This window comes from Melospiza melodia, chromosome 8 (genome assembly GCF_035770615.1).
Source record: "Melospiza melodia melodia isolate bMelMel2 chromosome 8, bMelMel2.pri, whole genome shotgun sequence".
Taxonomy (NCBI): domain Eukaryota; kingdom Metazoa; phylum Chordata; class Aves; order Passeriformes; family Passerellidae; genus Melospiza; species Melospiza melodia.
Genome location: NC_086201.1, coordinates 9,089,329 through 9,333,121, shown reverse-complemented (window position 1 = coordinate 9,333,121; position 243,793 = coordinate 9,089,329). Strand labels below are relative to the sequence as shown.

Below are 243,793 nucleotides of genomic sequence, written 5' to 3'. Positions count from 1 at the left end.
ATTTTATAGGGTTCAGTTTGGCTCAGAAGTTGTTTGGGATTGCCTGGAATTTTGGAAAATGCAGATCCTGCAGCTCAGGGTCTCTGGCTGCAGTGATATTGTGCAGGCATCCTGCTGCCTTCCCAGGTTCTGCTGCTAGAAAAAATAATACCCCATGCTTCTCCTGCACTTCCAAATCCTACAGCATGTTTTGTCAATGTCCACCATTGTTTAAAGCCCTCTGGACTCCTGCTGGGGACATTATTTCTCTCCAAGTTTCATAGGCAGCAGGGGTTTCTTCCTGGTTTTAAAGGGGGCTCCCATGGATCATGAATAACCTGTGATGTTGCTAACACAAGCCTTACCCAGTTGTCCTGTAACACACACAAGAGTTCACATCTGAAAATCCAACTGGCTGAGAAATCCATGGGCATTTTGAAATGTTCTGAATCTGAGAGAGGAGGCTTGGCAGGTCACCCTAAGAGACCACCGTGCACAAAGCAGTTCCAGTATGAACAGTTCCAGTATGTTTGTTGGAAAATGACATATTTCTGAAAGTTTGCTGAAAGTTTGCTCATTCTTAGTCCTCAGAGGCTGTGTTTGATCTGTGGTAGCTTGCACCAGGGACATGCAGGGATTTCCCCATGGTCAGGCTGAGCTGACCTGCATCAGGGCACCCTGGAGCAAGTCAGAGCAGACCAAGAACCCTCGGCAGAGGCATGTGTGTGTCACCATGGCACAGGAGATGCACTTTGTGTTTATCAGCTGTGCCTGAACCACATCTAACATCTCCTCGTCTTCCTTTTTAAACCCAGAAGATGGGAAAAGAGACACCATTACTTAACACCCTAACAGAATAATTTAAATAAATAGTTTACAAAACAAGTGGGCGCAAATCATCAGCAAGATGGATACAAAGAAAGGGCCTTCAAGTCCAATGGAGGAAAATATTCACCATAATGAATACACACACAATAGGTACACTACATATGCACCTCAAACTGATTAATGAATCAAAAAAATAATTGTAAAATGAATAAATAAAAAGCTGGAGATTCACTGAATTAGAACACAGTGTATGCATTAGAATTAATCAATGTATTTTCAGTAACTATATTATTTTTTTGGCTGCAAAAAGCCTTAATAACAGCATCTCTTTCTCTGCCACACTCAAATACATTGATCTGAAGGATTGGGGTAGATCACAGGGCAAGAGTTTGAGGATTTTACTCTTCCTTTTGCCACTGATCGATTGTGTAAACAACTAATGTAAGTCAGAATTCTGCTACATTTCACAGTTTCCCTTTTGTAAGTGGGATAATATTTCTTACTGGTTTTTGCTGAGCAGTTGGAGATCTTGGGGAGAAAGCAGATATTTAAATGCCCTATGTTATTATTTTAGGCCCTGATTCAGGAAAACATATACGTTTAAATCCTGCTGCTTTAATGGGTTGCAAGCACCTATTTTAGGCTAAGCTCACATTGATGTGGTCTTTCTGAAAAAGCTGCCCTAAAACTTTTAATTATCCCTATTATAAATATAGCCCGTTGAAGCTTATTTAAAAGATAATTTCTAAAATACAGGAGGAAAGTAGTGAATTGATGGCAGCTCAGCATATTGAGGCATTACCTTTCGTGCTTTACTCGGATGAAAGACTCGTGCAGGAGTACCCATGCCTTTCTGATTAGATGCATGCAGCAGGCTTTAGGTCCCCTTCAAAGATCCTTGGGCTGGTACGGAGCCAGGAGCAGCTCTGCATTGACATCGGGGGAGCAAAAAAAAAAAAAAAACTCCTTTTCTCAGAGCCCGGCTCCTTCCCCCAGCCCCCCCGCTCATATTTGTATATATTCCGAGAGGAGAGCCGGGCTCAGCTCGTTCATAAAGTGCAGTTCCTGGGCGGACCCCACGCACAGCTGGGCTCGGCGCTGGATCCGCCTTCCCGAGCCAGAGAGAGGGGCTGGGGCTGGCAGCAGGAGCCTCGCACAGAGCGCTGCCCCGAGGAGGATGAGCCGGTCACCGCCGTGAGCCTGGCTGCTGCCGGCCAGGGGCATCCAGAAATGGGGCGCTGGAGGAGACCCGGTCTGCTTCCCCTACTGCTGCTCTCCTTGTGTGAGTAGAAAAGTGTTTCTGGTCAGGCAATGTTTTAAGCAACGTACTCAGAGAGGTCGTTTATTTTTCCTTCCTCCAGCAAAACAGCTAATCTTTGATTTCTCCCCTGACAGCAATTAGCCAGAGGATTGGAAATAGCAGAGAGTTTAGCTGAATACTCTGCTACAACTGTGTATTTCTCCTATGGCGAGGGGCAAGCGGTTGCCTGGTGGAAAGTGCTGTGTGCTGGCTTGGAGCAGCTCGCAGATGTCAGTGTTTACAGTGCAAAAATATATATAGGTCAGCATTACTTGTTGGAAGTTTTTATTTTATTGAGGGAGATGAAAAGCAACTGAAGTGCACGATCGCTGAACGATCTGGCTCCGACAGCGTCCAGATGTGGTGAAGTTTGCAGCTTAGAACTTTTATCAGCCCTGGTTTATGTGCAGAATTAATCGAACTATTAAAGGAGGAAAGAAGTGGGAGAGGGGGAGGAGAAGTGTCTTTGCAACAACATCTGGTTATTCGGCAAACCTTTCCAGCACTTACGTAAAGATCTCTTTGTAATAAGTGCCCTGTTTCAGTTTTGATAGCACTTCTTCAGTACTGTAGGTAAAACTCTCCAGCAGCACTTGAAAATGTGCCCATCCGAGGTTTAACTTTTTCTTGTTTATATCTTGATGATTGTTTCATAACAGGGAATGGATTTGTATATAAGTGAGTGTTATATACACATCTCCTAAGTATGTGTGTGTGTGTGTCTTTCTGTATATACAGAGTCTGTGTATGTGTACACAGGCATATATCCCTACAAAGCTTATATTTATATATTTGCATGGACACTACTTTAAAAAGTGAACTCTTACAAACACAGACCTGTTGCCCTTGATGTAGAAATTCCAATGCAACCAAAATCACTTTTTGGTCAAAGTGATGAAGGAGGAGGATTATAATTCCAGTATTTTTGCATCCAAATGAAATCACTGGGGGCAGGGATCTGTATCTGTGTTCACTTTACATGCGTCCCCCTATCTACAAGACCAGGGAATAAAAGAATTATTGGTCAGTAATTTGTGTATAGGCAAACAAAACCATGGGTGCAACTGTTGAAGCAGAGAGAACCAGATGGGGACATTTAGGACATAGTATCTGATTGATTTTTCAAAGTTATGGAGATCTATAATATTAATTTTTGTAGATAATACCCCAAAGTGTGGTTTGAAATGTAGGATGCTATACTGATAACATCCTGCTAACTTAATCACATTTGGAGCAGGAGTTACTACAAGTTATTATTTAAAGCACAGTCTTAGGTTGTTTTTGGTAAGAAGGAAGACCACTAACTACACTTCAGAAGTACCTAATTTTGGAGTCATTTAACTTATGGTTTCCTTTTTCTAAAAGGCAAGGTTTTAATCTGAAAGAAGCCAAACCAAAACATATCACCATTACTAAGTTCATCTGAAAGGTTATATGAGTGATATGATGACAAAATTTGCCTCTGCACAGGGTAAAAAAAATAAGCCAAGGCTTGTTATCTGTGATTCAGCTCACCAGTGATAGATGTTTTCTGGGACTACATCCACTTCCTCTGCATTTAGTGTTAGATTGACCCTACAGTCATTCTGAGAGAGTAAAAGTACCCAAGGAGGCCACTTCACATTGACATTAAAAGAGAAGGGAAGAGCTAGGTCCTCAAATTCCCCAGATTGACAGAACATGCACAATCAGCTGTTCTTCAAGCAATAAATCATACCACTCATCAAGCCTCCCTTTGAAGAGTGACAGCTCTGGCTTGGTGGCAGCAGCAAAGTTGATCCTCTTAGCACAGAGATCTAAGACTTGCCATAGAGAACATGGCCCAGAACACTGAAATTCAGCTACTGGATTTCCTTAATTCTCCATGGCCAGCCCTACCAAGGCTTCAAAATATCCACCCTTAATGGATATCTCTGGATATTCACCCTGGATATCCACCCTTAACTTCTCCTCAATGGCAGTGCCTGCTGGAGGGCAGCAATTTTACATGGCTTTCTCAGCAGGAGATGAAGACAGGAGCTGTAGCTTTACCACTGCAAACACAAACCCTCACAGAGGGGGGCAGAAAATCCTTCCAGAACAGAGAGCTGGACTTAACTGCACAAAAAAAAAAATGAGGATCATTCAGAATGGAAAACTGTCATAGAGGGGGTGGAGCTGGAGGCTTTCAGTGTCTTTAGGTTGGCCAGGAGAGAGCTGGGAGGTGAGCTGGTCATCTACAGCCAGGTCCCGGGAAAACCTTTTCTGACAGAGGGCTTCCTCTTCTGTGGAACAGAAATAAAACAAGATGTGCACACTGGAAGATAAAATGGGGCACAACACAGCAAAGTTGTTCCAGCAGATAGTTATAGTGGTGGATATTTGTTGCTCAAAGCCTTCAAGACTGCAAGACTACCAGCTTGGAAGTCCATAAGCTATACAGAAACTACAGGTTTGATATCAGGATTACTGTATTGTGCACACGGAAACACTCTGCCCTCAGAAGTAGGAACTGGGAGTTTTCCTGCCCTGTTTTCTATGAATATTGGGAAATTATCCCTTGTGCCCCATCTGTCAGGAACAGGGCTCACATCCAAACAGGCAAGGGGCTGAGCTCAGTCTCATCTCACAGAGGGGACAGCAGAGCATCACAACCTCTAACCCGTGGAGACTGCCTCAAGAACATGGGCTAAGTGTCACTGGTGTGACAGCAGCTCTCAGGGCTGTAAGAGCCCCAGGAGCCTGGCAGAGCCTTTGTGCATCCAGCCTCCAGAAGAGGATGTGAAACTCCAAATCTGCCAAGGCACGTAGCACTTACCAAGGGAGAGCAAACTGTACTCCTTGGGCTGTGGTGAGGTTCCAAAGAAAGAGAAAGAAGATTTTTGAAATGAGGTGAGGTTGCAGGTCTGCCACCCCAAGTCCAGAGCTCCCAGTTCCTGGGGTTTGAGTGTGCTTCCCCATAACTAGGTCTCCTGTTAAAAATGCTGGTCCACTGAAATACCCTGACTTTTTTTGCCAAGTCTCCTGGGCTTCTTTTGCCATGGTTGATGGCTCTACAGAGAGTGCATTTGAGGGTAATCTCCTGATAGATGGTGGCTTTCTAAAGCCGCATTCTCTTTCCTGCTTGCAAAAACTGTTCCCCCAGTGAGCCTCTTCAGCTAAATATATAGAGTGTATAGAATTCATAAATCAGGACAGGGAGCTTCAGGGCTGTCAGAAAAGCATCTCTGGCTTTTGATCTGCCCAAGAAATCTCTGACCTATCCCAGGCTCCTCAGGCAGCTTGTTCAAGATGTTGGCCTCTCATTTCTGAGGTCACCAGAGCTAAAGCCAGAGGTTGTAGTGCCACCAAAATGCCAGCCCGCTCCTCAGGCAGGAGCTCTGTTGGGATTGCAGCCCAACACCAATGCATGCAAAATTTAGCAACACTGGGTCAAACAGTGAGAGGATGAGGGAAGGAAAAAGACAAAGGAAGAGTCACCCTCCATTTCACAGGCATTTACAGAAAGGAGCTGTGCAGGTCCAAGGGCAAGCCAGAGCAGCAGAGCAAACCTCTCCTCCCAGGCTAAGCAGCACTGCCCACCCCAGGACACAGGGCTGGCTCGGTGTAGGGAGCTGGATTGGGAGCAGGCACAGGATCCCACTGCCTGAAGGAGAAACTTGTACATCCTACCATGAGGCTAAATAAGAACAAAGCTGCAGCAAATTCTCCAGTTAGGAAATAAAAATGGAAGACACAAGAAAAACCCTGACAATGCAGAACTGGAGTGCACTGCAATGTTGCAAGTGCTATGAGACTCAGCAAGGAAAGTGATGGCTTATTTTCAATTCACCTTTACACACCTCCAAATCTGATGCTGCGGTTTCAGTCCTTGGTGTGAACTAGATTAACTGAAGGTCAAGAAGAGTGGCAGTGTACAGCTATGTGAGATGAATGAAAACGGGTATTTCCTCTCCCCTTGCACCTCCAGCTTTGCTCAGACTTGAGACAGGCTGGTCATTGGTATAGTTGACCATCACTAAAGTTTTACTTTGCATTTTGATAGGGGCCTTTGAAGAAAGAAATACTTTCTGAAACTTCAGTACAACTTGAAATTAAAACACACAATTTTCTAACCAAAAAATCCCAACAACCAACGCAAAACGGATGTTTCCTGGTATTTTACTGGTGTTATCACTGTTTAATGATGGCCCCAAAGACATTTTTGTGTACTAGTAGTAAATAAGTTCAGCCAGCTGCAATCATGATACTTGTTACTCCCATTAGAGGCAGAGTTCTGCACAGATGTATCCCACGTATTCACTGAATATTCAGAAAGTAAACACTGGCATTAAAAACAGGTGACTGGGGCCTTTTATTCTGAGAAAGAATTCCGCTCTACTGCCTGTATGCACAGCTTTATATTGCTCTGTGATTTGCTCTGTCGAGTTTATTTCCTCAGGACATTGTTTTCCTCTCCCCTTAGTGATAACTCTTTGCAATAACATTTGCTTTCAGCCAGGCTCCACAGTGCTGCAACTTGCCATAAACTAATGAACTCTCCCATAGGCTGTCATGTTTTCAAGGAAGCGCAACATCTGATACTTTTATTAAAAAAAACAGTCCCACCAAGGAGACAAAATCAGCAGCTCCCACACACTCTGCTCCTTTCACATCCCGAGTTCAGCGCCGTGTGCCAAGTGAAAGCCTTGCTCTGGAAGGGGCCTCCATGCAGAAGGGAGATAACACCACTGATGGCTGCCTGCCCTATCAAACCTACACCATGTCCGTGCTGGACCCCAACTGTGGGATAACATTTCCTTAGGGATCTTCAGGGGGAAGTGAAGGAGTGGCTGAAAGCTGTCTTGGCCCTGCTTGCATGCACATCCCTGAATTCAGAGTCAACTTGTGTGATTCTGCCTCTGGAAATTACATGTAGCATCCATCAGAGTCGTATTTCTTCTTCTTCTGTTGGTTCATCTTTTTGTTACATCCCATGTAGGGTTGAAACTCCACTGCCAGCTTCTGGTAACTGTCAAAAATTTAGGAGAAGTGGGAGAGCCTTCTTATCATGCTATCCCCTCTGCAGCCCACGTTCCTACTAATTATAAGGCTCCAAGACTTAAACTTTCATGGAGCTGTTGCACTGCAGTGTTTTCCTTCCCATTGATAAGCCAGGAACAAATGACAGCTGATTTATAGTACAGCAAATTCATTGTGGCATGTGGGTCATTAATGTGACCACAGCCTGGCAGGCTGTGCTGGACACAGGGCTGTGGCCCATGTGGACTCCAGCAGCCCAAGAACATGCCTAAACCCAAGACCTACCCTAGACCCTGCACAGGGCTATCTGGATCCAAGATTTTTTGTTTTTTAAGGACGTTATCACCATTTGAGCTGAGTGATTTGAAGCAGTCAGCCTGGGCATGGTGTATGTGGGGGGCTGGTGGGCAGTTCCAGCTGTAGTGGGGGGCTGAGGGATGTCCCAGCAGTGGCAGCTGCAGAGGGTCACTTTGCAGGGTCCTGTGCTCCAGTTACACCTGTGCCTCTCTCAAAGTGGCCGCAACTCTCAAAGTAGCTGAAGCAGCATCATATTGGACAGGTTTTGGTGGCAGGAAGACCTCTCACCTTCCCACACTGTGGATGGAGATGCCCCCTTTAGCTCCATGTCAGTTACTCTCCTCTGGACCCAAAACTCCAGTCTTTCTGGATAAGTAGGTGTCCAAAGAAAGCTTCCCCAGCAGCTTCCTCCTTGGCTGCAGACAGTGCTGGTGAGCTGTGAAGTTCCTGGAGGAAATTCCAGACTGCCTTCACTCAGCCTCCAAAGAGCTGCTGTCCTGCCCATGCAGCACTCAATGGCAAGTGCTCTAGCCATGCTTTGGAGCTGGAGAGTCCAGACCTCCAGGAGCATCACACACCCTCTAATGCACACCCTGCACACCAAGCAGCGCAGATGTGCCTGTGCCAGCCAAGGGAACCAGCACAGCCACGGCTGCCAGCAAACAGGGCTGGGTTATTGCCCTGCCTTGGGATCCAGAGCCCTAAAGCAATCACCTGAGCTGACACCCACTGATGTCTGATATTGCCCCACTGTCCAAATAAATCTCTCCTAATCTCTTCAGTTCCTGCAACATCCTTGGGAAGATGTTCCCTCTGGGAACAACACACATCCTTGCATCTGGAAGGTTCAGAAATATCTGCTGGAGTTCCTGGCCGCTAAGAGGGGCCTTTTCTTTAGATCAATAATGGGATTTTGATACTGATCCATTCTCCCTTCAGCCATCCCAAACCAGAATGCTTAGCTGTACCCTGCATTGCCATAGTTCATTGTACACCCCATCAAAAGATGATGTTGCCAATGTGGATCCAAACCGTGACCAGCAGGTGTGAAAATCCAGAGAAAAATTCCTTCACTTTTCCTGCAAAATCAGGAGGATAACTCAGGCCCCTTCCTGGAAATATTTCTTGTGACTGCTGTGACTACTAGAGCTTCTGGTGCATTTACAATGAACACTGGTACAGACATTTCCTTTAAAAGATCCTTTGCTGCTTCCAGGTGGGTTGTTAAATAAACTGCTGTCCATGCAGAATGAATGCCTGTGTCCCCCTCGAGTGTTTGACTGAGCAGGTTGCCAGTCAATGCAGCTGGAACACAATGAGGAACATCTGTTTGATGTTGCTTGATAAAACTTCCTGCCTTGGAGACTCTAAACACCAGCATCCAGCATGGAAGAAACTGAATCAGCTGCTGTCTTGCTGCGTAAAGCATTTTTTCCATGCTAGATCTATCCCAAAATTAGCCCCAACCAGTCCATGATAGCAAAGAGACCCTTCTTCTTGCAGTGGGAAGTGACACACAGACCCATAAGCTCATGCAGTTGAATGAATCATCCTTCTTCAAATAGACCCTGGGTACAAGCATCCACAGAAATAAGACCAAAGGATCCCCTGGGATCTCAGTTCCTGCCATGTCTTTAATATGCCAAAAGGCACTCAGTGGGAGAAAATGCAGACATTCCCACCAAAGGCAGAAGATATTAGCTTGGGGGTGAGGTCTCAGCAAATATTTACTGTGGTTTTGTATATGTGCCCTGTGCTCACCTGTTTGTAGAGCATCACCATCACATCTGTGCCTTCCTTTCACCCTTGCCAGGGCTATCAGCTCTGTAACAGGCCGTGGCTTGGGAGGCAGCTCTTGGGCAGAAGCACTGTTCAGCATATTCAGATTGTGGCATGTCTAAGGAGGTGCCCAGAGGCAGGCTATTGAGTTGAAAAGACAAGGCACTCCTGCAAAGTGATGAGATTGTGGAGCAGGAGATGGGGAACGGAGAACATTCCCTGCTTTGTCATTTCTTCCATGCTGGAAGAGCGGCTCTGCCTCCTGAACCTCATCTCCCAGCTGCTGAGTCTCCCTGGAGCTGTGCTGCAGCTCTGCCCAGGGGCTGGGATTGTGGGAACCTTCTCCTTCCCCTGCAGGGGAATCTCTTGAGAGGCATTGCACAGATACACAAGCTCCTGTTACTTCTACGTGCAAAGAAAAAGCACTTCAGGTTCTGTCAACAGGACTCTCAGTTCCATTCCTGCAAAAAATTCCTTTCCAGCCCTGGTCCCCCTGCCCTCATGCCATAGCTCTCTTCTGCTTTAAAAAAATGGAAAATACTCAATTTCAATTCAACCCTACTGGGCAGTTTTGGTAAGTTAGAACACAAGCTCCTTAAAAGATATTTTTCACAGGTGAAGAAGGGCATGAAAGAGAAGAACACACCATCTATTTATGTGCTAAACATGGGACACTTCAGGAAAAGGCAGAAGGATTTTAGCATCTGTAACCCAAGCTAGCCTCAAGTTCCCTCTGCCAGAACAAATTAGTTAATTACTGTTAGAGCTGGCCTAAACGAGGGCAAAATTCTACTCTATGTAATGATTTCAGCAGACATAAAGAGCTGGCAGTGCTGGAACAAGCTGATGACAGCACATGGATGGAGAGTTCACAGAACACCTCTGCCCCAGCAGCTTGTGACACAGTCCCTTGCAAGCCCTTTTTCTCCTTGGGAATCAAAGTCATACAAATGCAAAAAATGCAAACTGGTCAATCATAAAAGTCCAACCAGAGATGAAGAGCAGCAGCTCCAGTCCAATGTCTCTTTGTGGGCTCATCAAAGACCTTCCAGCAGATGGGATGCCAAATGTGTGCCAGGAATTTCAAACACTCCTCAGGAAGTTCATCTAAATCACCAGCAACCCATTTGCACTTAAAACAAAGCAAACCCTGGTGCCCAAATGTGACCCAGATAAAGTTTCTGATGTGTTTACCTATTTGGATGGTATCCTTCCATTTCAATTCCATCTATTCACAGAAATCCAGGATTCGTGCAGAGCCTGAAAAACACACAGAAAATTGAATTCCAGAGCACAATATGATGATAATTATAAAAAAACACTGACTGCTGCACAGAAGTTTTACTTGAATGGCATTAGTTTAGGCAGAGCAATGTCTGCTACCGACTGGCAGCTCACATGTTTTTGCTTCTTGGTTGATTGCTGCTGTTTGTTCTGTGTAAAAGGGGGAGCTCATGACTGCTGCATCTGAGAATGAGCTGCAGAAGCTGCAGTTAATTGGGATATAGGATAGACTGTCGGTGCCTCTGCAGAAACAGGAGCAATAAAAATGGTGGCAACAGCAGAGTGGGTTTGGTTGACTGTTGCATTCTGCCAGGCAGCTCTTGGTCCTAAAAGTGCTCTAAAACCCTCAGCAGTTTCTGCAGCAACTTGCAAGGATGAGCTCAAACCACCCGAGCGTGGCCAGGCAGTGACTCCTGCTCCCCAGCAGTGTGGGAGGTGGCAGAATGGACTTGTTTTCAAGGCAAGAATTTAGTCAGGACAGAATCACTGCAAAGGGCTCTTCAAAGGGCTGAAATCTTGGAAAGGCTCTGAAAATATGGCAGGCAAATCCCCAATCATTAGAAGGCAACTTCCACTGGGGATGTGCCAGCTCAGCCCCCTGCAAACCCCTCTGGCAGCCCACGTGCCCCAGGCTGTGATGTGCTGATAATGCATTGCCTCACCCTGCAGGACCCAGATAAGCAGAGGCGCTGGCAGAGCTGCTAAAATTACTTATGAGCTGCTGAAACTCAGCATTTCCCCACCTCCTCAGATCCTGAATGTGTTGCTTTGCTTTCCATCTGACAAGGAGGGGTGGCACGTTCCCCTCGTGTGCTGTCAGGGCTGGTGGGAGCTGCCGTGGCACTGGGGCTGTGATGCTGGTGAAGGTCCCACACTGTATCCATGGTGTGGATATCCATGGTAGTTTTCTCTTGGGCTGACCCCTGGCTGTGGGGTTTTTTCCCTCCCAGGCACTTCAGGTTGTGCTGCTGGCTTGGCTGGCTCTCTCTAGGGTTTTCCAATACAACAGGGTGGAAAGGACAGCAGAATATAGGAACAAGAAAGAAATGGGGACAGAGGTGCAATGAAAGGGAATTGCTGTCAAACAAGGTTGCACCTTCAGACAAGGATGGCTGCAAAACTTGGTTTGTGTTATAGCTCCCCTCATGTGACAGTCATAGCCCAGTGGCTGACAAATGCCTAAATGGGTGAGTACAGGTATTACCAGGCAAATTCATACCTGCTTTTGTCTGCCAGGGAAGCTTTGGCCTGGCCTGGTCATGGCTCTGGAGGTACTGACCATAATTACACAATGTCCCACAATACCCAGCAGGTAGGGAGTAAAAAACCCCTACTCTTAAGCTGCTTTCTGGGCAATGTGAGGGATTCCTGTGAGGATTAGAATCTCCTGTTCTAATCCTCAACACTCCTTTGAGGTCTCTTTTCAAAGAAGGATGCAGAGCATCCCTGCTCATCTCACAAAGGAATAAACTAGCCTCCAGCTGAGGGGACAGCCCCTAAGTTTTGAGTTTTCTCCTTGTTTCAGGACAGCTTTCCTCGTCCAGCAAGTCAGCACAAGGGCAGGTGCAGTGGTGACACCCACATGGAGCTGTGAGCTTGCCCACCAGCATTGCCTTCAGGGCTGTCCCTTCCTGCCCCTTCACCCCCCTCATCTGTCCCTGGATCACAGCTGAGGCACCTTTGTGCTCAAATTCCAGCCCAGAAACTGGCAAATGATGTCACATGGTCCAGGAGCCCAGCCAGGTCTAATACAGCATTTCAGCCTAATTGGACTGAGCTTCTTGCCCAGGTGAAGCAGTGCTTGGCTGCCTCAGGGACTGACTGAAAAATAATGCTAATAACATGCAACCAGGTAAGCCCAACCACCAGCTTTACTGATATTTCAGTGAAGTGGATCCAGAAATACACACATCATTTTCAGACACTGCTGAAGGTTTCAAAGACACTGAGAAAAACAAATGAAATAGTGCAAAGCCACTATTGTTTTATGCACTCCACGTTCCCTCATCCTCAGCTCAATGTCTCTGGATGTAAACTGGTGTTAATGGGAAAGATGTTGTCCATGACACCAGAAAGCAGGTTCTCCTGAAAGAGCTTGAGTCCAGAGTCTAATGGGGGTATTGTTTTTGCCTCACCTGATATTTACAGTGCTTCCAAAGCTCAGCAAGGGCAGAACATTCTCCTTGTCATGTTGGGCTGGGTCCTGCTGGGCTTCAGGACCTCAGGGCTGCAGGGTTGGCTTGCCTGGTTTTTCAAACTTTAATCCCAAACTTTCTTTGGGAGTAACTTTCACATTTTGAGTTCCTCAGCTGAAAGACAAAAAAAAAATAGGCAAGTGTCACACATTTCAAGGCACGGGAGAAATCAAAAAACTTACTTAAAAATATTTAAGTAAAATAAACTTCATCTTAATATTTTTTCCTCGTAACACACTGCCATGATCTATGTGCAATTTTTCCATAACTCTTTTCTAATGGATTGCATGAGAGCCTGGATGCAAATTAACCACGAGGAGATGGGAAAGATCCTCCAGGAATTGCTCTGCATGTGGAAATGAATTTCAGTTTAGCCACTTCAGAGCAATTTTTTTGTTTACTTTCCACTGACATGAAATCAGCCACGATTGCATCGCATGCGGGATTGGTTAGCCAGTTACATAATGCTTAATAAATCCAAGAGAAATAATATAAAACACATCACCCAGTCTGGGAAGAGGAGCAGTAAGTCAGTGTCACCAGCACACCCAGGCCAGGCAACAGGGAAGCATCTGAACCAATGCTGGGGGGATGCAGGGTTGTGCTGCTGCATGATAAATGTGATCAGGAAAAATGCTTGTGGCACGTGTGGAGGCCTTGAGGACAGACAGATTGTGTGTGATGGTGAGAGGAGAGGTCACAGCCCTGTGGGGAGGGCAGCTCAGCCCGTCCTGGGGTGCCGGCACACCCAGCCCCAGCTGGCTCTGCTGCTGTGTGAGGTGCTACCTCACCCCAGGAACGCTCCCCCGAGCGCTTCCTAAAGTCACAACGGCCCTGCAAACAAAAAGAGCAAGATCAGGTGATTAATTATTTACCACAGATTATCCTGCGGTGTGTGGGGAGGAGAGAGAGCGTTTCGCTGGTGGTCCCCGGGGAGTGGGGAGGAAGGGAGGTGACCCAGGACGGGGCTGCCAGGCTGGACACAAAACAGTAGTGCTGATTTACACCCAAAAGGAGCGGGGGGTGTAGGAAGACTGGAGGTGCCTCTGGCCCTGCAGTGCCAGCACTCTGGCTCTCCCAGGAAAGCTGCCCAGCCCACGGGTGCATTGCTCCAGGCACTCACCACTGCTCTGCCTGGAGCAGCCCTTGGCCTCCTTTCCCACATTTTCCTGCCTGCTCTGCTCCCCCGCTTTGCTCCTGGTCCCGGAGCAGCCCTGCCGATGCCTTCACCCACGCCGTGGCTGACTTCCAACAGAGGAAACGCCGGGCATGAAGGGGTTAATTACTACAGGCACGGCACAAGCCAAGTCTGTAAGTGACTCCCTATTGCTATTTCGAAAAGAGGCTGCCTGGAAAGGGAAAGGAAAAAAAAAAAAAGAGAGAGAGAGAGGTTTACTTTACAACCATCATTATTTCATCTGCAGAGTTTATACAATGGAAAATAAAAGCCAGAGTACGCGAAGTCAAATCATTTCTGTTTCATTAATGGTATGGAAATCGTTTTGTTTTTATAGGGGAAAAACAAATGTGAACTTGATGTGTGTGTGTGTGTGTGTGTGTGTGTGTGTGTGTGTGTGAGCATGCAACTCCCTTCATTGCAAAGGGCAGAGCAGTGAAATCCAGAAATAAAAAATGACTCAGAGGCCGTAGGACCTATGAGTCAGTTGAGCTGTTGTTGTTTTTAAACACAAGCGAGAGCACAATATGGCAAATAATTGCCCCTGCAGCCCCCCCGCCACCGGCATCCCTGCTGGCACAGCCATCCCAGGCTGTGGCACAGGCTGCCCTGCCAGCCCCAGGCTGGACACCGACCCAGGCACACAGGGCTGGAGCAGGGCTGTCCCAGCAGGAGCAGCTTTGGGGGACAGAGAGTGAAATCTGCGAAAGAAACTCGAGACCCGCTCAGAGCGGGCGGAGGAGACAAGCGGCTGCGGGGGCAGGTGGGGAGTGCAGGGCCAGGTGCACTCCCCTGTCCTCACCCAGACATCAACCGACCACAATCAAAGAGAAACTGCTCTGGCCAAATTCTCTCTGCTGGCATCTCCTCGCTGGCCCCTGGCACTGCAGCCTGCCTGGATGCTGCTGGATGCTGGGGTACCTGAGCACAAACATCCTCACACCCCAAAGGCAGAGTCATCGTGCTGATACACAGAAAACTTGTGAAAGGCACCCGAGAAACACCGGAGATTACCAAAGCAGAAGGACAGACAGCAATCTGCAGAGCTCATCCCTCCCCTGGGTGAAGTTAGATCATGATGTAATTTAAGCATCTGAAAGAGACTGGAGGAGCCTGCTGTTATGATCCATACCCAATTTACTTTGCGATGGGACTAAGCAGTATTTGCTAAACACTGAATTTAAAGAGATATTTTCACAAAAGAAAAATAAGTGGTAGAGTAAGTCAGTTACCAGCCCCTTTGAAGAAGGTCCAAGTGAACCAGAAATGCATACTGCATGTCCTCCTGGCACCGGAAGAACTGGTGTCTAACACAATCAAAATCAGTCCTTTTTTATGCGCCAGGAAACATTTCTGGCTCATTCCTTGCTCCACACTGTACTCTGCAAATGCAGTATTTATTATGCAGGACCATGTGCAATCACATACCTGAGGGTGGAGCCCTGATCCTCAGAGTTGGTCCCCTGATCCAAATGCAGCACTGATGGATTTCCTGGGAGATCCAGGGGCTTGTGCCTTGCAGAGGCAAAAACTGTGATATTAAGATTTTCCAGCTCCATTTGGCCTGTTCTACCTCTCCTACAAAGATAAAGATGCAGTGTGAAACACATGGATGGAGAAGAGCAGCCTGACACTCAAAACCTCTTTGGCTCAGCAGCTGAAAGCAGCACCAGACCCCACCATGGAGAACAGGAGGAAACTGAGCTGCATCCAAAATAGAAGTACAACACTTTGAGGTCTGGTTCTGGGGAATTTCTGCAGCGCAGCAGGATGCTGCAACAAGATCAGGCAAGACTGCAAGAAATCTGGGATCACTGTTACACAGATCATGCTGAACAACTTCCATGGGAACTCCTTACCCTGCACAGAATCTCCTGGAAATCAGGGCACAGGAATTGCCCTGGTGCCCATCTGTGGCACTGGCTGCTGCATCATGGAGGAGGCAGCTCAGGAGTAACCTGGTGATGGGGAACACCTGGTGCTCTCACATGGGTCAGCGAGAGAGCAGAGCCCATCAGCTCTGCTGCTGGATTAATCTTAAAAACAAAGTGCTGCATATAAAAGGGAAGGAATTTGTTTGTTCTCATAATAATTTTATGAGGCTCTGTTATTGCATACTTGTGTCATTAACCATGGATAAAAGCCCAAAGCAAAACCTAATCCTGAGCTTGGCAGAGACGCAGGACTCGCCGCAGAGCCCAGGCTCACCCGGGTGGGGAAGCAGGTCCCAGTGCAGGTGGTGTTTCCACCAGGGCACCTCTCTGGGGGCTTCCAGGGAGAGCAGGGCTGGGTTAGAGCTGCTCCCCAGTCCTGTGCTTGAGTGCTCATTAGAGAAAGCAAAGAGCATCTCAGCTAATCTGCCCAGCCTTGGTCTCTCCCAGGGCAAAGCCTGGGGATTACAGGTTGACTGGTTTGCATGGAAAAGATGATGCAGGGGCCTCCAGAGCCCCTATAGCAGCAGCAAGCTGGGCAGCCCTCTGTGACTGCTGAAACAGTGTCAGCCCCATCCTGGGGTGCTTGGAGATATGCAGAAAAGGGGGGATAGACCTCACTGTACAACCTAAGAATTAACAAATTTTCTTTGTCCTTGAGAAATACAATCAATCTAAGGATAGTTGTCACTGCAAGACAGAGCATGATCTGAAGGTCCCATAGGGGAGGCCCTGTGTAACAAAAGCCTTGGTCTCCTTCCACCTTGGGAAGGGAAGAGCTGGGAACAGGGGTAAGTGCCCTAGCACCTCACTCCAAACACATTCCCTTAACCCCATCTTGGTGTTCAGCAGTCCCAAAGCACCATGTCAGGGAGAATACTTGAGAACTGAAAGTGTTCATTCTGCCCCTCAGTGAAAATGCATTTCCTGCCCTTGCTGGGCTGTGAGGAGCTTTCTCCTTGCCTGTAACTAAAGTGCTGTGCCTGCACCCCCAGGCACCCCCGGCTTGCTCCTTAGGGGTTCCTCCTCCTTGGGGAGCACAGTGCGGGGAAACCTGGAGCCAGAGTGAGCTGCTGGGTGACCCACCTGCTCTCTGGGGCTGCAGTGGTGGAAAGGGGGGTCACAAAATCCCCTCCATGTTCTCACAGGTGCAGGTCCTGCTGGCAGAAATCTCAGCTGCTGTGGGTGGCTGCTTCTGTGACAGCAGCAGTGGGACTGGGGTGGAATTCTCTCAGGGAGCTGTTTTCAATGACTCCTCTGCGGGGATATGGGGAAGAGGGTGGGTTATTGACTACAGCAGTGGCGTTTGCATGGGCTTTGCAGGTGGCCAAGCAGAGGCTGTGGATGCCCTGTGGGCAATGAGAGCCTGGAAGGCTGCCCCAACATGCAGGAGAAATATCCCGGTGTCCTTGGGTGGTGGTGTCACCCCTGCTGCTATTGCAGGAGAGACACAGGCACTTCTGGCATTGTTTTTCCATTATTCCCTGAGTAGAAAATCATCTCATATTCTCTCAGTAACCTCTCTGGGGTCCCAGTTACAGATACCAGCAGATTTGATCCTGCTCTCGTGCACAGGAGAACAAGGCTCCCTATTGATGGGAAGCCAAGCTTGCTGTGAGCCCACCTATCAGTGACTCCAAACCATCCCTCCAACTGTCCTTCCACAATAACTTTGACTAACTGTACTATTTATTGGCTCACATCACATCCTTATGGCTTCAATTTATTTTTGGAAAACTCAACCCACATTTAATTAGTTTATAGTTTGTTCCAAGTTTTGCTTATCCAGCTTTCTTTTTTTCCCCCCAACTTTTTTTTTTTTTTTTGAAGTTTGTATTTTGATGTTTAGCATTTGCCTTGGCAACATCTGGAACCCGTTTATGGAAGTGTATTGTTACTTTTACTGCTTGTGCAGCTTTATTAAATCATCCGACTATTAATATTGAAAGTGTTCATCTGGGTCTAATCAGGGCCAAGATGAGTGATGTGGCAGTTAAATTGTACCTACCAGCTAATGGTGGAAGGACACACAGTCCTGAAGAGCTTTGCAGTGGGCTTTGGGCTCTTTTGAGCTTCCTAGGACAAGAGGGGGGGGGGGGGGGAGAAAAAAGAGATATCCCTGCTCTTTCTTGCAGAGCAGATAACAGACTCACAGCCTGAGTTAGTTTAGAACAATTTGTCTCCAAAGGATTTTGTCCAGTTACTGCTGTATTTCTGGCTCTTGTTTCCATATTTAACTCCTTCATCTGCCCTGGCTTCCCCTCTGCACAGCACAGCCAAGCCAAGATCCCCAGCACACACCAGTGCACCGTTCTGCCCTGAGATCCCAAGCAAACCCTCAATATAAATAAGTAAATAACATACCTGGTGGGTATAAATACATAAAAAACCAACCTCATCCTGCACCAGCAGCATCCACGACCTGGATTTGTGATGTTGTTACTCTCTGCAGAGGCTGCAGGTGTCCCTGGGTGCTGGTGCTGAGCCAGTCCCATAGCAGATGCTGAGAGCACAGCATGAGCCCTGGGTGGGCTGAGCTGAAGGGTGGCAGAGGAGCTGAGGCAGTGGCACCACCAGAGCTCAGGCCTGGGCCTGGCAGGGCTGGGCTTTGGGGTGAGAAACCAGCTTGCCTTCAATTCTCTGTTCCCATAAAATTACCCAGAGGGAGTCTGGAGGCTGCAGTGGCTGTTGCTGTAGGTTGAAGGCTGCACACAAATGCTGGGCTTGATTTCTGTTCCTCATCCAAAATTCTCATCTCCAGCGGAGTTTTGGCTCAGATTCTACAAGCCCTGCTCTGGCAGAGCAAGGCAGGGTGGTGAGGGTCGCTCACGCTGGCTGCAGGTGCTCCAAATCCCAGCTGAAGCCACGGTTTTGGAAGCTCACCCTCGAACGGATGTGGGTAACTGGATCTCTTGAGGTCTCCCACAAAATCCCATGGTGCCCCAGCAGGGCCAGAGCAGCCTCATGGATGGGGGAATGCTGAGCAAGAGCCTGTGGGCAGCATCTTCACCTACCCTGCTCCCTGCTCCCCCAAAACCTGGCACAACACAATCCCTGCTGAGCTGCATTTTAAGCCTGGCATGGGCCATTAAAGCCAAAATTTCCTCCTTCCACCCTTCAGATCCAACAGTCTTTTCCTCTGCTCCCAGATTTTCCCCTCACCATTAACCTTGGCCCTAAATACAAGGCCATGGGAGCTTGTAAATGGTTTATTTCTGTGTGGGAGCCTTCCAGCAGTTCTTTATGACTGCTGCAGGGAGGGGGTCTGGGCTGGTGAGGGAAGCAGAGCAGGCACGTGGGATGCTGTCAGAGCAGGCTGCATGCCCTGGATTTGGGGAGCAGGGAGGTTAAAAACCCCTTTTTGCTGTGGGACAGTATATATGCATTAAAAAGGATCCATGGGCTCAGCTGTGCACACAGACAGGTCACAGAGGTGTCCACAAAGAATGCAGGAGTTCCTGCATGTCACTGCCAGACCTGGGAGTGCCCATGGCTGTGCTGGCAGGGGCTGAGGCTCCCCGAGCCATAGTCAGGAATTTTGCAATTTTTCTTTTCTTCAGACTTACAGCTGGTGATGAAAATCCCTGTGAGGGCTGTGGCAGCACAGTGAGCTATGACTGCCTTTTCCATAGGGGCTGGGACTACCCAGCACTGCTGGGTGGGTCAGGGACATGGTAGCCAGAGAATCATGGATGGCCCAAAGCTCCAAAAAATTAGCTGCTGTAGTTCAGGTTCATACCTGAACACTTTGGAGTGCATTTATTTAAGTTTTTTTAAAAATGTATAAATAAATATTTCTACATAAGCCACTCAGTGGCATTTTTAAAAAGACATTTAGCAGCCTTAAGACAGGAAGTTTAAATTTAGCTGGGACTTATCCCTTAACCAAGCATAGTTCATGCACCCTTTCTATAAAAATAGAGATAATGTTATGCCTGTGAGATAGAGGCAGAGCAGCTCCCCACAGGCAGCAGTCATTCCTGCTGCTGGGGCAGATCTGAGGCTCAGGGGATGGGAGAGCATCTCCTGCTGGGATGGGCACAGTGGGCATGGAGCCCTGCAGGGAGCAGCCCCTGCTGCCCCAGAGCTCGGGAATTCTCAGCAGACACTTGGGCAGGGGGTAGCAAACACATTTCCCAGCTTGGCCTCAGTGAATAGGAAGGGGGAGGATGAGGAGGCAGCAGCAGAGGCAGGAGCTGTCCCAGCCTGGCCGTACATCCCTCCCCTGCCCCTCTCTCCTGCTGAGAGGGAATAAATGAAGCCTTGGGGCACACAGCCACCCGAGATGGCCCTTTTGGAATGCACCCGGGATGAGGGGAAGCGCCAGTTTGAGCCTGGGTTGCAGAGGAAGAGGTAAATTTCCCCTTGGTGATGAATGGTACGGGGAAAGCAGAGGCAAACGTGATTCCCTGAGGTTTTCCAGGCTTCTGGGAAAGCATTCTCCCACCTGCTCGAGGCTTTGGGATAACACAGAGCACAACTGACCGGGCAATGGAGAGCCTGACAAAGGCTTTTAACAAATGCACGGAGAAGGGGGGTCAGCGGGGGCTCCTGTCCCTGTCCGTGTGCCTGCCCGGGCACGGTGTCTGTCCGTCTGTCTGTCCGTCCGTCCGTCCCGCTCACCGCAGCCCCTCTGTGCCCGCAGCCTGCGGGGCCGGCGCCCGGCGCAGCCTCAAGACCAACCTGTGCAAGTGGTGCGAGTCCACGGCCCCGGCGTGCCAGGACCAGGTGTGCTACAGCAACTGCAACCTCAACTCCTACTGCGAGCACCCCCACGAGATCTGCGTGGCCATATGGTAAGGGAGACAGGGCAAGGAGGGGTGTGTGCGCCCCCGTGCTTGTGTTAGTGCCTGTTGCAGTAATTCGGGGCTCCCTTTCTCCTTGACTCCATCAGAATTGAAATTACAATGCGCAGTAAAAAAAAATCATTTGGTCTGCCCTGTAATTAGTACCAGTTTATTTTCTGAATAAATTGAGCTTTTGAGTGCCTGACACAAAGCGTGGCAAGCTTGCTGCAGGACCTATAAACTCCCATAAACCTCTGAATTTAGCTTTACAAGCTGAACTCAAGGGCAAACCAGCAACCCTGACCTCCAAACCTATGATGTCCTCTTGCATCAGGGTGAAACCTCAGTTCACATGCTGGGGTGCAGCCAAGGTCAGTCCCCATCCAGCACATGGACAACTGAGCAGGCACCACACTGGGGTTAACCCACTGGGTTTAAGCCACCTCCTTCCCATCCTCTGGAAAAAGTTCTTTCCTGCTCCTGAGAGAGGTGTTTGGACAGGAAACACAATCTTGCATTTCAGGCCAAGCACACATTGCATGGTTTGGCCTGGAAGATGCCTCCCCCAGCTTTCTGGTCCCCATGAGCAAAACTAAAAAGGATCCACTTTGGGTCTGCCCAGAGTGATTTTCCTCCACTTTCCCTTTTAATTTGGCTGCCAAAGTGAAAGCCAGCCAAGCACTTATCGCTAGGCTTTATCTCAACCTGCTAATTAGAGTGAATGCTGCATGCCAGCTTTCAGTGGGAGTTTGCCTCAACCTAATTGTTGCATTATGGACTTTTAAAAAGCAAAACACAACAAGAAACCCAAACAAACAAATAACAAAATCCACCCCCTGCCTCAAACTCCCCTACGCACTCATGGAGAAGCCACCTTTAATCCTGCCTAGGCAATCCAATGTGTGGCTGGGTTTTTCCCATTTACAGCTTACACGTACAGGAAAAAGCCAGGGCCCTGCAGCAGGAATCCCCATGGCAGGGAAGAAATCCCACTGCACAGGATGGAGCTGCATCCTGCAATGTGTATTGGATGGGATGAGGCAACTGCACAGCCACAAATACCCTGCCAAGCCCTCCCAGCACCTCCCATCCCACTCTAAGATTCAGCCAGGGAATAACGTCCTGCAGGCAGGGCTCACCTCCAGGCCAGCCTTGCTGCCTGGTGCTCATTGCAGAGGCATATGTGGATCATCCAGACTTGTCCTGAGTGGGTATCTCAGTCACAGCAGCAGCTTTGGCCTCATGCTCACCTCCTGCAGCCTTAGCAGAAGGATCTCACCCTCCTAGGACTCTTCATCTGGTAGCTCCTCTGTCTAATTGCCTGGTAACCACAAAAAAATGTGGAGGGTGCAGAAACTGGGGGACCTCACCAGGGAAAGGGTGATGAATTTAGGTTCTTTCCTTGGTTATTATGTCTGATTTCCCAGCTGATCTCAAAGACACTGTGAAATCTCCCCATACCTTCATCTCCCCACTTTGCACCACCAGGTCAGGAGGCAGAGGCTGCTCCTGGAAAAGTAATGAATGGTTGTCATTTCTTTGGATGCACCCAGGAGTGGCTGCAATGCTGTGCAGGGCCAGTCATGCCCATCACTGGTCCTATAAGTACATGGAAGTAGAATTATACCACAGCCACTGCAAGGAGTCATTCCCTACACAGCTCGAAAGAAATGATCTTAGGACGGGGTTTAAGGTGACACACAGGTGGCACAAGGGCCAGGCTGATGCTGTGTTGGTTCATTTGTCACACGCAGGAGACAGGACAACGAGAGCATCAGGATCAGCACGCTGTGCCACAACCCCCAGCGCCCCATCGAGAACCTCATGGTGCCCAACTACAACACCTCGCGCTGCGTCATGAGCCTCCAGCCCAGCCAGGACAGCGCCATCTACATCTGCGGCTGCGTGGATGAGCAGGAGTGCAACGACAAACTCATCTTCGAGAACCACACCAACGGTGAGGGCTTTTGGAATGTTGTTTGTGGGGCAGCAGCACCCAGCATCGATGATAAATCCCTTGTGTTTCCTGCAGAGTAGGAGGTGCAATGGCAGAAGAGGCTCTTTTGCCATCTTCTTTGACCTCCCTGTGTAAAAGCCAGTTAAAAGCTCTACCCTGTTACTGAGCCCAGCATTCTGTGTGTGACCAAAGCATTCCTCACAGCAATACCTCCAGCCTTGGTCTGGAAACATCAGGTGATGGAAAATCCACCATATCTCTCAATGCTGTGCCTTCAGCACAGGCTGAATCAACTGGGGAACCCAGGAGTTGGTGTAAAATAATGCGAGTCAAAAGCCCTGAAAGCCTTAAATAAATCATGTTGGAGCAAATCCCACCCCAGAACACACCCGGAGGAGCTGCTGCCATCCCCCACAGCTGTAACCCAGAGAGGTGGATGGAGATGCAGGGGTGCAGGGCTGGCACACAGGAATGCCTCCCCTGCTGCTCTCCTGGGAATTCCTGCAGCAGTGTTGTCCCGGGAAGGGACAGCTGGAGCCAGCCAGGTGCTGAGCACACGTGTGAGCATGGCCTGGCACGCTGCTGCACATGGCTGGAGATCCAACGGGAGCTGTAAATCCACAGGAGGGAAAACTAGGAGGCAGCTCATTTCTGTACCTCAGGAGGGTCGTATACTTTGGAAATATTTCCAACCAGAGCCTTTGGGAACTTGTCTAAACCTCCCCAACTCCAACTGGACCAGGTTTATCCAAGTGTCCATCAAGAATCTGACCTGTAACAAAAGCAAAGTGAAATGCCTCCAATTTTCCATAATCACAGAACAAGGAGATGCTGAAAATGAGCCTAAGCAGAACTTGCAAGCCAGTGGCATAGCTTCCCCTGCAACATAAGGAAAAAAGAAAAACATCACATGAAATGCAAATTCTCTGAACAAACAGGCCACTTTAATGGAGGCAACTGATGCTAAATTTGGCGGCTCTTTGCTGCTTCCCCAGCCAAACATAACAGGTACACACACTTCTAGGGAGAGATAGTCAAATCCCAAAGCTGATGCTGGGATATGCAATTTCACACAAAAATGACAACTGGCTCATTGGAAATGCCGCCCCCAGCAAAGGCTCCATAACCAGCTCCTCCTGGCAGCCGGCACGGAAAGCGCTGGAAGCCGGAGCAAGACCAGTGCAGCTCTTCAACAACTCCCTCCCCAAACCCCAGGCTTGCAGACCCCCTTCTTTACATCCTTTCCTTCTGCTTTAAGGGATCATTTGCATTCTAAATATTAAATTATTGTCACATTCAACGGTCTAGACAACTCCTGAGCAGAGACAGGAGCGCTTCTCCGCAGCTGAAGCAGGCAGATATTTTTCCTGGTTCTTGACTCCTTAAGCTTTGCTTTCAGGTCTGGGCTGCTGGGTGGCATTGCCCTTGCACTAGGGGTGCAGGGGTCTCCATCAGAGCTCAGACAACACGCTAATGTGCACACAGAGACATCATTTCCTAAAGCTGTGCATGCAGAAGCCCAGGTGAGACCTCAGGAAGATGCTGGCTAGGGTAGAACATGACAAGTCCTTTCCACCTGTGCTCCAGCTGAGCCCATCCCTGGAGGTCCATATCCCCTCAACAGGGATGGACAGACCCACACAGCAATGCTTGACAAGGTGTGGGTTTACAGACGTGTGGTTACTGCCAGACCAACAACATTTGTTCCCCACAGAAGGGGTCTAAGCCATCCTGCAGCCCCTGTGTATCCAAAGACTTCCATCAGGATGGGGCATCCTGACGTAGGAATTTCCTGAAGTTGTGTTAACTTCCCCTTTTTGGGACTTGGGCATGCAACTCCCTTAAAAATATCTTCTCTTTCTTCAGAGTTTCAAAGATGGGATCCAAAGCATCGGGTAAATCCATTAAAGCAGTAGGTGATATCCAAGCCCAATACTTTCCAAAATAAACATATTCCTGAGTTAGTTATTGATTTATATCAGTTTGGGTTGATCTTGTGGTTTAAACCTGATGCCTATTTTAGAAACGCTTTCACAGCCTTGCAGAAATTAGCTGCAGCACATTTTTTTGAAATTTGCCAAGGAAAATAGCTAAATGCTCTGTTTTTCCAGAACCTGAATTATGATCTGCACACACTGAGGTCAAGCAGCAAGAGTTTTGCTTATGGAATGATTCTTATCCCTCTTCCCCTGGGTTATTATACTTGGCAGAAAAACCTCTGAGTAAGATTTTACTTGAATATCTCTACTGAAGTCAGCATGTTTATTCCAGGAATCACGAACATCAAAGGATCAGACAATTATATGTTGTGTGAGGGTTATGGCTTTGTGTGCGTGTCCTCCCCCTCTCAATCTGAAGGCCAACAGGGGGTTTAAAAGAAATAAAACAAATGCAGCCATGCCCTCGCGATTGTTGGGGTTGCTGCTGTAACGGGCTGAGGAAGGAGATGCCAGCACTGGCAGACAAAAGTGCTGAAATGATGCTCCCGTGTGCTAATTATCCTGCACTCCCCTGCGCTGGGTGGTCCTGCACACTGCCCACCCCCAGCATCACTCCTGACTCCCTGTGTTCCACAGGGGCCCAGCAAAGCTCCAGCTCCGAGCCCCCTCAGAGATTTGCTGTGTTTGAGCCTTGCCTCAGATTTATCATTGCTATTTCCAGCCAAGCTCCCCTTGCCATGAGCACAAACAGAGCTTAGGACTCCCAAAATGCCCTTTGCAGCCTCTTGTGCCACACTGTCCCGTCCAAGTGATGCTAGCCCGTGTATTCTGTTGATAAATTGAGCTAAATTTGAGACAACAGCCGATCATCCCCCTTGCTAAGCGCCTCCATCTGGGTTCTGTGTCGGGATGAGCCCTTGTGCGGCCCCGTAAGGGCTGCGCTCCATTAACAGCTTCGCGTATTTCCCTCCTCCGCGCGATGAAAACGAGCTGCGGCAGACCCGCAGCAGCAACCTCGCCTTCGCTTTCCTCCCCTCAGGCTACTCCATGCTGCAGAGCAAAGAGGTGATCCCAGTGGCTGCCATCAGCCTCCTGCCCCCGCTGCTGGTGGCGGTGATGATCACGGTGATATTTTACCTCTGCCGCACGCAGAAGCGCCGCAAGAGAGCCAAGGCGTGGGGCGGGAAGCCGGGCCAGCCGCCGGTGCTGCCGGAGCAGGGGAAGGCGAGCGAGCGGGAGGAGAAGCTGTCGGTGCTGATGGACGAGAGCCCGGCCAGCCCCAGCCCCGGCAGCCGCCCCGCGGAGCTGCTCCCCATCGAGCTGGACGAGATGGTGGGCAAGGGGCAGTTCGCCGAGGTGTGGAGGGCCAAGCTGAGCCACAGCCGCTCGGGGCAGTACGAGACTGTGGCCGTGAAGATCTTCCCCTGCGAGGAATATTCCTCCTGGAAGAACGAGAGCCAGATCTTCACCGACACCAGCCTCAGGCACGACAGCGTCCTGCAGTTCCTCACGGCCGAGGACCGGGGCACGGGGCCCCGCCGCGAGTACTGGCTCATCACCGCCTACCACAGCCGCGGCAACCTCAAGGACTACCTGTCCCACCACGTGCTGAGCTGGATGGAGCTGCAGAAGATGGCCGGGTCCCTGGTGAGCGGGGTGGCCCACCTGCACAGCGACTACACCGCCTGCGGGCGCCCCAAAATCCCCATCGCGCACCGCGACATCAAGAGCACCAACGTGCTGGTGAAGAGCGAGCAGGAGTGCGTGCTCTGCGACTTCGGCATCGCCATCCGCCTCGACCCCTCCCTCACCGTGGATGACTTTGCCAACAGCGGGCAGGCGAGTATGACCCACCAGCCCTCTCTGGAGGAGCCTTTGCCAGCCACCCCCATGTCCCGTGGCCATAATCCTCGCCCACCCCTGCTAATGCCTCTCTCCTCTCTGTGGCCAGGTGGGCACCGCCAGGTACATGGCCCCGGAGGTCCTGGAGTCCAGAGTGAACCTGGAAGACCTGGAGTCTTTCAAGCAGATGGATGTCTACTCCATGGCCCTCGTTTTGTGGGAAATGGCCTCCAGATGTGAAGTGGTAGGAGGTAGGAGCATCACACCCAGGTTGCTATGTGCCTTTTTGCTCCCTTACTCCACATCCCGACTGATGGCTCAAGACGTGACTTGGGGTGGTCCAGGTCTCTGCAGGGCTGCCAAGAGTTAGTGACAAATTCCCCTGCTCTGTGTGCCACAGCTTAAGGGAGGTAGCTCAGTGGTCAAGGAGCAGGCCAGGACCCCATGGGGACATCTGATCCAGCCCCTGCTCAAAGCTGATGAGCTCCCAAGTCCCATGGAGCCTGTGCTGGTGATGCAAAGCAAACCAAGCAGGAAGAGCCAAAGGTGCCTTCCCTTACTCAACAATTTTTTCCTTCAGACAACACCAGAGCTTCTGTTGCAATGGGGACTCACAAACCCCAGCCTCTGACAGTATGACAGATCCTGTCACTTCCCAGAGTCACATCCTGGCATCTACAATTGTGTGTAGCAAAACATTAACTGCACTGGAGTTAGCCCTGCCTCCCTTCTGCCTGCTCCCATCTACCTTCCTTCCCTATCCCACCTACTCACAATACAAGCCCATAGAACTGCAGGAACCCTCAACCCTTGGCCACGAAGCTGCTCTGACTGCCCTGCAAGTCCCATGGTCGGCAGTGGGAGGCCCTTGCCTGGTTTGGATGCCCCACGCATCTTTTGTTCCCAGGCCAGCATTCCCAAAGCCATCTTTCCCCACTCATATCTCACCTGCATTCACATCCAAGTGAGAGTGGGCAGAAACCAGGGTGGCCTCTCACAGCCAGTTTCTCCTTGGTCTTCCATGACATGGGGTTGCTCTTCTGGAAGGGCCATTTCTTCTCCAACCCATTCCCTGCCTGTAGAAGAAATCTGGAAATTCTCACGTCATAGTCACCTCTCCCATCCTGCACCAGCACAGTACTTTCTGCCTGCTCAAATTGTCTCACCCAAAGACAAACCAGGTCCTTTATACTGCATCTTTTGGGTTCAGGGAGGAGGTCAGATGGTTCCTCTGTGCTGTCTCTGTAAGGAACCTCTATGTGAAAACCCAGCACTACATTTCTGTGTTCAAATTCTCAATTGTTTCCAGATCTGCTTATTTTTTTGCAGACTGTTAAAAACAAATCCATTCTCATCCAGTGGGCCATACCAAAACAAAGCAGGGAATGCAACAGAAACATCCTGTAATGCTGCTGTTGCTTCCTTGCAGAGGTGAAGAATTATGAGCTGCCCTTTGGGTCGAAAGTCCAGGAGCAGCCTTGTGTGGACACCATGAGGGACATCGTGCTGCATGGCAGAGGCCGGCCCGAGATCCCAAACAGCTGGCTGGTGCACCAGGTAAGCTGGGAGCAACTCAGAAAACAGCAATACACATTAAACCTCATTAAACCAGCCAGAAAAATTAAATTTATAGTCAAAGGAAAAGTGGGCAGAACTCCTGGGGTTTACTTTCAGCTCCACTGTGGATGGCTGGGCCCACACAATCCCACTGGACTCATTTCCTTGCTGCACAAAAGCCACCAGCCACAGACACAGCAGAATGTGTTGATCAATAGCCATGATCAGGAAGTTGTGCATGGCAGGTGATGGCTTCAGTTACCCTGAGAATAACAGCAAAATGCAGCTCTTCCCATGAAACAGTAAATAATTGGATTTTGCCCCCTTTCTCCCCTTAGCACCTTGTCTGGAAGGCTCAGGAAACACACAGTCCCACACACACAGCCATTCACAGCAGGGACAGAGGAGAAGGGAGGCACATCCAGCCTTCTGCCTGGGTTTTTCAAGCTCAAAATTACCTTCAACATGAGAGAAATTTCCATTACTACATGGAAGAACAAACCAGGAAGCATCTCCTTCATGCGAAACACTCAGGAAAAGTGAGTGAAGCTGAGAGCAGGGGCTCCACAAGGCTCAGGGCTTGTCGAGGGGAGTCTTTCACCAGCCTTCAGAAGGTCTGAAAGCAAATGTATCAGCACAGAGGGCACAACCCAGTGTTCTAGAACAGGAACATGTCAGTGACAAAATGTGCTCTGTTAACACCACCCACAAGCACACCCAGATCAGGCAGCTACAGAAGCAGAGCTCCCTCCTGGCCCTGACAGGGTCCTCTGCCCCAGGTCAGTGCTTTCTGCCACACACAAAGGACACAAGGGGTAACAGGCATGCTGATTGTGACTTCCACACCTTGCCTGACTTTGGTACTTCTTCAATTTCACATGTCTTGTGGAAAAACATCATCTGCTGATCAACACTCCCATTCACCTGCAAATCAAGCTGGAACATTGAGCCTGCTGGCTTTCAGAGCCTTGCAGTGCTCAGTGCATCATTTTGCAAAATCCACCCATAAAACACACTGCCTCTGCTCCCACTCTGCCCTGCTGGCACACAGAGGCAGGCTCTGCAAGAGGAAAGAGGGGATTTCTCAACCTTAGGAGGCCACATGTTCCCTACAAAGTCTCCTCTCAAAACCATGTTTGTCCAAAGACTCACAGCTGACCCGACTGACCAAAACTGCAAACAGGATCAAATGAATCTGGGGCTTCTGTGGGACCCCTGGGGAGTTCATCAGTTGGTGAGTTCATTTCTGGAGCTCACCCAGCCTTTTTCATTGACAAAGGCAAATACAGCAACTTCAATCAGCAGCGCCACATGTTTGAAGCCTTTGAGTATTCAGCTCAGACATTCACCTCACAGGGTCTCTGATAAACTTTGAAACCACAGAAAAAATATACAGAGGCTTGGGTTGTCAAAAATCACACTTTGATGGAGTGTGAGCATAACTGTGCTGTTCCCAGGGCTGAAGGGAGGCTGACTGCAGTCAGCTCCCAGAAATAATGTTGGTGTAGCAGGCAAACAGAGCAAGGCTTATAAGGAGGGAACTTTTATTGGACCATCTGATGGCCACTGGGGAAGAGGAACAGAAGAGCCACCTCATGTTGCTGAAAGTTTTTCTCTGATTAATCTCTGCTGGTCTAATAAACATCTCCTCACAAGCCTGGCTTCACAGCATTTTCTGGGCATTTTGCAACAGCTCTCCCTAGGATGAGGAATTGGGCAGCACCATCTGCTGGGAAGCAGCAGAAAGCCACCGGGTTGTGCCACTCCGGGGGTCCAGGCTGGCTTCCCGTGGGAGGAGGTGTCGGGTGGCATCCAGAAAGGGTGACAAGTCACTCCTCTGAATATGAGGAACTGATAGATGCTCCCACCAATGACAGTAAGTCATAAAAGCTTCCACATTTCAACTGTCAGGACTGTTCTCAGTCAAGTGAAGACCATGGTTTGATTTTCAGCAAGTGTCAGCACTAATTTCCCTGACAGGGCTGACTCACCCAACAGCAGCTTGAAAGTCAGCTCAAGAAATTCACCCCCACTTTCCCAGGTAATTTACACACCCCTTAGGTGTGTGCTTCTACCTTGTTTCACAGCCCAGCGTACTAAAAAAAGGGAAAAAAAGGTTTCTTAGGCCAGGTAAATTCCTGAATCTGGTTCGGGAAGCAGCTGAACAGACTGATGTACTGGCACAACCAGAGGCTGGTGCAGGACAGCAAGGAACAATGGAAGCTTAAGTCAATATTGCCATTAAAAATACACTTGTACAACTCAGTGTTCTTTAGAATCTTAAAAAAAACAGATATCAAATATAAAAGCCAAACTAAGTTCATTTTGTAAGCCACAAACAAGATGTTTCAGTTACACCATTCAAAAGAACATCATCACTACAAGGCAAACTGCAAACAAATGTTATGATTTCAGGGAAAAATAAGTACAGAAAATCTTGCATGTCCTGTTTGAGAACATGGTGACTTTAAAAGCTTCACCTAAGCTAGCTCATTTCTGCATGTAATCAATTACCCTCAAATCCTTTCAACTAAGCTAATAAATAAGTGACGTCAGAGGTGCTGAAACACACCATCTGTCAGTTTTGCTGTACAATCCTGTTCTCTCCAATCTGTGTCTATTATGGAAGACTTAGCACAATGAGTCTTAGCAGAGAGCAGTGAGTTCTGAGTAAGGTGCAGAAGGGCAGATGGAACTCACCCTATATCTCCGTAGGACTTGGATTTTCCTCTTACGTGGGTCCATATGAAACTTTAGGGTTCTCTTAATTGCAAATTAAAAAATACATAAAACCCACTGAAAACCATGAAGCTTTATTTAGAATAATGATTTTTCCACTGTGTTCCAACTTTAGTTGACAATGATGCCAAGAGCAATAGCACATGATGGAATTACATGGGCGAGGGAAGGTTCAACACAGCTTCTGGTGCTAGCTGTGTTACTAGCTAAAGGCTGGGGGAAGCACCAGCTGAATACTACCATTTATTTTGTTCCTAGGCCCAAAATATTGTGACTCTTTTCAGAGCCCTACACAATTGGACAAAAAACCCCAGCTTTCTGGGAGATGTAAGCACTGTAGCTGAAAGGAACTCCGTGTGCTCTGGAGTAAACTGGGAAGCACCTCAGCCTATCTCAACCAAAACACTGCTTTGTGATAAGAGAACAAGGTTCAGCTGCACACTGAAATGAGTGTTTGGCACAGCACATCCTTTCAGAATGCCACTAAAACAAGAAGTCAGATTTAAGAAATTATTTCCAAAACTACCTTTGAAAAGCACCTCCTCCCCTCCCCAACCAGGTGTAACAGGCAGCTCAAACCCAGAGGCCTGGGCTCAGCCAGCAGCCTACAGGTCACTGTGCACACCCCTCCTGTCCCTCCTGATTTTAGGGTGCTCTGATCCAAATGGGCAAGACTGAGACAGGAAATAAATACAGGCTGGAAGGAAACAGGCTCTAAGTCTCACAGCCAACACCAGCCAGTTTCCAGGGAGCATGGGGAATGTTTGGGAGCAGATGCTGTGCGAGATGAGGCTGCTGCTCTAACTCAAGCAGTGCCAGTGGAAGCATCAGCACTTCCACAACTTACCGAGGCTGATTCCTCTTGTGCTTAAGCTTGGCCAAAAACAGCCTTGAGGCAGGAGGCTGTCAGAAATGTAATAAACCACTAAAACTGTGTTAGATCCTCTTCTTCCTGCCTTCTGATCCTAATTTCACCCCCTCTGACTGCAGGGAATGCGCTTCCTGTGCGACACCATCACGGAGTGCTGGGACCACGACCCCGAGGCCCGGCTCACCGCCCACTGCGTGGCTGAGCGCTTCAACCTGATGGCACAGATGGATTGTGATGACATCCTCAACAACAACACGGACAACGAGGCCAGCAAAACAGCTGCTCCAGGTGGGGAGCTCCAGGACAGCGATGGCAGCAGGAACATTCAGTGATGCAGCAGGCAGAAGTCCTCAGCGCGAGGAACAAGAGGATAAGGGAGAAGCATTCAGCTCATGGGGGAAAAAAAACCTCACTGTTTTTCAAAATGGAACTAAGATCTAGTACATAAATTATTTATAAGATCTGTTTCCTCCCACAGATACAATGAACTGAGGAATCAATATTTTGGTTAAAGTGAAACATTATTATATGAACTGACTTTGTACTTACTTAAAATGTATAATGATGCAAAGCATTCCTTTTATTATTTTTTAAAATAATAATGTTTAATCTTTTATTAATAAGCAGCTGAATTCCACGTCTCTCTTTTTTAAGTCCTTCCATATTGTCATCTTGAGTTTCTTTTCTAGTTTATTCTGCAGTGATTAAAACAATTTTCCTCTTTTTAATGGCCTACACATACACACACCAAATCTGTTGTAGCAGGAAAAAAAGGCATCATGAGATGTACCACACCCTCTCTGGAAGAAATGCTGACATCCAAGAAAATCACTCATGCAACACTGTCCAAAGATCCACAATAATCCAGTATGTAAAAGCCTGATGTGATGAAACTCCAACATACCTTTCCTCACTGGGCAATTCCTGGGTTGATAGCTCAGGTGGGTGTGTGAAGCTTCTTTGAGAGAGAAAATGGAAGTCACCAGTGTAGACATGGCTGCTTCACCCTAAAAATTTTCCATGCAGGTTATCTAGACAAGCCTTTCCCCCATCAGACCAGTTTCCAGCCGCCTCTGGCCAGATCTGTGCCACAGTAACAGCGCCAGCACGGGGGTGTTGGCCAATTCCTCTGGAAACTCTCACACCCCTGCTGGGTTACCCCACCTGGGGAAACAGGATCCGACTGAACTGAGGCCTTTATCCCCACGATCAGCACATCAACCCAGGCTGCCTCTGTTCTGGACAGCAATTAAGGAAAGGTAAGGCACACCTCACTCTAAACCCTGGCACTGTGCAATCCCCGCGCCCTTGGGAGCAAAGACCTCAGGTGCCCCAAAGTCCTGCAAGCCCATACCTGACACCTACACAGAGGTGCATTTTTTGGGATAGCACCCGAGAGGAATACACTTCTTGCACCACACAGCTGCATGGATCAGCCCAGAAAGAGGGGAAGGGAGCAAACCATGCAACAGCCTCAAGTTTTCTGCAGCTGAGGCTCCTCATGTGGAGCAGGGACACAGATCTGCAGGGCTGGTTTGGTTCTCTAAAGTGCTCGGCTATGACAGCATGAACCCATATAAAAACCTTTTCTTCTCTAGCTATTGTTTCCATCTTCCTGGACTGTTTTTACAGCTGCTAAATTAAAGACCTAGAAACAAATTGCCTCTAAACACTTCAAATAAGAACAGAAGGGGAATGAATTAGGTTGCACCAAATCTAAATAACAAAAAATTTGCTTAGCTACCACTTATGCCATCTGCAACTGTGACCACACCTGTCATTCTCACTAATCTTCACCTGGCTGCTATCTCCTGACACCAAAACATTTTTCAAGTTAACCCTTTTCTCTTCAAGCACACCCTCCCCAGTTACCCACAAATACATCTTTTCCATCCCACCTGACTTCAGCCTCATTTCTTTAATATATTAACCACTGGTCTAGCACAAGAGAAACAGAGCAGGGGCAGCTTTCCTGTCATGGAGATTAAAAACTACAGGAACACACCTAACTTCCCCCCAGACTGTCCAGTCTTGCCTTCCCATAGTATTTTGTGCAGAATTTCCATTCCAAGTTCTGCACCAAGTTGTTTGAACACACTGATGAATGCATTCACTTGTTCTTTCAAGCTCAAAAGGATTTAAAAGACACTCTGACCTGTTCTTCCCACAGGTGACAGGGACAGAGGGGGATCAGCCTGTGCAAACTAGACATCGAAGGCTGCATCTCTGATTTTGGTGGCTGAAATCCAAATTCTCCTGGGAAGACAGTCTTCATCCTAGGCTTGACAGTTCATGCTATAAATATGCTGAAAAACTTCAGCTTTTCCCGTACCCATGCCCAAAATCTTGAACAACCTAATTTGCATAGTGAATTTTTTTCATACAACACAAATCCATCAGGATTACACACCTGAATGCCTGTGTTAAACAGGGCTGATTTGGTGCACTCTGTTTTCTATGAGCAGCAGCAGGCTGCACAGCCCCTCTAAAGACAGGCACTTATTTAAGATCCAAGAATTATGATTTAGGGGGCCTAAAACCAATGAGACCAAGGAAAACTCTGCTCTTAACTTCAGTGGGGCCCAATGAAGCCAAGAAGGCAGACAGCAACCTAAGCCAGTGTCCCACTTTGCCATGTTCCCTCTTGGAACACACTGTGGTTCTTTCTAGCAAGCATCTACACAGGAAGCAGCACTGAGCCCTTCCCTTTGCTCCAGAAGGTACAGGATGGAAACAACATCAGTTATGCAAGAGAATCAAATCTGGCCAGAGTTAAAAATACATCCATTACTCCGCAGGGTGTTTGCCATTCTCAGAAGAATCACAATTACAATTTAAGCTGGATATTCAGTGGTGAATTTTTTCTTTTTAAATGGTTTTCAACTATGTCCCTCGTTTCTGGAAGCAGAAATTTGCATAATAACTAAATCCATATCAGGAATCATTCCAGTTCTCATGATCACTTGAGTAAAGGAGGGCTTTACCTTCTTTTTTCCTAGAAACATTCCCATGTTAAAAGAAATCACTTCATGTATTTTATCCAAGTATTTCTTCAGCATTAGGTCTATTTTTACACAATAAAATTAGTAACAGCTCTCTTAGTGAGAAACCACAAGCATACCAGATGAGGAAGGAAGAGAAATAACTTGACTAATAGCATTATATAAGGAACACAAATGGGTTTATAGTCAACATGGGAGCTTTTCAGTCTCATTTACAGCCATCACCTTGACAAATCCCAAATCAAAATTTTAAGCTGAGTTTAGTGACTGAGTTGTAAGTCTACATTTCAGTTAGCTTAAGTTTGATCCCTGGAGTGTGCTCAGCTGGAAAAGGTTTGGTTTTGCTCTGATCACTGCAATATTAAAAGCTGGGCCTTGCACCACAGCCCTTGCTGTTCATTTTAAGCAAATGTGCCATGTGACATGGATAAAACAACTATGAAATGTATACAGAGCTAATCTGTTTCTCTACCAGCCCCATTTTGGTGCAGGTACTGACACCACCACAATTCCCACCCCAAATCCTGGAATTGGCCAAGGAGCCAAATGTGCCGCAGACCCAGAAACAAGGAGGAACTAATCCCACTATTTTAACTTTTATTTTTATTCCCAGTTAAGCATGAAAATGCCCAATGGATATCCAAAACTATCACAACAAGATGGTTGTATAGAATATCACAAACAAGACAAGTAGGGCCTAAAACATTCTTCTGCTGGAGAATAGTTACCACTCAAGCACATAGTGCCAAAATATCCCACTTTTGAGACCCAGGAAAGCCCAGACAGATCTCCAGCATGAAAGAAAACAACCACCTACTCTTTCCTGGTCACCTGATCTCTAGGAAAGCAGACAGAACAAATGAATCATTTTGTAGCTTTATTATCCCCCCCCACTTCTCACAAACGGACTATGACTTGCATTGAGATCTCAGTGCATTTCACAGCAAAAAAAAAAATGTACAAGAGGATCAAAACAGTTGTGCATAAACCCAACTCTTTTTTTTTGCATGATTTTCAGTTTGTGTTGAAAGTTAACATGGTTATTTAAACCTTCTGATGCATTCTTACAATTGCATCTTCTCTATGGAAAACATCTTACCAGATCACACAGTTGTGAGTTTTTATGATGCTGGATCAGGGGCAGCCATTGCCATGGCTGGGAAGTGGCAGATAATGTTATATACACTGATTGGAAGACTACATCAGAAGAAAAAACAGATTAAGGCACCACTGTTGGAAAAATTAAGGTAGCTTGTAGTTACAACAATAACGAAAGCCATAGTAAGTACTATTCTTAATTGCCAGCAATTCTTAGACTTCAATAAAATAGTTATAAAAAGGAGAAAAAAAAAAAGGATGTTTGTACCTGAATACAGTTTCCTGATATCTGATTGCGTTTCAAATCAATACTCAGTCCTCAGCATAATCAGATGTTTGTTTGGGTTTTTTTATGGAAAGATGAAAAACCAGGACCTACAGTCCATGTATTCAAGGTCACATTTCACTGCTTTGTTCTGAACAACACCACAGGAGAAAAAACAAAACAACCCAAAGGACAGTTTGTAACACTGATACTTCATCTCTGAAACTATTAGATGGGCAGAGAAATTTAAATACAAAACTGCATGTTTTCTGTTCATTTTGAAAGCCTTAGTCCTCAGGAAGAGAAGTTGGAGGAGAAAAAACAGGCCAGATCTCATTATATTATAACTTGAGAAAAAACAGTCACTCAAAGAGATTTAATAAAATTAGAGTTGAAAAGTGTTCAAATTACTTTTCCAATTCAAGTCAACTATTTCAAGTATATTAAAACGTTTCAGAGGAAAAATTTCTCCATGGTTACACTTCTAATTGCTTTTATAAATCCATAAAAAAGAAAAGTAGTCTCTACATACATCCCATATTCCTCCAATGCATGCACGCGCTCTCTCCGAAGAAAAGGTCGTCATGATCCAGTTGTTTCTTAATACTGATTTCAGGCACATCTTCCAAACACCCTTCCAGTTTTTGCCAAGAAGGTTAATTACTGGGCATAAAAGCAGCAATTTTCTGTTGCTGTTGTCTACATGTGTACTGAGGAGGTTTCAGTGATTAAAGAGCTTGACACAGATTCCAAAAGAGTTCCTATGTCACTCTAAAATCCAACCGGCTCCTTCTTCTCTCAGGCAGCTTTTGCAATCAGATCTACTTGGAAGAATCTTACACAATGCAGATAAAATCTCTTGGATCATACAAAAAAACAAGTTGGTTGAATGTACCTGGCAGGTTTGTCTCTACAACTTGGATTTTTACCTTTTTTTTAAAATAGCTTTAAAGTGCCCTAGTATAGTTATTTCTTTATGCTCATTTAAACTTGCACAATTACATAAAAAGGGGACACTCAGTGTGATTACTGTGTTCTGAGAGACAGAGGAAAAGGAGAGGAAAACCAGAAAACTCATCTTAAAGCAGCTTTTTTCTAGTTACTGTCTGTTTGTTGAGTTTGTGCGGCAGAGACTGTTTTCCAGAGGGGTTTATGGTAAACCCAGCCATCTCCCTGCAATTTAAAGAGAAAGCATGGTTAGCATAAAGACACTGCCTTGGCAGAAATGCCTCACACAGCTATGAGACTGATGGCTGTGAACAGCAGAGGGACAGAGCTGGTATCTTTAACTCCTGCAGACTGAGGCACTGCAGGCTGCTCACACACCTGCAGGCTCCTCCCAGCCTCCAGCTCTCTGGGAGCAGGCTGCACTTGTAATTAACCCTGCCAAAAAGCCACTCTTCTCAACTGTGTGGTCCAAATCACTTTCAGAAGCCAAATAAGCAGCCAGCAGAGAGGCAGACACCCAGGATTATCAGCTCTACCTCAGCCCAACTGCTTACCTGGAAATGCAGTGCTCAGGATCATGTTTAAATGTTTTCTGAGTACATTTGTATCCTGGACTAGCAACAGAATTTCATCTTTTTCAGATCTAACAATACAACTATCTAATTTTGAGCTAATCATACTAACACAGCTTTAGAGAGTAAAAACCTTCATGAGAGCTAGTCCTGAACTTGACAAAACAAACCTGGAATACATCCAAGAGAAAGAAACCTTTTAGCCTATGTTCTAAACCCTTATTAGATCACAGCTATGGGAAGAAAAGGGGGAATTACATTACTGCAGTGTAATAGATAAAGCTTTCACTGTAAGGAGAATCTAAACTACTACAGCATTAATTTAATTCAAGAACTCTCCCGTTGCAATGGTCTCTACACAAGCAAGGTCTCACCACATGGATCATAAGAAAAGCCTATTCCAAACTTATTATACCAGCATTCACCAATCCTCTTGGGCAGGCTGCATTTGCCCTTGCTGCAAGCCTTACTATATTATTACTACTACTATTACTGAAGTACAGGTTAAGACACTGAACAAATAAGCTCTATCCAAAATGTAATGTAGAAGAACAAAAGAAGTGGTAAGTTGAGAATGAATTCCTTCTTGCTAACAATATGTTGGGTACATAAACACACAACCTCAGCAAAATTAGTACTACTGATTATATTCTGTGGGTATTTACTGTTACAGTCTGCTCACATGTGTATACACAAAACTATTTTCCATCTGCCATTGAGGAAGTGCTTGGTAAAAGAAATGGGACTAGGAAACTGGAAAACATTTTGATATAAAATCCAAGCATTTACAAAGTGGAGAATGAAGTCACACCTTTACAAGCTTAGGAATTCTTATGTCATCTTACTCCTGTGGATCCCACAAAGCTAAACTGTAAGACCTAAGGCCAAATACTCTATTCTGATAGGACACAGACCCATATGTGCCCTTGCTTGCATAACAGCTCTGCTTCTATCCTCATCAATAGCAGGTGACTGCTTGGAAACTTACATCTTTAAGGAAGTATTTAGTACACCAAGGAGTTTCTGTTTCAGCACGAAGCCTCTCTTCGTTCCTCTGCCGCTCCTCCAGGGCTCGCTTGTGCTCCGTGGCCTTGTCGATGTCTCCATCCCGCAGAGACTCTGTCACATGCTGCCACAGCCTCCTGCAACATCAGCTGGTCACTGCACTGCTCCAAAGGCTTCCCAGGCAGCACCTCACACTGCAGGATCACTGTGGAACAGGAGCACTCTCCCCACTTACACGTGACAAACCAGCCCAGGTCAGAGCACTGCAATGCAAGTGAGGGCTCATGGCCAAGTCTTAGACCTACATCAGCAGCTGGGAGCAGGTAGGAAGGGCTCTGAGGTTCTGGCAGTGCCAAACTAATGTCTGTCTGCAAACCCTTTAAAGCTGCTATTGGAAGTGTTATTCAACAAGCAGCTTCTTGTGAGGATGTCAGGAGCTGCCCTGCTGTGTAGCTGATGGGTAGAAACAAAACTAATAGGGAGATACTATTCTCTGGTAAACACTTTGTGTACTCAAAAAAACCTTTGCTCATAAATAGGAGGCAAAATAAACAACCATGCGTCTGCACTAGGGTTTTGCATTTTCCCTTGATTTTTATTTTTAGAAAACAAAAATATTAGGATGACTGCTGTTAAGCACAATCTACAAATCTACATTTGCAGCTTTTCCTAAGGCACTCACCAGACTGCTTAGGACAAAAGGGGCCAGACAAGAGCAAACACATACTCTACCTAGATTCAAAGGGGCCTTGCTTCTCCAGGGGCCGGACTCGTTTCCTTGTCACAGAGAGCTTTGTCAAGTCCACATATTTGGTCTCCCCGTTGCTGTAGGTGAACTCAAGCACACTGTTCCACTCCCCCTGCACTCTGCACACCACCGTGTTCGTCATGTTCTGCTTCACTTCACCTGTGACTCTAGGAGAGAAATTTATTTTTAAAAAGCCATGGCTGAAGAAACCTGAGGACTATTCCTTGCATAATCACTCAATCCTGAATGAGTTTCCAACTTGTCACACTGCCTTGAAAAAGGTTAGTTATTTGAATTGCATTTTTGTGTGGAGAAGCTCAAAGAGCAAAGTGACTTTCACTCACTGCTCTAGTTCTCATCATCTTACCCAGTAAACTCCATTTTTGGCTTCAGCTTGTTTCAAGCCTCTTCAGGAAATTGAAAATAAAAAAGAAACTAACACAGGCTGATTCACACAGAACAAGCAGTTGATAATTTCCACTTGAAGTATCACATCAGATACATAGCTCAGACATAAAAAATTAAAACTAAACTTTCTAGCAAGAATATATCTCACTACCGGCTGGCACTTCATCTCACATCTTTACACTTCAACCTTCTTACGCAGGTGGTCTGATTTTCATGTTGATCACATAAGCAGCAGACACACAAAGGCAGAAGCAAGGTAGGAAACTAGGAATCAGGAGAACTGCTTTTGTTCCCTGTGTCTTCCACAGAAACCTCTGCCAATAACAATATAAGGAAATTGTCTTTCTAACATGCAGTGCTTCATTCAAAGTGTTGCATAATTCTGAAGTATCACCATAATTACACATATTTTTCTTCTCATCTTCAAGACCTATACAAAGACCTCCTGACATCCACTTCATCCTGACCCAGTTTTTGAGCATTGCTTGGCAAGCAAATTGCCAGTCTCAAACAGAACTTTTCTCCTACAAACAAATAAAAGGGTCTGTGCACTACACAAACCAGACTTGAGACATTCTCACTTGTAATGTACTGCAGGATTCACAAAGGATATCACCTCTAGCTCCAATTAAACTGCAGTTACCTGTACATAACCTCCCTAAAACTCACCACCTTCCATCCCTCCTGCATTGCATCAGTGCTCACACAAAGCACAGGCTACATCTCCTTCCACACTTCCATTGTGTGCAGCTGAGGACAGCCAACTTGCACACCACCACCTTCCTCTGATGTCCTTTGAACAACTGCATCCCAGAGAGAGGAAAGCAGCACTTCTGTGCTCCCACACTCAGAGCAAATGGGAGCACAGGACACAAGTGCCACTTCCCTTCTTCCACGCACACTGGTCACTTCCCACTGTGCCTGCACCTACCCGTCCTCTCCAGCTGTAGCATCAAAATAGAGAAATTCATCTCTCAAGCAGTGACATGAGCATCACAGGTCAGACCTCCCAGCACAGGGAGACTGGATGCCAGCCAAAGCAGACCTGCAGGGAATCTCCAAGGCAAGGGGGGAAGGCTCACAGCCAGCTCACAACAGGAGGCAGCTGGTAAGACTTCCATCATACCATGGTCCAGCAGCTCAAACCTAAATTAACCTCATGAGAAATATCTTTAAAAACCCAGACTGATAAGTATGTGCTGCTCACACAGTTGGTTTTTTTTACACAGTTTTCTTTTTTAAATTACAAAAATTTTAAGATTTGTTGAAAAAAAACATGAGCAATAAAAGCACATTTACAATATTTTTTTCTCTGTGGAAGTTAAGTAGCACCAACAATTACTGAAAACAGCAGAAAGAGCAGCTGACAAGCAAGCAGCCTTAATTTTGTGCTGCTTCTCATCCTGTGACTTCCACACCTCACCAAAGCTCTTACACATGGTGGGCTTGCTGTCCTCATCCCAAGAGATCTCTGAAAGCCTGAATCCACAGGATGCCAGAGATCAGCCTGGTCAGACTGCAGTTATTTCTTCACAACTATAACAGCTTGATTTTTTCCAAGCATTGTGAGATAAGACAATACTGACATCCAGTATTTTAATATCATTCTCAAAATCACTGCCTCTTCTCAGCTGAAAGTAAACCAAGTTACATCCCTCACTACTGAGGTGCAGAATTGAACTGCTCCATTAAACTCCCTGTATTTCTCTGGGTTGCATTGCTCTGACACACAACCACCACAGACCACAGTATCTGCCTGAACCTGCATTTGTGATAAAAAACTGCTGGCACTTATGTGTAATCTTGGCATGGCTGATACATGTCTAGCTGTCCATTATCATTATCCTCTATTTCATCCAGCTAAAGAGGTACAGGACCAAGGAGCCAACATCCAGCTAAGGCCTAAGAACAAGGGTCACTCTACAAAAAAATCCATAGCATTGCCATAGCAACTCCTGTGCGCTCTGAGTAACCATGACAACACTGCTGCTTCCCATCAAGAGATTCTTTTGGCAATGTCCAATCATCACCATGTCAAATTTTCAATAGTTACAGTACCTTGAACAGATCTCTCTTTAAAAAGCCTCTGTATCTGTGACTAACTTCAGAGAGACAAATAACAAAACAGTTTCCAAATTAAATCACTGAAGTAAAAGTACATCCTCTAACTTATCTCTTATGACACAAGAGTAGCTATTGCAAAGTGGAAGATACATTGTGAGCCAGGGAAAAAGCTCCAAATGATGTGTCACTTTCAAATAGCACCAAGTGAAACAGAACTACATGTAAGCTTCAGTTCTTCAAAAGTGAGATCAGTCTCATTTCAAACAAACAAAATGTTCTCACCGATGCAACTTGCCACCATAGAAGGGCTTGGTATGAAAGTTAATGCTTGCAGAATACCCAGTTTTTGCACAGTTAATGTTGACTTTTCCTCCCAGCTCTACCCAAGGAACAGTTAAAATTGAGCGGGCATATGCACAGGGCAGAGAGAAGGTGTATTCCTCCCCGTGTTCCAGGAGATGTAAGACACCTGTGTGAAGAAATACAACAATCTGTAAACCACTACCATTTCAGAAAAGGCCAAACAAGTTGTTGAAATAAACAGTCAATATTACATCTGCTACCTTTCCTCATAGCCCCTCATACAAAAAAAGAAAATTAAAAAACTCACATAAGACTGACATTTTTTAGATTCTCCATACAAACATTTTCCTGGAAGCACTAATTTGAGTAATGTGCATTTTGGTCTCTTTTGGGAAAAGACATTTATCTCAATAATACTGTTCCATAAAATACAATCCCATGGTATGCACACAGTTTTCAGTAGTGTATATAAGGGATGGTCACTCTCTTACTGATGGCTCTGGAGCACAGCAAGACTTACACTGACAAAAGGAAATAACAAAAGAATTCCCTGACCTGCAGATCCTGAGGAAGGCTAATACTCCTGCTTTCCCTTTCTATAATCCACCTTAGCCAACCTGAGGGCAGGAAGCAGAGACAATTCTCCTTACTGCACCTCCCTGCCAAGACAAACCCAACTTCTTCCTGACAGCAACCTTGGCAACAAATGCCAAGAATCTCATTAAATACTACAATTTTTCTTTGTATTTAAAGATTAGTGAGTTTGATTCCTATAAAGAAACTAAAAGCATAAGATCTCCCTCTTACCCTTACAAGGAAACAGACAACACCTAACTGCTGCCTGCCCCAGCCCACAACTCTGAAGCACAGTACCTCTGGGTGTCTGGCATCAGCACAAACAACATGGGAAATCCTGAAAAAAGTTCTGATTTGATAAAGAGATATCAACTTCAGAAATTATCTGTACACTCAAAGATGTGCCTTTCACATACCCTGGCATTCCCTTGGTCATTCCCTTGCCCAGAGTGTAATTTATATGCAAGTGCCTGGAATCTGTAGGTACTGGCCAAAATACACATAGGGTGGGAGAGGCTGTCTCATCTTGTTCAGTAAATACTAATAACTAATGCAAAATTACAATTTGAGGGCAGTTACCCTTCACTGTCCCTAAAAGATCCAATTTTTCTAGTTAAAGAAAATCAAAATGTGCAATACACATGAATATTAAGAGCAATACACAGAAATGCAACAACACTTCAATCTAATAAATGTCTGATGCAAATTAATTTACAAATCATAAATATCAGTTTACATTGCACTAACTGACCTTTGCTTAAAAGGCAATATTTTATTTCCAAATATAATCCTGATTTTTGGCAAAGCATAAACCGTTTTTTCCTCCCGTATGAAAATCTGCTGTATGCAGTGACGATTTGTATATCTTGAAAATAGTATCAAATTTCCCATCAAATTTGATATTTTAAGAAACAAAATTTTATTTAAAATTTTATTTAAAATTTTATTTAAAATTTTATTTAAAATTTTATTTAAAATTTTATTTAACAATACTAACATTGCTAACAAATTTGTATTTTAACAACCCTCTAAAATGAACAAAGGGCAGAATTTACACTCACCCTCGCCAACCATCGTCACTCCTATTGACATTCCTAGGAATTTACTTTTTGTCCAGACGTGGGCGTTGACACACATGCTCCTCTCCACACACTCAGCATAAAACCCTGAGACAGGGGGATGGTGGGACACCTGCTCAGCCACGAATTTCACCGTGTAGCAGTCCGGCTCCGCTTGCCCTTCCGCATCTTTGGGCGGAGCGAGCTGCTCCGAGGCGGAGTGAGCAGAGCAGTTGGTGCCGGCCTCGGTGGCCACGCTGCTCTTGGGCAATCTCCAGGAGCAGTGGAAGGTCTCCCCGATGATGGGGTTGTAGGGCTTCTTGGCGATGGCTCCCTTGCGGCCCTCGTGGAAGGAGGTGAGGTAATACTCCACGAAACGGATCATCCTCTCCTCGGGGCCGCCGCCGTTGGTGATGGCCACAAAGAGATCGGGGTGCGACATGAAGTCCGCGTACATCTCCAGCAACGAGCGCTTCTCTAGAATGAATGTGGGAAGAACCACCTGAAAATGAAAGAAAAGCCGTAAGCCAAAAGCATCTAGTAAGGAAAACAGAGACAAGTGTTTTATAAGAGAAGGCCTTGGCAGGAGGATGCTGTCCTGCTTGGGACATCACACTTTCAGAGTGCACTTTCTTGTTCCTCTTGTAAGATGCGAGCAAAATCCAGTGATCTGAAGCTCCAGAAAAGCAATTTACATGGGAAAAAAAGCCCAGTGAGTACAAGTGGTACTAAAGAGGTTGAAAGGAACTGAGCATCAGGTAAAAATACCCTAAGACATGAAAGACCTGCAAAGAGATAATGTGTCCCATATATGTGTGAAAGAGAAAACAAGCATGAAGGAACTCAAACTACAACAAAGAAGGTTCAGAGCAGAATTTAGGAAAGGTATGGTCTAATGGAGAGGAAAGCTGGGAAGCTATGCCAGCTCTGAAGAGCTTGCAGAATCTCTCTTCACACAGCAAATGGGACAAGCATCCATGAGAAGGAGCATAGGATGGGGTTATCCTGTGCCTCTGAGCAGAGGTACCTTATACTTTCACAGTTACATTCAACCCTGTCCTTCCTGAGCCAAGGGCAGCTCCCTGGGGTGAAAGGCTGTGGGTATCATCAGTGTTTTCCTTCTCTGCAGTAGGAACAAGCCCCACACAGCTAAACTTACATAACTGACATAACTAACTGTTGTAAACAGCAGCACAGAGAATCTCAACCATGGGATCAAGACAATCCATTGAAATCAGATTTAAATCTATTTCAATCTCTTCTTCAAAGAGAAAAAGCACAGATGTAAGACATCATAGCCATTCAAGTTAAACTGAATATACTTGCCATGCTGTTACAACACTAACCTTGAGTATTAAGTGACTTTTCACTACAGCACCCTGATAATTGAATCAAGTACAATTCTAACAACTTCATTACCTGCTTTGAAGTCAGATTTATTAACTTCAGTGTTTGCCTCCTCTGAAATACACATAATTCTCCCTACACAGCCAAAAGTCACCTGGGAGACAGGCTTGACAATTTATTTCAACTAAGAGCAAAAGATACCCTAAATCCAATCTTCAATGTAAGTGATAGAGTGACTTCATCAGAGTCTTGTTAAGCAGCAGGGGTTTATGTCTGACCCACGGACAGCAGGGCCTGCTCAAATCATCTTTTCATTTTGCCTCCCAAGCTGTGAAACATAAGCTGCACAATACAAGTGTTTCTAGGGGCTATGTAGCTAGTGCTTAAAAACATAGGTTTAAAAAAACCCCAATAATCCGTAACTCTATTTCAGAGTGTTTTCTTCATTCCATGCTACTGTAAAATCCATTTTTTTATTTCAAAGTGCTTAGTGCTTATGGCAAGAAGTCTTTACAAGAATGAATTGAACATAAGCTGGTAGCAGCCTGATTTTCCCAGATTTGCTGCCCAAGTTGTCTAACAGCACCTGAGTGTTAATTTTTCCAAGCTGCTTGCTTTTGAGATCTGCACTCAAGTGTTAAATCCAATTCCCTCCAGCATAACTTTGTTCTTGCCTGCTTGTGAGCAAACACAGAAATGAGAATAGGAAAGAGGTTTAAACAGGCATCCAAAGATAGATGGGGGAACCAAAAGAAAACTTCTTTTCAGAAGCAGCATGGACACAGGTGTAGGGTTATACATGTTGTGTGAAAAAGCATTATCAAGATAGAAAAGAGATCATGAAAAGAAAGCAGAAAGATAAATATGAGAAGGCTGAAGAAAACAGCATGAAAAGACTAAGGTTCAAACACTGGAAAGAAGACAGGCCATCACAGGAAAGGCAGCAGAAGCACAGTAGAAAACACAAGGAGAAGGTAATAAAAAAGAGAGTCAGCACATTTCACCTAAACCTGTCTCAACCTGGGACATCAGATATTGAGACCTGATGTTGCTACTGGCCACAGTTTCACATTGAACTCAATACTGCTCAATACAGGAGTTGAGTTTTAAATGATGCCTCACTTTTACTGCAGCCAATTCTCACACTTCAGTTACTTACTCTTGTTAAGTCCATGCCAAGTTTCAGCTGAGACAAAAGATGCAAGATAACGCTGCGCTGCTCTTCCACCGCTCCTAGGTCATCTTCCTTATCATCACAGATATCCTCCAGCTCCTCATCTGGATTTATTTCCTCAGGTTCCTGGAATAAGAGCCATAAACTTTGCTCAAAGATGTGACTGGCCAGACAGTATTCAAAAAGGACTTCATATTGTATTTAACTGTCTATGTATGAAAAAAGGCTAAATAAACCCCTGCAGAGAGCTACACAATGGAATCTACACCCAAGATAAACAGCTGAAGAATTTGAATGGATATGAAGATAACTCAATGCAGATTCCATCTGGAGGATTCAGGCTCAGATTTCTCACCCTCTCTCATATGGGTCATGGAAAAAAAGAAAAAAAGCTTAAAAGAAATTCCTGTAAGTTTTGTGACTTCACAGAATGTCAAGCATGTAACACACACACAGAAACAGCAAACCAAAAGCTAGCAGCAATTCCAACCACCTCAACAACCCCCTCCACCTCCACACCACTTCAGCCTTTCCAGTGCTGCCCTCACTACTCCAAGGGCTGTATCAGACTGTAGTTCTGAATTCCCTGACTACCATCACACCTGGCATCTGCAAGCTGGGCTGCACAAGCATTATCACGTTGCAGTGAGGGGAAATATGTAAAAGTGAAAGAAAAAAAGTAACTTTTTAAAAGCAGCATCAATAAAATAACAAAACTCCAGGCATACACACATACTGCAGGCGCTCCTGTCTGTGTAACTAAAGCAGGCAGACTAGAAATTATATCTGCACTGTTTTAACAACCACCACAGCACAAGCAGAAAGCCAAGCACTTCAGGCAGGAGGGATGCTGGCACTGCTAGGGCTCTGAGCTGCATCCTCTTGGACAAACAGCTGGAGGGAGGCAAATGCAGAGGGGAGAGGCACTGGATGCCACAGGAAGGCAGCAATTTGCCTTTGCCTAAGCAAAGCCTTTGTCCTGGAGCAGCTGCCCTGGCTCAAGGCAGATTTATCAACACTCAATCACCAAAAGCAGGGGGCCAAGCCCTCACACAGGGCTCAAATCCTGATGACAAGTGCAGTATCACACAGGTAACTCCTTTGCAAGAATGTTGTTCTGCTCTCAGAAATAAGGGAGTTGAAAATACCTACAGGGAGTGATAACACCTGTCACACCTCAGATACATGACGTACTCAAACTGTGACTGCCTTAATTATTGAAAGGAAGGAATTAAGTGATTTAGTTGAAAGCTCCTAGTTTTGTTTCATCTTTTCTTTTTTTAACTTAGTAGAAACTACTCTGACCCATTTAAAAATCTATAAACTATAGCAATTGAAAATAATTCTTTCCATTTCAATTTTGCTTTAAGACAGCCCAGTGCTATTGCAGAGATATAAAACAGCACATTATCTTTTCACAGTTACACAGTCTCAGCCAAACAACTGTGTGAAACCAACTAGCATAAAGAGGATGTAATTATGATTTTCTAGCTTAGTTAGGAAAACATGCTCTTCTTCATAATCCCTGCTGGTTTTTTACTTCACTGTTTTGCAATTCAAATCCATTTTGTCAGTTATAATGATACAGACTGTAGCTGAAAATGATACAGACTGTAACTGTATTTCAAATGTACTAAGACACCCCACAGTCAAATGATGAGAGTTGCTCAGATTAAGAAAAACAGATGCAACAAGACCTAGAAAAGAAAGGGAAATGTAATAGCTGAAGACCAGCAATTTTGTCTTTTGTCTGCTTAGGCAGTTCTTCTTGGGACTATTTTGAGAGTGTCACAAATTTTATTTAGGCAGTATTCCCTTGCATTTCATCTAAAACAAGTAAATAATGAAGTGCAAAAACCCTATTTCATTGCCTTGCATTACCACCCTAACTGGCTCCCTCCACTTGACAACAAGTTACATAAAGCAGCAAAAATTTGTTGAATAAACAAGGTAGAGAGTTTCACTTACTGCAACTGTCCTCACTCCTCCTCCTACACAACTAACCCTAAGTATGAGAGCAGCTGTCATTAAATCACTTCCACATAACACGATTGAAACATTTACAGGTATTCCTCCAAATAATTCCCCGCAGAAATGGGATGTCACATTACCTTACCCTTGTTAGCTGGCAGGGCTCTGCAATGGACTGCTCTTCTCTGACAGATGCTGCCTTGTTTATCTCTGCTGGGAAATTCTGAGCTGCTCCATTTTTGAAGTGGTTTGCCAGGGATATCTTCGGTTCCAACCAACTGATTGTCGTTCCTGAAGCAAAGGAAAGTTTGCGCTGAAGCTTGCTCATCCTCTGCGAGGTCAGCAAACAGCACTTTCCAACAAAAGAACTATTTCTTGTGGAATAAGCCAAAAGCAGCCAATTCCTCCTGCAGCCAATGCCTCCAGCAGCCACGAAACAAAGGTGGTGCAATGAGACACCACCTTCAGTGATCATTAGCACAAACACTGGGATTGGCGAGCTGTAATACATGCAACTTGGACTGGAGAAACTAGTTGGTGTCATGAAAGGCGTAATCAGACACTACAGGAGGAGCCTGGTATCATGGGAATGTTAAGCAGCCCTTACACTTCTCTTTAGCTGGTACCAAAATTAAAAACAGCTTTCCACTTATCAGCTTCTAAAACCCAGCTCTGTCATACACTAAAAAGACCAAAAGCAGTAGTTTTGTTGCCACTGTTTTCTCTGGAGAGGGTGCTTGCCTTTTCTCAGCTGCAGAGAAGGCAGGCACACACTGTTGAATAAATAATAGCTGTCAAAAAAAAAAAAGAAAAAAACAAACCTGCAGGGCTTGGAAAGCTATTACCCACCTGATGATTCCAGCATCTCTAGTTACTCCCAGTTAATTTATCAGAACGGGTCGGGTTCCTCATTAATAATACAAATGTTCCATTCTTTTTCAAAGGGCAATAAATGTACAGGTGATTCCAATCAGTTTTTACTGAAGAATACACAAACTGACAAACCATCTTGGCTGGGTTGCAAACACAGAAATTATCAGGAAACCTGAATTTCTACCACGAGATAGCAGTTCCCTGTGCTATAGTAAGACACCTATACTAAGGTGTCTGTTGTCTCTTCCCATATGATACACAATCCTTTATTTCCAGACCCCTGTTACCTGCAACTAGGTCACATCCTCAACCAAAACAGGCAGAGTAAGCTTAATTCAGATTAACAGCAGCATTTCCACCAGGAAAACACAGGAAAAAAGTCCAGCTTTGCTATATGAGACAACTTTTCCACAGCCAGGCAGCTTATTTTCATCATTCGTCACTCATTAATCCACTACATCACAAGAAACAAGAATTCCTGACCATACCAAATAAAAGCTATTTAAAGAGAAGTTTCAAAGTAAAAAAAAAAAAAAAAAAGATGCTCAAAATGCTGCTATCATATCTTTTTGAAAAGAGTTTACTTGTCCTAAAAACCTCTCCATGACATCTGCTTTCTAAGCTGTAACTTTCAACATGCTAATCTCTAACTGCATGTTCTAGGCTGCATTTCATCCACACTCTCTGCCTCTGTATTAGCTTGAATTTACCCAACAGCCTCCCTTTAATATTTTCTATCAGCTACATCTAAAATAACCTTATTTGTTACATTTTCTCTTTATTTTTTGCTGTTAAGAGGGGTTTTTTGAAAGATTTGAGCTACTACCTGTGTCTGAATCCTTGTGAATGGACAAGATACCACCTTAAGACTTCTCTTCCACTGGAACAGCACATACAAATCTGCTCTCAGCTGTTTTGCATAGGCACAAGCCATTCTCCTTACTTGTGACATCCTCCTCCCCTACAGTCCTCACCAATTGCTTTTCAAACAGTTGTCAGCACTTCCTCCCTGGCACACTGCAGACCTCTTGAGTTTTCACTTCCTACATTTTTCTTCAAGAGTTGCAAATTGCTGTTGCACAAAAGCTAACAGGTGGAACTTTCTTGTTCATCTTTAAGTTTGTGATTCAGAACACACTTTGATGTGTTGGGGCAGTATTTTCAGTCTTTTGATTGCTTTATTTTTTTGTTTGTTGTTTGTTTGTTTGTTTTTTTTGCCATCTAATAATCTATAGTAAACTGGCATTCTTACAGTATTTCTAGTCCTTGATTTTTAAGCCTGGTTGCACCAGTTGAACCAGAAGTATCCCTCCTTAGTCAAGAGGAGAAATCCAAGCTAAATGGATTTAAAAATACATAATTTTTAAAAGTTCTTGGCAATCCTTGAAAGGAACAAATGTATTGCAGTGTCTTGAGAAAGGCCACAGCAGGGGGGAGATGGAAGGCTGCAGAAAGACACATGCATTCTTTTAATGGTCTCTTTTAACTCTGGCCCCAGTAATGCATCATCCAATCTGCTGATCCTCTCTTCTCCATCCATCCCCCCAGGATATCACTGGAAATCTTCAAGATTTGGACATGTTCAAGCAGTATTTTTAGATTCAGCCATAACAGGCAGATACCAGCTGAATAGCAGCCAGTGAATTAAAGCTTTTCCCTGCATGGTTTAAAAAATTAAAAACCTACATCACTTGTCAAAAAATCCCCAAACCAAAATTATCTTCTTAAATTATTACAGTGGTCCTCATAGGACCCTACTTATGCCCCCAAATACAAGTCAAAAAACCACTTTAGTAGTGCGTATGTGAAAATGCCAAAATAAAAATACTTCTGATGTGCATCTCCCACAGTTATGCATCAACAGTGAAAAAATTCACAGAGAACAGGAAGAGTTCTTTCAGCATAACTTCAGAGTTCAGACAAATATCTCAAGAATTGCCATCCAGTTTTTTGGGTTTAAAATGAAACTCTGAACTGAAATACAGCAAAAAAACTAAATCAATCTATTCACATATTCTCTTTTAATGCCACTGGTGATTTCAGAATCAGAAACACTTTTAATATAGTTTTAATACTTTTGTGTAACATTTTTTTCATCTTGGAAGTTAAATTAATTACAGCTCAGAAATAATATGCCAAGGCAAAGCAGACACCACAAATATCAGAGGAATATGGGATAGATAAGGAGAGAGACAATTTATGTGTGTTCTTTGTTAGACACTTACTACATCTACTGATCTGTTGTGCAAAAGAAGCATTTGAAAATCCTACAAACCTCACAAAAAGCCACAAAGCAAACACATGAAAAAAGGCACAATAAGATGCAGAAGAATTTACAAACAACCACAATCACATTCAATTCCATACACAGCACATGAATCAGGTAGAACAATTCCACTAAGCTCTTACTTGCATTGAAGTGATCAATTGTGCAGACATGGCAACGTATTTGTCTGCTGCCTGAATGCACATATTCCACACTGATGAGCAGTAGGGTTTAGGGGGTTTTTGTTTGCTTATTGAGGTAGTTTATTGAGTAGTTTATTAGAAGAGATTTTCTATTTTTTCCCAACCCTTAAGCAGTTTTCATTTACTTACAAGTGCATTCTGGCCTCAGAATAGAATACAACACTTCTCCTTAGACCATGGTTTAGACTAAGGCAGTAACTCAAAACAAGAATACTGATATTTAAACAGTAACAGTAAAAATCAGTGCAAATTTAGAGTTTTGCATTTTAATGCTTAACTGGAAATGGAAGCTACACACATGTAAATACCAATAACAGGTATTCAGTGTGCAAAAAAAGAATTAAAAAAGCATGGCATTTGGCAGAGATGTAGTGGACACATTGTAGAATCTGCAATGTCATCAAATTCCCCCTCCACTATTACAATTATATCCCCAGGGCAGTCTTTGTGTTGGGGTGCCTGACATAGTTTATTGTGTTGTGAGATGTTGCACAACAATTAGATGTTACACCTATGCAGCTGCTGCCACAGACTTCCTGACAGAATAAATGCTTAAAAAATATATATTCAACATGCACAGAGTTCCACCCAACACAAGCTGAGGTCTGGAAAAATTCACAAGAAACCAGACAGTCAGCAGTTTCCTTTGCCCATGTGTTAGTGGAATGAACACTTCTGCCAGGAAAGGATTTGTATTTGCTGTACTTGAACCAGAGTTCTGCTCTCTGTGAGCACCCATACCCACCTGCTGGTAAGGAGCCCTTTTGTTGAGAAGCATGCTGTAACTGGAGAATATGGAAACAGTCATTTAAGCAGTTCATGGTTGCCATGGAAGTTGCTTTGAGCATCAATAGGTCCTGATCCAAGGATGTAAGGTGACCGGAGGCAGGAAGGCATTCTATGCTCCTGATCAAGTCTCTCTGCTGGCCCTCAGCCTGAGACATCATCTGTCAAACAAAACAGTCACTTGTCAGGTGGTAGAAGTGTTGTGTGATACCTGCTCAGCTGTGCTCGCACAGGTTTTGGGACAATAATAAAACTACAAGGTAACAGATAGATGTAAAATTAACTATTGTCCCAGGTTTTGGGACAATAATAAAACTACAAGGTAACAGATAGATGTAAAATTACCTGTACTTTTTCCTCTTGACTCTGAGAACTACTACTACAGAGTCATTAAATGCATGGTGAATCTACTCACAAAAATACATGGCACTTTATTAACAAGCAAAAGAATATCAAAGTGACTTTAAAAAGAAAGGCAAAGATGAATTTGAGTAAGACACTTGTTGCAGTAAATATCAAACACTTTCATGCCCAGTTGATAGGGATGGGGGTGAGAGGGGAATTGCAGGATTACAAATATATGAAAAATATGAAAGCTAAAATCCTAAGGCATCACCCACATGCACTCTGTGTGAGAAGTAATTAAGCTCTGTGCTCTGCACAGCCTGGAATAGGATCTACTGTCTGCGGGCATCAAAGACTTTTTTCACTCCCTGCAATCAGAGGTGCAGTATTTTAACAGAGAAGATCTGTATTCTTCATTTTGGCTCAAACCAAAAAGGATCTTCATTTATTGCCTGCATTGACACCACACTGATTATCACCATCTCAGCATTTACTTTGCAAGGAGGGAAGAAAAGCCAGCAGGATTTTCACCTTCATTCAGTGTTCAAATTGCAGCTGTCCTGTGCTGTTGTCATTGTTCCCCTTGCTCTCCTCCCAAGCTCCTTTCCTCCTTCACACACCTGAATCACAGAACTCCACACACCTAAATCACAGAATCTGCCCCCATGAGGTACAGGGGCAAAGCACACCAGCCATCAAGCAGCACTTCCCTCTCTATTTTCACAGAAAGAAAATATTACCTGATTTTGAATCACAGGGATGAAAACAACATCTTACACATGCTAGTCCCCTTTCTGTGGAGGAACAAGCACTGCCTGCAATCATTGTGTGTTCTGGTAGTGAAGGTAAATGCAAGGACAGATTGATTTAGCAGAGCAGCAGCAGAATTCCTTTAAAAAGCCTTTAAAGAAAGATGCATTTAACTGCTATGCCACTAGGTAGCTTTTTCACTCCAACTATTTAATTCCTAATCAGTATCTGACTGACTTTTTTTTTTCAGTACTACTACCTGCAATCCCTTCCAGGAACTGCTTTAAGATTTTATGCAATACTTAAGGAACGTGAATTCACACAAGTTCATAGTACATGATCTTTGGAACTTTTAAGGGCTTGGCTCCATAGCATTCCAAGGTGTGAATTTACAAAGCAGTGGCTCTTTAAAACTGGTGTTAACTGTGCAGAGCCAGCCTTAGCATATACCAAGAGCAACAGGGCAGAAAGCTACTAAAACATTTAGTTATAGATAGCTTTGCCTACGCAAACACACCAGCTGCTATCACAACATGTGTCTCATTTTTCTCCAGTCACAAGTGTGATAAAAGCCTTTCTGTGCACTTTTTTCCAACTTTGAAAAGGTGTGCTGGCTTAAAAAGAAACTCCCACAAAAACCCCACAGATAATCAGTTGACAAATCACCACAATCCTTCTGGTGACCTTTACTGTTAGTAATTCACCATGTGGCAGGCCCCAAGCACTTCATTCCAGTACCAGACAATAGGACAAGCCATGCTATGCTTAACTATGAAGTTTAAAAAGGCACATCTTCCCTTTCAAAGGACACACTTTGAACAGTCTTAAGGTTTTTCTTAGTTCTACACTCAGCACTGAGAAAAAAAATAGTGCCAGGAAAATAAAAGCACAGTGACTAAAAAGTCAAAATCTTGGAAAAATACAAGGCCATTGTTTTCATTTGCAAACACACAGACACCTGCATTTAGTGCAAGTTAGCAAAAAGACCTTCTTAAACCTCCTGCTTTGCACAGTAACCACGTCAGCATCATGACATTCAGCCAAGAACAAGGGGCAGGTAAAGGGAAAGGGACTGCCAAGGGAGACTCAGATATAGTGCCATTCATGGGGAAATGAAAGAAGGTAAAATTGTAGTATATTCTTTGAAAGAAGTTGCTCTTCCCACAGCTTTTCAAAATGAATTTCTAAGTGTTCAAGCTGTACCATGCTCAGGGGTAACAGGCACACACCTGCCCTTCAGTATTTTAATAATATCTACAAAAAAGTAGGCATTGTATCCAAGAAGCATTTTAGCTTAAAAAAGGAAAGCAAACTAACACTCAGAAGAGTCAGCACTACTGAGGATTCTTCATCTGTACAAGTCTAAAGTTTTTAAGTTGATAAATAGTAATGCTGTGCCACCAAATTCAGTAGCAATCAGGAGAGCGTGAAGAGCTTCCTGTGCTCTTTGCAATGCCAAGAAAAGTCATTCCACTTTATTCCAGTTACAGGACACAAGCCACTGCTTCAGTGCTCCAGCTCACACATACTCCTCTTTCCTCCCTGAAATTTTGTATGCCATAATGATGTTGGAAAATTCAAAAAGTAAAAAAAACATTTTGGAAACATTTTGATTTTCCTGAGTACCTAGCAGCACTTCACAGGTCTCTGCATTAGCACTATAGGAGACTTTATTGCTGTAAGAGGATAAAAACAGGATGGTAGCAATTATCCTTTTGCAAGGCATCTGCAAGAACAATCTGCTGTGGAGAGAGATTCACAGACCCCGAGGTTTAAAGAGGCAATCATCTTGTGTAAACTCCTGAATAATTACACCACAATAGCTGATATAAATCAAGGCACAATGACAGCATGCCATACCAGTGAAAATATCTGCAACACCCAGTTACTGGAGAACTTACCACAGTGTTCAGCCACATATTTTAAGGTTAATGAGGCTCATATTATACAGCATTCTTCTATTCCATTTTTTCTAAGTTCAATTTCTAGCTATTCCTGCTTCTTGTATCTTTATTTGCTAAATTAAAAAGCTCTCCATTAGAAATTTATTTTTGCCTAGAAATATGTCACACCACACTAACTACAGTTAACATTAAAATACTTATTAACATTAATACCACCACTAAGTAACACAGGCTTGCAATGCATTATCTTTAGATAGGCAAGATCCACCCTGGATATATTCACAAGTTAAAATCAGCCAGTATCAGTCTGTTCTGTCAGTCAAGATGGAAAGGTAATTATTTCTGGATTTTTCTCCCAAAATACACTACACCTAAACATATGGTGAAAAAACCCCAGGCATCTGAATTGCTCTGTGTTTAGCCACACCCATCCCTAGAAAATTTGTCTAAATGAATCAGCATAGCAGAAAATGGTATTAGCATTTTGAAATATCAATCATTACCAACTTCTCCCTGGTCATAAGAGATACAAGCTTAGTCAGCTCTTCTATAGCTTGACAAGGGAAGAAAAGTGTACAATAGAATCATAGTATGTGATGTTATATCCCATAAGGATATTCCCTTGTCACTTGTAGTGCTAGGACTTGCAAAGACGAGAATGTGGTTCTACCTTCAGCATCTGGATCCCACTGCAAAGTACAAAATATAAAATATACACCAAATATACACCCTCTACTTCTACAATTAGCTAGGATCAGCTATTTATCCTCACACAGCTGTGCAATAATAGCTTAGGACATGTTACTGACAATATACCCAACTAAGAATAGCAGGTTTCTTCACAACCTTACAAATAATACCACAGCAGTCTCAAAAAACTGCAAGGGAATTTAAAGCATACAAACCTCTCTAACATCCACAAGGTGATCTGGCTGCATAATGGGAACTCTTTTTCCTGTTGGCAATCTGTGGTGTCCAACATTGAAGAAGGAAATTGCATTTTGACTGGGTCTTCTCTGCACACCAGGAGAGTTGGCACTTCCTTGGGATGCAAGAGAGAAGCTGCGAGATTTCAGAGGAGGGTTGTTCTAGTGAATAAACAAGCATATTGAGAAACATTTACAATTAATCCTAATAACCAGCAAGTGTTCTAACGTGAAAGATACAGCAGAACATTTATAATAATAAATGTTTAATTTTTTTATACAGTAAGGAAAGATGTCACAGCCCTAATAATGCATTAGTAGCAAATGCTAAATATTTTCCACTGTCTGCTTCTAGCTGCTCTCTTTTATAGTCTAATTAAGAACAATCTGTGAAACGAGATGGATCAGTAACTATCACTTCTCTGACTTGAAAATCAGTCCTTGATCTGCAACAGCACCAGAAAATGACTCCTAATAGATCCTGCAGGGATAGAGCTGACATTTAAAATAATGGAATTTCATTCAGAGCTATTAGTTCTACTTATCTCTTACAACAAAATCAGCTGATTGTAACTTAAAAGCTAGATTTTATTCAGGTATCAGAACAGGTGTTATGGCAATCAGGAGGTTCTGTAAAATACACTACACATATATCCATACATGGTTAGCAAAGGGAAACAACAGTACTCAGACAAAGTGTTGAGGACTTTTTTCTCAAACATGGGAATTCACCCTAAATTTATCTATGGGCTGCTGAGTGGTTTTTAGAAAAATAAAAGGGGTTAGAAAAAAAAAATCAAAAAAAAAGGACCACTCCCAAAAAGGAAGGGCTTCAATAACACTGAAGTTGTATTTGCAATACTCCTACCACCAGGCAGATTTTTGCCCATGAGAGCACCAGTCATACCTTTCCAATGGCCTCTGTGTGATGCTGGGTGCATATCTGTAGCCTGCTAACCCAGTGCTGCCGCTCTTTAGCATCTGTAGCTAATAAAGCAAACCAAAAGGATTCTGTTAAATGAAGATATTTCAAAGTATGGGCAAAAAAACCCTGCTTCATTCTTAAAAATCACAAGACTAAGTGCAAAGTAATTTTAATCTAAAAGTCATTTGTCTGTAATAATTATAATGTTAAGTTTAACATAAATAGTATATGCTTTCTTTTCTCTTTATGCTATTTTTAGTGTTACGGAATTAATTTTAAAACATCAACAAACCACAACTACCCTCACAAATATTGTAATCTAACAGCATGAAACATTTTCCTACAATAAGAGTAAGGTATTCCAAATTAGAAAATTACAGCAAGTCCTCAAGGGAAGAAATACTCAAAGTCATTAGCCTAGATTTCTGCAGTTTTCAAAATCAGAGAACAGGCTTTCATAACCAACATAAGGTGGCTCACAAGCTAAATAATTAGATTTTCTGTGAGCATCACCACAGTATTGCTGCCTACAATGATTTAGAAAACTTTGAATCAGAGCAATGAAAGGACGGTACACATGAAGATTAAACCCCATTCTACATATATGAAGTCTTCTGAAGGTCATGAAACCCAAACATTATGGAGCTATCCATAAATACAGAGCATTTCTAGCTAATAAATACAGAGCATTTCTAGCTCAACAGTGGGATGGAAGTCTTGCACATGATTTTCATGGCAGCACTTTGCCAACCAGGCCCTCTCTCTTTGGCCCTGCAGCCAAGGCCAGCCAAGCAGCCCCAGGTGAGAGCCAGGACTGTCCCCTGGTGGAAGGATGCCCTGCCCAAGCATCCAGGTCCTACCTCTTAGTTTGTACTGCTCCCCACTGGCTGCATTGACTGTGAAGGTGTGAGAGTCTTCATCACTGGGGGAGATGACAGCTCCAGCCAGCTGCAGGGTGCCTCTGGGCTTCAGGTGTCTAGACTGCTCATTCACAAAGTACTCCAGCAGGCCAGCATCATTGTTTAACACAAAATACCTGCAAGGATAGCAAAGCAAATACACTAAATAAAAACAGTTCCTTTTCCTTTTTCTTTTTTATGTGCAGGTGGTGGTACTGGGAAAAGTCAATACTCTCATCACAATTTGCACAGATGAGATTGGGACTAAAAGACTTGTGTCAGAAAAACCCTAAACCTGTGAATTATGTCCCCAAGATGGCAGAAAAATTAATTTCTTGGCATTTTTTCTCTTACAGCACAGGGATTGCACAACAGAACAACATACTCACAGAAGAACATTATCATAAAATTATAGGAATCAAAAATTATATCCCGAAGCATTAGGGCTTAATAAATCTTTAAACTACATACATTAAAACAGCCCCAGATACAAAGGAGCTGAGATGCAAAACCATGAAACTGAAGCAATGCCAGATTTTTTTTTTTTTATGGAACTGGACATTATGCTTCAACTTTCACTTGAGTTTAATGCTGAGTACATTGACATGAGTCACTCCATGCCAGGGGCAGCACAGGTGGCACAGTGTGGTACACTAAGGACTTTTCTCTCCAACATTAATTTGGTTGCACTGTGCTACTCTAGGAACAGCATGAAACCTGACCAGAGAATTTCACCTGACACAGAAAATCAAGTTATTCCAGGGGAGACAACATCCTCAGGAAAGAGAAAACCCTGCTTGAATTAGAATTTACAATAATGAAGTCTTATTTTTTTTTAAGCAATAGCATTATTTGGCACAAAGGTGAAGACTCAGCAGAAAACACAAAGACAATATTTTTTAATGGAAAAGGAGAAAAAACCTAATGCTTTTTACACATACAAATATAGTTATAAGCCACTAAATGAGTTAACTGCTTTATATTGCCTATGCCTTTTTTATACTCATGCCTTAATACAAATATTATTCATCTACACATTAGCTTAATCTATATTGAGAAAAGCATGAGATTCTTGCATAAAGTTTTCCTAGTAGAAAAAGGGAATTCTAAGTATTATTTAAAAAATCTGAAACATGTTCATTTGGATGCTGCAGACACCACCATTACTAAAAAGCACCACAAAAGACTTACCGATATTGCCAGCCAGTGACAAGGTTGGTGTATTTCATTAAGTAGCCACAAATATTTTCCATGTGATCACTATAAAAAGAGACAGAAAAGCAATCAGACAATGCTAAATGTATTTTAGATCCTTCTGACCATCTTTATTCTCAGGAGATGAATTTTAATGTTCATTTTTAGAATAGCACTATCAATTTAATAGCTACACTTTAAAGATTTTCCAGCCTTGTTCCTAAAATAGTTTCTTATGACAATTTAACCAGACATATTGAATCCCAAATAATTTCAAACCATAATTAGCTGCACCAATTCAACAGGCACTTCTAGGCACATTTTTACAAGTTTCAGGTAATTAAAGACTTTGTATCCATGCTGCTTCTGGCTCCTGCTCTCTCTTCACAACAGATTTTATACTTTTGGACTCCTAGACAAAATTAACTTTCACTAGTTTATTAACAGAGCCCTGGACTGCAGCCTCCAAGCTAAACAGTCTGTAGCTACTCCTACATCAGTGTGGTGTTATTAATCCCTTGTGCCCAGCACCCTTCCCCTACACAGCCATGCTCCTGAACAGATGTCCTACAGAACACAACATGCAAGTGCAGGTCACATCAACACACTCTGAGACCTAAACCAGAAGCCAAAACATCTCCTTGGGCCTGACAGGAAAATCCAGCAGTTTCTCCTTCAAAGATTTGACTTGCAACACCCACCAAAAAATGAGAGTCCACCAAAGGCACTTGGCATGGAGATTTAATATCACTATGCAATATACTTTGCCATTTCTGAAAATCAATTGCCCTAAATAAGGCTTACAAGTACCATGACTACAAATTACTCAATTTATTTAAGACCACAGTTTTAAGACCCACTTTATGCTGTATGTTCCCAAAAATCTAGAAATGCCACCTCAATGCCCTCACCCCACAATAGGACATAACCCCACACTTAAGAACACACTCTTGATAGACAATTCAGGTCCAGCATGAGAAAAAAGCTCCTATTTTTACAAAGAAGAATTGAAACAACGACCCAAATATCAGACACTATTTGTTTCTCCAAAATAAATTTGTTTCTAATCTTATTTAAATTTTCTGTAGGCTGTAGTAGGTAGAAGAGTAAATGAAATTATTCAGAGTCCATTGGAGCAGCAGCAATCTCTCTTAGTTCTTGAATGGATAAAGTAGCCCCATGTCAGCAAAAGGGGAAAAGTGGGGAAAACAGGACTATGAGAGCCAAGGGATCATCTCCCTTAGTGGGTTTTGGTTGCAAAGATAACTGGGCTAAGTACTGGGGTAAATTTTAAGTAACAGCTGAAGCTGCTGTCTATACCTCATTTATAGACAACAGATTAATTAGAAATCTGACAATTTCATAAATATAACATGCTACACTGTTTCATCTTAAAGGAAGTCATTTAGGGTGACACTAATGAAAACAGCCACAGAGTAAATCACTTTCAGTGATATAACACAAGCCAAGAGATACAAGAATATACATTTTTTAAAGAAAAAAACCAAGTTGCTGATTTTAAATGTTACTTTTAAAAGCAAAAAATGTGTCCTAGCTATTACAGCAACAATCAGTATTGCAGTCATATCCTGCAATGGAGAGCAGCCAGCAGGACTATCTAGGAATTTAATTTCTAATAGCTCATTAAGTGGTACTAGAGATTAAAATAAAACCAAGGAGAGCAGAGGGTGTTGTATATTTTAAATGTACAGAGAAGCTAAAGGAGACATAATCAAACTCATCCTCTGCAGACACCTCTTATTTGTTATTATTGGCAAACAAGGGAAGTACAGTTTAGACTTGCTCACTGTCTTCATTTAGCTGAAAATTATGAGATTGCATAGTCATAAAAATGCATGAGCTTGGGTTTTACTCATCTGAAAATTGTCCCTAGTCACAGCTAATTGTTTTTCAGCTCCAGTGAATGCAAGCTACACCCTTGCTTTTCAGTGACACACTGCACACAGCCCTGCACATTCAGGGTACAGCCACTGCACCCCCATTAACCAATGTTCCCCAAATCACAGGTACCTCTAAAGAACCCAAGAAACATCAGAAAGGTAAATTCAGACTGCAGTGAATGCAGCAGGACTTTGTGTAGGACCTATGGAAGTCCATTCATCTGACAAGGGTAAATTAAATAGCCTTTGATTAAAATAATTTGACCTCTGGGTTGGTTTTTTGGGTGTGACAGATAAAATAGCTGACTTTGTCATGCAGAAAAACACATTGGAGAAGGGAGTGCAGCTCTTCTGGTGATGTAGTTCCACATTAAATTACCAATACATTTTCCCATCATCTGCATATTCCTTTCCACTTGGATTTTCACTTTGTCTGGACCCAAACATCTCCAAATGCCTCCTCTTCAGTAATTTATATCTCTAACCTCATCAGTCCCAGAGGGCTCAGCTGCAAGGCTTTGAAAACACTGCCCCATGGAAGTCCAAGAAAGTGACTGAGAATTAATATTCCACCATTTGAACAATGGCTTATTTTTAAATAAGTGAAAATTATATACACTGAAGAAATCTAAACCCACTCTGCAAACTGCAATCAACAAAAAATAAATTCTATAAATTTACTTTTCTATAAATTCTATACATAAACAGATGACAGAACTACAGTTAACCTCCTAATCTTCTGCATGTGTGAATACAGAAAAATATTTTCAGTATTTTTTTATGAACAAGGCCAGGGATTGTAACTAAAGCACTTCTTCAAGAATTTTAAGGTTAGTGCCTCCACAGCAAGAGTTAAACCAAGATATTTGTTGTTCCTAAAGCAGTGATGTAAGGCAGTTAGCATTAAAAAAAAATACAAAAGCACACCCAACCCAAAGAAAACCCAGTAACATTTCACTAGTATGGAACTCACAGCCAAGCTCTACAGAGCACTGCAGAATCCTTGTAAAATGGTAGACTTGAGAACAAGAGGTTGAGGTTCAAGCACTGGCTCTGCTCACAGATAACCACAGTTCATAAAATATGAGTAAGCTCCTACTGCTGTTTCATGGTAATAGTGCTGGCAAACCTGTCTCAAAGTCACCAGTCTACTTCAAAAGCCTCCAAAGTTCCCAACATATGGGTTTTTGACTTCTAGAAAACAGATTTCAAAAGTGAACTTGACACACAACACTGAGCAGCTTAAGGCTGACAGTGAGGGCTGGCTCCCTTGGGATCTCTCCTGAATTTTAGAATCCCTCTGCAGTCACACTGCTGCCTACATGCACGTACCTGTACCTATGGCTACAAGTGTCTTTCCATAGCCAAGACACTGTTGTTGCTATTTAAAATGCTCACCACAGTCTCAGATTGTCAGAGGAATAGCAACAGCTCAGCACCATGAGTCAACAATCCCTAAAGGGCCTAGTTCTGTTGAAATTCACATGTCCTGTCAAAGAAAGGAAATGTTGCAACAGACGGATCACAGTCTTAAGGACATGAAAAAAAAAAGATTGACTTTTTCTGGACTACTTTAAGTGAGGGTATTATACAAATTACAATCCAGAAAAGAGGTATGCAGAACACATACTTTTCAGTTCAGAACAACATCTGAACTCTAGCCCAGCAACATCTACCACCTCCCAAAATCTGGGGTTTTTTCCCAAAGGCTGAACACCATTGAACTTGACTATCCATTTATCACAATATTTTAGTTTATAAACACTGAGATGGACTGAGACTGTCCATTTAAGCAAATGACAGACATCTGTGAACAATTACACATCAGTTCATGTTCTTCCCACAAAATTATCCCTCCCTTACATCAAAGAGATGTTTACCACAAGCCAGATTTCTACATATCTACATGCTACTAAAAAAAATAATAGGAACAAAAGATTCACAAAGGATCACTGTTAGCTTATTTATCCTTCTCTGGTTTTACTTGTCCTTTCCTAAGTTGCAGCAGCTGTCAGTGCCTTGCAGGGTGGTCTCCTGTCCCAGGGAAGAAAGAAGACAGTGACAATCAGGCCAAATTCCCCTGCATCCTGTTTATGTGCAGCACCCGAGCTTTGGACGCAGATACAGAGGAACAGTAGTCCCACAATGACGTCTTTCAGGAGCTTCTGCCAAGACACCCAGGCTCGCACCTGGGCCAACATTTCCTCTGAGAAGCAGCAGCAATTAAAAAAATGCAAAAGGCTTTGCCAACCTTTTTCCATACCCTTCATGGGCAAGTTGCCATGAAAGCCCCACAGAAAAAAAACCTCGCAGTGGCACAAAAATTACACCCAACAGCAAAGCAGCTACAGAACAGTTCCAAGACTGCCCTTCAGATGATTTCAATTTTGCTGGGACCCAGACAGCACCACGTGGGAAGCTTTGAGCAGCCAAGTCTCTCCAGACCCAACAGCTGTCTGAAGAGCAAACACAGCGGCCAAAGGCTTCCCCACTGACGTGCATAAGGCCTGACTTCAAGCAGCAGCTGAGTATGTGGGGATTTGCTGCCAGCAGGAAGGATGGCCAGGACTCTGGAGCCCATGAAGATGTCAGGGAGGGCTCCTGAAGGGGGATCCAGCCTCCAGAAGATTTTGATCCTGCCTCCAGAGCTGCCACGACCACTGTTATGACAGTGCCTTTGGATCTTGGCCAAGGGAAGATGCTCCTTTCTACTGAGCTCACAGCAAGATGCAAACCCCTGGTGCAAGAGTGTCTTCATATTAAAAGCTGGCAAAGCATTAAAAAAAAAAAAAAAGAAATGAGGCTTGTAACAGTACAAACCAATGAGTGATTTCAATTATAGTTGGAAAAAGTGACCATTTTCACTGAACTTGCTCATCTGTTTGCTCACAGGTTCACTGTTGGCAATGGCTTGCTTTTTCCTCACTGGGCACTGCAAAGTGCTTATCTACAGTGCACTGATTTCCCTTTTCCTTACACAGAGGGGTAGGCAGTGGAGAAGAGAAAGGGGAAAAAAATCCCAACAGCTATGTCAGCATTGAACACTTCAGGCATATCTTCTGCAACTGCAAGAAACCACCACCCAGTTCAGCACACTCCAACTCCACAGCTCTGTGGTGCAGGAGAATGCTCCCCAGGAAACCCAAGGTAAGGCAGAAGCATCAATCAATTACCTCTGCTTTTCCAAACAGCTTCTGGAAGAAAGGAAAACCAACCATCCTTGCTGTGCAACTCACCAGCAGTGCTCTATAGTGAGCTGAGAAGTGGCAGCAAAGCTCCTGCTCTTCGGCTCTTGTGTTTGACTACTCAATTAGAAATTCAGAGACCAGAAACAAGTGCAAGGAAAAGAGGTCCAACACCATGACAAGAACATCAACAGCAGACCCTGAGGATACTTCAGAACACCACTTGGCTCCAAGTGTGCAGCAACGCACACGCCCTCATTAGATATAAAAACTTCTCTCCACATGCACTCCTGTAAATCCTTGGGAGCACAGACAAGCGTTGGAAGAGCAGCATGGGGTTTCCACAAAGAAAAGGTGTGGCAGAGCCAAAATGAGCCATCAGCTGTCCTTGATTCCCATAGTGCAGCCCAGCCTCCCTACCAACCCCAACCCTTGCTCTCAACACAACACTTGTTCTGGCACCTCAAGTTCTATCAATACTACCTAACAGTTTTTTTGGGTTTTTTTAAATCATCTTAACTAAATTTGTATTCCATTCTCCTCTTTTCAGCATTAATACATACAAATCAAACTACTGTAACACTTTTGTGGTCCAGCAAGAAGAAGAAGAGAGACAATATTTAATTAATAAGTAGCAAAATTGTTCTCACATAACGACTATAAAACTGATTGTTCAGCTACTTTATAATTTACAGAGCTCTCTATCTTTCACAATACATCTGCCTAGAAAAAATTGCAGTGACATTCAGCTCAGCAGTTTGTCTCACACACAGGTGAACACCCCAAGTCAGCAAGAACTCCACTTATGGACAATTTATTTGTGGATTTGCATCAGCAGAACAGAACTGAAGCTGCACCAAAGAGTCAGTAGCCAATCCAGCAGATTTTGCTGCAATGATATCAGTGGAAAACAAACTGTAGATTTAGCCAATATCATTTTAGAGCTGGAGCATACAAAAAACAAGGACCTCAAAAGGTCTGAGCTCTCCCCTTAATGCCTCTGGAGAGATTGCCTGCAGCTTTGCTACCATTTATAATGCACAGTTTCACACATTACTGTTACCAAACCCAAAATTCTCACAAAATCTAGCTTCAGAAAGCTCAATCAGTCAAATTAAAACTGCTCTGCCCATTGAACAATGCTGATATAATATACACAAGGCAAACAGTGATGGGTGAGCCCCTTTGCAGTTTTGGACAATGTGCTGCCTGTGATAGCTGGGAAAGCAGTGGATCCTGGTAAACACATCCACAGAGACCGGTGGAGCAGACCTCTGTATCTTCAGTCATTCTTTGGCACAGTCCAACGTGGTTCAGCTTACTACACCCTCCATCCCAAGGCATTCTGCTCTCTTCTAGTCTAGCCATTCTTATCCTACCAGAAATGTGCAGATATGCCCTTGCAGTCTTGAGATGTGAGTATTTGCGAGTATGCATTTTTAAAAGATTATATTAACAATTACACATTGCCATTCTGGACTCTGCAGCAATAAAACTCTGAAATGGAAGGTAAATAGGATCAGCTACCTCAGATGAGCCTCTTGCTTTGCAATTATTTTTGAAATATTATTTGCAACATTTCAGGTTAAATACTGAGGATAATAATTATTATCACTTTTCAAGTAAATAAGAACACACTTAAATAGCCTATTGTCAATTGATGTTATCTAAATATTCATAAATACAAGCAAAAGCCTGTGTGGACCACCAGACTCAAGAAGCAATGGCCAGTAGTTTAAAGTCTAGCTGGCAAACAATTAAAAGCAACACTGAAATACATCTTCTAACTCTGAAGCTCTGAGCAGGAGAATGAGAGATTTCCCAGAGGCCCATCTCAACCCAAATTATTCCATAAATCTTGAACACAGAGAAATTAAGCAAAAATACTCTTACATTAAAATTGAGGTGGAGGACACCAGGAAGATTTACACTCTAAATAAGAAAGCATACACATTAACCACCTATGACTATCACCATATATAAAGAGAGCAGGGCTACTTTCTTGTTTGGTGCTTGAAGGGAAGGGTGATTCCCAGACAAGGAATTATTCAAAAGTGCTCCTTTTCATGGTGCAATGAGTAGGAGGTACTATGCATTTGGCACTCAAGCTCTAATAATGAGTTCCCTCGTGGTTTTCTTGTGCTTGCTATGGACATTTATGAAGGACTTGTGCACTCAACAGTAAGAGGACAAAAATATTATAATTCCATTTGGATATAGGGAACTGAAGCACAATGAATTTTCTGCCTAATTTTGAAACAGATGAAGTCCAATTTTTATTTTATTTTATTCATACATTCAAATCATGGGTTCTGCTGATTTCAGCTGCAACTGTGACCCTGCAAAAGTTTTGCAAAATCAGAGCAAACTGTTCCAAAAACAGTCCTCCAAGAAAAAGGGGAACACAGTTAGTGATCACCAGGGAAAAGCAGTTTGAATAATATATGACTATTACCACAAAGGAAGTCAGAGCCAGGGTCAGAAACCAGCTCCTTTATGCAGCATCCTGCAGTTCTGCCCAGCTGATCTCTTGCTTTCTGATACAACAATGTGCAATGAAAGTAACCAACTTTCTCAGGGCAAAACAGGCTCTTTGGGAAACTAATTTGACAATATCTAAATATTAACCAAGACTTCAAAGATTTCCAGCCTCCTTGAAAACTCCGGAATTCACAACTGAAAGCAAAAAGGGAAAAATGCTTACCCACAGCAAAAAGCTCCAGAGCAAGCTGTCAAATACAAGATTGGCAGCTTAACACACCCAAAGGAGCAGCATTTCTCCTACCCAGCTTCAGCCTGCCCTCCCCTCCCATTTCAACATTAACACACACAGGAGAGAAAATCTGAAAAGGTGCAAGCTTTGAAAGCACCCTAAGCAGAAAGTTGTCTGGCAGCACTGCCAGGGTGTGGGATCTCAGCACCTCAGGACTGATGTGCAGAGTGACCGAGACCACCCTTGGGGGGCTCGGGAGTCCTGGGATGTTGCCAGAAGTGTCTGGTGGCTGGACTTTGATCCTGCACGAGAGAGGACACCTGTATGAGGATGGGAGGATTTCACTGGGGTGAATGGTGAAGGGATAAGTTAATTAGTGTGAAACACAGGGTTTAGGATTTCTGTACAGGGGGGTCTAAAGAAGTAAGATGGAGGAATTGGGGCGTGTCCTGTCCTTCTTCTTCTTCTTGGCCTCCATCTTCTGTGGTGATGTTGGCACTTTGGGATTGGTTATTACTAAAAGTGCACTGGTTAATAAGGGTAAAAGGTATTGGGGAAAAATGATAAATATTGTATACGTAACTTCGGGTATAAAGATAGGTGACCGCCCCGGGGGCTCGCAGTGTGCTCATGGCTGGCTGCTGAGCAGACCTCTGTCAGGCCAAGAGAAAATCTTTTAGATAAACAATTAATAAACACCGAGACCAAGAAAAGATCTGAAGCCTCTTCTCGTCCTTTGGAGCGCGGGCTGTCCAAGGCCACCCCGGGCCTTTCCAGGTCATTGAAACAGCCGAGAAACCGACACCAGGGGACAGCCAGACCCCACAGGAATTCACCAGTGCTGGCAGGTGATCAGAGGGCACGTCAAGGCAAGGTCTGTGAGTAAACAGGGCTCACTGCACTTGTGCCTTGATTTCCACAGAACGATGAGCACAGCTCAGGAGCCTTCCCAGGATAAGGTAACAGCAGCAGCTGCTGCTTTCTGCTTCTGCATTAAGCAATGTGATCAGGTCATGCACAGGCAGTTTGTTTTCCATCTTCTCTCTGGGGAGAGAAAGCGTGTGGCACAGCAGGATGTTAATGTTGTACTGTGGTTAATTAACTGGCTGCTACATAATTACATTAGAAAAGGTGAAGTTGAAAAATACTCTTTGCACTTAGTGAAAGATAGATATTTGTAACAGCCATTAATCCCTGCAGAAATCTATTCCATGGACAGCACAAATTAGTTGGTATTTAGACACTACCCAAAAATTGGTGCTTCTTCATTTTAGCTTAATTTGAACTCTAAGTGAACATCCCACTATGAAGATAAGTACACTGGATGCCAGAACCAACTCCCACATGTGACACCCCTGACTGCCCAACATGGAGAGGCTGTGAGAAGCAAGAGAGGGACTCTTGATAGCCACTCACTGAGGAGCCACAGGGCTGGAGAAGGAAGCCCAGACCTTGTCACCTGGCTCAGGAATTGGGCTCACATTCCCTACTAGAACATCAGTCAACATGAAGCTGCTTAAATTACCCAAACTTGTTTCCCCAGCTGTATCCACTGACTACCCCTCACATCAAGATTTGCTTCTCTGAATTTATGACACATCTGCTCCAACGCCAATTATCCAAGTTTAATACATGTGTGAACATGAAGGGCTCACCTGCCTTTTAAAAAGTGCCTGGGGCTTTAGCAACTGTAAAATCAGTTTGGTAAAAGATGACCTTAATATTTTAATAACACAGAATGCATCCTGAGATGGATGTAACTGCCTGATCATTTTCAATATGAGCTTCTTGTCTATTCTAATGAGCAAATTATGTGAAGTGCAGAATTTCTAAATTAGTGTTAGGAGCACAATATACTCTTTAAGCAAAGAGTCAAATGAGGATAAAGAAATTCAGGCACCAGATTTTTCAGCCAGCTCCCTCCAGCATATCAAACAAATGTGACAGCACTCCTAATCTGAGTTTTAGTAATAAAAGGAACATACAAAATTGCAAAAATAAATTCTGAATTTCACAGCAACCACTTGAGAAAATCATCTTTTCAGCACTCCAAACCACACCTCAAAGGACCAGTTACAAAGAGAGCAGCATGGGCTTTGTGAAGGTCCTGCAGTGCTGAGGTATCTCCACACATCACCAGAAACAGAAATAAGGAAGGTCAGGACTCACTTTGACACAGGCATCAGAGCCACCAGCCAAGCCAAAAGATGCCACTACAAACATCATCTCCCTTGGGAGGTGGCACCCCAATGTGACAATGCCAGCAGGTTCTTACAACAGTGAGATACTGAGGAAGTGAGCTGCAAGAGCAGGGGAAAATCAAAACAGGAGCAGACCTTGCCAGGCCTCCCATTTGGGAGTGACACCACAAAATTACAGCCTCTGTCCCTCTGCAGCTGTGCACCACAAAGAAGGGAGTTACAGCAATTGATTCCAGCAAATATACACAAACTCCACCTAGAATCCCAAAGAATTTTGTTTCAAGCAATGTAAAAATAAAAACCAGAACAAGGGAGATGGGTAATAAAAAGGAAGCACTTGGGGTACCAGTGTTAGAGAGAACTGTCCTGGGATGACACTAACATTTTCATGAAAGTTTGGGACATTTCTTCTACTTAGCAAGCAACAGGGAGCAAAGCCTAAATTGTGGCCTGCTCTCAGGAGCCAGTTGATGAGGTCAGCACACAGCACCCTCCTCAGCCTAAGCAAGGACTTGATTCCCAGACAAGAACAGAGGACCAGCAAGGGAGAGGTTTGCAAATGTTGTAGAACACTGAGCTGCCATCACCTCCTGTATCTGCTTCTACCAAGCTGGTTCCAGCTTTAATGACCAAACAGATGAAATTTATCCTCCCAAGATCAAAACTTCTTGAACAAGAAACACAGAGAAACTAGGAACACTCAGTACATCTCCTTGCAACTAAGACTGACGCTGGGACACCCCCAACACAAGGATCAGTACTGTGTCAGTTTCAAGATACTTTTCCCTTTACTATTACTAATTAGATCATTTTTGCAAGACAGCACAAATGAGAACCAGATGCTTCCACAGCCTAGCTCAGCTTCACATGCTTTGCTTCTTTCATTGCACGTGTGTTTGAAGTGCAAAGCCTTGTTAGTCATCCTCAACAGGAACTGGGATCAAACTTAGAAAAATGAGCACTGCCTTTAAAACACATTTCCTACTGGATGATTTGATGAAAAAGTGTTCATGATCATCTCAAAAGGCAGAATTAAAATATATTCACTTGTTTCAGTTACCAGTTCTTCTGCTACATTGTCACATGCTGGCCTGCTCAAGCACAGAAGACTGAATTAAGGTCAGTAACTGTTTACTCCCCTTTTTTAGGATTTATGAAGAGATTTGCATAGTGTCAACTGAAAAAGCCCTAAAATCCACAAAAAAAAAGACTGGCAACCATTTTACTTGTTTAAAATTTGTTATCCATTTGCATCCAAAAAACGTTTAGTGTTACCCTTTGGCAAAAGTCTCTCTCTGCTCTTTTTCTCAGCCTCCTACTCCAGCCCAAAGCCACACAGAGTAATTCTGCAAGAGAATCTGTCTAACTTAATAAATTAATTAATGACAAGCAGAAGCCACCCAGCATGAGGAATCCTCTTACTGGCCATTGTCACACCTAGCAAGAAAAAAAAAAAAGTAAAAAAATTACTATTAGTCTAGGAAATTTACTCCTTGAAGCTACTTTCATCCAAATGGTTTTCTAAACTAACTGACAATTGTGAGTAACCCTGCAGCACTCAGGCAAACTCTCAGGAACAACGAAAAAAAGGCAACTCACTTCCTTAAACAAAGAGCAAAAGACACAATCTGCAGCATTTTATAACTATACATGGCTAAATCCATAGCAAACAGATGCTAAAACCATTTGAAAAATAAGGAACAGAGCTATCTAAAAAATACAAGCAGAAGTGAAAAAGCAAATAGGTTTTAAATACAACTTGTAAGCTTCAAAATCAGCAATAATTTGGGAAATTCATGAAAACTTTACCTGTATTTCTAATAGCAGGGGAAGAAATGCTGGGAATAGTTTTAATAGCAGAATTGATTTACATATTTGAGAGCAGAACCACTAAGAAAAGCATAAGAGGACAGCATATTATCATGTCTCCAAGTGGGAAAGACAATCTTATTTCTCTAGTCAACTACAGTGCTTTGAACATTTCATTTTGTAGATAAATAAGAACATGTGATTGCCACTCACTTCTCTCAAAATTATTAAAATCTGAAAGCCCCTCAAGCCAGGCTGACAGGACTGGTTACACTTCCCTAGCACATGTTCTGATCAGCTCTCCCTTCAGCTCATAGAAGATTCTGCATTCTGGTTGTGAAATTTTTATGTTATTTGAATGACTACACATCACATGTTGCAGAAGTACCAGCCCAACCTGCCTCCTTTCCCTCACTGCTTTGAAAGCACTCTTGTTCATTTAACCCAGAGCAAGGCAAAACCAAATGAACATGGTCATAAGGTAAGGCAGAACTGCTGAGTGCAAGTAATTCTGTGGGTGAGGCTGTACTTACTTCACAGCTTGGTTACTGCTGAAAATACAGAAAATAATATCATCTTAAACTACTTCATCAAGTAATCTTACAGCAATCTGAAGATATTCAGAAGTCTTACCTCCTGGTAATTGTTTCTCTAAATGAAGACAGGGTTAAAGAATTTAGTGTGTAGCAGAGCCTCTGGGGCTCTCTTTATCCACTGAAATGCAAGTTTACACTCAGGCTGCTCCTGCCCCAGTCAGGAAAATGAAGCCAGTGGTTGGTTGTTCTCAGACACACTCTGACCTGATCACGCATTTACAAGAAAACAAGATCACTTCCTGTCAGATGGCTGAAACAGCAGTTTCTCAAGAACTCTTACCTTCTACTAAGTAAATTAAAAATAATAAAAAAAAAAATCATCTTCCTATCCTCAGCAGAAACCAATCCCTCACAAATTTCAGAAGAGCCACTGCTATGCTGGCTGCCCAAACTCACCAATGCACAGGCTACAAGCATGAAGTTTGACAGGAGACCCAGCTCCATCTCCACATCATCTGAAGTGTCTGGCAGCCTCTGGTTGCCACTTCTCCACTATAATAAATATCTCATCTAGCTCTACCACAGCTATTTAAAAATCTCCCTATTATTCCCCTACAGAAATATAAAGTCAGGCTTCCTGCTTCATTTTTTTTTTCATTTTCTAGATACTCAATTTATGCCAAGTATACGTGACCTTGCACCTCTCTGAGAAATTCAGTTTTCATTATTTCAGGTTCCAGCAGTCTTGGAGGTTTATTTTTTATCCATAGTCTCAATTTCCCACTTGGAGCACTGGAGTACCAAGTACCTGTTGTCCCACTGTCTGACAACTCTGCTACAGCTGTTTTGACCAGCTGCTTCACCAAACAGTGAGCTAAACTTCTGCACCAGATGTGGTCTGTGGAGAGCAAGTACCCCATGATCCTACTCCTGCCAATCTATGAGACCACACATTGCCCAAACTCTGTGCTAGGAAAGTTAAAATACCAAACTTCCACCAAAAGTCCCCAGAAAATCTGTTTCTGAAACCTGTATGTTAGACACTGATTTATCACTGGGGAGTTTGTCTTTTGTCAAATACATTTTAGCACAAAAGTAATTCATAAAGTGAAAACTAAGCTACAGCAGCTCATTCAGGAGGGCTTTCTAGGAGACAGGGGGGAAAGGTGATATTTTGAGGGTAATTAGATAGAGAGACAAATGTAGGAGTAAATAATTGATCCCAAACACAGCAGAGATTAACAGTGAGGTATCTCAAGTGTCCACAGTAATAGAATTAGTACACTAAGTTTCTCCAAAAGATCTAGAATGAAAAAATAAACTGCACTAAAGTTTTAGAGCAAATTAAACCAGATATTGATAGCTACAAGGAAAAGTATCCCACTTAGAGCTGTCAAGCCATGAAAATGGCTAATACTTGGGTCAGTTCAATTTTTGCCATACAAGCCGTAGCACTGAAGGAAGAAACAAAGCAATTGGATGGATAATTTTATAAAGTGGAATTTCACTGGACAGCACTGACCAGTGACCACCATCACAAACACTGGTATAGCTAAAAAGTATAGCTAAAAAGACATCCAGGCAAATCAGGCATCTCATCCCTTCCACTGCCTCCAATTCCACATAAAAATATAAAATATTTCCATTGTGATTGCATAAACTAACTCCTGTGTCCCATAGTGTGTGCTTGGTTATAGTAACAGCAATTTTCATTAGAAAATTCAGTTCTACTCGAACACAGACTTTAAAAAGCAACCGGAAAAACAGTGCTTAAAACAGCCAATAGCTACATCTAATAATTAGTTTTCCGGACTTAACAGCCTGAAACATTCACCCTGAAATCACCACTTCTCTTTCCGGCACTAGTCACCAGAAAAGTGAAATACTCATGACCCAGATTCTCAGCGATGACCGCGCTGTTCCCAAAGCTCCGGGGAGCTCGGTGCCTGCCCATGCCGGCCCTGGGTGCCCGTGTCCCGGGGTCACCCCGGTCCCTCCGTCCGGCCGCAGCACGCTCCGGCTCTGCGGTCCCCACACGCAGCAAACAGCGAGCCAGTCCATCTGGGCTGGCAGATGACGGCTCTGGAGAGTCTCCATTTGAAGGGGAAGTGTGCAAACTTCACACAACAGCAGCATTTTCAACAGCAACATGGCAGAACGCCAGCCAAGGCGGAGAGAGCCGGGAACCTCGCGGGTGATGCTGTGGAGCCCGCTACCAGCGTGTGAGGGGGAACGTGTTCAAACAGAAAGCACAGCAGGAAAAAGGCATATGGAAACCCTCAAGTCTCCCGGACACACAGGCAAATAATTCAAACTAAAGCCGTGAGCTCAGCTTCTCCGGCTTTCCCTGCTCCCTTCTGCTGACTTGCTGAACCTGAGTAATCACTCTGATTTATGCTAAGCAACGCCGTTCTTAAAACAAGTTAGATAAGGATGAAACTCCGTGCACACTCAGCAACTAACAGAGATCATCAATTAAAAAAAATTAATGATTGCCATTAAGTTCTTTAAAAACATCTAAAACTCGGCACAAAGTTTGGCGTTTTTTGGAAAGACTGGAAAGGGGTGAAGCGCCTCCAGCAACTTTAAACAGGTCTCCACGTTCTGCGAGGGGAAAAGAGGATCTGAGAGGCAGAGGCAAAGTCACATCATCCCCCGGCAGCTCCGTGCGGATGGAGAGCGGGAGCCGCCCGCCCACGGGCACCCCAGCGATGGTGGGCACGGGGACCGAGGCAGCCGCGTCCCCTGCGCCGCGCCCCGGCGGTGCCGGGGGGGTTCCATTGCTGCCGCAGCCGGGGCAGCCACGCCGCCCACCCGGCTGGGCAGCTCCGGGCCCGCCGCCCCTCACCGCGCCTCACGCCCACCTGTACTGCCAGCCCTTGTTGCCGCCGCGGCCGCCGCCGCTCCTGCCGCCGCTGCTCTGCCCCGCCGCCGCCGGCAGCGGCTCCGTCTTGCCCTCGCCCTCCGGCCCCTTCATGGCCGCCGCCGGGTCCGCGCCCTGCATGGCGCCGCGGCTGCCGCCCCTCAGCGGCGCCCCCGGCCCCGGCGCACGGAGCGAGCCCGCCCCATGCGGGCTGCGATGGCGGCGGCCGCCGGCACCCCCACGCCCCGCTCGGCTGGGCCGGGCTGGCCGCGCTGGGCTGGCCGGGCTCCCGCACGGCCGCGCCGGGATGGGCGATCCCGCCCTCCCGCTCCCTCACCCGGCCCGGCCCCGCCGCCCCTTCCGGGTCAGCGCCGCCGCCATCTTTAGTGCGGGCAGCGCTCGCACACCCTCGGAGCGGAATGAAACTCGCGTGTGACGCCAAAAAGGAGAGATTTCCTCAAAGCGTTAATAAGTGATCGGGCTGTCAGCGCTCCGGGAGGACTCTCGTTAACAGGTTACGGAGTAACAATAAAATTGTGGCGGGTTAAGGGTCAAGGATTGCCGGTGATAGTATCTGACCGCACAAACGTGTTCAAAGCAGTGCGCGAATTCAGAGCAACATACTAACAAGCTCTAATCGCTCACAAAAGTTAGGTTGAGAAAATCATATAGGTTCTTACCTTATGGCTTCCCTGAGGGGGAGAAAGCAGGTTCACCCACCAACTCATTCCAGAAGTCACAATGGAGTCTTCCCTAACTTCTCTCAATTTCTTAACTTACATACTTCCATATTCTTTTCTTTATATTCCTACCTTATATAACTTTTCACTATTTCTCCACATTCAGGTGGAGCACGAGTGACTTTAGTCATACACCTCAACGAGAGGTGCTCGCACCTTTGGGTGGGTATCACAATAGTACCAGCGATAGAGATCTGTTTCAGTCCAAGGAGAGTGATTTTACCACAGATGCTGATTCAACAATGGCACATCTTCCTTTTTCTCCCTTGGTTTTCAGCTGTTGTGTGGATTATCAGCTAGAAAGTACCACTGAGTTCCCTCCTCTGCAAGGGTTTTGCCAGGGCCTGGCTGCAGCGTCTCCAGCCCCCTCCAAACTCTGTTAAGACCTCCTTATAGATTGTGTGTGAGATGCTCACCACATTCCACCCAGCAAGCAGCAACCTTATTTTCCACTATAATTTCCATACAGTGATCTTCTTACCTCCAGTCATCTTCCCACATAAGGGCTGCAGGAATTCTCCCTGCAAAATAAGAGTGGGCTGAGTGAGGGATCCAAGCTGTGCCATATACAAGAAGGGATGTGACAGCTGGGATCCTGCTTGAGACCCACAGAACAGGGTCAAACCTAGCACTTCATGCACTGAGCAATGCCACGACACATCCTCGAGAGAAAACACATTTTTTCCCTCCTTTTCTTCCTCCAATTACTGTATTTTTCTTTCATGGAATGCCAGCATCTAACTGGGAGAGCTTGGTCTGGCTCTGTGAAATCTTTCAGGCCAGTCATGGCTTTTGGTCAATCACTGCCTCGCTGACTGCAGCTGTATTATTTTTTAAAATCAGGGGCAGAGGATCCTCATTCTGACTTTAATTAATCTGCATATGAAGAAGAGGAAGACAGAACCAGACATGACTGTGGTTAGTGAGGCCAATCCTCATCTCATCCAAACTCCCTCCTCCACTCTCCAGCTCTTACTATACACTTACAATACTGTAAACAACTGTGTTGCAAAAGATACTAAAAATTCCCAGTGTGAGAATCATACATAGAAGCAAAAATGTAAAGGAGATCATTTTTCAGACAAATAGTTTATTTACTTACAGCACCCCTGTGGTAGCAACTTTTTACCCCATGAAAGCTGCCCTGGCCTTCCTACCTCCTACCACCATGTTTCAACTTTCCCAATGACAATCAAAACACTTTTACCTTGGGCCAGCAAATGATGATGGCCCACTATGAGCACTATGTCTTTAAAATATATTTATAAACTTTAATCTGGTTCTAAACTAACACATATCCCTCCCTCCCTGCCAATCACACACACAGTCTCCTCCAGGAGACCAATGTGGACTGCCTGTTGTATCTATGCCTAGAATCTCTCTTAGAGGGACAGGAGATACCACCAGTGCACAGACATAGAATTCTCCACTTCTACCTTTTCAGGAGAATGTTTGTCGCTGCAGATAAAAAAAAAAAGTGGGTTTCCCCTGCATTTTTTCCTGGGAATCTACAGGTGAGCAGACCAGCAGAGCAACATTGTCTATCAAAAAAAAAAAAAAAAAAAAAAAAAAAGGCCAAAACTGCTCTCCAAACACTTTGCTTCCTGCTCTGGCAATCCCTTGAAACTTTAATTGAAGATATATAATTGCATGGTATCATAATGTATGCCTATAACCCTGACATTTTCCTGGAAAATTCTGAAGCAAAAGTAACTCAGGCAAGAGTTCCAATTGTGTGTTTTATTTCCCTCCTGCTCAAGGACAACCAGTCCCAGCAGAGACACAGCTTCACCTGTGCCTGGCCTTTGTAACCATCACAGGTGGTTAGTATGGTGTTCCTCCACCCAGAACGTTTCCAACACCCCAGACAGGCCAGCAATCCTTAGTGATAATTCTGCAGCCCCTCAGAGTTTGGTTCCTGAGCATGGTAAGCTCAGGTTTGCTCCTCCCATTACTTTACTTTTTTGTCTTACAAAAGGTGCTGCATGTTGCAGTACCAGAGGCTCTCGTAAGATGGCATTGACAAAATGCTGAATAGCACAGAAAGGCTGACAGCTACACCACGCTTGCTGAGGGCTTACACAGTGTGATCTGCCTTTTCTCCTTAGTTTAGCATGTTGCTAATTATAACTTGTGCTCAGCTCGCTGCTCTCAGCCTCCTTCCCCTGCCACAATTTCGTGGCTCACAATGACCCAGATGCCAGCCTGGCCCTGGGGAGAGCAGCAGAGGTGAGTCCTGGGGCTCCACAGCTGTGCCCTGCCTGCCTGGGATTCCTGGCTCTGGAGGAGGAGATGAGGAAGAGCTGCACATCTGGAGGAGGAGCACGTGAATAGGATAGCAAATGTTTATTGACATTTGTCAGATCAATCCCTGTAGGCCCAAATATGGTTAGTAGCTGAAGTAGGTTGTATTTTATCACAGCTCAAGCAAATTTCCCACAACTAAACGTTTTGTTAATTTCAGGAAACAGACCAGGATCAACACTAAAACAATTCTTGTTTATTTCTTTCAAAGTTTATAGTCTGGCTATGTATAGAATCATAGAATGGCCTGGGTTAGAAGCAACCTTAAAGATATCTTATTCCACCCCACTGCCATGGGCAGGGACACTTTCCATTAGATCAGGTTGCTCCAACCTGACCTTGGACACTTTCAGGGACGGAGCCTCCACAGCTTCTCTGGGCAGCCTGTGCCAGTGCCTCACTACTCTCTCAGTCAAGAACTTCTTTCTACTATCTAATCTAAACTTATTCTCTTTCAGTTTAAAGCCACTTAACATGCTTAGCTTAGCTTTCTTCAGATGAGTACTGTGTCTTCAGAGCAAGGTTCAAAGAGTTAAAGCTCTGAATTTCAGCATAGTTTGCATGCTTAAAATAAAAGTGCAAATTAAAAAAACAGATATATAAAATAATACAAGTTTTTTATCACTCTCTCTTTTTTTGTCTAATTCAGGACTTTTTTTCCCTGGGTTAGTATCTTAGAATGAGACCAAATTTAACAGTCTTAAATCTGGATCTGCCTCTGGTAGCTGGGTCACAGAAGACAAAGCTCTTACTGCTCCTGTCTGCTAAGGGAACTACATCCTCTACAGGCATCCGGGAGAATGGCATCAGTCCTGGGAAAGGAATGCCAGAAATGCAGCCTGCCTTTACTGCATGAGAAGTGCAACTTTTCATAATCATTGCTGAACTGGGGGAGCTCCCAAGCAATGAGAAAATGACAGAAAAGTAAAGCACTGATGGACCTTCATATCTGCACTTTTTAATCATACAGTTGTTCTTGAGGTTAAATTCTTTCTCAAGGCAACTGATACTGTGTTACTGGCTTGGGAAACAATGTTTCTGGTCTCTTCTGGATAATAAACAGGAAAGAACTTCCTATTCTTGCTAAGTATAAACAATACCTACCTCCTAAAACTGTAGATTCCATGACACAAGAACAAGAAAGGAAATTTGGTTTAAAAGGCTGTTTAGCCTTTCTCCCTCAACACATTGAGTACACGTCTGTATTCTCCTGACTGTAGGTGAAAATGGCTGGTAAGGTCGGGTGAATGAAACACAAACTATTTCACCCGCCAGAGTACTTCACACTGTGAATATATTCTGACATAACGTCTTCATTTTGGAGTTTTAGAGGCATGGCTGAGTCCCTGGGTCTCTGGTTTTGCTATTTAACATGTATGAAGCATTGATTCCTGCTTTGGACATCTGATCTTCTGTAGTCTTAAGGAGTCAAAATCTTTTTTCAATCACTGTCAGCCATCCCCAGATTTCCTTGCTCTTCTCTATCAGTCCCTATGTGTCATATCCTGCTGTAATCCAGGTCCAGCTGAAAGCAGCACACTCACACATGTCAGCAGCTTACATTGCTTACAACGTTTCCATCCCTGCCCACAACCCACTCACGTTCTTCACACTCACATTTGGCTTCATTTAGAGCAGCACACAGTGTGACTTTGCACTGAGTCACGCTCCAGGGTCCAGCATTACCTCAACCCCACACAATGCTGACATGGAAATGGAAACAGGAGCAGCAAAGGCTTGGTGTGGCTGGAAGCTGGGAGCATAATGCCAGTAGCTGTCTCTTTGGGAGACATCCTCCAAAGAAAGGACTGTGCCCTGAGAACTCAGTGAAGAACAGGACTGAAGGACCTCACATCTCCCTCTGGAGAGGCTTCTTTGGAGTTGCTGCCTGTGTAATTTTTCTTTAATTCTTCTGTATGCAGAGAATGCATCTTGCCACATCTTGGAGCTGTCATCCTCATGATGCAGCCATGGAGCTGCAGAAGTTTCAGGAAGGAACGCTGCCCTGCAGCCATGGAGCTGCAGAGGTGTCAGAAGGAACTGCCCTGCAGCCATGGAGCTGCAGGAGTGTCAGAAGGAACGCTGCCCTGCAGCCATGGAGCTGCAGGAGTGTCAGAAGGAACACTGTCATGCAGCCATGGAGCTGCAGAGGTGTCAGAAGGAACGCTGCCCTGCAGCCACCACACAAGAGCGATACCCACACCACCCCATCCCGCTCCACCCCAGCAAACTGCAATCTGCACGCTCACATTGTCTTTCGTATTTCAGACCCAAACATCTGCCCACCACCCAGCCCCACCACCTGGGACCCTCAAAGCACTTACCCTGTCCTGGAGGACTCCCAACTCCCCACACAGGCTAAAGCTTGTCCTAGAGATGCAGCTCAGCAGCAGCAGCAGGAGATAACCGTGTTACATTCAGAGTTTGAGACATTTCTACAGGCACACCATTGATGAGCCCCATGTTTCAATCTCTTTTCCTGCCCTTGAATCACTTCCCAGCATGCATGGCTTTCCATGTGAGGGAGCTGCTGACAGCTGGATGTGTGTCCTGGGTCTTTTCCAAGAGCCAACCCTCTGCTTGCTCAAGCCACACAGGGATGCCTCCCTGCCCTTTTCTCTCCAACTTGTGAGCAGGAAGGGAGCTCGGGGTGTTGCCTCACAGGCCACTGTGGCTGAGTGCAGCTGTTCTAGCACAAAGGGCAGCAGCTGGACCCTGTCACCTCTGTCTGGTCCTTCTGCTCCATGGGAGGATTTGCCTTCTGCCTTGCCTCAACAATCCCCAGCTGACTCCTCTCCCTGAGCTCAAGGAGATCTTTCATGCCACGTCACTCACCCCAATGGAGTACAGCAGGAGCTTCCTCCAGATATTCCCCATACTCAAGCTCTTTGTGTGGGAATTCTGGAATTCAAAAATACTCATTTGTCTGCTTAGGGCCTGGTTTCTTCAAGGAAGTAGCCACATGTGAGTCCCTCACAGATGAGTCTGCCCTGTAGCTCTGTGGGAGCACCCAAGAGGTTCTGTGCAGGTTCCGAGTGGGCCGGGCTGGGTCACCCTCCATGGACTTGCTGCTGGGAGAGGAGTCCAAGGAATGCACATGCCCTTGTCACCCCTTGGGTCTGGGTATGCTCAGCAGGCACAGGGGGGCACCTGCTGAGGTTCTGGTTGAGGGGCTTCCCAGCTCTCATCCATCTCCTGGCCATCTCCAACCTTTCTCTAGAGGCTTTTTCTGCCCCGTGCTATGGCACAACATGGCACTGCAGCCTTCAGTCGTTCTGCAGCTCATTGTTAGGACTCCTTTCCTCTCTGATTGTCTACATCCTGAAAAAGAACTGTTTTCATTAATGTGTCATCTAACCTTAAGAGCTGCTGAGTAAGTTCAGCTCTTCAGTCATCAGCCCTCTCCCCCAGATGCTTTTCTGTGCCATGCTTTACTCCTACACACTTTTCCTGCACAGTTTCTATGGCAACATGTGTATCTCTCCATCTGCTGTAGATCTCCATTATCATATTTAGGTGCTTGTTATCCCAGTCCCAAGTGCCATTTCCAGGTGTATCATGTTAACAAATTCAGTTTGGAAACCAAGCCAAAGCACTTGGAAATTTTTGTAGGCAAACCTACATAGTCAATAATTTGACTGCTGTGTTTCCATTTAAGCTCTGTTTGAGGGATGCTGATACTGAGCTGTTCTCACCACCAGATCTCCTACCTGCATTCTCTAGCTGATTCTGATTTGCTTCTTAATTTCCAATTTATATCCTTTCTTTTTGTTGCAGCCTGTGCTGCCTACAGAGTGGGTATATTTGGATTCTGGAAAGTCTTTGTTGGTCTGTTGCCTGGGGTTTGATATTTGTTTTATAGAAAATTAAGTTACCAATACTGTTTCTCTTCTGTCAAATGCATTTTTCAGTTCTGCTATAGTCCTATCTCTTGCCCTGGAGACTTTCTCTTTTGGATTACAGAAAGCCCTGAAGAGTACAGATGGTTTACAACTGGCCTCTCAGTCTGTTCTGCTTGAATTCCTTAAATTGCTTGGAATTATGTAGATTTCTATACAGCTAAATTCCAGTCTCATTTTCTGCTAAGTACCTTGTTGGAGAACTAACTTAAATGTGAAAAAAAGTTCTTCCTGATCAGAACCTGCAGCAGAAAATTCAACTAAATGAAAGGAGTGGAGTCAAAGCTTCACTGTTGATTTGCTTTCTAGATCCCATGACTGAGTAAGAAGTTTTACAGTTTCCACATGCAAGAAGTCCATGTGGAAGCTGTAAAACTGTCAGCAATTCAGGCTGTCAGCTTTTAGGGCTGCAAACTGACATTGTTTATTTGTGCCTAATATCCTGTAAGAGTCTTTTTGAGATATTATATGCTACCTCAGTATAAATGCCCATTACTTACTACCTTTAATTAAAAGTAATTAAACATATTAATTTAGTATTTATATATGCATTTAAAACCATGCAAATCTTCTGTTTAGGATGTAATTCTGGGAGAGCTTATGTGCAAAAATTTTCCAGAAGAAAATGAAGAGGCCCATGATATACCAGTAATTCCAACTGCCAATAATAATAATAATGCTCAACAACAACAACAATAGTAATAGTAATAGTAATAGTAATAGTAATAGTAATAGTAATAGTAATAGTAATAGTAATAGTAATAGTAATAGTAATAGTAATAGTAATAGTAATAGTAATAATAATGCCCAGTAATTCTGCCAGTGCAGTCCACCAGGCTGTCTAGGGTAAGGTGAAGGTCAGGCACTGCACTTGCATTTTGGGTAGAGCTGAAGTGGGAGGTTTTTAATGGTCTGCAGAGCTCAGCCAGGGGAAGGTTTCTCTGGACACTCACAACAGATGGGCTCCTCTCACATACCAAGGCTGACATTGGAAAACCCTGCTCTAAACTCCAGATCTACCCCAAACTTAACTTTACCAATAGATTCACAGGTGCAAAAACTGAATGTGTGAGTCCTGCTGACATCAGCCCACAAGGCTTGGAAAAATGTAAAAACGTACCTCAGTTTTCAGCTTCTCTTTCCATAAATTCTAAAGCCCACATTCCTTAAGATGCCGAGGAGCAATGCAATCTGATCATCACCCCAGGGAGTGCAAAATTCATATTCTGCTTTGCTTTCAAGGAGTCACAAGACGGAAGAGGTCCTTGAATCTTACTTCTCTCCAAAGAGATCAGACAAAATAAGTCTGAGTAGTACCAGTAGCTACAGATGCCAGCATAGCATGTGAACTGTGATGCAGACAGTGCAGGACATCTCAGCAACATGCAGAAAGCCTAGTGAAAAAAACTGTAGAGAGAACTGTCATTCAAACATCAAAAATTAAAGGTACAACTCAAAATCAAAACAAACCAGACCTGCACAGGGAAGGAAGATGACAACATAAAGAGTTTACTGCATGATTGCAAAGGAAATGAAGGAAAGCGCTGACCACAATAGCAGCAGGGCACATATCTAAAAGCTAAAGGAAGATATTGCTTCAGACTCCATAAAGAAAAAAATGTAACTAACCCCAGAGAGCAGAGCCAGCACACTTAAGAGGCTAAAGGGCACGGGTATGGAAATTATTGTGTAACACTGCCACAAAACTTGAGGGCCCTTTATCCTTCATTTCCGAATACTGTTAATCTCCATCAATGACATCTTTGGGCTTTTTAGAGCAAATTTTAGCCAGGAGTAACAAAAGACATGAATGGAAGCAGAAAATGGGTTAAAATGTAGATTAGGCACATTAGACGTAGAACCAGCTCAGCATCTTTCTTTGATAAGATAATGGCATATCAGAACAAAGGAAAAATAATAAATCTTATCAACCTAGACTTTGGTAAAGCATTTGATTTGGCATTACCTAGATAATAATTAGTTAAACTTGAGAGGATGAGGATTAACATAAATACTATAAAATGATGAAGGAATAGAACTGGGAGTGAAAACTGCTGATCTTGCTGAGAGCAAAATTATAGGACTGGAATAGTCAGTAAGTCTAAGTAATGCCATTAGTTAGCTTGATGCAAAAAGTTACGAGTAAGGTAATGAAATTTGCTAACAACACTATTAAATATTTATATCTTATATTTTCAATAGAGAGGAAATCCTAAAGGAAGAATTACATAATTCTCATGCCCTAATAACAGACATGGGAAGAAATGTAACAACATATAATATAGGGACATGTACTGAGAGATTGGTAACATTTGTGCCTTAAATTAGAATTTATTCACTATGAACAACAGAAGAGGAAGGATCACGTGTGTGGTGTAGTTATTAGAAAGATAAACAGAGTCCTACATGTAGCAAGCCCTGTATTTTCAGGAATAATAAACAAATAGATACAAAATACTGGGTAAAATTCAGCTGTAATTTCTGGGCATCACTCAGGCTATTGATGGTCAGCAAGCCTGAATTCATCCTGAAACAACTACAAAGAAGTGACATCCAGATAATCAGAGGAATAGCTAAGACAGCGTATCTTGCTGAGCTTGGCAAAATGAATGGTGGGATGCGATCTGATTCCTTTCTGTAAATACATTTGAGGTTTTAGTCAGGCAGAGAGGGAGAATAAGCATCAGGGGAGAAGAAACATTCACATTTATAGACAGCACTCATGCCTGAGCAGATGGGCAGAAGTTGGATGTGAAACAGGAGGAAGGGCTCTCACTGTGAGAGGAGTAATGGTCTCAAACAGCTTCTCAGTAGGAGAACAGGGTGTAAAGTATCTAACCAGTCTTAAGAGGGACACTGAGTTTGGCATTTCTCAGCCACTATTTTTGTGACGTTCAAAGACTGCATTGCCACCATAGGAAGTGCCACACCTGGCTTAGCAAAATCTCCTGTTGCTGCCCTGGCTTTGCTGCACGGATGGTGAGGTCCTGCTGTTTGCAGAGGAAAAGGGTTCAGCTGTGCAATCTCTGAGTCACGGTGTGGAAGATCAGGTGAGATTGGGTGGGGGTGGCCTTGAGAGAGTTGTCTTTAGCCTCCCTTTATGGCGACTGAGCTTTTATGTCTGCTATTGTCCCAACGACTCACACATCAGAGCTAGCGCTCCTGGGCTGATGTGAAAAACAAACATGGAGCCTCCATGGGAAAGAACGGATTCTTCCCATTGCCTGATAAAACAACAGCCGTCAGCACCCGCCAGTGTGTGCTCTGTGGCTCCGGGGCTCTGAAATCTAACAAAAGACACATTTCTCAGGGCCTCACACAACACTGCCACTGAGACAGCCTTGACAGCCAAACCTGACGTCTAAAACTGCCTGCAGACCACCTGAAACTGCTGTGGGGAGTGAATGCTTCCCTGTCCATCTCCATGGAGCAGAAAGCACACAAATCCAGAGGAGAGTTCAGCAGCAGCACAAATTATGTACTTCCACAGCCAATTAGTGTCACAGATGGATAAGCTAATGTGTGCACTCACAGTCCCAGGCTGTGTCCCCTGCTCTTCACAAGTGCTGCTGTATCCATCTGCCTGCTTGTCCCTGCCAGTTTATCTGCACCCACCAAATGGTCATTGTAATCATGATGTGGAGGCCACATAAATCAGTCTAAAGGCCACAAAACTGTTACAGTTTTCCTTTGTAATTAAAAGCTTCCACCTTAATTTAGAAAAAACCACTACACAGTTTGCAACATTTATGTATTATATAGACCAGGGACATATTCTGTGGCATGCATTAGTTGCAGAAGCCTGAGCTTCAGTGAGTGTTTTCCCTCCTTGGGGCCTGGCGACTCATCAGGACAGAAGAGCTTGCAACAAGCAGAGGAACAAGGATGATGGCTACTCTCCACCTCCACTTTAGATCTTCTTCTCAAGGGGAAGGTGAGTTAAAGGGAGAAGAGAATGAAGGGACATAGAGAAGAAGCAAATCACGGTGAAAAAGCAGGATACTGCTAATGTTCCTTGAACCAGAGAAAGGCTCTTGTGCCTTGGCTGTGCTCAAACTTTGCTTGCAAGTAATCTTGCAGAATCCCCATCAGGCTTCATACGTGCCCCAGGTGCCAGCTACACCTTCCTTTTCATCAGCCTGTCCTGGTTATTTTCTCAAAATATTATTTTGTAAGATTTTTCCCTAGTCTTTTTTGCTAAGTCCACACAGTCATTGCTATCAGGATGCACCAAATAATTGAGCCAACGGAGCTGACAGCAGGCGAGATGAACATATGTGTACCTCCAGAAACACCCACAGGCTCCTCCAGCGCTGGCAGCCAGCCTCCCTCGATGAATCACAGGGTCAGGTGTCCACATCCCACAGAGCCAGGAGCCCACTGACCAGGCTCTGGGCTAAGGGCAGCAGATGTGGTCACTGCTGAGCCTACAGCCCCCGGCAGAGACAGAAACCCTGACACGGCAGGATGAGGGGAAGGGGGAGTGCAAGAGCAGGAGAGGTGGCAAGTGCAGTCCTTTGGCTCAAAAAATGAGAGAAGGATGCTTTGAAGAGGAGACAGGGTGTACTAAAGGGCTGAGAGGTAAAATGTGGTTTTTTGAAGGGTGTTATGCATGATTAAACAATGTAGGAGAAAAGGACCAACACTCCTTTTTGTTCTTCCCTGCAGACAACTTGTATTTGATGTCCCATATTAAGAGCTGTGACAGTTCAGGGTTTATCAGCTGAATTTGGCTCTGCTAATGCACTCATAGCCTTTTCTTGGTGTGTTCCTAATGTGACTGAAGGATTTAAACCATTACTCTTCGTGGGGCAGGGCAGGTGGGACCTCGAGATGTCTCTCAGTGTCCCGAAGAGCCCAGCTGTCCCTCTACCAGACTCTGCCACGTTACCCCCCTACCGAAACCTTGGGTTCTGCCGGTGCGCAGGAAGGTCCCACCCCACGAGAAGCGCAGGGCTTCCCGCTGTCCCCACGCAGTCCTATCCCCGCACATTTCGGGGAAGGCACCATTTTCTCCATTTCCCCTTCCAGGGCACCGAATCCCCCGCTCCCAGCCGAGAGGACCGGCCCGGCCGAGCATCCGCCGGGGCGGCGGGCGGGGCCGGGGAGGAGCCGGCGCTGCCCCGGGGCCGCCGCCCGCCGCTCCCGCATCGCCGGGGGCCGGGCCGGGCGCCAGGGGCGGTGCTGGCGGCCGGGAGGGACGGAGCGAGCGCGCCGAGCCGAGCCGAGCCGAGCCGAGCCGAGCCCCGCGGGCGGGACGCAGCCCGCAGGATGTCGCCGCTCCGCGTCTGCATCGTCGGCTCGGGGAACTGGTGAGTGCCGCAGCGCGGGGGGGCTCTCCCTTTGTCCTCCTCCCTTTTCTTCCTCATGTTTTTCCCTTTTCCTCCGCCTTCCCCCGTTCTTTTCTCGGTGTTTCCTTTTTCCTCCCCCCGCGGCGGGCGGGGGCTCCGCAACAGGTGCGGAACGGGCAGCGGTGGGGCCGGGGGCGAGGGGTCTCCATGGTCCTGAAACCGCGACCCCGGCCCCGTCCTGCCGCCCTTCTGGGCTCCTGGGCAGGGACCATCGGTCCCGAGAGATGAAGCGGTCAATGAGAACTGGAAAAGCACCATCCCAGGTGTGTGAGCCGCTCAAAGCCTGGCGACAGAATCCAGAGAGGCCCGGAGCTGCAGCTGTCGCTGTGTGTGCCTGCTGCAGGGCCCGGCAGTTCAAATCGAAGCATTTGGCGATGCTTCGAAGGGTGGTGATGCTGTTTGTGTTCCTCTGAAGGAACCGGAGCACAGGCTTCATTTAAAGCCATGAGGTATTGGCACCTTTCACTTCCATCCTCCTCAGCGTGTCCTTTTGCACCTTGGTGCAGGCACAGCATTGTGTTCAGGTCTCCCATTCATCCTCATTCTTAAGAATATGTTTGCTACTGCTCGGCCCTTTCCAGCCCGGACAAAAGCACGGGTCTCCAGAGCTCCTCGAGTCTGACAGATCCCAGTAAGATCAGTAGATCCAACTCACAGGACTTAGCATCTTACTTTTCTTATGCTTTCTGTACACTGAGCACAAACAAACAGACCAACATGCACGTGCATGCATTTGGGATTAGCAAACCTAGCCTCCAGGTTCTGGTGATTGTTTTTGTACAAGGAGAGCAAGCTCCTTGAGATGTTAAAAATATCTGACAGCTAGGTGGAAGTAATGCCAGAAGAGTGAATAAATGAGGGAGTGGTTGCTGGTGAGCTGCTGAGAACACAGCAGAGTTAAAGCACAGCTCTCTGCCTTCCTGCCTTGTAAAAACAGTCCACTGCCTGCAATGCATTTTCTTTGTGCATGACATCTCACAGCCTTTCACATGGAACTGCACAGCCAAGTCTTCTGGACCTCATTGTCACACTTGTGGCTTTCTCTAGCCCCATCATTTGTTTCTTCAACTGCTGCTTTCACATGTTTTTTCAGGGAAGGCATCCCTCTCCCTGCCACTTTCTCTTCCCTTGCTTGCCGGTGCAGGTAACAGCTCTTTGCCTCTTCCAAGCCCTCAACAGCCATGACTGCATGTTTGGAAGGCAACTTTTTTACCTTTGGTCAGCTCATAGTTACAAACTTCATCATTCCCTTGCTATATCCTCAAGCAGGGACCTCCTGCTTTTCCCAGGCTGTCCACCTTCCCACGAGACATCATTTGAAGTCACTTGGTTGTATTCAGATCTGTATTTGAGGAAATTCCCTGTTTTTCCACATGTACCTACAAACTTCAGCTATACTACAGAGATACTGAGACCCCAGCCCATTCAATACCATCTACTTACCCATTCTGCCTGGGCCCATCTCTTGCTGCCTACCCTATACACCAATTCTAAAATCATCAGGGAGGACATAAGCATTGTGCCCTGATGTATGAGTAACATTTATTCATAGCCTTGGTGGCAGAACAGGTTGTTTTAGTGCTACAGGGAAATACATTTACCTTTGGCAAACATTTTTTTTTTTCCTTATGTTCCTCATAAATATTTGGCCAGCAGTTCAGATCCGTGCTCTTGAGGCTTTCCTGCAGCTCAGAATCGTGGCTGACACGTGACACAGCAACGTTGCAAAAGCTCATGTCAGCTGCAGAAGTTCAGCAGGTCACGGGGACTTGCTAAGTCAACACTGCCAGGAGGCTCATGGATATGGTTGAGCGAAGCAAGTGCTGCACAGCATTTTGTGGTTGCCAGTAGGTGCAGGAGGGTTTGTGTTTATCTACTGAGAGTTGCAAGTCCCATTCAGGATTTCAGGGATTAGAGCTGGAGTCTGCATCTTTCAACAGAAAATTGTATGTACTCAGCTAAAGAAGTTATTTTTATGGTTAGGATTGATGTGTAATTTCATCATCCAGGTTGTGCTGGACAACCTGAACAATGTATTTATATCTAAAGTTTATAAAAAAAACCCCAAACTTTTTTCTTGTAAAAACATGTTTCTTGTGTGGAGCCAAAATTCATCCTCAGCTCAAGCTTTGAATGTGCCTGCTGTTGATAGCAGGGCAAGAGAATCAGAATATATGCAATTTTAGAAATAATATGAAAATATGATATAACTGCATGCCTTTCTTTCAAAACAGCAGAACTCTTATGGTAAAGGTTCACCCTTAAAACACTTCCCTAAATATTGTAAAGGACCAAACCAAATCATCCCTTACAAAATAAAACAAACCCCAAAACAAAACCCACAAACCAACCAAAAAGCTAAGTAACTAAATTTAAAAAGCACTACAGCAGCTCAGGATATAGCATATAATCAACACTGGGTGAAGTGAAAGGTGATCTCAGCGGGATTTCTTTATCATTAAAGATTAAGACCTTAATTACCTATTAATAAGACCTTATTGGTTATTAAGCAATTTAACCTTATGCAAACCAGTTACATGAAGAATATGGGTGAACCAAGGAGGGTCAGTTACAATGCAGTTTCCCTTTGAATCATTAACAGCACAGACCTGCCTGGACTTTGATATCCCCAAGAACTTTATCAGTTCCAGAACACACACCACAGCTAAATCCTATTCATGCTCCTTGTTACAAGTGGGCGAGAGGACAAGAGTGCTGCAACTGGAGTTTCTCTTTCACTCGTGTTAATGAAGTGGCCAATACTTGAGAGATTAAAGTAATATTAAATTGGAGAGAAGGAAGAGAGCAGTAAAAATAATCACCCCTCTTCCCCTAATAATTTTAAGTTCATTAAACAATACTTCCAATATTTTTTGTGAGGTTTCTAATTCTCCCTTGCCATGTGAGCATTTGCAAGGCTGCAGCGATGATAGGGAAAAAAATTATTGTCTGACCTGAAATTAAAAAATGCTCAGCATGACTCAAGATGAGTAAACTGGATGGTTAAAATATCCTCAGGCTGCAAGTATTACAGGTGCTGTTACAGTGATAATTAGAACAATAAGTAGAAACCACCAGATTGACGGGTTGTTTGTTTTTTTTCTGATCATTTAGCTCTTATGTAAATCCTTATTGTAACTGTTTGGTTACGGATAGGAAAGTGGGATGCATCTATTTTACATGAGATGCACAAAGACTGTCACAGCAAGGTTGCTCAGCACTTATTTACCACCTGGACTATTTTACATTTATTGATCTTGATAAAAACCAGAATTATCTGAGGACCACAAGAGATTTTAATCTCAGATAATGTATTTTTAGTGTTATTGATGGTACATCACACTCCTGCTCTATAACCTTTGATACTACTTCAGTTCCATTACTGCAGTTACATTTTTCCACTGTTCTACTTCCTCTGTTCTTAAACTTGAGGGGCTCTTGATGGAGAGCAGGGGATAAAACTTTCTGATAAATGTTGCAAGCACCTAGACAGCTTTATAGCACAGGCTTTAAGAGATATGATGTTTAAAGTAACTAGTGTTTCCAATTCACAATAAAAGTACTTTTCCCTTTTTAGCTATTTTATTTTATTTTATTTTAAAGGGGATCAGCCATAGCAAGAATCATTGGCAAAAATGTCCAGAAGTCAAACAGATTTGATCCCACTGTCAAGATGTGGGTATTTGAAGAGATCATTAATGGAAGAAAACTCTCAGAAATCATCAACAAGGAACATGAAAATGTTAAATATCTGCCTGGGTATAAGATACCCCACAATGTGGTAAGTTGAAAAAAAAATAACTGAATATATATATATATATATTTTTTTTTTTTTTTTTTTTTTTTTAATAAGGGAGGCAATGTCTGAAAAAAAAAATCAGGAAGCAATTCACTGTTTTGTTCTGGTTTGCCATCTAACTCACTCCATTATAACTCCCTGGAATATAAATCAGTTCTGTGATTTCTGCTTGTCTTGTATGTCACGAACAACTTCAAACACCAACCGTGTCTGTGCTGGTATCACACCATCCTCCTCCCTGGCAGAAATCAGCACAAGTCTAGAAATGGCAGGCAGAATTCTGTCTACACAGAGCTATTTCAAACCCACAGCATCTTCTGGACAAACAGGCAAAGTTACTGTTCTCCTTTCTTCAAGAAAAAAAAAAAATCAAAAGCAGAGCTGTGGCTTAAAAGGAGGTGAATAATGAGCTATCAGCTCATGGGTGATTTCAGGATAGCTGTAGTTAATAAAGTTCTAAATTCCATCAAAAAATATAAGCTATTTATTTTCATGGACATTTAAAATACCAAGTTACACACCTCTACTTAATCACCTTAGATAATTTACTGCTACTGAAGCAAGTGAGGTGAGGGGGTTTGGCTGTTCAAGATTTTGCCAAATGCTGCTGCTTTGTGAGTAGTGCCACATTTTTGGAGCAGTTGCAGTTGTAAAGGGAAATTAAAATGCTGCATGTGGTGGATCTCCTTGCTTGGGGAGTGGTTATATTTAGTATTCCATTTTGTGCTGTGATTGCATATTTGCACTCCTAGTGTTTGAACTTGGCACACAGTTCTCCTGGGTTACAACTGACTTGTCACTGTTATTTTTACAACCCTCTAGCAGATTTTGTCATCATCCCTTGAGGCCAGTCTCATCCTGTTTAGAGCAAAGCCTGAGGCTTCACCAGCAAAATCCAGCTGGTTGCAGTAGAGGGACCCTCAGACCATCTCCAACTGAGAAAAAAAAAAAAAAAAAGAAAGAAAAACAAGCTGAGCTTTTCCTTGCATTGCTCTGCAGAATTTTGGAGAGACAGGAGCACAGCCTGTGCAGTGCTGCCAGCCTCTGCCCTACTCCCACTTCACTGTTTTCCCAGAGAAGCAGCCTGGCTGGCAGCAGCTGTGGTTTTCTTGCTGGGAGTCCCACTTGCTTAAGGCTGCATCCAAGAGTGCTGTTTGCTCCTACTGTAAACTGCCTCTAGCAGGCTCAAATTCACCTGCTGTTGCCTCTGTAGCCTGGCTTGAATTGTTGTTTTGAGTAACGCCAGCATTTGGAAAAAGATACAGCTAGGTAGTTTTTAAGCATGTTGTACAGGTTTTTGTAACTCTTGAGAAAATTACTGCATATTTAAAACACAGACACACACCCAAAGATGATGATAATCTCTGTCTTTTGATAGAGTTTATCCCTCAGTAACTCAGCTGTTGACCTATGGAAAACAAAGACTTCTAGAAGAGCCTCTGTGCCACCACCCCATTTTTCTCCTGTACTCCCCAGTGGTACCACTCATTCCAGAAGAATCATATGGGGTTGGTCAGCCATCTTCAGGAACCACATCAAGGAGCTGAACTAGCAAAGGGCTTCCCAGCACACCACAAATCTATGAAGTATATAATCTTTCCCAGATTATCCACACAGGGTTAAATTATAAAAAAATTATAAAAAATCCAACCCCAAAACAGTTCAGCTGCTTTGGATATTTCAGAAGAGATCTGTAGCTGCTTGTGTGGAGAGCTGACAGCTATGCCACAGGGCCAGTTAAAATTAAGGACATTTACATTGCATCTGCCATGGCTTTGGCATGATGGTGTCTTGCAAGGACTGAGAATTCCTGGGGTTCATTTTGTTTGTCACTCTTGTCCCAGGTGGCTGTGCCAGACGTGGCTGAAGCAGCAAACGGGGCAGATATTTTAGTGTTTGTTCTGCCACATCAATTTATTGGACGGATCTGTGGGCAGATTGCAGGACAGATAAAACCTGGGACATTTGGGATTTCCCTGATCAAGGTAAGTTGTTGTCTCCACAGTACTCAGTCAAAATGGAGTAAATAAGCAGCTACAACTGAAGGGCAGGAGCTGCAGCCCTCAGCTGCATGCTCTGCATAAACACAAGCATTTCTTTCTGCAAGAGTTAAATCTTCCCCAGCTCTGCCAGCCCTTCTGCTCTCGTGGCTGTGGAGAGGGAAGGATGGGGCAACCTATCCAGGTTAAGAGTATCTGTTTTTGCCAGTCATGTTTAGCCTGGATCAGCTCCCACTTGGACCAGCATGGAGGTGAAAATGGGCAGAGGAAGGGATGCATAAAGCTGGCACTGCTGCCAGAAAAAATACTCTGAGACTACAACCTCAGTTAACTCCTAACTGAGAACTCCAAGTCAAAGTGCCTCTTCCAAGTACATGCTAAAGCTGTTCTTGGCAGCATTAAAATGGCATAACAACACTAATGATTTTGCAAAATTGAAGCAATTTCAAGCTGGCATGAATGGAGAAATTGCTTTTTAAGGTTAGAGAGGTACCAGATTGTCATAATCTTTAAAGGAATTAATGTTTTAAGAGAATGTCAAACTAAAAGCCAGAGGCAAAGCATGGGAATGTAGTCTTACCACTTCTTTGTTTGATTGCATTACAGGAAATATCCCACTTAAAACTGTAATGAAATAAATGTAATTCAAGGTTTTGGACTTCAATACCAGCTCTTCTGCTCTATAGAAATTGTCTCATAAGCAGCAGTAAGGAGAAGAGAGGAAGGGGGGAGAGGAAGGAAATTTCTGCAAATTTAGCTTAAAAAACCCAGGACAGTTCAGTATACTCCTTAACACCCAAAAAGCACTTAGATTTGTACTTAGATCTTGCAGAAGAGCCATTTCTTATAGACTTCATTTTAGATGTCTTTTCCTGTACTACAAAAATTTAACTGAAAGGAAAAATACAACATCAAAGAAGGCAAGCCTCAGGACAGCAGCACTTCATGTGAGGCCTCTTGCAGGATTACCTTGACTGTCACCCCTTCTCCCTGAGTTTGCCTTGAATTTGCAGTTACCAAAGTACAAACCCAGAGCATTTGTATTAATGGCTAACACTGGTGATTTTAAGACGCTTTTTTTTTAAATTCAAACCAGAGAGCTGCAAGCAATAAAACACCTTCTGCTTTGCCAGTGCTCTACTGCTGTCATTTTCCTATTCTAATACCCTGGCTTTAACTGTCTTCTTTCCAGGGGATTGATGAGGGTCCTGATGGCCTGAAGCTCATCTCTGACCTCATTCGAGAGCAGCTGAAGATAGAGATCAGTGTGCTGATGGGGGCCAACATAGCCAAAGAAGTGGCTGATGAGAAGTTCTGTGAAACCACCATTGGTAACTATTGCAAAGAGCCAATTAGAGCTGGGGTTTAAAGTCACCTGTGGCAGGATAACCTCTGGAAGAAGCAGAGGGATGTGACTGGTCCCAGGTGGTCCCTGAATGGAGCAGTGCCTGCTGAGCTCCTTCAGGGAGCCAGGATTATTTCCAGAGAATTTGGTGCTGAAAGAATCAGATCCAAACTGACAGTGGGTTTCAGTGCTGAGAGTTAATTTAATCCACTGAAAACATCACAGCTTAATCCTGTTTCTGTAGGAGTTGGCAAGAGCCACCTTTTGTTTCTGTAGAGCTCAATATGGAGTACATCAGCAGCTGATACACAATGCACTCTAGATAAAGAAGTATAATCAGAAGCTCCTATGTGCTCACACTCCCAGAGGTGTGTTTCTTCATCTTAAAATTTCTTTGTTTGGAAAAGAAAACCCAGTAACATTCTGTTCCTCTCTCCCACTTGGACTGCTTGCCAAGACACGGCCTCAGATCCTCCCAGGACTGGGTCTGACCTGATTTGGAAAGTTCATCCAATAGTTTTGAAAACTCAGACATTTTCAGAGCCAGTCAAAATTAAAATTACATCCTTCCATAGCTAGTAAAGGCAAAAGAAAAATAATTTGTGTTGCAAGCATGTTCTTTTGCCTTGCTAATATTATAGTAATGGTGCAACTGTACCAGCTGGGCATTTGTTACTGAATAAGCACCTAGGCACAAATAGGACTAGACATGATTAGGAGAGTTGATTTATTAATTCTCTTGGGGGGAATTTAACTTCTCCTGGCCTGGTTTGAAGCCATGATGTGATGATGACTGTGCAAAGAGCTTTGCCCCTCATTTTTGTCCCCATGGAAAGCCATGCAGTCCAGAGACAGCCACCTCAAAGAGAAGTGGTACTGTGAAGAACAAGAAGAGCAAACCTAAAGTTTCTCAGGAGATGGTGAGAAACCTCCAAGCTACCAGAGTGTGGTGCCCCAGGCTAGTAAAACTCACAGCTGAGCCCACCCTGAAGGAAATCAAGTTATCTTGCACAAAACTTAAGTGCAACTCTATTCAAAGGTCTTTGCCCAGCTGGCCATGGGCTCACTGGGTCACGGCAAACCTCAGTTCCTTTGGCACTAAGGGCTCTCCTTGGCTGAACACTGTAACAACATGATACATGACATCTGTAGAGTTTGCAGGAAAAAGGTTTTAGCAGTGCCAATCTTCCATTTCATCATCTCTGGGTACTCCTGTAACTGGGACTATTACCCCTGTAACTGGGCAATAGTAATTTGTGTCCCATGATACTACTTAGCAGTGACACAGGTTTACATTTTCAAAGCAGAAATTATACCATTGTCCTGCAGGAAGCAGTTTGTAAATAATGTCTTTTGTAAGGTCTGTGGTTGTACAAGATTTCTCAGGCAGAAAGATTAATTAGGAGGTATCTACCTTTAAGCCCTTTAAAGTGTCATTAGGCAATATTGATCAATGCCAAGGAGTTGCCTACACTTAACACTGGCATCCAGCAGCAGAAACTGCTGTTGCACAAATCTCTGGTTTAGCAACCCCTTGGGAATGGGATCACAAAAGCTGAAATAGTCCCTAGAACCTTATTTCAGGTGAATTGCGTGCACTCTGCAACATTGTAAAAGTGCTCTTTCATCCTTCTTTCCCACAGGATGCAAAAATGAAGCTCAAGGGGAAATCTTTAAAGAATTAATGCAGACCCCCAATTTCAGGATTACTGTGGTGCTTGACTCCGATACAGTGGAGCTTTGTGGAGCCTTAAAAGTGAGTGTTTTCAACTCAGTATATTTTATTAGGACCAAATTCTAACCTCACCTGAGTCTTCTGTAAGCCATGGGGTCTAATTTGAGTCCTGTCACCATGTGAGTGAATGAGTGCAGACAAGATGCATCATTCATGAGCCAGTTTTCCAACCTGGAAAATAAACCAGGGAAATAAATTTTCCAACCTGGGAAATAAATTCCCAAAAAAAAAAAAAGGAAATTTTTTTAAAATGCAGCTGCAGGTAAAGCATTTAAAAGTACTTGTATTTTTATCTTTATTTTACCAGAGGCATATCTGCTTTTGAGAGCAGAGTTTAGTCCATGGTGTTTTCTTGTCTGCGTGTTGTGAGCACATGGAACAAAGACTCTCACTACATAGATTAGCTCCACCAAAAATTATGTCCATGGTTTAAGTAGTAACCTGCTAGAAAATTCACATCAGAAGCAAAGCTCTGCTGAATGCCACACAGACATGCTGCCAATACAATGTCCACATGGGGATCCCAGGTGGGATCAGAAATGACACCAGAGTCACCACGTTCCAAGGAGGGGACAATAGTGTGAGATTGAGTTTGCTTTTATATGAACTGAAAGTGACTTCAGCATGTGACTTCAGCAAGTGACTTTTTACTTCTTAATACATGTAGTCATTTATACTTCAATAATTCACTTTTCCGTGGAGGAGGTGGGTGACTGATGAGGAAAGAATTGGTTCTGTTTAACTTCACATTCAAAAATGAAATTTTTTGACATACAAAACCAAACAGAGCAGAACTCTGCGGGGCAGAAACAGATGGCAGAATTTTTTACTGTTTTATGATAAATCATTACTCTTCTTGAAATCATTGGGTTTTTTTTTAGCAGAGGCAAAACCAAAACAACCTGAAAAATTAAACACTGAGGTACATACATGTCTGGAGCAAACATGCCAATAGTAGCACTAAGTGGCATATTACTCATACACACTGAACTACATTTATTTAGGGACTTATGCATTGGAAGGTGGGAAGGGAAGCATGCTGAACAATGGTGAGGACTTGTGAAGATGTTTATGATCCTGAGAGATTTGTTTAGAGCTATAGACAAGGGCAGTTCTACTGATATTTGTAGGTAAGCCCAAAATTTTATCTACTGCAGCATCTTCATAGAATCCATGCCTGCTCAAATCAGAGACCCACAAAGAAAACCTAGAATGGTATGACTCTGTGTGGGATATTTTAAATAGTTAAACAGAAAGGTCAGTGAGATCCAGCTTGGAACTAGTAGGAAAACAAAACACTAATTGCATACATGCTATGTGATTGCAATATTAGTGTATAAAACACTGCTTTGGTTTTTGCCCATGGGAGTAAGAGCAGATACTTTAAAATCTTCTAAAATTCCAGTGACTTTTGCTCAACATTATCTGACCCGTTTCTTCATAAGATAAACTCATGGCCATTGGAAATTAACCCTTGTTCTGATGAAGACAGAGTTGTGGAGTTTCTGTGGAGCTCAGTGCATGCTGGTAAGCTGCCCACCTTGGCTGACTGTTTCCTTCCCCCCATGTGTTTTGCACTGGCCCATTTTTAGAACATCGTGGCGGTGGGCGCGGGGTTCTGCGACGGGCTGAGTTTCGGCGACAACACCAAGGCAGCAGTGATACGCCTGGGCCTCATGGAGATGGTGGCCTTTGCCAAGATGTTCTGCAAGGGGCCAGTGTCAATAGCCACCTTCTTGGAGAGCTGTGGGGTGGCTGATCTCATCACCACCTGCTACGGGGGACGCAACAGGAAAGTAGCAGAAGCCTTTGCTCGCACAGGAAAAGTAAGGAGGATTTTAAATATTTGATGCTAACGCATGAAGAAGTCCTTCTGTGTTTCACAAAGGCATCATTAATTGTTTACCTTCTTGATAACTGCTGCCCCTCTGACCCAAATAATCAGTCTTCTCTCTTCTAGTCCATTGAGGAGCTGGAAAAGGAGATGCTGAATGGACAAAAGCTGCAAGGTCCTCAGACCTCAGCTGAAGTCTACAAAATTCTGAAACAGAAGGATTTGCTCCATAAGTAAGTGCTTTGAGTTTAAAAAAACCAACAAAAACAACAACAAATTATGAGTGATTAATAACCTTCTTAACTGTACTTGTGTTTAATTATCTTGTTCATTTCTGCAACAATAGCTTTCTACATTGTGGGCCCCTGCTAGAGCATGGCTTGACTCCTCATTGCCAGGGTCAGTTGAATGGGAGAAGGGCTGAGCATTGTTAGAAGAAACAAGTCACAGATAGAGTGGGTTCATACTGTTAGTGCCTAATACAGTAATGTGAGATCAAATATTAGAACAGCAGGGAAAACAATCACAGAATATTCTGAGTTGGAAGGGACCCACAGAAATCATCACCAACCTTTAAGTGAATGGCCCATACACAGGAAACAAAAGAAATTATAATGTAAAGAAGCCTCCCAGACATCCCCATCCCCCAAATAAGATTTCAGGCTGTACACAGAATTATCTTGCAGACATGATTCATAGGCCAAAAGGTTTCTTGTTCTCAGTACACCAGCATTGCAGCTTGCAGCAGTCCTGCTCTCATTGCAAACCTGAATTTGGTTATCTCAGTACAAATTCCAGGATCATATTCCTAATCAAAGATTTTTACATGCACTGAAAAGGTAATATGTGCTAATACCAATGCTTTAGTGCCACAAAGGTAAAAAGGTAAAGGTAAGAAGTACCTTTAATTGCTTGGGGTGATGTAAGATTATAAATAATTTGAAACCTTTGCCTCAAGTTACACAGAAGAAAAGCTAGACTTCCCTCCATCCCATTTCCTCTCATACATCAGCAGTACTGAGAAGTCAAACACTGCTAAATGAATCCTTAAAAACTTATTAAAATTGGAATAGATACAGAAGATTCAAGTTGCCACATCTTTCAAAAATGAGAGCGAAAAGGAAAGCTCATTTTGACAGCAGCTTTAAATCACAGCTTGATCTAATAATTATCCTATAATTGCCCTTTGTTACATGCTCAGCTCCAAGTCATTCAGTGGACTCATTTTTTTACCACATAATGACTAAGACAGCTTGTAAAGGGAAAAGAATCCTTTAAGCCAAGAAAAGAAAATCGTTAGACATTTTCATTCCTTTTAGTCCTTTGGATACCAGTAATGACTGCAAATAATATATCCATTTTGCACACAGCAGGAAAAGAGGATATGCAATTCAAAATTGTTTTTAAATAAAAAATACTGAATAGGTACTTTGTTTCCAAAACAGCTTTTCTGTGCTGTCACACCCATTATTTGCCCCTTTTTAACTCCTCTTCTTCGCCCAGTAGTCTTCCAATAAAGGCGGCCCCAAGCTAAACTTATATTGTAAAGAGAGACAGAATTTTTTCACTTTCAACAGAACAAAAAAATTCTTTCCATTAAAATGAAATAGAAATGTTCATATAAGCTTTTAAAACTATTTTAATTCCTATATGCTTCTTTCAGGTTTCCATTATTTACGACCATCTACAAGATCTGCTACGAGGGTCGATCAATCCAGGATTTCATCATGTGCCTGCAGAACCACCCAGAGCACATGTAGAGATCCCTTCTCCTCACCTGGCTGAATTCTCACCTTCCTGGGACTTCTGTCCACTCCACAGCAATTGAAGTAGAGAAACAGGTTGTGTGACACTTGTTGTAAAAGCAGCAAAGAATGTATTTAATTTCCCTTGTCCTGGGGGTAAAAACATCTGCCTTTAATTTCAACTTACACCTAAGGAATAGGAAACAAATGTAAAACTTAACATTATTTCATTTGAGTTAGTAATGTGGGTATTTCCCTATAGTTATTTTCTTGCTGACTGAAAACAGTTCCCCTTGTAATTTCTACAACAGAGCTAAATAGCTCACATAGAACTCAACGTTTTGCCTACAGTTACTTCTAGAATGGCACAACACATAGCAAAATCAAAGAACTAATTCAAACAGACAAATCATAGTTTAAAAAAATCCAAGAGCAGTTAGATGCAATTGCATGGGCAAATGCTAGATTTCCATAATTCCCCTCAAACACAAACATTTTGTATTCTGGGACATTTAGGCCTTCCTTGATTTATTTTCCCAGTAGAAGCTTCTTTGGAAAAATAGGTACTATTACTGTACTCAGACACACAAGAATGTTCATCAGATGTATAAATAAAACAGTTTAAGGGATGGGGAAAAGGAGAAGGGGTTTGGGATGGGTGTATTGTTTGTTTCAAATCTGGGACACTAGGACTCCTCAATAGTAATCTGACCTTGATTAAATTTACTGTATTCCTTTAAAATACAGAAAAAAACATCTGAAATAACCAAAGACAATTTTGTTAGCATCAGATTTTCTCAGCAAGTCCTCACCATTAATTTGAACCAGCTGAGAGGGGAGAAGTGGAGGTTGACAGGGAGATGTACCCAGGGCTCAGCTTGCAGCTTGTGCACTTGCTGATATTTTGAGGGGGCAACAGTAACAGTGACAAACTCTCTGTGATACTTGACTTTTTATACCTGTATGGAGATGACCGCTATAGACGCACAGAACTCCTGTAAACTGGCATTTCACACCAGGCTGCATTCCAGGAAACTCCACTGCTCCTTCCCAACCTGCAGAGTCATGTCCTGATCCTGCTCCAGCAGCACATCTTACACTCCAGGAGAGAGATCTCCCATCTGCTTCTGAATTTTAAACACAAACTGGGTTCACAGACCAGGGGTTTTTATTGTGCTACCAGTGGCGTGAATTTTAGAAACATTAAAGTTTTTTAACCTTATAGCTGCATTTGGGTAAATTTACATACCTGATGTTTTTCAGAGTTAAAAACATCTACAAAATGAACAGTGGCGCATTTTATAAGCTTTAATCCCCTTTTGAAATACTCCTCTTTTGAGAGAAGGCAAAAAAAAAAAAAAAAAAGGAAGAGTAACCTACTTTTGCTGTGCTTTATCAGATTTTCTGAAATAGCAGAGAGGAAGGCAAGTTTTTTTTAAAATCTATGTACTCGCTGTCATATTGCTTAGAGGAAAAAAATGAGCTAATTATAAAATAATTTCAACTAATTTAGAGGAATTATAGGTCTTTCACATTTACCAGAGTAATATATATATAAAATAATGTATTGTAATTACAAATATATTGTAAAAAAAATCTCAGTCTCACAGCTAGCAAAGCTAGCTCAGGTACCAAAAGCAGTGGCTGCAGCATCCCTGATCCTCCTGAACAGCAGCAAGGGTAGCTCAGCTCCTCCTGCTCAGACTCCAGGCACAGCAAACAGCTTGGGGCTCTGCAGAGCAACACCAACATTCCTGCCACTGAAATGGAAACCATGTGACCAAATCCTTCCCACAAAGCAGGGAATTTATGATCTTCAATTTGAAGTGGAAAAATACAAGTTGCACAGTTTTGAAGAATCAAACACATGAGGACGGGATAGAGAATTCAGGAACCTCCTTTTTTCACCATCAGGCTGAATTTCTGATAAGTCATGTATGAGCTAATAATAACATAGAATATTTTACATTCAAAGTGTATCAAATAACAGTTTAATAAAGTGATCAATATGCAGACTTGATGTAATTTCATTTTTCAACATTCTCACAAAATAAATGACTGTTGTAATAGTGGTTCTTTATTGCTCTTACTCTTGCAGTTAATCATTGTCAGCTCTCAAAGAAAAGGACAAGAAGAATTAATATTCTACAGATATTTTATTGAAGAACAGTTTTTTCTTCTGTTGCATGACATACCTTTTTTAAACAGTAAAATAAGGATTTTTTTACTCCGTAAATAACACAAATTAGCCCTTATATCTCAGTCCAGCCAAAATCTGTGTAAAATAGTTAGTTCTATATTTACATTCTGTACCAAAATAGGAAACACATGTTCAAGGTCAGCCAGTTCTCTCAAAACTGTTGTTTTATCTCCAAGGTAAGCTTCACATTAAAAAGGCAACATTTGCACTTTGGAAGTCTGGTAATGTAAGATCCCGTTATTCAGTGCACAGACAGCCCCAGCTCCTGCAGAGCAGTTCATACATGCAGGCAGGCACCCACACATCCAGACAAGCTAAAAACAGGGGTTCAGTCTTGCAGGGAAAACACCCTGAGCTGCTCAGCTGGCTGGAAGTCACTCCTGGGAAATGTGGGGAAGGAAGGATGCACACCTCCCTCTCTACTGAATATCATCAAGCAGAAAGATGTGCAGGACAGGAAGATTTAAAAACAACTGGTCTCATAAGGGATTGTGGATATGTCTGCTCTCAGACATCAGCCTCCCCAGTTTATTAGAGCTCAGCAGAAAGAATGAGCTGGGTTGGACTGACAGTCAATTAATGGGGGATATAATTCAGTAATTAACCTACATCAAGGGCTGTGACTGTATCCCAAGACCTCAACTCATTTCAGGAGGAATGAATTGCTGCTTTTCCATATGATTTTACTTGCTGCATTCTCCAGCCAAAAGCTATCCCTCCTCCTTATAATTGCAACACTAGAAAAAATGTGTTCCTAAAAGATGACTTGCTTCAATTTCTAATTGAAATTTTTTGAACTACTGGGACCAAAAAATACTGCAAGACTAATTTATCTTCCCTAAGCAAACATGGAATATTTTTAAAAAATTATAAAGGTAAAATTGTGGACACTATACACCAAAAATATTTCTGTTACAGATGAGCAAACTCATGCATCTCAGCACAACTTCCAGGGCTCCTGCTGCCCAGTCTTCTCTGGTGGAAACACAAAGGCTTCAACGGGCTGTATTTCCAAGTTTTCACAATTAAGAGATGCAATAGGAGGGACTGGCTGGTCATGTGTGGTCAGGACACCTAACACAGCAAACGTTGCATTTATTTAAAAGAATTCTGAATTTTATGGCAGAAACTACACTTAAGGCTACATAACTGAGCTGCTTAAGCTACAATTTTAGCTGTGTTCTATACTCAAAAATGGCTTATGCTTCCTACTGTAGTAATTTTACTCTTAAAAACCTGAGACATGATTTGACTTAATTCATGTTAAGATCTGGAAGTTCACAGCAGGCTAAAAGCTGAACGCAAAGACAAACAGAACTGAGGTAGTCAGCTTTACTCAAATATTCTCTATGACAGCTACCAGTTCATTGCCACTTTAAGCTGACACATTCCCTGGCAGTTCCCACAAGGCCACAGCTGCTAGCAGCTGCTAACCCACTGGTGGGATGGATGATGTTGCATTTTTCTGACTGAAGTACCTTCCATGCCCGACCCACCAAAGTCACGTCCAGTTCTGCAGTTCACAGGCAGCTCCAGGGCTGCAGCACAAAGAAATTACAATGAAACCTCAGATTATTAAGGCAGTAGCAGTTTTACTTCACTGATTCACCGATGCAGCTGCTTTGCAGGTACTGGTGAACCTGACCACAAGAGCTCTAACAGGCTGATAGGGGATGTAGTGCTTTGTATTGAAAGGGAAAAAAATCTTCTTCAATTAATGCATACAATTCAGAAGTAGGTAAGCATCAAGTTTCTAACCCATCTTTCAGTTAATTCTCAGGAAGAGAGATTAAAAGAACAAAAGCCCTCAAGATAAACAACTGTGTAGAAGATAAAAATATTCAATTAAATATGACAAATCTCACACTTAGACAAACAGGAGACCAGCATATCAAATACTGAGCACAATATATTAACACCAGTTAAAAAGTTTAACAGTTATAAAGTTAACCAGAAAGTTCAGACAGTGCAAACATTTCACAGTAAGAAAAAATAACCAGTAATTTCTTTTCAAGTATCAAAAGCATTGTTGTTCAGTGATACCATTTCAACTGCATTATTGCACAACAGACAAAAAATACAATATCAACCTCTGGGACTTAAGATGTATTCTCTCAAACCTTTATGTTTTCCAGGTATCAGTTTACATTGACTGTTTTGTGCTATATTAAAATAATTACTGATCACTTGTCAATCTGAAAGTTTAGTAATTCAGTTTGTACAATTTTAAAGCCTTTGAGTCCTGACTTGTATTGCTTCTCTGAGACACTGATTTAAGGCTAGCCTAGGCCTTGTGTAATTCACAGCAAGCTTAACCTGCAGTTAGGAAGGAGAACTAGCCCAGTGCAAGGTGCTCTCAACTGTGATGTCTTTAGACAGTTTAAGGTTGCACCTTACTTGCCTCAGCAGTGTCATAAGTTTCCTTAAATAAAAAAAAAATAATAATTAAAAAATCCAACAAAATCAAGTCCAGTAGGCACAAAGAGTTTCTTACAATCATGATGGAAGTCCTATTATTACAGTATAATTGTACCTAAAGTTTTACTCCATCTCCCTGCTTTCCATTTAGGAAAGGGATCCAGTCACTGACAATTATAATGCCACAGAACATTTAAGAAGCAGAGTAACATCATCTTTCTCCCTATATCTGCATTTTTTAGTGCAATGGGCATGTCTGCCCCCTTAAATTTAACACTTTTCCAGGAGTGAAAACTGTCCTAAAAGGACAGACAGTGGATTGAACCACAAAGGGTTTCTTTACCTCTGAACAGGATTATTTGTAAACACATTATAGTCAGAAATAAATAGAAATAAGGGTCCTATAGAGCAGCTGTCCTTACCTTGACAGATTTTACTCATTTCCTTCCTCTTATATATTTTGTCATCAAGTGATTAATTTTGTAGCAAGGTGTGCCCTCATGTGGCTCAAACCATCTGATTCCCAGCTTACTAAAAATACTCAAATAATCCATAGTATTTACATGTCCAAAAAGAGTAGAGGGAAGAAAAAAAGAAAAGATTAGGCTTTCCTTCCACATTCAATATAGTTTTTGGTCTAGAGACATCAGCATGATCCTGTAAGATTATAGCTGCCATTGCTACTGGTTTGCTCTTCAACAAGAAGTGAGAACATCTGCAGTAATGTTCATACCAGTTTTGAAACAATAATGCCATTATTTGAGAAACAAACCAACAAAATGAAAAATAATCATAAATCCTATCCCAAATTTACAGTATGAGTACCAGTACTGAAATGCATTTGCCTGGCAAACTCTAGAGGATATTCAAATGTGATGTATTAACTTTCACAGTAGAACTGGCACACGCTCAATGAAAATGGGATTTTTAGACAGCTGTACTGGTTACCAGTCTGAAATTCCATTTTGTGCATGTAGGAAGATGTAATGAACCCCAAGAATTAGCTGCTTTACCGAGTATGAATTCTGAGGGGGCTCAAAGCTGCAGAATACATTGCGGAGGAATCTGCCAACCACTGGTTTATCCAATTACATTCTTTCCTCCCTCATAAATTTTAAGAATTAAAAAAACAAAGAAACAAATTACCAGCCTCTTTAGGCCTTGGTTATGTGATGACAACTGATTTTTACATGGCTTTTGACTAAACCACTGAGGTATATTTCCAGTTTGAGGATGCTTTGCTACCAATCACACAACAGACATAACAAAAAACCAGCCCTCAGTTCTATTACAGAAGAGTTCCCATTTCAAATGTTGACTGAGCTGCCAGGTAGTTTAACACAGTTGGCAAAGTGGATCTTGTTATTGCATCAAAAAACCCCCACAGACTGCAATTCAGGAAAATACTGGCACTTATTGAGATGACAAGGTAAATTTTCCTCCTCTCAAAATTCTGCCTGCTTTTGTCAACACCTCCCTGACTACTGTGTGCAGCAATACTTGCCAGGGGAGATGAGGTTCAGCAGGAGAGAGCTGCCTGCTGAGACAGAACCCCCGTGCTCCACAGCAAGGAGGGCAGCAGGATGGGAATTGTCTCAGAACTTCTTCTTGCCCCAAGCTCAAGTCTATGCGCAGAGAAACAATCCTGTTAGCAGAGGAACTAAGTTGGCTACCAGCAGCCAAAGGGTTACAACCAGGCTGGATGAGCAGGAGCATAAGTCTAAAATTTAAAAAAAAAAAATTTTACATTTAAAGACAAGATAAAATTACAAAGAGAACACTAAAAATCACCAAAGAGTTAAAACAAACTTCTTGACAAAACGTTAACTGGTATTTAGTGAATTCAGCTTTTTACCTTCCTCAAAAAGAAAACTGACTCTCGTCTTTCTGCATTACAACATGAACATTATCAATAGGAAGTTATTACATGTGAGAACTCACTTTCCATCAAGGTGGTAATTTTAAAGATTATAATAACAATATGGCCTTCAAAACACAGGTCAGATTTCCTGACAAATTCCCAGGCTAAAGCTGGATCTCTGGGATGATTACCAGAAGGGGACGTGACATGCAGGCGTTATGTTTCAGACACATTTCTCCTGTGTTAGTCACTGTTCTGCACGACTGCACAGCAAAACACAGGGCACCTTTCCTATTTCCTCTGCCTCCTACACCCAGGATCTTAAAATAGCCATAGCCTTCCTTCCCTGTTCCTGACAGTCAGAGCAGACACAAAGCTTTGACGCTTTCAGATATTTAATACTGAAGTTTCACTTCAGCAAAAAAGGCAACTTACCAATGGGTGCAGCTCTTGTTAAGTTAGAAGCTGGAGGATCCCTCTCTGGGGGACAGGAGTCACAGAAGTCTGAACAGGCTGGGCAAATCAGATTGCCAACGTGTACCCAGCCATTCATCTGAATGCTCACAGTCAGCACCTGGCCTGAGCGGCTGCACAAGTACTCAGTGTCCTTGACCCACACATGCAGCCCTTGTGGAGAGCAAGAAACCTTCAAATAAAAGAGTAAGAGTCAAGTCTGTACTATGATTTGTTGCAGCATGTCACAGTTGAGACAGCCACAATACACAGAATATTGTCACACAATTACAGAAGGCTTCAACCCATTCAGAGTAACACCAGACCACTTCAGAAGGCTTCAGTGTCTGCCCTTCTTGTTCTTTAGCCCAACCTTTTATAACCCTCATGTTCATGCATTGCACCTGTGTGCCCTCTGCTCCCTTTGGTGGTTGGTCAGTGCCCCTGGGCACTCCCTGGCTCATTGCTGTCAGTGCTGCTCACCTGCTGCTCACAGCTGTGCCCATTGGGGATGAGGCTCAGTGAGGCAGCCCCACTCCCAATTACCACAAACTGTGCACCTACAGTGATTTATCAGCAGCACAGATTAACTGCAGGTATTTTAATGCAATCTGGGCAACTATAAGATTCAGAAATCCTTCTTCAAAGCACTGACTATACTCTTTTTGTGTGATTATGCAGATCATCAGCTGAGAATGAGTAAAACTTGGCTTCTGCTAATGACCACTTTTGCAGAGTTGTGCAGTTACTAAACGTGACACCTTTAGTGAGATTGTCGCAAAGAAAATGAGAAGTAAGTGACATGTGCACAGTGCTTTCCACCTCTGAAAAATCAGAGTGACTAATTAATATTGAGCTTCAACAACAGAATATTTCATGGAAGTATTGCTTCTTAGCTGAGGATAAAGTGCCATGGGGTAAGACAGATGATGTCCCTAGTGAGACTGGAAGCCGCCATACCAGCAATCACACACTTAACTATCTAAATTACAGACTTATGGTTGGAAGATTGTTTTCAAAGTATGTTATATGATCCACAGATTACAATGCAAGTGAAAAATTCTAACAGTCACAACCAACATTTTAAGCCTGACTTTTCCTTTTAGGGTTATTAAAAAAGAAAACCCACTAAAAATCCAATGAATACTTACTTGATAACATCCACTACCCCAGTCAGGGTAACTGAGTTTCCTCCTGCACTGTTCCATAACAAAAGCAGATTTCTGAATAAGACATACAGAGTTTGGTCCATATTTCTCTGCACCATAGTTTTTGGTAGGATCTAAGGTAGAAGAATACACTGAATTACAAGTTAACCAGAGGAACAGAAAGCCCACATCAATTTAAAAGGCTATCTAATCAATGTCCCCACACGCAATTCAAGGTTTACTTTGGGAAAATTTCAGACCCTGAATTATTATCAATTTGGGAATTATACCATCTTGAAAATAACGTGGGAAGAAACACAAGATTTAAGAAACAAATAAAATAATCAACCAACCACAAAAAACCCCCACAATGAGTAAGCATTTCTATCAGAAAGTGGTTATGTTTACTCTCAGGGAATGCCAGCTGTGATTGCTGGTTTGAGGGCAGAGGGTGTTTGTTTTTGAGACAACTGCACAGACAGGTAATATCCCACAGCATTCTGGAGCTCTGCAATACTGAACATGCATGCATTACACTAGGAGACAAGCCCATGTTCTGATAACCCACAAAGACGCTGGCCTTGAACAAAATACCCACAAAGGTGAAAAGTGCAATCACATTTCAGAGCCTCAATAAACAACCCTCTCTCCCACCCCCATTCTCTGTCTTGTATTTGGGTTATTTGGGGTAGTATCTCTTCAGTCCCTATGCAATTCCTGCATTAGATATGTGAGTTTGCCTCAGGTGTTACACAATAGCTGTGCTATGCTTCTTCTTACACAGCGGGTGGTGTGAAACCTCACGAGTGAAAAAATTCACATGCAATTAGTCTGAACATGCAGCAAGTCCATTCCAAGTTAACAAATGCAATCTCTGCAAAACCACCCTGAAGTCCTGAATACTGACCTGGCTGGTTTTCAATTATTCTACAGTCTGAACTGCGTTGAAATTCACCACTCAAATGCCAGCTGAATTCCTGACTAAAGGGACAATAGTCAGCAATTTCTACTGAGCCACCATAGTAAGGCAGTTCTTCTGCTGGTACTCCATTAAGATTGTCAAAGTACTGCAAAGCAAAATACAGTAGTGAAGCAGTTTGTGCAAAGGCAAGAGTACAGCTATTTTTTTAAATAGTCCAAATCACTACAGCTGCAAGAACATCAGCTGTTACTACTCAGGAATGCTATTAACAGCACCTTACAATACTCATGAACCAGATGAGCCAGAAGTATTTAAGAATACATAAATAATGAGAGATTGACATCTGCATGCATCCAGCTTTTGTCCCTGATTCCCCTCTGTAATAATTACATTCTTGGGATGTAAACAGAACAGATTTCTTAGTGTGCAGTGACAAAAGGCAGAAGACTGGGGGAAGAAATCCCTCAAACAAGATATTTTGGGGGATTTCTGTTACATGGCAACATTTCTATCTGGTATTTGGCTAGACAGCAAAGCAACATAATTTTCTTTTATTAAGATCACAAGGGGTTTTTATCAGTCTTCCAACTCCTTGTAATAAACTAGGTAGACATTTTTCACAATATCTACTGTCATCTGATAGTTCAGAAGAAAAAATACTGAAACAAATGCAATCATCAGGCTGCAAAGCTCAACAATGAAAACATTCCAGTTATTTGTAAAGTAGGATCCATTATACCTGATATTCCTGAGGTAACTGCTTTGGAAACTTCTGCAAGTTGCACACTGCTACTGCTCTTTGGTCCTGTCTGCAGGTTAACTGCAAAGGATTACTCCTCAAAGTGTCGCAGTATGGACTGATTAATTGCTTCCTCAAAAACAAAAAGCAAGCCAACAAAACCAGAATAAAAATCACATCAGATCAATTAAATTGCTTTACATAAGCAGCCTGTCAAGACTGTTTGTTCCCATTCTCCCCTAGATTCAGTCAATCACACAAAGAAGCACTGACTTCTGCTCTGGAGGCTAGTTTTTCTTATTTTTCTGGTTTTGACCTTTCTGATTTAAAGAATATCAAGCCAGCAAACAAAGTTACAATGCATTCAGCTATTTAGTTTTAATGACACAGCTTTGTAAATTTTAAAGAACAAAAAATATAAGCAAAACAGGCCCACTATGCAGCTGTGTCCTAGAAATGTTTGAGGATTGTAAAGGACAAACAAGGTTGTAAGGAACAAACAAGATAGCCATCTTCAAGACACAGCCTGCCATCTCCTTCAGCTGCTTTAAGTACATTCCAGCAAAATGACACAGGCAGTATTCCCAATCAAAAGGGATAAAATAAGAAGGCAAAGACTTTTAGAGTAAGTCCTACCTGTCCTTCCTAAAGTGCAGCCTTCTCATGGTGTAAATGCATTCTGCACCCTGTTTGCCTCTGTATTTATTGTAATTGGGTGGGATGCGGGGCAGTATTCCTTTTTCATCTCTACCAACCTCAACCTCTTTGTACTGAGGTACATTTGAAGGACAAATGTAAACAAGCATCAGGGTTTCCTCTTTATTTTTAATTTTTTTAAGACAGTATTCTTACTTTTGTCTCTTCTGGTCAATCCAGAATTTGCAGCTCTTCATTACAAAGTCACAGCCTTTATTGCGTCCCCAGTCTAATTTCTCTGCCATGCTGTAATTTGCTTTATACCACCTGTAAAGGTATTTTAAAATGAGAATATAGTTACTTCAAAAATTACTGTTCTGATTAATAAAACAGCAGTTCCAAGAATTTCATATTATGCCTTAAGGTTTTCAAATTAAGTAAAAAGGAAACTGCATCCCCTTCTGCCTATAGGAAAATACATTAGGACTTCACTATTTTTCAATTCACAATGAACTAGAAGAAAATGTTGTGATCTGCAAAGGAACAATGCATACAGAAAGATGAAACTTCAGTCAATTCTGTTTTCTATCTGCAAGAAGAACTGAAAAAAATCAATATGTATTGGATACAATTGAAAGAATGCTTACATTAAGACAAAAAGTAAATGCTACAAACAGCACTTTGGATTGCAATGCCTGGCTTTTTAAGGCTAGATTAAAAATGGGTTTTGAAACACGTGAATAAAAAGTAACATACAAGGTACGATTACTTGTGTAATGTAAAACTAATTATATGATAATCCACTCTGCTGCAGAGGGATAAGCACAAGTGCATCAATTTGAAATAAAATCAAGTACAAGCAAACCAAACACAAATGAACTAAATCCCACCCCCCCATTCTCAATTCTTACCCTGTGTCTTCCATTAATGCTAAGGTGATCCTGGAAAAGACTCGATTCTGAGTGTGGGATCCAGTCATTGCTTCATTCTGAAAGTTACCAGTTATGATTGATAAACCACTCAAAATCATTATTGTAAGAAAATGCTTCTTAGGAAAAAGCATTTTATTCTGTACTCTTTTTACTATTGACAATCAAATCCCATACTCCTTCATAAAAAGACTGTCCAGAAGTATTTCCCTTCTTGTTTACCTTACTGCATAAAACAATGACTAGACAATGTAACTCTGCCAAAAATATCACACAGTGCTAAGTTACAAATAAAAATTAGCTTAAATGCCAAGAGGGAAATAAGTGTTTCCTTGGTCAGGCAAGGTTCTGGAGGAGCCAGGGCAAAAGCTAAAGCCAGAGCACGTGAAAAAAGATGAAGTCAAGATAATAAATAGAATGATGAAGTATTTTAGAGGCAGAGGGCAACAAAACTCAATGGACTAAAAGGAATACTCCCTTTGCCACAAAACAGGAGCAAACCTTCTCAAAAGGGTAAATGGCAGACAGGAGTAAGAGACATTTAGCTTTTCAGTAACACTTGATCTCATACTCTGAAACCTAGCAAGAAGGCTAAAAGACAGATGTATCTAGGAATCTGACCTCTAAATATTTAAGTATCAAGTACTATTTGTGATGTATTTCAATGAGGTTTGATACTCCTGCATTTTCAAGGCTCCAGTAGGTACCACCATAAACCTAAAAATCAAAGCACAGGGAGCAGACATTTCCACATTCCCTTCCATTCCTAGTATCAGCACAAACCTCCAACAACCTCTTCTCCCAGTGGTTGAGCTCAGTACCCATGCCACCTTGATTTTCAAGCTCCATTCCCTCTAGAATTGGACAATTAAAATGTTTTCGGGCTTCTTCCTAGAAAGAAAACATTTCAACACAGCTCTCAAAATACTGAGATGGACACCCACATGCAGTCCTAATGCTCTGGAATTACCTATTAAAAGTATTTCAGCATTTCTTTTTCTACCATTTTGTTTTCTACTCAGAGGCTGACTAAGCAAGCACCCCAACAGCAAGGCTATCATACCATCTACTCATCTCCTTGAAATTAATGAGCAAAATCAGGGGTAAGTAATCCATGTTTGCTCTATATACTGTCTTAGATTTAAAACAAAAAGATTATTTGTGGCCAAATGCGATTAACACTATGACTTATTTCCAAATCCAATTTGTTAACACTTGAGCATATGTTCTGCTGAGGGTACAAAGAGAGAGTCTGACGCGTGGGAAGCAAGAAAGATTTCTGAAAATCCTTGAGGAATTTCTTTTTAAACATGACAAAATAGTAATATTAAAGGAGCAGGAGGTGTCTTAAATCTGTAGGAAAACATCTAAAGAGTAGGATTAAGGAATTTCTTCAACATCTGTTTTGCTTAACGTTTTATAATTCACCTTCCTGTCATTTCATTTCCCTTCAATTTCTCTTACTATGTCAATTTATTTATTTCATACTGTCTGTCACCCATTTTATACTTTACTTCAGCTACACCCTCTCAATTACACAATGTCAATGGCAAGGGCTTTGGGCCATGCTTTCAGGGAAGAGCATTCTTCAAGAATAAGAAATATTTATGACTCAAGCATGTCCTGGCAACCTTGGCACACAAAGCTTGAAAGGCAATGCACACTTACGACGACGCGAGGTGTCACCAGAAGATGAACAGCATGGCGCAGCATTTTGCCACCACGTACATCCCACAGCCTCACTGCTTTGTGAACAACTTTATTGCTCCACTGATACAAACCTAGGCTGTAAGGAGAAGGTTTGGTTACAAATCCTTCCCACAAAGAAAGGCATGTTACTGTACAAAGATCTATCTCCATAAGAAACAGAATCATGGATAATCTCTATACTCCCTCATGCTTTCTAAATTTAAATTTTTTTTTACGCAGCATTTCTCCTTTTTAAGATGTGTTTATTATACACACAACTGATTTAACAGGGCAAAGTAAGATTAGTTATAGACTCAAGGTGCATTTTCTACAGTTACCAAAAATGTAAGAAATTAAATAAAACCCCTCAGTATTGCTATTATAAAAAAAAGCTCTCTACCCCTTCATCTCCTAGAATAATATCTACAATACCAGCTAAAACATGAAAAAAAGAAGGCAAACTGCTTATTCTGTAACAAATCAGAAAATTCACATAGCAGATTACACACATCATCCGTTCTGCATAACCATAAATCTTAAAAATGAACTGCACTGACATTAGGCAGCATGGATAATTGTAACGCTTAACTTCCAGCTTTCTGATAAATGAAATCCTCTCTTAGTTTATAGTGTATGTGGATAATATAAGTGCTTAATGACAATGTAAGGAAAGACTAGAGAGTCACCACTCACCACTGTTTGAACATTATAAAGGAAAGTCACTCTAATAATGGAATGAAGTTGGATTTTTAACAGGCAAGAATACATCCTAAAAAAGCAACATGAAAATATTCTTCATTGGGAGTACCAAAAGGTCCAAAAAAATACCTTTCATTATAATGAGGAAGTCCATCTGCATATCTTGGTGTCAAAGGTTTTCCATCATCATCACGATAAAATGCAAACAGTCCAGCAGAGAAACCCTTCAAGTCAAAAAACAAGCACATGGATACCCTTGGTAAGACATTCATATACAAAGTCAACCACCATGAAAGAATCCCCACACTCACCAGAGACACACTGGAAGTACAACACTGCAAGGCAATTAACACAAATGGAAGGAGGCAAATCAAGAGCTTTCCTCCACCAAATATCCTTCTCTTGGCAACAAGCTGGAGGCATGTGAGCAAGCAGGCATCCATTTCAGGGCAACATTTTATCAACCCTTACCAGTGCATGGATTATCTCGTGTTTCACTGTAGACAACATGCCAACAAATTCCTGAGCTTGCGTTGAAATCATGTTTGGACACAAGTTAGCATATCCTGCTATTGGCCTGGAAGAGAGTTTTAAAGTGAAATGGTTTTTGAAAAAATGCTACAAAATTCAAATCATTGCTCAACTTGAAGCAGCAGAAGATCTAAAGAAGATACAGACTAATGTAAAAATATGTCCTTCCCAATAATTAATAAATATCTGTTAACAGCACAGTGACTAGTTTACTGTTGGGATGGAGAGTGGTGGGATGGGGTCAATCAATTTCTATACTCAGTATTCTGCACAGGTGTCAGTGACAAGGGACCTGAATTCTAGGTAAGATCCTAGGGGAGGTACAAAGACTGGGACAGTAACTACAACTGAATGGAAACAAAATATAAGTAGGAACTTGCATTCTTTAAGTTTGTGAAATCATGACATTCACCTTAGAGAAACAGGACCTTTAGAAAAAGTTTAGGCAGTTACAGTGGAGGATCAGTTTTCAGTTCTGTTTCTCAACTCTGCAAGTAAAGCACTATTTGATGGGTTTGTGATTTTACATAAATGCAGTGCTTGTCCATGATGGTACCTCCTTTGTTACACAACAAAGGCAAACAATCAAACTCCACATCCGAACAATCAAGAAACTCAAAAGTTTTTAATTAAAAACAGAGTTTGCAGCAGAGGGAATACTTGCCTGTCCATTTCAGCTTCCAGTTGGCAGTAGGCTGCATATGCGATGATATTTTCATGGCCACACCTGTCAGTAGTGAGAGCACTGACGTAGAGCACAAAGTCAGCATCTCGAACCCCCTCCTGCTCGGGGGAGCCCGTGGGCCTGCGGTGCCAGTCACTGTCATTGTACACCCTGCATTGCTGTACAGAGGGGAAAGGCAACTGTTCAACACTTCACTTTTCACCAAAATTTGACACAATTCAACTAGCTTGAAGCCAAGAATAAATCCTAATAGACAGCAGAAGATAAGAAAACACTCTGCGAAGAGCAGCAAACAAAACCAGAGCCAAGGGATAACTTTCAAATTACTAACTCTTGTGATTTATTAGATACAAGGAAGGTGGCAGCTTTAAAAAACAAACAAAAAAAAAAAAGCCTGTCAAGCTTTCCAGGATTAGCACCCTGTATTTCTTATAAATTAAAAAAAAATCTTGGCTCACAAAATTACTGTACATAAGTAGCAACAGCATTTCTCATGTAATCTGTGTTTTTAATGACACACTTGAAACTTCCTAGTTAAAGAAAGAAAACCAGAAATCTACTGATCACATACTGCAGTTGAATCAAGTAAACAAGTCTGAAACATTTCTTGCACCATGCTCCTGAGTCAGTGGATTACCTCTTCAAACAAGGTCTTAAAAAATCAACTATTAACTCTGTGAAATTCCAACTCATTGACCAAGATGAAAAACAAAGTGACTAATGGCAATTTAGCAAGCTCCAAATCTCATCCTCTCTTTACAGGCCATTAGAACACGGGCTCAAAAGACAGTAACCAGTTCCTGTTTGTTTTTTTATTTGAGTTTGGATTCAACAACATAAACTACAGAAACTGACACTAATTTAAGTTTTTCTATTCTTTCATTCAGACTTAGTTATCTCCAGCAAACAGGTCACTTATGCACAATTACCAATATTCACTTTTTCATTAATTACCATAAATAGCAATATTTCAAAGATTAGGAAACACTTGGGACAGCTTAGCTTACCTGGAGGTGTTTCTCAGGAACTATAACTGGCCCACACCTTGTATGGTCTGCACAGGCTTTTTGGCAATATCTGTGAGGGTCAGCTTTCCTCCTTAAATACTGGTTTGTCACACATTGCCTTCAATGAAACATGAGACAGTCAAGGCTTTTATTATTAAAAGAGAACCACAGAATAGCCTTACAGCACTCTGTTGGTACTTGATATAACTTTCACAGTGAAAAATGTTAATTACCTTACCAAGGAAGACATAATGCTTCCAGTTGTTAATGGAGCATCCACAGGCTCAAAGAAAGATTAGAACCAGGTTCATAAATGGGGGTACACATAAAAGAGAATTGGCAGCATGTATAGCTTTGGATATCTAAAATTTCAATATTTCAATTGCTACAGCAAATGCAGGTGTTGCTTGTGGAAGACTGGCAGATTTGTACAAGAGCATCTGCCACTGGATCAGATGGGTCACTGATCTGATTCAGCAGGGCACTTCCTACACTCTAATCTTCTTTGAAAGGCTATGCAGCACAGTGTTAAATATCAAATATAGCAAGTGATTTTCAGCAGACTTTCACTCACCTGCTCAGCAATATAGCCCCGGCAGATTTGCGCACTTGAAATGTCTTCTCCAAATAAGATATAGCTTGTGGGAAGAGTTTGTTCTGAAAAGAGCAAAAAACAGAGTCACCCAGAGCAGTGCAGACACACCTCACCCCAAAGGCATTAACCACCAAGTTACAGGAAACTTGCTAGATATTGGGGTTTAGCACACAGGGGAAAGCCTGACTCTCTGAGAAGTTTAATTATTATGAACATATTCAGGAAAGACTTCGTTTAAGTATTCCCATATGTTGTTATTGGAATGAGAAAATGGGAAGGAAAACAGAATGTACAGCTTCAAAGAGGCTTTTAAAAACTATATACACATTTCTCACTGATACTTTTGCACCTTGGGATATAGCAAACACCCTGCAGCAGAATTCTGGAATTATTTGTTATGAAGGTATAATCTATACACAAAGCTTTAGTTTCCTAGACTAGAGAAATACTAAATTGCTGGCATTCAAGGTTTTAGTTAAACTGGCTTAATTTCATCTATATTACATAAAAACAAAAAGGGGAAGCAAATATAACGTACCTTTATAAGGTGTCTTTTCTCAGGCAGCAAACTATATTTAAAAAACAAAACAAACGAGCTTTAGTTCACAAGGTTTCCATTCTCAGCCACAGAGAAAAAAAAGTCTGCCACACCATTATACTCACTCCTCAACGCTTCTGTCATACACAATCTTAATTCTTAGTTGTTGATCCACGTTTCTCTTCGAGACGTGATTTTCCTTTAGAGGAACTTGATAGACGACCTGGCAGGGAGAGGCACGCGGCGGGATGAGGCAGCTCACCCGGGCTGGCACCGCGGCCCGGCCCCGGCTCCCTCCCGCCGGCAGCACCGCTCCGAGCCAGCCCCCTCAGCCCTTCCCGACCCTTCCCTCGCCGCAACGGGATGCTCCGTGCCCGCCCGCCGTCCTTAGCGCCCATAGCCGGGGCAGCGGGGCCAGACCCGGCACAACCCGGCCCGGACGCAACAGCGGGAACGGCCAACAAGGGCACCTCTGCCTCCCAAACCCCTCGTGGCCGCCTGAAGACCCCCGGCTATCCCACCTGGTCGCCGCTGGGTACGCGATGGTGACAGGAGGAGGAGGCGGAGATGCTGGGGGGCAGCGGCAGGAGCAGCAGGAGCCCGGCGGTGAAGGCGACGAGCGGCGGGCGGCAGTAGTGGATGGACCGGGCGCGCCCGCCGCCCGGCTCGGCGGCCATCTTGGAGTGCCCGTCCGCCGCGTCGCCATGGAGGCAGCGCCGGGGGAGCGGTCTCCGCCAATGGGCGGCCGGGACGGGAGCAGCGGGCGCTTCTGATTGGACGCGGCGCCGAGAGAGGTGGGGCTAGGAGCTGATGGGGGGCAGCAGGCGGAGCGGGCCGGAGTGACAGGGGCGGGACAGGAGCCCCTGAGGGCCGGCGCTGCCTCAGGGCTGCCAAAGCCACCGCTAAACCACGGCCCCAGCGCCACATCCACACGGCTTTTGAACGCTTCCACCGCCTCCCCGGGCAGCCCGTTCCAATGCTCGACCACCCTTTCTGTGCAGGAATTTTTCCCCTATGTTCCATTTAAACCCTTGATGCCGTTTCTTGTCCTGTCGCTCGTAACCTGGGAGAAGAACCCGACCCCCACCTGGCTACAGCCTCCTGTCAGGGTGTTGTACAGAGCAATAAGATCCACCTCGAGCCTGCTTTTCTCCAGGGTGTTTCCCCAGCTCTGTTCCCTTCTCTGGACACACTCCAGCACCTAAATGTCTTTATTGTCGTGATGGTCCCAAAAATAAGCACAGAACTTAAGATGCTTCATGAGTGCCCAGCACAAGGGACAGTCACGGCCCTGGTCCTGTGGCCACACTATTGCTGATACAAGCCAGGATGGCACTGATCTCAGCCATCTGGGCATGGGCTGGTTCATAGCCAGCCATCTGTCAAACAGCACACCCAGCTCCTTTTGTGACTGGGATTAATCACACACAACACAGGCTTTTCCCAGCTTCTCAGTCCACAAACACTGCACAACAGAGGAAACCCCCCATTTCTGCTATGGAAATGACTGAAGAAACTTTTACCACCAGTGATGAAAGTTATCTGGGCTTTTGAGGTGCTTTATCTTGCAGCTCCTGCTGCTTTCCAAGATACTCAGGTATAAAGAGGGCCACACAAATACAAAGTGGTGTGTCCTGGCTCTCCCAGCTGCTTGGTGACAACAATGGGAGAAGCCGGTGGATGCCTGGTGCTTTCAGCTAAACCGAGTTGCTCTGGCTGCTACAGTGTTTCCATGACACAGAAAAATACCCCCAAAAGCAGAAAAATATTAAAGGAGTCCTCACCTTTTCGCAGGGAACAAAATCTATTAAGCGGGAGTGGGTAGCACTCTGCTTTGCTTTAAATGGGAATTTATGCAGGACATTTATTCATCTGAAGTGCTGCATGGGCAGTATGCTATGAAAAGCAGAAATTGTTTATATTGCAAACTTCAAATACTGTAAACCCTTTTCCTCTTTGCAGACAATGACAACATCATGACAAAATTTTAAGACATCATGGCAGCTATTTGCAGCACAGGTCCTTTTTTGGCTAAGGCAGAATAATTTCACCTGGAGGTTGTACACACGAAAACCATTTTGTCTTGGAAATCTTTATTGCATCACTGTAACAAATTCAAATATGAAGCAACACTTCTAAGTGAAGTGTGTACCTCTAGCAGCTCAGCAATACAATGTAGCTTTTTGAAACTACTTTTATTAAACTGAGTATATGGCTTTTGATTGGCAGTTTTAAGGTTAGGATGTGATTAAAAGCACTACTTGAAAAGATGCTATTATTTACAGTTTTTAGAGAACTTTAAAAATTTTTAAGTTGTTTAAGCATGTAAAATGAGTTATGCCTCGGTATTGACTCTGCAAATTGGTGATTCTACAAAGAGTTAATGATTCAGTGTCAAAAAGAAAAAAAATTTAAAGTCTCTCTTTCCAGTCTTGAAAATTGCAAAAGCAATTACTTTGTGGAAGCTGGAAGTAACAGGAGGAGACTACAATTGCCCTAAGAACTGGGTATGAATACAGTGATTTATACCTAAGGAACAACCAAAGTATGCTAGGGTAACAGACAGGTAGGTAAGGGGTCTGAAATAATAAATGCAAAGTGCATGTTCATATTGGCATTCTTTTTCTTCCAGACTTTTAGCACCAACAAGGCTGAGTGGATACCTAAGGATGACTGAAAACTCTGCTGGTGGGTGAGGTAATTAGAATCACAGCACTGCTTTGATTGCAAAAGACCTTTCAGATTCCCTCAGCACAGAGCATTTCAAATAAATTCTCACAAGAAAGTGCTTTATGGTGACTACTGGAAACAGGAACATGCAGAGGTTCTCTGACCTACCCCACACCTCTTACTGCTGGCCACAGGTAAGGCAGAGCAGCTTCCTCCTCTACCACTCCCCTCTGCCTCGTGCAGGAAGAAGTTAAAGTTGTTCTCACAGCTCTTGCCTACATCTCTGCATAACTGAACTTGAGATGTGAGTACTGAAATAGCATGCTCTAAAATATTTGCTTATGTTGGTCCTGTTGATAATTTGAAGACATATTTCAACACATGGATAGATCAATAAAGAAGAAACCTCGATGTAAAAAGAATTTAAAATTGCTCTGTAAATTCTTAAATGTAAAAGGCACTAGAATTTTCTAGACTATTAAGATCATTCTACTATTTGAAAGTAATACAGTATTGTGGATATGCCTGAATGTCACTAAATATGACAAACATTGTGGGATTAAACTCGTTATTAACCACACTGTCGAACAGGTCAGTAGGATCTGCTTGGCTCCTTGCTGGTGGAGCCTTCAGTCCTGCTCTCCCAGCACAGTACTGCCCAGTCAGGACCCGAGCCAAGTACATGTGCTTCCTGCCATTCACATCTGGAACAGAATAAATATCCTGGGCAGAGTAACTTGCATGGACAGCAAAGTAGGTTCCATCTCCAATGGCTGCAGCTGTTAGGTAGGAAAAACAACATTTTCAAATACAGTTAAGTGTTCTTATTCACTTCAGAATCTCTAAAACTCCTTTTTTTTTTTTAACTCTGCAGAATCTATAAACGTGGTTAGAGTTCAAACACAAAATTCTAGTACTAATCCTTTGTGTCAGAATAAAATATGAACCCACATAGATAGCAGATTAGTATCAACACCCAGGTTTTGACTTCTCTTTCCTATGGAGAAAAAGGCTCCTCTGTTTAACATAGTTTAGCCTGCAATCCATCAAACTGCAATTCTTCAGAGACTTTTGGACTTACACTTATATAAGTGTAATTATAGTTTTCTAGTCACACTTCTCAGCAAGTCAGAGAAATCACATGTCTTTGTTCAAGACAAATTTCTTTTTTCTGACACTGGTAAAAAGCTGTTCAGACCAAACAGGTCCTTCCTATCTGGCTGCCCTGATCTTTGGATACTTTTGCTTGGCTACTCAGCCTGACAGAAGGCAAGTATGCCTTCCCAATCATAAATCATAGCTGAGATGAAAAGGTGGATGTCAACACCCACAAACAGAGAGAGGACACGGGGATCTAGGGCTCTTGCTTCCTGAGTAAATCCAATCTCCTGACACTACCAAAGAGTAAGAAAACAAAGCTACATCTCCTCTGACCATGTTTTAAAAAGAAGTGGTGGCTGCATTTCCTACCTGTGCACAACCTGATATATTTTGTGTATGCTGGGCTTCATTTATTAAAGAAAATCTCAGAGTTAGTACCTCCAGAGGATCCAGACAGAGAAAGGTCTTTGGATCCAGACCACACTGAAGTATCAACTAGATATGAGTTAAGCTGCCCAGCTCTCTCAAGATCAAATCAGCCCTAGGCATGTACAACTCTGTCTTAAGGAAGAAAACATTAAGAACAAAAATTAAGGATTTCTGAAGTGAGGTTACATGGCCACTAAAATCAACTGGCACCTCAATTCAGTCCACGTTCCACTTCTTTGGATCCTGTCCTTCATCTTTGAGTGCTGCCAAATAATACACATAACAAGACTGTACTAGAAGTGGACAGAACAAACTTTGAGCTACTGCATAATATCTTTATGTTAAATATTTAAGTTGTCTTTAACAACTATTAAAGGCTAAGAGTTAACTAATGGATCTCACAGATTTTGTAAGCATAAAATTGGTACAGATGTGGGATCTTAAACTATCCTAATCTTTGGAGGCAACAGGAGAAGGATTTGCACTTCTACTTTGCTACCTGTCTTTGTCTAAGAGGAGAGGAGATAGCATCAGCTAGTGGCTGTTACACCAGCTAAGGATATTGAATAGTGTTCCTTGTTCCTTTCTCCAGGTAAATGACACAAAACAATTCCCAGAAGCTGCCCAGGCTTCATTTCAGAGCAGGGAAACTCTTTTTGATATCCTTTACCGGGTGGCATCCAGCAACAAGTGCTTAACTGAACAGAATAATCCCTCTGTCCATATAGATTAATCTCAGGAGTTGTTTATTATTGTGTTCTGTAATTTCATTCAGTTTTCATGTTGTGCTGACAGCACTATAACAGTGACACCCTGCAGCACTCATACAGGCCTTGGAAATTAACTGATTTGGATAATGACTCACCATTCTTTCCAGCATATCCACGATTAAATCCATAGGAGTTAATAAAACTCAATGAGGATGCAGCTGTCCCATGAAATAGCAACCTCTCATTATTTTGATTTTTGTTCTTTTCACAGATAGATTTTTTTTTTAATTGGTATGTCTGCCAGAGGATGCGATTTTGTATCCTTTCAATCTGCAAAATTACAAAATTAACTATATTTATATGAGGGGAAAATGGGGTAGGGATGAATATTTATCATGGCAGAAAAGCATTAAAATGAAATCAAACTGAAAGAATTAGAGCAATTTTCACCATGTCCTGGTAGCACAAGGTTTGGGTAGAGGGACTGAATATGTAAGCATCCTGAAAAATCACAAACCAAAGCAGCTCATAAGAGAGTTTCAAGCTCAGTAATTTTGGGTATCCATTTGTCTTGCCTAGTGTAGCAGGTACCCAGCAGTCATGGTAGCTGTGCACTGTCATTTCTAGGAACAGGCTGCTGTACCACTGCTAGAGGCAATGATGGAAGATGCCTTCTATACATCCTCATCATCTTTACTGATGATTTTCTCACTAAAGGACAGAGTGTAGCAATAGCATTAGGTTAAGTTTCTCTTCTAGATCTAAGCTTGCAAGTCAAAATTGCTTCCTGTAATGTGTAGTTTAGCAACCCACAAGAAATGACTCTATAAAAATCACTTGGTGGGAGGATGGATGTTGCTGGCTCCCTATGCCAACAATGTGAATATAGCTTAAGGGAAAGCAGTGTCTCCAACAAAGTATAATCTTAAAGACACTTCTGCAACAGCTTTGCATTTTTAACAGAAAAAGACATAATGTCATAAACTTGATTTTTTTTCTGTAATACATTAATATTTTGCTCTCTTTGTGTGTTTTCGTGACCATGCTCATTGAAGCTTGTGATGGAAGAAAATTTTTTAAGCACGTTATCCTCACTCCTAATTTGATTGTATTTTCTACTGTTTATCTCTTCTCTTGATTCAGAACAATTCCATCTTCTTCCTGGCAATTAAATCTCTGTGCATTGAGTTGCAGATTTCTAAATAAGCAGGATCAAATACTGACACTGGTTAAAACTGACAGGCAAGGCCTGGAAGGCTCTGGGATGACTGGGGAGAAGTTGTAAATTAGTCCAAAGCTTTATATCAGTCTGCAAGGACTTTGTATTTTTCTTTGTATCCTGAATGCATTTGCTCATGCCTCCATTTCAATATAGAATTTCCTAATTGGAAATACCATATTAGCTAGAGAGTACCACATGAATTGAACAAAGAGTCAGCCTGAAGACTGATGGTCACTGGTTTTGCACCATTACATGCCAGAAATGGCAGAATAGCTCTTAGGAAACTTGCTCTGATTTATATTCACCCTGTGCAGTGCTGGGGAGACTGACACACAAAGGGTGTATTGGGTTGCAGACACCTCATAAGCACATATTTAGGAAGTATATTGTTTCTTGCCCAAGCATTGACATTTTCCCCTCTCCCCACCCCATATGGTATCACCTTCTCTATGTTAAAATTCCTACATGTTGTCTTGAACATCTTCTCAACTGTTGTGTATTCAGGATGTGATGGCTTGAGCTCCACCACTTTGACCTGTTCATTCTGCATGTCTGTCCACTCCTTAGGCAGCTCTATTGACTGCACATCTGCAAAACAGAGGTTGCATTATTGACAGACAACTGGCTCAGCTCCATAGGCACATCTTACAAACCACAGAGAGGACCAAGAGGACAACACCTTCTGCAATACCTCATTCAACAAGTGCTCTTGCTCTTCCAAACATCACTGGTTCTGTAATACACTGTAAAGGCTTTCAATTTTGTCTAATTATCCCCATACCAATATCTAACAAAAACAAGCTTTAAAACTCCAGGAGAATTTTATGTAATCTTCATACACCACTTCCTTTGTCAGATTTAAGCATGAAATCTATGCTCACCAGTCACATATATGCAGACAATATTTGCACTTAAAACTGATGTTCTGATTTCACTCATACTTCCCACTGATTATGAAACTCAAAACTCCTGGCTGAGGAAAAAAAAAAGAAAAAGGGAAAAAAACTAAGGAATACCTTACTTCTTTGGGATACCTGAGCTTGCATTTATCCAAATCATCATTCAATAATAATTATGCAAGTTTTTTTTATTTAACAAAAGTGTTATTTACCTTCATTCTTTGTCACACGTTGAAGGATTCTAATTTTTCCTTGGTCATCAGTAGCCCTTAGAGTCTTCATATTCACCGTGTAGTTCTTATTTTTAATTCTGACATTCAGATTTGGCTTTTTATCCATTCTGGCAGACTCCAGCTGCATATTTGTCAGTTTATCAAAAGCAACAAAGCTATCATTTCTTCCTAGATACCTCCATTCTACCAGGTTATAAAGCAGTTCTGCCTTGGACTGCTCTTCTTCAGTAGACTTAATTTTTTGGACCATTTCTTGAACTTTTCGAGAAATGGAACAGACATCCCTGCTAATACCAGAAATTGTAATTTGAGGGGGAGAAAGCTTATTGAAAACCTCAATGGTGACTTGATTTCTTCTCTGGAGATCATCCAAAATAGCAAACTGCGTCTCATCAAAATTTTCAATTGCCTCATCTGAAATAGTGTTTTCAAACTGCTCCTTTAAAATTAAATCCTTTATCCAGGACTCAGCTGCATCCACCTTTTCTTGGCTTTCTCCACAAATTTGAAATGTGACTAAATGAACTTTCTTCTCCAAAATCATGGACTTTTTCTTCTCAGAAGATTGTTTTTTGCCCCAAAAAAATGCTGTGGATAAACACATCCAATTTTAGTTGTAAATAAAATAACTTCAGTTTTATTTGCCCATGCACACAGAAAACAACTTACACTTAAACATAGATATCCATGATTCTGATTCTGTTGTGGAAGAATCTGAATTTTCTCTTTTCTTCATGCTTTCATAAAAGTCCCTGAGCATATTTGTCTGGAAGATCACTATCTTAATTGTCTGTAAATGCTGTACTGATTTTTGTCTTGCAAATTCCACAACAGCATCCAACATTTCATCAGCTACCTTGGCTGAACTCAGTCCTGCTTGACCTAAACAAAAGGCACATATCAGTGAACAGTTTTTGTGCAAGTCTACTGTTACCCATATTAAGTTTGTCTGTTTCTGAACTGCCCCCATCACACATTGCTTTCCCAAGAAAACACAAACCTGTTCCAATAGCTGGGAAGGCAACAGATTTGTACGTCCTTTGTTCACACTCATGAAGCACTTTGGAGACCTGACTCTTCACCTGGTTATCAGTAATCAAATGGATGATTTTACTGCACAACAGGTTCCCACCCTGTGTTGTAATAAAGCCACTTTGGTGCTTCCCAGCTGGAATAGAGAAGATAAAGGAGGAGACATAATATTTACAAAGTGGCAATCTCTTTTGGTAGTATTTTCTGTTATACTGGTAGTACAAGACAAGTGGAAAAAGCGGAAAGAAATCCACTGTGAGCTATATTATTGTGGGTTTACTTGATTCTGGTTTTCTTTTTAAATAATCTGCAGAGTTTCTTTGAGAAATTAATTCAAGTAAATGTGTGTTTTCTAATTTCCTGAGACCTCTGCTACAAAGTATTTTCCTATTAAGGACAATATAAGAATTTATGATGACTTTGAATACATCTCACTTCTACTTAAAAGCATGCCAAATTAATTGATATGTGAAAACCTCTCTTAGGCAACTTATTCCTTAAAAGCCTGAATTCTTATACTGCAGCAGAGCTGAGTGGCTAAAATAATATCATTAAGATTATGACCAATTGATTTAAGAACAATATGGAATTTTTAAAAAGATGTTTGTGATTTCTCAGAACACTCATGTTTGCTTACAAAATGGAGTCATATTGTGAGGATGAATGGACTGATGAGCACAGAGTTCCAGACCACCTCACAGATCACAAAGGTAATGACTGTAAGATGCTCTGCAAGCGCTGAGATCAGACTGATAAATTTACTTTGACAAAAAGCTTTATCTGCCAGGTGATTTTCTTCTGACTCTCAGGATTTTCTGAAGAATATTTTGTACATGAAGGTAAAATGTAATTTGGAACACTGTAATGGGGTTGTAGGTTCCTGCCAACATTATCATTTCCAACATCATCATGTTTTGTCCATTCCAACAAAAAAAGTAAAAACTGCACTGGCACTAGGAGATTTATTTTAAGTTGAGGGTAAGGAGTATTTCATAGTAGTATGTTGATAAGGCCTTGCTCTGTGGTGGAGTTTCCTTGGGAAATGAGCAGGGTGTAGCACTGACTGGGAATGCAGGCATGAGCATATTTACCAAACAAGTTGGAGCCAAGGCTTTTATCTTGTCCCCTACAGAGTAGTTTGGAAATCAGAAAAACATAAAAACAGCTCTTTGAAATGAAAGAACAAGAAAATAAGAATCAGTGTAATAGTTCTAAGAACAGAGACATTTGCCTGATTTGAAGTTAATGATAAATGTGTTTGTACAAACGTTCCTACAGAGCCAAAGGCTGGGAAAAAAATCCAGGAAACTCCATCTTGAAAATCAGTTTCCAGATTCAGAGCAGGCACATTTAGGTTATGCATCTAAAATGTCCCTTTCTGTGCTTGCAGAGACCAACCACAACGAGCTCCAATTTTACTGCTCTGCTGGTCTGGCAGAATGCAGACTATGGAAGAACTTATGATCAGGGTTGTCCTGATTTCAGCTGGGATAGAGCTAGTTTTCCTCCTAGTAGCCACTTCAGGGCTGTGTTTTGGATCCAGTATGAGAATAAAGTGTGTAAACACAGATGTTTTAGTTATTGATAAACAACTATGAAAAGAAAAATTCTCCAGGTAATATGTCAAAACAAGAAGGGGACTTTTCAAAGCACCTAAAAGTGAAAGCTGTATTATTCAGATAAAACAATTATGTCAGAGTAGAGAATTATAAAGCAACTTTAAGTTTTCAGAGAGAATGAACACAACAAAAAAAGAATTATCAAAAAAATAATAGGCTTTAACATACCATATTGAGCACATTCATTTGCTACCTGGGGACCAGCAGCATCCATAATTGCTTTGAAGACCCCTTAAATCACACAAGAAAAGCACACACATTCATTAAGTCTCCACAATTATCTCTACTCAAAACTCTACCCAACTTCTGTACCCTACAAATACCCTAAATTGCTTTATGACAAGATACCACAAAGTTCAAAACTGTGACAGTTTCCCTAAGTACTGTCCATGACACACAGCTTTGGCTGCAGAGAGAATGTTTCCTTCACTGCTGGTTAGAAGTCATTAAAAACTCCTATTTCATTGTTTCACTCACCAAACCCATATGTCTCTCACCAAACTCTCCAATGGCGTTGAACTGGTATCATTTGGTATCTTGCATGCTTATAATTCACTATAATTAGTGAAAACACTCTGCTTCTTATAGGGTAATTTTCTTAACCAGAGCTTTGTCTTCCAGTGAAACAATTTAGGATACGAGCATTTTTTTAGAATTATACTTAGTCTAAAAATTCCATTTAAACACTTATGGTTTTAAGCAAGAAAAATATGGTCAGAAGCCTTCTGTTTGAAAATTAAATCAAATATTCAGGACATGTAAAAAACCTGTTTAAGATCTATTTCCCAGCTAATCATAACTCTTTATGAAAATAACTCATGTGAAAAATGCTTCATAAAAGTTTCCCTTGTGGACAATTCTTTTCTGTACCCCCTTCTAAAAATTAGCCCAGATTTATTGCTAAAGAACTACATATTCAATATATTACCTGCTTTGGCATCAAATGTTGAATTTGCTATGTTTACAATAATCTCTGTATCCTCCTTGGTAATATCTCCACTAAGTACTTGCAGTGTGATGGAACCAATCTTCATTTCATGAGCTCCCAACAGGTCAGTAGAAACAGGCTTGATGAAACCTGCATGGGAAAGAAAAATACATTAAATCACTTCTCCTTTAGTTTGGAGTGTTATTCTCTTCCACTGATTGAAACTCCTTATCCTTTTAAGGAATACGCTCTAGATCAGTTTGATGGATGTAGAGTGTCTCTGTTTTTCTCTTTATTCCATTTCTGAAAGCTGAGAGGTACAGTATTCTTCCTGTTTGTGCTATGGAAGTGAAACCATTTCTATTCCTGTAAATTTATGCAATATGAATTCAGAAAATGGCTTCAGGTTTATCTGATCTGACCAGCTCTGTAACAGAGTTTCCTGAATTAATTCTTACAAGAAATGGAGCATCCAACTTAAGTGTTGCCAGTAACGGAGATCAGATCACATCCCTTTTGTAAGTTATTTCATACTTACCTTCATGGATACAAAACTATTCCTTTCTTGTAGTTTACACTTATCTAACCTAACTCATATTTTATCTGCCCACTCTTCATCTCTTTGATACTCAGCAACTGAGGAGGAAGAGCTTTATATCCTTACAAATAAGCATCTGCCCTTGTTGAAGTACACACATGTTTTGGCTATTGTGTCCCACTGTTGTCAAGTAATAAATGGAAAGGAAATTATCCACTCTGTATATATAAATATATATTTGTAGGAGACTAAAGCTACAGAAATACATGTTATTTATGGCTGGTTTGGCCAAGTGATTGCAAATTCTTATATCCTTTAAGCAGGACAAACTACTGTGTCTCCTATCAGAACACCCTTTTTGTTTTGATAAGACCGGCCTCACTAAGAGTTCAGCATGCCCTCAACAAAAGAAATTCCTCCCTAAGAATTTTACAAATGACATTTAAGAATGCAAGTCCATTAGGAGGACAAAAAATGCCCTGTGCCCTGATGACATTTCTTTTGTTTCCTGATACACACAAAACCATGTAACAGCATTTACATTCTGCCCCACCTCTACACAACTTACTTGGCTGTGCTGCTGCAGCAGTGCCACTTTCACCTGCCCTACGTGCTAGTTCAGTGGTAAAAGCCTAAGAAGAGAAAAAAAGTATTCAAGATAGTATTTCACAGTATGTACACTGAATGTTTCTGTAATTAACATTAACAGTCTTGTAGCCTCTTGCTGAGACACCTCACACATTTTATAGTCATATTTAATTGTTAATAACAGCAGAAGGCCCAGTGTGGACAGTGTGATAAGAGCTCTGCATTGCTAGAACTCCTCTGGCCAAAGATGAGGAAGCATCTAAAGCATCTTCACAGTGCCAACAGCAAGGCCAATTTTGTCTGCAGCTTCTGCTTGCTGAGAGTTTATATTTCAGAGACACTGGAAAGACATCCCACTGTTGCTGGCCCATAGCAGTAAGAAAGTGCCAAATGATTCCCTTAGAAAGCAGTATAAGTAAAACAGATTATTAAAGTGTAACTAGAGCAGTATGTTACAAAGACAGATTTGTCCTGAGAAGAACTACCTGAATGCTATCAAGATCTTGTGGTAGCAAGAGAAAATGAACTTCCTGGAGATTCTTCAGAGTGTGACTACTACTGAACTTGAATACCACATCAAACATTAATTTAGAAACAAGGATTTTAGGAAATCCAAATCCTCCAGTCCCAATAGCTGGGAAAGTGATTGTTTTCAGTCCAAGTTCTTCAGTTTTCTTCAAGCAGAAATTGATTGCATCTTCTAGTTCCTGTAAAACACAGCAAAGGTACTTTTTTCTAAAGGCATAATTTATTATTAGTTCCAAAGAAACCAGTATGATAAGCAGCTCTGAGTGCATCAAGACATCTTTAAGGTCACTCCAATGGAAGAGAATGGAGTCAAGTCATCTAAATTAACTATATTTAAACCTGAAATTTCAGGCCACATCCCAAACAAATATATAGCTGGGGTGGATTTGGGGTTAATAATTAAAATATACCTTCTCTGTCTGTCCTCCACCCCACTTGGGCATTATGGCATGAAAGATAGACTTGCAGGCCATAGCATATCCACTGGTGCAGACCACACTCCCAGGACCTGAGTTCTGACTTTGTTTCTTGGTGTCAAACTCAACTTTGAGAGCTGGCCCAGCTCTTTCCAGCACGGCTTTGCAAAGAGGCCCCTCGCCAAACAGCAGATCTGTGCCAACGCTGTTGACAACAACATCCGTCTGCAACAAGATTACAATGAAAACAGCTACAGCTAGAATTCCAACAAAAAAATGCACCAAGATTAGAAGCCCTACCAATGCAACACACAGCAAAAGAAACAAGATGCCAGTGGATACCCAAAACAGCAGCCCAGACAGGTACCTATTTCCCCTAATATCCACACAAGACAGTTACTTTTACAAAGTACTTTAGTATTTCCCCTTTAAGAAAAAAAACCCCAACTCTTTTACTTGTTGGCCTTGGATCTAGGAAACAAACAAGATTTAGCTGGGAATTGAAACATCCTGAAATTCACAGCTGCCCTCTAGAAATGGCTTCAGTAATAGATTTCAACCTACACTCAAGTTTTGCAAGCTTGCATCCTTGTTTAGCTAGCACACAGCTGGTTTTCCTTATGTTGCAAGTACTTGTAAAACCTACTGTCTGTCCTTTTTCATTTAAACTGAGAGATCGTACCATTAAGTTAGAAAGCAGTCAGAAAAGTAAAGACTTACCACAGCTTCCTGAATATTCTTCTTCTCCACTCGGATGCAAAGTCCTTCATTTGTTGTAATCATCTTCAGATCCCCTTTTCTATTCTCCTTCTGGCTTTTGTTCGGCGTCGGCCATTTTGGGGAGAATGATTTAGCTGAAAATACTTTTTTTACTGTCTCACTCAGAACCTGAACAATTTCTTCTGAATTACTCACAAGATGGATCTCCTTCAAGTTTCTGTCCTCCATGAGTTCTTCCAAGGTCTCCCTAATGGAGGACACAATTGAATCCGCGCAGATCTGTGGTGGAAAGCCATAAATCCCTCCACTTATAGGAGGCAGAGCTATGGAACGATGATTGTATATATCAGCTAGCTGTAGACACTTTTTCACTGTCTTCTTCAACAACCACATGCACTTTTGTGATTCCCTCTCGCTCCACCTGGGCCCGACAGCGTGGATGACGTTCTTGCAGGGCAGCTTCCCGGCGCGCGTCATCACTGCGCCACCAGGCTGGAAATCCCCCAGCCTCCTCACCAGCTCATCACACTCCTCCTGCAGGGCTGGCCCAGCTGCTCTTGACAGCGCCTCAGCCAGGCCACCAATGTGTTTTAGTTTTTCATTAGATGCATTCACCACAACATCAACAGGGTAGTCACACAAGTCACCTCTATACACTCCTACCGTAATTCCACCTGGCAGGTTTTTTTCATAGTAGACTTTTCTTTTCACTTTATTACCAGCTTTTCCACCCTTCTGTTCTTCTTCTTCTTCTTCCTTAATCCTAATGAAACAGTTATATTTCTGCTTTGCTTCTAAAATACATAAATCTTTCCTGTCGATGAAGAACTCCTTTGCCCCTGGTTTATCAATTGGCACATTTTTTGAGTAAAGGGATGAGACAGTTTTTTCAAACATGGTGAATGCTTCTAGCACTTCTGCTTTTGGTCCCCTCAGAGAAATACACGGTGTCTTGGTGTCAAAACATAATGTCACACCTTTCTTCTTCAACTCTTTACAAACGCCAGACTTCTCATTCTCTACAAACTGCACTATTACCGCTGATTTAGCTGGGATTACTTCTTCAATGATTTTGTTTCTATCTACAAAAGCATTAAGTCTCTGATAAACCTCTGTTACAGCCTTAGAAAAGCCAGCAATAATCATTTTATTTTCTTTTCCAACAGACACCCAAGTGGTGACGATTTCTTGGGAAGAATTATATGTCTTGAGCAAGGAGAGAAGAAGATTGCTCCACTGATCCTTTTTAGTAACTTCACCATCCCCCACATTGATGCACTTGCTTTCTAAACCTGTTTTTATTTGCTTTTCTGCTTCTAGAAGATCTTTGTGAGCATCTCCATATAGCAACACAGTATCATCCTGAAGTTCATAAAAAGCAATAATTTTTTCCCTAATGAATAATATATCTGATGTTTTCTTATTATCTACACACTGTAGATAGTGGAAAACATGGGGGTCAGTGGTAACTGATGTACATGGCATACTCAATACCTTTTCCAGTAACTCAGCTTTGACTTTATATACTTCTGCAGGTAATCCACACAACTGAACAGTCCTTTTTTTGTCATCATAAGAGAGCTTTAGGCATGGATATTCCTTCTGAATATTCTCTTCTAACCCAGCATTGTGCAGCACAGCATATTTCCCTGGGATCACTGACACAGAAATTTCTATGCTCTGTTTTTCCCTTTCACTTCGCTTCATGCATTCCCTCACTTCTTTCTCTGCACTGTCCACTGCTGCTCTGTTGCCTGCAATCACCACCATCTCCTCAGAAGTATCAGTTATGATCAGAGCAACATCTTTTGACAACCTTTTCTTCACATCTTCCCAACCTGATGAATTGACTTTACATTTTATAGCTATGTAACGTGCCATGATACGCGAGAACTCAGTGGAAGCATCTTGCTGCCATGTCTTGAGCAACTTCATCATTGGCTTTTTCTGCTTGCAGAGAGATGGTGATGGGCACAGCATAACTTCTGGGTTTGCACAGTCTGCTTGGGGCCATTTGAGCTCAGAATGGCAAACTGCCATTTCCTGGTCTATGTCCTGGGTCAGATTGGCATGCCTTTGTAAAAACTGCCATACATACGGGTCAAGTGGCACCCCAATGGGGTCTGGCATCTTGAAAGCTGGTCTTTCTTCTCCATAGAGAGCTGTTCCCAGGGAGTGGTAATATGGATGCACAGAAATCAGTGTCTGGTCCAGCAAATGTTTCTTTTTCAAGACCGTGGTTACATCTGAAAGTCAGTGCCAAAATGTGCAAACAAACATAGATCATTAACTTTAAATCAGGCAAATGTCTCTGTTTTAGAATTATTACATTGATTTTCCTTTTCTTTCATTTCAAAGAACTATTTTTATGTCTTTCTGATTTCCAAACAACTCTGCAGGGGACAAGATAGAAGCCTTGGCTCCAGCTTGTTTGTTAAATATGCTCATGCCTGCATTCCCATGCAGAGCTACACCCTGCTCATTTCCCAAGGAAACTCCACCACAGAGCAAGGCCTTATCAATATACTACTATGAAGTACTCCTTACCCTCAACTTAAAATAAATCTCCTAGTGCCAGCACATTTTTACTTTTTTTTTTTTCCATTTTTGTTGGAATGGACAAAGCAAAGAAATTATAATGTTGGCAGGAGCTTAAAACTCCATTACAATGATCCAAATTGTGTTTTACCTTCATGTACAAAATATTCTTCAGAAAATCCTGAGAATCAGAAGAAAATCACCTGGCAGATAAAGCTTTTTGTCAAAGTAAATTTACTAAGCCAGGAGTCTCCTCAAAGATATTTACCAGAAGTTGCACTGGCACAAAAACTGGATAGTGATTCGAGGAACACAAGAAATAGTAACAAGATTTTTCTTTAGCTCCGTTCTTTCCTGATAATGAAGATATTTGACTTAATTAGCTTGAAATGAGGATATTGGACCTTATTTAGTTTCTGAAAGTTAACTGTGTTACTGACACTAAGTCATTGACCTAGTGACATTGATTCTGCTCGGTCCCTTTACCTGTAAGTACCATTAATTTTACATTGCATATACAAACCTCTGCAAATGGGGAAAGAACACCAGTGAGAAAAACCCATGGACAAGGCAGATACTAAAATAAATCTCTGGTAACAAAAACCAAAACAAACAACCCCCCTTCCCCCCCAATAGATACTGAAGCCCTAGACATGCAGCAGTATTTCTACATGCAGAGCACTTCCTAGGAACAGGACAATGTACACTGACTTCAGTAACAGAAAGCCAGGCTTCTCCTAATGCCCATATTTTCAGTAACTTCCTGGCAGGTTATCTGCCTGTGAGTACCTTGGTCAGGCAAAGGACAGAATTACCTTTGTGGTCACAGAATGTAATGATGGCTGAGTTCTCCTCAGGGAAGAGCTGGACATCTTCCACGGGCCCCCCTCCGTTCCGTGTGCTCTCAAAGTACACTGTGAGGTAGTCTGAGGAAATGCTCTCTGGTAGGTTTTCAGCCTTGATGCTCTGTGTTGATTCTAGAAGCCAGGCAGTCATGTTGAATTCTCTGACTCTCTTGTGCTGTGAACATTTTTCGACAAGTTCCTTAGTATCTGTAAAGAGAAGAGCAGTAAGAACTGACCGTGTTTTCCTGTGTCATTATCAGCACTGGCTATCACTTCAGGCAGAGAAATGAGCAGAGTCTACTCCCTGTATTTGGAACAAAACTGACTCTGGTGCCAAATAACTCTGTGTTGTAAAGAAACAGGAAAAGCACACAAGCATGTTACTCTCTGCTATTCACTACCACTATGTCTCTGTTCCCATCTCATAAGTTCACTGTCTTCTCTAAAGGAGACTTTATGTAATCCCCACACTCAGTGCACTTTCAATTCTTCTTCATCTAATCCAAAATAAGATAAAAGCAACAAAGCATTCTAATCCAATTTCAGTAATAAAGATACCACCATTTTCTTTTTCCAGTGTAACATTTGGATCACAGGCACTTTTTTGGGGCTGCATATAATGACATTTTTCTTGAGAGATTGCAATCCAGGTGCTTTTTTAAAAACAGTCTGGATCTCTAATGGCAGGGGAATCGAGCTCTGAAAGCTATTACTCATTCTTATACATGGAAATTAATAATGGTGTCATCCTGTCTTACCAATATTTTTTAAAAAGGTTGCTACAGCAACATTTATTTCAGGTATCAGTTCAATAGTAAAGTCAGCATCTACAGTCAGGCCACTGATGTTCTCCAACAGCATCTCTAAGCACTTTGGACTGCATCTCTCTATGTTCTCAAATACCACCGAAGGTGAGACCTCTGTAGAGTCAACCTCCTCCTGGAGTTCACTGTTTGGAACAAGACTCTCTGCTTTCTTCAAGGCTTTTGTATCATCTGCAGCAGAAAGATAAGGCACATAAAATGTTGGTAGGCATTTCCTGGAATGAACAGATTCTTCTTACCCTTTCTCTCTTTTCCTTTCCCAAGAAAAGAGATTGTTAACCAAACATACATTGCAGGGTACCACTGAACATTTTGAGATCCAAAACAGCCCAGATGCAATATTCAGCAGGGCTGCAGGCAGCTTTTTTGGTGGCACAAAAACAGACCAATGTCACTGGTATGTCTCTGGTCAGAGACTAAACAAAACTAAAATCCATTGAGATAACAGACCACAGCTGCTCAGATGTCAGTAAGGGTTGGCAGAGACCTTGCAGCCTCTGCAGCTGTTTCTCACCCTGTGCAGGCAAAACAAGCCTAAACATAGCTCAAGACATCCACAGGCACCACAGGTAGCTTTGTGTGACTTGGTGTAAAGCCTCCTGATGACCACTGTGCCCTGCCATCAGTGCAGCATGACAGAGCTGGAGGGCCCGTGTGCACAAAGGGCTCACAGGGATGCAACAACATCTTGCAAATAGAAAATATATCAGAGGTGCCCACTGAGTATCCCAGAAGTCCAGGGTCTGCCAGGGGCAAGCACGTCACCAGCTTTGCAAAGAGATGAGGGCAGAGGTGAATGACCAACAGGCTGGCTCTGCCTGCTCACTGAGGTACAAAAACTACTGATACCAAACCCATAACATCTCCAAAAGACAGCTGCCTTTCAAGGCCTACCACCACCACCACCAAGAAGAAAACTAAAGAAATAAGAAGCAACAATTCTTCTGATGCTCATTTCTAATTTCTAGACCAATGAAGGAGTAATTTCCTCCACTCTGTCCAATGAAGAAAATACCAAAAGCCAAAACTGAAAGCGAGGCTGACTCAAGGAAGCAACTGAGAGCAGGATCTGAAGATTTCCAGATTCCTGTCTAGTATAACTACAAAATAGATGACAACTTAGAGAACTGGAGGCCATGTGTGGAGAAAAGCACCAACACTTTTGTTTTCTGAAGAATCAGCACATACAGTGATGGATAACTTTTTACCTTTTGTTTGAAGGCTGCTCATAGCATCCAAAGCCTAAAATAAAATGAAAGCCAAACATCAGTGACAGATTAGACACTCTTACCACTATTTCAAAGCTCTGGTTAATTTTTATTCACCTTTGTGGGAACTGATTTTTCTTCAAATGTTTCCTCTTTAGTAGCTCGTGCTGTTTCAGACTCTGTGATAAACAACCTCAGTTTTCCTTCTCCTTCCAAATGCAACTGATGAGACTGTCTCCTAAGAACTCGTTCCTTGACTAAATAAAAGCAAAAAAGCCCTGTGAAATTCTGAACGGAAACACAGCTTTACATTGCACGGCACTTTACCATCATTATGTCACTGTTGCAGTTTAAGAATGGTATTCTGCAATTTACTGTTTCCACTGAAAGGAGCCAGACCTCGCCGCTAGGTAGTGAGCTCTCCCCGCCATGGCAGGATGGAGAGGAGAACTGAAGGCACAAAAACGTTAAACATTACAGGACGAGATGAGAACAATAAACTACAAACAAACAGCAACGAAGTAAGAAAAATGAGCAGGAACGACATCAGTACTGATAACAGAGTGTACACGACAGGTGAACGACTCACGGGCCGCTGCTCACCCCACAACGCACTCGGCAAAAGCCGGAAAACATCCCTCCCTTCCCGTTCCGTGCTCCGCCGCACGGCTCAGGGGTGATCACATTTCCCCAGGGAGCTGGCTGTGCCCTCCCGGCTCCTGGAAAAGTTAACCTCAGCCGGAACAAGGATATACAGTCCCGCGAAATGAAAGAGCTTTAAACTCATAATGCTGACACAGAATGCACGGGGCTTTCTTCCTTGAAAAAAAAAAAAAAAAAAAAAAAAAAAGGAAGGAAGAATAGCAGAGGACATCACTCCCGCGAAAAACTGCCAGAGATGCAAAACTCGGTCTGTCACGGGTTCCATGGTGGTACCCGGAGAGGCCCGGTACGGGCCCCCCCAGGCCTTGAAAATCCTCTTCCAGACAGTGCCGAAATGGCTTGGGGCTGTATGTCCTGAACTTACCAGCAGGGAGAGCCAGCAACTGGGAAGCATGCGAAGGCAAGAAAAGGAAACATTGTACATAGGTCTCTGTGTGTTTCTGCACATACGCGCATGTCTATACATTTAACTCAACTGCAACTAAATCCTCTACCGGTTTCCTGCAAGTTCATAAAAATATGATGTCACATATTTAATATATATCTGTAACTAATCTAATTGTTAGATTAATATAAGATTTATTATTCCCAGTGCAGTTTAGAGAATATTACTGCACATCAAGATGAGTATGCATGTATATATTCCTCCTAGGATATATTTATTCACTTACAGCCTTTATGCCAAACACAAACCAGAGGCTAATGCTAAGCACCAAATCTAGGCATATATATAAGTAAATATCACATTCTGAGTTAGAAGGGACCCACAAAGACCGACTCCAACTTTTGGACCTGCGCAGGACATCCGCAAGAATCACACCAAGTTTACATACTGTCTATTCTATACTGCACAGGAGGGGGTGTATACGACATATTATATACTACAGATACTGCACATTACGTACCAGACGGGATATAGTATTACATGCAACAACCTTTTTTAACTTGCAGAAAGTTTAGACTTGCGATTTACGACCCCAACACCCCCGCAGGGCGCCCACACGCTAATCCCGGCCCCTGTCCTCGCCGGGTCCCCTCTCCCGGCCCCGGCCCGGCCGCTCACCCTCGGGCCGGGCGAAGCAGACGAGGATGGTGCCGCTGTCGCTCCCGGTCCGCAGCTCGCACTCGCCGCCGCCCGAGCGCTTCTGGCTCTGGAAGTAGCAGAGCAGCTTCTTCCTGAGCGAGGGCGGCGGCTCGGCGGGGCCCCAGTCCCCCCGCACCAGCAGCGGGAAGGAGCACGGCCGCTGCCCCTCCATGGCTGCCCGGCCGCTCCTCTCCCGTCGCTTTCGCTTTCGATTCCCCGCGCACCAGGGCGCGCCTTTTCCGGCAATCACGAGCCTTTCGCTTCTCCTCTGCCGCCTCTCGAGGTAGCCCTGCCCCGGGCCGCCTCCTCGCCCCCCCCCCGACACAGCTTCACACCAGCGCCCTTAACCCTCCTGTCCCCCTGGAACAACCAAAGCACCCCCTCGCCTTATCAATGCCCTGCTTGCCCCTCTGCCGGGGGCTGGCAGCCGCTCTCGCTGCTGTCCCAGGAGTTCTTCCACCCGCTCTGCAAGAGGACGATCCTCGCACAGAGTCGAGGCATTTGATTCATCTACAGTTCTGCACAGAGTGGGGGGCTGGGTGGCAAATCCACAAAGCCAGCACGGAGACTACCAAAACTTTAGGAAAAAGTGGCATTAATGTTCATTGGCTACAGGCTACATGCTTCTCTTTTTAATTAGTATTTTATCTTCTGTTGATTTACGATTCCCTTGCTTCTCATGCCAATTAGTTCACATGCTCAGTCTTTCTCTTCTTTTTGGGTCAGCGGGCTATGAGTTGGTGGTCACGATCTCCCCTTGCTGGAATTACCTTAAACCAGTAAGAGCTGATTCAGCATGCTTGCTGAGTTGCCTTTATTAGTTTCTTCCTTATCTTGGGGCTTCTGCCAAATGTCCTTGTGGCCTGTAAATTCTGCATTCTTTGTGCCCACTAGCAATGGTAAATTCTTCTTCCCAAGCCTTGTTAACCTCCTCCTAAGTCTCAAATCACTGAAACATGTTGAGCCCTAAACCTTAATGAGGCAATTCTACTAACAAGCAATTTGTTTTCCTAACACAAGGACATCAGTTAGAACTTACTTGCTAGCTACCTGTTTATTCGATGAAATCTCCTCTCTTGTTAAACTTGAGAGTGTACAAAGATCAAACACCAAAGAACATGGTTCCTGAAGGAAGTTTTTACATATTTCACATTTTGCGTCGTTGCTGCCAGAGGAACAAGATCAGGGTGGAACAATTTGTGTCAGGGGAAATTTAGGTTGGCTGTCAGAAAAAAGTTCTTCACTTGGAGGGTCGTTGTGCACTGGAACAGGCTCCCCAGGGAAGTGGTCACAGCACCAAGCCTGACAGCATTCTAAAAGGATTTGGACAATTCTCTCAGGAACATGGTGTGACTCTGGGGGATGTCACAGGGCCAGGAGATGCAGTTGATGATCCTTGTGGGTCCCTTCCAATTGAGGCTATTCCATGACTCTCGGTCCCTTTGTACACTCCTGCCTCTGGCCTTTGCCTGTTAGAATAAGCCCATTTAGAAAAGCAGCATCTGTCACTCATGGCCTGCACAAAGCCCAGGGTGACAGGTTTCTGCTCCAGGCTTTATGCCCTAGACACCTGTAAGAAAAGCACTGGTGAAAGACACCTTGGTGTCCTCTGCAGCTTCTTGTGGCGCTGGGGAAGCTGAGACCTGATGCAGTGCTGGCTCCTGGAGAGAATGGTCACACTGGTACCAGTGACACATCAGCAGCAATGAGGCACCTGGAGCCATCTCCTCTGGCTCCTGGCAGGCTGATGAACCACTGGCCACAGGTATTTGTTATGGGGATTTAATAATTTTATCCACTGTATAAGCAAAACTTAAAGACTTTTGGCCCCCATACCAATACCTTGATTTCCAGCTCTAGGTTAAATTGGTTTCAACACACTTGAGCTCAACAGTCAGCAATTTTCAGTGGTCAAAACCAGAACTTTTGTAACCACTGAAAAAGGTTTTTTTACATAGTAAAAAGCAAAAAAAGCCCAAAAGGAGCAGCTCCACTGCTGTCACAGAAGGATGGGATGTACAAATGCACAGCCTGAGGTTTATAGCTCTGAGATACTTGACTTGCATATTCGTGTTATTTCACACCCCTTCCCTAGAAAAGTGTCCCTTGGCCACAGTTACCCTACAGCACCCAGGGTAAAACTGAAACAGTAACCTAATTATGTAAAAGAAAGCATTAGAAGATTTTTTTTCTTAATCATACAACCAAGTAAGTCAAACCCAATACATTCAGAGGAGCCAAGGGCTTTTCAAAGTTGTGGGTGCTAGAAAGCAGCAGGGTTATGTATTTAAAAACAAGTCATTCCATATCTGTAATGTCAAGTTCATTGAAGTCCACTGTTTAAAAACCAATGCTAAATGTTCAAAGAGATTTAGACAAACACAAACTATTTAGTACAACTGGTTCATTTATTGAAAACTGCTCTAACATAACTTGTTATGAGATTGTCACAGAGTAAGAAGGCATCAGAAATGCAACACTGAACAGTCCACGGCTGCATTATCCCTTCCAATTCCCCACCAGCAATTAGGAAGACCCTAAGGCTGTGTGGCTGATACAGTACAAAGGCTCACTACATAATCTAAAAGAGGATTGCAGTACAATATCGTGCTCAAGTCTTAATACATTCAGCTGCTCAAGTGTAAACAAGCTTCAGGGGGATCAGAAATTGCCAGAGATTGCTTAAATCAACTCAGAATTTAATTTGACATAATTCTTTATTATTTTTGTTGTGTGTTTTGTTAAAGATGTTTCCATCCTACATAAAGGCTGAAAGACATGCAGTTGTGGCTGCAATCAAAATACTTACTTAGTGAAAGTGATAAGGTATTCTGGGTAAGCTTGAATGTCATTAAAAATTATGAACATGGAAGGGTGGCTCACATTATCAGTTGAACTATCATACAGATCTACAGAGTTGCTAACATTTTTTTGTGCTGGAGTAATTGATCCTTTTATCCCCAGAGAATATTCTCCAACAAGGACTCGGGCCAAGTACATGTATTTCTTCCCATTCACATCTGGTCTAGAGTACAAGTCGTGGGCAGAATAGTTGGCATTAACAGCAAAGTACGTTCCGTTTCCGAAGTTTGCAGCTGTAGTCAGAAAAGCAAAGGTTTGTGAGTGTTTCAGTAGCAGCAACTCCTTATCTGCCACCTTCTGAGCCTGTGAATCTATGGACAACTCTGCTTTTTATTTGCAGTAGGGAGATACAACAAAATAAATTATTTTGCATACAAGGTAGGGCTATACATGGCATGGCAAATCAGTCCCAGCCCTATAGAGGAAAACAAGAGTTGTTTTGAAAGTTACATTACCGTGCATTCCAGCATAGCTCCGGTTAAATCCTTTTTTGTTAATAAGGGTTAATGATTCCTGACTTGTCCCATGAAACAGAAGCCTCTCATTATTTCTGTTGCCATTTTTTTTATCTATTTCACACTTTTTTATTTGGTAGTTTTTCCATAAATATTGGTTCTGTATCCTTTCAATCTGTGAAGTTTGAAAGTAAGACAGAAAGAAAGTGGGTAGGTTGCTGCCATGAAAAAAATTAGCCTATCAGTCATTCAATCTGCTTCCAAGATTCCCCTCTTAGCTCAAATACACATATATCAGTTGATGAAAAAAGTTAGTCATCTTCCAAACTTTCCAAATCCTTCCAAACTTTGGCATGGCAGATAGCAGAACCCAGCCCAAATCATGAGACAAACACTTTCTGGGAAACAATACAGGAGCTTTTCACAGGTTTCCAGGCCGTAGATGCCTGCTGGGTCTGCACAGCACACATGGCTTATGTGGGCAAAACATGTGCTCTGCTACAGCAAAAACCATTCCAAGGAAGAGCACTCTCCCCTGGAGCTGAAGGAGTGACTGCTTAAGAGCTGCTCCAAATACCTCAACTGCAACATTAAACTGATTGAAGCTGAATAAAGTTAATGACAGCCAGAAAGACTTGTCCCAACTTTAGAAATCCATGGGGAATTTCTTTTTGTGTTATCAGTATCCTTCATCACTCATCATTAAGTTAGTTATGCTCAGAAATGATGACTTGCTTTTACCTTTTCAATTCTGAATGACTGACAGGTCTGCAGAAACCTTTCTTGCACATCTTTATACTCTCTTGAGTCTGCTTTTAGTTCCACTATTTTGAGTTGCTCATTTTCCATAGGGTCCCACGTTGGAGGGAGCACTATTGACTTTTGATCTGCAGAAGAAACACCATCAATCATTTTCACCCAAATCCCCTGCCTAAAATTAAACATGACCTGCTACAAATCCTTCTAGAAGTCTACACATCTTGCTTATGGATGACTCAGAAAGAAAGATCTCCTTGTATTGTAAAGGAGCAGCAGTAAATGGAAGAGGGTATGGCTCAAGAACAGAAGTGAGCTGAGATCTAGCATGACAATGGCTACATTAGAACATTATTGCCAGTAAGCCTGCTAAGAACATCAGAACACATTACTCTCTTTTCAAAATATTTTAAATAGTTTCTAAGTTCTTTTATTTCCGAGTTTGGCTCCTTTCTACATTCTCCAAAAACGCACCTGCACAAAGCTTCTAACATGTATTTTAAATATTCTCATCATTCCCTTTTCTTTTCTCTTACTGGATGCAACCAGGTTGTTTCATGGGAACATCAGTCTGTCAAGATGCTTTTCCTTACCTTCAGATTTGTCAATACGTATAATGGGTATCTGTCCTCCTTGGTCATCCACAGCAGTCTTGCGTTCCATATCCACTGTGTATATTCGCTCACCAATGATGACTTCAACAGTTTTCTGCTTTGCCTTGTAAGCATTTTCCAACTCCACATTTGTGAGACTGTTGAAGGGTACATAGGAATCCTTTTCACTGTATTTCCATTCAACTGAATTTTGTAGAAGTTTTGCCTGGGCCTCTTTAGCAGCTTTTATCTTGCGGATCATTTTATGAACAGCTGAAGAAGCCTGGCAGACATCTTTTGCAACCCCTGTAATTTCAATAGAGGTACTCTTCAAATTAAGATAAATTTTTAATTTATTTTCTAGGTCATCCAGTTCTTCAACCTCTTCGTCATCGAAATGAGAGATAGTCTCGTCTACAATTTCTGTATGAGATTGTTCGTTTGAAATTGCCCTTCTCAGCCACTTTTCAGCTTCTTCCACTTCTTTTTTATTTTCACCACAAATCTGCACAACAGCCAGATCCATTTTCTTTTCCGAAACCACTTTGGTTTTTCCCTTTGGGGAATGTTTCTCAGAGCTCCAGAGTGCTACATTGAAATACATAAATATTGTCATTAATATTAATCTCTTTTAGCTGGTGCTAAACAGATTGATCTATAACCTGTATTTAAGTGACATCTACTTACATTTACCCATGTGATATGCCTTGGAAACAAACGATTTGATTCGTGTTGCAGTAGACTGTTCTCTTTTCTGCATGCTTGCTTGGAACACACTCATCAGATGTGGCTGAAAGATGACAACTTTAATAGTTTTCACAGACGTGGAAGGATTCCTTTTTGCAAAGTCAGTTACTGCATCTATCATGTTGCCAGCCACCTCAGCTGGATTGCGGCGTGCCTCTCCTGAAAAAAGTTGCAGAGAGTTTGCTCTAGAAAGTGTTAATAACTGTTACAGATGATTAAAACATCTTTAAAAGAAGAGCTATGAACACACCCACACAATCACCTGGATCATAAACAGGTTGAGAATAACGTCAGGTTGGCAATCAAGAAAGGTTTCTACTTATCAGGAAAAGAAAGTTGTGGACCACTTCTCTAGTAAGGGAAAAATGGGAGTTTCCTTTTGTTGGCTTGGCAACCAATCAGGATATGATGTAGATGATATGGCTTGGGTAACTAACAGGCAATAGGCCTGCTGCTCAGTGACCCAGTAGTCAAAATGCAAGCCTAGCTTTATTCATGCATGAGGTTCCCACGTGCATGGGCTGCAGTTCTGGATTCTCAAGAACAAGAGAAGAAGAAAAAGGGCCAGCCTGGGCTTTTTGACATTTGTATCAATCCTGCTTGTGCAGCTGCTGGCCAGAGTTCCATCACCTACTGATTTCAGCAATGGAGAAGCAGGTCCCTGGCTACTCTCTGATGAGCTGCCCACACATACCAGGCTGCAGGTTCTTCAGCAAGCACAGACATGCCTTTGAATCCCTGTTAGCAAGGAAGTGCTGGCTTTAGAAGACTCATGCTCTTGATGTACTAGATCTCTGTAAGGAGTGAAGATTTCTAGCTTTCATAAGACTCCTAATAGCATTTTAAAGACTGCATATTTCCAAACATATCTTCACCAAATAATAACCTCTCCAGATAAATCAAACTCATCCCTTGAGCCCTGAGATCAGCAGAAACACGTGCACTGAACCCTTTTCAGAAAAGGGAGACACAGACCTGTTCCAATTGCTGGGAAGATGACAGAGGTGTACTGCTGCAGCTCACACTCCTGGAGCACCTGGGAAACCAGGGACTTGATATCATTTTGGTAAACAAAATGCATTATGTTTTTGCATGGCAGGTTTCCTGCCTGGGTGATGATATAGTTCTTGCCAGTTTTCTGGGCTGAAACATAAGTAAGAAAAAATAATCAACAATTATCCCCAATATAGATGTGTACTAGTCCTCATTAGGAAATAAGAAACGTTGAGAAATTTGCCCCAGGATAAGCTTTTGTCTCCTTCCATAAAATGAGCAACCCCTTCACTCAATTTTCTCTTCCAAGGCACAAGAGCTCAGTTTATTTTTGTAAAATATTTGCCTCCTTTGGCAAATAAATTTATTATGTGCCTTTGTTTGTCAGGTTTGCTCAGTAAACTTGAAGAACTTCATGCAGACTGGCAGTCTGTCTACACACACACACAAATATGCCATCCACCTGCAGGCACCTAGCCCTCTTGGCCTATGCAAGAACAGCTTGTTTACCTCAGATCTCTTCCACATAGTTCTCTTCCTTTGGTTGATCTTCCCAGCTGATCTCCACACCTGCATATTTCCCACTTCCCTTATTTTCTGGTGATTTAAACCACATACTCCTCCATCTTTACTCTTTCATTAGAGTTGCTGTCCAACAGCTGTATTTGGCCCACAAATGGTTTTTCTATTAACATTTTTGCCAGCATCACCCCTTGCTCCTCACTCTGTTTGATGCTGACTGTTTTTATCAAGGAAATCTTTATTAGAATAAGAGGATAACAATAATAATAGATTTGGATCTTTATGTATGCTCAGAAGCTGTCTCTTCCTGAAGATTTTTCCTTTTCTTCCCTCATTAGATGTTTCACAAATACCACATAAACGGATTAAAAACTAGTTGCTGTAACACAGTGTGTAATACAGATGGAACTACAGCAGTCAGTACTAAGAAAATATTCCAAGAGATTCCCTGCCATGCATTAAGACCTTTGGAAAGGTCAGAAATGTTGTACCATACCTAGTACACCACATTCATCTTCAACTGCTTTTCCAGCACCATTCAGAATTGCTCTGGAGACACCTTAAATGAGAAAAGCAACATGGATCCACTGTTACTGCTGTTAAAGTCCCATCTGAGGCAGAACTGTATGCCTCATCACAACTAAAAATGCCTCATTTCTGATAACATTACAGATGATAAATTTAAAACAGTGTAGCCAAAATTTTAGCCTTATATGCTTTTCAATTCAAATTGATGTTTTGAGTACCTAACAAGTTTCACTAAGGTCAAAACCTCACTAACATTTCTCTCCTCCTTTAGTCTGAGAGGTGTTCTATGAAAAGATTTTTAGTTTCCCTTTCTGCAAGGGAGTCTTCAACATGCTGTCCAGTAACACAGATAAACAAGTGGAAAAAAGTTCAGACATTCCCTAATTGAACTTTTGTACCCTAAGAAGCAAAACAGAAACAACACTGTGAAGCAAATAAAAGCCTATAAAGCATTGAAGAGAAATACTTGCTCCTCTTCCTTCCCAGCCCTTCCAAGCACATATACTTTTTTCACACATAGTATCAATTAAAATACCTGTTTTGAGGCTGAAGGTTTGGTTTGTTATGTTTACAATGGCATCTCCCACCTCCTTGGTAATATCACCTTCTGCCACCTGGAACACCACGGAGCCAATTGTCATTTCAGGCACACTGTGTGCTGAGCTTGAAGGGATAGCAGAAAAAGCTGCAGGGAAAGAAATACAGATCCTGAGCAGAAAGGAGTGATTGGGTACAATGCCTACAGAGACCACAGTTTGGCTACAGACTCAGCCTGTGGAAAGGATTGCCTGCCATGCTACTGAAAATCATTCCTTCTCACAGGAGTCTGTACTCAACCTGCACTCATTCCCATCATTTCTGTCATGGCAGGACAGCAGGGAAAATGTGTATTGCAGCACACCTGTTATGCAGACACTACTTAGTGACGTTTTACCATTGCAAAACTCCAATGCAAGAGAGCAGCAAACTTTCCAAGTCTCACTCCCTTTTTCCTGTGTCTCACAGAGTTTCCAGGCAGGTTTTCTACTTCTTGAAAAGGTGGAACTTTTTACCCACGTGTTATTTGTAAAATCATAATTAAGATTTCAACGTGTAACTCATTTTTCTACAGGCTGCAGTTCCATTAAGATGGATAATACCAAAGACATTTCAGTTTGGTTTTGCTATTCATCTGAACACGTAAAAGATTTGAGAGTATTTCAAAAAGACCACTTCAACATGCATACTCAGGATCTCACCTGCCTTCCCAGGACAGAGGAAGACACTGCCTTGTTCACAGTTTAATCTACAGCTGCAGCAATAAAAGAAAAAGCACTGCTTGTGCCCTTGACACCTTACAGCTTCTGCTGTTCCAATTTTGAGGGGCGCTATCCAGATACAGAATCACAGAAACACTTTTCTTCTTATCATCTCTAATACTATTGCAGACGTAACAGACACTCAGCCTGAAAATATGGCTTTCACAGCAGCCACTCACACTTTGGGAATGACATGCTCACCAAGCAAGTACCTAAATATCCATAATGAATGCATTCCCTGGAATACTTGAAAAAAAACAATTAAAAAAAAAAAAGTAGGCACACAGCTTTGTGATTAACCTTACCTGGGCTTTGGCTCGTGTCATTTGGAGAAGGCTTCTGCCCTTTAACAGCTACAGACCTGCTTTCAAGTTCATCTGAAAATTCCTAGAGAATGAAATTACAATCAACCCCTGTAGAAGTCTTCACACAGTAAAAATAAAGGTCTGAAAAGCAAAGCTAAAAAGCATTTAGAAAGAACTAAATTGAAATTACTTCACATCATCTGCCACAATGCTGATGGCAAGTCCTGACAGATGTTGTTCTCAGAGAGCAAGGCTGTTCAGTGTGAGCATCACAAAATCACAAATAACTGAGCCAAACCCTAGTTACCATTCCACAGGGACACAGCAGCAGAAGGCATCCTTACAGTGAGTGAGTTGTTTTCATTAGCTCAGCTCTCACAGGGAATGCCACCCTTCTCTAGGCACAATCTCTCAGGCTTTGACACAGTAGCCTTCAAGTTTAGCCTTTCCAAATGTATTGAAAGCTCTAGCACAAAGTACAGAAGGAAACAGATGTAGAAACACTTATCAGGACATCAATTCACAGTGTGAGTGCTCTCTTTCGGTGTGAAATGAGTAACTTGAGTGTGGCTAGAGAAAATTTATGCTAAGGGGACACTGAAGAGAGGGGGTGCAGGATACTTTTATGTTTCTACTGGAGAAGTTTACCAGCACAGCAATCCTAGCACAACGATTCCTCCTAAGCACACCTGTTTGCCAAGGGTGCAGGCACTGAAGCAGTAGTTACAGCAAATTTGTCTGACCTATAGGCTGATGAATTAGGTGAGTTCATGAGATAAAGAGTAATCACATTTTTGTACGTATTATTCTCAGGAAACAGAAAAAGATAGAAAGGGAGCAGGACTGTACTCGATATGTGGGTGACCATGGGAGGTAGAACCAAAAAGACAGCTTTCAGTACAGATGATCTAGAGACTGTCACCAAACTTTTTCCTTAGTGTAAGAACAAGCACCTTGCAGATTCTTTGAACAGCATCAGATAGCCAAGTATCATAAGACAGACTCACATACACCATAATATAATAGAGAAAGGAAACCACAGTAACTCACCTGAATATTAGCTGTGTCTTTTGTGTGCAACAGGAAGCGAACTTCTTCAAGAGAATTCACTCTGTTTTCACTACTGAATTCAAACACTTTGTCAAACAATAATTTAGCAACAACAGATCTTGGGAATTCTAAATTCCCTGTCCCAATTGCTGGAAAAGTAATTGATTTCAAAGACAGTTCTTCAGCAATCTCCAGGCATTTTGTGATTATGTCACCCAAGACCTGTAAAGCACAATTATTTTTTCAGTTACTGGAGGTAATTTTTTCCCAGTATGTGTAATGTAAGACCTTCCATTTCAGCTATCTCTTCATATTAAAATACAATTAATTCCATACACAAGGAATTCACAAGGAATTTATTAGTCAATAAGGGATCAGCCCACAGTTAAAAAAGAGTGTGTCAAACTCTCTCATCTTCTATGACCCTGTCTCTCATTTCAGAGGAAAAGTGGCATTAAACACACTATAAATCCCAGAAAAATTCAGACAAATAAAGACCCTTTTACCTTTGCAGGTGTGTTTTTCTGGGACCACACAGGTACCACAGCATGAAGCACAACACTGCAAGCCAGATTGTAACCTTTAGTTTTCAACACAGATCCTTCCTCAGGTATTCTTCCTCCACCTTCTTTGCTCAAGCCTGTCTGAAGCATGGGCCCTGCCTTGCTCAGCAGAGCTTTACCAAGTGGCCCTTTGTCAAGCTGGAGATCTTTGCCAACACTGACGACAACAACGGATGTCTGAAAAACACACAAGCAAAAACTCTAGCTTGTCAATATCAAATTTAAATTTTGCGTTGGATAATCAAATACAGCCTGCCTGATGTTCTACAAGGTAAATTTTTGGGACAGCAATCAGAGAGAACAAAGTTTTGGAATAAACCAGAAATTATGTTCAATACTAATATCATGAGCCTGCCCGAAGAAAGACAAAACTGAGCTAACAACGAAATTAAATTCAGCCTAATGGGAGTGAGAACTCTGCATTCCTTGTTTATTCACTCTGCCTCCATTTGAAAAACATTTTTGCAAGTTTGTTCTCAAAGAGAGGCTCACAGACCAAAATCTGAGTTCAGTGAGGTAGGCAGGGCTTCCCATGTATGGCTGGTTTAGGGGGACACAAAGACACTGAGGACAAACAAGATTTGGGGTAATCTAAGGAGAAAGAAGTGAGAAAAGCAGTAACTTATGAATGAGAGAAGTACAAAGGGCACTAAACATTTTGTCAAACCCTTTATTTAGCTCCTCAGGAAGAGCCCCATACATATTTTAACATATATTCTGCCCTGGCCAACTGGAGGAGCTGCATGCACAAGCTGTGGGAGGCATCCACTCCTCAGAGGTTTTGCAGAAGGGTCCGGGATGAAGCTGCTTCCAGTACTGGCAATCCCAGTAAAGAATCTATCAGCCAGCTAACAGAAATTCAGTGCAGAAGGCAACCAGAAATCAATGATCAAAATCACTGGTTCTCCACAGGAAGTGCAATACCAGCTGCATGACTACGAATGACATTGGTTTTGTGTTTGTTAGCTTTAAAAAAAGACACAAAAGAACCCACTTTTTATTTCAAAAGGAGGTAATTTGGAACACTTACTGCAGCATCTTCAATGCTTCCTGTTTGCAGGACGATGTGAAGGCCTTCCTGAGTTGTTATGAATGGGAAGTTATTCATACGTTTCATACGCTTGAAAGTTCTCTGCCTGGGTTGAGGAACTGAAGTGACATGATGCAGTGGCCTGTAGGAAGCTGAAGACTCTGAAAACACTTCTCCAAATGCCTTGCTGAAAGCCTGAATGCTATCCTGTGCAAAACCCACAAGATGAACCTCCTTCAAGCTCCTGTTCCCCTTGGACTCTTCCAAGGTCTCCTTGATGGAGGATACAATGGAATAAGTACACAGTTCCATCGGGAAGCCAAAAATCCCTCCACTTATAGCAGGCAGAGCTATGGAACTATGCTTGTGCCTTTCAGCTAGTTGTAGACATTTTTTCACTGTCTTCCTCAACAGGTTCACACAGATTTCTGGTCTGTTGCTGCTCCACCTGGGCCCGACAGCGTGGATGACGTTCTTGCAGGGCAGTTTCCCGGCGCGCGTCATCACGGCGTCACCAGGCTGCAAATTCCCCAGCATCCCCACCACCTCATCACACTCCTCCTGCAGGGCTGGCCCAGCTGCTCTTGACAGCGCCTCAGCCAGGCCACCAATGTGTTTTAGGTCTTCATTAGATGCATTCACCACAACATCAACAGGATGAGAGCACAAGTCAGCTTCATAAAGCGCTATTACAGTTTCACCCATGGTCACCTGCATATGGAGCTTGCCTCTGTTACTGTGTTCTTCTGGCTGCTCTTCCAGTAGGACTAAACACTTGTACATTTCTTTTATATTGAGGGCCAAAAGGTGTGCTTGCTCTTTTATATACGCCTTGGCTCCTGGCAAGTCAATCACCACGCGCTTAAAATGCAAGCCAGACAGAATTTGCTCAACTAAGCTGACTCCCTCCAACACTTTTGTCTTTGGCCCACTCAACAATACAACTTCACAGTTCTTCTGAGTGCTAAAGTCAACTTTCACACCCTTTTTTGGTAGGGCAGCCCAATCATTGACCTTCTCTTTCTTAAAAAACTTTATGAGTGCCATCGGCTTCCCTTCAATGACCTTTTGCACCTGTGTGTTTTCATCTATAAAGCTGGAAAGTTCTTTAAAGGCTTTTGCTACAGCTTCAGAAAGACCAGCAATCATGATCTGACTCTCTGCCTGAGTGACTGCTACAGCTCCATTAGAGCAGTTTTCCTCGACTAGCATCTGCCATTCCTCCTTCTGAAGGACCGACTCATCCCCCAAAGTAATACTTTTGTGGTCCAGTTCTTTCTTTATTTTTTCCTCTGCTTTTAGGAGATCTTCAGGAGCATTCCCTTTCAGGATGATCTCTCCCACACCAAGCTCATAAAAGACATTAATTTGTTTTGATATAAACAGGCTCTGTGACAGAGTTTCACTATCAATATGCTCTAAAAACTGAAAAATAGAAGGGTGGACATTAATTGCTTTCTTTGCCATTTTGTATACATGATCAAGTATTTCTCCTTTTACTTTGTAAACTTCCTCAGGCACTCCAGACAGGCTGATGCTCTTCTCCAAATTATCATAAGTAATTTGCAGGTTTGGGAATTCTTTATGAAATTTTTCTTCCAGACCAGTAATCTGTAAAATTCCATAGTCCCCTGGATTCACTGAATTGACTTTCAGTTCAGTTCTTGTCTTTTCTCTTTCAATTTCTCTGGTGGCCTTTTCGATCAGAAGCTTCAGTTCTTGTTCAACCTTCTTCACAACTTCTTTTTCACCTACTAGAACATGTAAATCCTTGGAAATATATGGGATCATCAGAACTTCATCATGGAGAAAGCTGTTCCTAATGGCTTCCCACACCTCTGTGTTTACTTGACATTTAATTGCTTCATACTTTGATATGGTGTGTGAAAATGCTGTAGAAACTTCCTTTTTCCATGCCTTGACCAATCTAGATACAGATCTCTTCCGCTCAGAAAAAATAGCTGAAGGATGCAAAGTAACTGTTGGATCTGTACAGAGGGGACCAGGCCACACTGGCACACAATTACACTTTGCCATTTCATGATCTATTGCCTTAATTAAGCTACTATTTCCTTGCAAATAAATCCAGATATAGGGATCCAGAGGCAATGTAATTGGATCTGGTTTCTTTATCTGTGGTCCTTCCTTTCCATATAGAGCCGTTTCCAGTGAGGTGTAGTAAGGATAGACAAAGATTGGTGTTTTGTTGAGTGAATGCTTCTTTGCCAGGATATTTGTTACATCTAAAACAAACAAACAACCCCCAAAGTTATTAATGTCAGCACTTAGGATCTTCTCTTTTATTCTGGGTTTTTTTTTTCATTGTTTGGGGGTTTTAAAACTGTATTTTCTATATAATAGTGTTTGTTATTTTTAAGAACGGTTTTCGATTAATTTCCTCCACTTCCCAAATAGAAATAATTCCAGATTTCTGAAGAATTATTCATTTTAAATGTCAGAAACTGAGTTGAAGAGACACAGTCAAGCACAACAGCATCCACCTCTGGGAGGAGGTGTGCATAATCTCTGCCCCCACTTCTCTTATATGCTGCACTTGAAGCTCCACAGTTGTCTGGGCGATTACTCAGCAGTTCAATCCACAGCTCCTCTGTTTTCCCAAAAGACCATCTCTTCAATTCTCCCCTTCACTGCAATGCCCCCAGCTTCTCCCTTGTCCTACACTTTTCACAGTCACTCGTCTTTCTGCCACTGACTGGACAACCCACAGCACCTGCTCTCCAGCCAAAAAGCTGCCCAAGGAGTTGTCCTGAGATGAGCCAGACTGGCACGTTGCCATGGGCAGCTGGTGCCCAAGATGGCAGATGGGGGGGAATCTCCTGTGCCCAGGGGGCTGTGCACTCCCCATAGAACTCAAACTGCAACCTGAACTCTGTAAGAATCAAGGCCTGGGTGAAATAAACTTTCTAGAAAATGAAAAAATTCTATGCCTTATGGCCAGCTGGTCCAAAACTGAAGCTTGCACTCCACTTAGCATGAGACCTCTGGGCAAAGCACCACGTCTGCCATTTTACAAGGGCAAAGGAGGTATTTCTCTAGAAAATTCCCATTTTGGTCTTTAAATGGGAGGTGCTCAAACAACAAGGGCTCTGCATTTCTGCAATACCTTTTTGGTCACCAAATGTAATGATAGCTGCATCTTCATCAGGCAGCAGTTGAACACCCACGGTCTGTGCACCGCCGTACTTCTCATTTTCAAAGTAGAGAGCAATGTAGTGACTGGAGGTGTTGGGTGGTATATTTTCAGCCCTAACAGTTTTTGTTTGCTCAAGGCACCATGCAGTAATGTTTTGTTCCCTTGCTCTCTGGTTTTGATTCAGCTTTTCAACAAATTCCTCTGCATCTAGAAAGAGAAAGGAGAAGAAAAAAGAAAAGATCAAACTTGGAGCTTGTTTTTCTGCCATGATGTTAGCAGACTATCACTGTGTACACTGATCAAAGCACTGAATTACAAAACCAGTCCAGAGCTGCCCACAAAGCTACCTCCTTCCACATATTCAGTATCTGTCACTCAGTATTCCCCCCATGGTTGATTACAATTGTTGACTACAATGACTGCAGCTGGAATTTCCCACTGGTTTTCCTACGACTGTCACTGGGTTCTTTAGCTCCAGCAGAAAGCAACACCAGGTTCATTTTTAGGCTATGGCTTTGTACACAACTAATAAGACACAAATTAAGAATTCAAATTCTCTCCATTTTATGACAAATACATTCTCATTTCAGCTATTTCTCCCCCTGTTATTCTCACAATAAAAGACAGTCAAATCACTTTTCCGTCTGCCAAGGAAAAACAATTAAGTTTCTTAAATATCCTTATTTCCTAAAGGCTACCCCAAAAATTTAGGACTGGAGCGTGACTTGAGAGACAAATCATTTCTAAGGCAGAAAAATCTACACCTTCTCTGAAGGACAGCTTTTGGCAAGGACAGCTTTTACCATTGTTCTGTTCTCAGACCAAGTACATCCTTTATTGCTTGTTTTAAGTTATAGTTTGGTTTTAGTCCTACCTGTTGTGTTTACTATCAAAACCAGAGCTAGCTCTCTTTCTGACTTGCACTGGCCTCTGTAGCTCACAGATAAAGGTTATGGCATTATTTAAGTGAAGTAAATCCTCCTTTAAAAGGACACAATATCAGATCAAATCTTAAAAATACAAAAGATAATACTTCTAGTTTAATCTCACTCACACACACGCATACAAACAGGTACCTAATAAAAAGAGCTTCAACTCTGACTCCTTCTTACCAGTATTTCCAGTGAAAGTAACTACAGCAGCACATAACTCAGGTATCATTTCCACACTGAAGTCACCATCCTCCTCTGACAAGCCACTGACATTCTCTACCAGCAAAATTAACATGCAATCTTTGATCGTGTCCTTCACATTTTCCAGCACAACTGCGGTGGGAAGCAGGGATCCTTCAGAGTTCTCCACTTGGCAAGACTCCTGAGAAGTTGCCACTTGCCATGGCTTCACAATCAGATCAATTTTACTCAAGTGATGCTTTCTTTGTAAAACTTCTTGGGCATCTGGTCCCACAGAAAAACAGAGATGTCACTGCAGAGTAGCATGTTAATCAATAGCAATAATATACCATTTCTTCTTGGAGCAATGCCCACAGAGAGATCCTGCACCAGCAAATTTTTAAAAGAGAGCTTAAGCAGTGTAACACCCATAACATACCTTGCTCTTCCTGAAAGGTGATAATCACTTGGTCATCCTTTTTGACAGAGGACTTAATGGGCCCCCCACCAGACCTCCTTTTACTCTCAAAGTACATTTCCAAAATCTCATGTTCTATTTCCTTCCCAAAGGCAGTGGTTACTACTACAGCAGAAGTCCTAGAGGTTGCTTTCTCTGCTTCCAATTTCTCACATGATTCTGAAATAAAAGATCAGACCCTAATGCCTTCGGCAAAAGTTCAAAAGAAAACCAAGCTTCCCACCCTCCAAGCTTTCACACCACTTTTTGTTCAGATCACACTCAGGGTCAGGGAAAAGAACAGGGTAAGAATCCCAAAGAAGTTAAGCAGATGACTAGCAGGAGCTGCTGCATCAACACATAGGGAGGAAATGCTTCGGTTCATCACCAGGCGAGGACAGCAGAAGTAAAAGATACAAAAGCTTCTTCACAAACATGCCATGAGGGGAAGCAGTGCTCTCCATTCACCGTTCAGACACAGCTGTGGGTCCCCTGGGTTTGATACTTGCTGGCTGCCACAGCTGCTCAGGAGTACCTGGGGTACACAGCTCCCGATGCTCTGGCACAGGGCTGCCCCGGCAAGGCTGGCAGCAGCTGGGAAGGTCTGGGTAGGGAGAGCCTCAGCCAGAGCAAAGGCCAGCATTCACTGCTGTCCCCAAAGGAAGTGACCTGTCTGAGGCACACAGTGAAGTGGGGGTTCTAAAGGGACTCACAGAAAGGGAAAAATACATTTATTTCTTTTAGCTCTGATCACAACTACTATACTACATTAGACAAACAACACAAGCCACGAAGGTGACCAGGGCACTGCTGCAGCAGAAAGGTCCAGCAAACCAAAGGAGCAAGAATACAACAGTCACCACCAGTGAGTGTGTCACTTACCTGTCTTCTCCTGCTGAGTACACACAGGGGTTTCCTTATTCTGACAGATGGGAAGAGACACCTGGGGTTCATTAACTAGAGATAAATGACAACAGTTTCTCAGTTGCTGGGTACTTCAAGAAGAAAACGGACACATTAATGTACACCTAGGAGCTAACACAGCTTGAATTTTCATTTGACACTGTGAGAATCACAGATTTCCACAGGTATCTCTATTTTTAAGCCAAAAGTTGAATTGGTTACAGAAAGATGCTGAGCTCAAGACGCTTTGGGCATAATGTCAGCACAGAGTTGTGCTGCACGAACCACCAGGAGCAGGTCCTGCCACACAGTACAGCACTTTCCTCACACAAAGAGCTGCACTGGACATAAGAAATGCTGAGGACTTCAGCCCTTGGGAGGAAAGCACCTTTGAAAACTGAGACCTCTGGAAGAGACGCTGTCAGGATGTGTTTGACCCAGCATAACCACGCAACTTCCTAGTTTAGAACAAGAGGAAAGGCAGGTGCATTAGAAAACAAAGGACAATGTTAAGATTCACCAGACTGCTTTTGCAGCCCGTGCCCTCAGCCCTCACCTGCACAATCACCCCACTATGCACAAGCAGGTACTCTGAAAGCAGAGCTCAGCGAGCTGTGTATTATCCCTGTGCATATGGATTACTTTTGTGTGTACTGGCAGTCACACACTGATTAACTGTGTATTGGCCACGCGTGTGTATTAGTCAGATGTGTATTGAGTAGCAGTGCGTGTACTGATTATGCAGTGTATGTGTATTAGCCGTGATAGCGTGGTCGGTCTGTCCGGTGCCTGGGATGTGGCTCGGGGACTGTAGCACCTCAGGAACTTCATCGTGTTTGGGACTCGGGAAGTGAAGGGGAGCGCCAGGGAGAAGAATCAAAGCGCTACAGCGCCGTTCGGCCGGCCCGGCCAAGCAGCGGCTCCGCCGCTTCCCCACGCCCGCTGCTCCGCAGGGCTCGCCGGGCCGGTGCCCCGCCAGCCCCGGAGCCCCCGCAGCCCCGGAGCCCCCGCAGCCCCTACCTGGCGCCTGGGTCCCGCCGGCCGGACCCGCCTCCTGCAAGGGCACGAGAGGAGAGCGGTCACCAGCGGTCCCCAGCGGCCACCCCGCCCGCCCGCAGCCGCGCCCGCCTCACCTGCGCGGGGTCGCCGTCCGCCGGCAGCGCGGTGACCTGCAGCGACAGCCGCTCTCCGGACCCCCACACCAACTCGTGGGCCGGCCGCCTCAGCACCCGCTCCCTCACTGCCAACAGAGCAGGCACCGGTCAGGGAGTGCCCCCGCCCGTCCGCCCGCGGGCATCGCCATCAGCCCCCCGGCCCCGGCCCGGCCCGGCCGCTCACCCTCGGGCCGGGCGAAGCAGACGAGGATGGTGCCGCTGTCGCTCCCGGTCCGCAGCTCGCACTCGCCGCCGCCCGAGCGCTTCTGGCTCTGGAAGTAGCAGAGCAGCTTCTTCCTGAGCGAGGGCGGCGGCTCGGCGGGGCCCCAGTCCCCCCGCACCAGCAGCGGGAAGGAGCACGGCCGCTGCCCGTCCATGGCTGCCCGGCCGCTCCTCTCCCGTCGCTTTCGCTTTCGATTCTCGGAACCCGAGACGCCTGGGGCTCCGCCCAGGGCCGGGAACCCGCCTCCGCCTGCGGGCCCATCGGGACGGCCGGGGGTCCCGGGCTCCGCCGCGCCTCCTCACGGGGCAGGACAGCCCTCACCGCCCCCGGCGCCTCCGCAGAGCCGCACAAGAACCAAGTGTCACACAGTGTTTTCAGCCCCTAAACTTACACTGCTTAACCACTGGCTAACACTCGCTCTCCCTCCCTTACCCTTTCAAATGAAGTCATGATGCAAAGTAAAATTACCACTTCCATCATTCTTTGCCAGAGATGCTTCCACAACCGTGGAAGGTTGCAATGGCTCTTTACTTCAGACCAACTTTTCAGCTAGCTGAGAAGTTTTCAACCAAGTGCTCAGGACTTTCTCTTGCAAAGGTTTGTTTTCAAACAAACTTTTTGGGCTGTGTATTTTACCCTTGTGGCCAAATATGGGACACTAAAATAGCAGATACATGAAGTTTTCGCCCCTCATTCCACTGAACAGTCATTTAAGAAATGGACACATAAATGTATCTAAAAATTATAAGCATCCAGCTAGGATGAAGCCTAAGTCTCATCAGATACTCTGCTGAATGACTCATGGGAATGCCTTTGTTTCTTGGTGGGCAACTTATTTCTCTGTTATTTCCTAATGCACTGTCCCAAGTGACAGCTTGTTTCCGTGTGCAGAAAAGCTCAGTCACTTAGAAACAACTGGAGTGTTGGTATTTTACTGCATCCTCTGCTATTTTACTGCATGGAATAATGTAAAATATTAAAACAAATACAGTAACACAAAACCAGGGCTGGAAAGACAACCCAACCCACATGGAAACCAAATGGTGCCCATTCTTACTAAACCTGAAAGTCAAGGTGGCAAAGTTGTAGTGTCTATTCACAGTGCGGGAATCTTAAAATAATAAAAAAAAATAAAGTAATACATTTTAAAAAAGGGGGGTGGCATGGAGTCCAAACTGCCCCAAAACACGGTGTTGCAGGGAAGCTCCTAAATCTAAAACATATATACAGCTATATGTATTGCAAAAAGGAGGAAAAACCCGTTCAGAAGAAACACACATGGTATTTTTGTATTTTCTTTATTAGTTGTCCTCAGTAGCCTTAGAGAAACGGTTCAACTTACTAAAAATCATGTCTGTGTGACATACCACCACACAGGTAATTAGCAGGTTATTTAGGCACTGCAGAGTATCTTTATGATACAATTTAAACCTATATTGGATGCAATTGAAAGAATACAGTTTTATAGTTGGAAAAGTGATTTTAAGGTTGTTGTTAAGTTTAAGCACAATGGCAGGCACAGAACCAGGAGCCCACTGTCAGATATGGACACAGACACTGTTACTTCCCACAGCTCCAACACAGCTCTCAGCATTCAGCACTTCTGCAGAGCTGAGCATCCATGTACCCACTTGTACATGACCCATGGCTAATTTCACATGCAAAACTCAAATCACTAAGGCAATTTCTACCGTGAAAAGAAGCAAAAGTCCATAACCTTATCACAGCTAACACTGTCATAGCTGCATACAAATTTTAGATTAGATTACATATTTGCATACAAACTTGCATACAAATTTTAGATTTAGATTAGATTAGGTTACATGATGCCAGCCATGCTGGCAGACATCATAAAGCAAAGCTAAGAAAAGGGTTTCATCTAATAAAAGTAGTGGATCTAAGGGGTTTTGGAAATCAGACTGGAGAGTTGTGGGGAAAAGGGCCAATTAGATTTGCTAGTAAAGCAAGATACACAAAGTGTAAACAGTACTGATACTACACTCCCAAGAGCCAAATTTTGTAAAGGCTACATATATAGGAAGTAAATGATTTGTGCAAAGAACATACATTGTTTGATGAGAAAAGATTACTTTTCTTAGCTAACTGTGAAATACAAGCAATTTAGGTAGGTAGTTAAACAAAGCAACTTCCCTCAGAGCTTGAATAGCACATTAACTGCTGGATGTTTGTTTAGTCATTGCACTTAAGAGTTGAGAGTTGATAGATTTTCTTATTCAATTCCTTTTGCTTTCAATTCTGATCGAACACGCTGCAGATAAGAAGGATCTGGGTAACCAAACCTAGGAGAAGAAGAGAAGAATTGTTTGGGCTATTTCTGTAATGAAGCACTTGACAATTCTACAAAACCATCTCATCAAAGTCTTTTCAGAAATCTCTTCCCAAATTTTATGCAGTTCTTGTCCAAGAGAGAAAACAGACCCATATCGCCAGTCACAGAAACGATACAGACAGCATAAAGCTACAAACTTAAGGAGCTGCTACATTTTGTTGTCCAAATTGATACTAAGAACTTGATTTTCAAAGCTGCCTGGGGTCTCCCTTCAAAATGATAGGGTGTTTGGGTATATATCTTTTAAAAAGAAAATCAGACCTGAAGCATATCCAAGTGAGCCTTCAAATCAGAAAGACAATGGCACCTCTGGACTTGAAGCAGTGCAACACCAGAACTGCATATGAAGCAAGTGATAAGCAAGAGAGAGGACTTGCACAGAGTGAAGGGTAAAGAAAAACTGGTATTTTTTGCTCTTTAAATGATCCTTGCCCAGTCAGGAGGATCTAGACATGAGCCTTTAGAGCTTGCAAGACACCACCTACCCCTTACAGGTTGCAACAAGTTTGAAAGGACTGGTCCAAGATTCTCTCTTGTCTCTGCTGCAGGCAGCTCACACTCTGTCCTGGGGATTGCTCCTTTCATTTAAGTACAGCAAATCCTCAAGAAATACTGGATAGGGCAGTCATCTACCCACTCAGAAAATCCTCTGACAGCTTGAATGGCCAAAATGGGGTAACCCTTTTTATGGCTGGGGCTGGCACTGTGTCCTGTGCTCTGACCCACCAAGTGCTGCACAACTCTTGGCTCCTAGCATCTAAAATGACCATATCTGCACTACAATCTCACTTCCTGCTGTTAGCTCTGTTAAGCAGAATTTCAAATCACATTTTACAACATGATGAGTGCCATCTTTACCAGGATCATAAAGGACCAGCACCTCCTGGTGCAGAACAGCAGGTAACACGAGAGGCATAGATCAGGAATCCAACCTTAGGTGTCATCAAAAGCTTGTTGTCCTGTAGGTTCTAATCAAAGCAGTTGTTAACTAAGCACCTTACAAACTCATTGGTGAATGAGTAGTCCGAGGGGCAGCAGAACACTAAGCTCATCCTTGTTCCAACTGTCCAAACAGGGGAAGGTGGTTAACATCTGGATCCATAGGGCATTCCACAATCACTCTGTTAGTGACAAAATCTGAAAGCTCTAAATGTGGAAGATATTCAAGGCAGTCTTCCTGACACATCTGAGTAACAACAGTATTGCATAAAGACAAGACTACTTACTGGGTAGGTCCTCCATCAATGGCAGTTTTGTGGTGAATATCATTCCATGTGATAACATTGTGTGCACCAGTAGTATGTGACTGCCCCACTGTGAAAATCAATTTCTGCTGAAAGGCCCTTCTGAGGAGCTGCAGAATTTCTCGCCCTTCCTCATTGTCAGGTAAATACGCCTTTCGGCGAGCCGGCCCATAACGCTGCCCTGGGTTTGGGTGGCTGCTCTGTTTTGTAGAAAAACAAAACAAACCCACACTGTATGTCATAAATCATTCAGAAGGACATAGCATGACTGATAACTAATTCTGAGTTTTTTCTCTTTAGATACTTTATTTCATACAAATGTCATTCACACTTTCTTGTCATCACTCATGCACTCATTGTTAGTTTTAAATTTGTTTTTCCCTCTTTTCTCTCCCAAATGCAGGGTGCTGCACCTGTGACTTTTTTAATTTACTCCATTCTCAGTCCTAGTCACAAATCCAGGCAAATAACATAAGGAGATATCTCACCTGGAAAGCTCTCACCAAACCAGCCCACTATTCATTTTTGTCCATTGGTGTCCACAGCAAAGAGAACATCCCAGAAATTTTCACTACACTTTGCTTATATGATATCACTGCATAGATTTCAGTTCAGTTACTCCCACTGTACAAATTAAAGACAGGCATCTCTGTCCTGGTGCATATAAATGGAGGCTGATCATCTGACTATTTCATTCCTACTGTATTTACTTAATCATGCCCAAAAATATTGAATTAAACACTTGCAGATTTGTACAAAATAAAGAAATGTCCTCCCTGAACATGCATTCAAGTAATGGGAAAAGAATTAATTTTGTACTCAATATTGGTTTTGTTGTGGGAAAAACATCTTTAAGAAATATTTAAGCATACTTACAGTTTGAATACCACCACTCATAAAATAGTCAATTTCAATGGTGCCACAGTTGGGATAACCAGGAAGAGACAAACTGATTGTTTTAGTTGACATTGTTCCCTCTGGTTGGCTTCCTGTCAGGACTCCACAGACAGTATTACAAACTGGACAAGCTTGTTTATAAACCATGGCTCTGTCAATGCAAGGTTTGCAAAATGCATGTTTGCACTTTTTTAATATTTCTTTATTTTCAATTTTGTCCCTACAAATTGGACATTCATCATCTTCTTTTTCTTCTGTCTTTGCCTGAGTCTGTCCTTCAGAAGAAAGGTTATTCTTTCGCCTAACACTGGACTTCTTAGATGCTCCTGTAGCTTCTTGAGAGCTGAGGTCAGAGGACAGTGGTGCCCTACTTCTAGTTTGTGTCCCTTCAGTGTTAAGAAGGGACTTCATGTACTTGTCAGCAACTTCATTCTTCTGAAGTTTTACATTAAGATCTTCAAATTTCTTAGCATTAGGCAGCACACTTAGAGTTTTCTTCTGATCTTCTGAAAGATTCACGCTGATGCCTTTTTCTCTTAACATTGCAGAGGCACTCTGAAATGCACTGATAAAACTTTCAGTAGCATGTGATGACATATCAGAAGTTTCAGATTTAGGCCTAAATATTATGGCCTTCTGGCCATATGATTTCTCTTTTATTTCTACCAGTGTATCAAATTTGCCATTTATGTTTTCAATTTCTTTGCTTAGTATGGTTTCCAACATTTTAAATACCAAAGCATCAACTTCAATTCCATCCCTGTATTTGTACCATTGAGATGATATTTTCATATTCTTTTCAGCTTGGTTGTTCTCACCTTTCCCTGCTAGAAATATTTGGGCAGCTAAAATCTCAGTCCTTGGACCTCGGAGCAGCAACTGATTCCCTTCCTCTTTAACAAGAAGATTTCTAAACTTTTTATTTAATTTTACTATTGTCTCTTCTAATGTGTCAATCTTAGTTATGGGAACTTTTTCCTGTGTCAGATCTTTTGTAGCTTCCTGGAAGGTTCTGATAAAAGAATCACTAGCTGCTTGTAACAATGCAGGACTTTGATTGGAAGAAATATATATGAATGTGTTATGCTCATCGTGACCTTTACTTCTTATACACGCTCCAAACTTTTCGTGTAGTTCTTTGATTTCCTCTTTGTGGGTATGAATAAAATATTCATAGAGAGCTGTCACAACTGTAAACTCAACTGTTTCCTCAGTATTCAGGCCATTTTCGTCTTTCAGACCATTCTTACATTCAGAATGTGAAAAATCCTGGTTTGGGTCTTTGCCTGCAAGGATATCTTCAAAGTAGTGATAAGCTTTTTCAATATCTGTAAAATCTCCTGTCAATTTCTCAGAGCCATCCACACCAGGGCTTCCTTCTCTCTTTAAGTTTGGACACATAATGGTAATTTTCTCCCTTTGGTCTTCAGTGAACATACTGGTATTCAAAGTAGCAGATACTGTAAGAAATATCTACAGAAAAGACAAGAACACATCAACATTAGTTTTGTCTAAGGTTCTCTGCTTGCTACTTCTGTATTTTCAGCAGGGAGAAGCTCTGTCCATCCCAATAGTGCCAGATTACTACAAACAAGTTTGCACACAGTATTTCTTTTATGTCACATACACTAACAGTACAAACAGGCAAATAGCACAAATCTGCTTCTAAGTCAGGAGCAAAAATGAAATGCCCTAATGTCACCAGCACTGCAGGAGGAAAGACAGTAACTCTGCTATTTAGGCTGAGACTGAGACCCAAAATAATGTCTATCCCCTTAGAGCGAGGTTACACAGACACAACATGTTTTAATATGACTTGTAAGTTATATTTCATTGTTCTTATTAATATTAGACTCTCTAGTTTTCACTCACTATCTTTCTTTAAAATTTTCCCAGAAGTCATGCTTTAGTAACTCCAAGAGTTAGGGCAGAAAACAGGATTCTGAAAAATAATAATGAACACATTCCCTTCTGTACTTCACACAGACAGCAGGACAGAGAAATTTGCAGTATAGATGCCAGGTATGTTAACACATGCTATACTTCAAAAGCTACACCTGTGTTACCAAGCAAAACAGGCTAAGGCCCTCTGAGCCAGATATCAATGTCTTGGTAGAGCCACATCCACACCACGTTGCCCTGTACCATATCCCTAAACACAGCTGATCTTTCCTGTGTAACTTTTAGTTCAAAGTGTCTGAAATCATGTTTGCGGTGCTACATCGCATCACAGCAGACTTTTTTAATGCTGAAGAGATGGAGATAATTAGGTAATTTCAACAAGGTGCAAACCATGTTGAAAGAGTAGGTGGAAAGCTGGAAAGAGTAGGTGAAAGGTAGGTGGAAGAGTAGGTGCAGGTGGAAAGGACCCAAATCTCAGACAATTATTCTACCTTTTGAGAGCAGCCCTTGGTGCATACTACCCCTGAAATCTGCCAAGTGGTGCTTTGGGGAATAGTGGCTGGCACCTGCCAGAGTCAGGCTGGAAACCACGCTGCCTGTAAACATGTGTAGATTGACCTCTGCTCCGGCACTCAAATATCACTCTTGGCCCCCATTTCATTATCTAAGATCACATAATTGACTTTTTTTTGGCACAAAATATTTAAGTGCAACATAAAGAACTAATGGAACTACAAGCAGGGCAGGTTGTGACATTGCTGTTCCTGATGCACCTTTTTGGTAAGGTCTTCCTTTGCTGTGGCCCCATAGGCACCGCTGTCCCGCTGCTGCTGCTGGGGCAGGGGCGGGCCGGCAGCGCCTTTGCTGTGGCTGGCAGAGGCGTGCGCTGCTGTAACCCGGCTCTTGCCCGGGGCCCCTTCTCCCGGCAGGATGACTATCTCGCAGCATCTTGCATCCAGTTCCAAGGTGTGCTTTGAGCGGGATTCCACACGCTTCCTATCTGTGGTAATTTCAGAATGACAGAATCACAGAACTGTTATGGCAGGAAGGAACCTCTGGAGATCATCCCACCCAACTCCAGGAGCAAGGCAGGGTCATCTGGAATGTGTCGAGAGACAGAGATGCCACGACCCTCCTGGCTAGCCTGTCCTACTGCTCTGCCACTCTCGATGTAAAGAAATTCTTCCTCATGTTAAGGTGAAATTTCTTGTGTTTTAGTTTAAGCCCTCTGCTCCTTGTCCTGTGGCTGGCTACCACCGAAAAGTCTGGCACGCCCTTAGGATATTTATATGCATTAATGAGACCCTTTCTGAATTTGGAAAAAGGCAGATAGGGCTGATAAAGTTACCTGCCAACGTGATGGTCACCCGCGGCCCCAGAGCCGCCCTGCCCAGGGACACTAAATGGTGCCTGGCAGCCATTTCCAGTCCACTCACAGCCGCCCCCACGCCCGGCCCGTACCTTGCTCCTTAGAGAAGTCCACCCAGTAGGTGCCGGCCTCGGGGCCCGGGCGCACGCTGCACTCGCCGCCCCCCGACCGCTTTACCGACTGGAAGTATGTCAGGAGCTTGTAGATCGCCTTGTCGGCGGTGGCGGGCGCAGGGCTCACTCGGACCAGCAGCGGCGCGGCCGCCATCATCCCACACCGCCCCGCCGCCCGCTTTCGCTTTCGCTTCCCGCTCCGCCGCTCGCTTTCGCTTTCGCTTGCCGCTCCGCCCGCAGCCCCGAGCGCTGCGGATCCGCCCTGAGCAGATGGGGGTCGTCCAGGTAGAGGAGCGGGGCAGGGGGACAGGGGCCCGGGGCGGCGGCTGCCTCAGGGCTCCGGGGGCGGCGGGAGCTCCCGGCGGGGCTGAGGGGAACGCAGCAGTCCCGTCCTGTGGCCCGGCGCTCCGGAATGGCTCCGCCCGGCCTCGCACTGCTGAGAGTCAGCCGGAGCTGCAGGAATCTGAGGGCAACTTCACCCACAGAGCTCCCGCAGCTCCCAGCAGCGTTTTAAACACTAGAAAACTTCGTATAGATGTTGAAAAGCCGGTGCTGGTTTGATTTGCAACAGAATCTCTCTTGTAGGAAGGCAGCTCACGTACTTTATTGCTTGTAACATTTACTTTCTCTTTTCCTTTTTTTCTGTTTTTGTTACAATAGAGTTACGTTTCAGATTTCCTCAGAGGGAAGCCCGCTTTAGGTAAGCCTCTCGTTTTGCCATCTGCGGAGTGTGTACTTTTATTTAAGTTGAAAACTGACAGCTACTGCCAGCAAACTGGAAAACAAAAGCCAAAAGCAACCTGAAATTCATAATTAATGTGAAATAGACACGGTTCTGAATCAACATTATTATTAATTACTTCAACAGGACTTTCTTGCATTTCTCTTCTAAAAGCAAGAGCTCTGAAGTCTTTTAATGAGTCAGCATGTATACTTTATAAGTGCAAAACGTCTGACTTTTCACAAGCAGGTAGTATACCCCGGAGGAAAGTTCAACTAAACTCACACAAATTAATTTAAACTAATTAACATAACTGCTGTAGTATGGTACTGCTGACATCTGCCAGGAGAGGGCTCTAGAGCCACAGTTATACTGTAAAAACTGTTTCTTAAAAATGTGCTTTTAAAAGCTTTTCTGAGTTCATACGAAGTTCCATACAAAGAAGGAATTTGCTTGTGGGCTTTAAGTGCAGACTAATAGACTCACAGAATTAAAACTCAGTATATGATTTCTGTGGCACAGTTAAATGAACCTCCTTGGCTTCTCTAAACCTATGAAAAGGGGAGAGAAAATATTAGAGTGTGTAAAAAATATTGTTTAGCAATTATAGTAGGATAAAATTGAGAGCTATAAACCACACTTCTAGAAAAAAATAAATGTTTTCATAGTAATACCTTTTATTTCACTTTATATTCTGTGTCCTAGGGTCAAACATCATAATGGATGAGGTCAATTTGATGATGCCCATCAGTAAAGATGCCTATGAAGCTCTTAAGAGAAGAGAAAACTGTCTAAATAATCTCGTTTCCAAAAGGTTTGCTTGTACGTTGGCCTTCAGAAAAGCAGCAAAAAGCACTGGTGAAGTATACAGGAAAAAAGTAAAGTCGGGCATTGACGTTTGTGTTTATAAGGATGATCTCACAAGACACAAGGTCGATGCTGTGGTGAATGCAGCCAATGGGTATCTTGACCATGCAGCAGGTCTTGCTCTTGCCCTTGTAAAAGCTGGAGGGCCAGAAATAGAAAAGGAAAGCAAGCTTTATGTTCATAGCTATGGAGAAGTCAAAGTTGGTGACATAGCAGTTACAGGTGGAGGGAAGCTTCCTTGTAAGAAAATTATTCATGCAGTTGGTCCAAGGTGGGATATTCGTGAAAAGGACAGATGTTGTCGTCTACTTCACAATGCTATTTTGAATGTTCTGCGTTATGTTAGTGCTCCAGGAAGAGATTTAAAGTCTGTGGCTATCCCAGCAGTGAGTTCAGGTATCTATGCCTTCCCAATTGATTTGTGTTCTAAAGTGATTGTAATGGCTGTAAAGGAATTTGTGGAGACAAATCCAGCAGGCTGTCTCAGGGAAATCCGCCTGGTGAACATTGAGGAGTCTACAGTGGCAGCAATAAAGAAGGCCTGTGGAGAGTTTCTGGGTGATACCAGTTCACTTGAGGACACTGTGCCAGCTGCACTAAGCTCACCTCACCTCGTGCATCAAAACATTCGCATGCGCGTCATAGAACAGAACCTCGAAGATCTGAAGGTGAGTCTGTCCTGTCATTTGTGCAACACGGTGCTGCCTCCAAGGCTTTGCAGGATTTGGAGCCCAAGAGTTCAGAACACATTTTGTATCAGTCCACTAAATGGTTTTCTTCTCAGTTTGACGAGAATTTACACGTGGTAATTAAATCATAGTAGCAAGGAGTTGTTTTTTGTCTAAATGGGTGTTGAACTTTGAAATGTTTTTATTTTGTTTTTGTATACGTGCTGTTATACCAGGAAGCAGCTAAAGATTGAAGGATTTAATAATTCATCTCTGTTAAGGTTTATCTTCTAATTATGTAGGAGTTCACATTTTATAATGTACTCCATAGAAGTAGTCTCTTATTTCCTGCCTTGCTTTTTTTCCTATAATTTATGTTCTTGTAACTCCATTACTGGAATTATTCAGCAAACACTGAAACAGCAGAAAATAACTTACACAGATGATGTGTACCTTACCTTTAAATAGAGCATGACTTGAATTGTTTAACTTTTTAGCTAGAAAATCTGATGCAAAATAGATGACCTCAGTCATAGGAATTCAACAGAGCTCTCTTAGACTGCAAGGTACATCACAGGAATGGCATTTACTTTTAGCAAATACGATATCTTAAAAATAAATACATTTTTATTTTAAAGAAGTGTCATAATTTAAAAGGAAGTTTGGTTTTTTAGTGTAAGAACAAAGGATTGCAAAGTTGATCTTGTAGGGAATTTTATTAACCAATTCTACAGCACTGAAAGATGCACATGCCCTCAGGACCATGAAGAAAACATGTTCTTGTGTCTTTAGATAATATTCAACAGTTAAGGTTAGAAAAATTACTGCTGTTATCAGCATTCTGTAAACAAGTTTTTTTGTAGTTTTGATATTTTAAATACAGGGCACCTACTATGGGAATCTGCTTTTTCCATTGGAAACAATTTGTATTGGAAACAATCACAGCTTTGCAGTTCCCTTATGTGTACTGCCACTGCTATTTGGTGATGTGTCCTTGCTACCCTAAGGCTGGGATGACAGCCACATCCATAGTTCTCTCCTGCTGATAACTGGCACGTGGGTCACTTAGATAGTGAGAGTAATAATTCTGTTCAGTGCACTCTTGATGACTGGAACAGCTTTGTGCACACTGTTGGTTCCTGAACTGCCACTGCAAAGTGCATACTTTGATGTGTTCCAGTGCTCTCGTAGTAAGTAGTAGGAAAATTCAAGCAGCTGATCTGTGGCAGTCAGGCCTCTGTACAGGAATTGTGCTTAGAAAAAATGCTCTCTATAATAGCAAGGCTTGCAAATAGTCAGTTTGTAGTGCACTGAAATTTGCACTCTTTCCTTGCAGAATACAGCTATTATTAACCTCATGAATGCCAGGGATGGGCTTTCCTCTCAATCTTCAAGACTGCTGGAAAAAGAGGATCCAGCTTTTGTGAAGGAAGTTGATCATCATCTTCGAAATCTGACACGTTTTAAGGAGCCCCTGATAATGGGAAGCCATCAGCTGCTCTCTACCTTTGTCCTGCATGTGCTATTGCAGTACCAGCACCCGGTGCTACAGCTTGAGGTGATGATCACTTACTTTGAATCTCAGTGGATTTTCAAGTTGGGTGATGTGAGGACTGAAAGATTTTGTTTTTCCTGCAGGAATTGAAGGATGCAGTGAAAAGATGCCTGGGTCACTTTCAGGAATACTCATGTCCCTCAGTGTCTTTTCCAATAAATTGGTCACCAAAGCTGCCTGTTGACACAGTGGCAGACACCATGATTGAAGCAGTTTTAAATTTTGCCAGGGTATATCCTCAGAAGAAGAGAGAAGTGCAGTTTGTCATTTGCCCAGGTGACCGTGCTGCCTATGAGGTAACCAATTTGTTGTTAACTACCCATAAGGAAGTCAGAAAACTCTAAAAGTATTTCCATAGATGACTAAAAATGAGGATAGTCTGTTCTGTACTAACAACGATTGTGAGCAGCAGGTCCCTTTGTGAAACTATTACTCTCATTAACAGATACTCAATCTTTGTAAATACTTACTTTCTCCTCACTAAACTAGAAGTCTGCAGCCTGTAGTCTGATAAAAAGGGGAGAGAGCTTTAAAATTCTCATGTCTGTCAGTGAATGTATAAGAAAGAGTCTACTCTTAACTCATTAAGGAACAAACATTCCTCCTCAGGAAATATTTACAGTCGGTTTTGGTTTTTTGTATGGAGCTCTGAAGGCAAAACACTATCAACATATATGAGCTAACATAATAGAAGCCTTTCAAATAGACAGGGAGGAGAACAGTCTGGATTTTAAAACTGAGTAAAGATGCATCAGCATTAAAATGCAAGTAATGAACACCTTTATCTTATGTGGTAGGCCACAACCACAAGGAGTTGGTAAAGGTGTCACTCAGTGTGTAAGGTGTGTTACCTTAGGAGATGCAGAAGAACAGGAATGTATTTGATATTGTCAGGAATAACATTTTGGGAAAAGCTGACAAAGGCCAGTTTTAACAATTTCAGAATCAGGGGTGGGGGTGTAAACTGCTTGTCTAACAGTATTTTGAAGATATTAATTGCATATTTCATTAGCAATTGCAAACTGCTCCTAAACTTTTGTCTTTCAAGGTTGTCCTGAGAAAATTTTATTCAGCAAAATACAAACTGGAAAACAGCAGTGATCCTTTGGGTAAGTAATGAACAAAAAGGGCATTTCATGTAAATGAGTACTCCCAATTTGAGAATCTGTAATCACAGAATTCCCTTTAAGATAGGGAACTTAGTATTTACATATGTGTCTTGGGGAGAGGAGGAAGCAAAAACTCATGAGCACTTTGTGTTTTTACATTTATAGGAATGGAACTGGGCAGACCCTTTTAAGACTTAAAACCCATTGTCATTGCCTAATTTGTTGGAAGTAATTTAGTGAAAGGCAGATAAATTTTCCATATGTGTGTGTGTATCCTGGAAACCTTACCTCTTCATAGCTAATCTCTTTTTTGAGCATACCAGAAGAGTAGTGTGTTTCTTGCACTGTACAGCTGGGATTACAAGAAGGAATTTGTGTCAGCCCTTGAAAGCTTCTCTCTCTTTCAATGCACTTGTATTAAATATATATATATATATCTTCCAGGGACAGAGTCAGGCAGTCAGACTGCAAAAGAGCCTGCAAGCACTGAACCTGTTATTGAACTTAGAGGGTGCACACCCACAGCACTGGGAGCAGCAGAATCGTGGCTCCAAGAAATAATGAAAATTCAGGAAGGTTCCCATGCTGTTATTAAAAACAACTACATTTTTTGCTTTGGAAAAGAGGAGTTTGCAGAACTCTCTCGACACCAGCTTTCCAGTGTATGTGTGTCAGAAGAAGTGAGAGATGGACAAGCAAAACTGGAATTTCAGGGCCCTCCTGATGTTTTGATTGATACAGTGCTCACAGCTGAAGAATTACTGCTTCGTGTGCAAGAGAAGGCTATGGCTGAACAAGAGAAACTGCTCTACTCAATGTGTATGTAAAGTAAATAGTGCCTAATCACTAATTAAGTAAATAAGTGCCTAAACAAGGTTAAGCATGAAGCAAGATATCTCTGTATTGCTGAGAGGGGACAGAGATACATTCAGTTCACACACACATACTGAGTATTGCTTTAATTACTGATATCCCTGTACTTTCACCGTGTGAGCCCCTGGAAGACCATTTGTTAGCTGTGGTCTCTCACTTGGCAGCATTCCCAGTAGGGCACAGTTTATACAGGGGCTGGCCATGATGGATATCCAGCTGTAGTGGAGCTCCCTCCAGGATACCTTCACTCTAAAGCCTGGCCACTGGAGATTTACAAACTTTGCACTTCATTAACACCTTTGCTGAGCTCTTGCTGGCTACAGCTGGACCACTGTGTCAGAGCTCAGCAGTGCACTTGTTCTGCAGAGCTGAACAATTGATACAACTAATGGCATTACAGAAAGCTACTGAGTGATCAGTTTTAATTTGTGTTTTGATAATCATTTAAGATAGATACCTTTATTTGAAAGCTCAGCTGTGAAGAGGTGTCATGGAGATCATAAATTGCTTTTCTTTAGTTTCTTCTCTCCTGGTTTCTTTATAATACATGCAGAAAAACAGAATACATTTACATACATTTTTATATGTATCTGCTAGTCCCTCTCAATATTAGCCTCTGACATTACTTCAGAGAACATTTAACATTCTTTGTTCCTAATTAAACCACCAGCTAAAGTAGTGGATCTGCCTCCCTTGCCTTTGCTTCAGGCATTACAGTGTATGAAAATTTTGCTCCCTTATTCTTATCCAGGCCAAGCAGAAGCAGGCCAGCTTTCAGGAGACTTTCACATGACAAGTACCACTGAATACATCCCGATTTCACCAGTAGACTGCCACCTCCAGGAGTTTAAAGACAGACAGAAAGAGTTTGAAAAAGCTGGACTTCATGTTCTCAGGGTAAGGAGGATATTCATGGAGAAACTCTATCTCAGCTCATATATTTGAACTAACATATTTCATATAAGCGTGAAAAATTCAGATTACCTATTTCAATGCATTGCTTTTAAAAGTTAAGATCAAATCAACCTCATCCTTAAAACAGATCCAGTCTTTAATCTGAATTAATAGTATTTTAAATGTAATGCAAATAGTCACTCAAAAAAGTGATTAAATTCTGAGAACTCTTTTTAATTGTACTGTATGTTCTCCCTCATACTTCATGCTTCAAATGCCCCTCTATAGAATTCTAGAGAAATGAGATTGGTGGGGTAAATTAAGTACAGTACTCCAGGACACTAATTCAGTGTCTGTTTTCTTTTTGTGAGCTCGACACTAAAAATGTGCCAGAGTTCTGATGTGATTATGTGTTAAAGCTGGAATCATTCTTGGGTATCACTGCTTTACTGAACAGGAGGTGCACCTAATCTCTTCAGCACAACTCAAGTACACCAGGAAATATTCCCAGTGATTTCAGTGGGGGAGGCGTGGGCTAGTGGTATGATTCTTTTCTTTGGATCAGTTGCACACTTCAGATACTTTGTCCACTATGTGGTCAATGCTTATAGGCTAAAGCAAAGGCTAAAGCATTGAAGAACACAGCCTTAATAAAAGCACTTATGGATTTCATAATTAGTCTCCATCTGCTTATGCTAAGCTGTTATTTATCTTACAGATTGAAAAGATACATAATCCACTCCTATCTGCTGCATTCCAACAAATGAAAAAAAAAGTAGATGGTAGCTCCAAAGCAACTCAAAAGTTGTACCAGAGTGTTCCTCCTGAGTTCTGTGGCTCAGTTTGCCAAACTGGATTTCACAGGATGTATTCTCCACCAAAAGGTAATAACTTCCTTTGGCATCTATAATCAAAATGAACAGCGACTGAATACTAAACTCAGATTAAAATTAGAAAAAATGGCATTCCTCAGTAAGAACTGTTTTTACTTGTATTTAGATTTGTATGAGCTTACTTTGTTATATATAGTAAGGTTTCCTGATACTGTAGAGCCAGCAAGGCTCTAGGAAGATAAGCCTGAATTCAAGCCTAGCCCAAACACTAGACAGAATTATTAGTGTGCACGTAATTCCATGTCCAAGTTTTATTTTGTTGTCTCACTGTAAAGAAAGTCAGTGTCCTTATGTAACTGCTGCAAACATGCACTCAGCAGCTTGGTGCTCTAAAGCATCTTCAAGGGCATCACAGAACACTGTGGCTGGAAGGGGCTTCTGAGGGTCAGGCAGCCCGGGCCCCTGCTCAGATCAGGTGTGGTCAGAGACTGCAGCTGATTTCACTGCTTGAGCTTCCATTTGGAGTAAAGTACACTTGGAGGAAAGTTGTGAATCCATGAAATATTGTAGCAGACAGATGCTTTCATAAAGGGAAAGAGTAAACATTCAGTGCTTCATCCTGCAGTAAGTGAAGTGTGTGATATTTTGCATGTCAATTGCAGAATTGAGATTTCAAGCAATAAACTGTTCAGAAAGTGGAGATTTGCCTTTCTTTGTCTGTGTAATGTACATGCACATTTCCAAACTTTAAAAGCAGTAAGATGATGGTCTAATTTCTTTGCACTTTTCCACTTGATACATTTTTCATATAAATCTCAGAGCTTTTTTTTTGTAGTTTACATTATCAAGATCTTGCTGCCTTTTATTGTTTATCAGAGCCTCTTGTACATGATGACTGAAGTGTGAGTCATGTATTTATTTTATATAAAACCTTTACACCTTGATGATTCAATCACTGCATTGAGAGATAAATCTGAACAGTTAGCAGTTAACTGGAATGGCCATCAGCTGTCATTGCTCATGGTTTCAGTGGGAGGTCAGTGCAAGCATCAGAGGCACTCCATGAAAATTAACTTCCAAAAGGATGGCACACATGGAGCAGTCACATCACTTGTAACTCAGAATCAAGCAGCAGTCTCTTGGAACTACCACCCTGAAAGAACCAACTGCTAAGTGCTTTCTCTTCTGAAAATTTTTCTTTCTCTTTCCAGAACAAAAATATGGAGCTGGCATCTACTTTACAAAGAACCTGAGGCACCTGACCAAGGATAAAGCTACATGGGAAATGGATTCTAAAATGTATGTGTTTGAGGCTGATGTAGTAACTGGCAAGTACACTACAGGCCAGCCATCTTGTATTGTGCCACCAGCCCTGAGTGGGAATGCCTTTCCATTATATGACAGTTTAGTAGATAATTTTCACTATCCTGAGACCTTTGTCATTTTCAATGGTTTTGCAGCCCTTCCACAGTATTTGCTGACTTGTTCCCCACTGTAGCTCCTGGAGGAAACAAGCAGGATCCTCAGTGGGAACAGAGCAGAACTGTAGCTGTGCTGAAGACCCTCTGAGAACAAAGTCTAGCACTTACAATTAAGAGGAAGCTCTGCTTAGTAGTGTGCTATGGTCAGAGTGCTTCCTGAAAAGCTCTCTGAAATATTTGTTACAAAAGAGTAAGTTAACATCTTAAAGAGATTAGGACAAAATTACCTGTGAATGGAAGCAGAAGGGAAAGCATTCCAAAGTCCAGTGTAACATTTGACATTAGCATTTAACATACCTGATCATTTACTTTATTCCTTAACAGATCTCAGCTTGTGACTGATATTTGTGTAGGCTCTCATTCTTCCACTGCATTTTCTTAATCTGACACATTGCATATATCAGAGAAACACAAGAAATCTTGGTTATGCCTTTTGAGCCTTAAGTTTTCTTTTGACTTAAGATAGGAGAATGCAGCAGATGAGAGCTGTTTTCTGCTTAGGGACATGCTATTATATACAGCTATGACAAACATGAGGCAATACTTCATGATTTCTTACAATGACTGCTGTACATTTTTTATTAGTTACTTCAAGCACTGTAGATGCACATATTCAAAATAAAAAGTATGAATGTCACTATCTGTAACTTGTATTTTGCTGTAGTCTTAAGAATGTGATTTGTACTGTACATGAGCTTCAGATTTCTCAGCAGCATTCAATCTCTTTGAAAGGTTACAAAATAGTAGAGAACTGGTTCAAGCTACAGCTTGAAATTATTTTTCAATTAATCTACCTTTACCAACATCTTTTAAAGATTACACTGTCAGCCTTGTAGCCAGGAATCCCCACATTGCTTCTGCAGTGACCTGAAGCAAATACACAGAAAAGCCCAAGAGCTGTTACAGTAATTCCAGTGTAAAAGGGGATTCAGTCCAGCACTTAGGTACCTGGAAACCTCCTCTAGTAAAGCCTGCTGATCTCTAAAACACAGATGAAATTAGCATTCAATAAAACTTTTCAAAATAATTTGTTAATGGATTCCCAGGATGCTTGTACTGCACCTGCAACTCCTGAGCTAGTATAGTACTAGGAACCATTCACAAGTCCAAGAGAAATTAAGTTATAAAAGTTTAATTCTGAATTCTGAGGTTACAAGTGGAAATATTTTTCAACCATTGCAAAACAAACTTTTAGATTAATATATTCATATTTGGGGTTTTTTAAAAATTATTTTTGAGATTAGCTATGCTTGCTGTTTCAAAGGTAGTTTTGTAGTTTGAGTCATTAACACAAGAGTTTTGCTCTCAAGTCCAAAGGTTGCTCTTAGAAATTATGCTGCAATTCTGAAAACAGAATTAGTCTATTTCCATTTTAACTATTCCATTAAAGTAATCAACTGTTTTCCATTTCTGTCCCCTTGGTCCTCATATTTCTTGATTCACACATTACTGCCATAAAAACACACAGTTGTACATTTAAGATTGGTTAGCACTGAACAAAGGTAAGTTCTTATGTCAGCATGCTCCAAGAGATATTTTTTAAGGGGTTTCATGGCAGGAATTATTTTTTTCTTCTATTTTCTTTTTTGAAAAAACTCAGTAATGAGTTTCTGAACTACAGCATCACTTTCCAGACCACCGAAAGGAATGTTATTTTTGGCACAATGTAACATCTTGCTCCTAGTGGGAATAGAGAACAGTTTTCATAACTCAGTATTAATTTAATACTGTAACACAAGTATTGATAACTATGTATTTAATTATTAACCTTTTTATTAACTATGTAATTTCCCTTAACTGTATGTGAAAAGGTCCATAGTCAGTTTAATAGAAAAAATAACTCTAGAGAAAGCTTTTAACATCTTACTCCCGTGTCCAGTACAGGCTTTCTCTTCACTCCACATCCACCTGCAGTTAAGGATTCAGTGTTACTGAATATTTATCTTTCATTTTATTATAGCATGATTTTTCCTGACATAGAATTTCTGTTTCACCAGTGTTCTCCACACGTAGTGATATGCTATATATTCTATATATTTATATATATATATATATATAGCTTTTTTTAAAAAACAGGTAATATAAGAGGTTGTACGTAATTATTTTCATCTGGTCTCAAAAAGAATAATTTTGTGTACAGAAACTAGAAAATAAACCCAGCACAAACTAGATGTACCAAGTAGTACATATTAAAATAATTACCACAGTAATTGAAAATTCCTGATCTTAGTCCTACCCTAATCAGTTAAGCAGAGGCTATTCCACAGCCTCTGGGATTTCTCTGTTGTCCACAATAAGGGTATGAATAATTCCTTCCTTTCGTTTCCCACTACTGACAGCCTTAATGCAACAGCTGTGGTCAGCAACAGTGAAGTGAGTTTCAGTCCCATCTTCCACAAATTCACCCTGGGAGAGACAAGAATAAAAACAGACAGTTGATATTTTAATAAATGAAAAGCTCGAATGCATCAATGTCAAGATCACTTGCAGTTGCCACAGTTAGAGCAGCTTTAGGTACCTGTGACAAGGACTGCCTGAAAGCTGAACAAAGCTGCTGAATCTCAGGCAGGGCTCTGTCAAGGTGCCCAGTTAAAGATTGGTGGGCATCAGCTGACAATGAAAATGTCACACAATCAGAAATGGTAAGGTTGGAGTTTGTGATTCATGTCAGTAAACAAAACCAGGAAAGGCAGCACCCTGCCAAGTTGTGCTGCACAGCCAGTGGTGCCACACAAACCTGTGCTCAAGTGGCAGTGAAAGGTGAAGTGTTCAGGATGCCTTCTACAGCAGAGCCCTGACTCAAGTACAACAGTTGTGTATCTTGGATGCACATCTCCTGCTGCACTTCTGGAATTTCCTGTTACAGATTTTCCCAGGCATGGCTGTGTTTTTGTCATGATGTTTGTGACAGCAGAACTAATGGGTGCTGCTCCAATGGAAGCACAGTTTGGCACTAAACCTGCACTCACAGCTTGCAAGGACACCTCAGAGTGCTTTCAGTACATTGTAGAAAAGGCTGAGCCATCAGGAGCAGAAACCCTGATTTACTGGAAGATGAGGCTTCTTCCACTGATTACTAAGCAAACATTTGGTGAATCTTTTCATCCTGCTCTCAGGTATAGCAGAACTGTTGATTTTACCATTTGTACTCATCCAGGGGCTTCCTTGTGGCAGCTGTGAAAGCTTTGACACCTCCTGGTGAGAAAGCACATCCTTCAAGGATGGGGAAGCCTACCTGGTGTGCATATTGAAAATCATCAAAGAACAGAAAGACACCAAACAGATTAAACCACCTGCTCTGAAAATTAATGCAGATGTGATCAAGTTAAAGATTTGACTTGTTGCAATGAGGCTTTTAAGCTTTAAGTATTAGGAGCACCTCAAAATGGCAAAAAGCATCAGTCATAACAGACTACATGTGTTCAACTTTCAGTGACAACTATCACAAGCAGGTTTGGATGCAGTGGCTCTACACTCTGCATCAAACTCAAATCCTTCCCAATCACCAGAAAGTTTTCTCCCTAAAAACCCTGCACAACTGACTCAAATTTCTTTTGTTTGTCTGAAAAGGCTAAAGAAAAGCATCATTTATCCTTAACCTGCAGATGTTTGACATGTGAACTGAAATACTGCCCGTTATAAAATTCAGTGAAGGTCATTTGGAACAGACCAGGAGCATCTTGGCTGCCTTGGCCTCTTAGGTAAAGGGAGGTAGTGTGCCCCTCTGGGGTTTATTCTGCCAAGCTTTGCTTATCTATCCATAGCCTGGAAGAGCCTTTGTGAAGGATCACATACCGCTGTTTCCATTTTTTGACCGTTGCACCACACATCCATAGTGTCCTTTTCTGTGAAGGAAAAGAAAAACAAGGTAGAAAGAGCAAGGTAATTATTTTTGGCCCTACCAACAAGGATCTAGGAATTTTAAAAATCTACTGTTGAATTTTACTTTCGATTCCCAAAAGAAGTTCCTAAGTAGCTGTAATACCTGAGCTACAGGGCTTGCTCTCACACTGCCTAGAGAAGAGGCTCTGTCATCAACTTTTGCTTAGAAGATACATTTTTACCCTCCCTAGCCCTGGCTATTAACACTGTGTTCTTTTGAATAGTGCCAGAGATACTCTGACAGTCTTAAACTGAAAACATTTACAAGACAGAAAAGTGAAGTAATTTCTGCTAATTATTTGAGTGCTGGTTATTCAATAAAGCTCTCTTTTTTCCAGGTCAAATTAATTCAAAAGCAGCATTATTTAACATCCATCAAACTGTCTGTATTCTTAATATTTTGAAAGCACCAAATACCACTTTAAATATCAATCTTAGGGGTTTTTTGAACTTGAAGCAGAATATTCTTTTACTTCTCCCAGCACATCCTTTGCTGTAGAATTCCCTTTACTGACTGTCACTGACACAACATCAGCACAGAGCTGAACCCTGCTTGTCTTTCCAGTAAGGATAGTGAGATTAAAATTCTCTGAAGACTTAACTGTTTCTGTCTAAAACTGTCTTTCTTCATTGCTCCCCTTCATCTTAGGGCAGTTCATTTTGTGCTGAGGTTTAAGAAGAAATCATAGTCTGAGATCTCTTGTCTCCAGCTCTAACCATCAGCAATGCCCAAGGGGAAGTTTTCCCACTGGATGCCACAGACAAATTCCTCATGGGATCCCTCCTCCCACCTGCTTGTAATGTAACTGGGAAAGGGAGGGCAGAAGAGAAGCAATGTATTGCCTTACTATTAAGAAAGTGAAAGAATATCATTGGAAAGTTTTAGTTTAAGTTTGTAGATAAGAAGTGATGCAGAAAAAAGGATGCTCATCAATCTATCAAAAACATGGAATAACATTGTTGCACTTCAGATAAAGACTTCTTGAGCATGGCTGATGATTTTTGGAAGGAAAGCCTGGTTACCTGCTGAACAAATTCAGACCCATGTGAGGTTTGATCACAATGCAGGTAAAGTTTCTGTAGCAGGCTGCACCTGGAGAACTGCCTGGCCAGGGCAGCTCTGTGGAGGCAGCAGCAGTAATGCCTCCCAACTCCCCCCCACCCAAATCTAGACCATGCTCCTGTAGACTCACACATGTGTAACAAGAGCATTGCTTTTCAGACTGTCTTTGGCATCTCACTCCAAACTTCCACATCCCCCAGGATTTTATACAGCATCAGAGCTACATCACAACTGTGCTTTCTCTTAGTTACCAGTTTTTAAATGCACACAATTTATTCAAAGGCAGCAACATGTAGTCACTCAATGCTTACTTACCTAGGACAATTCTATAGTCTGTACCTGCCAAGTTCAATATCCAAGTATTGGTTGTTTTTAACCTGTTCTCTATATACTGCTTGAGACTCTTTCCATTGATCTCCAAGGTATATTCATATGCAAAGCCACTGACTGCATCAATGTTAATAGCAGCTTTAGTTTTAGTAGCTCCAACAGTGAATGTTTCTTTACCCACTAATTTAAACATCCATTCTCTTCTTATTTCTTCCTGTAGGAAAAAAAAAAACAAAGAGGGTATTAATTGAAAAACCTGAGTGCATGTTTTAATATTAAAAAATTGAACTGGAACTCAGGAGACAGCTCAGTACTGAACTACTACTTGGGAATGAATGCATACATAGTGCTTTGTATGCACAGAGTGCCTCTGCCCAAGGACAGCAAAGCACTTCATGAATACTCCCACCTTAATTGGAACTGAAAAAAAGAATGATGCATTTTATTAAGCTAGGTAATTAACTGAATGTACCTCACTTGCATTATTAGTCTTTTGTTTGTTGTGATGTGTGTTGCAAGGAAGTGCATTTATATAATCTGTAGCACAGTGAATTTTGAGCACATAGCAATTTCACCTTTCCATCAACATAGACAACACGCTTTCCTGAAGTGGTCCCATGTTCAAATTCAATCTTATGAACACCATCACTTAAAGCTACTTCCCAAACAGCCACCAAATCTGTCATCTTCTCTAGGTGGCTGTACCGAGACCTAAGGAGAAACCAACAAAGCAAATTAATTGTCGTTGAAAGTTCAAGTCCCAATGGCTGCAGTTCAAAGCTTTACTGCTTCTTCTGCTTTTGTATTTGCACTTTTTGCAAATACAAAATGAGACTTGAAAGAATAAGCTTACAGAACTGCTTATATTTTCATGTTTTTTCAGACATTCAGATATGACAAAACATCACAAAATATAAAGAGTTAAACAGACTCATTTTGACAAACAGTACAAAGACACAGCTACCCACCTAACCTCTAAAACTCCAAGTTCAGGTGAAAATAGGTAACAAAATTTTATTTAGTTTTAAGATACTCCTGGACAGTTCAGCTATTTCTTAGTAGGCATTAAAATACATTATTTAATTGGTCTCAAAGAAAGTGTTTCAGCTTTTTAGACTTGAAAAAATAGTATGACCAGTTTAGCTATTTGCTGTGTTAACAGATTTGTCTCTAATCTCATAAACACTACCTACATCATTTGGATATGCAACTCTGCACACACAGACACAGGGAAATGGATCTGGTAAGATATCCTTTTATTCAAGTAATTTTTAAAGTTTAGATACAGTCATCAGTGACCACTGGAACTGTGGATATCTTTCCAAATCTGCTCATATCACAGTTCTGATTTTTTACCTTATTTCATCGTCACAGACAGTAATCTCCTCACCGGATGCCATAGAAGCCAAAAGAGCTTTTAATCCAATTAGCAGCAAGAAAAAATAGAAAAGCAGAATAGTAGGAGGGAAGCGCTGAAGTCTAAAGTTTCATAATTTTCTCCAGCTAAGATAAAGGACATTTAGCATCATTAACTAACATGCAGTGCTGTCATATATATGATAAAATAAAAACACTTAAAATACAACCATCTTTCTCTAAGACAGAAAGGCAAGTATTTTAAAAAATATTGTATTTTACAAAACCAAATAAGTGCTAGTAAAGTTTGTCCTACCTTTACTATCTCCTTATAACTTTGTCAGTTACTGGATGGAAAAATGGGCTGCCAGAGTTTAGAAATTACCAGTTTGACCAAAGCAGGAACCCAGTCCAGAGCTGCCCATCTCAGTCCCAGACCATAATGAATGTGGGACTGGAAATAGCACAGGCAGTGATTTCACCTCCTCCCTCTTCTAAACCACTGTAGCAGCTTTCAACAAGCACATTAGTAAATTTGACCTGGCAATTCAGTCACAAAATCTATGTGAGCCACAAGGAACTAATTTCTTACTTAAGTGGATTTTAGACCACGACGGTGTTTTACAACCACCGCTTTTTAGTGCATTATTTTCACTCATTAATTTCATCATGATCGGTCATGTTTGTACCTATCAATAAACAAACGTGCTAATAATAAACGTGCTAATAAATGAGGAGGTTGTTTTGGCCGCTCCTGAAGTTTCTGGTTCTTGCAAAGGCGGAATCCCTGGGCACACGGTGGGAGTCGGGCGGGGAACATTTCCCTCCTCGGCTCCGGCGAGCAGGCTCGGCACAGACCGGCTCGGCACAAGGGGCGGCCTCGGGAGGTGCCCGAAGCGGGTCCCGGACAGCCCAGAGCCCTCATCGCCCGGGCAGGCCGCAGTCCTGCGGTGTGCGCTTTAGGCATCATTTAGGATCGATGCTGAAAGGGTTAGGAAGCATCCCAGACCACACAAATTCCTTTTTTATTTTTTCCCCTCAAATCCTGGTAATGAAGCGATACACGTTTATTTTGCACCGAGGCCGAACGCAGACTCTAGCCGGGGGTGTTTGCTGAGGCCAGCGATCCCCCCGCATCCCAAGGGAGAGCTGGGCGCTCTCCGTGAGGGAGCGGGCGCGGCGCCTGCGGCCCCTGCTCCGAAGCAGGGACACACAGCACGGCTGCACCACCGCCTCTATTCACCGACCAGCTCGGCAGCCCGAGGCGGTGTTTATCCATTACACGAAAGGCTCGTTCTGAAAACTAGGCTGGGATTACGGCTTCCAGACCATCCATCTAATCCCGGCAGCGCTCATCGCGGGGTGGCATACCGGGAAATGCACGAGCTCCGAAGCCGGCAGATCTGCCCCCACCGTTACCGCCAGCAACGAGCTTTCTCCATTCCTTCCTGTCTTTATTTTTTGTTTTTGTTAGCCCCGCGCCCGCCGCAGCTCCCGCCGTGTCCCCGCTCCTACCTCCGCCCGGTCTCCTCCCCTCGCCTCCCGCGCCGCAAAATGGCGGCGCCCGCGCAGCGCCGCCCCGCGGCCCCCCCGCCCGCCGCTCCCGCCGCTCCGCTCCCGCCCGAGCGGCTCCGCGGCCTGAGGAGCGGCCCCTCTCCTGCCCTGCGGCCCTCGCCATGACCGAGGTACTCTGCTGGCCCCGGGTGTCGCTGCTGGGTGGTTGGAGCGGGACAGAGCGCCATGGAGCAGTCCGTGAACCGCCAGAGCCGCCGCCGCCTCCCTGAGGGCTCCGCTCGCGGCGGGGCCGCTGCGCCCCGGGTGCGTTGGAGGGAGCCGAGGGCCGGTGGTTTGGGGTTCCCAAAGAGGAGAATTTAACTCATTGCGCGTATTCTGCTTTCAGTAGGGATCAGGGAAACTGAGCATTCTGTGTGGTATTAAGTACGCTTTTCCCCAATGTGCTTTGCAGATCCTATTGGAGTTTCTCACAAGCCCTCCTGTAGTGGCCTCTTGAGGGGTTTGGGGTTGGTTTGCTTTAATTTGGGGGCATTTGGTACCTTCTGCTGCACAGCTCATGTGAAGAACTCAGGTTTCTGCCTCATTTTCCCTTTCTCCCAATGCAGCAGGAGAAGGCAGAGTGGGAAAACCTAAACAGGATATTAATGCGTCATGGGTTGAAACCTGTGAGTCTTGCTGCCCCCCAAAGCTGCAGAGATACATCAGGTAATGTACGTCAGGAAATGTAATTTTTGTATTCAGAAATAGTAACCGTGAGTTCATAAGGCATCTCCAAAGCTGTGACTTCCTAGTGGCAGCAAACAGGTGATCTTCTTTGGCTGTTCAAACCCTTTCATTGTGACTTTGCTTATGTTTTGTGTCTTCAGATATGATTGTCCTAGACCATGAGTCTTCTCAAGGAATCAGACTTGCGTTAAAAACGCTGGTGGAAGACATTGAGCGACAGCAGAAGGTGATGCAGGGACTTATGGAGGCAAATCGATGTCTTAGGTAAGACAGTGGAAGGAATTTACCTGCAGAGTAAAAGTATTATCAGTATTGGAGTATTGCATCTCTGGCCTGGTGGAGATCTTATCTCACCAGAGGCCTAAGACCTTTTTCCTGAGGTTATTGTTCAATATGCAGCAATGTTGTCTCAGTTCCTTTTAAGCTCTTCTGTTGTTTCATCTGCTGCTTCTTCTCATATCAGTGTATTTCCCATACCATGCCCATGCTGCCAGAGGATGTTATCCAAGGTCAGCACATAATGTCAGGTGTCTATAGTGAAATGAGTTTAAGTTAAAAGCAAGGATTCATTTCTTTTTTCAGAGATGTGGTACGACTGGAACAAGGTCGGGCATCTCGGCAAGAGCAACGGGCTAATGATTTGGAAAATGTGGTGAAAAACATTAAGGCCAAAATTTGTCAGCTGGAAGATGAAACAATAGCTAAAGCATGCCAGCAACAGAGCCAAGTCAAGGAACTTCAAAAAGAGCAACAGGCTTCACGGGTAATTCAAATAGTGCTGCCTGAGGATTCAAACTTTTGACTTGTGAAAAGTGTCAGAATATTTATGTTGATCTAAATAAACATGAATCTTGGGTCATAGGGTTAGTACACTGTTTATAGCTAAGTATTTTCAAACTATGCAGAATTTTCTAGAAATAATATAGAAAAATGTCTGTATCCCTCTTCCACTGTCTCTTCAGCACAGCTAAAACCCAAGTGCTCATTTTCCTTGGCTCCAAGGACTGTACTGTACCTGGGCTTGTGCAGGACAGTCAGCAGGTGGGTCAGAGCAGTTCAGTAATGCTCCCATTGCCTGTTCACAGGTGAAATACCAACAGCAGCAGGAAAAGCTGCAAGAACAGCAAGAGATCATTGCCCACTTGCAGAAGGAGCTGAGCAGAGTTGGGAGGGAGGAGCAGCAGCGAGCAGACACTCAAAAGAAAATGTTTTGTCAGTTTTGCAAGAGAGCTCCCAAGTCTGTCCTGGATCAGCGGTAAGTGATTCTCTTCTGCTGAATCCCTGCAACATTAAATGAAGAAACAGATTTTAATGTAATGCTTCTTGCTATTTATATGGGGAAAAAAAGTAACCTGGAGACTTTAGGAGTCCAAGATGAAATACGAATTCTTGTGAAGGTACCTCAGTGCAGTGATATTTTTCTTCTGTGAAACTGTAAGCCAGATAAATCCATGGCAGAAATTAAAAAATTGCCACCCACTGCCCACACTAGATGTCAGCAAAGGGAAGGGAATGATTCACTCTGCTCTGTAGCTGCAGTGTCAGCTGGGATGATCTCATCCTGGGATTCTAACATTTAAAAATGTAAGTTAAAAATAAACAAACCCCCCAGCAAACACCATCCTTAGCCCCCCTAAAAAGAGCCTTTCTGATTTTGGGAAGTGATGTTTGCAACACTGCAGGCTTGCTTGTAAGCTTCCCAGTGCTTTTGGGTAAGTTCCCAAAGTGTCACAAGGCTGTGTCTCTTGCTAGGAGGATTTCCATAGCTCTGCTACAATCAGGCATTTGCCCATTCCTAGGCCTCAGGTAGCCATTGCTTTATTGTGCTGATAAAAAATCAGCTCTCTAGGCCTGGCCAGCAGTGTTTACCTGGGAAGCTTTTAAGAGAGATTGTGTGTGCTCAGCCTTTTCCTTGAGCCCTCACCATATCAGAGGAAGGATCTCTGAATTTGGTTTCCTGTCCTCCCTCCTCTGTCTCTCCAAACCAGACAATCTCAGAGTGCTCAAGACACTTGATTTTGACTGTGCCTCTCTGTTAATCTTGCTGGGCAACCACAAGCATAAGATGAGGAGGCTGGTGGGCAGATTTAACTTTTTTCTCCTCTTGAATATTTTGCTGTTTCTAAACTAGCACAGTTTCAATATGTCTACTTTTCCATTTTGGCAAAGTGTGACCATGGTTGTCTGGTATGAGAGAAACTCCACAGTTTGCAGCAGCCACTTCCAAAGTGCAGTGCAGCTGTGTGAGCTGACCTGTTCCTCTGGGTTGGTCACAGGATGAGTTTTGTGAGAATATCTGAAATTCAAAATGAATTTTTCCTTTCTTCAGGTACCTTTGTCTAATTGACTATTATGAATCTCAAATTAGTCAGATTAAAAAGGAGCTGAGGTAGGTCTCATTGAATGCCCTGTGGTTCTACTGTTCAAAATTATTTTAGCCCTTACTGTTCTTAAATCTTATCGTGGTAAATATTCTATGCTCCAGGTATCACTAGCATGTAAGAAATAGCAAAGGGTTGTAATAGTCATGGAAATTTAGATTTTTCCAGAGAATAACTGGCAGTCAGGCTAAGCAGCTTCTCAGTCAGGAGGCCAGGACAGTTAGGAGGCTTGGGGTATTTAGATACTTGAACTATAAATCTTTCTTTCTTGCTTTCTTTTTTTTCCTTCTCCTTTCTCTTTTGCCATAGCCAGAATTACTGCATTAGCTGTGCTCAGTAGATTGATCTCCCAAAACTAAAGGTTTTCAGCTCTCTCCCAGTGCCTGCATGGCACAAAGCAACAAACAGATACCTGAGAGATTCCTATAGCTTGAGATTACTGTTGACAAAACTGAAATGGGATTTGCTTGTACTGGAGTTTCTGCTGTGGATAAGTGCATTTCATTAGCACATGAAACAGCTTTCCCAGAAATTAGAGCAGGAATCTTAGGGCAGAATACCTATCCTATTTACTTGGTAGTTTATGAAAACATTATTATCATACATAACTGCTAACTAAACCAACTTAAATTTTTGAGCTAAATGAACTGCACTAAGCTGAACCAATTTATTTTTTCCCAATAGGCAATATAAAAAAGATGAAGATGAGATGCAGAGAGAAGTAAAAACCAAGGAAGAGTTCTTAAATCTAGATGCTACTCCTAATTACAAAGCACTGCTCATGGTATGGAACTGCCAAGAATAATTCAGTGCAGATCTCTCCATGGTAACCCTTCAAGAGCCACACAGAAACATAAATATGTTTGTTTTCTGTCTCTTGTTCTTGTCATGTCTTCTGAGCTTGTAACCTCTATGGGCAGAGTCCCTGTCCTTGTGCAAAGATTCAGCAAAATGTTTTGAGTCTGCTGAGGATTGCATAGACCTCCTTTGGTCACAGGGCTCCACCTGGGGTCTGATGCACCAGGCTCTAGGCTCCATCATCTGAGTCCTCATCCATGCTGCTTTGCTGTCCAGGCAACTGGGAACCCTTCTTAACATGCACACACTTTAAATTGTTGAAGCTTGTTCATTATGAAATGAGGGCAATAAAAGCAATAACTCAGTCTCTGTTGCAGTCTTTCCAGAAGCAGCTTACTGAAACAAAAGCCAAGAATGAACAGCTTTTGCTTGAAAATATAAATCTCAAGAAAAACTTGGAAATAAGGTGAGAAAGGATAAGTGTCATTCTTTGCAAGGCCATTTCAGTAGACTTTGCTTTACAAGCACCAGCAATTGTGAAAGTCAAGTGTGAAATCTGTGATCAAAGAAATGAGATATGGCAGCAACAGCCACGCTGCTCTCCCTACACTGTTAATAACAGCTGCTACTGATTAGTTTGCTCTTTATTGCTGTTGTCATGTAGAAATATAGCAGAATTTAATTTCCAGAATGATTTTTTGGCACTGGCAAAGCTTTCTTACCTTTTTGCTTGGATGAATTTTATAGATACCTTCCAATGCAAGACATATAACATGGTACTTTTTCTGTCTAGCAGGCCAACTGCACAGGAATTAAAATTTTACAAGCACCAAGTGAAGAAACTACAGAAAGCTTTAAAGAAAACTACCCAGTAAGTATATTCTTTCAGGGACTTCCATGAATCCTCTGGATTTCTGAAGGCAAGGTTACTCTGCAGCCTGTGATGTAGAGAGTAGCTTATATAGCATGTGCCTTATCAGCATTCTTTGGTTATGAGCAGCAAGTGCTGCTGGACCTCAGCAGCCCTCTGTTTCTGAAATGATGGCAGGGTCTCCAAATGGAGGTTTTTAATTTCATTTTGTCTTTCTGGATTTGATTTGAGTTCTTTTGCTGGCAATATGTACAGGGCCATCTCTGGTGTTTGCTGCTTCCATAAGCTGTAAAGGAGGTTATTGGTTTCATGATGAATTATAAATGGGAAAGTGTGAGTTGGCAAAATGTTGCAGCTACTGAAGTTATGTCCAGATTATTCTTAGAACTTGACTGTTTTTTTTCTGAAATATTGCTAAGAAAATACATGGAAGATATAAAAGTTCTAGTACTAATGAAGTGTTTTTAACTGTAATTTCACTTAGTCATTTGTCCTTGTGTATACTGAATGCTAAATATTGTATAGACTGAAAAAGACATCACTTAAAAATAAATAGACATGTTGTGTATATTTAAATGGTCTATTCTCTTGTGCAGTAAGTATAATTTAGATGAAAAGTGAGATTTGTAGTAACAAGCCAGGAAAGATGTTCCAGCAGAAGCAGATAACAACTGAGCTTGGAATTTGAGCCTTTAGAGTAAAATTCTGGATTTTAGGTCTTCAGCCATAGTAGAACTCTGGTAACAGAAAACCTGGTGGTGTCCCTTCTAAATCAGCAAGCGGTCTGGCATAGCCTCAGCCTGGAGACTTGAGATAAATTATTGATATTTGCATTGAGTATTGTGTTGTCATTCTGTGTTCCTTGGGTCTGATGGGATTTTATTGCCCAGCATCATAACATGGATATTTACTTTGTGTGTTTGAGTGATACACACCTGGTTCTTCCACCAAGGTTAAAGGTAGCATCTCCTGCTAAGGCTGCTTGTGTGACCCACTGTGTTGTATTTTTGTGCAGATTTTCAGGGAGCAGGACTGGAGAAAAAAAAGAAGAAAACAAAGACTCTGGGAGAGTTGTCACTGTGGATCAGCAGCAGGCAGCTTGCCAGCAATACTTGCAGGTACCCAAATTGTATCTGTTCTGCATATTTCTAGCACTGCTACAGTGAAATGTTTTACATGTTCTGTTTAGCTGTGTTGACTGGGGTGTGCTGGTCTGAGGCTAAGAATGCCTATCAAATCCTTTGTGTAAGATGAGTCATTTTTGGATTTGGCAGTCAGTGTAGGCTGGCTCTTGTTCTGTCGGAGTGTAAATACCTGAAATCACAGCAAGGCAGCAGACACTAGGCTGGTAAATATGATTTAGCTGAAGTCTGTTCAGAACAGGGGTTCAAGATCTTGGGTGATAGTGGCCTTTATTTTTCTTCTAATTAAAAAGCCTAAATATAATAAAACTTAGCAAACTGTGGAATTTACAATGCCTTGAGTGGATAAATGTTAAGTATCCCTCAAAGGGAAGTATATACTTACATTACTGTTACATATCTTCTAGCTGGTATATATTGAAATCTCTGAGTCTATTGCATGTTGAGTGCATGTGTAAAATCAGTCAATAGTAATATTGGAGATATTTATGACTTAATTTTAGACAATCATGACTGTGATTAAGAGGGATTTCATTCCAAAACATCATACATATTTGAGCAATAACATTTGTAATTTGTTCTTGAAGGTTTTGTCCCATATTGATTCTATTTTGCAAAGCCCAAGAGCTCCTCCGTTAATATTCCGGCCCAGCAAAGGACCAGTGAAAAATGACAATAAAGAGAATGGACAGGGATGTGGATTTGAGCATCTTCCACTCACTGTAGAAATGTGGGCAGATCAGCTCATAGCCCTAAAGGTAACAACACATTGTTGTACTCTGTTTCTTGGTTTCCTTTCATCTGCTCTCCTCTCCTCCATCCCTCCCTATGTGTTGTTGTGGGGTTTTTTTACATGTAGCTTTTGTTATTTTCTGACCTGGTGTTAAATTTTACAAGTAATCTGCTGTCCATGTGAAATATGTACCAGAGATACTTCTCTGTGTAAATCTTTTATTTCATTTCATTAACTGAGTCCCTGAGAGGAAACTTAAGCTTTAGAGTCTGGACTTCACACATTGATGATGGTGCATTCTCTTCCTTCCTTTTGTCTGACCAGTGACTTTTTGATCCAAATACAAGTGAAATAGTTTTGTTTAAAGCCAAACTCTTTGTGACCAATACTTCCTATTTCACTGAAACTGTAATACATAGCAAATACAATATTTTTTACTCTGTTCTTTTCAAATCAAAGAATGTCAGCAAGATACTATCCTTTAATTAATGAAAACTAAAATCTTTACCTCTCCAGTGCTGGAATGTTTTCTGTGTATAAGAAACAGAAAAGCATCTGTTTCTATACTAAAAACAACTTTAAGCAGTTTGCAAAATAAGTTGGCTCTCCTCCTTTCTTAAGGGTTTGCATAGGTCCTTGAGAAAACTATCTCTGGAATTGCTGCCTTGGAACACTAAAAATCCACAGGATAACAGAGAATCCATACGAGTTGAAGACCTTCAGTTGATAGTAGATGCAATTTTGGAAGAATTAGAACATAAGGAAAAGGTAATTATCAGAGATTTATAATCACAAGTTACTGTGGAGTTCTTAAATGCATTCTTCACACAGTGATTAGATTGGTGCATTTGAAAGCCTTGCAGCATTTAAGAAATACCTGTTTGAAGACATTCAGTAGTCAAAGACTCTTTTAACATAATGGATAAATTCACCTTGGGGAAGATTGCTTTAATCAAAGGCACTTGACCAGCAGTGAATTTGCATTGCCCTGTAGTCTCAGGAATTATCCTGTTCTGTCTCTCAGGGCTGAGAATACATAAATGCTTCTCTTAGCAACAGAGAAGGAAGCTTTCAAAAGAATATTTGGAGTTTGGTGTATGCTTGTGCCTGAAAACTATTGAACTGTGTCTTCAGATTGAAAAAGATTTGAAACATTGAGATTTTGTAAGGGAAGTTACACCTGTTCTTCAGACTGGTTTTATGAATGTTTCACAGCTTAAAGTACTCTTGCCTGGTTAAGCAGTACCATTGATGAGTTCTTCCTGCTTGCTGCAGACCAGCCAGACACAGTCCTTGCAAACCCTGTCTGCCATAGTGTCCCACTTCCAGAAGCTGTTTGATGTCACTTCTCTGAGCGGTGTTTATCCACGGATGAACGAGGTGTACACGAAGCTGGGGGAAATGACCAATGCCATGAGGAACCTCCAAGAGCTCCTGGAACTAGGTAAAGGCTGACCACCTGCTGCTTGTTCACACCATTCCAGAAAAAGGAGACAGGTGAAAAGCTGCCCTCTTCATAGAAAATAATGTTCAGCTGTTGAGAAATGAATTAACTAGGTGTTTCCTTCACTGGGAAGACAAAAAGAGGTTCCTCTCAATTTATAGCTCAAATAGCAAATCCCCAGTATTTGTAAGCCTTTAGCAGTTGCTGAGGAATAACAGGGAGGCAGAAGATGAAAATAACAGGGGAAATAGAATTTTTTTTTCCACAAAATTTTTTTTTTTTGGTGAGCTGATTTCATAATTGTTGTTTATTCTTCACTTGAAAGATAACAAATTTAAGGAAGAAAATAACTCTGTCTCAGAGGTAGATTTCTACTCAGTAATTCATTCAACTGTAATTGGGTCCAGTCCTCAAAAAGTTCCATCTTATGCTGCTAAACTTAAAAACCAAAACAAGTTGTTGAATGTCAAAAACTGTCAGTACTCAGAGGTTTAGTTGGTTATTTCCCTTCTGGTGGGAACTTCTGTAGAACTGCAGCTCCTGCTGCTCCTGGGTTAAGAGGTTGGGCTGGGCTGTAGGATGTCCAACCCCAGAGCTCCTGGGCTGCTGAGCCTCATTCAAGGAGGGAAGCAGTGTTCCTGCCTGCAGCCAGCATGGGAGAGGAGGAAACCTCACCTCCCCCTCATAACTGCAGCTCAGAAGATGCCTTGTCCAAGTTCTTCTGAAATTGAAGGAGAAAAGGACAAGGACGCTGCTACCTTCACTCACAGCACTGCAGACAGGTTAAAATTCAATACCAAAACAAGTTCTGGGTGTTAACAAAAAACATCCTCCTCCAAACATTTCCATGTTTGTTAAGCAGGTTCCTTATTGGCCTAGCCCCTACAGTGTGTCTGTTGTGTCACAAGAACCTAATTTAATAACCCCCCTCTCTATATATAATTTCAGTTGGCTGATTTCCACTGACATTGTAAGGGTGCACTTTAGTACCCTCTCTGCTGTGAACACACAGCTCTGCCAAGGCTTTTTTAGCCACTAAAGGATTAGTGAGAGAATCCCCACTCCTAGCTAACATTTGTTTATTTCTGACCATTTGTTTATTTCTATTTTCTGTGAATGATGTAATGGAAATGCCTAGATCTATGAAAACCAAGTAAAAACTGTGCACCTGCAAAAATTCAACTGTGTCTAAAATACTTTCCTGTCATTGCTGTCAAAAGAATCATGAGGTGTTTGTTTTTGCACAGACAGTTCAGCTCCACCCACTGTGGTAGTGAATACTGTTGGGAAACTGTGTGACATCATTAATAAGAACGTGACCGAGCAGGTACAGCAGCTTCTGGGCACCCAAGACATCCACAGGTATGTGGGGCTGTTCCACTGCTGACCATTCTGCAAACATCAAATGTAGTAATTGAGAACTGGCAAAAACTGATGCTGAAAGAAACTTCTATCATTTGTTACAAAGTCAGTGAGCTGCCACAGCACAGGTGTTAGTTACTGCTGTCCTGCTTGAAACAAATCTTGTATTCTGTCAAAAAGATGAAGTTGACAGAGGGAAGAATTGAGGCCAGAAGGTTCCAAAACACTCTCTGGTTTCCATGGATAATGTGATCAAACAAGGCTTAATGGGATACATGTTTCATCAGGAGACAAATGTGGCACCTGGGTGGGGAGGAGAAAGTGATGCAAGTCTCTGATGTAACATTGAAGTGTTCCAGTTGCCAAGGCAGGGCTTGCCTCAAGCTGCCTACAAACACTTTAGAAACTGGACAAATCCAGTTCTACATTCAACAGGTAACAGCCACATCTGGGTGGCAGCAGACCCTGAGGGCTGGCATTCAGCATGTGCTTTACAGACAAACTAAAAAGGGAGCAGGCAGCAAGTCTGACACATGCTGAGTTAACAATACTCACTCCCTCAGCCTTTCTGCACTCATTTCTCAGTTTCAGCTGGAGAACAGCTGCTTATAAAGCATTTCTTGCTCTACCTCCAAGGCAGTTATACCAGCCACCCCCAGGCAGTATATTTAGCATACACAGATGAATGTTCCAGGCCCCAGACTACCTGGAGCCATGTGAGGGAGGAAGGAAGGATGTGCATACAGCATTAGTAGTGAAATCAGAGATCCTTGTGACAGCTCCCTTGTTGGCTGCAGGTTCAGAACTGGAGAACAGAACATTGGTGTCCATGGTTTTATGTACTAAGTAGCAATATTTTCACATAGTAATGGCACAGAACAACAAAATGGCCAAGAGGATGAACTTGCCATGTCCTTGCACCTCTTACCTGATTGTCTCACTTTCCATTCCAGTATCATCAATAAGCTTGAAGAACATGAGTGCTTCTTTCCACCCTTTCAAGCTCTCATTCAAGATTTGCTGTGTCTTCTAGGTGAGTAATATTTGCAACAATAATTATCTTCATGCCAACACTTCCTCATATAACTCTAAACAGTTAACACATGTTTTCTTTACTCCTGCTGTGCTAAAACAGGAGGATGTGAGGGAGGGTGCTGCCTTTGCCTCACTCTCCTTTCCACCTTTCCTCAGGAAGTGACCAAAACACTTCATTTGCATTTAACATGGGGTTGCATTTACTTAAGCATATTACTTACAAGCCTAATTGATTTTTTTCCAAAGGCATTAAAAGGTCTGAGGTGTTTATTTAATTCACCATCTGTTTAAGTTAGAATTTTGGTTGAACTCAAGGTGTTCTGGGTTCATAAGCCTAACCCTTTTGCTTTCCATTCTGTTGCAGAGATCAGTAACGTGGATGATATTTTACCTGCAGTGCAAAACCTGAAATGGGGAGCTGGTTATGGGTGACTCTGCTCTTCCTGAGCAAGATTTCTCTTACCTGTGAATGTACCTGCTGGTGCACATGACATTGCAGCTACCTCCTAAGCAACAATTCCAGATTTTTTTTTTACTTAAATAAAAATTACTGCATTTTTAATTTTTTATTTAATTCTTGGTCAGTTTAAGAAAAACTTTTAACTGCTGTCAACTGGTCTACTCAATTCCAGAGAGAGAACCAATATACTCTGTATCAGTCCAGGAAACTGAACCCAGCTCAACATCCAGCACAAACTCTAATCACTTTTAATATTGCTGACCCAGTAAGTATGAGGTAAAGATGCCCTTACTGCCATAGCCAGCACACTTACACAAATGCTCAATCTTGGTTTCCTTGAGAGCCTATTTTAAAATGTGGTTCACATTTCCAGATCAGTTTGGGATGGGAACATTGTTACTCAGTGAGTATTCTCTGATTATGGACTGAGGCAGACTGGGTTAATGTAATCTAGGCCAAAAATCTTTGAAATTTGCTTCAGGCGATGGTTTGAAGTTACCATCGTTGTATTCCAAAAGTCAGTTTTAGAAAGGATTAGATCAAGTCTCTTATGCAAGACAATTAAAAGTTTATTGTACAGAAACAAGTACACCAAGCTTCCAAAAATATTTTGCCTCAATATTATTAAAGCTTAGTTTACAAAACTTTGCTGTTCCTCAGACAGAATCTGGGTTTACAAGATTTTGAAATGTACTGTAACAAAGGACAAAACCAGTTAAGGTGTCACAAACTAAAACCTTAATGACATCTTGGTGAGTTCATCTTCCTGCTTTGGAAGCTCATTATTTACATACCTGCAGCCACAATCAGCTAAGGTACTTTTGAACAGTGGACTACCACTTTAGTTTCTCAAAAAAAATAGCTGTTAAAGAATTTCTCTTTTAAAAGGTTCTCTAGCCCTGCAGCTGAAGAATACTGTTTCAAAATGTATTCTTTTAAAAGTACACCACTGCCATGTTAAAACAACATGAACAAGTTCCTAGGGCCATCAGACTGCCAAGCAAAGGAATGACACTTGGCTGACAGTCCAAAATCTCCCCAGGTACAACCCTTCTTTAAGAGAGGTTTCACACTTAAAGGTCCTTTGAGGAGGGATTTGCCAGAAATAGCAAAAATAAAGGACTTATTCTTTAAGGACAAATTATTCCCTAAGTGGGGGAAAATACGTTTAACTTCAGTGAGAACTAATCCCTGAATAGGATCATTAAATTTGCATGTCCTGAGCTGGAGCCTGCTTCAAATTTGCAATGACTGTGCAAAACAAGTTAATTACAAGAGATATGTACATCCATAGGAAGTTGAAAAATCAGTAATTTATGTACATGAGAAGAAATCAGATTTTCTTGCGTCTGCTCCTTGTCAGCTCATACCTGCAAGACAGACACAATAAGTAATTACCATAGTTGAAAACCTTCTTAACAGTTTTAACTGGCACAGTAGAGAAAACTTGGGCTGCTTTCTTGCTTCTGCTTCACAGGCAGCACAGCAAAGGAGGCTCCAGAGATGGCCTCAAACTTCAGCTCTTCACCAGGAACTTTGGGTGCATCCTTTTTTCCTCTCCCCACAATTGCCCTGAGACACACACACAAGCTGGCCAGGGAAATGTGGTTTTCCTGTTGGAATATTGGCTCACTGCCCATGCAGATGGCAAGCTCCTGGACTACCCACACTACATTCCTCAGGCTCCACTGAAGGAGAAAGAAGGAAGAACTGCCATTTACTAAAGACACAGGAGTGGAAAAAAACACCCAAGCCTGGTTCTCTCTTCTACCTCAGACCAGGAACACACAAGCCTCAGAACCACAATGAACGCACAAGCAAAACTCTAAGTGGCTTATTATAATAGTTTCTATAAATGCTTTGTAATTAAAGTTTTATCATACATATATATTGCTGATCAGAGTATTTAGTTAAGATCTTTATTCAAGTTAAAATTTGTTGCCAGGTTACTTTAATAAACAAAATTCTTTTACTTATGTGCCCCTGTGGCTTTTATGGCAACTTAAAATATGCTGAAGACTATAATTGACACAGGCATCTCATCAGAGCTGTCTCACAGGGCAGGCACTGCACAGCCAGTGGATTAACACAATTTAGATAGAACTGCCAGATTAGCTCAAGTTAGTCCTGCCTTTGCAGGTCAGATATTCTTCTTGCTCACCCAAATACAGCCCAGTTACCAGCACTCACTCCCACAGCAGTCATGCAAGCTCCCAGCAAAGCAATGTTTGGAAGGATGGAGATGAGTACTTACCACTGGGCAAAGCCTTTTATTAAATCCTCCCGGGACAAGTCAATGCGCACCTTTAAAAAGCAAATTTTATTTGTTTGTAGGTTATTCAGCATATAAATTGATTAGCTAAGCTACCACTCCTCCCAAGTCAGACCTACTTTCCAGCTCAGGCTTGAGGAAAAATGAAGCTTCCCACATTCCCAGGATAGTGTAGGCATGAACCAGCTCCCTTTCCTATAGCACTACTTGGAAATTTATCTGTCACTGAAGAAGCAATTGCAGTTTACTTCTCACAGAATCAAAGCTGTTCACAGAAAGTCAAAGCAGTGTTGGCAAATTGTGGGGTTTAACCCCAATGCCTTTCTCAGCTCTGTGTTTGCACTTTTGGAGCCATTCCCCACACAGGCAGCCCCAGGGCCCAGGAACCAGGGCTTACTTCAAGAGCTCCCTTCTGAAATGAGACCACACAGCTCCCACATGGATACAGCCTCATTTGAGATGAAAATCTGGCAGAAAAAAAATTGTTTCCAGATTTCCAGTCCTATCATTGAGAATCAGCTACTGGAGCCACATTTGAGGATTTCAGGAATAGCCCAGATTGTTCATCTCTGTTATATCTGTAGTGACATTCTTTAAACTTACTTTCCCCAGCTCCTTCCTCTCCTGTGAAATGAATGGCCTGCTGTTTTTCACTGCAATGTCCAGTGTCCTTTTCTTGACATTTTCCAAAGATTCAAAAAATTCAAACCTTGAAATAAAGTTTAAAAAGAAGAGACTTAAGGCAAAAACTAAAACCCTGTGAGCACCAGTGGGCAGAATGTAGTGACAGAGTACAGCATCAATGGCTAGGACTTTAACAGGGAAGGAACACACAGAAAAGGCAATTCTAGAGTGAGGGTTTATTCACATTGCAGGGAACCTTTTCCAGGCCTCATGAAAGATAACACTGTTCAGACTGTCCACCGTGCCAGGAGGAAGGAGGAAAACATGCATCCATGATGAAATGCCATTTAACATTATTTTCCCCCCTCCATGGAAGATCAGCATGTTTTCCATGCAATGTTCATTACTCAAGAGGAAATAGTCATGAGCCAACCCCCAAGTTCATAGAGCAGCCTTGCACCACACCAAGAACAGACAAAGGCAGAAACCTGTGGCAATTAAATTCTTAATGATTCTGACTCAAGCCTCTGGCACACATGGCTAATGTCAAGTGAGTTTTGTCCATGTTAAATCACTCCAGTTCTGCCCACCTGAATAGCTTTTCCTCAAGTCAGAGCTGTGAAACAGGTAAGGTGTTTTGGAGCTAAGCATTATCTTTAATTGAGGATGTACAGGATACGTCAGTACTGAGGATGGGGAAAAGGAGATGCTCTTCCCAGCTGCTGGGATGGCACTAAATCAGTGCAGTTACTTCAGAACAGACATAAGCAGAATTCTCAGCTTTGGTGTTTTGAGTGTTAAGAAGCAATGTTTTAAAATCTTTTCTCCATCTCTGACTTACACAGAAAGGACATAACACAGGAAAAATATAAGCCACCCAGGATCAACCAATATTCATATATATCCATGTGCACCTTCCTCTAATTATGGGATTAAAACCACCTCTCAAAAGAGCTCTACTTCTAAGTGTTACTGTGTTTGGGTTTATGCAAAACACATTCCATTTCAGTGGCACAGCTGTGACACTGCCAGCAAAGAGGTGGGAGCATTTTACCCTGCTCCCACCAGGCCTTGATGACAACATCCACCTGTGTGCCCAAAGGGTGCTCCAGCCTCAGAAGGCTCTGTACTTCTGCCTGGACCTTTGGAAAGATGTCAGAATAAGCATCAGGCAAAGCAGTGTGAAGAGAGCAGTGGGCTCTGGGAGGTTCCTGAATGGGCAGGTTGCCTCTGCCATGACAGGAAGTTAAATCAGCAGGAGAATGTCAGTGTGCAAAGAAGCAAATGCAGCATGGGGGCAGAGAAGGGACAGGGAAGAAGGTGTACCCTTCTTCTGGGGGATTTGCAAGGCCACAGGCAGAGCAAGGCCAGCCCCAAGGACTTGTAAGTGACAGTCCAAGTGCCATTTGTTTCAGAAAGCTGGAAACATTCACAAGAGAGTCCCTAGGAGCTACACCAGCCCTGTCGTTTCACAGAGATCATAACCATTCCAACCATAATAACAATTTACATTTTCTTACTTCTCATCGTATTGGGGGTTCAGAGTTTTTTTCTTAACAGAAGTCTTCTTCCTGCTTGTCCATCTTCTGTCTGGCAGCAGGTATATACGGACATACGGATCCACTCCACGACTGGAAGAGGGTACCAAGTTTCTGTTAAAAGAAAAACAGATAATCAAGGCAGGTCCTCTCACTGTGTGTTTTAATATCTTGGCTCTCGTGGCATCAGACCAACCCTTCACAGGCCAAAAACATTCATCCCAGGAGTTGGAACATAAGCACAGAAAATTTGATGGTTGTTTAGTTAAAATGTTTACTCCTGAGGGTGTGGCCACTTACTGGGGTTCCTAAATTAACAATTACATATTCAGTCATAGGTATCAATCCTTGTCTCAATGCCTATCCCAACATCCCAAGACACACACCAGTTGTCAGTGCTGTCCAGAGGAAATTTTGGGTGGATGACAGTGGAAGCATCTCTACAGCAGCGAGCACAACTTGCTGGGTTCTCTCCCTGACCTGCTGCTGGCACTGACCAGAGCTGGGCACAGAGGCTGCACAGCTGGCAGCCAGCCAGCACTAAGGCATCTCCTGCTGCACGTGGCTCTGCTCCAGCTTTGCTGGATGACTGGCAGAGCTCAGAGAGCTCTTCCCTGTGTGAGCCATCACAGGCATTACCTGCAGCCATTGACCAGCACGACGAGGCTCTGCCGGATGGAGGCGTAGCGCACGGTCAGCTGGATCTCCCCCAGAGGCATCTCAGTCCCACTGCAAGACATTGCACAGGCAAGGCTTTTAATACAGCCACTGAGCAGCCCACAGCAGACTAAAACCAGCTTTCAGGGCACCATCCTTCTTCCTGGCACCCTAAGTTTGCTGTCAGAAGTCCCATCCCTGCCTTCTCTGCAGGTACACAATTTCAGTCCCACAACACAAACTGCCAAAAACGCCCCTATGTGGCCACTGTAGATGGAGCAGCAAAGTACAGGCTAGTGTGTCACACACTCCCTCAGAAATGTCTGTATATGCAAATGGGACCTTTTTCATATTCTATTCTGCATGCTATTAAAATGGCTCAAAATCCAAAACATTGTTTAAAATAGTTTATAAATTAATCCCTGTTCAGAGCTAGAAAATTCACCAGTCACCAAATTGCAGCTGAAGTTGAGTTTTATGTTCAGGTTTATAACTACCATGATGCTCTCTTAAATGAAGTGGATCTTTGTAACTTCTGTTGATTAAGGATTCCACAAGCACCATTCTGTGCCTCAGGAGGAACAAATCCTTCTCTCCATCCTTCCTGACAGAGCAGCCTCACACTGAGCACTGTGAGAAGGCCACACACAAACACGCCTAAAAGCTTTGTTCACTGCATTATCAGTCTTAAAATGTGTTGGATAAACACATTCAGAGCTTTAAGCAGCCAGAGGTGCCTATCAGGAGTTTAAGTTATTACAGAAGTGGGATGTTCAGACTTCAAAATCCTGTTGCTAAATGAATGTTGAGAAGCTCTTCAACAATATAACTGATGCAGCACTCTTAGGAGAGCCATAGAGTGAATAGTTTCCCTTTGTATCTGCTCTGACAGTGCCCTGTAATTTAGTTTGCTGTTGACTGAAATACCTAGGTAAATTCTTTGTAAGGTGACTTGAGACCCAACACCCCAAAAGATTTAGTAGCCTTGAATTCACCTCTATGCAACAGTAACACCTAAACTTTCCCAAGAGAAGAACAACTCAGCTGGAAGAACACCTACTTATGAATGTCCAGGTTGCTGCTACTTAATTCAAAGCAGGAAGAAGGCAGGGACCCCAGTGAAGTGACACTGGGTGCCACCCTCATTTCCTGCAGGATGGGCAGTGTGGGCATGGCCACTGCTCCGCTGGGCAATGCTGATGGTGGGCCATGCTCTGGGTTTTGCTTGCCCTCTGCTTCATCAAGGCCAGACACAATTTCAATTTCACTTGGTACAGGGGCTCCTGAACTGTCTTTAGCGTTCAGGTCTTCTCCACCACTGTCCTTTTTTGGCAGAGATTCAAGTGCTGCAGAGTCTTTGCTCATGGGAGGTACTTTTGAGACTTGTGGAGAGGAAAACTTCTGCTGGTTTCCAGCCTTCTCCATGACATGCACAGGACCCAGCTTTGAGGCATTGACACCAGCCTTGACTCTTTGTGGATCAGGTTCTTCAACATCCAGTGCCTAAAAATCACAAGGGAAGACAGTGAGTTGTGCTCCCACAGCACTGGGGTGAATGCCAGCATTACCACCCAGAAGGAAATTTCACCACAAAGCTGTAACAGCAGAACTCTGCCATTAGAGATGAAAGGGGCCCCTGGGATTCACTGTGGTGTTCTCTCCTCTTATCCTACCGTGTTTGTACTGAGCAGTGTATAAACACTGATCCAGAGCACAGTGAGGAAACAACTCCTAAGCATCAGTGCTGATTTCCCCAGCTTAGATTTTCTCAGTCCAGCTCTTTATTGTTGTGAGAAAATTTTCAGCCATGGCACTGCACTAAATTTTATGAAGCCCCAGGGATACCTCTCAACTCCACCATACACTTCTAATTTCACTTAAATACCTTATCACACTTCTGCTTTCTACTCAACTGTGAAGCAAAGCTGCCTTTCTTCATGCCCACCTTTCATCTCTTTTGCCTGGTTACAAATGAATAGGAAACTGAGTGAATATGGGAAACTGAGTGAATATGGCAAACTCACTCGCAGTACAAGTTTCATCTTAATGAAGCTGTCTGAACTGGAATGGTCCAGCTGGAATCTCTGATCCAGAGTCATGCCTGGGTCCTTAAGTAAGTGGGAGAGACACACCACTGAAGTTCCCAGGGCACTATCCCGCTCCTTGTCTTTTATCTGGGGGATGGAAGAAAACAAAAGTTTTTATTAGCTGGCAAACTGGGAATGCAAAAGCAAAGCAAGAAGGTATTTCAGACAGAAACCAAAATTAGCTTATTTGCTTCAGTATGGTTACATCCAAATGGGTGATGCCAGGAGTGTAACAAGTTAGTGCATTTGTAGTAAAAATCCCATTTCTAACTATGCAGAGAAAGAAGTGCTTTAACAGAAAAAACATGCCCTGAGATTCACTTGATTTTCCTTGCTCGCTTTGGGGACAATGTTCTAAGCAACTGAGATGGCAACTGGTCTAAATCTTTGCATGTATTTTAGGTAACAGCTTGTTTAGCCTATTTAACCTCAATACACCTTCCAAGTTCAATTCCTTTCTGTATCCAAGTGACCAGCCCCAGAACTGGCTGTGGCTGCAATGCTGCTAATGAGAGACAGGGCTGCCTAACAAGTCAGAACACAGAGGTGAAGAGGTAAGGCTCAGGCTGAGAATCCTGAAGGCTGCAATTTCTGACAGCAAAATATTGATGTCTTTACTACACACAGACCTGTATGAAATGTCTTTTGCACTTTGCAGCCAGAAACATCCCACATTTTGAACTAAGACACTGCACATTACATGATGCTAGAACAAAGGTAGATAGCACCACCACCTAATACAGAATTGTCTGTGCAACATGTGCTTCTTCCACCCTTTAGTAGGAGGAACCCAGTATATGACAATCCCACACAGAAACAAGCACTGGGCTCCATAGAAGAGGTTTCTTCCTACAGATGTGCAGCTGGTCTTCAAAGGAAAGGCTTTTCTCTCACCTCAATGTGGAGTGACTGGGAATGAGCACTGTGGACAAAGAAGGTGAAAGCCTGGCCCCACGTGGGATCTTTGCTGAAATTGCAGGTCTGCAACAAGAACATGCATTAGCTTAGTCTCTGAGAAGCAAAGAATCCATGACACTGATCACCAGAGAGGGCCATGGTGGCCCTCAGTGACGCTACACCCCAGCTGTATAGAGAGAGTGGAAATTCCAGGTCAGAAGCATATGGAAGTGAAGTCTCTGGCAAAATCAGAACAAGTTCTTTGGGGTGTGGAAATGCCAAAGAACAAGTCTGGTGAGCTGCAGTTGGCCCCACCAGCACTGCCTGGACCAGCAGCCTGCCTCACCTGCAGCAAGGCACCCCTCCCTCCTTCCCACCTTCCCACCCAGGGAGAGCCAGAGCACTGCTTCCAGCCTGCAGCACTCTGAGCCAGCTCCCAAAGCTGCAGTGAGCTGCAGGCAAGGGCAGGAAAGCCGGAGGGGCAGTTTCAGGGGTGTAGAACTCGTGGGAAGAGTAGGAGGGCACAGCTTCAGCACCATCCACTTCAAAGAGGAAAGAGCATGGAAAGCACCCAAGGGGACAGTGGCTGCTCTGCAAACCAGCTGTCCCTGCCAGGTCATGAGTGCAGGCAGCAAGTGGAAAGGAGCAGGGAAAGCCTGGAAGCCTGACCTAGCTTAGGAGAGGCAGCTGATGTGGTAGGGAAAGGGAAAGCCACAAAAGGTAAAAATGCAAGTAGAACCCAATTTCTGGGTGGAGCAGGGGGAAGGAATAAAGGAAAATAGGTGCCAGTCCTGTATGCTTGTTGTAGCCAACAGGATTCATTCTTATTTGCTGCAAGTCCAAAAGAACAAAGAGCTCATCCACATCCAGCTGCAGGACAGGGAACACAGCAGCTACTGGGAGGGCAGAGCTCAGCTGTTGCTCATACTCATGATGCAAAAGTAATTTTTAAATAATGAAAAAAGAACTGGAAGTGAAGTGGAGGAGATGCAGATCCGTCTCATCCAGGTTTAAAAACAAAACACAAAACAAAACAGTAAAACTGTGATACACAGGAGCCAGGAAAGACTCTGAGGAAGGAATAAAAGCCAGCTTGATGCAAATGACACCCTGCTCTGAGAAACCATGAGCTGGATTGGAGACTTATAGATCTAGAGTGTCTGGGCCAAGATGAACTCTTGGGCACAGGCATGGAACTACACATGTGTACAGCAGCTGGTCAGACACCCTCCACCACCACAATTCAATGGCACAGTGGCTCCACTCCCAGGCTCTGCAGCCATCACTAATAGTACAGCTCTTCACATCAGCTTCACAAGAAGTCCTTTCCTTCCTAGGGGATACTTGGGGACAGACATCCATAAGATGGAAAGCATCTAATGAAAGCAGAAGAATTAAACAACCTCACCTTACTCTTCTGAGTCTTGTTCCCAACTGTGAGCAGGACAAAGGAGGAAGGTTCTCGTTCCATCTTCTGTCATTTAATACAAGGAAGAAAGAAGAAGGCAGAAAGAAACATTAAGAAACTTATAGTTTTCAGGAAGCAATATCAAACCACTATTCTTACTTGAAGTAAGTTGCTGGAAAGCTGGCAGTATTTTCTGGATGTGGGACCCCTGAGGAGTGCAGTGCACAGGAAAGCCTCCAGCAACACAACAGTCTTACTCTCCACCATCAAGAGTACATATTTAAGCCAAAGCTTTATGTATTTAGGTTTCAACAGGTGAGCAGTTAAAAATTTTTCAGAAGCTGGGAGGAAACAGAGAGGAGAGCTGAAGGCTCAGTGGGGAATCTTGGTCTTTTCTGACTGAATTAGGACTCTCAGAATTGGTTTCCTAGGCTCAGGACTTGCTCCAAAGCAGCTGGAAGTGAGTCCTTGGCATCAAATAACAATTCCTGTCTGGAAGCAACAATACTGAACCTCTTGCACCTCTTTGCACTAATGCTATAGAAGTTAAGGCTGAGAATCTGGTCTTGGCACAACACTACCTACAAACTGCACACAGTGAGGTCCAGAATCAAGGATTATTGACTGTGATGTGTACATTCTTCCCTATACCTGCCATTTACATCACAGTAACAAAATGCTGTATTTGTGGGGAGAAGTAAACAGAAGCTATTAGACAGAAGGTATGAATGACAGAGAGGCCTCTGAATCCCTCTAAAGCCAAGGGGAGAGGAATCTGGTGGTCAGGTCTCCAGTGGACAGGAAAGTTCCCACAAATGAGCATATTCCACCCTGCTCAATGTCAAGCTGGAACAGCTCAGCAAGGGAAGAAAGAGCAGCAGCAAGGATATTGTGACTTAGTCTGATGTCTGGAGGCTCTCTTTTGTGTAAGAAAGACAGACAACCACACACACAATCAAACATTACCGTGTTGCACTCCCACTTTAGCCTCCTAGACTTTCACTGGGGTGGGCTTTCAATCACTATTTTGAACCCCTGCTCATCACTTAAATTCTGATAGAGGATAGATTATTTCTTTTTAACCACCGCTAGTTTTGGTTCCTATGATACCACATAATTCAGAACCTTGTTTTGCAAAGTGGGAGAAGAATATAAATTTTACCTTGAGGTACTTGTTATTTTTGATCTTCTTTGTTCCACATTCACCATTCGAATACTCAAAGTGGTTTTTCTGAATTGGTGAAAGAGTATTTAAAACAATTAATTTGTTGTTTTATAAGAAAAGGAGGTTAGGAGTGAAGGCTGCTGCATGGGTTTGTACTTACAGGGAGGTTAAAGGCACTGTCCAAGTAGACAATCAGAATTGCTGTAGACAGACCCTTCTTATCCTGTAAAGGCAGGGAAAGATAAAACAAATCAAAACACAAAGTAGTCATGGATCACCCACCAAGGACAATGCAACACATAGCAAAATTCCAAGGGCAGCTTCTGAAGGCTAAGCAGCTCTCTGCCTTTCTCTAAAACTTGCAATTTAGAGGAGCTCAAGTCAACACAGCACGGCAGTTCAAAGCAGACCAGTAAGAAGATGTGTAACTCTTTTCAATTCCCTGCCTCTAATGTTTGTCAATCTCTCAGTGGAGAACTGGTTGGGTTCCCCAGTGCAGCAAGACACCTAAAAACATGTTCAACCACATACATCAACATGAATCCAGGGTCAGCAGAACAAAGCCTGGGAACAATTTTATTCACTTCAGTGGAATTCAAATGGTTTTGCTTAGTTATGAAGAAACAGCCTCTTTGGGAGATGTGCTTTAACCAAGCAATTGTGCTGGACAAACTACACACCATTTGGAAATACAGCTCTACCAAGCACCAGTGCTGGGTATTTGCCTATGACTAGTACAGATTATTTCAGGGGTCCAGGGTCCTACACATATCCCAGATGAAGAGGGAGGAAAAAAATTGTTTGACTCACTGCAAAGTGGCTTCTCAGGGGTTCTTTTCTTTCACAAAGGTTTGCTAATTCAAGCAAAAAGAGCTGCCAGATTTGAGTTACTCCTGAATTACCAAGAGACCTGGGGCAAGCAAATGCCCTTCCTCTGCAGGAGCGGCAGGGAGGGAATCACATCAAAACTTTGCCAGACAAAAATAAACTCCTGTGATTCTGCCTGGGGTTTCTAATTTTACACACTCCTTTGTTGATGACTGGACAGGGATCAGAGCACCTGAATCCTTTAAGCAAATACACTCACCTCATGCAGCTTTTCTTGGTCGTTTACCAGTGAAAGCCACTCCAGTTTTAAATGCAAGTGTCCGCTTGTCGTCTTACTCAAGGGAAACCACTACATGGAGATAACAAAGAGCAGCTTGAGACTGAGAGGCAGAGTAGCCTTTATGTATGTGGTGCAGACTCTGAGACTTGCACACAATAGACAATGTGAATTTTACTCTGAGAACCTTAGCTTGCATTTTTGACACTTAGATTGTAGCACGTTCACCTACTTAGGTACAAGGCAGAAGAAAATTAAAATAAGAGGCCCATGAGCAGGCAAAGCATGTGGACATTTCCAACCAGCAGCAGCAAAGACAGACACCCTGGCATTGTTAGTATAGTGCTGGGTTGCAGGATGAACCACAGCAATGTCAGATCATTTCTTCCCTCAGCAAACAGGCTGCTTCACCAAACTTTATCTGCAGCTTTGTACAAAACATTTGGTACACACAAGACTCAAGGTATCAACAAGATACCCCACTGCTGGCTCAGCATAACCTCAGGGCTCTCTGGGGTTACCAGCCTGGTTATAAAAATTATTGTAGTGGCTACTTTGGTATTATTTTTTTGTGAAAATACCACATTGCAAGTGTGCAAGGAAGTTTAAAGTACAAAGAAACACCATAGTAGCAGAAGAGCAGCACAAATAAGTGCATGTAGCTGCACCACCAGCCACATTTAGAAATAAGCCGAGATCTTTACCTCATCAACAGTTCTGTCATTCATTACATCCACTAGGCTTATCAGCAAGCTGAAAGGCAAAAAGCAAACATTTCAATGTACATTGAGGCATACAGCAAAAACCACCAAAAAAGCCCACTGTCAAGTCTATTCCAAATAACAACTTCTCCACGTTACCTGAGTACATGCAGGAACACACTTACACTCCTGAAGTCTCCCCCTTGAAATATTTCCAAAACTAAAATAAATTTGAAGTAAATCTCAAGTAACTATTACTTCTAATGGCTTCCCAGGATTCTCTGCAGGATGCAACCTTGTCCAACATTAGTTGCACTAGGAACTAATTATGTGGTATTAATATCTGGGCAAAGGGAATCTCTTCCAACAGTATGAAATTTTCAGCATGAGTAATTCAGATGTCCCACAGCAGAGGCTACTGGACCCTGATCAAAGGTCTTGCTAATTTACCTGCCCATAAAGTCATCTTTATCTGGATCTTCATCATACAAATCCACTTCTAAGTCCTGACCAGGCACTTCATGAACAACAAACTGGAGGAGAAAGAGGTATTGATTACAAATAAAAAGCATTCACATACACATATTGAGGCTCAGGCTGTGGACAAGAACAGGACACTTGACAACAGTCTAACACATTAAGGACATTCCCTGTTCTTTCTTACGGTTAAATGCATAACAAATACAATTGATTATAGGTGAAAATACTTCACATTGTTTGCTTGTTTTTGACCTACAAGTTAAACCCCTCAAACTGGTATCCCTAATAAGCAGAGAGGAATTAATGCTAGAGCAGCCTGCAACTGCATAGGCTGATGCACTGATTGGTATTTAAAGCAGTGTTTTGCACCTCCTCCAAAAACCCACACATGTAAATCAGATCAACCTGAAGGACATTTCAAGTTTACAATGTAAATTTGAACTTGGTTAAGGGACACAAATGCCTCAACCAAGAAACAAGGAAGTCCACCTGCTCTGTGCAGTCAGCTAAGAGAAGGTCCTGCAAGCACAGGGATGTAAATGGCTGTGTATCCTCCAGATGGAAAGATCAAAAGGCTCAGTACCTCAAATGTCTCATTCCAAATGGGATTAAGATCCCTGGAGACTGTCTTGCTTCGATACTGCATGGTGCCAACGCGGAGGAGAGCGTACGGATCAGACTTGCCCCTGATGGCACCAAGGAAATTGTCTTTCTGGACAAGGTTTTCAGCTTCTAACAGATGAACCCTTATTACTCCCTGCATAAAATAAGATACAGAATTGGTCATGAAAATGCAATCTTTGGATAATTATAATATGCTGCCTCCTAAAACTGTTTATTTCAGGCAGCAAGGGTAGTCACCATGACAGTTCTGCAAAGACATTTAGTTTGATGCAGTGCATTTCCAATGACAGCTGTAATAAAGCATTTCTTCCACCATTTGCCTAGAGGGGAAAAAAAGCCCCCTTAAAGTGATGCAAAATTCAATCTAGATAACTGTATAGGAAATATTTATTTTTAAATCAGAAATATACATATGCACACAGCATTACAGCCACAGTCAAATCAAGTGTAAAGATCAACTCCCACTGACTGAAGGAGGAACTAAGCACTCACTGGCAGGTTCTTATTTTATTGCACAGGAGCCATTCCACTTCAAATTAGTGATGCAAGTTTGCAACAGTGAACATGCCTAAGTCACTCATTTACATTTGTCCTCATTAGTATTAGGTATTTAATGGATGAAGAAGATTGAAGACCTGGATATGTTGAGAATTTAGGAAATTGTTTTTGTAACAATATGTGATCCTCCAAGTTCCCTATTTTACAATTCTTCACAGCATTAGTAAAAATATCAAATAGCATGACACTGCTTATATATTTTTCCTCTCATTTGCATGTACCACAGATCTGCAGTTACAGAGTAAAGGTTTAATTGGGAAATGAGCTCAGAGTACAAACAGACTCCTTATGACTTGTAGAGAAGGTAGGAACTCCCAGTGCCCATGTCTCCCCCTCCCAAATTATTATCCAACACTGCTTTTATATTTCTGAAATATTACTTACTGAAAGCCCACAACTCAGGCTGAAAGAGCTGATGCAGCATCCAAAGACACTAAGCTTGGATGCATCACTCAGGTAGATAAACACTATGTCACTGAAAAAACAACTCACCTGGGGGACAGGGAACCTCAAGTGGGCAATGTTCATGTTCTTTTTCAGAGGCACTGTGACTCTGTTGGGCAGAACCAGCCGTGCAGCAATGAAGTCTTGAATTAATGAGTCTGACATTACACTGCAGGTGGGGGAAAAAGGCAACCATCAGTCACAACTCAGGAGGGAAAGTAAGGGACAGCAGAAAGAATGAGCATTGCGAAGTGACAGTGTGGCCTAGCTCCCCCCAAAGTATTGCCAAGAATTAGAACAGGACAACCAGGGAAATGGTTGGGTCACCACCTCTGGAAGCATTTAAAAGACTGTAAAAGTGCTTAGGCACATAGTTCAGTGATGGGCTTGGCAGTATTAGGTTAATGGTTGGACTTGGTGATCTATAAAGATATTTTTCAAAGTTTATGATTGTATGAAAGAGCTGCAGAGTGGCCATTCATCTCCAATTTAGTGCTGCAGACTTGCAACAGGAGCATCCCTGTTGCAGGGTGTGAATTTGGCTCATCGTTGTAAATGATGAATGGGAGCTCAGGCTGTGTGAAAACTTCATGCACACACCCAAACACGTCAAACTTAAGTGACTTCTGGGTTTCCTTAGGAATAACACCAGACATGGACAAAGGGAGAAGGGAATCAGGAGGTTTCAGCATTTTGCTAGGGGCTCAAGTCCTCAAGCTAGTTTGTTTTTAGATAGAAACGGCCACAGCACACACTGCTGCCTACTCTTGGCCACCTGATGAGACCTTTTGACAAAATTGAAGCAGACAGACACATTAAAAAAAAAAAAAACTAGCCAATCTCATTTCTCAGATGAGGTTCTGGATCTTGGCAGAATTTGCACTAAGAAGGAAAATTTCTTTTGAAGTAACTGGAGATCACATTGGCTGAATCGAGGGCACTATCTTGGAGTTCAAGGAACTTTGCAGCCTAATTACAACTTGCACAGTTTTAGCTTTGCAGTTCAAATCTTTGCTTTACAACTGCTCTTCTTGTGCAGCAGGTACAAGAAGTATATGGCTATCAGAGATGTCCAAGTACTCTCCAGGTGATGAATGAGAGGATTTCAACACACCACTACAACCTAGCATAAGCAAAAAATTACATTAAGAGGAAAACCTAGGAGCACCAATTATCTGAAAGACTCATCCTCTTGACAGATCTAGTGCCTATAAGGGTATGACTGCGTAACAAAATTGTCCCAATTCACAGAGGAGGCTGGATTCACACAAAAAGAACATAAGGAAAGTCTTCTACTCCACATGGTAAACCAGGAGCCTTGGTCAGGCTCTTGGTTTTCCTGTAAAAAAAAACCCACAGGAATGTCACAGAATTGTCCCCTCTCCCAAGTCTCAGGGTACACCCAACTAAACACAGCTTGTGAGGACAGATGACTGCATCCAGTTTCTTTGCTATCTTAAGTGAGCCAAATTCATTTGACAGGGAGGGCTCTTGTTCAACCTGTACTTCAGCCCATTCATGGTCAGGCATGTTTTGCTCCCAGCTTTCATTGCACTGCTGAGGAACAAGCAAAGGTTTCTGTGTGCAAATCCCTGTGGGAGAACCAGGCAGTAAAAATTTAGGACACCAAATTTGCACTTAATTATATGAGAGGCTGTAGGCTGGAACACCTACAGGCCTTCTCCATGCAAGGATTAGGGAAACCAAGTTAGAAAAGAACAGATTAATTCCTCTGATAAAAACTGGAGCTCTCAGGCTAAACTCCAGGGCAAAAGGCCACTCAGGCCTCAAATTAAGAGAAAAAGGAAACTTCCTCTCATGCAACATCAAAAGCCTTCAGAGGATCTTTAATGCATTAACTGGCACCTAAAGTGGCCAGACTCTTCCTGAGTCTGCAAACCGTGAGCTGCAGGGGAGCAGAGAGGAACAGATACTTCTGAAAGGGACAAAGGCAATGGCTGTGTAACCCCATGTATTTTCCTCTTGTGCAACAGAACTTTCTCCTTACACTCAAGAACAAACTGAATCCCTAATCTGGTGAAGCAGTTTGTAACAATACTGAAAACCACTAAGATTTTTGTCCTTGCTGTGCAAGTTTTATGAATGTACTACTAACCCAAGAGGCACTGGAGAAGAGCTACACCTAAAGGGTGGGCAGATTACACAGAAAGAAAACTCTTCTCCTTATAAATCTGGTGCAGTTCTCTTTACCATGGATTGTACTTGAGTTTTTCAGAGGGACTGCAACTCTGTGATACCTTGCCTTTTTAAATTTACTTCACTGTAAATTTAAAAAAGCAGTCTGCCAGACTAAACCTACTTCATCTACCTTTGCAAATAACTTGCACATGGGAAACAGAAGGGCTTGTTTTTAGTTTATAAGTCATTGTTGTTTGGGGGATTTACTATTCCCATCCTAAATGTAATGAAGTGATTGAAACAGTTTTGCCAGAATGTAAAAAGGACCCTTCTCAGGTTTTGCCACAACCAGATACAAGGGGGTGAACATCAGCACAACACCTTACACACAAAGCTCTCAACAACAGCTTTGGTTCAACAAGAACCACATCCCAACTTCCAAAAATTTTTCAAAGAATAAAGTAAAGCAAAGTAGACACTCACTTAATTCCTGGGACATCCAGAAGGTTGCTCATGCCTGCCCAGTTGATTTCCAAATGCTACAACAAGATTGGGGAGAAAATATTATACAGGACTATTACAATTTATTTTAAAATAAATGTAGAATTTAAAAGGGAAAGCCTTCTAGAACAAAGGCAGATGTCTAAAGGAAGGAAAACCTGCACCACCAATTGCATCTGTACATTAGAATCAACAGCTGGTATCAATTCCCTTATCTATTTTATTTGCCATCCTGAATTGAGGGTATCACTGGAACTGAACGTGCAGGAAGAAGCAAAGTCAGCATTCAGTCCTTAGCAATGGCCACTGGCAGATACCCCGGGGTCATAAAGGAAATTCAGCAACTCTGTTAAGACTTTGAAGTTTTCTCTTCCTTACACTTTAGGGGTTGGCCTATGCCCTGAGGCAGAGGGATTCACAAATACCACTGGTTTCAGGAGTCTGTATTCCTATTTGTACAATTAAAAAAAAGAGGCTCTTTCATGTGCTAAAATAATGCTGCTACACAAAAACACCTCATTCAAGATCAAAAATGTATGACTTTCATGAACTCAAGCAGAGCATAAACCACAAGCAAAGCTGTGTGCTGTAAGATAACTGCTTCTTACAAGACTAGAAGGTTTCTCATATTTTATTAAACCACAATTGAGTACAAGGGACACGACCTTAAACAGGCAAGCTTTCAAAAGGCAACCATGAATGGTCTCCAAAATGACTGCACTTAAAATCCATGAATGGGAAGGTAGAGCAGCCAGAAACCTTGCAGAAACAGCTCCTGTGCTGCCACCATAAGACAGTCCTCCCATTCTCAGAGTGAAGCGAGTAAATATTTAGGCACTACTACAAAAGTATACAGTGAATTAATTCACATCCTCCCAGAATTCAAGAGGGACACTGAACAATTAGGAATTTGTCATTTAAGCACCTGAACTGTGAGGCATTCACAGTTAAGCAGTTTGGGTTATCAGTGATAACCCAATAGCCTGACTCACCGGTTTCTGCATGAAAAACAAGGTCACTGCTCCAACAAAGGGTGCATCTGTCAGGAGAGGCTCCAGGATCACCCGCAATGTCCCATACAGCTGCAAACAGAACAGGAAAGCTCAGGGTTAAGGTATTCTCATGGTGCAGCTTCAAAACTCTGAGCTGTTCAGTGATGGAGATAATTTTAGAAATTCCACTTGAATTTTATTTAGAATTTAATAAAAAAAAATTTCCCCCCCAACCATTGCTACTGATATCAGGCAATGCCTTCTGTGTTTGTGGAGTCTCTCTGCAATCCTACCATACAATGGAGCCATTTGTCTACTAGCTTTCAACACTCCAAGAACAGGTTCTTGGTTTAATCTACACCAGTTTATGAACATCATGGTTCTTCTGAAGTCCTCTACCAACATTCTGAGCTCCTCTGAACTCCAGTGGCAGCTGCTGGCCCACACATACTCCAGCACCAACCCTGTTTAAGAGTCATTCTATGAAGCTTAGAAGTGGCATTTAAGTGCTTTCCATGGAAGGCCTCATTTCTGCAGCCAAGAACAAGGAGATAAAGCCAATCATTCCAAGCCTGACAGCTGCTAGTTTCCCAGTTGCCATGACCTCCCCACTGGGAGGTGCCACCTCCTCCCCACACAGCCTTGAACAGACAATGTTAGCACTGCACCCACCTGTACACCTTTCACGCCAAGATTGAATTTCGATATGTCCATGTGAATCTCACAGTCCCCTATGTAACTGAAAGAAAATTCTCACATTATTCCACAGTTTGCAATTAGCCCCATGAGAAATTTGGGGCTGTACAGAGAATAAATGAAATCAGTTTAAGGATTGACAACATGAACCCAGAGGCAGAGATGGATTTTCAAGTGACTGAAAAAGGGAAGCTGAACAAAGGTCAGATCTTTCAGTCAGCTGGGATATTGATGTACCTGTAAAACATTGAAGCAACATCTGTATTTCCAGGCTACTTTTCCATTCTTAAGACAGGGGGTTGGCTGGAGCAAGCTTGCTCCACGAAGGAGACCAAGATGCTCACTCAAATTTCAAGGTCAGAGCCATTGCTCTTTTGCTCCCTTCTCTGCCAAGAGCCTGATCCCACCCCACAGGGTGACTCAGCCCCCAGGCTGGTGCAGAGCCATCCTGCCATTACTCATGAGGTTCCCACCTGGCCCACACCCAAAAAGCCCAAAGATCACCCATGCCCACAACCCAAAAACCCACTTGAAGGACAAATTTATCACTAAAAATAACCAGGTTTCCTTGAGGCTGAATTCAAAGACAACTACTTAGATCAGATTTTGGTCAGTTGCCATGGAGAACATCAGGCTTTAAATAAAGCAAATGCTGAACGTGGTACTTTGGCCATTTGGAAAGCACCTTAGACTTTTATTAAAGTACAAACATCACTTTATGCAGAAACCAATAGCCACACCCTAGGGAGCAGAACCCTGCAGATCTGTTGATGCCTCTGGCAGAAAACAACTGAAGGGAGCTACCAAGTTCCCTTTCAGCCCCCTGAGAAATAGCTCTGGCTGCAGACACACAAACACCCTGCAGGTAAAGCAGGGTGTAAAGGTGCTGCAGCAGTGAATGTGCTGTGCTTGCTGCCTGCATGCATAACTTCACTCCATAATCAAAGGAAAAGGGCAGGAGTTCTGCTCTGACCTCATGTATATGGGGCAAATACTGCTGCAGTTGCCACAAATTCAAACTGTAATTTGCATACAGACAGATTCCCTCCCACCCCAAAAAACCTGCCAAGACTGCACAACCCTGTGAATTTGCCTCCACTTCTGCAAGCAAAGGTTTTTGTATATTTGTTAACAGGTAGTCACCTAGCAGAATTTCAGGAGCTCATACACATAAAGTCTTTAATGTTGGAGCATCCTCATTTCTTATTTCCAGCCTCATAAACCATGCTGAAATTAACACACTCTTTCTTAAAAGCTAGTGACATAATTAAACTTATTTTATGTTTGTTAACTTCTACAACTTTGACATTATCTTACAGGTCATTACACTGTGTGCTAATAGAGCATTGTTACAATAAAATTCTAAATGAGGAGCCAAAATTAGTTCCTTAATTTGCAGTAATTAATCCAAGAGGATTTAATTCAGCTTTTGCAAGTGCCTAACACAACACAAGTAAGAGCTGTGGCGTTTTACAGACTTTCTACCTTTCCACACAGTCAAAAACTTTTCCCACTCAGTTCTAGATGTCTCTTTTCTCCAGTAAAGATGTCAGAGAAGTCTTACCAGAGTCTGAGCCTTAAATTAGCCTTCCGTCTGCCTCATACAGGTATCATCCTCTGCCAGGGTGCTTGGTAGGAAGGATGAATCTTTAGTTCATTAGTTTATTCCTCATTTCCAGTCCCAGCTGCTCATGCTTTCATCTGCTCCTCCTGTGCAGCACAACCTTGCTGTGCTCTCTGCTATCCTGCCCCAGAGCACACCTGAGCCAAACTCAAGCCTTGACACTCAAAAGGCTGAGATCCCCCACCCTGTACAGGACTGTGCTCTACCCACCTGTGGAGGGTGGAAGAATCACCTGTTGTTTCTCTCCTGCATCACCTGTTGCACAAGGTGATGCAGATATGCCTGTGCTGTGGATGAGAACCTTTTTCAAGTGCAAATATCTGTGTCTGTTCTGTACTTGGCTGGAAAAGCTGGGCCCAGTCTTTGTGACACAAAGGCAATCCACTGGCTGAAGGCAGGGCTGCCACCAGAGCCGGCAAGTTTAACTAACCTGGATGTCTGCACCTCCCTTCAGAAAAAGACCAAGCAATTCCCTGCCTGTAAAGTAACTGCCCAGGGGCCCCATCTTCTCATGGCCCCCATGCTGAAAGCCCCCTTTGGCCCAGCCTCCTCAAGGACAACTACAGCCCACACAAATAAGGAACCTCTAAGTGCTATTTTTCACACTTCCCAAAGCAAGGGATGCAATTTGTGATACCACAAACTTAACACAGGGGAAAGGAAGCTCCTCTTTACATAGCCCATAGAACTGAACCACAGCATTCAGTGTTGCACCATATTGGTGAGATCAGGAGCACATGGTGAAACAAAGCCCTTCAAGGGATCTCATGTCTATGAGCGGCTAATAAACTACCCAAAAAATTGGTTCCATACAGACTACAAAAGAAGGGTAAGAAGGAAAGGTTTATTCTACCCCGACCCTCTTCCTGTACTTTCTCCATGTCACATCAAAGACACTGGGCTTCAACAACTAGTTGCCTTCTTGATAAAACTGGAGGGAAAAATGCTATCCTCCTGTGCTATTGAGAGACTGAAAGCAAGAAGCATTTACAGAGCACAGAAACCTAACCCAAGAGTCACTGTGGTGCCAGCACTGCACAGTGCACCCCACAGGCACCCACAGCACTTCACTGTCTTCTCCAGTGCTGCGATGCCAGCACACAGCCCTGTAAACAGAGCAGTCATTAAAACCTCAACAGCACAGTGACCAAGAGGTAGAGTGAAGGACAGCCTCACACTGGGGTAACCCAACTCCATCTCCTCTAAGTAGCAAAAAACCCTGTTCTATTGGTAATCCAGAAAAAGGCAGGTACATAATAGCACCAATCACAGATTTGCCTCTCTGTGATCCTGATAGCAACACACAATCTCCTGCAGACACTGCAGGATGCACAACACAACTTAGTTGCAGACATTGATGTGAAGATATGAACACAAGTGAAGCTGAGGCCTTAATGCAGCCCTAGAGAAGAGACCCCCACCAGAGAGGCAAGGCAAACCCACACTCCTGTGTGAATACAGAAAATACTGGGGTTATCAGATGGCACCAGCTCAGGTTAGGTTATCAGCATCACCATGAGGAACAGGAGTGCTTGACCAGTTCGGAGATGTTGATGGGTCTGCCAGAGGGACTGGAATGCAGAGGTGGGGGAATCCCTCTGCAAAGGTTTGTCAAAACACAGTGAAAATGAGCATGTGGGAGAAGCAGTTTAGCAGAGAACACAGGAACCTTCTGCAAGGCTTAAAAGGCATTAGATCTCCTCTCAATCTCAACATGGAAAGCATGAATGATTTGCCAAAGGCCCTAACACTGACCTGGGTATTACAACAACAGCACTGAAACATCTGGCTGAAAATCAAGCATGTGAATTTACAGGGAGTGAGGATGCTCTGCCAGGGCTGGGGATGCTGCCATGCCACTGCCATGGTGAGCAGCAGGCACAGGTCGGAGGAGCTCTGTTTACAGGTAGTCACCTAGCAGAATTTCAGGAGCACATACCCAACTTCTATTGCCAAGACAGTCCATAATTTCACAGCTTTTTCCTGGCACTACCATGAAAAGCCAATTTATATTAGGATATTAGGCAGCTCAGTCACCCACTAAACTTACAGAGCTACAGCAGCATGCAAGTGGTAATTCCCCCAGCAAGTCCCTTCTCCAGGGCTAAACCAGGAGCTCTGCAATGGCTCTGATGTTAACAAAACATACAAGCTCATTCAAAACACCCTGGGAGGTATTAAATGTTTTATCCAATTTTGTTGTTGTTGTTGTTAATAGAGCTAGAGGCAGTATTCTGCTCAGAAAATAGCTGTAATCAAAAAAGCAAATGTGTTGGATGGCACATAGAACAAATGACTGAAACAGAAGATTAATCTCGAGGAAGGAATTAAAAAATAAATAGTGCAAGTAGTTCTGGAAGAACTGGAGAGGTTGGACTAATGAGAAACCACAGAGGGCAAGATAGACCGAGCATCTCCAGACCTGAGAGCATTCCTGAGAAGAGGAAACACAATTTGAAAACTTGGTTCTCACTGCCATCCATGGCAAAGCCAAGGGACAAGTTCTTATATCCATGGCAGCCCTGATGGGCCAGAGGTAACACTTAGAGCTGTGCAGGTCATTTCTGGTCTACAGGCTGATGCACATTTCACTCCTGTAACCACTGAGGACAGCCAGCTGGGAGACAGATTATCTCACATCATTCTAGGCCCAGTCCAGCATGACACATGCACAGGCAGTAAGTTAAGAACCATCTACAGAATCAATGATGCAATATTACCAGATCTGCAGGTCCAGGGTAACTTGGCTTCTATCAATTTCTTTGGTGTAGGCTTTTATTCCATTAATTCTAGGGCACTGAAATAGAGACAAACAAGATACAACATAGTCAACATCTATCAAGCTAAGCATAAGTGAAAAGTCCTACTCACTTTGATGAATTTGAGTACAGAAGCATTAATTAAATACTTTGCAAAACTGCATGCAAAATATTAATATATCACTTCAGGTGTTTTTTTCTTTAAAGACAGAATGGCCTTGACAGTCCTCAAACACAGGGCAGCAGCCCTAGGCCATCCTGCAAGCCTTAGAGAGCACTGAAAACTTCTGTTGCAAGGCTACAACAGAAATAGATACAGATATAATCCTTTTTTTCCATCTCTAGTACCAGGATGCTGACAGCAAGTGGGAAGAGATGTGTATCTTTCCTGTATGATCTTTCCCTCATAGTGAAGATGCTCAAGTGAACATGAGGAGGGAGCAAAGTTATTACAGAGCTGAACATCTCACTCCCTTTCCACGTGAACTTTTCAAAAAAGAACCACAAGAGTTACAAAAGACTCCCACTACCTTCTCGCCAAAGTGGATCTTGGTAAAGGTGCATGTTTTCAGATGTACACTCTTTGCTCTGATTTTTGGCTCAAGAACTTCTTTAAATGTTTTTTCCATGATTGTTCCAAAGTATGGCCAAGCCTGTACAAGGACCTAAAGGAGGGTGAAAGCAGGAACACATTGAAGAGTCTTTGAGTAAGACAGCTTTTGCTGAGAAACAAACACACCCATTACAGAACCCTGGCTATTGATATCTGTCCTTTTAAAATACCAAGTCAACTTTGTGCACTTAAGTCATCCTTATGGAAGGATCCATCTCTGTTCCTTAGAAATGGAATTTGTTTCAGGGACTGAAGGGTAAATTTCCAGTACCATGGAGGCTGCTTCTAACCACAGGAGCCAATGAAGCCCACGGTCAAATCTCTTAAGTACAATAATTCCTAATTACTCTAAAGTGTCACAATGTTCCCTGGAGTTAGGTTTATTTAGAGGACTGAGATGAGCTTTTATATAAAAAAGAAAATTTGCTTAAAAAAACCCAAAAAAACAAACCCCAAAAAAGAAGATAGTCACTTAGATGCTAATTTGCAAGTTCAGCTGTTTTGCTTTGAGAGGTTGACCACACCTGCTGATGGAAGCATTGGCCTCAGTGCTCTCTGGGAACCTTTCTGGTAGGAGGAATACCACTAAGTTTGCTAAAATAATAATAATAACATACACATGTATGTATCCATATATACACACAAACAGTTTCATTTTCTTCTAGTCTCAGAATGAAGTGTTGAATTTATCAAACTTGTATCAACCAGGATCACATTGGCTCTCAGCCTCAGTGGCAACCCCACACTCAAGTGACTCCATACTTCAGTATAGACACTAATACAATTGAATTATGCTAATTTAGTAGTAATTTGATAACTTTCTCAGACTTGTCCCACAGAGTTTGGATGAGAGCAGGTGGCTTCACCAGCTGGAGTTCAGAGCTCCTCACCTTGTTCAGCCACTCCACTCGTTCAACATCAGGGAAGTGAACCTGGATGCAAAGAAAAATAAAAGTGAGTGCCATGTGCCATCTGTTTGAGCACACTGCAGCACATGCAAAAGATAGCATGGAGTGTGGAACAATTGTCAGAGTTAGCCGAGATCCCTCTGCCTTCATACATACATCCTTTATAATTGACTACCTCCTTGAAAAATTGTAAAATGCAAAGAAGCCAGTAAAGAATAGTAAAAGGCAAAGAACCCACGTGCACTGATGTATCAGGATGCCTCTGGGCACATTTACATGATTAAAGCAAGTGTCACTTCCTGCTCATGATGTAAAGCAGCATTAGATTTCTCATCCTTCTCTTTGTCATACCTTGGGAAGCCACGAGAACCTACTTCCCTTTAAGACCATGAGCTGTGCAGGACCTGTTTCCTGTACTCACTCTCCTCAACCAGGACACCACACTTTGGGAAACTCAGAACCTGCTTGGGAAACTCAGTGTCTTGGTTGTGGCAGCATTTCTCCACTAATACCAACATGGTGCCAATGGCTTCAGGGAAAAGAAGCCCTGTAAGAGTTCAAGCCTGTTAGCATACACTATCATGTGTAACAGTCCACTGTTTTCAGTTCACGGAGCCTTTTAAGATGGTAAGGAGAAATTAAAATGAAATAGTCACCTATAAATCATGTTTTCAAGTTGGACACGCCAAATGCCAACAAGAAGTGTGTATGTCCATTACAAAACCCCACAAGTTCCCTGAAGTGATGACTTTCTTAATCACCATCAGGACAACTGGGCATGAGGCCACTCTCAAGTAAATGATCTCTCAGACCCCTGCAAGAAGCTGCTGAGTGAAGAGTTACAATCACCTTACTACAGTCACACATTAAAGCCTATGGATGTGGTATTTGCAGCTGGTGCTACAAGCTGGCAGCAGGTTACTGCAGAAGGGAAGGACACTGCAGCAGCTTCTCAGAATGGACATTAGAGCACCTGAATACAAAGGGAATCTGGCTATCATCTAGCCTGATAATAGTAATTGGCTAGGACAATACTTCCTCTTACAAGAGCTGTGAATTACACTTTTCAGGCAAAGCCTCACTGTTCATCAGCTTTCAGAGAGGTGCTCAGAGACGTTTGGATGGAATGGATAGTAGCCTGTTTTTTAGTACAGCTTTATAGATGATTGAAGAGCCCATTTTCCCTGTTCAAATCATGCTTCAAATGATCTCATTAAAAAACCCCAAAGTAATATTACCATTTTTTTTATAAGAAATTTCTTTTGATGCTCTAAATAGCAACTTTTCCATTAAATAAGACAACAGAAGTTCATGGAAATGTCAGCCTGCACAGGTCTATTTGCATGATGAAGGGAGAACTCAGCACCATAAGGGACAATCAACACAGACAAACTGCTGCTGATATTTTACAGTGAGGCAGATTATGTGAATCAGGGGACCTCCTCTTCACCTGCCAGCCTTTCATTTTCCACCTAAAGGCTCTCCATCAGGGCACATAAATCCTGGCTTCTCAGCTCCAATGTAATTGCCAAGCACCAACACCCTGCAGCACTTGGGCCACAGCTTGGGATCAGATGTAGGAAGGACAGAGCAGGGATGGAAGCAGCATGGTGAGCTTGTTCTTCAAAACACCTTACAGACAGGAGAGGGATGTGACCCAAAACAAAGGACAGGACAACAGTTAGGCTACCCCTTCCCAGTGAGAAAGTCACTGCTTATATGTGCAGGGGAGAAATGTGGGGCATTATAAACCATTATAGTTGTCTGGGATTATTCACTAGAGGCAAGGCTCCTAGAGACTTGAAACAGCACAAAGGGGCATCAGGAAAGAGGCAAAAACTATGAGAATGAGGGTGTAGCTAGATCCATCTTTAGAAAAAGTAAAATTGAATTCATTATTTGCACCACAGACACCTGAACCACCAATGGCCCACAGCAAACCTCCAAAGCAACTGCAATCAATCACACTGCTCTGTGTCACACCTCAGATGCTGTGATAGCATACACAAATGTACAGGTACATTTCCACCCCACCTGACACCCCTTCATTCAGGTGTCTGCAATCCAGGTCCCACCCAGGCACTTGGTGCCTCCGTTTCCTCTGACAGATGGAAGGAATGGCACTGCTGGAGCTCCAAAGCTGGGACCAAAGACCAGCAGGAGCTCCTGGGCTGACACAAAATGGGCTCTTCTTGCAGAGAACACCACAGAAACTGGCTGACTACATGACTAGTGAAAACCAGAAACCAGCTTTCTGCCCTTTATGACAGGCCACCAAATTTCAGTGGGTTCTCAACACCAAAGTTCTGCTCCACTCAGTGGGATGAACTAAATGAGCAGTTCTGTGAGGAAGCAGAGCTTGGTCTCCAGGTGCGCATTATCCGCTGTGCAGTAAGACACAAGCTCTGAGCAAGTCCTTTCCTACCCATGGGGTATCCCATAATACACATGCTAGCTAGCATGTCACATGGCTAGTTCAGCTCAGTGACACCACCAAGCTCTCTTCTTGACCCAGCCATTTACTCCAAGAATTTAATGTATCATCATCTGCTGTTCCATACCTCTGAACCATGTGCTCTGGATTTCAGACTCACTTCTGGCCCTTGCTACTGGTGACAGCCCTGCCAGCAAGGTCTTGCCCCGAGTTTGTCATCAGTACAGCACATGTAGGAGGAGCCCAAAACACTTCCTACTAATCCCAGAACCAGACACCAAGAGCTGCCAAAATTAATACTGCCAAAATTACACAGAGTAAGATTTAATCCTGCAGCCTTGGGCAAGTCCCACTATCAGAATCAGTTTTACCCATCTACAAAAGCAGGCATGCTTCTTGCCAAAGTTTAAGGAATGCAGTAAAAATTACTTAGCATTTGAAAAGAGCTTTGAAGATCAAAAACACCAGGTAAGGGGCAATTACTAGCAAGTAAAGAAAATGTGTAAATTCTGCATGACTCCACCTTGCCCTGCAGCAAGCCACAGCAAGGATCACAGCAACAACAAACCCATGTTAGACACAACAGCACCATTCTGTTCAAATACAACACAGCAATCTATCCATCAGGGTTTGGTTTGGTTTTTTTGCTTGTTTGTTTGGTTGTTTTGGGTTTTGTTGGGGATTTTGGTGTTTTGTTTGTTTCTTTTTACAAAAAGTCAGGATTTTTAGCTATTCATACAAGAGGGGATAAAAAAAGAAGTGTAAACAAGGCTTTTGCATGAACAAGGACTTAAAAGGCAACATTTTAAAAGGATAGTTCTGTACCTAGTAGTATTTTGCCTGGTAAAAGGAGTTTAACATAGGAAGAAACACAGCATACTTGGATTCTGCCATGTGCAGCCATATAACCAGTGGCAAAAGCAACACAAGCAGTCACCACAACCCCAGGAGCTGGAATGAAGAGGAAGCCTGGCTGGCTCTGCTCTGAGCACTGCCTGCTCGTACAGAAGTCATGCTAAAGGCTGCACAGGCTGAAGTCAGAAGGTCTCAACTCTCCAAGCCATGGCTCTGACTGTGCCTGCCATGAGCAGCGTTCCAGCCTGGTTTCCTGAGGAAGCACAGCCTGCCCACGTACACTGTCTAGCACAGGAATGCATCTATTCCAAACTCACTGGCTGGTTTCAGCCAAGAAACTGGTGCTGCAAAACAATCCTGCAAATACCCCAAAACAGATGGTTGAGTAGATTAGGGAAACCCTCCCAGCATCCCCCCTAAAGGAAAGGCTGCATTCTGTATATCTCCTAACAACTGATACCAGGACTGAGCAGAACCTGAGCCAATTCAAAGAAGCCATTTCCTAGGGAGAACAACTTTTAACCAACAGCAAAATCAATGACTGCTCTTAACTCTTCACTGGATGGATTCCCTTCATTTTATAACAGTCCACATGAAGAGACAAAGCTTTATGAATCCCAAGACACTGCCATCATTTCACACCTTCAGAACCTTTCCTAAGATTACAACACTGCAAAGGCAAGGCATGCTCCCCTTGAACTGTATTGCTACTGCCACCTCTGTGTGACAGGAGAGAAGAACTCAGCAGAGAATTTTAGAGCTCCCAACTGAAGGTTCATGAACACTGAAAGGCAAAAACAAAAGATAAAAAAAGACAACACCACGGAGAATAAACTGAATAGATATCAGGTGAGAATCAGTCTCCAAGACAGGCACATAGAAGGAGTAGATCCAATAGAGGATGGGGATGGAAGGAAAATGAAAACTGGGGAGTTAAAAAGCATCAAGGACAAGAGTAGTGTGGGAGCAAACACCCAAGTGATGAACAAAAGTTACCAACACACAAAAGGAAAGGAAGAGGCAATATAGATAAAAACTAAAAGCACACTGTGCAGCCCCTTTATCATTAGGTCCCACATCCTGCCTTCCAAGAGTAAGGGCCAAGAATTCACAAATCAGAGCTCTGGAAAGAGTCTGACTCTACCATCTCTGTGAGCACATGCTGGGCAGTGGGAGATAGAAACGAGAGACCCTTTAAACCTTCCTTTTTCCTGAAGGAGACTGAACAGCCCCAGCATTGTCAGACCCCAGGTGCTCCAGCCCCTGACCATCCCAGTGGCCTCTGCTGCAGTCTCCCCATTTGCCCAAACCTCTCCTGGGCTGGGGCACAGAGTGCTCTCTGTGCAGCCTTGTGAAGGCCCAGTGCAGGGCAATCAATAATGGACCACCAGCTCCCACACTAATGAAGCCTGAAACTTTCAGCCACAAAACCTAATGAAACTTTTTGCATTTGTGTGCACTGTGGGGGCAAGCCTGATTTTTCAACAGTGACTAAGAGGCTCAATTTCTGGTTACAATGATTCAGGGCACTTGAGGATAAAACACAACACTGCTTTCACAGCATCAGGGCAAGAGCTGACACCATCACATTCATTAATGCCCTGAATTGGATTTTTTTTATGCTCTGTCAATACAAACAAGCAGAAACCTCATTCAGAGACAGACTTCTGTGCCTGGTGGGAGGGAACATGTGCAGGGAGCTGCATCAGCCCTGGCAGGAGACCCTGGCCTCACTCCTCAGAACTGCCAGCTGCCTTCATTTCCCACAGAATTAAGGAGAGCCAAGTGCTGTAGGCTATATAAAAGTTTGCCAACTATAAATGCCTCCATGCAACACCCTTTACAAGAAAAGCATTTCCCTACCAGTCACTGACAAATTTTTAAATGCTAAGTAAATTATGATAAAAGAAAAAATATCTAAACACCTCGTCATCCTTTCCATTAGCCAACCACAACTGCCCAATAAATAACCCAAGACACAGGATAAAATGGCAGGCAGAAATTCTAGTTTCTTCACTTTAAAACGTAGACTGACTAGAAACACATGTGAACAACAAACAGGGGTTGGCCTTCCGTACCGTCCAGAGATGACTCCTTAAAATTAAATATTTGGGTTTTTAGCAGGATGAAAATACAATTTTTATATATTTTTGTTTGTTTTCAAATCACACTAAAGGGGAGAAAACCTAGTGGATGAGGAAGGTATAAAGTATACTAAAATAAGTATCTTCAACAGCAAAATACCTGCAATGCAACAACATGTATTTGAAGGGAGGTGTCTCTGGCGATACATCACTCGGTTTTACATACCCACTTACAGCAGCACATCTCCTGGGCTAAACAACTCCTAGTTTAATCCTCGCTTTCCTGAGCAAGACTTCAAAATCAAAGCCGCTACTGCTCGGCCCAAGGCACCGCTGCCACCCGTTCGGCCGCTCGCTCCGGGACACCGCGCTCTCGGCGCCGCCGGTTCCGCGGGGCAGCGCCGCGCTCCTCACTCACTCACTCACTCACCCAGGCGGGCAGGTGCCGGGCGGCCAGGCCCCGGCACACCGCCTCCCGCTCGTCCTCCAGCAGCGCCAAGGCGGCGGCCAGGCGGTCGCGCTTCCCCCGCCGGTTGAGTCCCCAGCAGAGCCAGAGCGCCAGCGCCAGCAGCAGCCAGCTGCCGCTCAGCCCCAGGTACCCCGCCAGGTACACGGGCCCGAGGCACAGCAGCGCCCGCACCGCGGAGCAGAGCAGCAGCCGCGGCAGCGCGGCGGGGCGCGGGGCCATGGCTCAGCCCGAGCCGGGTGCCACAGCCCGAGCAGCCGGGGGGCCCCTGCCGAGTGCGCTCCCCCGCGCCGCCGCCGCGGCTCCTCCGCCCGCCCGGGCCGGCCCCGCCGCCGCCCCGCCCCGCCGCGCCGCCCTCACGCCAACCCGGGGCGCTCGGCTCTCCGGCGGCGCTGCGGACACCCTGTGACCCATGGTCACGGCTGGATGTGCAACCATGTGGGGCACGCACCGCCTGTTGGTTCTGGACACTTCTGTTTGCCTTCTTTCTTGGCACTTTCTTGTCGTCCTCTTGAGATTTTGATGGGGATGTTGCGGGAGTTAAGATTCTGAAATACTGATAATCATGGAATCACCGAATCACAGAATCATCAGAGTTGGAAGAGACCTTTGAGATCAACAAGTCCAACCATCAGTCCAGCACTCTCACCCCTAGACCACAGGGAAAATCTTTTTCTGACACGTAATCTGAGTCTCACCTGCCTCGGTTTGAGGCCATTGTACTCTAGGCTTCCCAATGCAGGCACAGTATAAGAGACTGATCCCCACCTCACTACAACCTCCTGTCAGGTAATTGTAGAGAGCTATTAGGTCCCCCCCTAAATCTCCTCTAGACTCAGTAAGCCCGGCTCCCTCAGCCTTCCTTGTAAGACATGTTTTCTCAGACACTCTTTGAGATGCTTTCCACCCTAGTGATATTAATTCTATACCTTTATAAACATGCTTTAACAGACAGGCTGTCATTGTCCAGTTCTACACTGTGTTTTCCACTGTAGCTTCCCCTGGATCAGGCAAATGCCACTCTTTGTTCAGTGGATAAGTCTGGAACATCAGTGAATAATGCCAGCTTTTATTGTGGCCTTCTTTTGATACTGGCTGCACAAGATAACAAATGATGAGCCAGATAAAAACCTCCAAGAAAAAGAAGTTGACCATAACTGGGAGAATGAAGTTTGGTCTCTGCTTTGCTATGGAATTAGTATTTAATTATGGGTCAGTCAATAAATCAAACAACACCACAAGTGATCCCCATTTGTTTGTTAATCATTGCACATGACTGCTCTGGGCTAGAAATCAGTTCAGGCATCTGAAAACTCAAATGCCTCACATTAGAGAAACTCATGCATGAGACATCTATTAACAGGTGCTTTTGAAACAACCCTCCTAATCTTTCCCTACTGTCAAATGAGGATGACTATGCTCTCCTTCCTGGGGATGTTGCAAAGATAAATCATTATAAAACACACTTAAGGAAGTACTTCAGTACATAGTGGGCAGTAAATCTCTAGAACTTGCAAGGCAGATGGTATCAATAGGTTCAGAAAGGGATTAGGTACATTCTCAAGGAAAGGGCCCATCAGTGTATTCCCTAACATCATAGACACAGCAGCTGTGGAGGCTGGGGGGAAAGGACTGCAGGAAATGCCTGGGCTCATGTCCCCACTAAACAGTAATACCACTGGGAGCAAGTGGACCAGTGGGCTGACCCCAGAGGGCATTTCTATTTGTAAAGCTGTGAAGGAAAGTCCAGAAACTGGCAGAAGTTGAAGTAGTACCTGCTCTCTTATACTAGGTATTAAAAACCCCACAGTGGTTAGTTTGCACAATTACAAGCATCTTTACAAGATGCTTGTAAATTACAATTACAAGGATATAAATCTACATGCACAAAACCACCTGGTTTTGTCCTAGCTGTGACCAAGGACTGATGCTGACTTGTTGCTTATTTTTCCCCACTGTCATCTAAAGCTTTGTCAAACATATTCATTAAGTAATTTCAGCCATGTGAAGCTTCACAAGGACAGATTCAGCCCCATCTTTCAGAAAAACAGAAGCTTCTAAGAAAAAGTGGACTCTTAGTGATTTGAAGACTAGGAAGGTTGCTTTTGCTACTAGGAGAAGTTATAAAAGGTAGATTCAGTGTTTTCCTCCTTCGTATTATTACTCTTACTGAATTTGAGATATTTATTTCAAACTCAGAGAGCCATGCAGTTTAGAAGCATCAACAAGTGTCAGTTTATTGAGCAGGAAAAACAGTGGGGCTGCAGTGGAATACATACCAGCTAATTTAATAAATTAAATTTAATAAATAAATAAATAAACCCACAGTTTTTGGTTTCTTATTCTTCGCACAGCTTATCACAACAACCTAGGCTGAGGTTTAAGGACAATAAAAGCACTATCTCTGTACAAATGACAGAGCACTTCCAGTCCTGCAGCACAGCTCACAGCTGCTCTTTAGAAAAGGAGATGCTTCCATGAAAGAAGAACTCCAAGTTCCTTCCTCCACTGTCCCCTAAGACCCTGAGCTTGCAAACAGCCACACCTTCTCAGGCACTGCTTGCTCCTTTACTGCCAACTCCTTAGCTTGAGAAGTATCTTTCTCTAATTAAAGGAGTTTTAGGAACTTTAAACAACTACACATGTAATATAAAATCTCATCAAACCTTAGCTCACCCTACTTAAAATTTTAAAAGATGGACAAAAGAAAAAGAGTAAAGGTGAAAAGTTACTTTTACCACATCAGGTTACACAGAGAGGTGTTCTGAAACCAAATACTGTGCTGATGAGACCAAGATAAATCAACTGCCTTTGAGACCCCTCTTAACTCTGTTTATTATGGATAGTAAATATCTACCCTTTAAAAAATAACCTTTAAAATACTAATTGGTTTCTCTGATTTTCTGAAGTGCCAGAGGAAATACTGAATCACCAATCAAGAAGACAACTTAAGACTTATCAACTTCCTCCTGAGGAAAGTATGACCTTGACTGCAGCAGTTGCTTCCAAGCACCAGACATTTTAGCCACTTGAAGCCAACCTTATTTCCAGTTACAGGGGAACTCCACAAGCTGTTTCACCTAATATTCACAGGACAGCCACTAAGGAAATGACCCAAGGCCATTGTTCTGGCCTGTGACAATCTTCTCTCCTTATTTAACTTGATTAGGCATTACCACTATGCTTATTAAACTACGATAAAAGTGTATCTTGTAGCTGATTATGACAGAGATTTTACAGAAACTGCAGAGATTTGAAAATGTATTAGTACTAAATTTGCTGTCTCTCAAGCTGGCCATGGTAACTAAGGCAACACATTTTAAAGGTGGGGAGTTATGAAAAACAGCCAACGCTTTTTAACTATAGAGAACATGCAAAGGAACTAACCTGAGGAATCAACCAAAGCACATACCAAGATATCAAAGGGCTTATTGAAGATGACTTTCTAACTTTTTTGTGGCTTCAGGGTTTGTGGCCACTGTGAGATTCCCTCTTTAGTGTTAACAAGTGTTAGAGGTGCAGTATGTCTTTTTGCTGTGCCTCCATAGCAAAATATAAAACATTTACATAAGGCTAAAACCTTACTCCCTGTGTTAACGGAATTACTTCTGTATCAAGGCCTGATCAAAGCTATTCGCTCTTTTGGCACTCCCAGTCACTTTACAAAGCATTTTTGTTTAGCTTCCTCTGCTTTCATACTCTCCATCCATGCACTGTTTACCCCTTCAAGCAAAGCTAAATCCAGACCCTGCCCATCATAGGGCAAAGGCCTTGTATTTACTCCTGCTGTCTGTGCTCAGGCAAATCTGGAGTTCAATTCCCCAGGGAAAGCTGGCTGCTTCTGTCCAGAAATTAAATATCAGTTGGGCAACTCAAAAAAATTTAAGTTACATTGTTCAGCCAGGGATATTATTCTGGCTGGACATTTGTAATTTGGTAATGCAAATAATTATGTATACATGTCCTGTTTTGGGAATCATCACATTGTCATAAAAATGACAAATCTAGGACTAACTGGTATTATCTATAAATATGGTCTGGACTGGTAAAGATAATGGATCTCTTCTCCAGTGAAAAATAATAATAAGCAGAAGACTGCAAGGCTTTCATTGGGAATATGTGCAAAGCCAGTCTGGGAGTACATGACCTTTGCTTTAAGGGCTCTGCTCCACTGGGCTCACTCCCCATATTGTGCCTCACATCTCCCCAGCTGATGGCGCCTCACTGCTTTTGTACAGTGAGCAGTAGAGAAGCACTGAAGAGCTGGGACTTTTGGCAAACTAACAAAGCCAGTTACAGCAATTTATTTCACATATTCATTGTTCTTTTACAGCAGAGTCATTAATGCAAGGGCTGTGCAGGGGGATGCAGTGTGTCCACCAAAGGAGGTAAGAGTGTGGTGTGGTGTGGTGTGGTGTGGTGTGGCGTGGCGTGGCGTGGCGTGGCGTGGCGTGGCCCTTGGCCAGCCTTGCCCCTCCTGCCAGCAAATCCCACACTGCCCTGGCACTGGCCAGCAGGGTTAGTGCTGCAGCACATGCTGCAGTTGAGGTGGCCACAATACACAGAGTGTCACCATACAGTTTTAGAAGGCTTTAAGCATTCACCCATACAGAGTCACACTACATCAGAAGACTTCAAGCATCTACTCTTTTTGTTTTTTCAGCCCAACCTTTTATACCCCTAAGTTCATGCATTGCACCTGTGTGCCCTCTGTTCCTTTTGGTGGTTGGTCAGTGCCCCTGGGCACTCCCTGGCTCATTGCTGTCAGTGCTGCTCACCTGCTGCTCACAGCTGAGCCCATTGGGGATGAGGCTTGGCCATCCTGCTCCCAGTCACCACAAACTGTGCTCCTACACGTTAGTAAAGCACTGAGAAAAGCTGTGCCTTGTCTATGCACATATTATGTAACTGCAGAGGTGAGGCACAAGAATGTGGAAGAATACAAGTACAAGATATGATGGCATAAGAGAGAGGAAAAAAAATAAACTTCCCTTACAGTGAGGAGGGCATTATCCAGGGCTGCTGAGGTGGAGCTGTCACTTCCCTGGCTCTGGGTACCACTCAGATTTTCACACAAGGCACACGAGCACACCCTGGTGTCATCCTGGAGCCAGCACTGGCCATGGGCAGCTGGTGCCACCTGCTGAACATTACAACACTTATAATCTGGATTGAGGAAAAATAAATTCCCAGCAGAAAAGTCAAATCTTGCTGAAATTAGACTCTATTTTACACACAGAAGAATCAGAGAGCTGCAATGAGCCCGAGACAATTCAGTTTATTTTCTAAAGTCTTTGCCAAGTACAACTTCTATTATTGTACTATGTATTTCAATCCCAGAAGCAAAGCCTGTTAAATGTTTGGTTTAAATTTTGCCATTGTCATTACATGAATTTATTAAATTTTTCTGTTTGAACAACTGCTTTGCAACAGGATTTGTGAGCACAATATACAAAGTCTTTGGTCTAAAATTTACACAACACATTTCTTGGAGGATAAAATATTTTATAGATTTTGTTTTCAGTTAATGAAAGGCAAGCAATAAAACCCTAGGAAAAAAAAATTTCCTCCCATCCTTTTAAATCCTTCTTGATTCTGCTAAGTGAAAGATGTTGCTGGTACAGGCTACTGATAAATATCAGGCTATAAAAATTGCCTTTCAAGTGCATGATGAATTTCCAGAACAATCTTATTAATAATCTACAGTTTAGTCTCTAATCCGTACAATTTAGATCTTGCCATGTATCAAGTGCTTAAAGGACTTGCCTGAGCTCACAGAAACATCTTAAAGGAATTTGGGAGCTCAGCCTTCATGAAACTCATTGAAAGTGTTTCTTGTTTAGCTGGCACCCTCCACTTGAAGTGGTGTTTCTCAATAAACTGGATCTTATGGTTCTTCACAGCTACTTGAAAGGAGTTTGTAGCAATTTGTCTCTTATAATAAGTGACAAGATGAGAAGAAAGGGTAAGTTGTGCCAGGGGAGCTTTAAATTGTATTTTAGGAAAATTTTCTTCGCTGGAAGGGTTCTCAAGCAGTGGAATAGGCAGCCCAGGGAAGCGGCTGAGTCACCATCCCTGGAGGAGTTTAAAGGAAGTGTAGAAGTGGCACTTTGGGACATGGTCAGTGGTGGGCTCAGCAGCCCTGGGTTACTGATTGGACTTGATGATCCTAGAGGTCTTTTCCAATCTAAATGATTTTAAGATTCTATGCTTTACCTAATAACACTATCCCTCTTTCACTAGTGTTTTACACACTCAGGCTTTGAAGAAGTAATGGTTACATTATCTGCTACTTTCTCTCCCCAGACTAAAAGGAGAGAGGTAAAACCTGACACTTTCTGCTCCTCTCTGTCTTTTGCAGGAGTCAGACATCACAGCACCTTTAAAGTGCATTGAAAGCTCAGATTTGCCAGAGGACTCTCCATGTCTGTGGTCTGTGCTTGACTCAGCAAGGGACACAGATCACATCCAGACCTACAGAGTGACAACAGGGGCAGTGCATGTGACACCGTGAGGAATGCTGTCCCCAGTTCTGCCTGCTCAACATCCCTTCCCTGTAATGGATCCTGACACAGGAACATCCTGCCTGCCATCTCCCACTGGAGTGTGGGCTGCCAAGGACAGCACAGGCACAGTTTGCAATGGCCCACCAGGGCTGGGAATCCACTCAAAGCCTCTTTCCTTGAGTCAACTTCTTGCAGAAGAGCAGTGACAGCATCTTGCCTCTGTGAGGCTGCACTTCCCAGCTCTGCTGAGCTTCTGCTCAGTGAGTTTAGCCCTTTCAGCTGACTGTACCAAACTGCATGGTGTAGTTACAGAGTCCTCCACAGCACTGGGCACAAGTAAAATAGCATCTTGGAACTTTTTTATAAAGTTTTTCCCTCTGAACCTGCTCCAACTCATTGCTGGCAAGTACCAGCCTACATAGAGAGCAAATCAGCAGTAAAGGCAATATTCACCCAAAGGTTATTTTGAAAATCTTGGAAAGTTTGAAAAATTCCTTCTTTTTGGGAAAACCCTGATCCACATCCCAGATACTATCTCTTCAGCAGTGACCAGGCTGAAGGCCTCCAGGATCCTGTAGTGATCTTTTAGTGGCCTCTGCTGGCCAGGACTGAGATCCCGGTATCTGTTTAAGTGTCACCAGTCCTGAATCCAGCTAAGATTTAAAGAAATATTTTATTGGTGACAGCAGCAAAAACAACATCACCAGGACTGTATTAATCATCCACAGAAAGTTCTCACTGGAGATCACTGTTCCACTATAGCTGCTTGCTTTAGGCTTGAAATATTTATAGCAAAAAAAAATCTTGATGGGCACAAATGAAAATCGCTGAAGAAAAACTTTGGATTGTGACTGTTGCCTTTGGATTTGAAACTGAGTCATCTGTTAAACCTTCAGCTTTATGTGGTGTTGAAGGAATAGCCCAAAAGAAGACAGGCTGGGAGTGGGTATGGCTGGGAGTGATCTCCTTTTCCAAGAACAGCATTTTTATGGTAAAGGTGTGAACAGAAGTGCTCCCAAAGATAGGGAAAATATAATTCTGATTACTCAGCACTTCAGGAGAGATCTTGGGGAAGAAAAAAAAAGCATAAAGCATATGTCTGCTGTTTTCTGAACATCAGAAAAATAGGGCTGCTTTCCTGGTGTTCTCCCTTAGTGAAAACTCAGTTTTCCAGCCTCTATTTTACTTTTGAAAAGAGTGTAAATTCTCTGCAGCTAGAAGAACATAAAGTTATTATAATAAACAGGCATCTTCCTCTTTGTTTCTCTGTGGGAGTTTGGTGTTCTTTCACTGAATTATTTATCTTTGAGAGGTATCATAGCTCCAGGTTATTTCACTTACCTTCCAATCTGTTTTTATTCTCTGACAAGCTTGACTCCACTAGTTGCCTACGGAAAAGCCTGTTGATACAGAAGAGAGAAAGGTTAATTTTTTGTTTAAAAATAATGATAATAAAACCCCCTTCTCTTCTGTTCAAAAGAATTCCTACAAAATTTGGGTTTCCTGTACTATAAATAAAACCCAATAAAGTTGTGATTGATTTCAAACTGGAAACACAACAGTGGCACTAATCTTTCTCTCTGTCCAAGTTTTTTTGCATCTTTTCTTTTTTCTGAAAATTAGCTTAGAAATTAGATTAGAAGACCCTTTTTTTCCAGTACTGCATTTGTTTCTAATGTGTTTGCTACTACAAAATCTTTTGTTCAGAGGAGCAGGGCAAAGGCCCACTAGATTTAATTATTTCCTTCAAAACTTTTCCAGTAGTACTGTGTGATTTTGGTTGGTTTTTTTCAATAATATTTTTTCCTACAGGGAATTCAAGCCAGACCAAAGTGCAGAAAATACATCCACTGGAGGGCAGGCCTGAATCTAGCAGAATATGCTGGAAAGGCCTAGGAGGAAAGACACCAAAGTTCTATTTTGCTGAATGAAAACTGTCATGAATCAGTCAGGACTGGATAGTGAAGAACTAGGAGATGGCCTTTTTTCTGAATGGATTCATGACTACAAATTTGTAGCCTATAAAAGAGGGTCCAATAAGAGTTCATGTCTAATAAGACCCTAGATGAAGCTTCTGACATTGACTAAAATTAACATTGACTAAAATAAACCTAACATGACAATTATTAGTTGAAGTCAGCAAATCCCAACAGGATTGATCCCCGTGGTGCTGATCAGACAACACCAACTGCAATCAGTGGAGCTGAAATCCAGCCTGACCTTGGCCCATAGGCTCCCTGTGCTCCCATGGCAGTTCCTGCAGGGCTTGTGATCTGAGCTCTCTGGGGTGAAAGGTGTCTCCTGGGCTGTCCTTTCCACACTGTGCAGGCAATGCAGAGGCACAGGGGTGTGCACAGGCAGAAGTGGAGTCTGGCTCCACCTCATGCTCACAGCCAGAGCAGCCCCTGGCCATGCTCAGCAAAGAGCTGCTCTGGGTGGGCACCTGATGTCCATCTCTTGACCTACAATCTGTGCACTCTTTGCTGCCAGCTCCCCTGCTTCCACCCAGGTGGCTGTGCCTCACATTAATTACATGTGACTGGACCAAGTACTTCCTGCAGTACTTGTTTCTGGCTCAGCACTGTGAGACGTTAAACTTTTGACACTCCAGACATCATTTCTTACTTTGAGTCCTATCAAAATCATAACAAAAGCAAAGAGTTTATTTAATGTGACAGCTGAAGATCCCATATTTACTGCTGCCTGACTCAATCAACCCTCAATTTTCTTTCAGACAAACTGAAAACTCAGTTTTCTTTTTGCAGTTTTTATGGGAGCACATTAAATGAACTTCCTCCTTCCATCAGTGACTCACTCCTAGGAAAGCTATTTCACAAATAGTATCTCCACTCCAAAGGAAACAAGCTGTTCCCTCTTACATTACTCAAGTAGCTGCAGACAAACTAAAATACATTAAGTTAAAAGATTTCAAAATGCATTAGAAACATAGCTCAGAGACAGTCAGCCTTATTTCAAGTAGTTTTCTGATATAATTGCTGCCCTTTAATGAAATCAATCAAGCCAAATAGTAAAATCAATTAGAAATTCTCAGGGCCTGGCTGGAGACACTTTACAACCCATGGAGTCTCTAAGTTCATAGATGTCTCATAGTATTTAATAGTGGTCACACAAAATATTTAGAGTCTGTGTTAATCAGAAACAGGACATAAATCAGAACAACTCCAATCTGAGGTTGCTAAAAGCCAGTGAGACATCTGTTCAAGTCAACAGCTGCAGTTCTTGCATGTATTAGAATCTGTTTCCTGTAATGAGAATTGAAGTCTTGCCTGGAGATGTGAATAAGGTGATGATATTGCTGCTTTCATTAGGGATAACTATGGATGTATTTAGAGCTGAGCTGCTGCATCTAATTTCATGAAATAAAACACACTAAAGGATTCCTCAAACAAACAGTTAAATCCCCAAATAAACAGCTGAAAGTATGTTATCTTGAAGGCATAGGTCTGAGAGACAGTTAGGCTTTCCACACAGAAGAAACCCAGAAGTATAACCATATTTTAAACAAAGATAAAAGAAACAGACTTTATAAAAATACAAAATATCTCCCTGACAGTGTTTAGGATAACACAAGAAAATGCAAAACCGGCATGTTACATGTCAGTCACAGGAAGGAGGTATTTGAAAAAGACTTTTCTGGGGAATATTTGTAAAAGGTAACACTCCTTAAAGCATTCAGAGGTGCAAGTGTTACAAGTGACCGGGAATCTTTCTAGCTGAAGGACAGTCCAAGAAGCTGTCTGAGATCTGACTACCATCAAAGGTGAAATCAAAGGACTGGTAATTCCACTATTACATTGAGTGATAAAAAATAAAACATTATTAGGGTCTTCTCTATGAGACTCCAAGATTGGCAGTGTAAGAATTTACCTCAGGTATACCACCTGTAAGTAGGCCTTCCAAGAGTGTTCCAAGCCAAGGAATCTTTGTATTCCTGACACTGTTTCTGTTACACACTACAAGTGCAACAAACACTCAAAGGGAACAAGATAAGAGGTAGGCAAATGTTGAAATTACAAAACCAGACAAGAGTCTGGACATATGCAAGACTTTCCAGTGCTAAGCTATGTATAAATGACTTTAGGTTGATCTGAGTTCAAATAACAGCTCTTGTAAATAGCTATTTTTTGTCTCTGTGTCATTGTGTCTGGATTTCTTTATTTTCAGAGGCCTGAAATCAGATTGCAAACATCACCTCACATTTGCACAGTTTAACAAGCACAGACTTGTATATATTCCCTTGTCTAAATGATAAGAGACTGTCACAACCTCTTGCACGGTCAATGTGTTCAGTCTCATCCAGTAACTTCTGCATAAAGCCAAAAAATCCAATGATCAAATACAGGCACCTTTTTCCATCACAGATGCTCCCTTTTGGTTTTCTTTATGAGCATTTTATCAGACTTGGATTATTCTGCTTTGATGAAGAGACCCTTTGGGAAGATATTTTTCATGTGGGCCACTCCTGTGGTCTTTATTTTCACTTCATCCTTTTGGGAAGCAATTTCTTCCACTATCTATCCCCCCTACCTTGAATATTTGTTTTAATCTAGTACATAAACTCCACCTCAGCAGCGCCATTCAATTGTACATCAATCTCCAACTCCTGCAACAGACATTCACTTAAATAATGATCATAAGCACAGCAGTAATTTGTTATTTCTTTCCTCAGAGTACAAGAATAGTTTTACTTCTCCCATGTGAGATGTCAGCAGTACACAGAGTAGGGAATTTTGATGTCCTTCAGGGTACTTACAAAATTCTGTCACCATGTTTTGCTAAAAAGGAGATTTTCCCTGTGATGTGCTATATTTACAGGGGAGCAGATAGGATCATTGTGCTTTCCCACTGTCTCCTCTATGATAATTTTCCACAGCTTGTTGGTTATTTTTAGAGTGGTTAGTATAAATTAGTAATGTCCCACTGTCCCTTTGGGAGTCTAGAACACTCCAGAGCAATAAGCACAAACAACCTGTGGGGTCTGAGAGGCTGAAAGGAGGACTCCACAATCAGCAAGTGCTGTAATGCCTAAGATTAAAGATCCCTTTGTTTGCATTCTGGCACAGCTCTTACTCTCAGATCTATGAAGATATTTGGATGCTTCATTACCAGGGGCATCAGAGGGAGACAGGACTTGAATTCTTTGCCATCTGCTCCCTCAGCATATGATGCTGTCTTAAACACACAAGATTTCGCAGAGAACATTTAGCAGCATTTAACAGCAGAACAAAGTAAAGGCTTTCCAAGGGAAGGAGGCTATTGTCAGGTCCCTTCTGTGTAATTCCAGCCTAGCGGGTGCAGTGATCCCTCAGGAACCAAGTTCCAATCTATCACCTTAAATACAGGACTGTGTCCATGGCAAATGTTTATTGCATTGAGAAACATCCAAATGTGAAAGGGCTAATGCAAATGGCATTGATGCCAGTGACACAATGCTCTTTGTTTTCAGCCAAGGCACATCAGAACAGAAACTCAGAGCTTCTGAAGACACTTCAGCATGTGGCTTTTGCAAAGCTAACTTTCCTTTTATCTGTCTATTGGTATAAACAATATTCTAAATAATACATCAGGATAATGTATCCAATAATGACTAGAAATAGCCACAATGATCAAGATGTGACCAGAAACTTGTGACCAACAGGGTTAGAGTCTCCTTTGGAAATGGCAGAAAAGCAGTTTTAATGTTAATAGAGCTCCTGCTGTTTATAGTTTATTTCTTAGAGAGATGTTCTGCTAAAGTTTCCTTCAGGGCTGCTACTCCCTTAGTGCACCTTCTATGGACCACAAAACACTGAGGATGACAGCCAGTATTCCCAAACAACACTGACAGACAGAAAGAATCAATATATGTAAACATGGTTGCTCTTCAGAGGCTCATTTATTTCCATAAAAATGGGATCTCATCCTAAACCAGTCCTCAGCTGAGGCTTCATTTTGATTGACACTAGAGGAGAAATACCAGTTTTAGGACATCAGCAGTAACAGTGTCCGGTTTTTATAATTGTGTCCAATTATTTATAATTGGTTTGCAGATAATTAAGCAATACATCTTTTAATATAAACTAAATCAAGGTTTTAGTTTTCACAACTTCAGAAAAGGCTTTAAAACATACTTGGAGCAGAACCAAGAAAGAAAACCAGAATTTTTTTTTTTTCTTCTGAAAGCTCAGAAATCAGAAGTAAAAGAGAAAGAAGTACAGATTGGTTAAATAGCATTCCAGCATTTTGGATATCTGTCTTGGGCTTTAAATGTCTGTGTTTGGCATTACTGAGCACATTGGCTAAGATTTGGGCAGCATTTTTGCCTAAGTGTGAACTACACCAACATACACAAAATCTGTGTGTTCTCCAGAGGGCTGGATCAGTTTGCATCAGCTGAAACTTCATGGTGATACTCAGGGGTGCTCTTTCAGATCTCCTCTCTTTTTTCCTGCTGGTTAATCGAGTAATCAGGATCACTCATTATGTATGTTATTAGTCACTCTTAACTTTTAATTCTGAAGAACCAGAGTTGCACTCCAAAACGAGTCTTCAGATTTGTCTCTTCTAATGTGGGAGGTCTGACTGCAGCACTAAAAGCTGCCCATGCTAGTTTCAGCCACGACTGATTTAAATGTGAGCACCATGAGCCTTCTTGGACACGGATGCTCATGACCAGTCAGCACTGAAACCTTTGTTACTACCAGGATTGGAACTGTTCAGGTAGCTTGGACCACTCCTCTCAGCAAGTGTGTGAATATCAGTGCCATGAATAGAAGCTCACAGCCTCTGTTTCTCCTGCTTTTAGCAAGGCAAGAATGTGACTATACTACTTTGAGTGACAGTAAAATGATGGATGATGCACTGGGAACAGCACTGGTTCCATAAATCACTATTTCCAGTGGCACAGATTTAAAAGGGAAGGCTGCAGACAGGAAAACCTTGCTGGGTTAGGACCTCAGCACTGTAAGGCAGGTTTGGAAGACAACTCATCAGTAGGATTTTCAGCATTTTACAGGAGGAAGGATCCACAGAGGAAGGGTTTATCCAGGCAGCTGGAGAGGTGCTTGCAGAAGGAATAAATGAATGACCAAGGTGGATTTTGCTGTCATAGCAGACACAGCAGCTTTGTTCCCTTTCAGCTGCTCTGCAGTGTTACTAAGCAGCTACTGCAAATTATGCTGTGTTCCAGCAGAGGATGGCAATACTCCTCACATTGACACAGAGGGGTTATTAGCAGGAAGAACCAAACTTCAGAAATCTGAGATTCTCAGGTCTGTATCCTACACAAGGAATCAGAAGATTTGCAGTCACTAGCTCTGGTGGTGGACAGAGTTGAGCAACACTTGGCAACATCCTGACTTTCCTTTACCAGTATGGAAAACAACTCTCTGTGACTGCTGACAGTACCTGCACAGGGACATCTGTTCCTGCTGTGTCACCAGAAGTAGGAGGGAGGTTGAAATGTGATGCTGCCTGCAGGGAAAGGTACTTCAGAGGCAGGGAAGCAAAAAGAGAATTGTTTGAAAGCAATTCTCTCTTGATACTTGATGTCCATTTTCAGGATAACATACAGAGAAGTAATCATGCAAATCCAAACTCAAGGGAAATAAGCCTTGGTTTCTTCATCTGGTGCTCTGAAATTCAGCCAGTAACACATACAGCCAAATTCCCTGAGGTGACACAGGGCATTGTTGTTTTCTAGGCAATGCATATTGGATTACTGGAGACTCCACACTGTGAAATTATTATAAACCAGTAATTAGCTGGTAATGGTGATAATTTGGTTCAGAATTCTGAAGCCAAATAAAATGAACTGATGAAAAATAATGCACTGTTAACTCGGTCTCTTGTGCAATTAAAAACTCAAAGAAACTGACTGAAGTATTTAGAAACATAAGGAAAAACTGTAACCATTTAAAAATGTGCTCAGCTAAAAATAGGTTTGGGTTCTGAACTGGAATTTTTAATTCTTTAAAGGCAGAAGGACATGTTTTTGTTCTTCACCTTGGAGAGTTCTCATTCACTTAAACACAGTGTAACCTTTGGATGGTAAAACATGAACATGCTGGAATTAAACCATGCCTGGAACAAGTGAGAAACTCATCAGAGGATGTTTTCTGATGTACCAGTGCTTTGGAAAAATACTTCCTGCAGGTGCTCTGAAATCACCTGGAGTTTTTCAGGAGCTGCTTGATTTAATTTTCAAGTCCCTGCTGTGGTCATACAGATATCATCTGGTAGGTCCCTCACGACTAATTACCTTCTGCAGGTGTCAAGTGGTAAAGATAGCCCTGTCAGATGTGCCTGGCTTCTTTTTTGGCCAAATTCAGCTTTCTTGCAGGACACAGAGGAACACAGCCAATGAATGGCTCTGTACAGCAATATTTATGGGAGACTTCTGACCAATTCCAGCTTTGGAGAAATGATAGATTATTTGAGAAAATGAAGACTCAGAAGACAATTCTGACCAAGTCCTTCAGTCTGTAGGAGTGATATGAATGGAACTGCATTCCTGGGAATGACAGGAGGTCCTTCTGAGCAACTCAAGAGACCCTGCTACTGACAATATCCCAAACCACAAGGCCCAGAGAAGGATTGTGTGGCTGTAGCACTGTACTCCTGATGGCTCTCCAGGCCCCACACCAAAGTTGCTACCACTGACCACACTTTGGCAGCAGGCAGAGCTGGAGGATGCCAAGGAGGTGCTCAGGCTGGAAGAGCTGATTCCATACCAGACCAAACAGTTGCAGACACTGGTCACTGCTTAGATTCCTCTCTGAAGGCTTTTTATACTTCAGGAAAAAAATCCCAAAACAACAAAAATATTTTGAGAAAGCTGTCATATCAAGCTGCATTTGCTTGAAGAAAAGGACTTATTCCAAGCAACCAGTGCTGGTTCCCAGAATGACAACAGGAGAAGCAGAAAACAGAGAGGAAAAACTCCAACTTTTAAACCAATTCTGCCTTAAAATGACTTCTGTACAAAACCTAGGTACATCAGTGAGAGTTGTGATTTTCAAAGATCATAGAATCCCTCATGTGGGCTGTTTGGTGTCTCTAAAGGAACCATAAGAATTTATGTACTCACAGATTGCAGAGCAGCACTTTACAATAACATTTGCAAAGAAATTTACCCACACTTGTACACAGAGAAATCCTTATTCTCTACCTTTATCCAGCCTCCTAAGGAAATGACACCATTTGCATATCCCCCAATAAATTATGAACCTGCCTGCTGTTTTCAACTAAACAGAAAGAGCAGGAGAGGGCTCAGCAAGAGCTAAAATTCTCCATGGTTAAACAGCTGGAGAGAAGCATTTGAGGTGTTTCAATAAGGCAAAGGATGCAGTGTGAGCATAGACAGAAGAAAACCTGTGCAGAAAAATGACCAGATGATAAAAAACCTTCAGCTGGACCTTGGAATAACTGAACCTTGCATTACAAATTCAAAGGTAACAAGGTTTCTTTAGTTTATGAAATATTCTTATGAGCTGAGAATATAATTTCACCCATTTCTTTACATCAGACACATTACTGTTTTCCTCACAGCCTTCTAATAAAACATAATTAATTTACATTTTAAAGACCTTGATGGGTTTTCTCATCATGGAACAGTAAGTGAGATTAATAATCCTGTTACTGAGCACTTAAGAGCATGGATCATTTCCACGCTAACATTTTCTTAATTTTTAAAATGTACCTTTTATTTGATTTAGAGGTTAGTGCTAATTTATGTAATAAGAGGGAGAAGAGCTGAAGAGTGAGTCAGTGTTTATTAACCTTGCTAATAGGACAGGCTTTTTCAGGCAAAATGGATTTATCTTAATTAGTAAAACGGCTGCATTGTCATTTAGCCAATTAATCCTTTCCAAACAAGGGAAGCAGTAGCAATTTTACTTGCAGTGAATGGAAGTAAACTTGTCTGCACATTCTGCACATCAATTTACACATTTGACTTTCCCACTTGCATCAGTAAAATGCAGCCCTTAGATTCCCCAAATAAGGCACATTTTCCATTATATCATTCCTTTTTCTTCCAATCAATTTTCTTTAACATCTCAGTCCTTTACATCAAACACTGAACACAGAACTGTGAAAAGCCACCAACTGCAGGTTATAATTCTTAAGGTTTATGTCCCATTTCTGGAAGTGTTCAGTAGTCAACCAGGGGTTGACTTAAGTGGTCTCATGAAAACTTAAGACTTCAGATAATTTAGCCAAATTTCATGTTCTTAGACATAGCTGGACTGGCTCTGATGGTTTCTCACCTCCATAACCTGAAGGGATATAAAGCACAGACATCTGCACACTGCCATCAGTCCCTTTGAATTTTAGGAAGATTTTAGTGCAAGATAATGGATTTTCTTACCTTCTCTGAACACTGAAACCTGGCCCCTAAAAACCTTAAAACATAGAAAGGAGGATGACTTCTCAGAAAGGGAGCTGATGTCTTTGAAAGGTCGGTGTCTTTCGCTGGACAATGGAGAAGCATGATTAATTTCCATTGGGATGACCAGGAAACTGTTCTGGAGAAGGGAGGCAGTGTGATACTGCTGTAAGAAAAAGAGATTAACTTTGTTTAATCGCTGTTGTTCCGGGACACTTTTTACTAGACTAGATATTTAGCTGATAGATAACAGTTCCAAAGAATTATCTGTTTGATTTACCTAAGCAGTGAATTATGAACTGTGAATGCTTTCACTGTAAACTCTGATAATGCTTTTGTCATGGTCACGTTAAAAGACATACTCAACTCTTAGCTCATCTCTTAAAAGATCAACTGCTTCCCTCAGAACTCCTAGATGAAAAAAAACAATGTGTACAAGTTCAGGCAGTTGTTTGTAGTTAGAGAAATCTGCAGATATCCAGACCTGCATTCTGAACAATCCCTTGTCAATTAGACAGTTAGCAGAAACTTAACAGCTTTTTATTTCTTTGAAGTGAGCAGAGATAGTTTGTAGCTAGTATAGTACAGGCTAATCTACAGCTTTTTCACCCTGCTTTCCCATTTTCTATCTCCCTGGGCTTTTTACAGCTTGTCCACACTGATCACTCTCTGAAATAAACTTCTTTTCCTAGGTGCTTTAAGTATGCCTGGAAAGAAGCATGGCTCCTAGGAATGCAGTGGGTATCGCTGCAATTTCCATGCCTTTTAGCACAGAAGATTTGTGCTTTTCAGCACAAACAGCCTGGACCACTCTGTAAAATGAGCAATCAATTCACTATGGATAAAAACAATTTTGTCTCAAGTCCAGCTTGCTGACAAGAAAGTAGGAGACATCTCAGCTGCAAGATGATATGCTGAGAAATCTCCTTTCCTAGGAAATACACCCAGAGCATTACAGGTTTCTCATGAGGCTCTGCCGTTCATTCACTCAACCCATGCATGCTTTTGCCAAGACCCGTGCACTGAATTAAATCCCTGAACAGCCAATGAGACTTGTTTGGACATTGTCTTTGCAGACAGTAATGGTGTTCAAGGCTTCCTTTTCCTTAAAAATATCAAAGACATGGTTTACTGTCAAGTCTGAGATTTAGCAACTTACCTGCAAAAATTCAAGGACAGGTCAGAACTAAAAAAACAAAATCAGAAAATTTTCGTCATGAGGTCTTTTCACATTTTATTTGAAAACTGTGGGCTGTAAACTAATTACCAAACTATTTACATGGTGGTATTAAGGTTTTCTGGTCCTTCACACCCCAACAAAATAAGCAGGTCCAAGGATGAGGTTTCTCACTGGAGTAATTATTGTGTTTGGGGTAGTGAGTACAGTGAGAGTCCTTGACAGAGGTGGCATTACTGGTGGTTCTCTTCTCTTTGCATATGAAGTTGCTGACCTCACTGAACAAAAGTAAATGTAGCTGGGACAGGAGAGGCCTCATACATTAACAGGATAAGCAGGGCCAGGCCATGAACTTTGTAAAATTATTTTTATCCCAGAATAAGGGTTTTATTAAGTGCTTTCAGCTTCAATGTCTCCAGATGTTTTTGAATTTTCTCTCCCATCTCACTGTTCTGGAGTTGAAAATGTCCATCTGGACCATTTTGGTGGTCTCTGCAAGAAATTTAAAGCATCATTTGTATTTATAATAATCAGGGAAAATACTTAGGAATGTCTTCAAAATCCAATGAAAGAGGCACTAGTGATTTCTTTTCTCATAATGAACACAGGGTATTCCATTACTGATGCAGAACTGAAAAGGTACTGAAACTGGAAAGAACACTTAACTCTTGGTTTGGCTAGTCAGAAAAGTTAACCATCTGACAGGTAACACAAACTGATTATTACATTTTATCCATGTAGGGACACAAGCTGTGATTGCCAGAACAGGGGCAGCCACCTGAAAACCTGGTTTGCCTTAAGGACAAAACTGCTGTAGAGAAGCAATATGTTCTCTGTCACCCAGTGAAACACCAACCCCTCAATAACAACAAAGAACCTTTCAGTGACAACATAAAGGATTGGGACTTCATTGTTTGCTAAGAAACTTTTGCTTCCCTCTTTACAAACCCAAAATAATAGGGAAGATTTCAACAAGTAAATATCAACACCCAGAGTTGTCTAATATTGAAAATTATTTTAATTTTTTTCCCTGAAAACATCTAAGATTTAAGAAAGAAAGAATGTTATAAAATAACTTACCCAGGGAAAGCACTATCCAGCCCTATATCACTGTGGGAGAAAAAGATCACTCTTTAGTTACTCAAGCTGTCCCAAATCCCCATGTTCTGACAACCAGTGTCATAAAATGTAAAAACCAGCACCGAGTGCAACATATCTATATTTTTACAGCAAATTCTTCCCGTGCAAAAGTAAAGCAGACATTCAAATCTCTTGATAGCTCTGAAAGTTTGAGGTTATTTTGAACATCCTGGTATCTAAGCCCCATCATGGCAACTTTAAAGAGGGGATAACTGTTGGACAGAAATGAATTCACTTGCTCCAAGGTTAGAACTCAGCACTTTTACCTGTGTTGCTTTGCAACACTTGTCACCCACACTGCCTGCTGTGGTGTGAGCTGGGGGAGTGTGAAGTTTGAGCTGAGCAAACATGAAACACTCCTAAGAAAAGCCAGAGAAAAAAGCACCATGCCAAGGGGAAATTCTAAGGGCCCTTTTCTCTGCCAGCATGCATAAATATCTAACCAAAAGGGTCAATGAAAAGCAAAAGTCGCTGGTCCAAGAATGTTGAACATCTCTGAGAAAGCAAGCAAACTGCCTCAAGTGTTAGATCATGCTGATATAACCATAGTCAGAGATCCAGGCCAATGCTTTCTGAAGTAAAATCCAGAGACTGAATTTGCAGTGCAAATTTGCTCAAAGTACGAGGTCTGCATTGCACTTGTGATGGAGCCCCTAGAGCACCTCAGTATGACTCTCTATGCAATTCTGAGAAAACTTCTGATGCTTGACTTTAGATTCCATTTCTCTCTTGTTATTTCAAAATATACCTACCTTTCTATTTTTATTGATTGTCCTTCATATTCTTCTGAGAGTGCCCCCTCAACCTGTGGAAATTCAGCTTTCACCATCTCTGGAGTAAGAATCATGTTGAAAGCAGCTTCATCTGTCTCACTAAAATGAATAAGATGATGAACAATTTGCCTTTGTCCTTTTGAAAGTGTTTTTTTTAGCCAACAAGAACAAAAGTATGTTTTATGCAAAAGAGACTTTGTGCCTTTGCCTTTGAGGATCTCCTGGAACAGGTTTTGACACATCCATACAAATGGTTTAGACACAGTCAATAACAGAATGTACAGAATAGAGGAGAAACTTACTGGTCAATTATGTTCTCCTTGTCTCTCTCAGGTAAGTCATTCAGCACTGGTGGTAGATCTGCTGGAAGCAAATCTGAACTGTAAGGATCCCTGTGATGGAAATTGTATTAGTTTAATGCATTAATACTAAGGGTATTTTCATATTTTGAAGCTTCACAGCAGTTGCAGTTACAATGAAGATGATGTACTTTTAAATATTTGTGGAAAATCTGGCTGCACCAGAAACTGCTGTGGTATGAGAGAATGTGAGCCTGAGAGATGTTGGCTAGCACTGGGTGCAAGTGTCCATAAGTTAAAGGTTTTACAGACAGACAGACAGAGTTTGTACCTCCTGAGGTCTTCTAGGACTGAGTCAACAAGCTTTCAGGAGAGATGTTATAGAAAGCCCAGACTGGAATTCTCCTTCCTGGGACAGGCATTTCTTTTAATGATATTGCTCTTAACCCACCCTTCTAGGAGTTCAGTAGGAGTTTATTTCCTGTTGGTTTTGGATTTCTGAGCAGCAATTAATTCCACTTGTAGGCCCACTTTCACTTGTGGGACTAGTGATATCAATATAGCTATGGGCAGCAGAAACTAGGATTTGTGTTTTCAAATTCTTTCAAACAGATTTGTGTTTTCAAATTCTTTCAAATTCTTTCAAATCCTCTTTCAACAGAGGATTTGTGTTTTCAAATTCTTTCTTACCTATGTACTGTATTTGTCAATGTGGGAACGTTAGAAAAAGTGGAATACTCCACTGGTGAGAATTTTCTCCATTCCATTACTCCACAAATCACTTCCTGAAATGACAAGTGATACACAATCAGACCTCCAATACATAATGCAGAGAGGCTTACAGGACAGAGCATTTTGGCTGAGAATTGAATCTGGGGAGCTGAATATATTTCAAAGATCCTTCCATCACTGTAAGGACATGAAAATACAACAGTAAACACATGGAAAGAGCAAAGAAACATGAAGGCATAAGTAAGAGACATGGGTAAAGCCTAAGCAGAATTAGTTATTCTGGCCCATGTACTGACTATTTAGGTGCATACATAATTTATATTTGAAAATATTTTCTATCTAGAATGACTCCACCATCCATTTTGATTCCTTAGAGCAAGTTCTCAGGAAGAACATACCCCAGACAGGTACTCATACAATAAACCCAAAAGAACATACCGTGTGATCCAGAAATTTCTTTTGTGTGACTGGAATACTGGATCCTCTGGGGCATTCCTTGGTAACAGCATATTTTGGATGAGGACAAAGATGATATTCAATATCTGATTCACAATAGGGCAAAGGAAGTAAAAATGGAACTAATCCTGGAA

General features: G+C 42.7%; 12 protein-coding genes and 1 long non-coding RNA gene across 23 annotated transcripts in view; 4 read left to right on the top strand and 9 right to left on the bottom strand.

Moving 5' to 3' along the window:
• Window positions 1-1,614: 1,614 nt before the first annotated feature.
• On the bottom strand, window positions 1,615-10,962 carry LOC134421160 (uncharacterized). The gene is made up of 3 exons (XR_010028532.1): window positions 10,583-10,962; window positions 10,379-10,444; window positions 1,615-1,733 (listed from the first exon to the last, which is right to left on the bottom strand). It is a non-coding gene; the product is annotated as an uncharacterized LOC134421160 (long non-coding RNA).
• On the top strand, window positions 1,940-32,089 carry LOC134421159 (TGF-beta receptor type-2-like). The gene is made up of 7 exons (XM_063161678.1): window positions 1,940-2,089; window positions 20,417-20,567; window positions 22,313-22,515; window positions 25,495-26,294; window positions 26,407-26,548; window positions 27,727-27,854; window positions 31,584-32,089. The coding sequence occupies exons 1-7, from the start codon at window positions 2,038-2,040 to the stop codon at window positions 31,794-31,796; spliced, it is 1,689 nt and encodes a 562-aa protein (XP_063017748.1). The 5' UTR covers window positions 1,940-2,037; the 3' UTR covers window positions 31,797-32,089.
• Window positions 32,090-35,330: 3,241 nt separating this feature from the next.
• OSBPL11 (oxysterol binding protein like 11) lies at window positions 35,331-75,538 on the bottom strand. Of its 3 annotated transcripts, none has more exons than XM_063161675.1 (13): window positions 75,504-75,538; window positions 59,072-59,140; window positions 57,842-58,017; window positions 56,964-57,043; window positions 56,036-56,218; window positions 52,091-52,292; window positions 48,149-48,294; window positions 46,018-46,158; window positions 43,515-44,013; window positions 41,857-42,043; window positions 39,087-39,269; window positions 38,338-38,491; window positions 35,331-37,002 (listed from the first exon to the last, which is right to left on the bottom strand). In XM_063161675.1, the coding sequence occupies exons 1-13, from the start codon at window positions 75,521-75,523 to the stop codon at window positions 36,925-36,927; spliced, it is 2,118 nt and encodes a 705-aa protein (XP_063017745.1). In that variant the 5' UTR covers window positions 75,524-75,538; the 3' UTR covers window positions 35,331-36,924. The 3 variants fall into 3 exon arrangements, with proteins under 3 accessions (XP_063017745.1, XP_063017744.1, XP_063017746.1); XM_063161674.1 differs by lacking the exon at window positions 75,504-75,538 and adding an exon at window positions 74,284-74,423; XM_063161676.1 differs by lacking the exons at window positions 59,072-59,140; window positions 75,504-75,538 and having other exon boundaries at window positions 56,036-56,192; window positions 57,842-57,982.
• Window positions 75,539-86,058: 10,520 nt separating this feature from the next.
• Window positions 86,059-101,049, top strand: LOC134421157 (glycerol-3-phosphate dehydrogenase [NAD(+)], cytoplasmic-like). The gene is given in 10 exon segments (XM_063161673.1): window positions 86,059-86,116; window positions 86,119-86,200; window positions 86,202-86,537; window positions 90,180-90,357; window positions 92,220-92,360; window positions 93,568-93,706; window positions 95,364-95,476; window positions 97,048-97,281; window positions 97,416-97,522; window positions 98,953-101,049. Coding segments are annotated over 10 exon segments (1,485 nt in total). The 3' UTR covers window positions 99,050-101,049.
• A 49-nt stretch (window positions 101,050-101,098) lies between these two features.
• Window positions 101,099-116,761, bottom strand: LMLN (leishmanolysin like peptidase). The gene is made up of 17 exons (XM_063161672.1): window positions 116,606-116,761; window positions 116,210-116,307; window positions 116,085-116,115; window positions 115,526-115,608; window positions 114,952-115,069; window positions 113,924-114,102; window positions 113,200-113,305; window positions 112,858-112,952; window positions 112,009-112,126; window positions 111,124-111,231; window positions 110,323-110,399; window positions 109,628-109,738; window positions 108,776-108,908; window positions 108,022-108,181; window positions 107,118-107,248; window positions 105,949-106,159; window positions 101,099-105,372 (listed from the first exon to the last, which is right to left on the bottom strand). The coding sequence occupies exons 1-17, from the start codon at window positions 116,759-116,761 to the stop codon at window positions 105,278-105,280; spliced, it is 2,010 nt and encodes a 669-aa protein (XP_063017742.1). The 3' UTR covers window positions 101,099-105,277.
• Window positions 116,762-118,160: 1,399 nt separating this feature from the next.
• LOC134421154 (protein mono-ADP-ribosyltransferase PARP14-like) lies at window positions 118,161-137,064 on the bottom strand. The gene is made up of 17 exons (XM_063161671.1): window positions 136,859-137,064; window positions 135,250-135,389; window positions 135,133-135,166; window positions 133,859-134,095; window positions 133,071-133,307; window positions 129,718-131,963; window positions 128,992-129,222; window positions 128,539-128,760; window positions 128,034-128,097; window positions 126,928-127,077; window positions 126,168-126,230; window positions 124,349-124,516; window positions 124,018-124,230; window positions 123,328-123,936; window positions 122,659-122,804; window positions 121,150-121,324; window positions 118,161-119,533 (listed from the first exon to the last, which is right to left on the bottom strand). Exons 1-17 carry the CDS (start codon window positions 137,049-137,051, stop codon window positions 119,247-119,249), a joined length of 5,415 nt encoding a protein of 1,804 aa, XP_063017741.1. The 5' UTR covers window positions 137,052-137,064; the 3' UTR covers window positions 118,161-119,246.
• A 2,204-nt stretch (window positions 137,065-139,268) lies between these two features.
• Window positions 139,269-155,738, bottom strand: LOC134421153 (protein mono-ADP-ribosyltransferase PARP14-like). The gene is made up of 19 exons (XM_063161670.1): window positions 155,546-155,738; window positions 155,341-155,447; window positions 155,228-155,261; window positions 154,187-154,261; window positions 153,287-153,484; window positions 152,848-153,132; window positions 151,706-151,942; window positions 148,582-150,824; window positions 147,495-147,728; window positions 146,989-147,210; window positions 145,939-146,020; window positions 144,871-145,020; window positions 144,304-144,366; window positions 143,268-143,435; window positions 142,233-142,451; window positions 141,546-142,133; window positions 140,938-141,083; window positions 140,197-140,371; window positions 139,269-139,974 (listed from the first exon to the last, which is right to left on the bottom strand). The coding sequence occupies exons 1-19, from the start codon at window positions 155,736-155,738 to the stop codon at window positions 139,685-139,687; spliced, it is 5,709 nt and encodes a 1,902-aa protein (XP_063017740.1). The 3' UTR covers window positions 139,269-139,684.
• Window positions 155,739-156,863: 1,125 nt separating this feature from the next.
• DTX3L (deltex E3 ubiquitin ligase 3L) lies at window positions 156,864-163,631 on the bottom strand. Of its 2 annotated transcripts, none has more exons than XM_063161663.1 (5): window positions 163,439-163,631; window positions 162,751-162,977; window positions 160,055-161,548; window positions 159,161-159,378; window positions 156,864-157,884 (listed from the first exon to the last, which is right to left on the bottom strand). In XM_063161663.1, the coding sequence occupies exons 1-5, from the start codon at window positions 163,614-163,616 to the stop codon at window positions 157,815-157,817; spliced, it is 2,187 nt and encodes a 728-aa protein (XP_063017733.1). In that variant the 5' UTR covers window positions 163,617-163,631; the 3' UTR covers window positions 156,864-157,814. The 2 variants fall into 2 exon arrangements, with proteins under 2 accessions (XP_063017733.1, XP_063017735.1); XM_063161665.1 differs by having other exon boundaries at window positions 163,326-163,443.
• A 13-nt stretch (window positions 163,632-163,644) lies between these two features.
• On the top strand, window positions 163,645-173,097 carry PARP9 (poly(ADP-ribose) polymerase family member 9). Its single transcript, XM_063161662.1, has 10 exons — window positions 163,645-163,744; window positions 164,120-164,159; window positions 164,886-165,715; window positions 167,052-167,273; window positions 167,354-167,566; window positions 168,319-168,379; window positions 168,824-169,198; window positions 170,004-170,149; window positions 170,865-171,030; window positions 172,191-173,097. Exons 1-10 carry the CDS (start codon window positions 163,730-163,732, stop codon window positions 172,475-172,477), a joined length of 2,355 nt encoding a protein of 784 aa, XP_063017732.1. The 5' UTR covers window positions 163,645-163,729; the 3' UTR covers window positions 172,478-173,097.
• A 479-nt stretch (window positions 173,098-173,576) lies between these two features.
• FAIM (Fas apoptotic inhibitory molecule) lies at window positions 173,577-180,645 on the bottom strand. Of its 4 annotated transcripts, none has more exons than XM_063161667.1 (6): window positions 180,607-180,624; window positions 179,092-179,149; window positions 178,311-178,446; window positions 177,721-177,949; window positions 176,256-176,305; window positions 173,577-174,866 (listed from the first exon to the last, which is right to left on the bottom strand). In XM_063161667.1, the coding sequence occupies exons 2-6, from the start codon at window positions 179,133-179,135 to the stop codon at window positions 174,717-174,719; spliced, it is 609 nt and encodes a 202-aa protein (XP_063017737.1). In that variant the 5' UTR covers window positions 179,136-179,149; window positions 180,607-180,624; the 3' UTR covers window positions 173,577-174,716. The 4 variants fall into 4 exon arrangements, with proteins under 4 accessions (XP_063017737.1, XP_063017736.1, XP_063017738.1 ...); XM_063161666.1 differs by lacking the exon at window positions 180,607-180,624 and having other exon boundaries at window positions 173,577-174,140; window positions 174,697-174,866; window positions 179,092-179,158; XM_063161668.1 differs by lacking the exon at window positions 179,092-179,149 and having other exon boundaries at window positions 180,607-180,645.
• Window positions 180,646-180,713: 68 nt separating this feature from the next.
• On the top strand, window positions 180,714-191,660 carry CEP70 (centrosomal protein 70). 5 transcript variants are annotated; one of them, XM_063161661.1, is made up of 16 exons: window positions 180,714-180,776; window positions 181,212-181,311; window positions 181,473-181,596; window positions 181,915-182,095; window positions 182,418-182,587; window positions 183,662-183,721; window positions 184,398-184,497; window positions 184,889-184,977; window positions 185,305-185,382; window positions 186,398-186,500; window positions 187,112-187,282; window positions 187,879-188,025; window positions 188,533-188,701; window positions 189,949-190,063; window positions 191,017-191,096; window positions 191,463-191,660. In XM_063161661.1, exons 1-16 carry the CDS (start codon window positions 180,768-180,770, stop codon window positions 191,528-191,530), a joined length of 1,764 nt encoding a protein of 587 aa, XP_063017731.1. In that variant the 5' UTR covers window positions 180,714-180,767; the 3' UTR covers window positions 191,531-191,660. The 5 variants fall into 5 exon arrangements, with proteins under 5 accessions (XP_063017731.1, XP_063017728.1, XP_063017727.1 ...); XM_063161658.1 differs by lacking the exon at window positions 180,714-180,776 and adding an exon at window positions 180,798-180,909 and having other exon boundaries at window positions 185,308-185,382; XM_063161657.1 differs by lacking the exon at window positions 180,714-180,776 and adding an exon at window positions 180,798-180,909.
• A 446-nt stretch (window positions 191,661-192,106) lies between these two features.
• ESYT3 (extended synaptotagmin 3) lies at window positions 192,107-222,411 on the bottom strand. Its single transcript, XM_063161656.1, has 23 exons — window positions 222,154-222,411; window positions 216,333-216,374; window positions 215,360-215,494; window positions 214,791-214,867; window positions 210,423-210,489; window positions 209,751-209,840; window positions 208,741-208,796; window positions 206,167-206,287; window positions 205,076-205,249; window positions 204,463-204,545; window positions 204,016-204,064; window positions 203,294-203,383; window positions 202,367-202,429; window positions 202,204-202,272; window positions 201,042-201,107; window positions 199,631-199,717; window positions 198,674-198,823; window positions 197,710-198,152; window positions 196,632-196,721; window positions 195,975-196,106; window positions 194,434-194,539; window positions 193,813-193,862; window positions 192,107-192,928 (listed from the first exon to the last, which is right to left on the bottom strand). The coding sequence occupies exons 1-23, from the start codon at window positions 222,409-222,411 to the stop codon at window positions 192,892-192,894; spliced, it is 2,535 nt and encodes an 844-aa protein (XP_063017726.1). The 3' UTR covers window positions 192,107-192,891.
• Window positions 222,412-240,168: 17,757 nt separating this feature from the next.
• Window positions 240,169-243,793, bottom strand: part of CFAP221 (cilia and flagella associated protein 221) — a 19,558-nt gene continuing 15,933 nt past the window's right edge. Inside the window, exons 20-25 of the mRNA XM_063161355.1 lie at window positions 243,642-243,793; window positions 243,162-243,256; window positions 242,475-242,564; window positions 242,152-242,271; window positions 241,340-241,369; window positions 240,169-240,751 (exon numbers count right to left, since the gene is read on the bottom strand). The exon at window positions 243,642-243,793 is cut by the window's right edge and continues 7 nt beyond it. Coding sequence (XP_063017425.1) covers window positions 240,628-240,751; window positions 241,340-241,369; window positions 242,152-242,271; window positions 242,475-242,564; window positions 243,162-243,256; window positions 243,642-243,793 — 611 coding nt within the window. The 3' untranslated portion in view covers window positions 240,169-240,627. The remainder of the gene's footprint in view (window positions 240,752-241,339; window positions 241,370-242,151; window positions 242,272-242,474; window positions 242,565-243,161; window positions 243,257-243,641) is intronic.

Excerpts from the sequence above, each read along its gene's own strand:
- LOC134421159 (XM_063161678.1), top strand. The coding sequence starts at position 2,038 with ATGGGGCGCTGGAGGAGACCCGGTCTGCTTCCCCTACTGCTGCTCTCC. Across the intron at positions 22,516-25,494 it reads CTTCGAGAACCACACCAACG|GCTACTCCATGCTGCAGAGC; the intron begins GTGAGGGCTTTT and ends TCCTCCCCTCAG. Across the intron at positions 27,855-31,583 it reads ACAGCTGGCTGGTGCACCAG|GGAATGCGCTTCCTGTGCGA; the intron begins GTAAGCTGGGAG and ends CTCTGACTGCAG.
- OSBPL11 (XM_063161674.1), bottom strand. The coding sequence starts at position 74,423 with ATGCAGGGCGCGGACCCGGCGGCGGCCATGAAGGGGCCGGAGGGCGAG. Across the intron at positions 56,219-56,963 it reads ACACAGAGGCCATTGGAAAG|AACAACCCTCCTCTGAAATC; the intron begins GTATGACTGGTG and ends TTTATTCACTAG. Across the intron at positions 39,270-41,856 it reads TATGGTGGCAAGTTGCATCG|AGTCACAGGTGAAGTGAAGC; the intron begins GTGAGAACATTT and ends TTTCTCTCCTAG.
- LMLN (XM_063161672.1), bottom strand. The coding sequence starts at position 116,761 with ATGGCCGCCGAGCCGGGCGGCGGGCGCGCCCGGTCCATCCACTACTGC. Across the intron at positions 116,116-116,209 it reads TATGACAGAAGCGTTGAGGA|TTTGCTGCCTGAGAAAAGAC; the intron begins GTGAGTATAATG and ends TTTTAAATATAG. Across the intron at positions 112,953-113,199 it reads ACGAGATAATCCATGCACTG|GGTTTCTCTGCTGGACTGTT; the intron begins GTAAGGGTTGAT and ends TTTGACTTGAAG.
- LOC134421154 (XM_063161671.1), bottom strand. The coding sequence starts at position 137,051 with ATGGAGGGGCAGCGGCCGTGCTCCTTCCCGCTGCTGGTGCGGGGGGAC. Across the intron at positions 127,078-128,033 it reads TGCTGCAGCAGCACAGCCAA|GTTTCATCAAGCCTGTTTCT; the intron begins GTAAGTTGTGTA and ends TTTCCCATGCAG. Across the intron at positions 124,231-124,348 it reads CTTCCCAGCTATTGGAACAG|GTCAAGCAGGACTGAGTTCA; the intron begins GTTTGTGTTTTC and ends CCTTTTGTTTAG.
- LOC134421153 (XM_063161670.1), bottom strand. The coding sequence starts at position 155,738 with ATGGACGGGCAGCGGCCGTGCTCCTTCCCGCTGCTGGTGCGGGGGGAC. Across the intron at positions 143,436-144,303 it reads AGATGAATGTGGTGTACTAG|CCCAGAAAACTGGCAAGAAC; the intron begins GTATGGTACAAC and ends CTTATGTTTCAG. Across the intron at positions 139,975-140,196 it reads GAGCTATGCTGGAATGCACG|CTGCAAACTTCGGAAACGGA; the intron begins GTAATGTAACTT and ends TTCTGACTACAG.
- DTX3L (XM_063161663.1), bottom strand. The coding sequence starts at position 163,616 with ATGATGGCGGCCGCGCCGCTGCTGGTCCGAGTGAGCCCTGCGCCCGCC. Across the intron at positions 161,549-162,750 it reads AGGAAGACCTTACCAAAAAG|ATATTTCTTACAGTATCTGC; the intron begins GTGCATCAGGAA and ends TCTTTTCTGTAG. Across the intron at positions 159,379-160,054 it reads TGAGTGGTGGTATTCAAACT|AGCAGCCACCCAAACCCAGG; the intron begins GTAAGTATGCTT and ends TCTACAAAACAG.
- PARP9 (XM_063161662.1), top strand. Across the intron at positions 167,274-167,353 it reads ACCCGGTGCTACAGCTTGAG|GAATTGAAGGATGCAGTGAA; the intron begins GTGATGATCACT and ends TTTTTCCTGCAG. Across the intron at positions 167,567-168,318 it reads GTGACCGTGCTGCCTATGAG|GTTGTCCTGAGAAAATTTTA; the intron begins GTAACCAATTTG and ends TTGTCTTTCAAG.
- FAIM (XM_063161667.1), bottom strand. The coding sequence starts at position 179,135 with ATGGCATCCGGTGAGGAGATTACTGTCTGTGACGATGAAATAAG. Across the intron at positions 176,306-177,720 it reads AGACTATAGAATTGTCCTAG|AAAAGGACACTATGGATGTG; the intron begins GTAAGTAAGCAT and ends TTTCCTTCACAG. Across the intron at positions 174,867-176,255 it reads GTCAAAAAATGGAAACAGCG|GGTGAATTTGTGGAAGATGG; the intron begins GTATGTGATCCT and ends TGTCTCTCCCAG.
- CEP70 (XM_063161657.1), top strand. The coding sequence starts at position 180,832 with ATGGAGCAGTCCGTGAACCGCCAGAGCCGCCGCCGCCTCCCTGAGGGC. Across the intron at positions 184,978-185,304 it reads AAGAAAAACTTGGAAATAAG|CAGGCCAACTGCACAGGAAT; the intron begins GTGAGAAAGGAT and ends TTTTCTGTCTAG. Across the intron at positions 187,283-187,878 it reads ATCAGCTCATAGCCCTAAAG|GGTTTGCATAGGTCCTTGAG; the intron begins GTAACAACACAT and ends TCCTTTCTTAAG.
- ESYT3 (XM_063161656.1), bottom strand. The coding sequence starts at position 222,411 with ATGGCCCCGCGCCCCGCCGCGCTGCCGCGGCTGCTGCTCTGCTCCGCG. Across the intron at positions 196,722-197,709 it reads AGCAACCTGGACATTCATAA|TGGGACTGAGATGCCTCTGG; the intron begins GTAGGTGTTCTT and ends AATGTCTTGCAG. Across the intron at positions 196,107-196,631 it reads GTGCTGGTCAATGGCTGCAG|AAACTTGGTACCCTCTTCCA; the intron begins GTAATGCCTGTG and ends TTCTTTTAACAG.